Raw genomic sequence first — 288,358 nt, 5'->3', positions numbered from 1 at the left:
CTCAGAAGAAGGGCTATTCGGACATTGATAACGCTCCTGAAGAGAAGGCCCGTGGTATTACTATCAATGTTGCCCACGTTGAGTATCAAACTGAGGATAGGCATTATGGACACACAGACTGCCCAGGACATGCTGACTACATCAAGGTAATCAAGATAATTGTATCAAAATAGTGTTGTTACGTTGCAGATTACCTAATGAAACAACTTTTTTTCAGGACTTACTTTTCCTGAAGTAGCCAAACAATATTTTTCTAGATCTAAATATTTTATTGTGCTTGCTATTTACAATCCTATTAGTAATAAATGAATTAATAATGGTCTATTTCTCTTTATGTAACCACCACCATTGTACACTCTCTTTCCAGAACATGATCACTGGTACCGCCCAAATGGATGGTGCAATCCTCGTTGTTGCCGCCACTGATGGTGTCATGCCACAAACAAGGGAGCACTTGATCCTTGCCAAGCAGATTGGCATCCAACATGTTGTGGTGTTCATCAACAAAGTTGATGCAGCTGATGAGGAGATGGTAGAGCTTGTCGAAATGGAAATCAGAGAGCTTATGAGTGAAATGGGTTATGATGGAGACAAAATTCCTGTTATCAAAGGTAAAAATTAAATTATCATTTTTTCTAATTCTGCAAATTGTATAAAGATTCTGCTCCTTCTCCATCAGAGAAGGGGATTTTAGTCAAAGACTGCCTTTGATTACTTACTGATCATATAAAATTTTACAGGTTCTGCTTTATGTGCCTTGGAGGGCAAGAGCCCTGAAATCGGCGCAGAGGCCATCACCAAACTATTAAAAGAAGTGGACACATTCATCCCAACACCCGTTCGAGAGTTGGACAAGCCTTTCCTCATGCCTGTCGAGTCTGTTCACTCCATCCCTGGACGAGGCACTGTCATTACTGGACGTCTACACAGAGGTAAATAGAGATTATATAGAGCTAATCACATATTTTTGTCTGTTTTATTGAGGGGCTAATGATATTTTAACATTACACAGGTGTCTTGAAAAAGGGAACTGAATGTGAAATTATTGGACATGGCAAAATAATGAAAACAACAGTTACTGGAGTTGAGATGTTCCACAAAACTCTTGAAGAGGCACAGGCTGGAGATCAGTTGGGTGCCCTGGTCAGAGCTGTCAAGAGAGAACAGATCAAGCGTGGTATGGTCATGGCCAAACCTGGAACAGTGAAGGCGCATGACAATATCGAAGCTGCTGTGTACATTCTGAGCAAAGAAGAGGGAGGGCGATCCAAACCATTCACCTCATTCATCCAGCTACAGATGTTCTCTATGACTTGGGATTGCGCGTCTCAAGTAACTATTCCTGACAAGGAGATGGTTATGCCAGGCGAAGATACGACGTGAGTATTTTGTCACTTTCTTACATTACTATCTCTCATTTTACTAATATTTATAACATAATCAGTTCATTCATTAATTTCGACAGTTTCAACGTTCAAATCAGTAATCATAATCTATTATTACAGATTACAGTTGAGATTAGTGAAACCAATGGTGTGTGAAACAGGACAGCGCTTCACTTTGCGTTTGGGAGACATGACTCTGGGCACTGGAGTAGTTACTAAAATCAACAAAAATCTGTCTGAAGATGAAAGGATGAAACTAATGGAAGGCAAGAAGGCGCGAGAGAAGGCCGCGGCTAAGAAGTAAATATTATAAATTATTTAGATTAGAATAGTGGTTCCCTTATAATTGTATGCATTTAAAATTAAAATAAACAATATAAAAACTACATTCCTTTTTATTTATTCAAATCCCATTTAATTCTTAAAACTATTGATATGTGAAATGAATGAAGGTTGGGAGATTGGTTATACCTACCGCCAGGCCAGATCTATTTTTCTCATACCCCTAGGTGAAAAGGGGGTGTTTCACGCGTAGGTACGAAGTCGCGGGTTATCTTATCTTATTTAGGGCCGCGCATGGGCGCAGTGCACGTCGACCCATTGGGATCTTTTGTGCTTCCCTATACCTTTATCCCCCCTCATCCGCAAAGATCCTATCCATATAGTGAATCAAGTGCTTGGGTGAGGATGGATAAGCCGACCCATTCTAGTTCTAGCTAGCGCGTCGCATTCATGGACTCCGCATGTTCTCCACATGCTCGACAGCTGTCGCGGGTTAGATAGATGTACTCTGGCCCCGGCCAAAGATTTTATTTCGACAACCACTCAACTTGCGCTATCGTATCGTAACCTATCCCTTCGCTCTCGCAGCCACAATCAATGAGGATCAGTACTGTTGTAGAAAATTCAATAAAACTAGTATCTCCGTTAATCTTTAAGACATAAGAAAGATATATATCTTTTTGAATTATCCAAATCGGACCATTACTTACGAAGATATTAAGTAATAAACATAGGCCGTTTTTGCCGCTAAAAGTCAACGTGCGCAAGGCCGCGTGACGTCATTATATCCGAATCGAGCGCAGCCGGCGTACTAATGGGATGGAAAATATTTTTTTCCGGCTAAACTATCAGTTTTAGAAAAAAACTTTTAATAACATTTATTCTTCAAAATAAAGTAACCTATCGACCAGTAATTTTTAAAAATAAAAATTGTGAAAAATAAGTATTGCTATGTCCAAAAACCACATTTTCATAGGATTCGATGCAATGCGGAGACGCGGTTGGGGTGAGTGTAACTTAATGATTGTTTGTATTGAACATAATAATACATAATATGATGCTAATACCCAGTTTCTGGCCTGGGGGGGGGGATAAGTCATACCCAGCTTATAGCCTAGGGGGAAAATAAATTAATACTTATACATTTTTATATTTTACTTGGAAGAAGATATGACTCTAACAACACTTATGTACACTTTATTTGAATAAATCGCCAAATATACCACCGCGGAGACCCCAATCGCGTCTCTGCGTGCCATTGAATCGTATGAGCGTATGGATTTTTTGCGTTATTTTTCGCAATTTCCATTTTTAAAAATTACCTATGGATAGCTTACTTTATTCTGATGAATAAATGTCATTACAAGTTTTTCTCTAAAACTGATAATTTGGCTAGAAAAAAATATTTTCTATCCACGCAGTACGCCGGCAGCGTTCGGATCGGATATAATGACGTCATCGTCCCCGCGCCGGGCGGTCAGTGAACTTTTTTAGTAATTTGGCCATAACTTCGTCAATTTTTGTCGTAGAACAAAAATTTTTGCACTGTGTATTAAGGATTTCTTAGCCCTATAAATCTGCATTCACAGCTAAAAATCGAAATGATCCTCATTGCTGCGTTTACACTGCGCGGAAATTAGCCAAGTCAAAAAAACAGAGGAGTTGGGATGAAATTCATTCATAATTCATCCCCACTCCACTGTTTTTTGACTAACAGAGGAGTGGGGATGAAATTCATTCATAATTCATCCCCACTCCACTGTTTTTTTGACTTGACTTGGCTAATTTCCGCGCAGTGTAAACGCAGTAATTAACATGGAATTTTGTCTGTCACAGGCAAACCTTTAACGCGCGCGTCTGTTTCATCCGGATAAAAACTATCCTGTCCTTTCCCGGGACTCGAACTATCTCTATGCAAAATTTCATCAAAATCTGTTCAGTGGTTTAGGCGTGAAAGCAAGACCAAGACAGACAGAGTTACTTTCGCATTTATAGGTAAAATTTGTATAGTAGATGAGATCCCAGTCTCTACCCGTTGAATATTTTTTTTTCAAGAATGGTAAATAATTTAAATGAATTGTGTAGTGGTTCAGAACGGACTACTATTCCGAGAGGTCCCGGGTTTGATTCCCAGTCGGGCAGAAATTGAAATGATGAATTTTAATTTCTGTGACGGGTTTGGGTGTTTTCTATGTATAATAAAATGTAATTACAAAAAAAAAAGTATTTAAGTATGTTTGTTTATATCTGTTGTCTAATATAGTACAAGCTTTGCTTAGTTTGGGACTAGCGGTGCAGTGTAAAATGTCCAAGGATATTTTTATAGAAAGAAAGTATAAATAAATAAGAGATATTTCAGGTTTCCATCACAATTTATTTAGAAAAAAAAGCTGGATGATAAAACAAGGAATTGATAAACAAAATCAAAATACAGTTTTAGTACATAACAATGGAATAAGTTTCACTGGCGTTATTATGTCATTCATAACTTGAAATTACTACAATAGTAAACTGCTTATATCTCAGATCTTGCTGACATTATTACATTAAGAATAAAGCAAACATTTTACAAATTTTACAATATCAATTGTTCCAGAAAGAAATGTTACATGCGCAACATATAAAATAATAAAAATGGATTAGTCAATACACAAATTTCAACAATTGAACCTAACTTTCAAATATCTGGAACCTAATGGAATGAAAGAACAAATGACACAGTGTGTACATACACAACTTCGGCTTGTTTTCCATTGAGATCAGATCAAATATTAACATAAAAATGTAAGACTATTGTCTGTGATGCTATCGATCTAATTTCATTGGAAAACTTACAACTTTTAAATAGTAAGAGGGCATTAGGAATTTATTAATAATCTATATTTACAAGTCTTCATCCTCTTCTGGTAGAGCAGTATCTTGGGCTTCCTTGAGATCTTTCTCGATTTGGTTCTGCCATTGAGGGTCCATGGTGACTTCTGGGGGGACCAAGGCGGGCATAGCAACAAATTCCAAGTTGCCATCACCAATTAACTTTCTAGCTAACCAAAGGAAGGGCTTCTCGAAGTTGTAGTTTGACTTGGCAGAAATGTCATAATACTGCAACAAAACATTATGGTTTAGTCAGATAATCACAGTTATCCACTAGCTTGCCTACATAAATAAATACGTTTCACAGGCGTCACTCAAAACTGATTACAGTTTATAACAACAAGTCTCTTTCACAAAAATGTGCAATTATCATTAGTCATGTCATACAGATAGTTTATGCAGGGAATATCAAACCAAGTTAAGGTTAAGTTAAGTTAACCAGGGAATATCACACAAAATGAAGGAAAAATGTAAATAAATAATTTCCCTCCAACATTGGCCACTCTTGGACAAGTTAGGTTAGGTTTATGTAGAATAAAACTCACCTGAAGATTCTTTTTCCTGTGGAAAACGATTGTTTTCGCTTTGACTTTTCTGTCCTTGATGTCAACTTTGTTACCACACAGCACAATGGGAATACCTTCACAGACGCGCACCAAGTCTCTGTGCCAGTTTGGTACATTTTTGTAGGTAACTCGGGAGGTTACGTCGAACATGATGATGGCGCATTGACCTTGGATATAATAACCATCTCGAAGACCACCGAATTTTTCTTGACCGGCCGTATCCCAAACGTTAAATCTGATCGGTCCTCGATTTGTATGGAAAACTAGCGGATGTACTTCAACACCCAATGTGGCGACATATCTTTTCTCGAACTCTCCAGTCAAGTGCCGTTTCACAAATGTAGTTTTGCCAGTACCACCGTCGCCTACCAGCACGCATTTGAATGTGGGCATATCATCAGTCATTTTGAATTATATCTGTTTGCTTTATACCTGAAAACAAACCAAAAAAAGTTATGAACAATAGAAACCAGTGATTGCATCTATGACTAATTTATACATTTATTTATGTCCGTTACTTTGTTTATAGTTTGATCCCTGTTTTAGAAATTTCAACAGGGATTTGGCTTGCAAATTTATGATAGTTGAAGTTGTAGGAAACTGACACAAGTTAAATTTGTTTTAAGTTTTCACCGAATGGCGCTCAGAAAAGCTCACAGGAATTTAGCTCAGGGATACCGAACACTAACGCGAATTCCAGCTGAATTACACTCGGGACCACTTAAATATTACAACAGACGTGAGGCACAATATGTAGAGAATTATAGCACTTGATATAAAAACGTTAATTACCAAGATTGGCTAAGAAAAACGAGATTATACTCGATGCACTTAAAAGTCGTTACGGCTCACAATGGCGTCACTTGACTAAACGGAAGAATACTATGACAGCTACAGGCGCAGTGACTTTGGTAGTCAGTACAAGTACTATTGAAATAAGTTATTTTTATTTAAAACCACAAATACAAGAAATCAAATTATTTGTAAATTAAGTAAAATTAATAATCTAGGGTTTTCATTAAATAATTTGATACGAAGAATACTGTTATTACTTAATTAAATAAAATAGTTTTTGTTTTGAAAGTGCTGCTTTACCGACACTATTTTGACGTCATTTTCTGCCATAACCGTCGGCAACGCCATCTACAACTCTTTGAAAACTGACACAAATGAGACGGCTAGCAAGTTTAGTTTCGTTCGTTTCGTGTGTATCGATTTTTTGAGTGAAGTGAACGTAGTGTTCGTGTCCTTTAGTTTAGTGACGTTTGATAGAAAAATATCTGTGAATGGGATTGTGTAATAAGATAAAACGTTTATTTGGTGTGTGATATTCTATAAAGGATGACGAAGGACAGGTTAGCGGCGCTCCAGGCGGTGAGTTGACTTTCGTTTCTTCTCAGCATTGCTCTAACCAAAGGTCTCGTTGGTGACCTCGAATTCGATGGATAGCATTGAGTTCATGTTCAGTAATCGGGAAACTTTTTGCCAATAAGACTTTCCCCCAGTCAAAATCTAATGTAGAATCGTGTAAGAAGTTTGTTTCCTGTAATTTCTTGAAATCTGATCGCCCCACCCCTGGCTTGACACCACTTGAATGATAGCTGTCATTGGAGCGAGACAATTTGTTGCGTTTCGTCCGCCGATTTACGAAACAATCGCCTTATCAACAGTTAGGTACTATTGTTTTTCACTTGAAACACCTTGCAGAGGCTGATTTCACACTTGAATAACCTCAGTCATAGGAAACAGCTTACTTTAACTTTATTCATTGTGTAGCAACCCTGAACACTTGAATACTTCCAAGGTAGATGTAGTCAAAATTAAATACCTATTAGGTAGGTATATGAGAGATAAAAAACTTTATATCAAGCTGTAACTAAATGTGTGTGTGTAACTGAATGAGTATTGCCACGGAGAATACTGGATAACCGAGTCACAGTTCATTGCGAGTAATGCCTACCCACAAAACTTAAATCCGGTTGATCCTAGAAATGATAAGCCAATTTTTATCACAATGTCTCAACTTGTGAATATTATAATTAATAATATTTTAATTTTTTAACTGAAACCATGTTGAAAAGAAAGAATTATTATTTTCAATTCTAAAAGCTTTATTGTTACATAGAACCATTGAGTATGAATTTTATTATAATTTTTAAGATTATGGTTTATCTATTTCTTAAAAAAATAGTTAATAAAAAAATCATAAAAAAACAGTCCGCTTCAAATTTTTGTCACTAACATTTTAGTTTATTAATAATTATACTTTTGAAGTTAGAAGTCTTGTGTTTTTAAATTAGGTAAATAATCAAATAAACCATTATTATGTTTATCCAAATTAAATATTACAGCTCTCATTGATCAGTCCAACTGAATCTTAATTAGAGATGAAACGGATAGTTGTTTGGCCGGATACCGGATACCGGATATCCGGCCAGCTGCTAGGCCGGATAGCTGGATATCCGGCGGCCGGATAGTTGGCCCATTGTCTCGTTTCATGTCGTGACGAGTTTAGCGCCGCACAGGTGCTTCGAACGCGATCAGTGGGTCTATTAGTAGACTTTTCGAAAATCGAATCCGTCCGAATAGAATTCGGGCGATTTCGGTTGCTATCGTGAGTGTGTGATTGAATAGCGAAAATTTAATTAGTTTACTTGCTGCGTAATCTGACTGAACTGCATGCATCATGTCATCAGACCATCTGCATCATGAAAAAAAATCGCCTTTTTTATTTGGCAATATTTCGACATTACAGATTATTTACTATTTATGTATTCGTCATTAGAGTGAACAGCCCAGAAAAAGAAATCAGTTTTTTGAAAGGCCTTAATATGGCTTTTTTGTAACTTTTTGGACTTTAAATAATAGCCGTCATTATTATAAGCCATTTTATTGATATTTACCTCAAAGATTAATGTATTTCATTTCATTAATAGGAAATTGTCGTAGTTTTTTAATATCCGGTATCCGGCCGGATAGTGAGCTACTATCCGGTATCCGGCCGGATAGTAAAATTAGGCCGGATATCCGGCCTACCGGATAGTTACCGGATATCCGTTTCATCTCTAATCTTAATCCATAATTTTGTATAATCAATTCAGTTCACTGTTACATAAGAATAAATAAAGTAATAATTTATTTTATTATAAAAAAAAATTCCTTTATTATTATTTATTCATGTTTTAAAAATTTAACTCATAAATGTTTCCATAAGTTCTTCTTTTTTAGATTCTTTTATAAAGGAATTTTATATGAAATTTCTTATGGTTTTCAAATTTAATTAAAAGGCATTTAATAAAAAATAATTCCTATTTAGGGATTCTTATAATTTAACGAAAAAAATTAGGAAGTAACAATTTTCAACAAAGGAATGTATTTTTTTTACTTATTATTGAGCCATTATTTTTTTTATTGTTATAAATAAATAGCAATAAAATATTCACAATAATTCATATGTTAAACTTAGATTCTATTGAACATCCTACTATTCCTATATTATAAATGCGAAAGTTTGGATGTTTGTTACTCTTTCACGCAGAAACTACTGAACGGATTTTGATGAAACTTTACAGTATTATTGTTTATAACCCAGAATAAAATATGTACCTAGGCTATAATTTATGACGATCTGTGACAAACTAAATTTAACGCGGGTGAAGCAGCGGGCAAAAGCTCTCTATGTTTTCCAAAGTTCTTTCGAAACATTCTTCATCTAATGGACACAAAACAAACCATAATTTACTTTTTTAACTTTGCAAAAGTAAGCAAATTCGCGATGTAACAGTACTTTTGGTCTGTTATCAACGAGGGCGTCATCCGGCTCGCGGCCTTCGCGCGTTGACTCATAAAAACAAATGTTGGCCGTCATACTTGCATCATCAATCTCGGAGTCCCTTTCGTGTGTTAAGTCCATGAAAAAGCCCGTCCATTGCAACCGGACATTAGTGCTGCTTTTGGCGTGTTATCTTTTTGTACATGTTATCCCTCATTTGGCAAAGTTTGTACCCTAAAAAAGTTACTAAAAGTCTAAAAGTTTGCCTATCCATATCCATGCCATATCCGGGGGATGACTTATTGCGCAAAATTGCCTAGAAGAAATAAAATCTTTCCAAAAAGACCTTAAAATATTTCAGTCCAACCACCATGTACACATTTGCAGATACGTAAATTTATTTGCGCGTTCATTCTACCGCAACATTAGTCGTATTTCTCAGGCAGGATATTCCAAGAGAAGGAAATTGCATATTCTGCATTTCGCACTACAAGTACTGCAGGGAATAGGTTATATTATTTAATATGGGCTATATTATTTATCACAGCCTATAAACCTACCTAGATTCTTTGAATTTTGTTGCCCAATAAACCCAAATCGGTTTTAAATATTTAGATACATACATTCGTACCTACTTCACCTGCAATACATCTACAAGACGACGAAAAGGTTGCTTCGTTATCGTCTGGGTAAAAAGTTTGGTGCCTTCTTTTAATACAATAAGCAATCTGTCTTGGTTCCGAAACGGGTTTTTGTCAGTTTTATCTTTAGGTAAAACTTCGTACAGTTTGATTGCAAAAGAATTTCTTCCTCGAATTGTAAAATACTTTTCCCCGTATCCTGTAAAAGCAAAAGCGTACGTTTAAAGGATGTCAGCATCAGTGTACTGTACATTCTAATTTCTTTTGAAGCGGGAATAAAATATGCTTTACATTTAAAAGCGGGCGTAAATGTTGTTTGATCTTAAAAGGAGCAGCACCGATGCCAGTAATGCGATGTCTTGAAAATGAGGTTTTAGGGAGGGCATTGTAATAGCTTTGACGTCATTTGCGACAGCTGACTCATAGCCATGCATAGCTTCTATTCAAGGTATATAGCCCGTCTCGTCTTGTCTGAGTCGGAGAGTGAATGAGACCTTTCTTGTAAACAACAACAACATTTTTCGTACAGAATGTACCTATTCACAAACAAGTTTTTTGTAGCCCTCTGTCACTTGGATACTTATAGATCCAAAGATTATCCCCTATATTTTTCTTCTTTATAATATTTTTTAGAATCCGTTGTGCATTACCTAGGAAAAAGTGTATGCGCTACTTCATCCTCATCTTGTTTGCTTCTTGGTCCGATGATGACGTTATAAATAGTATTGAAAGTGTTTGTATGTAAGGCCTTGTTCTTGAATTGTATCTAATTGATATTGCGGAATCTCTGGACATACCTACCAAGTGTTTTACAAACTTTAGTATCGTACAAACCACACGTCATTTCTGCGGGATCATTCATAAGTCGCTATGCCACGTTAATTTGTTAATTAAATCTGAAATATGTATCATGGGCGTCTGCACTGGGCTCTATTTAACACATCATGCATGTCAGCTTGAGTCACAAGTGGCACTTACAGATTCTCTTCAATAAATCCTTATTAGTTTACTATAATTCCAGTATGTATAATCAGCGTCAAATAGTTCGTTCGTGACACCTAAAGTGGCAAAAAAGTTGACAACACAACCTTATTCCAATTGCAACAAAAACGTATTGCGAACTTTTTGACTACTGTGGATGTCACGAACTATTTGACGCCGCTGACTGAACCAGATATTTTCAAACTAAATATGTAATAATACTACCTATTATTTTCTCTTTTAGTGTGTATACATGTCAAACAAGCATGCCTAGCAGTAAGCACAATACCAGCGTCTAGGCGTCTGTGAGTTCTGGGACTAGAGATATTTGTGTTAATGTTACTGGCGTATGTCCAAATCAAGTCTGCTCTCAGCGGGTCGCCTAGGGTCGATGCGACGCTTCCGATGCCAAATTATCCTATTCACGATTTATTGATATCAAGCACGTCGTCGACCTAAGTGGTTAGTTTTAGATTAAATCGATCAGTTCGTTCAACCAACTCAGTTTAAGAAATTCCAGTGCTATTTTGAATTCAAATCTAATTCTAACGACACCAAAGTTTATTCATATCAAGTACGTCGTCGACCTATTCATGGGTCTATGTGGATAGGTTAGAATGGGTTAGATTAAATCACTCAGTTCATTCTCTTACTTAGTCTGAGATCTTAATTTACCGTTTTGTAATGCAGTTCTACGAAACAATTCTAATTTTAAGGACAATAAATGATCGTATTCTCGATTTATTGATAGCTAACTGTTCGATTTAATCTTCTAAGTGGTTAGGTTAGCTTAGATCGAATCATTCGCCGAACTCAGTTTCAGAAATTCCACTGCCGTTTTGTAATGCAGTTTCAGTAAATCTAATTTTAGCGACAGTATCACGGCAGACGTCGCATCGGAAGTTTATACATTCTATATTGTGCAGTCTACGTATACACGAGGCGCCGTGTTACATGTGCAATTCCGGCGAGTTCCAGTTTCGAATGTACGAGTATTGCTTGCTGGGGCATAAATCAAACTTTTAAAAGTTTTCATTTTAATTAAATCGTGGTTGAATGCAAATGAAAGGTTACTTTATTATTTATAGGGGTTACTGGTGATTGGTGTGGGGTCATTCCATCGTTTCGGGTGTTACGTTCGTACACACATATTCAAAAATTTCTTGTAATTTGAAATAGTATTTTAATAATATTAGTGCCTTAATCTGTCCGTTTTTAGTTGTTTTATCTAAATAATAAAGTTTGTGCAGCTTAGAATGTAGGATAACGAAAATATGAGTCGAAAAGTGTGCGTTTCGGGCGTTACGAGATTTTGTCTCTATGTTCTGACTGTTGCTGCATTTACTCGAAATTTAGCGAATTTTCTTAAGGAATCATACCTAAAACTTACAGGACTTCTAAAGTATGAAATTTGGAAACCATGTAACATACAATCACTGTTACATAAAACGTTTTACTATTTTTTATAATTTTTTTCTTTGTTTCGGGTGTTACAATGGTTCTGTTTCGGGTGTTACGAGTACGAAAATGCAACGCGTTTTATCGATAAAATCGGTGTTTTATTAGTCTCTAGGTACTACAAAATAAGGAGTACAACAAATAAACACAAATAGAGCGAATTCTGGTTTGAAATTACGAAGCAGCTTTTCTTAAAAAATATACAAAGTTCAAGTTAAATTTTTCCTCAGAATATAGCTTTTTCTATTGTTTTTGGCTTGAGATAGCATTACTTTAATTTCTAATTACGATATTTAATGGAAATGTCAAATATCGAGACTTTTTAGCAATACCTTAATTTTAGTGTTAAGTCGACATTTCAAAAATGTCTTAAATAGAGAAATATGACTCCTTTTCCGACGCCAGCGCTAGTGGGAGGTCGAAGGACCCTCACAGTAATACTTTTTGACTTCTCCAAGCAATATACACACATTATCGACATATAAATAAAAATGTAATACCCGAAACGTTTCGGGTGTTACAGTTTTTAATTAAGAAAGAAACATNTGTAAGGTACAATAATAAAACAAATACCTGTTTTTTTGTTTCGGGTGTTACATCGCCGAAGTAACAAGAAAACACACTTAAAACTTGATGATTATAAATTTTTTTGGGACTATGGCGCTATCTACCAATACTATGATAAATACCCTCAAATCATATAGTGGTAAAACGTTTCACAGATTGATAGTTTTTTTTAAATCGTATTACCAATAATTAGAGAGAAAATGATCATTCAGACACTTGACTTAAGTATAGACTTTGAAGATTAATAACTTAAAAATTACTTGTTTCTTTCAGATTTTTTTTGTTGCACATTATAGTTTGGAATGTTTACTTTCAAAATTCATCAGATTTAATGCGAAAAGAACATATTTAGTATTTCACCCTCGGTAACATTTGTCATGGAATGACCCTGTGATAGAAGTTTCCCACGAACTTTATTTCCGTTCATTCCCGCAACAGTTTCATCCGGAGGCATCTGTTACTTGTTAAATTGTATGAATCAGACGCAACAGACATTGTAACATTTGATTTAAGTAAGATTGTTGTTTCAGAAATTCAGTGACTCTTTTGAACTCTTTTCATAACTTCATTTATAATGGAAGATACAAAATATAATTTTAATAATAAAAAGTCTATCAAGATTACAAAAAATACAATTTTACAACGATCCAAGCAAGAGTACGGGCGTATTTTTGATAAGACGTGAACCTAACGTCTTTGTCAGTTCGCAAATGACTTTCTTATCTACATCGAATTGCATACTAGAACGTATTAAAACATTTTGGAATCTCGAAACGATGTGAAACTTTGAGCTAGCGCGCTCCCATCTTATGAGGCGTGAAATAATTCCCTAAGAAAATTTCGCTGTATTTTATTCATATAACTTTAAAATATCTTTAGCGAAGTTTCGAATAAAGTTACATTGGAAATGTTTAGGAAACGCGTAGCAAGGAAGCTAAAGATCAATGTTAAAATTTCTTATTTTCATAAGTACCTATCTACTATCTACACTCTTGATTCTGAAATAAAAACTGTAATAAAAATAAATAAAACCCCTATCCTTGCATTACAATACGGAAGTGATAGCAACGTAAACAAGCTATGTCATCGTTTTATCAACTAAATAGTCCAGTCAATGAATGCTTTAACGACGGTGTANTTCTGAATAATAATTGTTTTGAACATTGAATCTCATTTATTTGCGATATCTGCAGAAGCTTATTACTGTAATACTTAGTGTATTGAAATTTGACAGAAATACCACCTAACGTTCACAAATAAAGCTTTTTACATTTTATTCTACTTTTTAATTTAAGATATTGCTTATATCAATCGTAATTGTAAACAAATACGTTTTTGATGTACATTATGTACATGGTGGTAATTAACAAAATACTAAACCGACAGAGTAATGAATTTTAAAAACGTATTCGGTGACAATTAATACGTACAATGGAGATAACTTGCCATATGTTTGTCTCGAAGCGCTGGTAGGGCCCAAAAGATAAGGAGACATGTAAAGTGCCCCATAAGGGCTACCTTTTCTTTTTTAATTATTTTCTATTGACGTTCATAAGTGCCACTTGTGGTCTAAACTGAATAAATATTTTTGATTTTGATTTTTGATTTTGATAAACTACCATCCCTTGGGTTAAATTTAGCTTATTCATTATTCAGACGACTGGAATAAGGGGCTTTTAATTACTGTGCCAAAGAAAGGGGACCTAAGCCAGTGTAGCAATTGGAGAGGTATCACTTTGCTCTCGATACCGTCAAAGGTTTTCTGCAAGATTATCTTGGATAGGTTATCGGGGGCCGTTGAACCTCTTTTGCGTAGGGAACAGGCTGGCTTCCGCCCGAACCGCTCGTGTACCGACCAGATCAATACTTTGCGTATCATCTTGGAGCAGGCATCAGAATGGCAAAGGGAAGTCTATCTTACCTTTGTAGACTTCGAAAAAGCCTTTGATACGCTAAAGTGGGCAAGCATATGGTCGCGACTCGCTGACATTGGTGTCCCGCCGAAAATTATCGATCTACTGAAGGCCATCTACAAGAAATATTCTTGTAAAGTCACTCACGACGGCCTCATCTCCGAAGACATTGAGGTGCATGCGGGCGTCCGGCAAGGCTGCCTGCTTTCGCCGCTTCTCTTTTTGGTAGTCTTGGATGGAGTCATGTGTCGTGCATATCAAAACCAACGGCGTGGAATAGAGTGGGGTATAATCGGAGTCTTAGAAGACTTAGATTATGCCGATGACCTCTGTTTGCTGAGCCACACGCATCACGATATGCAATCCAAAATTGATGACCTACATCGAGAGGCGGGCATCACGGGGCTCAAAATTAACTGCCGGAAGACCCAAGAGATGCGATCTGGAGTGAGGAATTGCACACCATTACGGATTGGTGCAGAGGATGTGGAACGTGTCCACAATTTTACCTACCTCGGGAGCGTCGTGTCAGAGACTGGAGGTACCGAAGAGGACATCACTTCGCGCATTGCCAAGGCTAGAGCCACCTTCGCACAACTTCGCCCCGTATGGCAGTCACGGAAACTGACCCGAAGGGTCAAGATCAAAATTTTCGGGTCCAACGTTAAATCCGTGCTGCTCTATGGGTGTGAAACGTGGAAGGTCACCAAGGTCATCTCGCACCAGCTGCAGGTCTTCGTCAACCGCTGCCTTCGCCGAATTCTCGGCATATACTGGCCTGAGAAAATCTCCAACGTCGAGCTATTGGAACGCTGCCACGAAATTCCGATCGACCAGCAGATCAAGCGCCGCAAGTGGAACTGGATTGGCCACACTCTCCGAAGGGATCCCAATCACATCCCCAAGCAGGCTCTGGATTGGAACCCCCAAGGAAAACTCAAACGTGGTCGCCCCAAGCAAACTTGGCGGCGCACTGTGGCAGACGAGGCGAAGAAGATCGGCAAGACTTGGGGCGAGATCAAACACATAGCTCAAGACCGAACGCGATGGAGGACTGTTGTGGACGCCCTCTGCCCCATCTAGGGGACATAGGACCATAAGTAAGTCAAGTCATTATTCATTATGTGCCAATAATGCCTAATGAATAAGCTAAATTTATCAAAACTGTTATAACCCTCTCTTAAATAATGTAATCTAACACAAAACGGACAGGACGTAACAAATCGCTGTATGTAACTACTAGTTGATTGAAAAAAAAAATAGAACGATAATAACCGATTAAAAACCGAAAACCGGTTTTTTTTCTTGGAAACCGAAAAAAAAATCGGTTTTTGATAAACTTTCGGTTTTGCATACCCTAATTGTAACACCCGAAACAAAGAAAAAATTTATAAAAAAATAGTAAAACGTTTTATTTAACAGTGATTGTATGTTACATGGTTTGTAAATGTCATACTTTAGAAGTCCTGTAAGTTTTAGGTATGCTTCCTTAAGAAAATTCGCTAAATTTCGAGTAAATGCAGCAACAGTCAGAACATAGAGGCAAAATCTCGTAACGCCCGAAACGCACACTTTTCGACTCATATTTTCGTTATCCTACATCCTAAGCTGTACAAACTTTATTATTAAGATAAAACAACTAAAAACGGACAGATTAAGGCACTAACATTATTAAAATACTATTTCAATGGTTTGTAAATGTCATACTTTAGAAGTCCTGTAAGTTTTAGGTATGCTTCCTTAAGAAAATTCGCTAAATTTCGAGTAAATGCAGCACCAGTCAGAACATAGAGGCAAAATCTCGTAACGCCCGAAACGCACACTTTTCGACTCATATTTTCGTTATCCTACATCCTAAGCTGTACAAACTTTATTATTAAGATAAAACAACTAAAAACGGACAGATTAAGGCACTAACATTATTAAAATACTATTTCAAAATACATGAAATTGTTGAATATGTGTGTACGAACGTAACACCCGAAACGATGGAATGACCCAGTGTTAATGCACAGTAGTTTTTGAGTGATGAGGAGTCAAAAGTGGGTCCAATTGGGTCGTCTAAATATACGCACGGTGCAGTCCCTTCCCTGGAACTAGGCTTAACGTGCTCCCGCATGTCTAAAATGTTTGCTTAATGTTGATTTAGTCGATTTTCTCCTGATGGGAACATGTAAGACAAANAGTGATGAGGAGTCAAAAGTGGGTCCAATTGGGTCGTCTAAATATACGCACGGTGCAGTCCCTTCCCTGGAACTAGGCTTAACGTGCTCCCGCATGTCTAAAATGTTTGCTTAATGTTGATTTAGTCGATTTTCTCCTGATGGGAACATGTAAGACAAACATAAAATTTCCAACATTACAGACCTTCTAGAACAGATTCCGCAAAAACCATACAAGATATAGAAAAACTTGACTATCTCACCTGTAGCAAATTGAATAAGCTTTTTTTGGTTCATAGTAGTCATGTCACTAGGACGCATAGTTTCCGAGAGTTAAGCGAAAAACCGAAAAGTGGTACCTTTAAACCCCCCTCACCCCGCTGGCTCAAGGGCTAAGGGCGGGGACTTTTGCTATGTTCACCTCCTAACTAGTCTAAATAAAGTCCCGAGGTCAGAAATTGTGTTCCACGGATTTCCATCTATAATGCTTTATTGACTGGACTAAAACCATTCTTCTTGGAACAAAAATAACATAGTTTGATAAATCGGTTCACCATCCAGCTACAGCGGAATAGGCGTTTGTTATTTCCTTGGTAATTAACTGTAAACAAGGGTGCATGCCCCGCCTTGGGGATCTGGGCGGATTCGTGACATCGTTACATAGGTTGAATGCGGAAACAACACAACACTGTTATCACACGATTCGGGTCGCTCTAGCTTTCACCTTTCCATTTCAAAGTGTCCTGTATTTTCTCAAGCCCTAAAACAAGAAGAGCTGATGATTGTAGAAAAACACATTCAACGTTCGATGTTTGCGTAACGTAATTTCGTATGTGTAATTTAAACGTTGTTCGCATCACGAAGTTAAGGTTTTCTAAGGCTATGTAAGGTTTTATTGTGACGTAAAAAGGTTTTCTCTTTCATGGGTTACGTCAGACGCATATAATATTCACAAGGCGCGTACTGGAATTCTGGGATGATGTCCGCAAGATTTGTCACCCTTGATAGACGACGTCCAATCCTTTATGTCTAATCTTAAATCGGATAAAGTAGAATGGATACACAGTACAGTTGTTAGGTCAAGGTTTATGGGTTAAGTAGACATCATAATTGCAAATAAATTTCTTTCTGCTTTTGGTTGTTCCAAGTACCTACATTTTGATAGTTGCAAAGGTCGGATTTTCTGGCGAGGTCTGCTAATTTGATACGATATCGATTGCAATAATGCATGCGGTTGTCTAAGCGGCCGCTCGCGGAACTTCGGAAGTGTCAAGTGGGCGTAGCGGAGCCGCAAGGGGGTTGTGGTTACGTAACTTCCATACCATCCGCATCAGTCTTCGATAGGGTTGCAGATGTCCCAATAGTGAATGGACATCTGATGATAAACGATTCCCACGCGATCCCATTGCGGGCACAGATAGTCACAAAGTAAGAAATCCTCTCTTCGTTCAAGATAAATATTGCCTTTATGCTATACTGATGAATAAGCTAAAACACTGTAAAGTTCCATCAAAATCCGCCCAGTAGTTAGGAATAAATCATAAAGGATTAAAAAATCAACATTTTCAAAAAAATACATTTATTTTTCATTCTATTCCCTTTCATTTTGAACTGCACTGTAGAAAATTGTGGATGACATCTGCCGCGTTTGGAACTTGCGCAACCCTAGATCTGTCTTGCTTCGACAATGAACACCGTGGCGCCTATTGTCGACGCTCACACGCTTGCTTGCATTACGGCTTAGCTTTTTTATTGGCCAACGGTGCACCGTTCCAGCAGTTATGAAGCTTTTATAACACCAAGTACAGTCAGAAGCATACCAGACTACGTATTTTTGTGGCAAAATAGCACATATTGCTGCTACTAGATGAGTTGCCATAGTCTCGCGTGATATGCTGTCGTCTGTACATACATCCTTTGTACCATCCAGCTTCGAAAAGCATGTGAGGTTCACACAGATTTCTGTCTTTTATAAATTCTTTAGCAGGCATTAATCTATGATGGCTGTGGGTAGTGCAATGCGGCTGGAGGAAGCAATCCTTGGAGAGCTCTTATTTAGACGGTCGTAAATAAATGTACTAGCGTTAGCAGCGGTCTGCCCTTCAGCTTTACGACTGGTCGTACTGTAAACAGGCGTACCGCGTGAACCTCGGCTTTGGTGCTGTCAGCCATTTTGATTAGTATCGCAACATGAAATAGGTCACGATATGTTCGCTGCATAATAATAACCTTGTAAAACAGTCGATATTTCATAGGAACGCCACTAACGACTTTGCGATACGACAGTTTCATATTTATGTTTTAATTAGAAATACGATGAATTTTTTCCTGCCTTTCGTATGCAAAAATAATAATAGACTTTTCCTATTTGGGAATATACATCACAAATTGTCTATAAATTATACAAATCGCACCCTTAATAATGAATGGGCACAACTCCAAAATTCAGTTTTTTGGGAAAAGCCAAAAAACCAATCGGCGGATCGCGGCTTTTTACATAATTGGCTCTAAAATCTTTATTTTATCAGCTACAACTTTCAAATTAAGCATACTTCATCACTGGTATCTGTTATATAATTTGACATAAGACATTTTTGAAAATATTGATTATGAGTATTTAAAAAAATTGTTTAAAAAAATATTTCATAGTTAGGCCTTTATTTTACTATTTCTGNGTTAATAGCCTTAACACGTAGGTATGTCTCTTATTGTATTAATCATTAGTTTATTTGTCGGGTAGTATTTCATAACCACCGCTTTATTTCTTAGCATCGCGATAAAACATTCTAAAGGCTCCTAATCAACCAATAGGTATGAAAATAATACCAAGAAGCAAATTACTTTTATAGGAGAGTTGTAAATTTAACTACAAACACCCATCCATGGTCCGCCTAACTAAAGTTAAAGTTATATTTTATAATTTTCTATGATTAACGGGACTTTATCAATGTAATAAAAATGAAAATGTAACATATTATTAGAAATATAAGGAATTAATTAGTCTTAGCTCACCAACACTTACTTAAAAGTTTGTCACACAAAGGCACAACTCCAAATTGGCCCACAGTCGCGGGGGCTGGATTCGACAAATATCGGCATGTCTCTGATTCAGCCCTTCTAGCGGGAAGATAGACGAAAGTATGGAAGGGGCACAAAATGTAGAACTCTTGTATCTGATCATTGTTTTCGATTTCTGTGAAAGCCATCTTGTAGAACTTACGAAAATGTGCCTCTCTAGTACAAAAAGTAAAAAACCAAAAATTTTGAGTTGTGCCCCTATATTATTAAGGGTGCGAAATACTTTAACAAGGAAGGCTTTTGGGAAAATCTGCTGGCCAGTCTAACCGAAACGGTTGGATCCCAAGAGACCAATAAATATTTTGGGGCTAATGATACTTAGAAGTTTCGAGATAACCAAAATTATTAGCTTATTAAAATTTTATTTGTGTAGATAACGCAGTAGGTAGGGTACCCATTCGAAAAGTAATAATTGTTGATTACTCTCCCGTTCACAGGTTCGAAAATATCCGATATTATCAGATATATCTTGATATTATCCAATTGAATATCCTCGAACCCTGCCTCCCGTTATCACCAAAAATGATAAATGCTGATTATCTTTGAACTTTTATCGTGAATCGTATTTTGTGAAATTCGATTACTAAATCACAGATTCATTCCTCCATTTGACGCACAAAGCCCTTTTAAAAATGTAGCGTCCGCAGAGTTTCCAAGTGGGAGAAAATTTTGAGCAACAGGCGTATCCGCCAAACTGAATAAGTTCGCAATCATTAAAATTGTTCAAATTAATCTCGCCGCTGTTTTCAAGGGACCAAATAGCGAGGGTCAAAAGTTGTACGTGGATCGAGCGATCTAGATGCCACACCACGCGTCCCGCCTGTAATTATGTGCCGAGATTTAGAGATTTCGTTGTGTTGACCCAGATCTGCTCGATCCCCTTGACAGCCGTGAGCCGCGCCAGATTCTGTATTGTTTCTGCGGGGCCGTAACGACCGCCCGTTGACGGTATCCATGCCGTCGTAGTTCCGAAGAAAAACCATCACGAACTTTTTGTCCCGAATCGAAGTGCTTTTCGCTGCGGGAGGTAAACAATGCCAGTTGGCAATATCCGCAAGAATGCTAAAGTTATAATTAAATTGTTTTTCTCGCAGCTAGTCTTTTAATGCCGAATCTGTAAGAATTATTGAAACCCCCATTTCTATCCTACAGATTCCTACATGTGCTTGACCTTGTTCTTGTCTTGTTAGCGTTCAAATTATGACTATATCCAGCTTCGGCTGAATGAATTGATTGACATTTGAACTGTGCCCTTTTACGATACTCATTGTCCCGAAATGTCATATCACTGAATTTTATTGATTGTATGAGTCAAATGAAAACTTACTGACTCTAGAATATTAGGTTTAGTAATTGTTAAAACAAAAATATAAAAAAACACTTTATTTAGACTTTATTTTGCTTTACTGCAATCTTAGTAAATTAATGTATGATTGATAAATATTGAAATAAATACTGAAATGATTATATCTAAATTTACACAGTGGGCTTATAGAAGTAACGTTGAGGCGAATTTAGAACCGGCCGGAGATAAATTTGTGTTACACGGCGTTCCCCCTGGGTCCGCCCGAGGGAGGCTCCGGTCGGGAAGGTGAAGGCCGAATTATTGTTCGTTGCGTAAGTACTCGAGTACGCTATTCTGCAGGAGTTCGGCGTTATGACTTATCGACAACCGTTTGTTACCCTTCACAAAATCACTCGCTCCGAAGTTTGTCTTTGGCGCTAAAAAAGCCAATTAATCTTGTTGCGACACTTGTGACTTTGCGGGTGCTTCTTTTGAAGTTATCGTAAAAGAAACATTGTTAAGTTATTTAGATTTTTCACGGACATCCATCAAGCTACCAGCTAGATGCGATGGAATAGGCTTTCAAGTTGCCTGGAAAGTGGGTTTGAACTTTGAAACATTATCAGATTATAACTTATTAAATAGTAAATACCCACTATGTTGTATTTTTAAAGTACAAAATTGTAGCACTTTAAATAATCAAAAGTAAGCTCTTGATTGATTGAAATGAAAACTTAAATAAAAATAAATAATAATGATAAAATAGGTTTTAACACACAGAGACAGATTGCGGAGGATCGCCCGTGTCGCTCATTCGTTTTAATTGAAACACATGTCCGGATTTAACTGCTGAACCCAGATTACCGTGTGACACCCGGGTAGCTGGCGGCGTCATGTACCTTGAAAGTGGAAACTGTCTCGGTGAAGCGTGACACAATGAAAATATTTAACATTCACAAAATACAACGCAAAGCTGACTATTAAAAGGAAAAGTCGCAATTCTCGATCAGCCAGAAAATTGGTTTTTGTTTGTAATGCCAAGGTAAAACACAATTTGAAACTTCGAATAGATGATTTTGGAGTTAAAATTGTGAGTCACCTTTGTTCCAAATCCAATACTGTTAGGTCAACAACACCTACTTTAATAGTTAAGAAATGTTTTCGATTCAGCTACAATTCAAAACCTTTCAGCGTGTTTAATGTGTAAAAGATTTTATTAACGCCTCAAAGATTTTCTTGCCACTTACGCGAACACGAAGCCATATAGAAAATTATTAATGTTCTTAAAGCGATATTTGTTGGCTACCAGCAAGCCAATACAGAGTCATATATTGTGGTTCGATTGAAATACGTGACCTGACTCCCGATGCGGTGGCTTCGCCCCAACACTCGACAACATGTTGAAACGGTTCGCCCCACGACCCGGCTAGGGATGTGGATACATTTTGCGAGCGAATAAATGAGGGTCTTACAAAAGCGACTCTGTCATTTCAAGCGTATTCCTCCTTTTATGCCTGTAACGCGTTTGAATGATATTACCTTCAGAGAAACGAACATGCACTCAGGCGAGGCATTTCAATCTTAACTTTTCCACTTAACTTTTTCTCATTGTGTGCGTTGATTTTGGGATAAGATTTCTTGAAATTGGGATGAAAATTAGCATTAGATTCGACGCGGCTTACATTGATGACTTACTTGACTTAAGGCCCTATGTCCCCTAGATGGGGCAAAGGGCGTCCACAACAGTCCTCCATCGCGTTCGGTCTTGAGCTTCGCGTTTGATCTCGCTCCAAGTATTGCCGATTTTTTTCGCCGGCTTACATTGATGATCCTGCTTTATTGTCTCTTCAGATAACTTTTCTGAACTACTTCCTGTTTTTGTCCCTTGGAAGAGTATTTTTGAAAGAGTATGTGATTAAAATTACCACATTGAATGTTCTCGCATGAAACCTCATCATCGCCTGCTACCTGAATTATCTGATTACTTTCTTTGTAATGCTATACACAATATCTTTTTTATTGTGTTAAAGAAATCCCATCACTAGACCGACAAATTAGTGCGGCTTTAATTAACTATTGCTCTTTTTCATGTTTTACCTCCCCACGAGCGTTTCGTGTTGATTTCGCTTACGTAATTAAGGTGATTAGTCGAATTCGTGTTGTTATATTTCGTTTATTTTTTAGGTCCATGTGTTACTTTTGTTTCAAGTGTAACTAACTGACCTCGTAAGTTTTGCAAGCGTGTAGTTTGAAAACGAGGAGTCTATGAAGCCGATAAACTATAAATAGTAGTATGTAGCGACGATCTGTTAAAGGTCGCGGGAAGAGCCTGGATGCGGGCAGCGCAGGACCGTTCATTGTGGAAAACCTCGGGGGAGGCCTTTGTTCAGCAGTGGACGTCATTTGGCTGAGATGAACGAAGTAATATGTACAGACAACAGCATATCAGAACAGGATATCAGTTTTGCTGCAAAACGTTTTGTTTTTTATTTCATTCTGAAGCACGCGTAGGTGTTCTCTCCGATCCGCGCTTACCGCTCGTGCAGCGGAAACCACGAAACTTCCGAGGCAGACATGGTAAAAACCGCTCTGTGAGTTTGGTTAGTGAATTTTGTTCCGTATTTCTGACCGGAATAAATAGGATTCAAGTCTTTTAAACTATTCTACTCTTCTTTGTAAAGTATAATTTATGGTTAAACAAACTTACCTTAAGTGAAGTTTGACCGTAATTATACGAGTCGCTGCATCCGAAGAGATTTTCATATTTACCAGGTAGTCCACTTCTCATTGTACTAGGCATCGAACATTTTAGAGCATACAATACAAAAAAGTACTTGTTGTGACTCGATATCCGGCGGTAGTGGGGCACGCTTACGTCACACTCCTCCAACCGTCGAGTCGTCATTCATTTCAGAGNAAAATCTCGAGGATGCAGCGACGAAGTATAATGTAGATTCTTGTGTTTATCTTTCATTAAAAATCATTTATTAAAGTTCATATACTGAAATAACTCAAAACTTGATTCAAGCTGAAAGAGTGCATTTTGTTCCGTATTTCTGACCGGAATAAATAGGATTCAAGTCTTTTAAACTATTCTACTCTTCTTTGTAAAGTATAATGTAGATTCTTGTGTTTATCTTTCATTAAAAATCATTTATTAAAGTTCATATACTGAAATAACTCAAAACTTGATTCAAGCTGAAAAGATAGCCTGTGATTGGATATCACAGTTGTGATTCAGCTCTTGACTTCATCCCCCATTACAGAAAGTTTGACTTTGGTTGAACTCTGGTTTAAATTGACATTTAGTATGTATGGTAAAATGTCACTTAAAAAAATCAGTGTTCGTTCCGGGCTAAATTTTTTTGTAATAAGGGGGTTGAGTACAGATTCGTACTTAAGTCTCATTTCTTGTTTCGGCTCTAAAAGCATCTTGCACAGTAAAGACTACAAGAGAAAGGTTATGAAAGTGGCCAAGGCAGAGATTGCGGACGAGGTATGGTAATCGGTGACGGCCCTTTGTCTGGCGGCTCGGCCGCGGCCTTGACCGATTCGGATCAGAATTGCTCCTACTTTTCTTGTGATTTCAAGCTAAATCTCCGACTTTAATATAATGTTATACTCTTTGCAAAGAGTAAAATATGATAGACTTTTTTATCGAGCACAAAGATAAAGCGTATAAAAAAGAACTAACAATAAAATGTTTAAACAATAAGTTCTTGTGCTAAACTGTTCCGATTCCGAACTTCGAGTTTTCTTTAAACTCTGCAGGAAAAAAGAATAAACTTTCGATCCTTTGGTTAACTACTTTAATAGATTTTCTAAATAGCGTTGTTTTTACAGCAAACTTGCTTATTTATTTACAAACTAGAAGATTCGCGAGCTCATGGTCATGTCCTATCGGTGGAATTTTCTAGTAGAAATTCTATCTTTGCCTAATAATGTATTTATTATACCAAGTTCTCAGAAAGCGTCGTAATAATCATGAATTCATACATTTATTACTTTCCTAAATAGATTTACTCAATATTACACTCCCATACTTATTCATAACAAAGTTTTGTTAAACTAACAACTGTAATCGCGCGGAGAACGAAAAAATACATTTTATCTTATCACACTGGGAAAATGTTATGCTTTTGAAATAATTTATGATAATACCATTTTATATTATGAATAGTTTTCTCAGTATTAGTATTACTAATAATTACATTTGTGTAAATATTGAGGAGGTGAAAATAATAAAGCAACGACGAGTTAAAATCCTTTACTTGCAATAAATAATATTCTTATTACAACAATTCGAATTATCTTATCAGTTTCGCTTCTTCACTCAGTATGTCACGCTGCCGTGGTCATACATCACTTTATATTTAAATTAATCTCAAAATAAAATACCTTCCTATATTGTATGAGTCTCACGAGATACGGGAATCATAAGTTAAGTATACCAGTATTACCAAAGCGTTAATCGTCGTTTAGTGTGACATTTAGATCTCCTTTATAGTTGAATTCATCAGAGAAACTCTTGGGAGAAACTGTTATGTTTAGAATATAGTTAAATAGTTGTGTGGTATCCTCTCCCTTACTTCTTGCATTAATCCTTTTTTGATGATGATTTGATGACACACTACTACCATCAATATCACCAGTATCGTCATACATTTTGGAAGTGATGATTTAATGTTCCTATTTTTGCTTAATTTGTTTGAGATAAAATATATTGCTTAGTTGCCGTTTGATGTTCATGTTACGGGTGTAGTACTGTAGGCTTTTATCAGTCTATTTTAAGATCAAAGTGGCACGTGTCAGGGTATCGCACTGCATATTTTTCCACTTGAACTTTCACTTACAAAGTTAGACGAAGTAGCTCGTTAGATCAGCCGTGTGTGTAAAGCATCCATGTTCTTTCCACCTACAGAAGGGTATTAATAGTTCCATTTGACTCCATTAATACGAGCAGTTTTAATAGGCACAGAGATTGCTGTGATGTTAAAGCTTGTTAAGTGCTATCGCAGGATTACATTTACGAGTTTAAATTAATTACTATCAACATGCGCTCGGTTGCGCGGGTTAATTTTATTGAGAGTCACTGGATTAAATCTTATAAAGTTGTTTTTACTGCGTACTCTAGTTGAAATAAAAGAGCGATTGACGATTTTGACTGGGTACATCAACTATCTTTCACACACAAAGACACAAAATATGTAGATAAGGTTTAAAACAAATATTGCTCCATTTGTGACATCAATCTAATCTAGGCCCCCAGTTGACACGCCATCAACAGTTCATTAATATATTTCATTTCAGCTCACTAAATGAATGAAATATTATGATTGTTCGCGCCTGTTCTTATTCAGAGGTTAAAAACTCGACAGTCACCGGTGCTAATTATGACGAAAAGTGCTGATAATTGGGTCCACTAATGGATCTTTGCGTCTAACGCTTTCTGAATTAATGGTTCCACGCATTATCGCGCCAGGCTGTCTCCGTGACCCATATCGATCCGGAGAGCTTGCTGACCGCAGGCGATGCACTGGTTGAGCTTTTAGTACGCTGGAATTTGAGGTTAACACTTCTTAAATGGTTCCAATTTACCTTATCGTACCCCGAGCTCTCGTAACTGTATTCTTCCCAATTACTTTCGGACCTTTCGGCGTTAATAATGTTATTTCAAGTCTGCGTATTTCTTAACAAAGGTTTATTCCCCCGGCGCTATGACAAGGGCTCACACGTAAAGTCGTGTGTACATAAGTCGATAGTTCCACTTAAGTTGCGTGGACACGCTACTACGGCTACGGTAGCCACCGCCCCCCAGATGGATCGGGTGTCAAAAAGTTATAACTGGTAAAGGACCGCAAATGCTTATACATTAGCTGTAGAGATTATATCTGAAACGTGTACACTGTACCAGTGTTAAAGATTTTTATCGTATACTTATTCGTTTCGGTATTATTCTAATTTGACAAATTCTTTGATAGCATCTAAAAAAGGGTCGTTCTCGGCTCGTTTTCTTATTCATTCCACTCTACAGACATCAGATATGTACTCACTCTCAATACTATGGAAAACATCTTGACCGCGCAATTAAATTTCCCCGGCTCTCAGTCACTAGACATAAATGTGTCCGCACTCCAGGGTAGGCCTTTGTGGCGAATACGGACTTTCTCGGTAATTGAATAACGTCAGACTCAAAGTTGATTCTGTTGCTCACCGTACGTGCCGTGCTTCTGTTACAACACGAACGAGTATGAAAATAACATCTTCTGACCTTTTTAGATATAATTTAGAATTACGCGAAAACGATTCACTGTTTACAACGTTATTATGAGGGGAAAACGAGCAAATTATACCCACCGCTCCATATACTGGATCTCTGCCAACGCACTTCAAGCTAAATTGTTAAAACCTAACATAACCATACATTAGGGGGGTTTTGTGAGGAATTGAGAAGTCATTAATTAATGTCTCTTAGCAAACTTTCGAGTGTACCTACTTCTCAAACGTAGCCCGAAATTCACCATTATTTCTTATCTACGTCAATATTGTGTTGGCTTATTAACGTTTTCGGTTGCGGAATTTCCCGTGATTGTTCTGAATTGGATATGACGAAAGTAATTTGGGTTGGAACATGAGGGTTCCTTCCAATTAATAAGAATCAAAAACATCCCATTCTTGTAAAACATAACGTACATAATTATAATTGGCAGCAGTTTGGTTTCTGATATTATAATATTAATGACCAGAATTTGTACCGGATATTGCAAATAAATGTCTCATTAACAAAAACCACTGAAAACGCGCGGTCGCGGTGGTAATCGAATCCCGCGAAATAACGTTTTTGCTATTAGAATATTATTTATCGACGTTACGGTATTATTTGTATGTAATAAGCTCTTATGTTCTTAATACGATAAGCTTTAACTATTTATACTTTATTTTCTTTTAATTAATGTGCTTTTGTTACAGGCGCAAAGCGACGATGACGACGTCGGGCCCGACGATGTCAACGTCGCCGTCGAGGGCGGCTACATGGATGAATTCTTCAGTGAGGTGAGCTCTAAATACTTTTACAAAAGAGTCTCCTTTGCTTGATGAAAACCAATCTTCTTAGGCATGCATGGCGGCACACGACTAGACGATCCACTTGATATCCATACATGAATTCAATGTTCCATTTTTACCTGACGATAGAATCATGACATGGCTAACATGAACAGTGTAATATTCCTCCTACCCTTGTGTGGGAGTATGATTTCGGGAAACCTAAACCTTGTTAGAAGTTCTATGTTACACTTTTAAGCACCTGAAACATATTAATAAAATGTTCACCCCCATACACTACTCGACAACGAAGTTTAATTCAAACGAACTCTAAAAATAGGGCCTTCGCACGCAACGGGAGCGAGCCCTGCGGCCTTGAAATATCAGCAAAACGTAATCCCGTTCCCACGTTATGTAAGCTTATTTAAGCAATCAACGGTTTATTAACTGGGTATAAACCTATATACCAGACCCGTACTGACTGCGATGACTGAATATATTGACTGCGACACAAACTGCAGACTGTGGGCGTTAATTAAATTAATGGTGTTAGCGGCGGCTCTAAATTATGTCTCTTTATAAACAGGAGCGAGGGCGCGCAATATTTTGTTACAAAAACAAAGCAGTTCATTAAATATTTTACCCGGTAGGTCCACTAAATTTGCTATGCAAATTGCTTCGGCCATTGGGTGTTTCAATTCAAACACGGTCACCAATTGAGCTTAAAGCTCCGCGCACGGACGCACGCTCGGACGGCTAGCTACTAATCCATTAGGAATTCTCTCTCCACAAAGGATATAACGATAAGTGTCGACGATTAGGTCCAGGATGTTACAACTTCTTACATCTAATCTCCTTTATTTCATGTCTAGTTTTGGACTGGAATGCGATTGTTTGCCAAATTAATTTTAAGCTCTTAATCCCTATAAGCAGAAATAGAAACTACTAGAAACTGGAAAGTTGTACCTACCTAGTTTACTAACAACGCAGTCTAAACCGACCATAGCAAATTGTGCAACTTTCAAAAAGTAACGAACAAATAGATTCTACACAACTTTTTCTTCGAGCGTGTTCCAATCCAACTCAAGACAAGCGGTGTTTTAGAATAAACACAAAATAAAACTCCAAATGGTGCAGAGTTACACGACACCGAACGGGTAGCGAAATGTACATTCTATTGAATATGCGCTGCATTCATAAAAGTTTCAGCTTTACTTGTTCTGCTCTATTGTTTAGCCTTTGTAGTGCGTTCGCAATCCCCGATATTGCTAGGGTTGTTTGATCAACGTAACTTGTTTATGTGTATTTGCATGGACATGCCGGACGGCCGAGCACGCTCGGCTGTGCTGTGGACACAGTTAGGCTTTTTACACGAACGTACGTTCAAAAGCTGTTAGCGTGAAAAAGTGCCTGTCTAGGTCACCGGTTCGTTGCTATCGAGTGCTCAATCCCTTTGATCAAGCAATTCCTAATCGATTTAACTTACGGAGTATCCGTTTAGTTACAGAATCACTGAGATGGTGATATTATTGCCAGGTGACTTCTTACTGGAGGCTGCATTTTGTGTTGTCGTTTTGCATAAACATCAGGGTGCTTATTGCGAGTTTGCATTGAACGTCGTCGCTAGCGAATGCGTCAAAAAATCTATGAAGATTTTAGTTCTTGAAAGTATCCGCTAGGAACGCTGTCATTCTTTACGCAGTTGCTAGCGATGAAGTTTGGTGTAAATTCGCACTAAGCACACTGAATTTCAATAACCTACATCTTTTGAGGAATGAAATGCTTAAGCAAACTATTCTGAAAGTGGAATATTTCTAGATCTGACAACCCTAGCAAAGTATTTATCGACTGGCAATCTCCTCTCTAGCTATTTTATCGTGATACCGATAGGTTTAAAAATACAAACTGTTATCTCTGTATTTTCGAGATTTAGGCATTTTGTTTGCGGAACGTATGCGGCCCCTCAATCTGATAAATTGGAGTGTTCCGACAACGAATTGCATCGGATTTTCATTTTGACTCGGGATAATTCAATTGATTTCACACGTGAATAAACAAAGAACAAAATAAATACATACAATGCGTGCCGAATACAATGGACTCACTAACAGCTGATAGCGTTTTGTAACTTTCTGATACAGTATTTATATCAAACAAAATTATTGCTATAATTATACTGCATTTGAACGCTGTAATCGTTTCAAATGGTGATTAAGACATATTATTGTACGATTTTTGTATACTATGATAAAACAGAACGAATGTAAATATAATTTTGCCTGTAGAAATCGCGTGTAATTAGCGTTTGCCGTTAGGTATACGAGTAAAAACGGGAATTGATATTTTTCCTTAATTTTACTACAGGGTGTTAGGTAAAAGGGTATATGAGCCGACACTAGCCCATGTTAACATGGGCATATAAATGGTATGGTGAAGTCAGTAAATTGATATCTTCATTTTAATTATTTTAATTTTCATACAAATCGGATTTTATAAAATGTATTTTATAAAATCCGATTATGATATACAGTCTAATTTTTTAGAAATCAGCAGAAATGTCATCAAATATGGCCAACTGACATAAAAATATTTTTAGTCTGTGAACTAGTGATGCGACAAAACCTCTCGTTAATCGCGAAGTGAAATGTTGTAGTACTTGCGTATCATCGCCGGGTGATCGTCAAAATACTAAAAATATGCAACAAAGTCGCAACATTGAATGTGAACTGATTATGAAATTTTCGAGAACAGGAAACAAACTGTTTGCACAGATGTAATCAAAAAACACACTGGACAGTAAAACAATCAATGATATCCGTAAAGTTATTAAACTTCTGTTGCTTGCTGCGTGATTGGTGGATTTTGACATATCTGTCAATGTCATGTCAAAAATAACCAATCATGCAGCATTTGGACCTCGCGTCTACGTATTGCCATACGTACGAATGCTTGCGGATTTTTCAATCGCGAAAACCCTCATTGAAAGAAGCTTTTTATTTTCTTAAAAATAAACAATGGAACAATACGTAAGCATTAATTGCATAAAAAAGTAAAATAATTTCGTTTAAATAAAACCGACTAAAAATTAAACTGACTCCGAAAAAGTAAACACTAAAAGTAGAAAAATAAATTTACGTTATAGTTCCAAAATACTGGACTGTCCTGTCGATGACATTGACAGTGGGGCGCCACCGTCAATACCGGATCGTTGGTTCAGATTTTTGCCATGTTGGAAACCATATAGTTGAACGATGGTAGCGCCCCCCTGTCATTGAGTTTGGCGGGACAGTTCAGCGTGGGTCATCTATATCTCCAATATTGTCGAAGTTATCGCTGGAAAACTAAACAAAGTATCGTAAATTTTTTGTTTAAAATTAATCAGTAATCGGAATAAGTGAATACTTAAAATAATATCGATTAAATTTACAGATTATTGTCTATGACTCACAGGTTACGGCACTGATGTGTAAGAGACAAGTCATAGACAATATGGAGATAACACATGATTTTAAACGTCAAGTCAATTTGACAAGTCTCACAAATTCTCATCGTCCACGTATTTTGATAAAATAATTTGTTTCAAAGATTGATTTCAAACTTGTATAAACGTGAAAATAAAGTTGGTTTCATGGGCTTGTTAAATAAGGTGTATGATATTATGAACACGTAAGTGATTATGGTGTAATTGTGTATGAAAGTGTTTGTTTACATCTCTGCTGGATTCTAAAAAATCAAGGTATATATGAGCTGTGTCGGCTCATATACATTTGCTAAGCTCGCCTCAAAGACGTCAGATTTATTACTATAATGAAAATGATATTCAGAAATAATAAACATCAACGTCAGCTGCAGGCGGGCAAACGGAATAAATGCCTTTCATATTCGCTCCCCGTTGCCTCAGGGGTTCTCTTGGAAGGTCTAAAGGAACGAAGCATCAGGAAGTCAAGAGTCGGGAGGTAATGAGGATCAGTACTGTTGTAGAAAATTCAATAAAACTAGTATCTACGTTAATCTTTAAGACATAAGAAAGATATATCTTTTTGAATTATCCAAATCGGACCATTNCGAAATGATCCTCATTGGACAGAATGGACGAAGAGGAGCCAACTGCTAATATTTATTGAACACGTACTGCCGATGTGACTGTCGCGTAGTACTAATATTGATTTGGAGGATTGTGTTGATACTTTTGTTCTTACGACTTGAGCATTCCGTGCTCTGTTTGTAACGAGCATCATATTTTTCCTTGGTCGTGGCGTATTGTGACGACAGCTTGTATCTTAGGCGCTGCGAACTGCAAATGACGGTAATTTTCTACCCTATTTAAACGCGACGAAGAAGCCTCCTTCGCTGTTTGCTCGTTTTATTAAACATTTTTTTCGGCTTTAAGCTACTACAATGGACTTAAATTATTTTGCTTTTGCTGCTGTGGATTTTCACACACAAAACTATAGCGCTAATCTCTTAGATTTCTTCGGATATACGAAGTATATTTTTGTCAGTCAAATAACTCGGACGGGACGGACGGATCCGTAATCTTATCCGCCTAACAAATATATTTACAAACAAAAACAACTTGATCTCTGTCTACGTAGATAAAAATGAATAATCATTTTAACAAGTGTGTAACAGAATTTCAAACCACGCATAACTTCTACGTCTTTAGTAATAATAATTGTTAAAATTAAACATGCATATCCAGAAATACCGCTATCATAATATTCATAATTTATCACTGTAAAACCCAATTACTGCGTAGAGGCGAATTGTTCCGGCACTCGCACACCTTGCCCCTGCCACTAGGGAGTAGAGACAGCGTTATCAGATTAGTGAACTATTACATCGGCTGTGACTAATTGATAATTCAATTATAACATGGCACATTGTAGCGTATTTTCACACGTAAACCTATTATACAGGGTGACAGGTAAAGCGATACATTCCTTGAAAGGGGTTAAAGTAGAGCTTATTTCCAGTCATTTAAGTCATATGACACCATGTCCGAAACTTGTTCATTTCCAAGTTATTCAAGATTTAAGTATTTTTAAAAAAATCTCCAGTTTTTATGTTAAAATGTACCCTTGTAATGAAGAATACGAAATAATGTTAACTTTTTTGTTGTATTCGTATAGCTAAATAACAAGATTGACATTTTAAATTAAAATTTGCAAGAAAGAATCGTCATTACTCAAGTAAAAGCTAAAAAACCATGTATTATTTTGCAAAATAAAATTGTTTTAGGTAATTAAACGAAGAATTTCCAAGAAACAATGTATGGAATGTTGTGTACAAATTACAGAATTTAGTTCCTTGATTCATTAGCTATTCAAAAAGGTACAGGTGTTTAACAAACACTACTTAATTATTTTTTTATTTGAATTTAAACGTCTAGTGAGATACTTTCATAATAAAATAAATAAATAAAAAAGTCACACTAACAACTGTTCTTGGGTCTAAATAAATGAAAAACTTAGTATTTTAATAATAATTGTATCACCTAATTTTATCTAGGTACATTATTTTAAGTCCTGCTCAAACTGTGAGCCCCGTCTTCTAATACAAGCTCGTAGTCTGTTTCTCACTTTTGTTTTTGTGACTCTTGTTGTCAAACTGCTGAATATCTTGAGCTGCCCTCTGAATGCGCTCACGAAGCTCTTGCTCGTTGTTTACGGGGGTTACATACAAGAGATACTTCATGTGACCCCATAAATAAAAATCGCAAGGGGTCAGATCCGGACTTCTGGCTGGCCAAGGAATGGGTCCACCGCGCCCAATCCAACGAAGTGGATATTGTTGATCCATCCATTGGCGTACACTGAGCCGAAAGTGTGCTGTGTGTGTAAAAGCTTCGTGAGCGCATTCAGAGGGCAGCTCAAGATATTCAGCAAAGTTTGACAACAAGAGTCACAAAAACAGAAGTGAGAAACAGACTACGAGCTTGTATTAGAAGACGGGGCTCACAGTTTGAGCAGGACTTAAAATAATGTACCTAAATAAAATTAGGTGATACAATTATTATTAAAATTCTAAGTTTTTCATTTTTTGAGACCCAAGATTAGTTGTTAGAGTGATTTTTTTAATTATTAATTTTTTTATGAAAGTATCTTACTAGACGTTTAAATTCAAATAAAAAAATAATTATGTAGTGTTTGTTAAACACCTGTACCTTTTTGAATAGCTAATGAATCAAGGAACTAAATTCTGTAATTTGTACACAACATTCCATACATTGTTTCTTGGAAATTCTTCGTTTAATTACCTAAAACAATTTTTTTTTGCAAAATAATACATGGTTTTTTAGCTTTTACTTGAGTAATGACGATTCTTTCTTGCAAAGTTTAATTTAAAATGTCAATCTTGTTATTTAGCTATACGAATACAACAAAAAAGTTAACATTATTTCGTATTCTTCATTACAAGGGTACATTTTAACATAAAAACTGGAGATTTTTTTAAAAATACTTAAATCTTGAATAACTTGGAAATGAACAAGTTTCGGACATGGTGTCATATGACTTAAATGACTGCAAATAAGCTCTACTTTAACCTCTTTCAAGGAATGTATCGCTTTACCTGTCACCCTGTATTGGTGATATTGGCATGTACTCGTATCTTCCAATTGGAATCTGTAGCTGAATTTCATTGAGGATTTCTCAGATCTTAGTTATCCGTGTATTTTTGAACCATTCACTATTCATGAAAGTCACTCCGACGATTGGAATTGGTCAATAGTTCCAAAAAATCCATAGGCAATAATAGTGCACTTCGTCCTATGGACTGTTCGAACTCCCGACATTTGACAGTTCCTATTCAGATTGTACTCCATCAATTAGGGATTCACAACAGGTAAATGTAAATGAAGTGTTTTGCATATTACCTTTTATCTATCTATCTAAAGAAAAGCTTTTTAGTTTTTACATAAGTATCGCAAATTTTTCAAATAAACCGCTGTTTTTTGTGGAAAAATAATAAGTACAACTAAACCACAAATCTCAAACAAATCACTTGTGTGATTGTTTCGCGCGAACTGAAATGGCTACATTTACGTCAGAACTTATCGAGAAATGGTTTGTTCGACGAACTTTTTCTATGAATACACAAATAATACACCTACAAAGATGGAATGATTTGGACTGTAGTGCTAATATCCCAAGTAACATTTTACTCCATTTAAGAGTTCACATTTAGTTCCAATGTGTACTTAAAGCATTAGTACAGTTCACTCGTGATGTATAAGCTGTATTATTGCAATTAATTACACCTATACCTGTCTAAGGGACTTATAGGAGTGTAGACTAGTGTAGAGTTATACTTTTATACGATTGTTGGTGTTATAATACTCTAACAACTATCCTTTAGTCAGCCGTCTGACTAAGAGCATTATAGGAGGGTAGAGATACGGCAACCGCTGTTTAACGGCCTACTTGTACGATGTTATAGAGCTAGCATTTTAATAGAACACACGTGGTCATTTATAAAGCCAAAGGCTGTTATGTTTACTTGTTTTAGACTGTTATACAGCTAGTAGCTGTAGTAGGACTTGTTTGTGTTAATAAAATAACCTTTTTTTACTATCTGTACAAAAGTGTTTCAATGGTTCGCATGTGCACTGTAGGCTGTTAAAAGGACTATATGTGTTGTCCATTAACATCAATAGCAGTTTATTTGTCCACAAGTACTACTCTTATTTGCTTTAAGCTGAAAATGAATGTGAATGTGATATTCTATTACACTTTTCCCCAAGCCTGTTTTTAGTTGTATTTATGGTGGTTCTGTACATGATGCAGAGGAAAATATTATGCCTGAACCTGAAAGTTCCCTTCAAAATATACAGATATCAGAGTGTGATGATTGCAGTTCTAGTGATAGTGAATACAATTTTGATTTAGACAATTATTTAACCTTTAGCAAAAAAATAAGAACATGGGCTATTGAAAATCGTATTCCTCATTCCGCTTTGAATAAATTGTCAGGCATAATAAACGAATTTAAACCGGGAACACTACCGTCTGATGCTTTAGGTATTCATACTTGACTATTAGTACCTGGGCTAGGCGATTTAACGGACATTAATAATTTTTATTGCGGATCTCTAAAATTTCAGTATTTGAAAGAATTAAAGATACACAATTGACCTGAACTAGGTACATCTTAAAGCTGTACATAAGTTCACATTAGAATAAATTTATAGACATTAGCGCTGTAGTGGTACAAATGTGGAACTTAATATAGATAACAGCATTCTAACAGAACACATGTGAACCTAATATACGCTCACCGCATTAAATTGGAGTTATAACAGTTCACATAGCCGTATTTCATTTCCACCATTTTGTTCTACATAACCTAAAATATTTACCAAATAAATCTCCAAAATTAATGCAGATTTATCACAAAATTCGCAGATAGAGCGATTGAGTTTTGGTTTCATGTTATAATTAATTACCGTAGTATAATTATAATGCCAATACAATATCAAAAACTGAAAATTGTAGATTTCCTCTCAGCCAGTTTTAAATATTTTAAAATGAATATCGCGTTTTTACAGAGGCGCGTAAATATTTTAGCTGTAAATATGTATACATTTCACGATAAAGTTGCATTCCCAATGGCATTAACATTATTAAGTATTTAAAACCCGTGTTATTATTTGCATAAATGATTATATTATCCGCCCGAGTTGTTTCCTCTTGGCACTCACGTACAAATACCAAACTAATATTAAAATGTGGAAATAATTTAGGACACACGTGAACTTTATGTAGCATTGGAGTACTTTTGTCGGACTTTATAACTTTGAAAGCTGTGCATTTAGCCACTTGTTACTCTTTATTGTCCTCACGTACGTTGTATGGTTCACACTGCGTCCCATATAGTGCCGTAAGTCAGCCTTAAGTACGATGTTACTATTTAAACTGCTATTATAATGCTATTATACTGCTAATGTACAGCCATAGTGAACTTAAAGCTGTCTAATTTGTGCCCAAACTGGTTCTATAAAAGCATTATAGCAAGCTATACAGCTCGTATACAGCTGACATACACAGCTTGTGGAGTACATGTGAACGACTATTGAACTCTTAAATGGAGTAAAATGTTACTTGGGTATGTTATCAGCGAAAGTTTAATTGATGTGTCGTATGCAGATTAATGATTATAATGTAACGCTGATATCAATCGATGCTTATAAAATTCTTGTCGGTATGATTTTATGTATTACGTTTTATAATCGATCAAGAATCTCTTGTAGTAATGTTGGGGAAGTACGAAAGTAACTTATTACTTTTTAAATACAAAAGAGGATGTTACTGATTGAAGAATAGTATACAGATAGACAAACTATCATCTCGAACTCCATACCTGAAAGAACTATCATTGGTAGCATCGATACCGCATGCAATCAGCAGTACATAATTAGAATAGAGTTCCATTTTGTGGAACCTCGTACTTATGCACGGCACGAAACGACGACTGTTTCGATCGTAAACAAACTTTGATTCTTTTCGGGGTGTTTCACGACCCCAATACGCATGACGTGTTTCGTGCCTACTTGTGTTAAATGCTCATTATTTATTTATAACTAGTATTTATCGACACTATGTAAACTGTCATTGTGGCCGATTGATATAACAATTATTTATATTTGTAGTATTTTCTGCATCAAGACACGTTTCAAATTGTGCGTCAATGACATAGATTTCCGCTATTCTAGATATTTTTTTATATTTTGACGTAAATTAGGCTGTGCGCTTTTGTTTTCATTATGTTTTTATGGGTGCTGACCTAATTCAAATCTTTCATTCAGTAATTTCACAAATATTATTAAAAATGTACACAAAAGGCTAAGTAAGACCTTATTTATGAATGAAAATTTGCCCTTTAATCGACAAGTCACTACTTATGAAAGCTCGGGTCGGCTCTCATTCAATGAAATATGCAAGTTGGCTACCGAATTCAGGCCCAAGCATCAAAACTGGTAGCTAAATGGTGCTTTGTAAGCGTATAATATAAAAAAGCCGTTGAATTCCGATCATTGATCAAACATGAATTATGCTTCGCGTATTTTAATAAATACTTTTAACTGGAAATTATAATGAGACTAGCTTTCCGCCCGCGGCTTCGCCCGCGTGGAATTTTGTCTGTCACAGAAAAACTTTATCGCGCGCGTCCCTGTTTCAAAAACCGGGATAAAAACTATCCTATGTTCTTTCCCGGGACTCAAACTATCTCTATGCCAAATTTCATCAAAATCGGTTGCGAGGTTTAAGCGGGAAAGCGTAACAGACAGACAGACAGACAGACAGAGTTACTTTCGCATTTATAATATTAGTTGGGATTTAAGGAAAATTATCTATTTAAATTCTTAGTATTCCACTCATACTCATTATACGATTGTATTTACAAAATCACATCGAATAATTACCTATGTTGTGTCACAGATAAGTATGTTTGTGTTTAATCATCACATGATCAATAATAAATAAACAGAAACCGGTATTTATAACTGGTATTGTGATCTAACACGCAATGATATTACTATGTCAACACAGTAATGTTTCTACCTACAACAACTAATCCACTAACAAACTTTAGCCGGAATAAAAAAAATGATCTGCGACATAGGTGAAAGCAAATTTGAAATCCAACCAGTCAGTAGTCAACTCAGCTTAGTACTTACTACAAACGCACAAGCTTTAAAACCATTTTCACGTTTTTATAATCCTCGTAGAGCAGGCAGGGACAATCATCGATGCTTGCTAAAAGCTATATTGGAACATTATTTTCGTTTCATTATTTTGCCTATAGACTTTTTAGCTTCAGGCTCGAAATAATCAAGAGTACAAAACAAGTACAATATGAAATTTCCAGTTTGTTCGATAAAAGCTCCAGTTTATTTGAATAAATAATGTTATTAAAATAATATTCTGTAGGCGTTGCTCTCTCACGCCAACGTTTATTTATTTTTATCGTTTAATCCAAATGCTAACGCCCCCGGCGCATTGCGCTTGGATGACCCGTAAAGTTAAAGCGATTTCTGAAATAGAATAGAAATCGTTAGGACTTATGAAAATTGTTTACCAACTCCCCGAGACTTTTTCACAGAGTGTAAAAGCTTAGAGCACATTATTTCTTTTTTATCGCTTCGACGATGATACCTCACCCTATAAAGGGAGACAGGTTATTTCAACCTCTTTCGAATATCAGAACTTGCTACAATCTACAATGCTTAGCTTGGATGTGCTGTCGTCAGTAGGTCCTCGAGTTCACTATCAATGTAGATAGGTACACACCATTAGAACAATTGAAAATCAACGTTTATGCGGAATTTGTTTTCTTAAAAATCTAATTTCTCAGTTGTTCTAGTGTCCTGCCAGAATAAGCTAAAGACGACTGTATTAGCTTTAATATTCACTTTAATGCAGACAATGCAGTTATCCGTTAGCTATAGATCTGTCAACTGTTAAAGCAATGCCATTAATAAAATTATAGACATTATAGTAGATTAGTATCACATACAGAACAGCAGGTAATTTCCAGATATTCCCACGTTAGCCTCATACGACAAGGTCCTAGATGAAGTCGATACCGCATTATACACGATGCTACTTAATTGTGGGAATGATGCTCGTTGCATTGTAGTACACAGTTAAAATTAATTTCCTTACCTGTACCCAAGTAATAACCGTTTCTTGTCTGTGTTGCAATATTCTCCTGCTTTTGTAGGTTCAGCGACAGCGAGGACTTCTTTATTTAATCAATATGTAGTTACATTTTTTACTCTTATTATCGAAATGAACTTGTTTAAATTAATGCTTAAAGACATACTTTTGAAGTGATGAAAACTTCATCACTTCAAAAGGACAGACCATTGAAAGGCAGACAAAGGCAAACAGCCGTGAGTAGGCAAGAGGTAACAATGGAGAATTGCATACAGCCTACCGAGCAACTCCTATAAGTTTGCAGAACTTATAGTTTTATGGGTTTTCTTTGCCCTTTTGCCAGCACAATGAAATAACGCGTCCCCGTTTGCTTTCGTGACGTGAATACATCGTCCGTTTTTCATTTAATCCACGGCACAACTCGCTCAACAGAACCCGGCGCTATAAATATTCAGGCTGCGCTTGGTATTCATCATAATCGTGCAATTCATTTACATGTTATTATGTGTATGTGAGGGAGACGTGCTACCATACGACGCGAGCTGCCGCGCTCATTACGAGAATATGTACTAAGTACCTCGTGGATATGCCCCATTTGAGACTCCATTCGGGCTTAGATACCCACCATCACAATGCCTACGCCCGGGATTAATGGAAGCTATTTTCTTTTCTTTTATGGTCACGTCTGAGAGAGGAAACTATTAATGGATCGCCCATTCGATTCGAGAGCCACATAATAGACTTCAGAGAGAACATCGAAAATCCAATTTAATTGCCGTCAAGTCACGAAGTTTTCAGGGTGCTGTGAGAATGTTAATATTTTCTTTGTTGCCTACAGGTTACGTAATTATGCCGAAACTCATTCTCATTCCAGAAATAAATTCAACAACCCGCCGGGCTGATTTAACATAAAAGGTGGAAAGACCTTAACCAAGACTTTATCGGCAAACACATAAATCCGTACATTTGTTTTTAGGTTTACTTTCCTTGTTTCAGTTCGTATCGAGGTGCAAAGCTTTCGAATGCTTACACGTCGAAAGAACAAAACTATGCAATCGTAAAAATTCTCATTTCCCGCTTTTTCACGGGAATTAGTTTTTGTTATTGCACGTACTTACTTAGTATTTTACTCACATTCGCACCACATTTTCTGACGGAAAATGGCGGTTTTCGTGTTATAGTAGGCCCTGCAAATATTTTTCCTTTTGCTAGCTTATTATTAGGGTAAGAGCGGTCGACGATTGTGAAGAATTGCTGCCATGGAACAATCTCCCAAGGGCAATTTACTTTTTTAGATAGGTATTATTACTTGTTTTAGATAGGTTTAATAATTATCCTGCTTTCGCCTCCGAGATTTATTTTACCATGTAGTACCCCTGTACGACAAGCCAATCCGCACACAATATTCAGCGCAGTAGTAGTAAAAAACAAAAGAGCGGGCAACCCCACCCCTACCACGCTGTGGGCTCGGTGTCCGAGCGGTCTCATTCCTTTGTGCGCACGCNACTTCACTTGGTAAGTTCGTTTGATCATTCAATTGTTTTTAGATTTGTGACTCTATCACAGACCTGTACGTATAAGATGGCAGATAATGTCATGAGTCAATTAAGACGTAACATATTCTGTACAATTTCGAGTTGATCTTAATGATCCATCTAAGAAATGACGTCACCCTTTTGGCAAAACAAGATCTAGAGACTCGAAGTTTGAATGAAGTAATTTGTACAATGGATATAACCAATGTCAATGAATAAAGTAATTTGTACAATGGATATAACCAATGTCAACGAAGATGCACGCAAACAGTTTTATTTAGCACATTTGCACAAATTGACCATACAGGCGGGTAATACCGTTTCCGAATAGTAAAAGGTGCATCAGCTTTGGACAAATATCTCTAAAGCATTCGAAGATACGAATAAGCTTTCTATTACGATTAGACTTGGTAATTGTTAGTCAGGAATAATTTATCATCGCATTTCATGTTAGAATATTTTGATCGAAAATATTGCAGACAGTTGCAGCTTTCGAATGTGCCACGCAAAGAGCTCTACAACTAAAAGCCACCTCAATGTAAAGCGAGGCGAGTGCTCTCAGTGTAGGTAGACGTCACAAAACGATTGGCGAGGTATCGAGCGACCGGACGATAGCGCTTATCGCCATAATCTGATTAATTGGTGAGTCATAGTGTCGCGAGAACGACCGCCAACTATCGAACCGATACTCTCCGGCCGTGAACTTCGCTTGCGATTTGTACCTGATTATGGTACATACGCCAAAAAGTGTGTTGACATCATAGATTTGGCTGTAGAAACGTAGCGTGCAAAGCAAAATGTTGTACATGTTGCCTTTAAAACTAAAATACACCCAAGCGCACGCTACAATTCGATATTTTAGAAGACCTGACTTATTTCCTGAAGTTCAAAATTGAGACAAAGTTACTTTTTGTTTATCCAATAACTTGCTTGCTGTTCCGTCAATTGGCTTCATTTACCCAACAACTTGAAACTTTATCGGGCTGTTTATACAAACAGCAGGTGGATTTTATGTGAGTCATTTTCTGTGATTAATCAATCATTCTAACACTCAGAATACAGAACAAACCAGAAACCGTCAACGGGCGTAAATGTGTATTCATATAAATTACTCCANTGAAGAAGAAGCCTGTTGACCTAATCTTTATTGGTCAAGATGCGGCTCAATTTTCGTGTGTAATTGCGTCTAAATGATTTAATGTGTTTGTTCTTCAGACAACTCCCCGATTGCCAATAAAGCGTGATCTATAACATTAGTACCATGGACTAGTACTTTGTGAACGGAAGCTGGTATATTATACCAAGGATACTTGACAACTAATTGTCGAGCTGTCTCTAAAGCGAACTCTTCGAATTTCGTCTTATTAATGTTATATCTTGAATTTAGACACTGAAGTATGTCCAGCACCAATCTAGTAGACTTTTCTTGATACCAGTAATTTCAGAGTTCAAGAAAAACCGCCTAGCGTCATCGTGATGAGATAAACGAAAATCAGTTAGCTCAACATCAATATTTTCGACATTATTCAACCAATTAGAGTGCTTTTCTATTAATTTATATTTAGTTCGAATTGCTTTTGCCCATAAAACCTAAATTCGTGTACATACATAGTTAATTTTACCACTTAAAGTCTCTAAATCAATATTTTCAACGTTATCCGCTAGGCACGAAGTTTCGATCAAATTGTTAAGAATATGATCATTTTTTCCTTTGAACTACCCTATATAGAGTGCCAAAGGTCAATATCATCATCCTTGAAACGAAACATTTGAAAATTTTACCTAAAACAACATAAAAGTAATATTTAATTTTTTTTTAATTTTTAATACTACCGAAAATTATACTTTGATACCCTATAACTTAAAAAGAGGCAAAAAGCGGCAGATGAAACGTATATGCCCTTATTAGGGACAGTCTCTTCTATTTATAAAATAATAATTCATGGCATTACAAGGCATTTCAAAAGTTATAAGTCTAATTGAAATAGAAGTTAAGGATTTTTTTTTTTCGAAAAAAGTGGGTCTCTAAATAAATTCAATAAAAATAAACCGAGCATTATAAAAAATAAAAATGGTTGATAATAAAAGTACATAGCCTTGTTCTTGAACCTCCATATGATCAACACACTTAAACATTCGATTTGGCACAGTAACACTAAATAACATAGTGATTAACTTTCGACGACTCACATCTCGCGGTAAATAGACTCGAGATGCCCTCACTTCCGATGCACAAAAGTGAATGTAACCTTGACCTTATTTCATTACTATTTATAGTTTTTGATAGCTTGGTTACTAGTTAATAACCTAGGGACATCATCGGACCGGGATTAGACAGTGACATTTTTGGATTTTTGGCCTATGGGTGAATCACCGTGCAGCGGTTTGTTTGAAATTGTTTGTCAGTGCCATCGGAATTTAACGAAATTCTCCATTATCCGAATTTTGCGGATATATGTTGTCGACTCAAAATCGATATTTTTTTATGCTTTGTTATTCATATAAGGTTTCGATCCAGTCTACCGTACCCCTTGACGAAATTATTAATATAGATTTCTAGAGTTGTAGTTCTTCTAGAGTTGTCATTATGTGAAGTTGACCAAATGCGAATTTGTCATTGTGAGAAATAGACATTATGAGAAGTTGTCTTTTAGCGAAGTTGACATTTTAAGAAGTTGTCATTTCGAGAAGTGGACTTTTTGCGCCCCGGTTGTCATTTTGAGAAGTTGTCATTCCGAGCTGAAAGAGCCCGGTCTGTGAGCACGTAGAATTTCGTCCAATGACCCCAAGCTACCCATCCTTATCGCTCGCGCGTAATGAGGCTATCGTTTTTATACTTAACAGTTGGCACCCCTGGCGATTGACAGGACCTTACTCTACAGTGGCGCCATCTTGATGAGTGCAAATGCGATAGTCCTCCTACCACTTTAGCGCTCACCAGTTGGTACCACTGTCTTCGCTACTAGCAAGTGACAGGACCTTACTCTACAAAACGATAGCCCTCATTATGTTGCTATCGCGCTCGCACACTCACTGCGGGCGCCCGTCGCACAGTCGCGACAGCAATAAAATTACGCGCGAGCGATAAGGATGGGTAGCTTGGGGTCATTGGACAAAATTCTACGTCTCACGGACCGGGCTTAGAAGACAAACATTTATTTTGGTCCCATCATCATCTCAGCCATAGGACGTCCACTGCTGAACATAGGCCTCCCCCAATGCTTTCCATGTTGCCCTGTTGGTAGCGGCCTGCGTCCAGCGCCTTCCTACCTTTATGATGTCGTCGGTCCACCTTGTGGGTGGACGTCCCACGCTGCGTTTTCCGGTACCCGGCCTCCATTCCAGAACCTTGTTGCCCCATCGGCCGTCAGTTTGGTTCCAACAAAAATATAACACACAGATAATAAAAGTAAGTACAAGTAATTAGAACCAACTAGCGAGCAACAACCCCCCTAGACAAGTAGCACTTTTTGATCGAATCGAAAATCGAATCCGTCATAACTCCATACAAAAAAAGGCTTTTCGACTGGTTTGCGGTTATAATGTGCACTTTTTCTAAACCCTCTGTATACACACGAAACTGGCGGCTAATAGGCTGCGCGTACCCGACACTGTAACTGTTTTTCTATCGATAGTTTTGCAACTCCAAACACTCCAGAACAAACACTCGTAGTAGTGTGCTCAACCCAGCCCACCCAAGTCATTTCATAACCATAAGCAGTTGTAGCATTTTTATTTTTCAAATTATGTACCTACTTACAAATAATATCGTTTATTCAAACAAGAAATCCATAAATTACCAAGTTCAATTTTATTCAGTTCAAAGTCTAGTATAGTCATTGTTAAGGTGTCGAATTTGTTTCTCATTAACTTTTCAACACGCCCATCTTTAGTTTGCATATTTTTGAATATACAAATATCATAATTAGTAAACAGTATTTGCGCAAATGTGTATCTATGTACATAAGTTGACTCGTAAAGAAGATTGTTGTGTTGGTTGTCTGCAGACTTTGAGCTGATCGAAAGCAAGAATCAGCCCCACCAATGGGGCAAAGGGACCGACCTGCCCATCTACCCTACCACACCGATGGAAATCCTGCTACTGGCGATCCTGTGTACTATAAGCGTCGCCGTCATAGCTTACATGATGGTCGTGCTTTACAGGTATGATGCACTTCAAGAGATTATCGAAAAAACTTCACTTACTTATTTACAGTTTAATTGTATTTTTGCAGTTTAAGTTACTCGTAAATTAGGTATTGAAGCATATTTTATTGACAACATACTGTTTAATGATGACTAGAGAAACTATATGACTTATTAGCCGCCGCCCGCGACTTCGTACGTGTGGATCCCGTTTTGCCCCCTTAGGGGTGGAGTTTCGTAAAATCCGTTCTTAGTGAGCACCTACGTTTTAAAAGAAACCCCCATGCAACATTTTAGACTCCTAGCACTTGTAGTTTCTGAGATTTCGTAATGACTGAGTCAGTCAATAAGTGAGTGACCTTTCGCTTTTATAGATATCTAACTTTAAATAACTCAAATGTGACTGACTGACTGACATAGTGATCTATCAACGCACAGCCAAAACCACTGGACGGATCGGGCTGAAATTTGGCATGCAGGTAGATGTTATGACGTAGGCATTCGCTAAGAAAGGATTTTGTGAAACTCCACCTCTAAGGGGATAAAACGCGTACGAAGTCGCGGACGGCCGCTAGTATATGAATAAATCTGTTATGATACATACGTACATGTTCCATCTGTTTAGATGCGTGTGCTCCCGGCATTACGCGGAATGGCGGGCGTCGTGGAACGAAGACGACGAGAACAGGAAGATTCTCGCCAAACAACCGGCTGTCCAGGTGAGGCATATCGAAAGTTCTTAAAGTTGTTAACCTGTGTGGTAAAAGATGTGACTTTTACCACCCAGGCCCGTTTCCTCCAAGGCAGAGCGGAGCGGAGTGGAGAAATGTCTTGAATAACCAGTCAGATTACATACATTGTCAATTTCATTAAATCTGAATGACATCTGAATGGTTGATCAAAATATTTCTCCGCCTTGGTGAAAACCGGGCCTCAAAGTTAACTAACGTCACTAACGAGTTACGAGTTGTAGACGCTTTTATATTTTAAACAGCAAAGAATTTTGGAATACTTGAGTATTTGAGAATTTTTCAAAAGGATGCAATTTAATAAGCGTAGTTATAGGTTTCAATGAGGATCATTTCGATTTTTAGCTGTGAATGCAGATTTATAGGGCTAAGAAATCCTTAAAACACAGTCCAAAAATTTTTGTTCTACGACAAAAATTGACGAAGTTATGGCCAAATTACTAAAAAAGTTCACTGACCGCCTGGCGCGGGGACGATGACGTCACTATATCCGATCCGAACGCTGCCGGCGTACTGCGTGGATAGAAAATATTTTTTTCTAGCCAAACTATCAGTTTTAGAGAAAAACTTGTTATGACATTTATTCATCAGAATAAAGTAAGCTATCGATAGGTAATTTTAAAAAATAGAAATTGTGAAAAATAACGCAAAAAATCCATACGCTCATACGATTCAATGGAACGCAGAGACGCGATTGGGGTCTCCGCGGTGGTATATTTGGCGAGTTATTCAAATAAAGTGTTCATAAGTGTTGTTAGAGTCATATCTTCTTCCAAGTAAAATGTAGAAATGTATAAGTATTAATTTATTTACTTCTAACAATAAGGTATAGCTGAGGCAGATACACTCTGCCTAGGCTACAAGACATTGCTATGAAGATCATTTCGATGTAGGTACACGCAATACCTACCTGTTATTTAGTTTTTCTGAGTTAAACCTACGTACCTACCTATCTATTCGCCGTTCCCATGGGCGGGAAAGGACAGCTGCTCCCTCCTGGAAATCAATTTAATCTTAGCCTAGAAGCTGGGTATGACTCCCCCGCCCCCCTCCTCTCCCCAGGTCATAAGCTGGGCATGCCCCCCAGGCCAGAAGCTGGGTAAGGCTAGCTCCTTCCCCCAGTCCATAAGCATAAGCTAGGTATGACTCCCCCTCGGCCAGAAACTGGGTATGACTTGCCTCTCCCCCCCTCCCACCAAGGCCAGAAGCTGGGTAAGGCTTCCAGAAACTGGGTATTAGCATCATATTATGTATTATTATGTTCAATACAAACAATCATTAAGTTACACTCACCCCAACCGCGTCTCCGCATTGCATCGAACCATATGAAAATGTGGTTTTTGGACATAGCGATACTTATTTTTCACAAATTTTATTTTTAAAAATTACTGGTCGATAGGTTACTTTATTTTGATGAATAAATGTTATTAAAAGTTTTTTTCTAAAACTGATAGTTTAGCTGGAAAAAAATATTTTCCATCCCAATAGTACGCCGGCTGCGCTCGATTCGGATATAATGACGTCACGCGGCCCTGCGTACGTTGACTTTTAGCGGCAAAAACGGCCTATGTTTATTACTTAATATCTTCGTCAGTTATGGTCCGATTTGGATAATTCAAAAAGATATATCTTTCTTATGTCTTAAAGATTAACGTAGATACTAGTTTTATTGAATTTTCTACAACAGTACTGATCCTCATTAAACATTGTGTCCCTTAAAGAGTAGCATCTATTGCAAGTACAAACATTCTCAATATTTAGCTTGAAGTGTTGATATTCCCTGAATGTAAGCCTTCATGACTTGACGTGTCCCTCTTAATAATACACTCGCTGGATATTTCCAGAGACTATTATTCCACTAACAATGTCGTTGTAAGGACTGCACACAACAAACCCGGCGGCTTTATTTCAAAATAAGCATATCAACGACACGCGTCGTTTAATGAAACGAAAACGTTCACATTTGAAGACTGCTCTTGCCTACTACCATAGAGATATAGAGAGATGCCAACTAATGCGCGGAGTTCGAAACTCAGTGTCGCATTAGAAATTCACACACACAAAGTAATCAAAATATGTGCTCATTATCCACTGCGGTATTCTGCGGTATACTCAACCTTCGAATAATAGTACTACGCAAGCAGCGACGTCATAATGTAAACAGTTTACATAACTGGTTACATTATGACGTTGCTGCTGTCATCATTGCTGTCACGTGCAATGTGTTCTGTTTTTGGGCATATTGCTGCAACACCGGCCCCGCTCCCTTGTCACATCTCCATTTAGTTTCTGTGATCTGTACCAGGGATGTTATGGATATCCGTAACCGTAACCGAAACTTTCGGATATCCGAAATAAAAAAATATCCGAAATCGTAACCGTAACCGATTCAAAAGTTTCGGATAGTTTCGGATGTAGGCAGTTTAAATTATTTTTTGTATAGCATTATATTATGTAAAGGCATAACAGCCTGATAAATTTACCTTTATAATGCCATCTAGTATAAATTTTTATTTTTTTGTTATTTTTATTTGATGTAGTGTGCGGCCATGAATGAACCGTGTTGGACAACTATTGCAAATTGCATTCTAAAGCACAGATATCCGTAACCGAAACTTTCGGATATATATCCCAAATAAAAAAATATCCGTGACCGTAACCGGTATAATATTATTCCTATATCCGTAACCGTATCCATAACCAAAACTACATACACTATAACTATATCCATAACATCCCTAATAATGTACCTACTACATATCTCAAATTGTTATTCCCTCCAGTTGGTAATGGAGGCGGTGCCGCTAGTGGTGGCCGGCCACGTGCAGGAGGTGGAATGCCTGGTGACGGACGGCGAGAAGGTGGTCAGCTCCTGCCTGCAAGGCAACATCAAGGTGTGGGACTCGCAGAACGGGGAGATCGCCACCAACATCGACAGATGCGCGTGAGTGGTTCGTTACAAACAAACGGACTAAGTACTAACATCTTTCGTCCTCGATTCGGTAACCCAAAAATCCTGGGGGGCACCATTATGCCCGTTTTCACCATCAATCCCTAATTTTTAAGTGACCCCTATGTAAACAAAATTCCTGTTATTTGTTACCATAGGGGTCACTTAAAAATTAGGGAAAACGGGCATTAGCCCCTCGCTATATGTATACCCAACTTGGTGGACTTATGAGGAGAGTGGGTCGGGTCTCGGGTACCAAACTACCAACCCATGCTACGCCGCCACTGGTCCACTGCTGGACAAGCCACCCCTTGAGGGTCCTTGAGATTTCCTTGACAACCGGTTCATTTCGTCGAACACTGCCTTATCTTTACTCTGCTTTAGTTTCTATTTTATTAGTGAACTAGCGGCAGCCCGCGACTTCGTACGCATGGATCCCGTTTTACCCCTAAAGGGTTGAATTTTGCAAAATCCTGTCTTAGTGAGCACCACGTTCTAAAAGGAACCCTCATGCAAAATGACTTCTAGCACTTATAGTTTCTGAGATTCGTTATGAGTGGGTCAGTCAATGACCTTTCGCTTTTATTGTATAGATTATTTCTACTAGATGATTCTGCTGCTCAAATTAAACAATATGACAATAATTGACTTTTATTTCAGATTTTTCAAACTGCAAAATGAACTTTGTGGCAAAATCCAATCTAAGAAGACCAACTATCCCGAAGCTATAGAAGGTAATATTAATTTTATCATGTCACGCACATAACACATGCAATGTTTACGTTACAGGAACATACATTATAATCTTGTATTTCTTTCCAGTTGTGCCAACTGCAGACGCTAATCGTGATCAAAATGAGGTATGTTAAATACACTATATTTAAACGTAGTTTTTTCTATTTCTAAATGTATTTCCGGTGCTGTTCAAACACAGCTACAAATAATAATGTAAGGACTTCCTCTTACATATTTAATTTCATTGTTAAAGAAGTGTTGAAATTGTTTGTGCTCGCATTTGTCATAATCGTAATAACCGAGAAAATAAGTGTTTATTTTACGAGTAAAGCGCAAACAGGTATAGTTGTTGCAATTCACGAAGGCGAGTGAGCTTCACATGCGTGGCGTGGCTCGCTACTGAGGGTTTAGTGTGAGTTTACATTAAAAGTCGTGTGAGCGCGTAATTTTTTTTATTTTTAGGTACTTAAACTCACCACACCCCAACCGTCACGTTGACGTGTTATGCGCGTTCTTTCGTCCTTAGGCTATAGCTGAAAATCAGTGGTTTGCTTTTAAGTAAACCAATTACTGAGCTATAGCCGCTTTGCATTGCTGCGACACACATTTCTGTATAAAGTGTGTACCTTTATTGTATATGTCATAATGATTTTTTTTCTTTTTATTTCTGTCTTACCATACCATGTCATATTGTCCTGAGGGTACTATTTTGTCCTACTTTTGGTACTTTCTGTTTGTAATGTGTGTTTCTGTTATGCAAATAAACGTTTTATCTATCTATCTATCTATCTAAAATTTTCATAATATTTATTTAACGCGCTCCCTAGTGAGGTCGTTTGATGTAAACTCCACACTAAGCCCTCTGTTCGTTTTTCGAAAGTTTTGGCAGACATTACACTATCGTTATGTGCATGTACACGTACGCAAACAAGTAAAGCTTACTCACTTTCGTGAGTTGCAAGGACTTTAACATAGTTAATGTGATTTTGATATTGCAGGGCATGCCACGGCTCCGCAAAGGTCTGAGCACGCATCTGAGCGGGCTACGGTTTCGGCCGGTGGCGCGCGACTCGCCGCCGAACCTGTCTGTGGCGGAAACCACCAAATATGACTTCGCCAAAAATTACAGGTCACTTTCATTCACCTCGATAGATGTGTTGACACCACCAATAAATTGACGTACTTTTAAAACTATCAAAACGATACTCTCCCAAAGACTATTCTTTTAAAAAAATGTGATTTCGAATTATTGGGGAATGGTGTCAAATTGTAAAAATATAACCTTTTTGTAAAAATTTTTAACTGTCGTAGTTAGGTAACAAATGCATGCATATTATAATATATCCATCTTGGTTCCAGAGATCTTTACTGCAGCGACCAACACGACGATTTGTATAGTAGCTACGAATCCAAAGAAAACGTGGACACAAGCAATATAAATATTATTCATCGTGACTCATTAAATAGTGCAGTGAAAGACAGTGAAATGTGCGACGAGAACATTTACATTACGCAGACGAACGATAGTGTCGTGCCTAGTTTACGGAATAGGAATAAGAGTAGGTTAGTGTGTAATAGTGGTGCTGAAAACGTTAGGACAGAGTGTGAAGTGACGAACACGGAGGCTGTGACAAACTCAAATCCAAAGGGGACGCCTATAACAGAATCTCCAGTATGGTGCATGGACTTTTGCAATGATTTAATTATATTAGGGTGTGCAGACGGCAGAATCGAGTTTTGGGAGGCGAGCTCTGGGAAATTCATGGTAAGTTATTAATTGATGACTCTACCTATAATTTCGCAAATTAGTGAAGCGACAAACTGGAATGGACTGTCGTTTGCGGTGTTTCCGGAATCCGGACCGATACGACCTGCAAGCTTTCCAGAAGAGAGCGTATCTTCACCTTATAGGCCGGCAACCCACCTGTAACGCCCCTGCGACTACGGGTGTCTATGGGCGACGGTAATCACTTACCATCAGGTGATCCGTCTGCTCGTTTGCCTCCTGTCACATAGAAAAACTGTAATACAAAACATACTCCATAATAAATAAAGTCGTCGAAGTGTCTGTCAGGAATTATTTTTCTTACACACAAAGTCGTATCATTTTAAACTTACGAAGTTATCTTTCGACACTGTTGGTACTTAGGCGAACAATGTATGTACGAATCCGTTCATTGTGGAAAACCTTGGGGGAGGCCTTTGTCCAGCAGTGGACGTCATTTGGCTGAAACGAACGAACGAACGTATGTACAAATAACATTGTATGATATTAACGTTTTACTTTCCTACCAAGAAGCTTAAAATTTCACTGCAATATTTGTAGGACTATTATTAAACCTGATATGAATCATATGATAATGTTTTTGTTTTCAGTGCGTGTATTGGGGCGCGGCACGGCAGGCGGGCGTGACGCACGTACGGGCGCTAGCGGGCGCGCGGCGCGTGGTGGCGGCGTCGCTGGCGGGCTCGCTGACGCTGCTGCGGCTCGACGCCTACAACGCGGCCTCGGGCGCGCACGTCGACTGGCGCTTCAGCACCGCGCACCGCCGCAGTGAGCCACTTGTAGCTCTGTAGGGACACGCGAGCGGCTCGCTGGCGGGCGCGCTGACGCTGCTGCGGCTCGACGCCTACAACGCGGCCTCGGGCGCGCACGTCGACTGGCGCTTCAGCACCGCGCACCGCCGCAGTGAGCCACTTGTAGCTCTGTAGGGACACGCGAGCGGCTCGCTGGCGGGCGCGCTGACGCTGCTGCGGCTCGACGCCTACAACGCGGCCTCGGGCGCGCACGTCGACTGGCGCTTCAGCACCGCGCACCGCCGCAGTGAGCCACTTGTAGCTCTGTAGGGACACGCGAGCGGCTCGCTGGCGGGCGCGCTGACGCTGCTGCGGCTCGACGCCTACAACGCGGCCTCGGGCGCGCACGTCGACTGGCGCTTCAGCACCGCGCACCGCCGCAGTGAGCCACTTGTAGCTCTGTAGGGACACGCGAGCGGCTCGCTGGCGGGCGCGCTGACGCTGCTGCGGCTCGACGCCTACAACGCGGCCTCGGGCGCGCACGTCGACTGGCGCTTCAGCACCGCGCACCGCCGCAGTGAGCCACTTGTAGCTCTGTAGGGACACGCGAGCGGCTCGCTGGCGGGCGCGCTGACGCTGCTGCGGCTCGACGCCTACAACGCGGCCTCGGGCGCGCACGTCGACTGGCGCTTCAGCACCGCGCACCGCCGCAGTGAGCCACTTGTAGCTCTGTAGGGACACGCGAGCGGCTCGCTGGCGGGCGCGCTGACGCTGCTGCGGCTCGACGCCTACAACGCGGCCTCGGGCGCGCACGTCGACTGGCGCTTCAGCACCGCGCACCGCCGCAGTGAGCCACTTGTAGCTCTGTAGGGACACGCGAGCGGCTCGCTGGCGGGCGCGCTGACGCTGCTGCGGCTCGACGCCTACAACGCGGCCTCGGGCGCGCACGTCGACTGGCGCTTCAGCACCGCGCACCGCCGCAGTGAGCCACTTGTAGCTCTGTAGGGACACGCGAGCGGCTCGCTGGCGGGCGCGCTGACGCTGCTGCGGCTCGACGCCTACAACGCGGCCTCGGGCGCGCACGTCGACTGGCGCTTCAGCACCGCGCACCGCCGCAGTGAGCCACTTGTAGCTCTGTAGGGACACGCGAGCGGCTCGCTGGCGGGCGCGCTGACGCTGCTGCGGCTCGACGCCTACAACGCGGCCTCGGGCGCGCACGTCGACTGGCGCTTCAGCACCGCGCACCGCCGCAGTGAGCCACTTGTAGCTCTGTAGGGACTTGTAGTCTGTCAGAAACTGCGCAACCGTTGACAGTTTTGCATCTTTTGTCGTATACAAGCCTCCAATAAATATTTTATTTTCATATAATCAATATTATGAAATCAGCCATTCCCTGCGCTCCGAGTCCCCTTCGGCCTGATGTTGCCCAGTATCACTTGGAAACGTTGCCGAACGAGGCGAAGCGAGTATGCGGTGATACTAAAACATGACACCTTATGGTGACGCGCACGAAACAGGCGGCGGAGCGGGGCCATCGCTATACTATTCCTCATCGCCTCGCCCCGCCTATCGCTCGACCGTCGCCTGTTTCGTGCCCGTAGACTAAGTTAGGTAGCGGTCGCAATCTCCTTTCTCGATCACTGGTTGTATCAACCGCGGCGTAATCCATCGCCTAATGCGACACACGCCATCTTATTTATTTAATTTGATGGTCAATTACGAAGACATCCTACTAATTTCTCTAGCTAATCTCTAAGCTAATGTTTATGTGGACAATTTTATGCAGCTTACTATTTTATTTATTTTACCAATGGTCCGTGACCCTCACTCGGCATGGGACGCACTGAAAACCAGCGCCGTGGCCTTCGTCACAGTGGGCCACGGCATATACTGAGTGGGGTCCCGTTGCAGTGGGCATCTTGTAGGTGAATGGGTGGCACTGCTCAGTTTACTCTCGTTTCTATTTTTTTTTCTTCCATTATTATGTGCCCCTGTCATGTCTATGTAATTGCCTGTATTTGTGTGATGTCCATTGTAATAAATGTATCTTTCTTTCTAATCTTAATACATATTGTGTTGTTCCTTTAGCGCACAAACGCACGGGCTCGGCGGGTTCGCTGCGCGCGTGCGCTGAGGAGCAAGCGCCCGCGCGCATGAGCTTCGCCTACGGCGCCGACATCTCCGACGGAGAAGGTAATGTTTAGATAAAAACTAAACTCCGATTAACATTCTTAGGCAGGGTACTCACCTGCTATGTAGCACGTAACGTTGCATGTAACGTGTCCAACCTTGAAGTGAGTACGGCTCGTCCACGGTCATCGCGTATCTGGCTGCGAGCTCCTGAATCCTACTGCGAGCCGCCTTTGTGCTCGCAGTGATACCGCCCATAGTAACTTGTATGGGGCTGTGTGTCGTTCTAACATGACCAATGACGTTCTGAGATATCTTAGGGACCCTTTGAAATTATTGTTAAATAAAAGCACTGTTTGATTGAAATGTGAGAACATAAAAAGGCTTGCATATTCCCTACTAGCTTTCCGCCCGCGGCTTCGCCCGCGTGGAATTTTGTCTGTCACAGAAAAACTTTATCGCGCGCGTCCTTGTTTCAAAAACCGGGATAAAAACTATCCTACGTCCTTTCCCGGGACTCAAACTATCTCTATGCCAAATGGCAATGCCAGATTTTGTATGGAAGGCGGCGTCTTTTTTTTTCGCGCGGCCATCGACCAAACTTTGGTTTTTGATTACAAAATAGTGTAATAAACCAAACTTACTATGTCATGTATACCTCTAAACTCAGTCTGAACTGAGTTACGAGCATTAGAAGTTTGATGATTTTACATACTAGAAATAGCAAAAAAATATTGCGCTATTTTTTAATTGCGCAGATTCTGCTCCATACTGATGTCTGGAGCCTTTAATGGATGGTATTGTTTGTTTACACATACAATGTCACTATTTTGTTGCAATTTCTTACAAAACTTGCGCGCAAAAGGCAAACTTAATAATATGTAAAATCATCAAACTTTTAACACTCGTAACTCAGTTCAGACTAAGTTTAGAGGTATAACATGTCATAGTAAGTTTGGTTTATTACACTATTTTGTAACTAAAAAACAAGGTTTGGTCGATGGCCGCGCGAAAAAAATGACGCCAATTTCCGGTAGTCTTTTCATCAAAATCAGTTCAGTGGTTTAGTCGTGAAAGCGGGACAGACAGACAGACAGAGTTAGTTTCGCATTGATAATATTAGTATAGATGGATTAGTGGTGTCAAATCTGGAATCCCACTGGTCCGCAGAGGTGGTGTGCGTGCGGCTGGCGCACTGCAGGCCGCACCAGCAGCCCATCACCGAGATGCACTCCGAAGGCGGCCGCGTGCTCACCGGCGGACAGGACCACGTGCTCAAGGTAACGACGGACAGTTGGCATTTGGCATCTAGACCAGGGATGTTATGGATATCCGTAACCGCAACCGAAACTTTCGGATATCCGAAACCGTAACCGTAACCGATTCAAAAGTTTCGGATAGTTTCGGATGTAGGCAGTTTAAATTGTTTTTTGTATAGCATTATAATATGTAAAGGCATAACAGCCTGATTTACCTTTATAATGCCATCTATAGTCTGGTCCGGGAGCACGTAGAATTTTGTCCAATGACCCCAAGCTACCCATCCTTATCGCTCGTGCGTAATTATATTGCTATCGCGACTGCGGGACGGGCGCCCGCAGTGTGTGTGCAAAACTCTACGTGCTCCCGGACCAGACTGTAGTATCAATTTTTATTTTTTTATTATTATTTATTCGATGTAAAGCGTGCGGCCATGAATGAACCGTGTTGGACAACTATTGCAAATTGCATTCTAAAGCACATATATCCGTAACCGTAACTGAAACGTTCGGATATCCGAAATAAAAAGATATCCGTAACCGGTATAATATTATTCCTATATCCGCAACCGTATCCATAACCGAAACTACAATATCTATAACATCCCTAATTTAGACCGCTTTCTGACTTGTCGGCGCGGCAGCGGATCGATATCAGGGGGCGTAGTGTGAGTTTACATCAAACGTATTCGATATCGAGTGCGTCAAAAAATCTATAAAGATTTTAGTTCTTGAAAGTATCCACTAGGGGCGCTGCACAATAAGTAACATTTAATGTAATTTTTTACGCAGTTAATATCAATACGTTTAATGTAAACGCACACTAAGCCTCACGCCAAACGCACGATCGTCATACACATTACGCATATTATTGAGTCAGTGCCGCGCGCCAATGAGGAACGCTCCTTCGAAGTAGCGCTCGGTAAACTTTCGGTGCCGCGTATGCCAAGCGTGCTGATGTCAGAAAGCGGCCTTAATCTTCACGCGACCCTCTCTAAATTACAACAAGCAAATGGATAATGGAGCTGATATAGCCCGATAGATTTGCATATCGAAGTAGAAATGGCCAGTGCATATAGCACATATACCTGACGGCGGATTGGGCTGTAATAGAAGTCACGTGCTGACACCTTCAAGCGCAGCATGGGACCGACAACCTCATAAAGGTAGCAGGAAGGCGCTGGATGCAAGCAGCTGCCAACCGACCAATTTGGGAAAGCCTATGTTGGCTAGCTGGGTTGGGAAGGCCTTAATTTCGCATATTTGCCCCTTAGTGGCGTTTTACGACAATCTAGGGAAAAAAAAATTGCTTTGTTTGAATATAAATTGATATTGTGCTGTGTACTGTCCTTAATTAATGATTGTGATCAGCTAGGTCCTTATATGAGAATACAGTCAACAGCATATCAGACTACATTTTTGTTGGGAAAATGGGTCCTATTCCAACGACCTAACTCCTAAGATGTGTTGATGTGCAGGTGTTCTCGAGCGCAGACCTGAGCGCGCTGTTCACTCTGCACGGGCACTGCGGGCCCATCACCAGCTGCTTCATCGACCGCGCCACGCCCACCGTCGCCGGCAGCGGCTCGCAGGACGGCCTGCTTTGCGTCTGGGACCTGCACACCGGTACGCAGCAGCAATATTACATTAGCAATACAGCGACAGACAGGAGTGGCTAGTGTGTGCGAGCTATGCTGCTTCATCGACCGCGCCACGCCCACCGTCGCCGGCAGCGGCTCGCAGGACGGCCTGCTTTGCGTCTGGGACCTGCACACCGGTACGCAGCAGCAATATTACATTAGCAATACAGCGACAGACAGGAGTAGCTAGACTGTGCGAGCTACGCTGCTTCATCGACCGCGCCACGCCCACCGTCGTCGGCAGCGGCTCGCAGGACGGCCTGCTTTGCGTCTGGGACCTGCACACTGGTACGCAGCACTAATATTACATCTACACTAATATTATAAAGAGGAAAACTTTGTTTGGTTGTAATGAATAGGCTCAAAAACTACTGGACCGTTTTTAAAAATCTTTCACCATTCGACAGCTACATTATCCACGAGTAACATAGGCTATATTTTATTTTGGAAAAAAATAGGGTTTCGCTTCGGGGCGAAGCCGCTTGCGGAAAGCTAGTTTGCTATACAGCGACAGACAGGAGTAGCTAGGCTATGTGCGAGCTATGCTGCTTCATCGACCGTGCCACGTCCACGTCTGGGACCTGCACACTAGTAGACACTATTATGAAATTTATTTGTCTTGACAATCTTACTTGACACTTGCTAAAGGCCTCCGATAAAACTTCCGTAGTTGTCCGTCGTTAACACAATATATTTCAGAAGCAAGCAATTACTTCATCTAAAGTCACTTTTAAAATTTTCTTCTAAGGATTTTTTATTAAATAAGAAATGTTATAATATAGCCTGACCAGGAACATAAAAACCCTGGCATAGAGGCGCTTCAATTGCATTTGATAGTGCAACACTGAGTACAGTCGTACATGTGTTAAATTAATAGGCTAAATTTATGTATCAGGATTCAGGATTACGGGTTAATTTGATATTTTCATAAATTAACGAAAAATATTATTAAAAGTAACCTGGTTTAAATAAATTAAATGAAACCATCAATCGAGCTAGTAGGATTTATTTTATTATTCATCAATAATCAAATTCAGAACTTGAATATTCAACTGCAATGTCTGCTCATGAACGCTTCAAACTCGGTACTTCTTTCCCAATTCCATCAAATTCAAAACTTAGAAAGTGACAAAAACTTTAAAATAGGTAGTTGAAACAGACTACAGCTAATTTTCATAGTGGACTGTACTATACGATAAACATGTCAGTCAATTTGACAACCTTTGTCGGAAACATTATTCAATGAAAATATTGTCCGAACCCTTAGTATTTCTCTTCGACAAATACATTAACACATCGTGAACCACTTTTCTTTCACGACTATAAAAATATTTTAGCAATTTAATTCACAAAATCAATTGCAAACATTTAAAATAAAGTTTGTTTACACTTTGACAACAATAGACTGACATGCAAGGTGACATGTCAATGAAGTTTTCAGTTACTGTTGCCATTAAAAGAAATTAGTACCATTAGTTTTCCGCAACATGGCGAGGGTTTTTATGTTCCTGGTCAGGCTATATCGTGAACCACTTTTCTTTCACGACTATAAAAATATTTTAGCAATTTAAGTCACAAAATCAATTGCAAACATTTAAAATAAAGTTTGTTTACACTTTGACAACAATAGACTGACATGCAAGGTGACATGTCAATGAAGTTTTCAGTTACTGTTGCCATTAAAAGAAATTAGTACCATTAGTTTTCCGCAACATGGCGAGGGTTTTTATGTTCCTGGTCAGGCTATACATGAGTTGAATGACTATCGCCCATATTCACAAACGATTCTTGCTTAAGTGAAACACAGCGTTGAATAGAGCTCTGTGATTGGTTCGTGTGTCACCCTGTGCGTCTACGCGCACTGTGAGACCTCAAAGTAATGTTCGTGAATACGGGCGTATTCTTAAACTAACTGATGTATCTTAAGGGGGACCCCTCATCCTCTAAAAACTGACAAATCTGGAAAAATTCATAATAATACTACTTTTCATGAATTTTCAAGAAAAAATATAACGATCCAAGGTTTTGCTAGGAAACATTGGCACTAGAGATGTTTCCAAGCAAAACCTTGGACAGACAGTCATAACGAAACTAAAGGTTTCCTTGTCAGAACTACGGAACCTGAAAAAGTAGTGTATCATAAGCATTGAAGGTGTGTTTCGTTGCAGGCGCATGCCTGTACAGTATGCAAGCTCACGACGGCGCGGTGACGTCACTGGCCTACACTGCGTCGTACGTCGTGTCTGCGGGCGCGGACGAGCGGCTCTGCATCTGGGACCGCTTCCAGGGACACATGCTGAACTCCGTGCACATCGTGAGTCGCGCTCGTAGACGTTGCCATAAAGTTAATATTCCTTCGGAATTTAGCAACAACCACTAGCTATAAAATTATCACTTCACGGGATTTATTGCAACAATATCTATTTTAACGGTAAATAATATTTACCCTCCCGACGTTTCGGCTCGGTTGCAAAAGTCATGGTCGCGGGCAGACTGAAGAGATGCGGCGTCGTCTGCTCCGGCGCGATGAGTTTTCTTCACCCACCCGCATTTGCACAATATTTTCGTCAGTGGTACAGTCAGTCCGACAAACTACACTAACAGTGTCCGGGTTTCTCTGAGACGGCCTAGAACGCGATTTGTACTTCGTTATCACCGGATTCCACGCTGATGATAGGTTAAATCCATCTTCTCGATTGAAATTCTTATGCTTTTTAATTTCAATGGCTTTACGTATCAACCTAACATGGTAATGCCTATCAGTTGAGAGGATTTTCGGGTCATGAAGTTCCATCCAGTGATTAACGTCCGAAGTTAACAAATGTTCAGCTATCGCAGATTTGCACGTCTGTTGGTTCCTTACAGCAGCTATGTGTTCTTTGACTCTTTCAGCTATAGACCGCTTAGTTTGTCCTATATAGGAACTACCACAGCTGCAATCGATCTTATAGACACCCGGCGTCTGAAGAGGTAATATATATAATATCTTTTGGCGAGCGAATTTCCCGTGAAGTGATAATTTTATAGTAAAAAATGCAACATAATAGTTTAAAACCACTAGCTGTCAAACGAAACCAATTTGGATGACACTTGCGTGTCAGTGTCAGGATTAGTTCACTTTTTTGTACCATAAATCAATCACTGAACCAGTTGCCACATTTCTGAAGCACTATTACTCATAAACATCCACGATTTCACGAATTCTGAAAATACATCAGAGTTCAAATTTTCAGGGTGCCACTACGTGACTTTGAACTGTCAAATAGTTGCAAAAAACGGTTCTGTTATCGTGACGATGATGGCATCACGCAACTCTTTATCACAGTGTTGCTGCTAGTGACATCTCGCTCGCTCAGTTCTTTTTTGCTCTATTCCACTAGTTATATTAACTTTATGGCGGGTGTATTTAATTTTGATTGTACCTATGCAAAATATCTTGCCGCTGCACGTTCCTGCTTGCAAGTTAGCGACAGCTGCCTTTGAGTTGCCGCTTGACCTTATGGTTGATTTTATGGTTTTCCTTTCATTTGATTTATAAAGTTTGTTACAGAGATATTATATCGTAACAAACGATGCAATAAAAATACAGGGTGTATTTTTTAACAGATTTTAGTCGGTTCTATTCCCGGATGTGGCAAGCAAATTTTTGGAAATCTTTGAATACCGTTCTATTTCTTTTTAAAAGTAAATGATTAATTTGAGTCAAAAGTATTGTTTCATTGTGCAAAAGTTCAAAACTCTAAGTAAAATACTCGTCCTTCGCAAGTAGAAATCCCAACAAAATTTTCTATCTGCATTACCTATTAAGAGACATTACAAAATTCCAGTCTGTATACGTGTTTGCTTGTAACGTTTACAGGGCCTCAACTACATGAGCCGCATGCTGCCGCTGACGCACACGATGCTGGTGATGGGCGACCGGAGCGGCCTCACCGCGTACGACCTCAGCAGCGGCGACGTCATCCGCAGGGTGCTCTTCGGTAAGACAAACTACACTCAACGTCAAATAAACCGCACCTTCCGCGACGCGAACTTTATAGATTTTTTTCTGACACAATCATGGTGCCCCAACAATATTGGTGTTATTTGAAGACCCAATAAATATCCTTAAAGAAAAACACATTTAATTTCTTAATAAATGATTAATCTATACCATAAATGTGACTTGAAAAAAGACCTCACTTTGAGCTCACCTCTGGGATCAATTAGACCAAATTGTATGGTTATAAAACCAAATAATAATCACACGTGTCCTCTTTAACAGATGGATAGCGATTAATCCCAACTTAACAGTTTTATAGCCATAAAAGTTGGCTCAAGCGTAACTAACAATTTTTTGAAGATGTGACTGGATCCGTATAAAGACACATTTTTGGGGTAAAAACCTTTCTTTTAATGAAATGATGTTTAGAACTAGGCTTTTAAATGGTGACAATATTGGTGGGAAGTGGGGATGCATACGTTTGAAAGTGCTTGTCGCGGGAGGTGCGATTTATTTGATGTCGAGTGTATTTGTAGAAATAGAAAATTTTTATGCGACACAAAATAAACAAAAAGAATCACAGAATTAAAAATACAGGATGTGGTTTTGTATAATCGCAGAGGTTGGTAATTACTAGACATCGGATTATATGCATTTGCATTATTGCATATGCAAACGCATATAATGCTATTTTTATAGCGTTATTGCATATTTTGGTACTTTTTCATTGACAGTGCTTATTTTAGTATTTATACGTGTTAGACGTGTTGTACTTCGCCGCCGTCCCCACACCAAACATCAACACATCGCCTTCGCACGCACTGCGAGAGCACATTGAGAGCGATCCATACCAGTGTTGCCAGAGAAATTACCAGAAATATAAAAAATGTAACCTTTTTGAATAAAAAGTAACCTTCATCCGGGGGGGGGGNTTTGTATAAAAATCCGTGTCTCGAAGAAATAAAAAAAAGTTAACGCATTTATCAACGGCACCAGTCAAATTCTGCCTGAAGAGGTCTCGGCAGAAATGGCGCCAAATTTTAAGTTCTGTCCGGTAACGTCAGTGGACGTTGAAAGGTCATTTTCAGCATATAAATTAGTTTTAAGTGACAAACGTCACAAATTTGCGCCAGAAAACCTTGAAAAATATGTTATTGTATATTGTCACAAGAATTACAACCAATAAGTACCTATATAATTAATTAATTATGTATTGTGAAAATAAAGTTAATTCTAATAATGTTTTTTTGATTGTGCATATTTTGTGCATATTTCGCCCTTTTTTAGTGCATATTTGCATGCATATTTTGGCATTTTGATAGTGCATATAATCCGATGTCTAGTAATTACATACAAGAAAAATATAAATAAAATTTTAACCTTGATTTTTTAGAATCCAGCACAAATGTAAACAAACACTTTCATTCACAATTACACCATAATCACTTACGTGTTCATAATATCATACACATCATTTCACAAGCTCATGAAACCAACTTTATTCTCACGATTATACAAGTTTGAAATTAATCATTGAAACAAATTATTTTAGCAAAATACGTGGACGATGAAAAGGACAGTGCCAGGGTCTGGACCAAGTGTTGCCCAGAATCAACCCATAGTGCATTTTGTTCCTCAGGCCTAATGTGTAAACCGAAGCGCACTGAAATCTATCCCTGGAGTTAAGAGAAAAAAAGAGTTTTGTTTCGAATTATTTACATACAAAATATCATCGATGTATACGCATAACATTTTGCGATTTTGGCATTAAATAACACTCGCTATGTTGAACTTAACCATACTGCATCCGTACACATTACTTTAGTGCGATTTAGACACTCTTTATAAACGATCTAGCGCTGTTTTAATTGTTTGGTAAGTTGTCAGAAATTCATTATTTCCAAAATGAAGCAAGAAGTCCTCTTTTTTTATTTTAACGTTCATAACACAAGTATAATTATATTCAAAAATAAATAATTTTCACTTAAACATCCGCTAAGAACGGATTTGACAAAATTCAACCCCTAAAAGGCTAAAACGGGGTCCACGCGTAAGAATTCGCGGGCGGCCGCTAGTTCTCCTAATATTTATAAACAAAAATAAATGATTTTGTCTACAGGCCAGAGCGACGGGTGCATATTTGTGCGACAGATCCTGCCTCTGAAAGATGCGATCGTGTGTGACTACGCCAACCAGCTGCGAATAGTAAGGTTCCCTTTGGTGTCCAGCCTCGCCAGCACAAAATGCGACTGAGTTACATTACATATCCGACTCAAACAGTATTGGTCGCGCAACAAATGTTGAGGTGTACACACACTCACACAGGTGCAATATTTGAATACAGAAAATATAGTCAGAATACGCAAGACTTCAGCATGTCAAGCGTATACAGATACAAAACCTTGCTTGTGTAATGATCTCAACTCTCGTTGCGCGACCTGTAACTATCATACCGTTTAGGTAACAAAAGGACGTCGCACATTTATCAACCCGGAAAGGGATCGTAACCGTATCAACTCGAGGTGGTCAGTATTCTTTCTATGAAACTCCATACTGCAACGCCCACTTATCCGCACCGTAACGTAAACGCCTCGCCTCGCGATTGACAGCGCGCGAAAGGCGATGGTGTTGATCCCTTTCCGAGTTTATAAGTCTGATATGAACTTTATACTACGCTGTAACTTACTATCCAACCAAACAAACAAAAACGAAAGACTTTCACTGTGTCTTACTAATCTTCAGAAATAATATATTGTTTGTATCGTTGACGATTACAAATTTAAATGTATTTATAGTTCCAAAAATGTATATTTATTGTTATATGAATTACCGGTCCGATGTAGTTTTTTCGATGTTGCAACTTTATATCACATTCAAATACAATGTTTTCTTTGTAGCTATGAAAGTAGCATTATCGTTATTTTAGGGATAAGTAACTTGTTTAATACGCAACACAAATATATTTTAAAATAATTAAATGGCTCTCTTAATCATTAAAGAATATTTAAAGTAACAAGTTAAAGGATCAGTTATTGTTTTATTATTTACTGTTTTGGTAAATCTAGCATATCACGTTGACAAATTAATGATGAAATAAAAAGTGTGCCTACCAAGATTTTAACCTATTTTGGATAAAATTAATTCATCAATCTAAATACGATCAGTATCTAAATATTAAGTTTAAAATTGGCGAGAGATTTTTTTTAATTTGGTAGGACTGTTATTATAATGTCAGCTTGTCGCTGACTACCATAATTAATCTTATCAGTATCTCGTATGTATTCGGATAGACCGTTATGATTCATGACTAACCTAACCATACTAGCACGACAATAATTCAAAATTAATGCATATTTTTAAACGAACAGTTTTGTATCCGTAACCATCAAAGATCAAAGCTTATCTAATTCTAGATTTATATTAATTTATTTGTTTCTATGTACGATGGGTTACCAACTGTCTAATATCCAATTTTACAATGCATCACATCAAAATAGTGACTATAATGTCAATTGAAGTGCTTCCTCAAAATTTAGTTCATCAATAGTTAGTGCATTTTCCCGAGTTCTTCCTAAACGCCGTGGTAGATTTAGTTCATATCAAACCAAAAGGGTAGTTCCCATTTGTTTTACCTTTGGGATTGGTCTACCTACCAGTTCCATCCATGCCCGTTTGACCTAAACCCAGTTTATAGCCCGTATCATGAAATGACCAAAATATGAACCAAAAATTCATAGATTTAGTCTGTTTTGTAATCCAGTTTAATTTAAATCTTGTGCTTTCTTTCATAATACGAGCCTGCAATTTTTTGTCAAATTTGTCCAACAACCACACCTTCCTATATCTACCGCTCCTTTAATAAACAATGCCGTTTATATGGCAACTTCCATAATGAATGATCCAAAAACGAAAAGAACAAAACAATTTAAAGCTATTAATACAATTTACTATGTCACCTTCCTATTCCATACAAATAAAGCATTCGTTGTTTAAAACGAATGGTTACGGTGTAGTTTATTTATTTTCTATATTATTTATTTCTGCAGAATTGCAGTTTAATAAACCTATGCTCTAGTCTAAATTTAAGTTTTTTTGTATAAAAAAATAATATAGTATACATTATATCATGACTATACTCGGTTTCGTTTAAACGGAGGCTATAATGATTGGCCTTGACTTGTCGTCCAGAACAATAGGACAAAACGTCGCCAGAACTGTAGCACTTTAATACCTACCTTATTATGATAGACTATGCTAATAAAATTAATGTAATAAGTAGGTTATAATTAATTTAATCGAGTTGTCGAAGTGTCGTAGGTTCCAGCAGTCGTGGCACCGTTTGAAGTAAGTCAAAAGTGTTGAGTGTTGAAAAAATCGAGTTGTCACAGTCGTCTAGTTGTCGCAGGAGTCGATTTGTCCCGGGGTTGAGCTGTCGTGATACCATTTTATGTTTGTCAAAAGTGATTTAATGTGTATTTTTTGAGGGTTGATTATCATTTTTTATTTTTTGACATACCTTTTTTCTGAGACAAATATCAGACTTGAGCTGTCATATAATAAAATTATAGTATTAGCATGTTTAATATAAAAGCTTGTAATTAAAGGGTAGAGTGCTACAGTTCTGGGGACAAAGCGCACACATAATGTCCCATTGATCTTTATTGAACTTCAATTCGCACAAATCTTATTAGAAGTCCTAAAAAAATACATTTAATGTAAATCTTCATCCATGCGGCAATAGACAATAGTAGAAGATCCGAATTAGCCTACACCCATCAGGTTATTTTTAGTCGCGACATATTTTTAACATGCTAAAATTGATTTAAAATACCTTTAAATGAATAAACAGATGGTTGCAGATCGCTTCTAGTTCGGTACCTCTAGTAGGAAAAACTTCTTCGCCCCTAGGGCGGCTATAATATAGGGGGCGCTGTTTAATTTTTCATACAAAATTTTTCGATGACACTTTGAATACGCAAACGAAACGAACTCGAAAGTTTTTCGTACTAGAGGTACTGATCTTAGACCATGTCGCATCGAGAATAGATCTCGATCTATAGGTACACTGCATTTTTAACAGTCATATACATCGAGATGTATGACTATTAAAGTATATGACTTAAAAATGCAGTGTGAGCTGTGGCCTTGACCCATCCAAAACCATTTATTATATACACGCGCTAGCAAAGAGCGATACTTGTATTTTACTCGGTGCAGAGACTCGTGGTAGGCGGTGTAATAATAGAACAGTGCATATCACGTTTTATCTCGCACTCACACTGGTTATGGGTGACGTCACATAGCGTTATTTATAGTACGTAATTATTAATAAAATATTGGCAAGTGTGCATCCCTGTTTCAAAAATTACTTATGGCCCCGCCTGCCATGAGTCTTTGCGTTCAGTATAGCATTGTTAGCGATACAAACATGGAGCTTGTGAAAATCGCCGATACAAGTCAATGATAAATTTTAATGACGTTAAACTTCTTTGTTATTAATTTCGGTGAATTGCGACTATAATGAAATAGAATTATTATATTCGTTTCATACAATAGATGATATTCTGAACAAAACGATTTAAATAAACGTTTTAAATTTTAAATAAACGTTGTTTAAGAAGTCACTAACACAATCAATGTAAGTAGGCTTTTACTAGTCTGAATGAAGTACTAAAACAAACAACAGTCTTTAACCGACTTCATACGAAACATGTATCAAAACAATATTATGCTCGGGAATTCGGGATTTTCATTATAAAAGACAAGTCATGGTGGCTAATATTTTATTCCTCACACAAACATAAACATTCTCATCAATTTAAACACATATAACAATAAAGATATTTCATAAGTATAAAATATCATTTAAAATACATATTAAAAATTTAAGCCTGGTTACACACTATCAAGTTTGTAAGATCACGTTGACAGACTAATGACAGTCTACAGTGTGTTAGGTAAATGGGTATATGAGCCGACACTAGCCCATGTTAACATGGTCTTATTATAAATGGTATGGAAAAGTCAGAAAATTGATATCTGCTTTTTAATTATTTTAATTTTTATATAAATCGGATTTTGTAAAATTTATTTTGTATGAAAATTAAAAATATTAAAATGATGATATCAAATTTGACTTCACCATACCATTTATATGACTATGTTAACATGGGCTAGTGTCGGCTCATATACCCATTTACCTAACATCCTGTATAATAAATTTCGACTAGTGATAACGTTAATTTTTCTTCTATATGTTACGGCTTCACCTGCACCGTGACGCGTTATTTGTCCTTATATCGTTATGCGAAATCGGAACTTGTAAGGCTTCAAAGTGCAGATAGAACTGTTAATAGCTGTAATACGCTTAAAAATTGTCTTTTGTATTTCTTACAAGGCACAAATAACTGTAATGCACTTGTGGTTGATTCAGAAGCTGCACAGTAAATATGAATCTTGGTAAAGGAAGTAGAGTAAATATTAAATTGCGAGAGAAATGCATAGTGTTCAACGAAGTCTTAATTTTTGCAGATTTTAATGGGGTTAGAGGCAATTGACACTGAAACAAAAATACCGTTTCTTTATTTTCCTGTCCTCCTATTCGAATTCCAAGTCGGACAGTGCTGCGTGATCAAGGTTGAATGGAACAAATTGCGTCAAACCCTATACCAATTTAAGAAAACAGATAATATTTTAGCAGTTCGCTATGTAACTATAAATACTATCGTTTATGTAAAGTTTAGTCATCTAATTATTTACCAGAAACGCTTTGTGTACAAGATAACTGAAATAATAATAAAAACATTCAACAAATCTTAAATTGCATAAAAATAGTAAACAAACGATGTTTTAATGTTATGCTTATGTTATTATTACTATACTATTTCATGGACTGTTGTGTACTTTGGTTAAGTACGTTTAATATGATGTACAAGTACTGTACTTCAAGTAACACCCTTTCAGAAGATAATTCGTCTCGTCTCGAGTGAACTCTAAACTTTAGGACAAGAGAACTGAACGGAACCGTACTTAAAATGGCACTTTTAACAGACCTTAAGTAACTAATGAAATTGTTAGTATTAAAGGAAAATAATATTGTTTCCACATGGTTCCTTTCAGTCTATGAACATAGTGTGTGCGCCTATTTTAATACTTTAGAATTTCTCAATTCCATCCGAAAATTAAACGTAACCTGTACTGTATCAAGTCGTTTTTATTTTGAATTGATACACTGATATTTGAATTTACAGTAATTTACGATTTCTTATGGCAATTGCGCGTTTTGACGATTCTTCTAACGGTTCAAATGTCTGTGCGTGCACTAGGGTGGAGCGAAAATTTTTTTTTCAGATATCTGTAATGTAATAGTCAAAATTTTGTGCCTTTAGGGCTTAAATGAAGTCATGCAAAATATTAATCAATTCGGTTTAGAGTAACTGCCTCCGCATCGACACTGAATTTATAAAAAAAGTTGGTTTTAGACCTCACTTAGGCGCCACATATCTGTGCAATATTTAAATAAAAATACTATTTTTTTATCACAAATCGTTTACTGATATGCTATATTTTCAATGTAAAATACACAAAAACGCCAGGCTTTGGGTTTATAATTTTAATAAGGGCGTGAGAGAGCGCGAGAAGAGAATTTTTCTGGCCCTTTTCGCGACTCGCGTCTTTGTTAGATAGTCTACTGGAAAAGCTGTGAGAAACTGCCTATCTATAAATTTGAACAAATTGAAGGACAAATGTGATCAGAAATGGCCAATTATCTGAGTACTGATCAGCAGAACTTGCATTAAATTGCTTCGGCGGTAATTAGGCGTATTCTCACAAAATCTCGCAATAATTTCTCCTGGTGAATTGTAACATGCCCGTTAGATCACACGAGCGTACCGAATACTACGTTTGTATTGTAGAAACTTAAAATCCAATAGAAATTTTGATACCTCTGGCTACTATTGTGGTTAAAGTCTATGCTTCTTCCTGGTTTTTGATTAAGACAAAACCATCATGCAAAGATGGCACCCGTCATCTGTTTAAAATTATTATGGCCTCGAGAGGCCTGCCAGATACCCTATGAAAGATTAAAGAACTAGTTACCCGGAGAAAAAGCTATTACGAGTATCCTGATAGCAGTCTTCTTACGATGTCAGAGAGCTGGCCGCTCGTCGCATACTAAAGTCACACAGTACGAGTCACCCTTCAATACCTAGATTTTTTTAAGTACTAGTGATACACTTTAATGCTATTTTATATATTTATTTAATTTACTTAACCAAACAGCCGCTTTTGAGATATTTATTTGACTAAGAAATTCAGCACATTGTCAAATCTGGTGGTGAGAGCAAACCTTTGTTTTAAGGCTTCTCTACCTCACTCAAGCTGTTGAGGGACCTGTGAAGATTACGATCAAAGATTCTATTTCTCACTGCATCCAGAAAGTCACTAATAAGGTGCAATAAAAGTCAAGTTGGAATCGCGAAACGTGATGCCTAAATTTTGATCAAAAAAGGATTTTCAAGCATAATAATTAAAGTAATTTATCTAATTCTTGTACGTATTTCTTGTTATATTACCTTAGTAAATATCTAATCTATAAATTATCTGTCATTTAATACCTTCTTACTAATAAATAGAGCGCAATATTTCACCTTAGACGACTTTCAACTTTAAATAAAATTTTAAAATTTTGAAGTCACTGCGGAGGCAGAAGATATTCATTAAATGGGATAAAAAATTACAGTTATTTATACTTTCATATAAAGCACAAATCCCCCCCTATTAGAACTTCGAAACTAAAAAAAATTTTTTTCCCATACAACCGTGCTCCACCCTAGCGTGCACTAACTCAAAGTAAAGTGCTGGTTAGGATTACCAATTCAATTTGACGAGCTGTCATATTTGTCCCCATTTGTATTTATAAATGTCCATCTTACAACTACATTAACAAGCTGTACCTAAAAATATTAATAAATTACTTTATTAATCATTGGAAGTTATCCATACCAGTGAAACCTGTGATGCCCCTCACTTGCCCAAACGACTTTGGGACCACTTTCCGTAGACCTCGTCGTCCCAATCAAAGTATTCGGGCGAAGGTGTTGCCGTAACATTGTTTTCAGTTCATACAAAATTGTTAGTCTACTATTATTTTTCACAACCTATCATATATTTTCAAAATGTCAATTCTCTTGCACACTTATTGCTAACGTCAACCAACGAAGACATGTTCAAGCTTGCCTGGAAAGTGCAAGCCACTCTTTCCGGTCCCGACTTGGTTATTCATCTAAACATAAGGCATTTTATGGTACATCTTGAAAGGGCTGCAATAATTCTCTTCTAGTATTACTTGCATTCAAACATTTTAGCGAAAATATACCTTCTTACAATTTTATTCGGAAGAACTCAAATTGATTAAAAATATACTCGGCAACTTAATTAAATAAGTCTATACTTCCAAGTCTGGCCTGGAATTTACATATCCGATTACATTCAAATTTCAATTATAACTTACCACAATTTGTGTAATTAAAAATGAGAGTAAAGTGTGAAAGGTTGTGATTGAAAATATTTCTAAGTGTGTAACAGAAAACTAATTTTTTTTTCGTTTATTCCCGATGTCCCCCACTAATTGTCCACCACTGGTGGACATCGAGAAAAAAAGTTGCAATGTCCACCAGTGGGGGACAGCGCTACTGAAATCTTCCCGTTGGGCCCTACTGGTGGACACTGAGAAGAAATGAGTTGCTCTGTCCCTCAGTGGTGGACATCGAAAGCAAAAAAGTTCCGTTGTCCCCCACTATTTGTTTTGTGTTCATGAATACAAACATTTTAAGTAAATCTTATACTAATAATTATAATACATACATTTTAAAAGTATCTTTATTATAGTTTAAAACAATCCTTAATTTATACTGACGCCCCTAGGAAGTGTGCGTTAATCGGAACGGTTTTGTCGTTTTTAATTTTCCAAGTACCCACAATGTTCATGTTATCAGAAATTATTGTGTCGGTAATGTTACTATTTTGCACTTATTATCTGTAATAATGTCGGAAATTGCAGGATCTAGTTCACGACAAATTGAAAAAGTTTACATAAATAGGAAAGGTGGGATGTTAAAAAACTGAGAATTATATTTGGTACGAATTTAAAAAAAAATATTTTTTAATAATCACTAAAACAAAACAAATAGTGGGGGACAACGGAACTTTTTTGGTTTCGATGTCCACCACTGAGGGACAGAGTAACTCATTTCTTCTCAGTGTCCACCAGTAGGGCCCAACGGGAAGATTTCAGTAGCGCTGTCCCCCACTGGTGGACATTGCAACTTTTTTTCTCGATGTCCACCAGTGGTGGACAAATAGTGGGGGACATCGGGAATAAACGATTTTTTTCTAGGTGTTTGCTCTAATTATATCACATAAGGGAATATGAAAAAAATCGACATAATTATGTGTAATTTATTGTTGTTGCCCATGTTTAATTAATCCTTAGGTACCTACGAACCAAAACTACTTGGTGTTGTGCTATTTGTAATGTCTAATTTATTACTTGTTCATTCCTATTGACCGCATACCTATATCAATGTAAATATGAGTATTTTTAATAATAAATAAATGTTTTGTTCATATAAAATGATTTGTTTTTATTTCTTCACTATTGCGCCAAAGAATATAGGTACATATCCTTAAAAGAAGCGATTTCATTATTGTTCTAGTCTGTGCAGTTGGGCCTGATTTAATCTAGAGTTTTCTAGAATGCAGAGAAGTAGCTTAGGAATTGCGGCTTATTTCAAAATTCATCTCCAGAACTTTTTGTTCAAAAGTCGAAAAATTAAGATTATCGACAAAAGTTTAGACGTGGTTTTATTGTTATGGGATGTGTGTAAATAACTAAATATTATAACGGAATCTCTTCGTGAAACTTTGGATTGCTGACTGCATGGTCAAGTAGCTAGAGGATGTGACCGGTGTCGCAGGTAACAAAGCCGATAGATGCCATATCTTTTTAGGGTTCCGCATTGTACCTATATTTAAATAAGTAGGTGTTGCAGGTATTTTTTTTAACATGACTTCTTTGACTGCGCCTAAAAACCGTGACATGTTTCGGTCTTAAAAATAGGCGTATAAAAATATAACTTTATTTGTATAGATATTTATTATTTATTCATATTTAGCGATTTGCGCAGGCTATCGAATTTACTTGGTGACTTAATGCTTGCACAAGACTGAAAATACTGTAGAAGCCACATGGCCGCAAATTAAGGTCCATTAAAAAACTTTTTCTGACGATTAACACTTTAATTGTAAAAATTATAGAAAATTCCGCTAGTAACAAGAAAAACACTTAAAATTGAAAGTTTTTTTATGATTTCTATTAATTATACATTATTCGTAATTAATATTGGAGTATAATTTGAACTCGTTAAAGATAAAAGTCCTTGAAAACGAGCAATTGTTTCGGCAATGTGTTTGCAGGCAAGTTAGTGTAGTAGACTAGTTGCCGCATCTTTACTAAAGTTAAAATAATTAAATCGTTCGTACCAGGCTAAAACGGTTAATGAAATCTATGCATTGCAGCAATTTTAATCATGTCATATAGAAGCAATAAACAGTATTACCAAATCAGTCGCTCGTTTTCACAGAGTTATTACCTCTTTAATTCATACAAACGGAAAATTAAAAAAGAGATCATGTTTTTTCAAAAGAAAAATACTTAAAATATAAATGTACATATCTTATTTCACTCTGTTTTGATATTAACTGGTGACTGGCTTTTGTTATGCAAATCGAAATCAAGTGACCACTGCTCAAAAGTACCTACCTAATTACTAAACTATTCGAATTCAGGGCTCCGGTAATGCGAGGGTTCTCTACGATATAGGTACCTATCGTCTATTTGATTTAACTTTGATTGTATTATGATGTCGAAAACTCTTGCAGTAAGTATGAGCTACTTAACACTTTCACTGTCCTTTATATTACTATGATATCCACACATTAATTATACTTAGATATTACTTATTTGCATAAGGTTGGGTAACTTTGATACATATTCACAGAGCAGTATCCTCATGTGCGTGTTGAGGGTCCGTTTGTTAAAAATGTGTTTAGGATAAAGTGAACATTCTGCAAATGGGCTCTCACTCCACACATACAGCGACACTACACATAAATTGGTTACTGAAGTGTAGCCAAATAATTGTGTAGCGAGTGATTTTCAGACCCAAAATTACCAAAACTGTAAAATTACTAGAAAAAGCTAGTTTTAGCTAAGCATATTATAGTGCACCACGCACCACTACTTACATAAAAATATTTTTTGAAGTATCTCAATGATGTTTAATCGACATTCTATACATTTATGCGTTTTTTAATTGCTCTTTACATAATTATGTGTTAAAGGTTATAGGATACCGCTATCTTCATAAACTGCAGTTATTTACCTATCTGTTTATTTAAAACCAATGAGTTATTTACAATATACCTACTTGATGTTAGGTACGTAAATACTATTATAAACAACAAAACATAAGTAAATGATAGTGTAACAGAACAAAGCTGAAATAAACTGATATATTTCATTAAAATTCTATTTATTTAAAAAATCTCAATGACGCTTTTGATTAATATAATTTAAAATAATCATAATATCTATACTATAGATTCTATAGTATAGACTCTATACCAATCACAATACGGAATCAATGACATGACTAGAGTTTTGGACCGAGTTTTGGGCGTTTTTTATTATAGTAATTCTAACACTCAAATCAATACATAAACAAACTTGTCGTTCTTACTTTAACTTGAGAATCTTATTTACCTACGTATTTCTGTATAATATATGGGTCTATACAGTGTGAGTCACGTTAAAGTGTACATATGAAAATAGATGAAACTAGAACTATTTTTATCGACAAAAAAGAGGTCAAAAATTTTTTGAGTTTATTTTTTTATTTTTTTATAGAATTTTTTTTCTTCCAATTACTTATTGTAAAGAAAACGTAATAACTTTTAAACTAAGCGGTATATCCTGATAAAATAAAAACAGTAATAATGCTAAATAACAGGCGATACTAAAAAAATACATAAAATACACAAAAAAGGCCAACAAATAATAAAAAATGATACTTTTTGAAAAAAATCTGCTCTTAAATTCGTGTTTTTTTGGTTATTTGATAAATTTCTCCAAAAAATGCCCCTATAACAGGTGGTTTTTATTACTTTGTATTATTCTCTATCGTATTATCTTTGTAAAACCAAAAATCGCATGTCTCTATCCCTATCACAACATTTGCTATGATCGTTTGAACTAAGCCTCTCCGGGCGCGCCATTCAAAGCTTCGTTATCAACGAAACTGAAAATGGCTCTCGATTTGTAATTTTGATAAAGACAAGTTAGATTTCAAATAAAAACAAAAGATTTCGAAGTAAAATAAGCATTTTAGTTAAAATTAAAATTGTCTCTACCTGTAGCGGAGAATAATGTTGTGGCAGGCCAATTTGATCCAAAAATATAAGAGCGCTATAATTAATGCTACTTGTTTGCTGACGACTTTAATATCTTATTCTTTGCTTTTCATAAAATCTTATTTATACCATCATCGAATAATTGTTGCGAAAATTGGCTATAACCGACGATAAAAGAATGGAGTTGTATTATTGCGTTATCGTGTGGGACAGCGAAAGTGTTTAATAACTCAGTAATTATTTAGTACTAATATAACAACGCTGATTGAAGCGCTAAGGCACATTTATTCGTAGGCGTATGTTATTGTTTACTGTCAAGTTGTTCAGTGGTAAAGTGAAAAAACGGATGAATATTATTATGCTATTAATTTATTTTTAACAATAACGTAGATCTATAACATTATGTAAGAAATAATTTACTACACCATAATAGAAATATGCAAGTCAATGTACTATAATTTAACTATGTAATCTTGAATTAGCTACAAAAGTGGTAAGTACACTCGCGAGCAAAAATATGGAATCACCCAATTTGTTTCGAGTGATCTAGAACTAATTGGCTAAAAAGATAAATAAAAATGCTACCATTTTAAAGGTAATATTATAAACTTTAAATTGATACCATAGATACATATAGTAGTCATTTACTTCTTAAGAGTTGTCTCGGAACAAAACACAAGTGGATGATTCCATACTTTTGTTCGTAAGTAGGTAATAGTTTAGCCGGGCTATCCTAAACCAGATATTATTTTCGTGGCATTGTATCGATGTTAGACAGCATATCGTCAAAAATCGATTAATAACTCAATAACATTATATCGTGCAGTAGCTTTACGTATCGTTTAAGGCAAATTGGACTACGATTTCAATTATGTACATCTATTGTGTGATTTTGGTTCTTGTTCTTTACTTCTTTAACAATGAATCCCACTATCGTGGACTCCAACTGTAATAACTAGGTATTATCGTACCTTTACCTAGGTTTATCCAATTAAAATAATATTTGTGATTTCTGACTTATTGCATTTTGGTTTTTATTGTTATTCCCAGAAGTATTTTGTTACCAGGCTAGTTTCTTAAGCGCAAATTTGCTTTTTCTCATAATAATTTTGAATACCTTCTTGCAAGAGACAGTTTTTTTTTCTTCAACTTTAATCCACAAGTAATCTATTTCCTTGTTTTGTAACGCGCTGATTCAATCTTGTTAGCCAAATTACAGATAATTTAATACTAGTAACTTGATGAACTACTTAGGTATCAAGAATTAAATTGGTAGTTCCTCAGCTGTAATTGGACATTTAAAAACTCATCCATTCAATAGTATGTCATAGTTTAAAGTACTAGGCTTCCATGAGGCAAAAGATATGTGTATTACTATTTTCAGCTATAGGTAAGCCCTCCATTGAATCGAGTCATGAAAATAAACTGAAGGATATTTAAAAAAGTACGCTACTAGCGTATAAATAAAGTTCAATGTCGAGTTACGCTTACTAGTACCAGGCTATCAGAGTCAAGCCAAGAGGTATGTAGGTACCTACTACATTTTGCAGTTATATTAGTCTGGACAAGCCGGGAAAGATCGCAAGTGTGAGGGGGTTAAATTCACACTGTCGCTCCCTCTCAGACACACGAGGGTCGGAACCTTGTCTGTGTGTGTGCACACAAACGGGGAAAACGTAAGTCATAGCAATGTGTGCATCACCACATGGACAAAGACTGTGTAGATCAATACGAAAACTGTGTATACGAACGAACCCCCACCCCACAGTGATGTTACTTTTGCATTTTAATTTGAGCCATATTTCAAGGACTGAAAGCCGAAATTCCGAACTTTAATGGTTTACGAGATATGTAAACATTCGTGAAACCATGGTAACAGATCTCGACCACCTCTGCAGTTTCATGTTTGCCTGGTGTGGCAGGGCTGAGGTTTCGGACAGTTTTATCGACATAACCACTACTTACCGCTACTAAGCACTGAGCAGAGACTACGTCTATGCCGAGTTTGTACTGTTTATTAGGTTTTAAATAAGTAGTACCTAGCTCCTAAAACACGTCTTTGGGTAGGTAGCGAGATTTTATTGAAATCAATCAAGGACCCCTTATTTTTAATACTCTGCCATTCATTTCATCCGTCCATTCAAAATCATATATGATCACGCCGCATAATACTTAATTTAATTATTGGTTTTGGTCTATTTAGATAACGATAAATGAACCTGCCGATCTTTAAACCTAACATTAATTTAAAACGTTGTCTTCTAAGGTAGTCACGTGTAATTTTGTTTTATCAATTTCAGTTTCCATTATGATATTGTTTAAACTAGCTTTCCGCCCGTGGCTTCGCCCGCGTGAAGAAAGGGCTGTTCTTAGGGATTTCCGGAAATTATTCGAATTTTTCTCGCCGTAAAAACCATTCTTGGACTTCCGCGATTCATTTTTATATCATAGATGCGACAAGCAAGTATATTCGATCTCAATTAGGACTAGGAATATGTAACTAGAAACGGAGTGTGCCTTGTCATTTCATTATTTTAATTATTTGGAAAATCGACTTATGTATTTTACTGTTCGGTTATTTCCGCTGGTCTCCTTAGTCCCCTGCGGTGGAAATCGATTTTTTTTTTCAGAAAAATTCCCACTCGTCACCCGTGGGGACAAAGCTAGGAGTGACGACCGGGAATAACCGTTACTGTTTTAAGCAGGCACCGACCTACACCCTACAGATACTTTTATTTGACTTTTACGTACATTAGGAGTGGATTGGAAGCTCTATTTCAGTTTTTGTAGCATAATGATTTAGTCATCATATTATTATTATGCGTACAAAACCGTAAGTGAATATGAATAAATCTCTCAAAATCGACGCAAAGCACCATAAGTTTTTATTATCTGCAGTGGTGAGCATTAAGCTGGAATGCCATCACCGCGAGTTGATCATATCAATTTTTTACTGTACAATATGAACTAGGGATTGTGGTAGGTAGGTACGTCATTTATTTTTAAAGGTCATAGGCACAGAAGCCGCTCAAATCGTCAGCTTGATCCAGCCAGGGGTTAAATTGTCTCAGCTCAGCTTAATAACTTTGTTCTACAGCTTCACCTATGCCAATCCTATGTCTCCAAGTTACAAGAGATTCGGAGACTGGGAACTTTGGAGGCCAGGATGTGTATGATGGCGATGCGCAACGTCCAGAGACGTTAGATTTATTGTCACCAATTCTCCCCGAAATCGACACCTGCGGGGCTACTCCGAAGAACGTTATCCGAAGCTTCGAATGATGCCATCTTTCTCACGCAAAGCAAGATGCTAGCAAGAGTTTTATAGTATATTCGGGGAATAATTAGATATTGTTTAGCCATCATCAGCCAGATAGTTTTCGACTGCCACCTTGCAAGACAAGCATTTTAAGGCTAGCTGCCAAAGCTACGAACCCAAACTTCATTGGGAGCTTGCGATGACAAATTTTCAGATTTTATAAAATAACGAAGGTCTGGAGTTCACGGGCTCTTATTCGATAAGTGTCTTTACTTTTTAAACATATTTTGTCCTTATACCCGAAAATTATAAACACATTTTTATCGCCCAAACTTATTTTACATTTACATTTTACCAATTATTTTGTGTGTCCCATCAGAGCAATGTGCTAGCTGTCAGAGCTTTACACTTTACAGTCCTTGAAATACATTCTTAAATCAATATATGATCTCTGGAGTTATGGTTGTTGAATGTTTGGTCGGTAGTTACGAATAATTTATGTCTATCACGCCACTAAGGATCTCATATTTCACATTAGGTACATCTTGAACTTAGATTCAGATTGGTGTTTAGGTTTGAATTCATGGATTTAGCTTAGGAGCCATTTTGCGTAGGTACCTACAGACAACAGCACATCAAGCTTAACATTACAGCTTCATAATCTATACTAATATTATAAATAAACTAGCGGCCGCCCGCGACTTCGTACGCGTGGATCCCGTTTTACCCCCTTCATCTATCTTACGCGGTTTAGATTTTTTCATACAAATGTTTTTTCCCGCTAACTCCCGTTCCCGTGGGAATTTCGGGAATTCCTTTCTTAGTGCACCTCTACGGTACCTAAGCTACGTCCCTTCCAAATTTCAAGTGCCTACGTTTAGCCGTTTAGGCTGTGCGTTGATCTGTCAGTCAGTCAGTCAGTTTCTCCTTTTATATATTTAGATGCGAAAGTAACTCTGTCTGTCTCGCTTTCACGCCTAAACCACTGAACCGATTTGGATGAAATTTGGCATAGAGATAGTTTGAGTCCCGGGAAAGGACATAGGATAGTTCTTATCCCGGTTTTTGAAACAGGGACGCGCGCGATAGTTTTTCTGTGACAGACAAAATTCTACGCGGGCGAAGCCGCGGGCGGAAAGCAAGTTATTGTATAAGTAGGCAATAATATTATTATAAACAAAAATGTTTAGTCTAATGTGCTGTCAACATAACGAGTAAGTTTGGCTTAGAATATATCAAGAATTAAAGCATGTGCGTATGTCTCTAATTTGAAATGCGCTGAAATTACAGCTTTTCAGGAACTACCCTATTAATCGCCTTCGTTACGCGCGATTGTAAACCAATATCCGACCATAAGAGTCATGTCATGCATCAGTCAGTTGAGATTACAGCCACACTGTTGGCTTTTGCTATGCATTTGTCAGTGCACACATAAGGTTTGCATTTTACGATCGACTTTAATAAGAGTAGGCGCACACCGTTGATTTTTAGTTGGCCGATAGTTGTGCCCGATTTTAAATTGTATGAAGAATCGGCCAAATCGAATCGGCGTAGTGTGCGCACTCCCATACATGCCCATACTGATCAACTGCCCGACTAAACTATCGGCCGACGAAAAATCAACGGTGTGCGCCTACTCTAAACACTCTTTTAATTTAAGAGATCATGATTTATTTTACTTCTATTTTAAAGGGGAGCTGAAATTATGTTAGCTGTCCTGTAACGGTTATCAGTGCAGCATCGATGATAAAAACTAATTGTATAATAAAAAGGTAAGTTGTACAACAAGTACTCAATCTAGCATTTAACAACAGTTCCATTTAAATTGTAGCTTCTATTGAGTGACTACATGGAATACACGGATAGTTGTCATTTAAGAAACCAGCCATTAATATTATACATTTAAAAAAGAAATATAATAGATAACTTAATTGTCTATTTATACACTACAAATAAATCTTACCTAGCTACAAATTATGTACAGCTCCTTAAAATTATAGTTTTCCTTACGTTAACTTACATAAATATGACTATGTTTCGCATTTGTTTTTTTGAAGTCTCTTCCGCAAGCACACGCTTTTTTTAGATTTTGCACTTGTATTTGACTCTACAGTACTCGTAGTATTTGACTCTACACTCGTATTTGTCCATACACGACTCGTGTCGACCAAACTTGGGCGGCACGGAGCTGCAAAGAAAAAACATAAAAGCGGATAAGCATCAACATCGAGCACAGACAATAATGTTCGTTACCTTAATTGCCAATTCGCTCAGCATCGGTGCACGACAGCCAACCTTGTGGTGTCAACCACCCAACAATTTCGCTTGGCACTGAAACACTAACTACTATTTGGGGTTTAGCAGTTCTTTATTGCAGTTAAAGTAACTTTATTTAATTTTGTGTGTGCATTCCATTTAGATTAATCGGTATGTATTGGTGAATAAAAACATCATTAAGGAAGTAAGGCACATTTTATTTATAAAAAATATAAGATATATCAGTACATATCATCTATTAAAATTATATCAAGGCTGCAACTATACATTACTGACTAAAAAGTTTTAAGTACGGTAACAACATGAACACAAAAAATTATGATTTAAATTAATAAATATGCATTGGGTATTTAAAAATAGTAAATACATTAGTATAAAATCAGGTACATATAACATTAATTGATAAAAACAATGGAAACGCAAGTCTAAATGTATGTACATATTGGAAGGAATTATGAGGAAAATGGAATTGTATAGCGGGACCAAAATTCAGGAAACCGATGGCATAATAAGTAGAAAGTGGAAGTATAACATTGTAACCGCAGAAGATCAACACAAGAAAATGTTATTTACATTATTATTTACACAATATGAATGACATTGCTGTCCAATCGGGGTTGAAGGCACGCGATCATGCCGATGAGGTAATAGCGGTGTTAAGGCACGCGGTTATGCCGAGTGCAAATACTGTCGATGAATCGGGTGTCCCAAAACTAACGCAAGATTTGAATTAAATAGAAAACACAGTTTTTAGTCTTTTGATTATAATTTTTTTATTGAATCATAAAGTACACAGGATATTGTTATTTATGGAATAAAACATCGGGAAAATGGCCTCCACCGCATACTGCATGAGCCATTTCCAGGTGATATTCTCTCGTTTCGGTGGTTAGAATTGGCTTCCTACATCGTGTGATTTAACACCATTAGATTTCTTTTTATGGGGTTATTTTAGATCACAGGTCTAGGTATGTCAACAAGCCCGAAACAGCCGGTTACAACAACGAAATTCAGCCACATTATGTAAAATGGTCATAGAAATTTAACGGTTGCGTATGTATGCAAAACCGTGGAGTTTAACCGTTTTTCCGATGTGTTATTCCTTAAATATCCTATCCTATGTACTTTATGATTCAATAAAAAAATTACAATCAATAGACTAAAAACTGTGTTTTCTATTTAATTCGAATCTTGCGTTAATTTTGGGACATCCTTTATATTGGAGAACTAGAATATCACAAAAACTGCCCTAGCCATAAATCGCGTCGTTTTGCGGGACTCGTACAAAAACAATGCCATGTTGTTATTTTTGTGTGTGTGGTTATATCACGTAAAACGACGTAGTCTCAGTTTTAGTGTAGTGGCTGCCTGACTTGTATTCTTGGCATTGTAACTAAATACATACATAAGTAAACAACCTGCTGTAAAAATGTGGGGAATGTCTTGGTGATTGTTTTCTTTTTTTGTGTCAGATATCATTGAGGAAGCAAACATCAATCGCCTCTCCAGTTTTGAGGAACCTACGCTCAATCGCCTCTCCAGCTCTGAGAAAGTTTTAATCAATCGCCTCTCCATCTCTGAGGGAGCTAAGATCAATCGCCTCTTCAGCCCTGAGGAAGCAAACATCAATCGCCTCTCCAGCTCTGAGGGAGCTAAGATCAATCGCCTCTCCAGCCCTGAGGAAGCGAAGATCAATCGCCTCTCCAGCTCTGAGGGAGCTAAGATCAATCGCCTCTACAGCCCTGAGGAAGCTTCGATCAATCGCCTCTCCAGCTCTGAGGGAGCAAGATCAATCTCCTCTACAGCCCTGAGGAAGCTTCGATCAATCGCCTCTCCAGCTCTGAGAGAGCTAAAATCAATCGCCTCTCCAGCTCTGAGAAATCTAAGATCAATCGCCTCCCTTATATGAGCTCTCTACACTGCGGGAATCGAGTATGGGCGGTGGAGTAAACGAGGCAAGCTGACTTGGGTAGAGTACAACCCCGGCCAGCAGAGCCAGCTCCATGATCTGTCAGTGGAGGTCAGAGCTGGTTTGTAGTTTCTGGCCGCCCTATAAGACCTCCCATGGATCACACACTGCGAGCATTTATGACCTCGCTCGATCTTCGGCGGCCGATTCCAGTTGTTAATGCCCGCTTCGTCTCTACGTAGGTGGTGTAAAGGAAAGCTTCATTTTACGGGGCTCGTAATCGAAGCGTCGGCTACCAGTGTACGTCAATCTGGTGGCAATGCGTGTGATCCGCAGCTCTGCCAGTTCGCTAACCATCAATAGACAGCATGACGAGGGAGGAGGCGGCGTCGAAGGCATTCTGGCATCTCACACCTCAGTCAGCGATTATCTTAATTGGGCGGCCGCCATATCGATGTCTGGCATTACCGCGGATGGCTCACGCCATCTGTATCGAACATTAGTGGAGGTTTCCCATGCCTCCGACTTAATATTCGGATCATCCAGAATTAGCGACCTGGTGAAGACACCCTCCGTACTACTGCCTCCAAAATATCAAGAAAAGCCTCGAATTCTTCGGCAACAGGGCGGTTTTGGGGAGAACAGAAAAAGGGTGCGTGCATTCTAGTTTCAACAATATACAATTATAACGTTTTGTGTTTTCTGTCACGGTTTTTATTTTTATTAATTAAAAAGGGGTTGTGTTTTTGGTAATTTCTACTTGTAAGGGGTTGTGTTTTTGGTAATTTCTACTTGTACCATAAATCTCGTTGTCGGTAAACGGTCAGGTAAAAATTGTGGTCTTATGTCTTGATTCAATGTAAATTCTGCTTCCAAACAAGATGGAAGATTGATTACATACAGTCGTGGTCAACTAATTAGGGACGTTATATGACTAAAACACAAGACCGTCTCTCCAGTCCGAAAAAAAAATCTTCACGAGGCTTTGTAGCTTGTGCCTATTAATAGTAAGTAATTTGGCTAGTATTCTAAATATTTAAAGGCCAGAATAGAAACTAGCTAGTTGCGATCAATATTTTTAAAATAAATAAATCATTGCCACCTACACATTTATTGACCTAGGGATGGACAACTAATTAGGGACACGTAACACTTTCACTGTAAATGTAAATAAATTATTATAAATTGGAAATTATTTAAGTGTTTGTTACATAAAAAGTTTTCATTAACCCGGCGTCAATGACGCTGGGTCATATTGACCCGAGGCATTTTCAAACGTTCATAATTTTTTTTTGCGTCCATTTTGTGGTTCGAGCGTTCATATAGCTGGAGATAGAACCTCCCTAAATCCATTCCGTTAGTTAACGTATTGTGACTCCGCTTGCGTAGCGAGATACACAGGCTTCAAATTAAAACGGGTCATTATGACCCGGCGTCATCGATGGCGCGGTGATTTTGTGACTTACTTTTATTCGCTTATTTTGTGTTTAGTGCTAGCTTATGTTGTTCTTTTTTAAGTTTTAGTCAAAATGTCTTTGTTATAGTAGGGAATTTAGTGCAAGAACCCCTCCACTTTGGTATAGAAGGCTCATTTTTGCAACAGTGGTTCTTTGGGTGCTCCTGAGTGGATTTCCGTCGGTAGACATCGGGAGCCCCCCCTGTGGTAGCAGGGGGAGGGGGGGCAAGTTTCCTTCCGCCGCGCTTCACTTTAAGGCCTATATCTTCAAAACTATGGGTATAAGGGCAAGTGTGGTATCATTTTCGGATAATTAAAGGATGGCGAATTCATTTCTAGAACAAACTTTTTGCCTTTTCATACAAAAAAATAGAAATATGGAGTAAAATTCACAAAAACCAAAAAGTTTTTTTTTAAATAAACGTCGTTTACTTTTAAACCACTGGAGATAATCTAATAAAAAAATATGACCTGAAAGCTACATTTATCAGGATTATAAAAATATAACATTGTATGGTACTTTTTTCACAAAAAGTAGGTGAAAAAAAATTTTTCTTCAGGACACAGCGGGCGAATTTTATATTTACGATAACCAATTACCTGGATGTGAGATGTTCCGTTTTAAAGATAAGTGTTTCTTTAAAACGGAAAACAAAATATGCATTAAAAATAAATAGAAACCTATTATAAGTTTTTATTTACATTCAAGGATTTAAGAAAGTTATAGCCAGATCTTACAATAATTGTTTTTAAGCCACAAATATTCCTTAACTCTTTACTAATTAATTCAATAACATATTGTTTAAATAAGTTCCGAATAAATTAAATACCTATTAAATAAGTAAAATTCGAAAGCAACTGTATGATTTTGTATTTCTCGCCCTAACTAGCTAAACTAATATCATGAGATTTACACTCATAATATCAACAATAATTGTAGAAAGGGCTACTTTTTTCTCGGGAAATTGCATAGTTACCTCGGCATGTGCGATAGCAATTTTGTGACCCGAGCGGGCAATCGCTAGTTCAAATTTTACACGAAGCCTCATATAATATTTGTAACGATTCTTTATTGGGTTTAAAATTGACTAAAATGCGACGTTGCCAAACGAGCGCTACGGATGCGGGTAATAAGCAATACTCAATCCTAATAGCTTTACATATAGCTTGGTTTGCTAGGGCAAACATCTACAGTGGTGCGCCGACGCTGCTTTAGACCCGAAACATGAATGAACGGGGGCGGAGCAATCGAGCGTGTGTGTGCAAACAATTTAGGCCCTTAAGGTGTCAAGGCGTTCGAGTCCCCGATAGTACATACATAGGGTTGCCAGGTCCAAAAACACAATAGCCAGACTCTGTGCTTCATTTGGCCGGACATTTTACTTTAAAATTAGTGTCATAGCTCACGAAGTACTATCATCATCGGTTGCCCAGCGCTTGATGTTATTCCGTAGCTCGGCTTTCTTTCGCATAAAAAGCCTAACAAAAGCCGGACAGGCTGGACAAGACAATATTTGGCCAGACAAGACCGTAAAAAGCCAAACATGTCCGGCTAAAACCGGACACCTGGCAACCCGATACATATACATATGTATAAATGATCTCATATTAATTACATTTACCAAATCATAATTATTTCATAATAACCGGTAATTATTCATAATTTTTATCACATTTACCGTAACAAATAAATCAGGAGGACAAGTCATAATACATATTGTTTTTTATTTGACGCTTTCTTTGGAATAGTTAGGTGGCATTTAAAAGAAGGCGAATTAGTATATTAGAACTTTAGAAGCCTCTTAATATTCCCGTGGCTTAGTTTTAAAATCAAAGGTTAGATACCGTGGAAAAATAATAATAATAAACTAATTTATTTCTGTATAAAAACAGCCTAAAATATTATTATATCTGCGGCTTGACTCATAATTTCCCATAAATAAATTAATTTTAACTCTTTGGTTTTATCTGATATTTNTTCGTTTTGTTTTTGTTTTATTAGCTCAGTAAATAACCCTATATACATAGACAGTAATTAAAATTAAGATTACTTGTACAATTTCCTGAAAAATGATTGATGAAATGTGGGTCAATATGACCCGGGGTCATCGTCTTTGCAATTATTTTCACGTCATTGGCGCCGGGTTAATAAATATAGAATACAAAACAAAATCATCAAACACATTTTTATAACCAATATCGTTGGTTTTGTTGGTTATAACCATTTGACATCGGCGCGGCGTGGATGCAATCAAATCTTTACAGGTTTCTAAAGAAATATTATTGTCAGTACGTTGAGCTGCAACTTTTTCCTTCGTTTCATACCATAAGCTCTATAGGGCTAAAGTCTGAGTTGTTTTCGGGCCAATCTAGTACCATCTCAGTGATGGTGACTGTTGCGCTAGGAACGATTAAACAGAGTACGCGGCATGTTTTGGGTCGTTATCGTGTTGAAATGTTCATGAGACTGGTAAGACTTCTTCAGCATACGATAGCATCGTTTTCTCCAATATTTATTTGTATTACAATTGCTCAAGTTTAACTTCAGTTCTTTTTATAGGTTACACTCTATGTCTAGAAAAACAGCCCCAGATTTTTATATTGCCGCCTGTATGTTTCACCTGCTTCTTCGTTTACTTTGGTATCATTTCGGACTTTACAGGTCGTCGCACGTATTGTCTGTCATCGGATGAAATAAGATTTATCTTGGTCTTATCAGAAAATAGCAAATTTATCCATTGAGCAAAAGCCTTAATGTCCATACTTTCTTGCAAACGCCAATCTTGCTTCTTTGTGTTCCATCTTCAGTAGTGGAACTTTTCGAGGAACTCTTCCTACAAGTTTTGCCTCCACCAGTCGCCTTCTGACGGTCCTCGCAGATACTCCAGCAGTCGGTTCTGGTCCAAAAATCTCGCTCTTGATCAGAACGAAACCCTTAAAGGGGTCTCTCTTTGCGAGTGTGACCATTCTGCGATCATCTTGTGGGGTTGTTTTTATTGGCCTCTTCCTTCTAGGCATACTTTCTGTGGTTTCATGATTTTGAAATAAGCCACTGCATCGTAGATTCATGTTTTTGGAACATTTCAGATGATCTGCAATTTACCGGTATGGCCATCCACACTGATAAAGATTGATCATAACTTAGCGCATTGTTGCTTTTCTTTCAGTCCATTACCTTTAATAATTTGATAAGTTTTTAACTCGCAAGATAAGAATATCGCTTTTCAAATTGACGCCGAAATTACGAAGGAACAGAATAAAAGTTATTACTTTTAACTTTTTTTAATTTAGAAGGAAAAACTTAAGCGTCCCTAATTAGGTGGCCAGACCATCCGTACCATAATTACCGAATCATGTGATTTGATTAAGATTTTTTATTAAGTTAGTAAGTTTTTTTGTTGTTATTGTATTCTGTTAAAAAGAGTACTTGATAGTCAATATGTTTACAAAGTAACAGTCAGTAATATCGAATGAAGCTCACAGTAATAGGATATGAGCACTTAGTATTGCTTAGTATTCTATCTATCCCTAATTAGTTGACCACGACTGTATGTACGAACATTCGCAATTGCATTGAAAATCGCATAGCCTTCTTACAATATATACACATTTATGTTGTTATAAATTGCTTCTTTGCTCTCAATAAGACGCAGCACATTTGAACATACAGGTACCTACCTAGCTTAATGTCACATATAATTGCTACAGTGAAATAAGATGTAGCAAACCATTTTGTACAAAAATAGCACACCTTAAAATTAATATGAAACACCAAATGCGCGCCCCCATTACGCGCGAGGCTAGCGTCAACTCTTATAAACGTACAGCACAGCATATCTACCTATTTTTTTTTTAAATCGAAAATTAACATCTACCACGGTAGATGCCACAATCGTTAACTTATGGATAGACTCTAGTCACTAGAGCATTTCTATGTAATGTAGCGAATAGCACAATACAGGTAAAAATGTACGACGTTTTCGTGAAGGAATGATACACTACATTTCATAGAGGGGCTCGTTGTTATGTTATAAGTTAATGCTCTAGCTAGTCTATACTCAATGTGCCATTTACATTGTATATGTTGTAGTCAAAACTCTTAATCGGTCAAAAGCACATTAGACTGCAAAAAATCAGTCGAAAGTGGTTTTGACTGATGTCATTGGTCAATATGACCAAGAGCGTTAGTCAAAACCACTATTGAATGCAAGCATTTTATTTAACTGACCGAACAAATAAATAATCGACTTATCTTTTACCTGACGAATACCTAGCAACATTACTGATGTACTTAAGTTAGGTGTGATCACTTTGTATGCACAAATCACAAAAATGTTACATTTTAAAATGTTTTTAACACATTTTTTATGATTTCCGAGTAATTTCCACAAATTATAACACTTTTTATAAATTTTGACTAATTGGTAAATATATAAATCAGGCGAAACCACTTTTGACAGATTTTGGTACTCAAAAGTGGTTTTGACTAACGCTCTTGGTCAAATCGAAACCACTTTTGACTGGAAAAATCAGTCATAAGTAATATTGACCAAGGGCATCAGTCAAAATCACTTTTGACTGATTATTGCAGTCAAAATGGTTTTGACCGATTATGAGTTTTGACTGTAACATATTATTAGACGTAATTAAATATTAAGAAATCTTAGCCGCACTGCTTAGTGGGGACGCGCCTACCAATTATCAAATTATCTTACAAATACTGGCGCGTCAAGACCACATAGGGTTGTAGTATTTTGAAGGACATAAGTCAGACTGCCTATACAGGGTGGAAACGATAAGTTTAGTGATCTCACTCGATTATTTCTAAACTAATCTATAATATCTAAAAACTGGTCTGGTCCTGTAAATGCTTCACGAGCTCTACAAACGGAATAACTGGATCGTTTACGTATTCATCTTCCATACATTTAGTAAATTGAATTTTTGGATAGATCCAGTTTATCCTGTAATACCGATAGATAGAGCTCGTGAAGGACTTTGGGGATCAGTAACCAGTTTTTAGATATCGTGTATAGTTTAGAAATAATCGAGTGAGAACACTTATCGTTTCCATCCTGTATAGCAAATAATTTGAACCCTGTATTTACGAAAATAAATACGTTAGTCATCATAATTTACTTTAGTGGAATGTTTGTTTGGAAATTGAAATTTGTTAATAATGCATAATGCTATAACCTATTTTGTCGTTTAACAATTTTATAATAATTTAATATAATTATGTAATTTTGCCGTAGATAAGGATCTGAGTTGAAGGAAGGCCTTCAACTATACAGGGTGTCCCGTAATGTAACGTCAAGCCGGAACTGGGTGTTGAGGCAAGTTATGCTGGTTATCAGAAAAATATAAAAAAAAATCTATGTGGCATTTTGTCAAAATAATAGGCATTTAAAAAAATCAAAAAATTCTACTCCCGGTGAAGGTCTTTTTACTGGTGTTGCTGCAAATCTTCACTTTTTCCAATTTTTTTTTTGTTATGTAACCCTGAATAATGCTTCTCTAAATTGTTATCAAAATTACAAAACCAGCTGCTCCAACTTGGATGAAAAAAATACATTATTATCAAAAAAATATCAAAATAAAAATTTCGCCTAGTTTAAACTGACTGTACTGAAAAAAAAATTGTACTACGCGAGTGTGGCAAGTGACGTCATAATTTGGCGCATTTAGTAAGGATTCCAAAATGGTATAACACTTTGTAAAATCTTGGTGTGATTGTCGACAATTTTTGTTTATTGGAAATGATCCCGTTTTTAACTTTATCTACCTTGGTTAAAAATATTATTCTAATGTGCCCAAAATTCAAGTTTCTGGCTTAAGTGAGGTGGAGAAGCCATTTTAAAAGGTATGAGCGGGACGGAGAGGGCCATCTTACCAAGCAGGGATAGCATGTTATGGATATCCGTAACCGTAACCGAAACTATCGGATATCCGAAATAAAAAAATATCCATAACCGTAACCGAAACTGATTCAAAAGTTACGGATAGTTTCGGATAAAGGCGGAGTCTAAGGGTACAATTCCAAACTGCAAAACTCTATGAAATCTGCAGTATACACGCCGCAGCTGCAATGCCGCGCTGCCGATGTCATAGTTTTTGCAGTTTGCGGTTGCAGTTTGCGGTCTGCGGCCCGTCTTGGAATTGAAATCTTAATATTTGTTTGTTACCAACTTGTCTGGCATTCGCTGGCACCATCTAATATGCCAGCCTGTTTTACCTTTTTCATACATAGGTATCGTCTTAGTTGGTACATAAAGTAGCTATGTGGGTCACGCTCACGCAGCATCTTGCTATTTGTATTATACCTATATTTTTGAAATTCTAATAATTCCGTAACCGAAATTATCCGAAAGTTTCGGATAATCTGAAATGATTTCATATCCGTGACCGTAGCCGAAACCGGTATAATATTATTCTAATATCCGTAACCGTATCCATAACCGAAACTTCATATCCTTATTATCCCTGTTACCAAGTACAAGTGCAGGCAGAGCAGGTAGTAAAAGCGCGCGCGCACGGGTGACTTTTGTCACAGTATGCCAACTACTAATTACTGTCATAATGACAAAAGTTTCTGTGACTTTGGGCACATTAGAATAATAATTTTTAACCAAGGTAGATAAAGTTAAAAACGGGACTATTTCCAAAAAACCAAAAATTGTCGACAATTACTGCAAAAATTTACCAAGTGTTATACCATTTTGGAATCCTTACTAAATGCGCCAAATTATGACGTCACTTGCCACACTCGCGTAGTACTTTTTTTTTCATTACAGTCAGTTTAAACTAGGCAAAATTTTTATTTTGAAAAATTTTTTGGGACTAATGTATTTTTTTCATCCAAGCTGGAGCTGCTGGTTTTGTAATTTTGATAACAATTTAGAGAAGCATTATTCAGTGTAACATAACAAAAAAAAATTGGAAAAAGTGAAGATTTGTGGCAACACGAGTAAAAGGACCATCACCTGGAGTAGAATTTTTAGATTTTTTTTAAATGCCTATTATTTTTAAAATATGCCACATAGATTTTTTTTTTATATTTATCTGATAACCAGCACAACTTGCCTCAACACCCAGTTTCGGCTTGACGTTACATTACGGGACACCCTGTATAATTCAGGTGTGGCAAACCGGTCGATCGCGACTATTAGTCCAGTCGATTGTGTCAAGGCAAAAAATACTACATAATTGTGTACTAAACTATGCTGTTCAATTTAAGATTTCAAGAAGTATTTAAGTGGTAGATCACCCAGGGTTTCGTTAGTAAACAGGAGGCCACCCCTGATATAATTATTATTGCAATCGTAAGGTGATGTAAGTACTACCACCAGTAAAAAAGCTATAACATAATCAGGTTTATAACTAAAATTATATTCACAATGATATTCCAAATAACCTATCTGTGTACTGCCAGCTTTATAAGTTTTTAATAGCACCATTTATAGTCTTATTTTTTATATAAAAATCAGTCTTACAACATTTTACTTTTAAATTATTATATTATACAGAGTATTTGATAGTTTTAGATATGTATGCGATCAGTTTGAGATCACACTTGTCATGATATACCTATTCTATTGAGATCTGCTAGGATATCTTCCTTCAGATTTGTTACAAGACATTAAATTTGAACCAATCTTTGTCCCAGTTAACGAACAAGAGGCAGGGGCCTCCTACTACCGCATCATTCTTATTTATTACATTTCCTAACTTCAATTAGAACATACACAAACACAATCAACACAACATTATTAAATTCACAATTTAAATGACACAAAGGCCGATTAAATTCCAGGCAAAAATTGGTTACATATTAACTTACTTGTTCAATTCAAATCAGTCTAATAATATAAGAACACAATAGTGTTAATCTGAGCACAAAAATGTGCATCAGCCTTATAAAAATATAAAACATTACACATTTAATTGCATTTGGACTAATAAAACTAGTAAAGTATTCGCTTAGCAAGCTACAATATTACTTATTATTATTTAAGGTTAACAAAACTCTTTGGATGGTAGGAACTTATAAAGTAATACTGATTATTGTAAAGCATCACTTGTAAACTCATTCTAAACAAAAATATGTTAAAATACTGAATTAAAGTATAATGACGAGCATCATAAATATTATCTACAAGTAATGCTGTTTTTTTTAAACTTAGGCTGAGTTGCACCACTTAACTTTGACCGTAACTTTAACGATAACCGGTGTTTTTGTAAGGTGTTTGACAGATTTCTGACATTTGTTATAGCTAAAGTAAAATGGTGCAACCCAGCTTTACACTATAGGCCAGTCAAAATTGAAATCGAACACCGCGATGATTTATTTACTTTCACATGTCTGATAAAATTGATCCACTTCCCGGTTTCCCATTGAGCTGAAATTTTGGATGCATGTGTAAGTCGGATGACAATGCAATATTATGATGACATGGAGCTGATCTGATGATGAAGCTGGAAGGTAGCCATAATAGGAGCTCCGCAATAAAATAACACAAGCCTATCGAGTTTGGGCTCGATTAATTCATATTCATGAGAACTTTAATCCTATATAGTAACCATCAGGGTCTGATGATGGAGCAGGAAGGTGGCCATAGGAAACCCGCACTGAAAAGACACAACCCTATCGAGTTTGGGCTCATTTAATTCGTATTGACGATAACTTAAATCTTATATTTAAGCCACGATAGCCGAACGGTGAAGGGGTCGGACTGGCCGACTCGTGATCCGGGGTGGTGGGGTGAAAAAAATAAAAAATAAANGTGGGGGAAAAAAAAAAAAAAAAAAAAAAAAAATGGTAACTAGGGTCTGCTGATGGAGCCGGAAGGTGCTCATAGGAAATCCGCACTGAAATATCACAAGCCCGTCGAGTTTGGGTTCATTTAATTCGTATTGACGAGAACTTCAATCCGATATGGTAACCAGGGTCTGATGATGAAGCCGGAAGGTAGCCATAGGAAATCCGCACTGAAACGACACAAGCCCATCGAGTTTGGGCTCATTTCATCCGTATTGACGAGAACTTTTCGTTAGTACTATATGTATAGGATTAAATTATTTCGCTCCAGACTTGTGAAAGTAAATAAAAGCTTGTAATAAAAAAACAATAAAGGCATCATTGTTATCACAGCAAGATTATCAATTGAGATCAGTCTTCTTTGCGTAACCGCCAGCCTTTAAAAGAGATTCATACCTCTTGGTTATTGATATGGTGGGAAAAAATGGGGTGGATGGAAGCCCATCATGTACTGGTTGTAATGTCCATTTGGCGGCGGGGGCGGCGTGGCATGCCTAGGGTTCGCCGCGACTAGCGGCCCGTGGGGCCCGGGCAGACCCACTGGGCCAGGGTGCCCAAGCGGGCCGGGGGGGACCATGGGACCCGGAGGGCCATTGGTTTGCAGCTGCGAGGAGGGGCCGGGCTGCGGCGCGCCGAACATCGGCGGCGGGGCCGCGCCTGCAACCGATAGGACTGTACAGTCTCAGTAAACAAGTCAGAATATTACAGCACAGCACAATGGAACGGTTCTGGATTCCTTATGGTAGAAAACTGTTCATATGTAGTCGAACCACTTTTATTGATAAATAAATATAAATATCCTTGGACATTTGAAACTACTTCTACTACGCTTCTAGTCCTGTATTTTAAGATTAAGTATGGCTGAGTAAGGCACACTGTCCGTCATTTGACGAATGCACACCGCATCACGAACGGAAGACTAAAGGTAGGCCCAACGTGTCACTTTGTGGACAGTTTTGTTTATACGCAAGATGCAAGCAATAGCGTGCGCATGACGTGCGGTTTATGTGGACAGTAGGCCTTAGTGAACCATGAAGTTGGATAACTGTCGAGCGCCTAAAAAGAGGTAGAAGAACTCACCAGAAGGCGGCGGCCCGTACGCCGGAGGGAAGGGGTGTCGCATCCCCGGCGGCGGCCCGGCGTGCTGGTAGGGCGGCGGGAAGGCAGGGGGCGTGACGCCGGCGGACGCGGGCCCGGCCGGCGTGGGCGCCCCCGCCGTCGATGGCCCCAGCGTGGGCCCAACAGGCGCCGGCCCGGCAGCGGTCGTTGGAGGTGGAAACGGGCGCGGAGAGCCATTGGAGGTGCTCGGAAACGCTGGCCTAGACAACGTTACATTGGTTCTATTTAACGTACGCGCATATTTTACGCGATCATAGGCGAATGACATGTCGCGCGCCCTGTCTTTGGTTGCGCGTCCTGTCATTGGCCTATTATCGCGCCGGCGATGGCGATCTGCACGTGTTGGTTTAGTAGAGATAGAAAACGTCGTAGATCTCCACTGAAATACAATTTTCCTAAAAAGGACGAGTTTTCTTAAAGGAATCTATTGTGATATCTTCATCGATTCGGACGTAGGTAGTCGATAGCTCAGTGGTCAGTTAGTACGACGTGACGTGTTTTATTTTCAAACTCTTGTGATCGGAGTTCTGTGCGAATGCCGCGAGCGTAAAACGCGTCGTGAAATGTGTTTTAATTTTTTACGTTCACATCCTTCAGAACCAGAGGGCCCGCAACCGCAGCAAACACGGACGAAAACCGCTTCGTGCGTTCTTACATTGTTATTTGTTGTCTTAAGTCTAGTTTTGAACTTCGTTTTTTAATAAAAGACTTGAATTACAAATGAATAAAACCAACGCACCTGCTGTTATTCGCAGCTACGTGCTCAGGACGGGATGCAGTCTGTCCGTTCACGTAACGCCTCGGCGTTAATGCGTTGTCGTTTGCCGCATTCATTCGCAGCAAGCTTTCGATGGTACATGAGTCTAAGGGCGAATTTCTTTCTGTCGTTGTAGTATTAGCTGAAAATTGCAGTTTAAAATAAATAATATTTTTTGAGATTTGAAATTAAATCGATATTTTACGAACTGAGTACTTACCATTGAGTAAATAACTCAATACAATGTCCCTTATTGATGATGCTTGTAACTGTAATAAAAACAAAATAATAGTTAGTATATAACAATGATAAAAAAAATGGCTGTGACATACGGACGGACAGACAGATATGACGAATTTATAAGGGTTCCGTTTTTTGCCATTTGGCTACGGAACCCTAAAAACCAAAAAGTAACCTTGAAATGACAGTTGTATGAGGAATATTTTTTAAAGAATTACTTGATGTGAAAATGAACAAATAAGAATATTTTGGTTTTTTTTTTACATAATAAATCTGCTATATTTTTTACTAACGGGTGCTAAGTTTATAAACCTTCCTAACTCTATCTAATAAAAAACCGCTTTAAAATCCGTTGCGTAGATTTAAAGATTTTTAAGCATACATAGGGACAGACAGACAGGAAAACGACTTTGTATTATACTGTGTAGTGATAAATAAATAAATAAGTAAGTACTAATAAATAGGTGGTGTTCGTTACCAACAGCTTATAGAGACAACAACAGTTTCGTGATTAATTTGTCCACAATAACAAAATTAGCATAAAAATAATATACTTACTGAATCTAGCGAATTGCTTGCACCAAAACCATCAAAGTTATCCTCAAACAATCTATGTATCATCAGCGACATAGGAACCTTAAAATAAAAACAGAATAAAATTATTTGATAAGTAGGTATCCTAATTCAAGGTATAAAAAAAATAATGAAACGACATCGACATTCAATCAGTGGGGCTACTCCTAACTGTCAGTTTAGGTCAACTATTTTCATTCACAGAGAAGCAGGGAAGACTGACAAAAACCTGACTAAAGCTAGATATTCACTGATTAAACTGATATGATCCAAAAAACTACTCGCTTCATGTTACGCTGTATCTAGTAGACGGCGAAGAGAAAGGCGATACGGTTAAGATCCCTTTAAGTGTGGTACGACCTCTTAACTCCCGTCCCGCTACCCCTCTAGTATTGTTTAACTGCTAATGACCCCCTAGTCTAACTAGTAATATGGGTAATAATCTACTCCAAGAAATTCAAACTTTTCTGAAAATGTTAGCTAGACTACACTCTACAGGCAAGTCTAATAAAATGACACATCACTTTTGCTACAGAATTTTTTCTTTGTCGAGACAAGATCAGTTAATAAAAAACGAAAACAATCGTTTACTGAAGTAGAACACAATACCACAGCAAGCAACTGATTTCACCTGGAAAAGTGAATGTTTCCTTTTAGTGGTTATTTTCCTAAGGAACTGCGACAAGGAGTACCTGACTCCCTCTACTACAATTTAATCGTTCACCTACAACTGGGAAGACCTCAAGTCCTTTGACGTAGGTGGTACTTATTCATGAGCATTGAAATACGAATCGGTGTTAAAAAGAGTAACCCCACTGATTTACGCCGCAAAACCATTGCACATGTCTGTTTATTAAAATTAGTTGGAGTAAATATCTATGCCGAGCTTTTGTTTTTATTAATACATTTTAAAATAGGTAATAATGATACTTACAGACAAAAGCGGCGAATTCTGCACTCCCTGCAAATGATATAAAAATATAATATGACATCATGGCGTGACGCAACAAATGCAATTTATTAATCGACAACATGTGAGTTACGTACGTCAATATTTTCTTCAACAGCGACACAAATATCCGGCGGCAGTAGGAACCTTAGCATGGCCTTCAAATTATCCAACTCTTGGACTTTGGTTTTGTATAGCAGCTTTTTATATTCTTGTTGTCGATTTAACTTTTCTATTTCTTGCATACATAGTTCGCTGCTGTAACATAGAATGACCAACGTAAAATGAAGATTTGCGGCACTACAATAATAAACTGTACCTACAGCTTTATCGCGACAACGAAACTATGCAAGATAATGCTCGTGTTTAATGGTTGATTTGTGTGTTACATCCATGCCCACTTCGATGATAAACGCGTTGCCATATAAATCATCGCTGCGCAACATTAACTATTGTATCGTAGATGGCATTTCAACGAAATTATATTCAAGCCATTTATATTACTTTCGATTTTATAAAAGAAAATTCGACAGTGTCAATCTCACTTAACCTCAGATCACAACAATTATTCAATATTTTCGCACAGCCACTTAACGCGGGTTATTTCTTGACTTTTATTCAAAAGCATTGTGAGAACAGTTCGTTAATTTTACTACTATTCCGTAACTACGATGTTATTCTATCCTGTAACTTAGGATATATCGAAAATCAATATTTCCAAAATCGCTGTAAGAGCCAGGTCAACTCTCAATTAATTTTTTACTCATTTCTTGACCAATGTTTCCCATATTTTCTAAGCTACTGTCAAGAGATTTATTTGCACTTAATTATAATATTATCAAGGCATGACGTTGCTCTTAATATTCAAGACACGAACAAATGTTAAGAAACCATTAAAAATTAGTTTTGTAAATAAATATACTATAAATTCGCTTAAATTTTTTTATAGCTTATATAATACAGTCGCTTCTAAATATTTACCATCTGAAACAATAATAAAATTCGAAAACATGCGAAAGTTTAAATTGATATATGGCAGGAAGGCAAACCTTAACTCTCGTTGTATGCATTGTTCACACATTTTGTCAGGCTTCGCGTCGTCCAATTTCCTTACTTTGCTTGGGCCAGCTGAGAACAAAATCAATGCACGCCAAGCAAAATGCAACATTAGCCATTTACTCCATTGCAGTAAAATATTCACAGAAAACAAATTATTGAATACATTATAACACATTGACAGTGTAGTACACAAATATAATTTTATATTAAGACCATTGAGTTATAGTTGATATTTCGCAACTGTCAATGTGTTAATTGATTACATTTTCCTAGACTAGAAACTTTTATTACACGCGCAAGTGTAATAAATGGTGATTACTTTGCATAATAATTATACATCGCAATGTTAGTAGTACACTTTCAAAATGTTATATGTAAGGAATGAAACAACATCAAAATAAATTCAGATATTAAGATACTAGGAAAACGTAAACAAACCAAGATTGTATTTTATTTGTTTGTATGGAACTTACATGTAATATATAAAAAGCAATGAATTTATATAATATAAAAACATTATTCAAAAAAACTGAAGGTACGCATAATCATATTTTCATATTAAAATATATGTATAGCTGTATATATATTTTTTTAAGAATTATTAAATATAAACTAAATAATACATGTATGCTTGGAAATAATTAATACAATGTTCCGTCCAATATTGATCTTTACACTTATACAAGGAAACCATTGAAGGAATTTCATCCAAGTATTTTTTCAAATTATACATGTTTTAAATTATATTTGTAAATTAAAGAAGATTCGCTGAATGCCACTGGGAATACTAAATGCTTTATCATAACAAAGTAAACATTTTGTGTCTTATCGCAAAGCAAAAAAATAATAAGTTATTATGATTGAGTTAAAAATAACTAGCTAGGTATATAAATGTGAGTATGTTAATTAACCAGAAAGAAATAACACTTATGTGAGTGACATAGCAGCCACTTACTCCAAAATAAATTTAATGCCTCATAGCCAGTGTGAATAATCTAACTATCTGTTTCATTTACGTCAAAATAAGTTAATTCAGTACAAAAGTAATGTCAATAAATAATACTCACCATCGCTGGCATCACTATTAGGTCTTTTCATTGAGCCATTTTTTACTGTTGCTGGTAATGGAGGTGGTGGTCTACTAGCATCAAAACTGTTGACAACATACAAAGTAGGTCAAGAAAAATAAATGTATACTTCCAAAGTAAATAAGTATGCTTTTAATTGGTTTCTAATAAAATAAACAATTATAAATATTGCTGAATGATCCTGACAGATGGACATATTGCAATAAATGGTAGAAAAAAACTATCTAAACTAAATTGGACCTTATTAAAATAAAATTATAAGAAATAATAATTTAGAAACACTAAAGAAGTAAAAAGATCACTATTAAATAACTTACATGGGTGGCAGAAATGGAGGCGGTTGGGTTGTTTGGAAATTTGGAGGTGCTTGAGGTGGTGGTGCTGAAACAGAAAAAAATTAACTATTGAAACTAACATGAAGACACAAATTTCGTAAAATTCCTCCTAATATAAAATTTAAATAGACAAAACATTGAAAATAATTAAGCTTTAAAGTTTATTAGCTTCACACAGAATAATGGAATTGTATAATGTTAAAATACCATGTGACCAAATTTACCAGCATATAATGTGGGTAATGTGGGGACCGGGTGCACTGCTGCAGGTTCATTTGGTGGTGGAGGCGGTGGTGGTGGCGGAGGCGGTGGTGGCATCACCGACGGCACCGTCTGAGGCGGCGGGAGCGGTGGTGGCGGAGGCGGCGACATGAAGCTCACGGATGGCGTCGGATTGTAGCTGCTCGCGACGCTACTTGCTGCTGCGGCTGCGGCATTCATGGCAGTGTGCCTATCCAGAAGAACTTTTGGGAGCTTCCCTGTTGTCAGAAATAGGTTCTCCTCTTCGCTGGATGTGTGCAGATAGGTACAATCAGGCCGTACGCATCCTGTTCTGTTTTGAAAATTATGACAGAACCGTATAATTTTTTTCATGTCCTCCAGCGAACACTCATGGCGGTATTTACACTGCCCATACTTATTACAAATTCCCCAAACGTAATCCCTACAAACCCGGTTTTTATCTGTAGGCGAATTACGCGTACGGGGATCCGTCAGTGCAGTAGTAGGAACAGCTTGCACCGGTACGTGGCGGCCATTTTGTTCACTATGTGCGTTCATTTTTTGAGAAAGTCTTATAACATAAATAGTTTATCATTTGGATATTCCAATAAAATAATGAGTGGTCCAGATTTGAAATTAATACTAAACTGGTCATAGAATTCCATTGACCAGAGCCTACAGTACCTTTCACAATTTACGCCACCACCAAGGTCCTCAAAATATCCATACTACATTTAAGCAAATTATTGACACCAACAAATACTTTAATGTCTCGCCACCATAATGGTATAATTAAATCGAACCATGATTCCTTCAAGTTTAAAATTTAAACAAAAGAAATAACACCACCATCTCATCAACTCTAACAATCGCGTGCAAATAAAGATTTAAAACTTCATTCACCATTCATTCCCACAGTTCATTCCTCATTCGAAACGAATGTCAGCTCCACCGTGGCTCCACCAATCACCACACACTGTTTAGTGATGTACAATGAAAACTCCGAAAACTTGACAACAAATAATTAATGTCTCTTTTTTCACACACACCAAAATATGGGCGATGTACAGGTAAAGTATGAAGAGTGGCCTCAGATTATGAATAAAAAGAGTGGCCGAGATGGTGTTGTTCACACTATGTATTACGATCATAGTGTATTTGATTTGCGTCATGAGAATACCAATAATTTAGTCGATTAGGTCCTAATTTAGTCAAACAAATCCATGCAGGTGCTCGCCTATCAAACTAAAAAAATGTGCTAAACTCTACTCGTACTGTACGGCTAAACGAGTCTAAACCGGTCAATTTAGTCGAGTTAAGTGATAAGCCACGCATTCGCATAGCGATTTGCACTTAATTTGAATTTAACTACATCATTAAAATCATGTATAACAGGGAAAAAATTTTACAGTTTGGTTTATAGAATATTAGAAAATTTGAGGACATTAAAATAATGTAATAATAAAATACTATTTTTTTGTATTAATGATTATACAAAATTGATTCAGCGCTCTACAAGAATGTAATATTTACCTACCTGCTTTACTCCATCCCTAGTTACCCTGCTGAACGTTGGACGTCATATCCTTCGCTTCGGCCTGCCCTTGGCGGGAAAGTAAAACGTCATGTTGATTCTTCTTCTATTACAGTGTGAGTCTTGATAAAGTGCACTTAATGAAAATAGGTGAAACTAGACCTATGTATATTTATCGACAAAAAAGAGGTAAAAAAATATCTGAAATTTTTAAATGTTTTTATAGATTTTTTTCTATTTACTTATTGTAAATAAAACGTAATAACTTTTAAACTAAGAGGTATATCCTAAACGGATATTCGGATCCATACGCCGAAGGATTTGGTCAGAGACGGCGTTGCCTTTGCATGCCGTCTTAATAAGTTAGCTTAGCTTAGCTTTAACCAAAAATGTTCTTGGCTTGAACATTTTTACGATTACTTGAGTTAAAGTAGGAGTACCTATAACTTGCCACTATGCTTAACGTTCGTGGATTATGAGAAAGCTTTCGATTCAATCGAGACTTGGGCAGTGTTACTGTCTCTCCAGGTAGGTATACCGAGGTGCTGAAGTGCTTGTACCTACAAAAACGCCATCATGTCAGTCCGACGAGTAGGTATTCGGTATTCCTCTGCAGCGAGGTGTTAGGCAGGGAGATGTTATCCGAAATTCATGTTCACCGCGGCATTGGAAGTCACTTCCAAAAGGATTCGGCATAAACATTAATTCACCTTCGAATGATGGAATCAATGGAAAAGATCTTGGCACAATGCTCGAAGACCTTTATCAAGTTTATATCGAATTTAAAACGAAGTTTATGTCGAATGTCCATGTTGCACCCTATCCAGTTTCGGTTCGAAGCTCAATTCTCTAGCTAGATTATTGACAATAAGTCAATCCAACTCGGTTGGGCAGCGTTCGAGAAATTACGCAAAATTTATTCGTCCAAAATACCTTAGACCTGAAACGAAAGTCTATAACCAATGTGTGTTAAAGTAAAGCTTAAAGTTGCTTGTTGCGATGTTTCTTTTGGCTTCGCTTCGGCCTGCCCTTGGCGGGAAAGTAAAACGTTATGTTGATTCTTCTTCTATTACAGTGTGAGTCTTGATAAAGTGCACATAATGAAAATAGGTGAAAATAGACCTATGTAGGTATATTTATCGACAAAAAAGAGGTCAAAAAATATCTGAAAATTTTAAATGTGAAAAATGGGGATCGAATCAAAAATGAGGAGATTTGTAAACGAATGAAATTCTGATATTGCCCGACGGATTAGCAAGTTGAAGTGGCAATGGGAAAGGCACATAGTATGCAGAACAGATGGTTAATGGAGGCCGTGTACCGGAAAACGCAGCGTGAGACATGGCGGTGGACCGAAGACAACGTAAAGATAGCAGGAAGGTAACCGCCTCTGTGGTCTAGTGGTAAGACCACCTGCTTCAGACGCAGAGGTCCCGGGTTCGATTCCCAGTGGGGGCAGATTTTTCTGTTCGGTTTGGTTAGTGGTAGGGCTTGTTCTAAGTCCGCCTGGCTAGCTACCACCATCTTACCTAAGTCTGTCGCCATAACAACAATGTTAACAGCATTGTTGTGTTCCGGCAGTTAGAGGTAAGATACAGGCCAAGAGCTTCCTTGTTGTGGATAAAAAAAAAAAACAAATCCCAATCCCATCCCAAGTTCAAGTCTAACTACTTACAGATTAAGTAGTTAGACTTGAACTTGGGATGCTAATAAATTACACCAACTTGTAATTTCAGGCCTTGAATATTTACGAAAGAATTTAATTTGTACATCTACATTTCATGGCAGCCAAATAGGTATTACAGACAGTACAGCATCGATGATACAAAAGGTAAAAATTTATTATAATAAGTGATATTGTGTAACCTAATTTTTCTCTAGCAAATACCTAATTTTACAAAAAAATCTGAATAGTTTGGTCATCACTAAAGCACTGAAATCTTAATGTTTTTTACCTTTGTTAATTCGCTCTGCATGTGTGCATGCCAGACAACCTTTAATGTGTCAACCAGCCAATTTTATTATTGTTTATGAAGAAGACAAATTCGCTTTGCACTGAAACCTGCTACATTTGTGAATTGGCAATCCTTAATTTTTTTGGTAGCAGGTAGTACTTACTAAGAGTAGTAGTAGTAGTTCCTACTTGTCTTCATTTGTATCTAATTCTGTAAGTAATTGTACCTGTCACTAGTTATAATTAATGGTGAATAATAACATGGTTGGAAGTAAGGCACAATTTATTTATAAAAATATAAATAATAATATTTAATACAATCTATGTTACAATAAAACTTATCACAGTTGTTTGCATAATTACTAACTAAAAAGTTTTAAGATTTACAGTACAACATGAACATAAAAAAAATATTAATTAAACATAGATAGGTCAAGGTAGCTATGTAATAATACATGAAAACAATCGGGTACATAGGTAAATGTATAAAACAAATTCAAGATTTTTTTGTTCAGAGTCAAAGATTGAGAACTGCAGAAACACACTAAAACAAGCATAGAAATTGAATTCAATAAGAATGTACTTAGTTAATACGTACAACACAATGGAAAATAATATTAGCGAAATTGAATAGCAGGTACAGCGGGGTCAACTTTCAGTAAAGTCAATTTCATCGCGTAGAAGTAGATTTATAATGGGGCAATATTGTAACCGCAGGTCAAGTTTTTACAATAAAACATTATTTACAATTTTATACAATATATGAATGACATTACTGTCTAATGGGGATTTTGAAAGGCACGCGATCATGCCTACGAGGTATTAGCGGTGTTAAGGCACGCGGTTATGCCGAGACATTATTGATTGACCCGATGTTTATGGAGAACAAAACTTGTGGTGGCGGCGACTTGAATTTCGCGGATGTCGTTGAATTGTAGCCTATTTGTGACGTGGCTGCTGCGGCATTCATGACGTTGTGTTGTGCCTGTCCATCCAGCAGAACTTTTGGAACTTTTCAAAAATAGACATATCTTTCGCTGGAGTGCAATCCTAACAAATTCCGTTTTTTTTCTAACGAGAATCTGTCTGTGTAGATACAGCTTGTACCAGTTCATGGCAATCATTTTGTTCAATAAGTTCATTTTTTGGAAAGTCAGTGTTTCACATCTGGATATTATGCTAAGAAAAATCAATAATCAGGACGATTCCATTGAAAAGTGCTTTCACTCACATCAGCTTAATGTCCACACTATTAAGCAAAACACGCCACAAATAAATTAATGTGACACCAACACCACCATGGTATTACAAATAAATGTTCACCATGATTTGGAAAAACAAAAAAATTAACAGCATCATCTCAACAAATCTCGTTTGTTTAACTCGTACCATCTGTGCTGTGGCTGTGACTCGTACCTTTTAAACAATAGTTGGTTGTGTCATGAATGTCATGCATGATGTGGAAAAAATATTTCACAGCTTCATTCATTCCTTCGGTCATTGATAAAATCGAACAGTCTGAGAATCGAACGAGATCAAACCAATCACCCATGAAGCTAAAGATAAAAATGGAGGGCAGAGTTGGAACAAAAACTTGAGTCAAATACCTACTTATATCTATCTCGCTCTCTGCGGCCCTACCTATCTTTTTAATGTGAACTTTTTAATGTGCTATCTTCTGATTTAAATCTCCTTGTAAATTCTTCGAAATAGCCATTCACTAACCAAATCAGAAGTTAAACAAATAAATAATTAATATTTGAAACTAAGATTACCTAGTTAAATAAAAAATCACAAAATTGTCGGCCATTTAGGCTTAATGTGTTGGCGAATCAGGGAATTACAATCCCAATTCCTACCCAGGAACACATTAGTTGCCACATTAGTTGCCACATGGTACCGATTACCCAATCGGTACCATGTGGCAACATCGGCCCAATCCGGCCCATCATGGCGGTTGTTTACTATTTTGTTTATTAAGCAGTTAATTTTGTTTGAGATTGTTTACAGGAAATAATCATTGTTTTATCACAAGAATTGGTGCAAAATTTTGTAGTGCGTGGTTGCGGTAGTACGTGGTGTCCTGGAAGTGACATAAGACTCCACGCGTAAGTGTTTATTTCGTGATTTCCGACATTGGATCATTGTAAACATTTTTCACATTTTTTACAGTAATTTCTTCCTAAAACGTTTTACCAGTAATTACACTTATCATATTTAATGATACCTATGTCAAGAAATAAAGATTTTACATTGGTTTCATTGAATTTGAGCAATTTTATATTTTTTGTTTATTCAGAAAAAGCGAGTCTGCCCACAGAGAGCGAGATAGTGATACTTAGTTTGTGCTTCAAGTAGGTATTCGGAGTGTGGCCTCCATTTTTATCTGTAGCTTCATGCCAATCACCACACCCATAGTGATGTGCAATAAAAACCGGTTTGTGAAAATGACGGGATTCTGGGATTCACGGTGTGAATTGTGAGTTTCACTCTCAGAATTCAGCCCCCCTAAACGTGTGGCAAAACATCTGTAATTTTATTGTAATATTATACTAGCGAACGCCCGCGACTCCGTACCCATTTTACCTCCTCAGGGGTTGAATTTTCCAAATCTCGCCGTAAAAACCACACCGATTTGCCAATCAGCCGAAAGGCTGATTCTTCATACAAAATAATCGGGGCCAACTATCGGCCAACTAAAAATCAGTGGTCTCCGCCTTGGCATAGACTTTGTTCTTTGAATCGATTTTGATATTAATAATGTTATTTTTGTATTTTGTTTAGACCTTCCATTCCATCCTTCCATTCCGTCACTTATTAGTCGATGATTAAAATCGATTGATCTGTCAATATAATCGATGTTTTCCACGATCCAATATTTATTCGCAATCACTAACTTGGTACTTACTACTTGGAGGAGCTTGGAGGTTATTTGAGTTGAGGAGTGGGTGATAGTAATTATTTTACTTGACTTGACCCATTACAGTTTAGTTAGGACTTGAACTTGAGGTGCTAATAATTACATCAAATTGTAATTTCAAGCCTTGAAAATTTACGAAAGGATTTAATTAAAAAACTATCATCTATCAAACATGTCCGAGTAAGTACCTATTCTTTATTTAATTCTTTAGGACAAGGATAAAAACAGTTTTTCCAATGTCACCTCTAAAAATTTAAAACCATGCATGACTTGTAATTTGTAGTAATTGCAAAAAAAACCTACTAAAATGAAAAGCAATTAATTTTAAGATCTCATTAAGATTTTTATCCACTTTTGTTATTTTTATTTAAAATCAATGCTAAAGTCTGTTGTCATTAATGTTCTCTCACTTGATTCGGCTAAATGATTTTGTAAGTTAATGTTTGCATCAACAGAACTATTAAAAATCGTTTTTTGCATAAATTCTATACATAATCATGACAGGTAAGGTAATGCCAAACATAATTGGTCTTTTAGATTTTAATTAACAAATTGTTAATTCATCACCATAAAAATTTTGTAAGTGACTATAGTAATAAGATAAAACTATTGTTGAAAGACGTTTATTGGCTTTTAAGATCTATGCTTTACAAAAAGAAAAAAGTATCATTGAAAAAAGAAAAGGTTCAGTGGCAAGGTTACTTGAAGGTGAATGTTTGCCAATGTATGGTGCAAGCAAAGCAATACAACTTTTTAATACTATGCACCTAAGTAGGTAGCTTCAGAGCTACCTATTGATTTACCTATTATTATTTAAATTGTATAAAATATAGTCAGCTATATTTTATACAATTTAAATAATAAAGTATTTAAAATAATATAATTAATAATCTAAATGTCAACATTACAATCTTGAAATAAATCTAAATTACTTATTTCCTTCCCATATACTCACCACCTTACTCATAAAAGTTATTCACTCATTGAACACTGGTTTAAAGTGACTTTACTATGTAAATTTCACTTTAAACTACTGTTCAACAAGTGTGTAACTTTTAATTAAGGGGTTATAATACCTAAGTTTAGGCAATAATAACACTTCAGATATCTTTCAGCATGTCAAATAATTAATAGTAACAATGATAATCCAAAATAGGTGGAATTAGTTCCAGTTTTTTGCTAATGTAATCAGTGGCGGATTTACCAATAGGCCAAGTAGGCCAGTGCCTAGGGCGGCAAATTTAGAGGGGCGGCAAATTTTGCAAATTTTTTTTATAGGAAAAAAAAAATTTAATTATACGTATACACAATCCATATATAAATAAACGATTAATAAACGCACTGTAATATATACTTAGGTTCTTATGTGATCATGAATTTTAAAATATTCCAATAGCGTTTCAATAAAAATAAAATAAAAAACTCGTAACACAGGATCTTCGGAGCCTAGCACGAGCACCATCTCTCCAAAACTTCGTGTATATTGTTTTATAGGGTAGCCCAGGTGAAAATTCACTTTTGAAAATTCAAGGAAACGAAAACTGTACATTTTTGTAGAACTTTAGCTATTGCAATTTAAAGGAAATTTAGTGCAATTTATTTTAAAATTTACTATCTTTTATAAATTTTATCGTACATGTGATTCCCTTGACGTTTACAACACTCGGTCAACATACATCAAAATTTTGGAAAACTTTCGTAAGCGCTCCTGCACACGACGCCGCTACCGCGCCGATGCCGCGCCGTCGCCGCGCGCGAAATTATGCTTTGACGGCGCGGCGGCGGTTTTACTCGGTGCGTATGAACAGTGTAGCGGCGCGGTGAAGGCGTGGCGGCGGCGCGGTGGCGGCGTCGTGTGCAGGAGCCCTTAGAGTTACCTCAAAATGGATTCAGGATGGATGAATGCTGCAGAGTTTTTGGATTATTAGAGTATAGGTACTCTGCTCATAAGGTAACCCCACAAAAAGAAGTCTGCTGGAATGAGATTAGCGCTTCTTAGAGGCAGCTAGATTTCACCCTGCTTAATTGGTTTGTTGCATTGAAAGGATGATTAATTTTTGAGAGCGCTATACTGGTAGGCTGAAAAGCTTGATTTCAAAGATGGGGCTGCGTGACTTCAACTGAGAGCATTTAGAGGGTAAGAGACATGTTCCCACAAAACAATAATTTCAGGCAGGGGTGACATCTCCTGGCCACCAGGAAGCCCTGATCTCACTCCACTTAATGTAAAACTACAAAATAATTTTTTGTAGTGTTACATTAAGAATAGAGTACTTATACTTTTATAATCCAACAACCATGCAGCAACTGAAGCTGAGCATTCGGCAAAAAAATTAAAATAGGTTTCGAGGTGATTCTGACGAACGCATTCCAAGATTTTGATGTATGTCGATCGAATGTTGTAAGCGTCAAGGAAATCTCCTGTGCGATGTAATTTAATAAAGGTAANCCATTGGACGTGGAGAGGGTCATTAATTATACGTATATTTTCTACTTTGCCGAACATTAGCGCGAGAACGGTTTGTCCAAAACATATGAATTTGGTCTTATTCAATGCAGGATTAAGTGCCCTTCAACCGTCATGAAGACCACTTTTTGATAGGGTAAGTCCTTTACGCGGTATAACCGGAAAACCGAAAAAATGCCTCTTTCGGGGGCCCCCACCACTTAAGCACAACTCCATCGAAGTCGAAAACTTAGGAGAGTCTTAATGGGCAACCAATGAAGCCATTAAAACAATAAAATCTTTTGTAGGAATTATTTCCGATTTAAAAGCTAATTCTACTGGACTATTAATGCTTTATCTCTTTTGTGCATAGAGTCAGAACTTATGAAAAAGATTTCATACGACGATATAATTACTAATGATTTTGCAAATTTAAAATCTCGCAAGAAAATAATGTAAAACATATTTGATCTCCTTGTCTGTCACCATTAAAACTGGATTGTTAACATGTTATATTTTAATATAAATTCTTTGTATTGTTTTTAAACTGTTAAGTGTAATAAAAAATATTTAACAAAAACAATGTTTACTGACCACACATTATTTTGTCTGTGTTCATATAGTGTAGGTATTTTCTTTCCTCACCTTATGATTAGTACATGCTGCTGTTTTTAAGTCAACATTAAACTCTTCAGTACCTACATAGCGGGTTGCAATAATAATCTAGTAACTGACAGAAATATCATTAAGTTCACAATCATACTATTAACGGGATTAAACTAACGTATTGAATTTCAAAAGTCAGTAGGGGCGGCAAAAATTGAATGGCCTACTAGCGGCAAATTTGTAAATCCGCCACTGAATGTAATTCAATGGCACATGTGGACTAAAATCCTTTTTTTTGTTTTAGACAAAAAGCAGACATTGCCCTTATCGGCTTGGCCGTGATGGGCCAGAACCTTATACTCAATATGAATGACCATGGATTTGTTGTATGTGCATTCAACAGAACTGTGGCCAAGGTAAGCTTAATTTAAGTTAAATTATTGGGAATCTAGATTGCTTTATAGCAATAAGGCCCCCTAACTAATAGGTAATCTTTTGTATATTTCTTTCTCTTTCTTTTCTTGTCTTGTGTGGGGTACAATAAAGTATTTTCTATCTATCTATCTAAAAATTCATAATATAATTAATTTAATCTGGGTACTGTTTGCCTTTTAACTATTATTTTGTATTGATTCATAGAAAATAGTAGTTAAAAGGCAAAAAAGTTAATTAAATTAATTTTCATTGCAGGTTGATCAATTCCTGAATAATGAAGCTAAAGGCACAAAAATTATAGGTGCAAAATCACTAGAAGATATGGTAAAAAAATTGAAAAAACCAAGAAAAGTTATGTTATTAGTTAAAGGTAAGATAAATAAAACATTTTGATATAAATAGTATTTTTGCCAAATATTTAACAAAATGAGCCCAATAAAAATTTAAACCCAACTCCAAAAAAACTTGCACTAAAAAGTAGAAAATAATTACATTATTTGGACAAATGTATACCATGATTGATATTCTTGGAGTCGGTGCCAGCTGAGTGCCAAGCTCAAGAAATTTTCTAAATATACCGGCACCAACTCCAAAAATATCAATCATGGTAAGTATACATTTGTCCTAATATTAATGTTTATTTTCTACTTTTTAGTGCAAGTATTTTGGAGTTGGTTTTAATTTTTTTGTTAAAATTAATTTATTTCATGCTTTTCAGTTGATTAGTCCTTGTTATTGTCACTGAAGATGGACAGTAGCCATATTGAATGAGATTGAGACTATAGTTTTCCATTTTAAGTGTAAATTATCTTCCCTACAAAATACAGGCTACCTAATTTAAATATCGGCAACTAAAAAGTATCATCTAACTCCTAACTTACGAAGTTTGACCTTTCATCATCAGCTCACCTAAAAAAAACTTGAAATAACTGTATGTAGCTATGTCTCATCAACAGCCCTTTACAGTCCACTGCTGGACTATGAGCCTCCTCCACTATAGTGGAGGGTTTTGCCATAATCTCCACGCTAGGCAGGCGGGTTGGAGATCGCACTTTAAAAGATTGATGTTTTTCAGAGAGCGCTGCTGCCCATTCTCTGTTTGATGTGTAGTCCCTAAGTCGCCTCTTACGACACCCGCGGGAAGAGTAGGGGTTGGTGACAAATGTATTCTACTCTGCCGTCACCACACGGCTTATGTACATAATGTAGCTAAAATATTTAAAGAATTACTATCCAACTCCTAACTGTTAAGAAGTTTTACCTTCTATCATCACTTTATCAACATTAGATGATGACTATCAGACGCATATAGGTACTTGAATAACTTTAGAATAAATATGAAAAACATAATATGTGCCTATAAAATTTGAAGTTTGCCCTCGATTTCCCTAGGATCCCATCATTAGATCCTGACTTGGTGGCAATGGGACCCCCTCAGAAGTCTACCCTATTTGAACAAAGAAAGAATTTTGAAAATCGGTTCACAATTGACGGAGTAATCGGTGAACATACATAGAAAAAAATACATACAGCCGAACATAATTATAACCTCCTCCTTTTTTGAAGTCGGTTAAAAAATGATGATCAATCCCTTTTAGAAATTGGAAATGATATTTAAGAAAAATAGTACTTTCCTATCTGTTTTAATATTACAAAAGTTAAAATTATTGTAGTACTGTAAAAGTACAGTTTTAACAAGAGCAGTTTGATTTTCTCTTCTTTCACTAGAAATTGTTGTTTTTATACAGTTTTTTCATGATTTGCTTCCATATGGTCTGTATGTGCCATTTTTTGTAATTGTATTCATGACTAGCGGCCGCCCGCGACTTCGTACGCGTAGTTCCCGTTTTACCCCCTTAAATTTCAGCCCGATCCGTCCAGTGGTTTGGGCTGTGCGTTTATAGATCACTATGTCAGTCACTCAGTCACCTTTGAGTTATATACCTATATTCATGGACCTATAAAAAAAGTATTTTTATAGGTCCATGCCTATATTTAGATTAAGATTATAAAATAATATTGATTTTTTTGCAGCGGGTTCAGCTGTGGATGAGTTTGTGAAGAATCTGGTTCCTCTTCTTGAAAAGGGCGACATAATAATTGATGGTGGCAATTCTCAATATTTAGACACCCAGAGATGGTGTAAAGAACTTGCTCCTACAGGAATCCACTACATTGGCATGGGTGTATGTTGATATTCTTTACAGTTTACAAGTTTACACAAATATTCGATGGATTTTAGTATGCTACTTTGTCTGTTTGGCTTGTAATTTTTTGTGATTATTTTTCAGGTGAGTGGTGGCGAAGATGGAGCACGCTATGGACCTTCTTTGATGCCAGGAGGACACCCCGCAGCTTGGCCACATGTCAAGCCTATTTTCCAGGTAATGTATAAAAAAAAAGAAACAAAGTACTTCTTATTTCACATGCAAATGTACATGTTAATGTTAATAAATAACCTGTTAACTAATTTTAGGCAATAAGTGCTAAAGTAAACAATGAACCTTGTTGTGATTGGGTTGGGGAAGATGGCGCTGGTCACTTTGTTAAAATGGTTCACAATGGAATCGAGTATGGGGACATGCAACTCATTTGCGAGGCTTATCAGCTCATGAAGGATGTAGTTGGTATGTTACATTTTATTGATTTTATCAGAATTTCAATTGAAAGTGTTAGTTCAACCGTCATGTGTTCTGTTTAACAGGAATGGAGCAGGATGAAATGGCAGAAGTTTTTGAAAATTGGAACAAAGGAGAACTAGACTCATTCCTAATTGAGATAACCCGAGATATTTTAAAGTTTAAGGATAATGATAGTAAGTTTTTAAATATAAATATATTTTACTTTTGCTTCCCTTCTCTCTTTTTAATGCAAAATTATTATAATTAAAGCAGATGTAAAATAAAATAAAATTGAAGCAGTACTCAATATGAAGTGATTATGAAACACACTTGGCTGCACAGAGTGAATTGCTATTTGTAATAATGAGTATCTGATCTGTTATCAATAGCTGATAATATATTTTATTGTAATGCCAAAATGGAAAATGATTTGCAATCTTCATTTGTAATGTAACACAGAATTGTTTTTCAACATAATTCATTCATCAAAGATTCACTTTGCCCCATACCATGAGGGATACTATAAAAATCATACTTAATGCAAAGCACTAATCTTTGATGACGGTACAAATATGGTACCATATTTTTTAAAGTAATTTTTATGTATAGGTGTTTTCTATGTATAATATGTATGTATTCACAAAAAAAAAGTATTTAAGTATGTTTATATCCGTTGTCTAGTACCCATAGTACAAGCTTTGCTTAGTTTGGGGCTAGCGGCGCAGTGTAAAATGTCCAAGGATATTTATTTATTATATTATAATATATTTAAAATTTAGGTATACTTATTCCCACAAATAACTAATAGTCTCATTTACAGCTGAATATTAGTCTACCATCGACTCTCGGTCGGCAGTCCAACACTGACACCATTAGGTCATTGTCGCCTAGCTAAATTGTACAGCAACAGTACACTATATCAGATAGCATCTTAAGTATTTGTAGATATTAAGTGCTATCAACTGGGATTGACTTTGATGTTGAAACGTCCAGATAGTCCAGAATCCCTTAGAATGGTCTTGTCTTAGGAATGTTGGGCTCTAAGTCCATAAGTACTCTAGATACGCCAATGAACAAATATTGCGTGGTATTTTACAGGTAAACATCTCCTACCGAAAATCCGTGACTCTGCGGGACAGAAAGGCACTGGTAAATGGACCGGCATCAGTGCCCTCGAATACGGGGTCCCTGTGACCCTAATAGGAGAAGCTGTGTTTGCAAGATGCCTTTCTTCTCTTAAAGGTATGATTTAAAATAAAACTACCATTTTGTTTTGCTTTTTCTATCTGCCGAGCCATCAGCGGCTTATTCCATTTCATTAATCCCCATTACGTTAAAAATAAAATCCTAATATAATGGGGATTAATGAACTTTTTAGTTCATTTTTCCCTATTATAAACTCCAATTGGCGTTAACGGGGAATAGTGAACAAAAAGTTCACTAATCCCCGTTGACGGGGATTGTCAACGGGGAATAGTGGAATAAGCCCGATCAGCCAACAGCTTTATCAAATTGGATTGAATTGGTAAATGGTTGCAGTGGTAGAACGAACATTTTACATTGAATTAACTTTTTGGACATAACCAAAATCGTAAAATGCATTTTTTTTGTTCATTATTTTATTATGAAATAACACTGAGTTATAATTTTAAATCATTAGGCTTCGTTGCGCATCGTATCGTTTTAACTTAAAAGAAGTTAATGTAAAATTATCGAGCCGAGTCAGTTTTAAAAATAACTGATAGGAAATCCATGTCACCTTTTGCAATGTGGTAATCACAGGTGTAATCCATCGGTTATGTAATGTGAACTGGGTAGTAGGTATGATATTCAGATGCAAGACAGATGTAGGTACTTACATTATTTTGTATTTCTGCATACATTTAACATACATTTCGACTTCGTGACCGGGCGTGACCTCGTTTTGTTACTGTGATTGATAGTGCCAGTCTACTATATCGTTCCCTGAGTATATTATGCATTACACTTATTCAGTGCAAAAAATGACAATAATTTTAATCTGTTACTACTATAATTATACTACCGCCACTGCTGCTTTTGTGTACCTATATTAAATTATTACTAATTATGACTACATTATAATGTGTATAATTTTTGGCAGTCAAAAGTAGTTTTGAAATATTTTATGTCCCAAAATGGGTGAATCAAACTGTTATGGGAGGTTGCCTCACTTTTGACTTAAAGCTTCCGCCCATAGCAGTTTGATTCACCCATTCTGAGACACCCTGTGTAATATTTCGTAGTATGGTATAGAACATAGAGATCACAAAGAGGTTCATTATTTTTTTCAGCACTGGCCTATTTATTCCGAAGTAGTGGTTGTGTTAAAGTAATACTGGGACGTGTTAAAGCGCTGTTTAAAAGTCTATAATAGCAGAAAATAAAAAAATACTTATGATTTAGGCTGGGTTGCACCATGTCACTTTTAAGTGTAACAAACGTCAAAAATCTTTTAATCTCCATAAAACCCGGTCACGGTTAGAATAAGCTGGTGCATTTCAGCCTTCGACAAACGGCACGCTATAGAATTGGCTATAGATCGTTTCATCCACGAAGACGCGCCCCACCATTCTTCAGCTAATGTCCGAGTGTTATCGGTACACGCTAAATTATCCATGAGTGCACACGCACACTACAATAATGACGCTCGGATTGCTCGGATTAAACTCCCCGCACCCCGCGCTATCCTCCACCAAAATGGCAATGCCAGATTTTCTATGGAAGGTGGCGTCTTTTTTTTTCAGGCGGCCATCGACCAAACCTTATTTTTTTTATTACAAAATAGTGTAATAAACCAAACTTACTATAACTTGTATACCTCTAAACTCAGTCTGAACTAACTAACGAGCATTAGAAGTTTGATGATTTTACATAGGTACCTACTAGATTTGCTTTCTGCGTGCAAGCTTTGTAAGAAATTGCAACAAAATAGTGACATTGTATGTGTAAACAAACAAAAACATCAATTATAGGCTCCAGTCATCAGTATGGAGCAGAATCAGCGCAATAAAAAAGACGTCACTATTTTGTTGCAATTTCGTACAAAACTTGCGCGCAAAAAGCAAATCTTAGTATGTAAAACATCAAACTTCTAATGCTCGTAACTCAGTTCAGAATGAGTTTAGAGGTAATACATGTCATAGTAAGTTTGGTTTATTATTACACTATTTTGTAACCAAAAAACATGGTTTGGTCGATGGCCGCGCGAAAAAAAAGACGCCAATTTCCGGCATTGTCTTTTGGTGGGTCGTCGTGTCTTCGTGGATGAAACGATACCTTGACTACAAAACGAAGGTGTTTTCAGACGAGCGTGTGACAGCCAGCAAGTTGCTGCCAGGCTCCTCACAGAAGTTCAGCGGCGATAAGAAGCAGTTCTTAGAACACCTGCGGAAGGCGCTGTATGCCAGCAAACTGATCTCCTACGCACAAGGGTTCATGCTGCTCAGGGAAGCGGCTAAGGTAAGCTATCTTATCATGCAGGGCCACGCCTGGCGTAGTGCACATCGACCCATTGGGATCTTTTGTTTTTTTTTTTCTCCAAAATATACTATCCATTAGGTAAATATTAAGTGCTTGGGTGAGAGAGACCAATCTGGTGCCGGATAAGGTAAACTATTTATGTTATAATAACATACTCCTGGGAGTCCCAGGCTGGGATAGACTTGACCTTCATTGATTGGGTTTTTATTGGGGATCAAGCTGTAGATCCTGGCAACACAGGAGTTGTAGCGGTGGGGATCAGAGCTAGGAATAATAGTCCCAAAAATAAGGATAAATGGAACAAGTTTCCTTTGTAAACAAAACCACAGACAAAACCCAAAACAATCAAAAATCTTGCCGCTATGACTGTAAAGGTACTTTTATATAGCCTCAGGATATGAATAAGCATTTTACTGGATACTACCCGGTAGTAAATCACATCATTACTTTGTGCAGGTACACAATTGGAATCTCAACTACGGCAGTATCGCGCTTATGTGGCGTGGCGGCTGCATTATCAGGAGTGCCTTTTTGGGCAACATCAAGGTTTGTAAATATTAATTTAGATCGTGAACTCTACACTATAGTCTACACTTGTATAGTGTGTATCATATCTATCTATACTATCTATACTAATTTATAAATGCGAAAGTAACTGTCTGTTTGTCACGCTTTCACGCCTAAACTACTGAACCGATTTTGATGAAATTTGGCATAGAGAGGATAGTTTATATCCCGGTTTTTGAAATAGGGACGCCCGCGATAAAGTTTTTCTGTGACAGACAAAATTCCACGCGAGCGAAGGCGCGGATGGAAAGCTAGTAGGTACCTATACTTAATATTATAAACCTGAAGAGTTTGTTGGTTGATTATGGCGTGAACTATAGTAGTATAGTTGGAAAACTGACCTCAGCTGTTTTTTACAGTCGACAGCACATCACGCGAAACACTGTGGCATCTTACGTAATTGTAATACAGGCGATTTTGCAACAAAATGTAATCTGATCAACAATGTGATCTGTGCTGTCGTTCGTACGATTTAAAAATGTGTATTTTTGTAGAATTAACTCAGTGTATTAATCTTTATTGACGTAGAGCTACAGCGACCTTTATCCGACCTTTGGAGTCTGTGGCAATGTCAAGTGACATCATGTATTGTGAACTTAGGTCTCAGCACATAGTGATTATGTCACGAATTTTAAAAATACGCATGTGATTTATGTAATGATTGTGACATGTGATTACATAGTATTTTCAATAATCAGAAGTATCCGCACAAGAACTACTCATAAGAATTGATAAGACCTGGCCATTATCATATTAAGTAGGTACCTACTGTTAGTTTAGTCTGGTTTGAGCATAGCACATTGACATACTATGTTTATTCCATTTTGCAGTGTATTGTAGTTGAGCGTTGTTAACAATCATAATTATTTTATACTAGCTTTCACGTCCGCGGCTTCGCGCGCCTGGGCCTGGACTACATTATCTACATATTTTACGGAACCCTATTTTTTTCCAAAATAAAATTTAGCCTATGTTACTCGTGGATAATGCAGCTTTCGAATGGTGAAAGAATTTTTAAAAACGGTCCAGTAGTTTTTGAGCCTATTCATTACAACCAACCAAAAAAACAAAGTTTTCCTCTTTATAATATTAGTGTAGACATAGGTATAGATAGATAGATGATAGTCACATTATGCGGAAACGATATTTTTCCCTGTTTAATCTAAGAACCGACCCTGCGCTGCCCGCATCCAGGTACTTCCCGCGACCTCACCAGATTTTATCGGTCCACTTAGTGGGAGACCTGCCTATACTGCTACGCAGGATCGGTCTTTGTCCAGCAGTGGTCGTCACTTGGCTGAAACGAATGAACGAATCGCACTCAAATAGGACAAAGTAGGGCATTTGACAGGCTACCAATCAATTGACGTACTTTTTAAAACTGTCAAAAAGAGACTCTCATATATTTTGTACTAGCTACCCGCCCCTGCTTCGCACAGGTACAATGTAATAAACTTAAAACCCTTCCTCTTGAATCAGTTTATCTATTAAAAAACCGCATCAAAATCCGTTGCGTAGTTTTAAAGATCTAAGCATACATAGGGACTGACAGCAAAGCTACACTCAGTTAAACTGCTTTTTCAATTACAATGCAACCAAAAATCTAAATTTACAGGTAATAAATAAAACCAATTAAGTGTTTAAGAACAGAAAGAAGTGTCTTATAAAAGTTGTGTTTTAGACTTACTGGGGAATGGTGTCAAATAGGCGGTTATCACACTGCGCCGCGCTCCGTCGCGGAGCGCGGGACGACAGATTTAATCATTGTATGCAACTACCTCAGTTTGTATCTTAGAAAACACGGGCGGCACTTCACACTGACAACGCGTCTGCGCGTGTGATTTTTTATATGAAATCACGCGCTCCGCGGCGGAGCGCGGCGCAGTGTGATAACCGCCTTACGCATATTTATAACCCAGCCATTTGTTATAGGACGCGTTCACAAAGAACCCCGCGTTGTCGAACCTGCTGTTGGACCCGTACTTCTGCGAGCGCATCAGCGAGTGCCAGCTGTCGTTGCGGCAGGTGGTGGCGCAGGCGGCGCTGCTGGCGGCGCCCGCGCCTGCCTTCTCCTCAGCGCTCGCTTTCTACGACGGCTACCGCAGCGCTGTGCTGCCGGCTAATCTGCTGCAGGTAAGTCTACAGATTTTACAGGCATTATAGTCCAGTCATTTGGTACAAAATAATGGCTTTACCTGGAAAGTTTTCTGGGAGTAATGAAAATTGGTATTTCTATATATTTCAATGTGCTCTTTACGAATTTCAACTTTGCGACCTCGTATGGTTGCCGCTCGCGCCGCCATATTAGAATGCTGCCTAGTAGTAGTTTTTCTTAAATATTTCCTTTCGGATTAATTTTATGACAAAACATGCTTATTGAAACTAAAATTAGAGAAAATTTCCTATTTTCGATGTCTACATAACCTTTTTGTGAAATCAATAGTTTAAGCGTAGGAGCGCCAACAAGCCCTACCACCAACAAACCCGAACAGAAGAAACTGCTCCCACTGGGAAACGAACCCTGGACCTGTCTGTGTCTAAAGGCTTACCACTAGGCCACAGAGGCGGTAAAAGTAGTTCAAAGTATTTGAAATTAGTAGTATTTTTCTAATATGGCGGCGCGAGCGGCAACTATACTAGGTCGCAAGTGAAATTCAGTCATTATAGTACATCGAAATCTATATAAATACCAATTTCATTACTCCCGGAAAACTTTCCAGGTAAAACTACCAAATGACTGGACTATTATACGAGGGGATTCTGGAGGAAACTCAAAAAGTAATGAGAATGGTATATTTCCAGCCATCACAAAAATCTTAAAAAAATGGGTAGGTAGCTTAATTCTTCACTAGAAACTGGCAAAAAATCATTTAAGTTCACCTTTGCGTTTAAAAATTACAATCGCCTGCACGCGACCAGTCGGAAAGACCTTGTTTACTGTGTGTGTTTTCTGTGGTACCTACCTACCCAATTTTTTTCAGTTTTTTGTGATGGCTAGAAATAACCCATTCTCATTACTTTTTGGACAGCCCTAAGTAGATGCAGTATTTGCAGTCTGCAGCAACGTAAGTGTAGGCTGACGGTGGCGTAGGCGCCAGCTTTCTCCGCGCTTGCTTACTAAGATGGCCATCGCCGGCAAATTTGCTGCAGGTGTCTTCACTTTTTTTTTTACCTGATGGTAAGTGATGATCAGACCGAAGGTGGAAGCGAACTTCTCCCGGAATCCTCAACCACAGAACTGGCTATCTTACCTCTAACTGCCGGAACACAACAATGCTGTTAACGTTGTTATGGCGACAGACTTAAGTAAGATGGTGGTAGCTAACCAGGCGGACTTAGAACAATCCCTACCACCAACCAAACCGAACAGAAAAATCTGCTCCCACTGGGAATCGAACCCGGGACCTCTGCGTCTGAAGCAGGTGGTCTTACCACTAGACCACAGGCGGTTGGCTTCTACAGCAGCCCTGGAGCATGGCAGGTGTAGTTAAGACTAAACGATGGGAATAGTCTCTTCACCACTGTAGGTAGGCAGGTTGCTACTGTAGCACTGTGCTGATTGAAGACCTGCTGCTGGTAGGGTTTACAGCAGTGGTTCCCAAACTTATTTAGTCTACTGCGCACTTTGAGAATAAATTATTTTTTAGCGCCCCCCATTTTGTAGTCAAGAGTCGAACTCAGTCGATGTCTAAGAGTCTTCCTAGTAGATGACGCCTCCCAAGCCTCTACACAACGTCCCGATTTTCTTTCTGGGTCTCTTACCGCCCCCCTTTAAGCCTGCAGCGCCCACAAGGGGGCGTTATCGCCCACTTTGGGAAAGACTGGTTTACAGCTTCACTGAAGCATTGTAGGTTCAATCTCTGCACCAACGTAGGTGTAAGGCCTTCTCCTCTGCGCTTGCTTTCTATGACGGCTAATGCAGTGCTGTGTTGCCAACAAATCTGCTGCAGGTATAGTCTTCATTTCTATAGCACCACTGGAGCAGCACGTCTTCAGTGAAAATTTAGGCATAGCAATAGCGCACACTTTACAAATACCTTCTGTAGGAAATCAGCCGGTTATGTGGCTCTACCTAGCGTGAGTAAGTGACGAGACGACACTATTCTCCGTCAGTTGCCAAGTGTACCAAACTATCCTTCTTTCCACTGTAAGACCGCTTTACGCAAATTCTGCATTAATGATTCCTATGGTGCGTCTACACTGGGCGAACGTGCTCGCGCGGCAAACTCGACATCCTGCTCACTCGAGAGCAGGGTGAGCAGGATATCATGTTTGCCGCGCGAGCCCGTTCGCCCAGTGTGGACGCACCACTAGGGTAGCCCTTTACCAAGACATAAACAAAATTTTGAACTCTAGCACAGTGTACAGAACAGTCATTTCCAAATACTTTAAATTCCAGGCGCAGAGAGATTACTTCGGCGCGCACACTTACGAACTGGTGACCAAGCCAGGCACCTTCGTCCACACCAACTGGACCGGCCATGGCGGGAACGTCTCTGCCTCCACCTACAATAACTAACTAAGGAGGCTCTACGCAAAACGCATATCTGTCGATATCTCTCATTCACGACAGGTACATGAAACGTTAAATCCTTAAAGGTTTTGCGTGACATACTCCTAATCATGTCTTATTACTCATATAATAACCGCGATCTGTATTTGATACCCCAGTGATTGTTATTTTTTAAAGGTCTACCTATTAAAAATTGTATAAGTTTCTTGATCTTAGCTGAAGATGTAAAGGAACATTTTCTCTAGTTTGCTCTACATTTAAAATTAACTGCTCTAGATCGCGGTTTTGATAAACCCTAATAAGACAACTTTCATCATTCTGTGCTTAACTATTTTTCGTATTTATTTTCACCATTCCATTCTTAATTCTGCGTACGTTCTTAAATGAAGCGTATTGTTGCAGTTATTTGAGAACAAAACCTTCACGCACATTTGCTTAACTTTGTGGCTTTAGATCCTACTTATATTTTAAGCGGAAAATATTTAATGAGACATTCCTTTTGGTAATTGTATTTTGTAATTATAAGATCATGGATTATATTCCTGTCTTATTTTATATTTTAAGGTGGTTGGTGGATTTTATGTATTTTTATATAACTGTTGACGATGTACACACGTGTTTGTGTGTTGTTTTTATAAAATATCCATACTGCTGTGAAACGAAATGGGTGCTTCCTATTTACATATATATTTTGGATGTTAATTTTGAAATAAAGTTTATATTTTATACGATATTCAATGTTTTAATTGTTAATCCGCAGATCTGTTCCATTCCATAGTACACTGATGTAACGTAATGCACTTCTAATCTGCTGCCTTGTAAATACGGAGCATTGTCAATACGGAGAGAAGTCTCATGCCTGTATTATAGTATTGCCGAGTAATACGGGTCGTATAAGGCGTATACAGGTTGAAACGACATACGAAAATCAAACCTATAATAGATTCATCCTAAATATTGAATGAAAACATCACCGACCTGAATCAAGTGTTGCAATGAAAATGAAGTGCAAAATTATTATAATTATATTTTCATTGTGTGGTCGCCACTAGCCTGTATTAATTTGTAGCATTCATACCTGATAACCCTGAGAGAAGAACGCTCAATTTCAAATAGCTTACACCCAACTCCGGGTTATTAAATTAAACTTCTTTTATTGTATAATTTATACATTTATATCAAGAACAAAAAAAAATACAAAGGACAAAAACAGCACAGTGGGGTTCAGTGCGACTCAGTACACTTGTTTTCGCAGCAGTTACCGGTGGGGGTGATTCTGAAGGCCCGGTTTTTTCGGTCCCGTGCGTATACCGGGCCGGGCGTCGCCCACAGGCCTCGCTTGAGGCATGGGAACCACATCACCAGGAGTGCCGTGCCCAGTATTAAACCATACACCATCGTGGCAGTCACATAGTTAAGCACACTTGATTCAATTTGGAACAGCCGATTGTTGAGGATAGGACTACCTAAACCCATTGCCTAAACCATGATTCATGTTTTACAACGGGACGGGATCAATTATTTATTAGCGACTAGGGTGGTAATAAATACAGGAAATTGTCGTTGACAGATACTTTGACATATACCTTGACGATAGGTTGACAGAATGGATTGGAATGGACGCGAAGGCGCGGTTCGTTTCGTTTTCAAACTGTCTTTTGAAAGGTCTTGCGCGCACGTTTGACTTGTCGCCGTGACCACCACCGTGACTAAGTACCTACTAGGTACTTTGTTTCTCTTTATATAGCCTGACCAGGAACATAAAAACCCTGGCATAGAGGCGCTTCAATTGCATTTGATAGTGCAACACTGAGTACAGTCGTACCTGTGTTAAATTAATAGGCTAACTTTATGTATCAGGATTCAGGATTACGGGCTAATTTGATATTTTCATAAATTAACGAAAAAATATTATTATAGGTAACCTGATTTAAATAAATTAAATGAAACCATCAGTCGAGCTAGTAGATTTATTTTATTATTCATCAATAATCAAATTCAGAACTTGAATATTCAACTGCAATGTCTGCTCATGAACACTTCAAACTCGGTACTTCTTTCCCAATCCCATAAAATTCAACACTTAGAAAGTGACAAAATTTTTAAAATAGGTAGTTGAAACAAACCACAGCTAATTTTCATAGTGGACTGTACTATACGATAAACATGTCAGTCAATTTGACAACCTTTGTCGGAAACATTATTCAATGAAAATATTGTCCGAACCCTTAGTATTTCTCTTCGACAAATACTTTAACACATTGTGAACCACTTTTCTTTCACGACTATAAAAATATTTTAGCAATTTAATTAATAAAACCAATTGCGCACATTTAAAATAAAGTTTGTTTACACTTTGACAGCAATAGACTGACATGCAAGGTGACATGTCAATGAAGTTTTCAGTTACTGTTGCCATTAAAAGAAATTAGTACCATTAGTTTTCCGCAACATGGCGAGGGTTTTTATGTTCCTGGTCAGGCTATAAAAGTGTAAAAGATAAAGATATACCTTCATGTCACGGTGACCAAAGACACCTAAAGACGCAGGTGCAGGAGGATGTCATTGGGTGCAGGAATAAATAAAAAAAAATCCGAGTCCTCGTTGCTGCATATCACCTCTAGTTTACCACACTTTCTATTTTGTATTACACACAGTAGGTACATTGGGGTTGACCTTTCTATTTCTATGTACCTACTCTATACATAGATATTCTCGGAGATAGGAACGATGATTAGTCCAATAAATAAAATATACCGTTCCTTCATTTTGTTTATTTATTTCGAATTCGATCTACACATGAAAGATTGGTTTACATTGAGTTACAATTGATGTATATTTAATGGCATACTCACAAGCATTTCATATTTTGGTTCATTTAATCAAACTAAGGTCTAGATATTGACAGTACAAATAGTGTTATGAGGGTAGGCAAGGTCTAAATAAGTAGCCATAGTAAAGTTAATTTGCTTAGTGCTGCTGCTAATTCATCATCAGGTCATTTTAGTCTCCATTGCAAGAAAGAGCACAACTCTAGTATTTGCTAGAGGCAGAACGAAGATTGCACTTACTAGGTTTCAAGTGATACGGCCATGCGGAGTCCGGTCGCTTTCGGCTGAGTAGCGGTGCAAGTTTTTCATGCGCGATCTACAACGCCGCAAGTGAAATTTACGAAAAAGTTACGCCTGCCACTTCTAGCAGTCACTGGTGACCTAGTGTGCTAGGTAGTTCGCTTGTAAAACATTTCTTCATCATCACACTAATTATAATGTCAATATCTTCACATTACCTATTTATAATGTCAAAATCTTCACATTAGGGTTTCCTGCTTTTCCTTGAACTACGGATACGTAAATGTTAGTGAAGTTCTATTATTATAATTGATTTATACATTGTAATATGAACTATTGAACTAGGACGTTAATATGATACGAGAACATTGGTTATGTTTGTAAATGTTATACGAATCTTATCTTTTCGTTGGACTTCCAGCGACAATTTAAGAAAATGTTTGTACTTACAACAATTGGACATGTAACTATTCAGAGGAGGTGTGATTTGTTTGTAGGTGATCAAAGGACACTAAAATAACAATTTACTTAACTGGAGTCCACTTTGATCACCCAGGGCATCGTATCCATGGGTGATCAAAGGACACTAAATGATCGCTGGAAGTCCACTTTGATCACCTGGGTGATCAAAGGCAGGTGATCAAAGTGGAATAGACCCTTTTCGTAACAGCGTACAGTGGAGGCATATCCAACTTCTCGAGGTGGTAAAGTTGCTTTGATCACAGAAACCTTTAATTTTCTTCTATCGCATCTATTATTCTACAAACGTGATATTATTGAACTCTACCCGCAAAATTCTATGGTTATAATAAGATAGTAGATGACACATAACTACTATGTAGAAATTATAATGAGTATTATGGATTTCTTAGAAGTAAGTAGATACCTAGATATGTAAGTAACTGGTTATGAAAGTGTTGTATGCCATTAGATGACCATGGTAATTGTAGTGTCAGGTCTGAAATGAAAAACCTAATTAAAATCGTTATATCTACCATCTAAGTAGTAGTAAAAGTAAGTATCTATTCCTACGTAGAGTCAGAATAAAAATAATTTAGTAATTTAGATCTAGATACTATGTTAACATGTGATCACTCCATCATACAACTTATCAGAAATACCTAGGTAGGAAGGCAATATGGCCATTTCTCTAAAACTTAGGCAAGTTTCATAATAATACATATTTAGATCTACTTCATAAAGACTATGTATTAATTTACGTATACAATCATTTAAAAAAAAAATATAATTATCTTAAGTAGTCGTTAAATATTCTATTAGCTAAATTTATATAGTTTGTAGGTACTTGTCACTAAAAGTGTTTTTCCTATTCTCTGTCAACATTCGCAAGGCGCATCACCGTCTCTCAAAATCTGTCTTAAGTACCTATTTATCTTAAATCACTTTTAGAAACCAAGCGAGAAAGAAATCTCGAAACATTCATACTTAAATTATAGAATATCGATGTAACATACAGAGTTCTGTTAAACATACCTATATATGTACCTATAGTTAAAAGTTTAAGTTACTTTAAAGGTAGCTTATCGTAATAAATCCATGTGATAGGTACTATGTGTGATTATTACTCGATGCAAATAAAATTCTAATGTCTGAATGATGAAACATTTTGACGAATTAACTAAATTATTTATTTCTTTTTAATTTATCCATGGCCCTGCAACATTCTATCGCTAAAACCTTAATTAACTAATAATAAAAATCATTTATTATGGTCGGATCAGACAAAACTTTTATTTGCTAAACGCTATAACGCAGGAATAATAGTAATTAAGTACATATTAACATTATCTACACACATAAGTAGCTGTTTCAAACAGCAAAATTTAATAATGTTTTTCATAGATAAATACGAAAAATAAACAACTTCTATATATTACTGCTAACTACCACAACTTTAACATAATATTTCACTTTTAACAACTAGTTAAGTATTTTAATGTAGGTATACTTAATTATCTAATTTGGGTATGATTTGATCATTAAATTATTATATTTCTTAACTTTTAGATACTTATTTGTTACAAGAAATATTTCTACTTTCCATGCTCTTATTCTACAAAGGTATAAGTTAATAGAAACTTTGGTAAAAATCATCATAGAATAATTTAATGATAGGATACAATAATAATTATTGTATCTTGTCATGTTAAAGGCATTTAGTTAAAATTCAGTACAAATAGATTTAGCTAAATTGTAGCAAGTTATGTCAAGTATAGAATTAATAGGTAATTTTTATAATTAAGTGGTCATTGGGTAACGAAATGTATAATTTTGGAATATAATAGTAAATTAGTGTACGAAATGCGTGAATGGTCCTCATAATTAAAAAAAGAAAAAGGTAGGTAGGTACTAGTTACTATAAAATATCAGTATGTATAGTAATAGTATATCGGTGTGCATAGTACTTGATAAATAATATAGTATGTCCTATTAGATATGTATTTATTATAGATGACGTCTCTAATGTTTACCGGAAGCTAGGGAGGATACAAGAACTCTGTACTACTACGGTTGTTCTAGTAGGTAACGGGGGAATCCCCATGCGTGAAGGACGAAGGTACACTACCTCTATTGGCGTAACCAAACATGCCGGGCCGACGGCCAATCCGACGGCCTTGCATCTTTTACTGGCAAAGCATTTTGAAAGCCGGCGGCAAACTCGGCGGAATGTGTGGACACGCTATTATGTAGTTCTTGTCTTGAAAGTGGGTAGTAAGTAAAGAGTTAGCATGTAAACCTGCATTAGGATGTAGCCTACTTAAGTTTAATGCTGAGACCCAAAATCGCTAACGCTACAGTTTCAAGTGACATTACGGGATCACAATTTTGATATATTCACACGATTAAATCTCCTAATAGTTAATTATAATAGACACCAAATAACATTATGGGGTTATTCTATCAAGTCAATATAGCACATCAAAATTAGAGTTATCTGACCCTCGTCTGAAAACTACCAGCACCATTCATAAAGCCATCGAAGGTGTAGTTTTCGCTTCCTCCCCGGCGCTCAGTCGGCCGAGCGGTCGCGCCGGTGTCAGTCCTTTTTGTCCTCCTTGTCCTTGCGGCCCGGGCTCAGGGAGCGCCCGCCTTTATTCCTGCACATACACAAACCATCAGTCCCTTATCATGGCTGTCTACCAAATACCAGCGTAATCAGAACTCCAAATGGTCCGTGTACCTATATTACACACGGTGCTGCTCGCCAGTTCTGTTACTTGAACTTGGCGACCGCGTGTCTAGATCAGATTCAGCTAGTCTCTAAATTAAACTTCGACTAATTAGGTATTTTAAGTAGGGTAGTAAGTATGTGGCTTATTTGTAAAATTACAATTATGTGATCTAGTTACAGTTACACATTTTATTCTAAAGGAAGACTAGGTACATGCTGTTATAAGTACTTGGTCTATGAGGAGTCTTCCTTCGACTTGGCCTACTTTAATTTTGTAACTTATTTACTTTAACGAGAACATTCAAGTACTTAGTTACGAGTAGGTACCTACTCGTTTGTTGGAACTGGATATTTTTTATGTCATGATAAAACATGAGTGTCAACAATGCTCTATTATGTATTTTAACTAAGCTTGATGATAGCATTTACAAAGCAGCATGCTTGTGCGGGCGTTTCCAAAATCGGTGTAGGTACTGGCTCTAGTCCGAGTTTAGGTTCCTGGGTAGAGCAGCGTCAGTCATCTGATGGATAGAAACTGATTTCATTTTCTACAGTTTTGCCTTTAATAATAGTGGCATAAGGTGGGTATCCAACTACGCGAAGCTCTTGTCTCTACAATCCTGCAACTGCTCAAACGGCTCTATTATACTGTGCTTTGTGTTTGCCTATGAGCAGTACGAGCCGATGAAGACTAGAGCTACGCGGCGGACAGAGCGTTAAGGTTCTCTACGAGTAATATAGTGGAGCCACCCTTGTACACACAACCAAACTCGTACTACAAGATTCTTACTTGGGATGCTCACCTATAGTCATACAATTTCCTCGGACCAGAGCGTGAATTTAAGCTTTGAGGCATCTACGTCAGAACAGTTAATAGCTTGCCTGGTAAACGTCATCACCCTCCAGCCTCTTATGTGTCATCCCTCCAGTTTGGAGTGCCACCCGCCCGAGCTGAAGAATGAACTGACATAACAAAAGTTAGGGCTACTTGATCTGTATCACTAGCAATGAACATTCTCTTAACTTCATATGACTTGACTCTTAAAACTTATTATAATAATGTGAGAGTCATACGAATCCATATGATAATTTTTACGAATTTATGACATTGATAATAATTATCATCTAATATCATCCCTGTCGATACGATATTCGAAAATTGCTTTCAAGACAACCAGTAGTGGAACAACGTGTTTGCAAAAAATCGAACAAAATGCTACCTGCTGCTGATGAACTTCGACTTCTTTTCCTTCTCGCCTTTGTCAGAGCTCGTGCTTGGCCCGGCGACGGGTGCGGTCGACGGTCCTGCCACCGGTCCTGCCGCCACTCCCGCCGGCCCTGCGGCCGCCCCTGCCGCCCCTGCCGCAGCCCCAGCCGCCTGTCCTCCCTGGCCTCCTGCTCCTGCTGGCACCACTACCGGCCCAGCTGCCGCGGCTGTCTTGTCACCCTGAGATAGTAGGATAAATCCATCACACCCACGCAACCCAATAGCGTACCGGAGCTCTTTACCGGAAATTTACTGTATAAATTTTGATTCTGGTGTTTACAGCTACTTTTGGCATGAATATCAAAAACAAACTTAATACTGTTGAAGTAGCCATGATTCCCATGATTCAAAAAATGTTGAACTTACCTTAAGCAATGTAAAAAATGTTAATTACTTTATTACTATTACTTTTTATTACCTTGGATGCAGAAGGTCCAGCTTCGGCTTGCAGCTGTTGCGACTGGCTGTTCACATGCCCCATCTTCGAGAGCGGCGGATTCTTAAATGAGTAAGAGAAAGCGAGTCCTCGCTTCAACGATGCTCTGTAAGGCGGAAACATCAAACCACTCCATAAATTAGGAAACAATTGGATGTAGGTAGATATAAGTAAATTGAACTCAAAGCATTCTTCCATGCATGAAAATGGTGACACTGTTAGGTTAGGGCAGGACACTTGAAACGATCACATTTTCTGATGAGTTATCGTTTGTTTTTTGTGTTGTAAAAAGCTTCGCTTACCTATGACTCTTTTTGCATCCTAAACTTTAGTTAGCAGATAAATAAATATTACTCTTCGTTTTGCCTCAATTCTGTGGCCCTAGATTCAAATTCAAACTCTATATACCAAACTGGGTCAAAGCTCATGTAGAATGAACGGAAAAAATAGGAGAATTGAACGGTCGAACAATATGGAAACAGCAATCAAAACTCTTCTGCGGGGAGAATTTAGGATACAACGGTTTAGCAATCAGATGACTTGTAGGTCTAGCGCACGATTCCATCTTTCAACAGTTCGCTTATCCTTATTCTTAGGTACTGTAGAAAACCAGTTTCAAGTGAAATCAGTGATCATTTGCTTAATGTTCTGGCTCTGGCAGAACTAATGGCTGAGTGAAAGTTTTTACAGGAAAGTCAGAAGCAGAGTGTTTTAAAAGGTGTTCGTATCTGCATGATGTTGTTGGCAGGCGACGGTCCATCTCAAGCTTTTCCCACTTCACTGACTCGTTCAATTTTTGGCTGTGAATGAGAAACAGGAGTGTAGAAATGTGTAAAAAGCGGATTAATGCCTACTGTTCTTTTAAAAGCTGGAATAGCATTTACAGCAGTAGTAAGTCTGCAAAGATAAGCATAAGTTCCAGATTATAGGTTCCAAAGATGCCTAGGGTAACCTAAATGTTTTTGAAGTTGCGTTTTAAGTAATATTAAGACCTCCTGTTAAGCTAAGCACAAGCTCAATTTGTGATAGTGAACTCCGTTTACACACACAATCTCTTCTTTCCATATAGTTACATAGGAAAGGCATGGAGTCGTGTACTAACAAAAGGTTTCTTGTCATTAGTTTTAGGATATGTACTTAGAGTGTCAAGATGGAACTGCAGAGGTGTTGGTGCAATTCAACTCCAGTAATTACCTAATGGTAAGCAAAGCCTGTTACTATTAGCGTCCGGGTAGGTGAATTAAAGCCCACAAGGTCTATCATAAAGTGAAGTTATAAAGGCGATATGATTAAAATTTTAGTGGTAAACTCAAGAAGAAGTAAGGGGTATACCTTAATAGTTCTTCATTTTAGGTATGTTGGGTACTTATTGCGGGATATTCCCGTAAATGTATGGTGCCCATCAATCAGGTATTTATTGTTGTTCATGGAGTCTTATAACTTCCATCACGCTGCAGCTGTTGGTGGTCCCCTGTCAGCACGTCGCACCCATCATGCTTAAAGCTGACCTACCCAAAATAGCTGCTAGATAGTTTGTAGTTTAGTTTCTGGCAAAGCGACAACACTGGTCAACTTAATTGCATGTAATTTTTTATACAGCAATAACCAGAAGAGCAGAAAGTATTTTGAAATAAGTGAAGGACAGTAAGAGTTTCCAGCCCACTATTTGTTTAATGAAGGCTTATTTTTAAAAAGTAGGTAATTTATAGTGAGAGCTGATGTCATGATGTCTTCTTTAGATTGAGCATATTGTAGACCTACGTAGATATTCCTAAGTTCTACAGTACTGCACTCATTTAAGGCAAAACTTACTTCTTATTTAGTTTCTTATTATAATAACTAATAATAAATGTAATGGTGCAATTAAAAATGTAATAGCTGTATGTGGTTTATTGTTATTAAAAATACTGCCTACATCTAAAATTATGTTTAAAGTTTCGCATAACCAGATGGTGAAAGTGTGGATGCGCTTATACATTATTTAAATCAAGGGAAGGTGATAAGTAGGTACTCACTACACTACTAATGATAATTTACACGTGAAATGTAGTTTTGTTCAAGGGAGATCTTAGCGCGCCTAAAATTTTGACGGTAATCTTACCCTCGTAGTCGATCCTCAAGTATAAAAATGTTTACTACAGAGATTGGACGCTAGCTATTTGGTGCGTTTTTGGTGCGCTTATACATTATTTATATCAGGGACAGATGTTACGTGTCACTACACTGCAGATGAATTTACACGTGCTCCGAATTTTTGTTCAAGGTGTAATTATGTTTGAGGATCGAAGTATACGGGGGTAGAGCTAGACTGCTATGTTGCTAGACTGCTACGTTGCTACGACTAGTCTAACGAAGGCCCTGCCTGGTGGGACTGGGCGGCGGGTAGCTGGTGCCACGGTGGTTGGGAGACAGGTACTGGTGATGCTGCGCGGCCGAGAGCCGGTTGCGATGGAGCAGCTCCTGGTGCGATTGGTACAGCTTGTCGGACGCGGACTGGGTGCTTGGGCTGTGAAAAAGAACTTGGTTAGTAAACTTATTTCGTTTATTTACTTATATGTTCGATTTGATTGAATAATTCAAAGCGGCTATGGTGCAGCTAGCGGACTCTTAAAATGTAATCGTTTCACTATCATGGTTGGTGAGCACATAGCTTATAGAGCTGCTGACAGCAGGGGTAGAAAAGTTGCTAGTGGCGACCTGGTCCAATAATAATAACAACAATGTTAACAGCATCGTTGTGTTCCGGCTGTTAGAGATAGCCAGTTCCTCCGTGGTTGAGGATTCCGTCCGGGTGAAGCTCGCTTCCACCTTCGGCCTGATCGTCACTTACCATCAGGTGAGATACAGGCCAAGAGCTTCCTCGTTGTGAATAAAAAACCTTCTACTTAGTGGATCAACATCTAGATGCGGGTAGCGTAGGACCATTCCTTCCTAAAGGCCTCTCCCAAGGATTTAGGTGTGTGGGTAGCACAGGACCGATCGTTGTGGAAACCCTTGTCTTCTTTATTGAGCAGTGGACGTCAGGCTTATGCTGATGATGTGCTAGGTTTAATACCTTTGAGCTGGTCGTGGCGGCGAGGGGTCGAGGGTGAGGTCGGGCAGGCTGTGCACGAGCGCCATGACGCCGCTCTGTGGCTGCACGCGCAGAGTGTTGTGTGCGCGCGCGCTCGTGCTACGGCTCGCCAGTTTACCCGCCGACTTGCTGGGCGACGGTGATTGCTGCAACTGCAGAGAAACATGCTCGTGTAGCTGGCAGATTATTCTGCATTGTCCTGCACTTTTTGGAAGGAACAAGTACTTATAAATCGTTTTTCAGGCAACATAACCTTTGGCGCCCGGCTCCAATACCTACTGAAGTCTATTTAAGAATTCTAATACCTACCTATTGTAAAACTCTAAATTATTACCTAGGTACTTATTAACTTTATTCATCTATTCAGCACACATTCAAGGGTTTTAAAGTAATCAAACTAAGCTTTGAATTATTTATTGTGCATCTGTTATATCAGCTTCTCAAATCTGCAAAAATGATAGGATCATAAAAGGTTATGGGCATATATACGCTCTTATGGCTTGTCTTGAAAGGGTTCCATGTGGAAGGCAGGTAAGTCTATAGACCCTCAATGTGGGGCACGATAATGATTCTTAGTGGATTTGGCAATATACGGCCGCTTAATCTATTTTCCGCCCGTGTGGAAGATTTATGTGAGACCCTTCAGGGCCTAACCATACAGCGCACGCAACTTTGTGCATGTGTTGGCCGAAATAAATCATAACGGCACTTAGTTGAGTGTTCCTTTGCGAAATTGTTGCAGTTAACACCGTTATTATTATCGACTTGAATAGTTTCGTAGGCCCTATAAATTTAAAGCGTTTATATTGCCTTTAATGCGATTATAATTTTTTAATAAATCTTTACTTATATAGGATTTACATTGATTTAAATCCTAAACTAAATTTAATGCGGGAGAAGCTGCAGCCAAAAGCTAGTAAATAAATACAACAGTTTTACTTACGCTAGGGGGCTGCTCAGAAGGAACCACGGTTTCCGACTCGCTCTCACTCACGACGTTCACCGTGATGGATGTTACTGCTGTAAAGTGAAAACCAATCTGTTTAGTATATTTTAATAAATAAATAAAAATCTTTGGATAATTTCATACAGCGCCAGCTAGCCCCAAAGCAAGCAACTTATATGCTGGTGGTATGGGTGCTAGCTTGACGGATATACTACTTATAGACTTTTTTTAAATACATACATAGCACCCAGATCCCTCACAGAAATTAAAATTCATCATTTCAATTTCTGCCCGGCCGGGAATCGAACCCGGACCTCTCGGCATAGCAGTCCGTTCTGAACCACTACACAAACGGCCGATTGAATAATGCGCGAGAGTTGAGGCGATCAACCAAGATTTATTTGTGTTTTTTATTGTATCGTTATACGCTCACCATGCTGGATGAACAGCAGATAATTTAATCAATATCCCAAACGTTATATGTGACTCGCACCTAATGTTGCGTACATTGTGTGTTGGATTACGTGATACCGGCGCCAAAGTGTTTAAAAGTAATGACAGGAAATTTATTTTTTTCCTGAACACAGAGAGCCGGATATCATGACATGCCTGTTTAATTTTTATGTATAACAATGAAAACGGAATACATGCGTATAAAATAATACAATCAATTAATTATAATAAAACAGTTGGAGGTTAAGAGTTAAATTTGGCCGTCGCTCAGTTTCAGTAGAAACGGTTGAGAGCTCCGCTCCGCTTGGAGAAAATTATGATGATGAGTAGCTTGGGGTCATTGGACGAAATTCTACGTGCTCGGCGACCGGACTTTAGTTAAAGTGAGTAGTGCTGAATCTTACCGTCGTCCGGGTTCTGCGGAGGGATGAGGTGTTCTACGGAGGTGCCTGCTTTGTACAGATTCCTGGAGCTGGGACCAGCTTGCGGCTCATCATGGGAAGCAGCGCTAAGGAAACACAGTAATAAAGGAGATTATTTCATTTATCAATCTCTCATTTGACATCGGCAAATGTGAATCGTGCAATAAGTATTAGCTCACGAGTGATTACTATCAACTATAATTTTCGAATCAGTAGTCCAACATCCTGATGCGCCCTCGATATTATTCTGTGGCTCGACTTTCGACTGGCATGTGAACAGCCTAACAAAAGCCGGACAGACCGAACAAAAGAGTATTTGGCCGGACTGTAAGTCCGTAGAAGCTATACGTCCTATAGCTGAAATGATACAGAATCTCTTCGTATATAAAATATATGAACTCAATATTCAGTTGTTTAGTTTAAGATTTACGTGGGGTATTGCAGCGAACCCTATGCGTTAGCTTTCTCATTAACTTTAAACTAGAGACTTACTAAAACTACCTTTTTCATTGGATTATGTCTTGTTATGTTATTTAGAATACCTATTTATCTGCTCCGTTAACTGAATATGGAAAGTTAAGTGAACTTAAGTAAGTAGCAGAGCTATAAATGTTCCATTTCTAAAGGGGACTACTTAATCGCCCTTTACGCTTTTTAATTTAAAATTAAAATACTGCTATGCAATGACAGGGAATAAATAGAAACAGAGTGTTCGGAAAGAAATATTACCAATTAGGGCTAGACCGCCATTCTCCTGGATAATCTTAATCGACAGCTAGACAGACGGGAGTAGGGTTGCCAGGTCCAAAAACACAAAAGCCGGACTCAGTGCTTAATTTGGTTGGACATTTTTCATCGTCGTCGTCGTCGCCGGTCAAAAGCAAAGTAACATATTTTCGTGGTCTTTTTGGTGAACATGTGATGCCAGGTAAACATGCTAATTTGCTTATCTTCAAAAGTTTGCACATAAGGCCCTGCCCTGCTGCCACATAAAAAGCCTGACAAAAGCCGGACAGGACAGACGACGGAATATTTGGCCGGACAGCAGGACCGTAAAAAGACAAACATGTCCGGCTAAAGCCGGACACCTGGCAACCCTAGACGGGGAGCTTAGTACTGGAGCGCGCTCGCCGCAACCGAGGAACCACTACAAGTACAGCTAGGCACTGTACCGATGAGAAAATTCCCGATACTTTAGCAGATTAATTATTATTATGGATTTTACTGCCATACGGAGATTCAAAGATTTAATTCATTCTCAGAGATATTGTGGTATAAAAATGGTAATAAAGATAATAAAGATATAATCCTTCGTAGGTAATCAATAATTGTTATGGAATTGGTTAGAGAGCAGGGAATAGGTAACCTGTACGAGTATCTATTGAAATATCATAATCCAAACAAAAATTCGTAGCATATATTTAAAATAATAAAGATCCAAAGATTATTTATTCACAATACAATAATTTATCTCCATAAAGCGTTAATCTGAAAAGAGTATTCCCATTATTATCAATACTCCGAAGAATCATCATCATCATTTCAACCACGGAACGGCCACTGCTGAACATAGACCTTCCCTAATGACTTCCACAGTTGGTAACAGCCTGCATCCAGCGCTATCCTGCTACTTTTATCAGATCGGCTCGGTGTTTTTTTACGAGATCGAATCAGAAATGAGGAGATCCATAACCGTAAACGTACTAAAGTCGCTGACAAACTTAGCCCGACTTCCCGATTCATCGTAGTCATTTACCGTGACAATTGTTAAGATTCGGCCAAACCAACGCGATCAACCGGCGTGCAGCGATGGCGAACAATGCATTTAGGTCTGGTCGCCATCGCTGCACGCCAGCTGATCGCGCTGTGATCGCGTTGGTTTGGCCGAACCCTTAGCCAAAAAGACCAAAGTGTACCAAAAAACGGTGGCTTTGGTGTCGTGTAGGCAAAAGTCATGGGAAAAAAGGAAAATTTAATTGTATCGGAATTGCAAGAAGAATTGAATTGGTATCATGTATAGGTCCCATTGTTTGTGCTAGAATAGTGTAACAACTGTTTCATTTAAAATCATTATTTGATCAGCCATCGTCGCGCTGTATCTCGTGTTATTTTAACCTTTAATTATGTAAAGCTTGTGTAGTGATAATGAATTGAAAACAACCGCACGTTTATAATGCGCTCGGGTTCGGGTCTAAAACGGGGTTATCGGTTAATAAATAGGTATAGAAAACAAAAGCAAGCGATGTATTTATAGACAATGAACAAGTAAACTGAATTGTGAGTTTTCTTCAGTGGGAGAAACTGAGTCGCGAGTTATTGTCCTATTATGGACATTCGTTCGCAGATCCATCTCAGGTTATGACGCGATCGAGGCTTCCGGCTTCGAGGGATCCACCAATCCCTTCTTCCGGTTGCTTTTTAAAGAGGTTTTCTCCTCGCAGCCCAGGTGAAACGGGACCCCCGGCCCACCATAGCTAGATATACGCCTTAGGTAGCGAGTGATGGGGATAGAGCTAGTCCTTGAATTAGTAGGCTGACTAGGTGCTAGTTGCCCTTGCCACGTAAGGTGACACGTACGGAAAACGCAACGTGAGACGTCCACCCATAACGTGGACCGACGACCTCAAAAAGGTAGCAGGGAGGCGCTGGATGCAGGCCGCTACCAACCAGGCGATGTGGAAATCATTTGTTAGCAGCATAAGGTACCCTGGACCTGGTGGACGGGTGGAAGCTGGTTGCGCGAGCTGCCGCGGGTGGAGGTGCGGTGCATGGGGTCATTTTGCGTCGTATTGTTAGCAGCATAAGGCACATACCTGGTGGACTGGTGGAAGCTGGAGAGGCGCGAGATACGCGAGCTGCCGCCGGTGGAGATGCGGTTCATGGGGTCATTTTGTGTCGTATTGTTAGCAGCATAAGGCACATACCTGGTGGACTGGCTGGAGAGGCGGTAGTTCTGCCAGTGGAGGTGTGGTGCATGGGGTAATTTTGTGTCGTATTGTTAGCAGCATATGGCACATACCTGGTGGACTGGTGGAAGCTGGAGAGGCAGAAGTTGCGCGTGTTTCTACCGGTGGAGGTGTGGTGCATGGGGTCATTTTGCGTCGTATTGTTAGCAGCATAAGGCACATACCTGGTGGACTGGTGGAAGCTGGAGAGGCGCGAGTTGCGCGAGCTGCCGCCGGTGGAGGTGCGGTGCATGGGGTCATTTTGTGTCGTATTGTTAGCAGCATAAGGCACATACCTGGTGGACTGGCTGGAGAGGCGGTAGTTCTGCCAGTGGAGGTGTGGTGCATGGGGTAATTTTGTGTCGTATTGTTAGCAGCATAAGGCACATACCTGGTGGACTGGTGGAAGCTGGAGAGGCGCGAGTTACGCGAGCTGCCGCCGGTGGAGGTGCGGTGCATGGGGTGCCGCAGGCTGTGCAGCGCCGAGCCTCGCCCGCTGGTGCCCGACGCAGCGCCTGCGCAAGATGCTGGCCGCACCAACAACATGATATTATAGTTACGTGCAAATATTATACATTTGAAGCCACGATAGCCGAACGGTGAATGGGTCGGACTGGCCGACTCGAGATCCGAGGAACGCGGGTTCGAATCCCACCGCCGCTCGACTATTGTGGTGGGCACACTCGTAACATAAGCGTATTTAGCTTACTTATTAATAATCTTTAAAAAAAATCATTCCAGTTATCACCTTATCACAGCGCAATATGGGTTTAATTAAACCGTATTAGCGTTCACCGATTGGCGCCGCTGTAAAGAAAGTTCCAGTCATTCGCTAGGTGGCGGGGATACTTAGTGGTGAAAACTGAACTCGATCGGCAGGAACTCATTAATATGAGTATGCAAAAAGGAGTAGCTTTTATTACAGTGGAATGGGGATGTTGCCTGGGTCAAAAAGCAAGAGTTTTAATTAGTCCGTCATTTAACTTATCAAAAAATACTCTACACGTATTTTTCACTTTTTCAAACTAATGAAAATTTAAAGAGATAAAGCGCCCCAAAGTTCATAAGAAGAGGCCCGTGACGTCAACGCTTGCTTAAAAATGCCGCACGTTGTGACGTCGTGCGCAACTTCAACGCACCATAACTATGTAATTATTTGTTAGATTGACAAATAAAAATATATGTGTCCAATATTTTTTGATATTAAACATTACGGACTAAAAAAATTTTTTTAGGCAACTAGCCTATTGTTACGGAGTGGACTGTATGATGGTTAATATGATATTGAGGCTGTTGGAAACTCTTATTATCACAGTGATGAAATAGTAAAGTGGTAGTAAATCCAAATCTTACATCTAAACTAATGAGTCAATTTTAAAAGTCTTCGTTTCATGTATCTCTTACATCTAAACTAATGAGTCAATTTTAAAAGTCATCGTTTCATGTATCTCGGTTAATCACCTATTTATGTTATGTCTAACTCTTCGTTTGATAATACTATTCTAGATTACATGCTGAATACCGGCCAACGTCGATAATGCACACATTGGAAGATCTTCAGCTGAAGGCACATATGAAATCGAAAGTAAGTGGATGGGGGTGGAAAGACTATGAATTATTTTAAGTAAGTTCTTGCAACTCACGAAGGCGAGTGAGCTTTACTTGTGTGTATACGTGTACATGCACATAACGATTGAAAAACGAACAGTAGCGAGCCACCACACATGCAAAGCTGTACTCGTACCACAGTATACTGTGCTCGTACCTACCTACAATTTTGATATGTTTTAGATTTACGAGTAGATGATGAAACAAGTAAGCCTGAGTGTTTGTTGTTAGTTCAATAATAATTAATGTAAACAAAAATCTTTCTCGATATCATTATAAATTATAACGTCTAAGATAAATCATAATTTATAATTATAATTTATAATTTATCTTAGACGTTGTGCATTTCTTGCCAATACATTTTTGCTAGACTGAATTTCCATTTCCAAGCTATAGTCAAGACGGCGTGTCGCCCAAGAAAAAATAAGAAAAGAACACAGCATCGCGTTAAAAGCAAGCATTCTTAGCTCGTCGGACAGTTTGTAACTGGGTTATGGTTTTTTAGTTTTTTAGAGTTCCTTTTCACCAAAGTTAAAAGATATACCTATCTCTATTAATTTTGTCTTCGCTGTTTATCTGTTCGTCATCAGTAGGCTGAATCATTATGTGAATTTTAGGATAATCACTTAGGAGTCAGATTGGTGTACTGGTATGCATACGACTATGGGTAATTATAGATCCACCGCAGTTCTTCTGACAACTATAAAATGGGTGAAGGGGAGGCAATACATATCCAGCTTCTGGCCTAGGGGGGCAAGTCAGATTTTTATGTCAGATAGTTTGAGCTCCTTCAAAGCGACTTCCGGGGGATCCAGCCCCGGACTTATCGAACAGAATCGATAAACGATCGACCAGCAGATCAAGCGCCGCAAGTGGAACTGGATTGGCCACACTCTCCGAAGGGACCCCGATCACATCCCTAAGCAGGCTCTGGATTGGAATCCCCAAGGAAAACGCAAACGTGGTCGACCCAGGCAAACTTGGCGGCGCACTGTAGCGGACGAGGCGAAGAAGATCGGCAAGACCTGGAGCGAGATCAAGCGAGAAGCTCAAGACCGAACGAGATGGAGGACTGTTGTGGACGCCCTCTGCCCCATCTAGGGGACATAGGACCATAAGTCAAGTTAAGTCAGGATACTTACCATCGAAGGAGTCGGTGTTCATGGACCCCTGAGAGAAGTCGTACTCCGTAGAGACGCCCATGCAGCGGTGCAGCATCACGGCCACGCGTTCTCGCGCCTCTCGCTCGATGTTGGCGTCGTCGGAGCTCTGGTCAATACAAACACTTCTTAGACCACTTTAATATTTAGGCGACTTTGGCAGCGCGACTAATTCATACTACCTGACAACGCGGCAGCGGCATTTTTATAAGTAATGTGAAGGCAGACATGCGCTATTGCTGCGCTTCTGTCGCCCTAATATGAAAGCGGTCTGTCACCACACTACTAGCGGCCACAGCACGACTAGTGCCTACCACGAGTTGCAGACGAAAATTGGGTATTTAGTTGTCACCATCAACCAATCCATTCTAGTCATGAAAACCGAGCTGGTTCACATTAGCTGTACCTACAATTGTTTTTTGGTAGCTTTGAAATCGAACAATACTTTGTTAATTGAGTTGGCGGACTGGTGACGTCATAATCGTTCAAAGTCTACAGGAGAGTCCCGTTTTGACAGGTCATAAAAAACAAGAACGGTGGAATGGGCTTCAACGGATTAATAATGTGAAGGATGATACTTGAATGATAAGTTTAGTTAGTAGGATAAGCTATACCAGTTTACGCACATGGATATCCAACCCAAACAGCATTATTTGGGATATAGAAGAAGTGACTTTTTAGCTATAACCAGCCTTACTAATATTTCCACCATCTTGTGCTTGAGGATTTTTTCTCTCCACGAAGGGACTATGCTAGAGTATGGCTCACCGGACGAGGCCCGCTGACGCTGCTGGCGGCATAGTCTGATGAAGAGTCCATGTCCACTTCTGAGATATCCCTGGATGGATTCTTCGCAAACCAGACGCCAAGCTCGTACGTCAGTTTGGCCTCCCGAAGCTTCTGCTCCCACAGCTTTTCAAGAAAAAAAAAAAACAGTTTTAATAAGTCAAATTGGACAGGACACGTAAACTTATACTTGGAATGAAATTAAATAACGAGGGTGAAGGACAAGTGTTGGCGAACTAGACTAGACGAAACAATGACTTTGGTACCTACCTTCTGAAAACCTGTATGTGTACCTAATATGCAGGGAGAATTAAAAAATTGACATTATTTTGATATAAGACTACTCATAATACATAGTAAATACGTACATTCCCCAATTAAGAGACAAATCCATGAGTTTTTTGTCTATTTTGAATATTTTATTGTCTTGAAGTTTAAAATAATTGTACAGTCAAGAGCACAATAGAATATACATAGATTTTTGTTGCAAAATAACACCTATTACATTGAAATAAAATGCCATAGTGCTAAGCTTGATGTGCTGTCTGCACAAGGTTTAAAACTTTAAATTACTCAAATTTTAACTCACTGGATTAGTCTCATATTTGGGGAATTTACTATGTATCATGAGTAAAGTTAAGACTCTACTTAAAAGTTTTAAAAGGATGCCAACGATTTACATCCTGTATAACACGTGTTCTTTTATGCTTTAAATATGAGTAGTAGGAACTAATGTTGTACATACATTGAAGAGTGCAAAGACTATGAATAATTTTCTTGCCGTACCTTCAGCGTCAAGTGAGGATTAGCATCCTTCGCTGTCTCTGTGAGAGCAAAGCTCTGGAAGGCGGTGCCGACGTCATCAACCACAACGAACAGCAAAGCCATGATTTCCCTGCCAGTGGGGCGCGACTGGAACTTTGGGAAGTGCATCATTCTATCCACCATGTACTTCGGCCTACAAAATATCACACCTATGTATTCGCAACGCAGCTAAATTTGAACATTTAATCGGTAGGTATATTTCTTCATTAAGACGCAAGCAAACTCGTATTCGCATACGCTCTACCAAAATAACAGTTACAATAAATAAATTAAAATCAAGTACATACCTGATTAGTTTGTAGGGGAGGGCAGCGCCCTTGGATAGTTTTTTACAAATAAGAAGCATGTCTGTCAAGAGGAAGGCTCGGACCTCTATCTGTAAGTAAACATACAACTATGTACTTATTTACTACATACTTTGAGCTTGGAAAAAGCTAAATAAAATAATGTCTTTCGCTACAATTTAAACATTACATTCGCTAGTAGCTTTAAAATATCAGCATGTAAAGGTAGACTACACTCTTGATTCAAATAATACACTTATTCTTAGTATAATAAATGTTTAATGGCTGGTTATTATGTAACTCACGTGTCTACCTTCACATTTTTATCACTAAGATTATATCTTTTCGGGTGCACCCGATTCCCATAACGCTAGCATTATTATAGAATTTTCCCCTTTTTAATAAATGTTGCATAACAGTAATAGTTGTTAAAATGGCAAAAGCTTGCTAACAATTGCAAGTATCTATGTATAGTTAGCTATAAACGTATCTGCTATGCGCAACGTTTATTAGTATTTACAGGGGTGGCGGGAAAACTTCGGTAACAACAAAGTAAAACAGTAAACACTAATTGCTACCCAAGGTTAAGTCAAATCAGCGCCGGGCTGATGTTACTAATAATGATAAAAAAAAGGTTTTTTGGTACTCTTGCCTCCTTTGCACTGTCTCTGAAGCGAAGATCACCCTGGTGAATCAAGGTGCGACTGTGGGTGGGCATACAGTTCACCATTGGTGCCTTCAGGTTTATCGCAGAGTACAGGCGGAAATAGCGCTCCAAGTCTTCGTCCTTGAAATCCTAAAAATAAACAATCGTCCTATTATATGTTCGAGACTCTCTTTCTTTGCATGCGTTGTTATTAACAGGGGATCGGTTATATTGCCGTTGCGTTATAAGACGGCATTGGGACGTGGTCTAGTACTAAGGGTAGGTATTACGAGGAGGCCCAAGATCACCCAGCTCATGCTATTGTTGTAGCGAGTCAGCCAGCAGTCCGAAACTTAGCGGCGTTGAACCTATATTATAGTACAAAAGGTTGTCAAATGAAGTTAAGGTTAAACGCAGCATGAAAAACCACCTGTCCAGTACACCGATGACCTGACAACCTGATAAAAATCTCTACATCCTGTTTTTAAATACACAGGTAATTTAAAACCAACCAATAGAGCGTATCGGCTACTCGAATGCCTGTCGATATTGGAAAAATCTTAAAAATCAATCATATTCTGGATCTGAGCCTGCATCAGGCACTTGAACACGACCCAATTCGTTTGCACCAATATAATTTAAGTTTGCATTTTCGTAAGGGCATAGATTTCAAAAAGTTTTGTATGTGTTCCAACTGAAACTACAGACATGTATGGAACTGTATACAGGGTGGAAACGATAAGTGATCTCACTCGATTATTTCTAAACTATACAAGATATCGAAAAATAGGTAATTGATCCTGAAAGTGCTTCACGTGCTCTTTCAAACGGTGCCAGTAACAGGTTACAGAATTAACTGGATCTATCAGAAAATTCAATGTTTTCAGGCTCCATACTAAATGTATGCCAGCCACACAATATCAGAAGTGTTATTTTTTTTTATTCAATAATAAACACTTAAATTGAACTTCAAATTGCATTCTTATTTAAAATTATTCATGAAAAACATTAGTTTTAAGCTTTACTTGATATAATATTATCAAGACATGAGTGCCATGACTGTGACAGTACTAAATGTATGGAAACTGGAAACATTGAATTTTCGGATAGATCCAGTTTATTTTGTAACCTTTTATTGGTACCGTTGGATAGAGCTCGTGAAGCACTTTCAGGATCAGTAACCAGTTTTTGGATATTTTGTATAGTTTTTAATATTATGTGGTTTTACTAAATGTATGGAAGCCGGAAACATTGAATTTTCGGATGGATCCAGTTTATTTAGTAACCTATTATTGGTACCGTTGGATAGAGCTCGTAAAGCACTTTCTGGATCAGAAACCAGTTTTTGGATATCTTGTATAGTTTAGAAATAATCGAGTGAGATCACTTATCGTTTCCACCCTGTATGTACTCGTTTATTATGTCAACGGACATAATCTATGTGTTACTGTCCTTGTTGTACCTACCTACAGTTAAACATCACCTATGGCTTCTAACGACGCCAAGATTAATATAGTAGATTTGTATTAGTACCCGAGTCTATAGATTTTGTCAATAGTAGACCCTTTGGGCTGCGGTTACAGTTCCATTCATTCGGTTGATGAAATAATAGCCCGTCGCTTACATACATTTATTTAATTTCCAGGCAATGTGGGTCCCGGTGGGCACTCACATTATCAAATAGTCACAATTCCAATATTTAACTGACAACATTAAACTCATCTACAACGATAATAAAAAATAAAAACAGAAGAGATAGCACAAATGAAAGGAACATAATATAAGCAACAATAATTATCAATTGGGTACTTGGGCAAAATACTTTTAAAGGGTGCTTCTGTTCCTGTAAAATCTTAGCAAGGGTAAAAGTGTATGTAATCGTCTCATTCCTGTAGGTTAGCCAAGTGCGTGTCGTGTCAGTAGTGTAGTTCCGTAGTTGTCCGTCGTCGTCGGGCTATACTTGAGTTATTACTCTTAAACTAACTGATGTATCATAACCGTTATAGTTTTCCTTGAAAGTTCATGAAAAGCAGNTTTTTAGAGGGGGGGGGGATGTGTCGGGGGATGTAGTGATCTACTTTAAGGTCGGCTACTGACTTTAAGGGCGTGGTCTTTGTCCGGACATACTGTATATTTTATGCATAACATAATGAACATAAGGTTTTTTTTTTTAAGTATAAAATTAAAATAGATAGCGGCTTTTTTTTTTTTTTTTTTTTTCTAAAAAGATTATTACTAATTTGTTATTACACAAATTACTAATACTCCCGTTAGCCCCTCGTACTAAGCTAAATATGCTTGTGTCACGAGTGAGCTCACCACAATAGTCGAGCGGCGGCGGGGACCGAACCCGCGTTCCCCGGATCACGAGTCGGCCAGTCCGACCCCTTCACCGTTCGGCTATCGTGGCAATTTAGGTCAAGCCCATTGAAAATGTAGGTACAGAATATTGGGTTCTTACTCATTATTTCTTGTTGGAGAATCTAGCCACAATGTGCTGGAAAAACGCACGCAGGCGACTAAACTCAAAGAACCTATGAGTTCGTCGGGGCTGCAACAGTACTTACATAATAAAGAATTCCGCAATTTCATTATAAAGTTCAAAGGTAGATTTCAGTGCATCGCGGATTATCACAAACGTTTGGGATCTAAATAATAATGACCTATGAGAGGTAAATGCGACGATTATTCGCGCGATGGAATGTATGGCGCCTCTTCCAAGGGTTGCGACAGACGCGCACGACAGACAACTTTAAGTGACGCCATAGGTACATTTTGAAAAAAAAGAAAGAAATTTTATTTATTATTTTTATTACTATGAGTGGAATGACTTTATGGTTTTCGGGACTATTCCCACCTCTCTTACCCACCGCTGCAACTCTTGTGTAGCCAGGATCTAAATAAAAACCAACCAGTGAAGGTCAGGTTTGTACCGGGGGAAAGTTAAACTGTCATTGGACCCGCAACGAAATTAATCAGAAGAACATAGGAGGAGTTCGAAGTTAAGGTTCGACTTCCCTCCGTTGCAAAGGGGATGACAGGTGATAAAGACTTTAGTGGTTAGCATAAGTTTTCAAGGCAGAGCAGGGCGTAGCGAAGAAGTCACCGACGCCGACGGAGACACAGGCTTTAGTATGCGAGTGTAAGGCCTGGTTTAGACACAGCGATAATCGAATGGTTGCTGGGCAGATCTCGTGCATTTGCCTCAAACCGTAACCGCACGGTTACTGTCTCAGTGCCTCGCCAATGAGAACCACCAAAAAACCACGCGGTTGTCGCGCGCGTCCGTACAAGACCTAAACGGCATCCACATGGTGGTATTGGCGGCAAAAAAGATAGCGCGACCACAACGTGTATGCTGCGCGGCCGCGACGTTTTTTTTACTACGGTGCACTTGTTCGCTGCGCCAGAAGAAAACACATATACTATAGGTGTACCAGAATCTCATGGCAAATGAGGAAAATAAACTTTGTTGAGTGCAAAACTGGGGAAATTGGATTAAACGATCTTGATACTGTAATTTTTTTTATTTCTATGACTTTAATATTAATGAAAATGAAGTACGAATAATATACATTTTAGGTAGGTATGTGTATGTAGAATGTTGATAAACATCGGGCTTTTAACTAGGAAAATGTCATGAAAAATAAGTAAATCGTATATTACTTTATGTAACTAATTTTATTATGTATCATACTACTAATCACTTCATTCAGAACTAGAAAAATATTCTAAGAACTCCACTTGAATTTCTTGTTCATCAAATTAATAAATGATCAAGGTAAAGAGGTATCTATTATAAATCGCTCTTCCAGCATTTCAATTCTTCAATCTTGCTTGCTTTTTAATTTTTTTTTACATGGGCCTAACATTTTCACCATTCCTCTGCACCCATTTGTGAATAACCTGAAAACCCCGATAAAGCAGCTATTAATTAAGTAAGAATAATATTATTATAAAAAAACATAACCTTCCTTTTGACGCAGTCGGGTAATAAACTAATTATAATAATAATAATAATATATAATAATANAAAAAAAAAAAAAAAAAAACACAGGACAGTGTTTAAACAACCAGGAAGTGGGTTACTGAGTTACATAAAAATTATTAAGATAACTAGGTATACAAAGAGGGAAGCACCGGTTATTGTAACTGTTACGGTCAAAATAAGGTGGCGCAGCCAAGCCCAAGTATACATGAGAGGATATATTAGTTAGTGTGAATGTGTTTGTATGTGTGTGGTGTGTGTATGTGTGTGGTGTGTGTATGTGTGTGTGGTGTGTGTATGTGTGTATATGTGAGTGATGAATACTACGTTCTTTTATTTATTTATTTTAGAAGATTTTCGGTGTCTGCATAGGATAGGTTCTGGAGATATGTTGTGACATTCTTAACCACTTCATATCTATTTAAGTTGTATATGGATGTGAATTTATGCAGTGTATTGTACAGTTTACAGGAAAGGGCAACGCACTGTCGTTTTGCAAAAGTCGTTCTACAAGTTTTTAGGCTAATTATTAATAATTGTATCAAAATATTTCAGTCCAACTTACCAGTCAACTAAACGACGTGCTTTAAAATCAAAGATTGACTTTGAATATGCCTTATTTTACAATACACATTGAAAATAATAGATATGACTCGCTTGAGCTTTTTCGACATTTTCACAAAAATAACAAATAGTCATGAAGACATCACAAAACTTCTGCAGCGACTGACAGATTTCTTAATTTAATATGAAAGTCACACTTTTCCAATAATTTATTTTTGTTTGCCATGAGATTCTGGTAGACCTAAAGCACTATTTACTGTCGCGAGCTAAATTCGCGCGTGGCTACCGACTATTGTTTGCGATGCACGGAACTCTACCTTTATTTAACAGCAATAATCTCGTCGGACTTACTAGTTCGTAGATATCGATGGAGTTCGCTACAGCATCAAGCTTCTCCAGCTCTTCGCGTTGGCGAATAGCACGATTCAGGTCGAGCACATAGTTCTTGGCGAAGGATTCCTGGATATTGAAAGAAAACCGTAAGGCAAAGTACCTCTAGTACGAAAAACTTTCGAGTTCGTTTCGTTTGCGTATTCAAAGTGTCATCGAAAAATTTTGTATGAAAAATTAAACAGCGCCCCCTAGGGCGGCTATAATATAGGAGGCGCTGTTTAATTTTTCATACAAAATTTTTCGATGACACTTTGAATACGCAAACGAAACGAACTCGAAAGTTTTTCGTACTAGAGGTACTGTTATCAAATGCTGTCGATTTATGAACGAGTAAGGAAAGTCAGATTTAATACTACAACGTATACCCTTTTTGGGCGGTTGTCTTGCTTGATAGTGACGACGGGATTCCAGTAAGGACCCTATTTTGCTGGAAGCGGTTTCAGGGTAGGGAGGTTATGGATATGTAGTTTCGGTTATGGATACGGTTACGGATATAGGAATAATATTATACCGGTTTCGATTACACTTACGAATATTTTCTTATTTGGGATATCCGAAAGTTTCGGTAACGGTTACGGATATCTGTGCTTTAGAATGCAATTTTCAATAGTTGTCCAACAACTAAAAATTGATCTAGATGGCATTATGAAGGTAAATCAGGCTGTTATGCCTTTACATATACTTAATGCTATACAAAAAAACCATTTAAACTGACTATCTATATCCAAAACTATCCGAAACTTTTGAATCGGATACGGATATTTTTTTATTTTGGATATCAGAAAGTTATTTTCATACAATTAGGTTGATTTCCTTTTAAATTCTACTATGTACCTGATGTTCGGTCTCAAAGTTGATGACTAAGACTTGACTTACCCTTTTCAAAGTTAAAGTTAAACTATAAATTACTAGTTTAAATGGGAAGACGGCAGTCGACTAATCCAATATTGTAATATCGGAAAATGCTAAACTAAGCAATTAAGCATCCTCTGAGATAATCTACAGTGGCGCACATCATTAACGCTCCCCAATAATGTGGAATTACGCGGCAAAATACGGAAATTATGTAGGTTAGCAAAACAAGCAATTTTCTTATTACGAGTATTGTTTCGTTGCCGGGAGTTTGCTAGGCATAAAATTTATCAGGAAAATGTGATTCCAAATAAGCAGGAATACCTCGCTCTTGAGTGATGATGTCACAAGTACAATTGGTATTGACTGACTTTCAATTATTATTATAAATTGAAAGTTAAAGTAATGCATCTCCTCTATCTCTCTTTAAAATACTATTATTCGTACCTATTTACAAAACTACTATTTTAACCTAACCTAAATATCTGCAATTGCTTTTAAAATAAGTAATTTCATACACGGCCACTTCACTTTTAAATTATCACATGGTCAGGTTGGCTCTTGTGACCCTTTACAAAACTTTGAAACCATTATGTAGCGTTAGTTAGTTATTTCGAGCTACCCTAGTCAAGTATGAATTTATAAACTCATAACGGCAGGTGTTCAAAACAGTTTCGTTGAAATTATTAAACTAACATCGAGTCCCCCACACGCTATAAAAGCATCGATCAGCTATCCATGCCATGTTGATACTTCCACTTAGAAACTATACGTGTAGGTCGTTAGGGCTAAACTTGATGACTTGCATTGAGAGCTAAATGTATGCAGTGTTCGATACGTTCAGGGGAAATGGCTCTCAGAACTAACTCGTAAATAAATTACGGAAAATTGGTTGGAAATTGGACCTTAATGGGTTTCCTGTCAGAACTTATGTACAAACAATATTTTGTAACTTCCATCGTAAGCGAATTATTTATTTCTTATGCACGGGTTAGAACGTTCACTACCCTTTTTACCGGTTGAATTGATAATGTAGGGCTGTTTTGTACAAGCGATTGCACACGGTCTCTCATGTTTGGAATGTTCTTGTCATAAATGTATGTTAAGACATTCCCTGGTAACAGTCGAGTTCATAAAAACATTGACAGTGTCAATGTTTCAAAATATTGTTAGCGTTTTAACGATCATATTACATATTTCAATACAAACTCAAACATCAATCAAATGTAATAATCATTACTAATCATTATCATACTGTTCTTAAATTTGTAAGTTGCGTTAGCGTAGTATTGACTGCGCTACTGCTCTACAATATTTCAAAATATTGGCACTGCCAATATTTTTATGATCTCGACTGTGCACCTACCTCTCCGTTCGTAGATGATAGTTCTTAAGAATATCGGTCTGATCCAGGGATGTTATGGATATCCGTAACCGTAACCAAAACTTTCGGATATCCGAAATAAAAAAATATCCGAAACCGTACCTAACCGATTCAAAAATTTCGGATAGTTTCAATTGTTTGTTTTGTATAGCATTATATGTGAAGGCATAACAGATTGATTTACCTTAATAATGCCATCTAGTATAAATTTTTATTTTTTTATTACTTTTTATTGGATGTAAAGTGTGCGGCCATGAATAAACCGTGTTGGACAATTATTGCAAATTGCATTTTAAAGCACAGATATCTGTAACCGTAACCGACGAAACTTTCGGATATCCGAAATAAAGAAATATCCGTAACCGTAACCAAAACCGGTATAATATTATTCCTATATCCCTAACCGTATCCATAACCGAAACTACATAATATCCTTAACATCCCTAGTCTGATCAAATTGTAAGACAGTAAAGTCAGATTTATATTTGTCTGACGTATTCTGTTGTGACCATTATACGACACGACACAACACAAGCGTATAACCGATTCCGCTCAGATGCGTCACGATCAACACAGCACGTACCTACAGCACGGTAATATATGATAGTATTACCGTGTCTAAAGCTTTAGTCAGACTTATTTCACTCGGAGATTTTGCTCCAATAAGAGTTTGTTTAGGATTGTAAGCTTGAATCAACCTAATAATGGTCAGTAGTTAGAGGCCTCATTGATCCTTCTGATTAAACAAGTTAGACGCCTATCAGTAACACCATAGTTGGTTGTACTTAGAAATATTTCTGCCAAAGTTCACAGAAGAGGTTCAGTTAAGGCTAAAGCTCATAGCAGATAGACTAAGGCCCGGTTTTTTGATTCATAGTTAAAATAACCAATGGTCAAATTTGACAGATGTCAAATGACAAGTGGTTAAATAACAGAAAAAAATGTTTTTCGAACAATGGTTAACTTGAGTTTTAGTACATTTTTAAACTATTGGTTAACATTTTGTTAATATTTAACCATTAGTCGCAAAATCTAACAAATAGTTATTTTAACTATGAATCAAAAAACCGGGCCTAAGAGCTAGTGAACGCCAGTTCTACGTCATTTTATAAAAGCTGAAAGTTTGTCAGCGTATGCTCTAAATATAGGTTAGAATGTTGGTGAATCATAAAGTTCCTGTGAAGTGAAGGTAAGGACGTGGGACGTCCACCAACAAGTTGGACCGACAACCTGATAAAGGTAGCAGGAAGGCGCTGGATGCAGGCCGCCACCAACCGTGCGATGTGGAAGTCATTGGGGGAGGCCTATGTTCAGCAGTGGACGTCCTATGGCTGAAATGATGATGATGATGATGATGAAAGGTGATGACAGCTTGCGAAAGGCGATACGGTGTTGATTCCTTTCCGAGTTGATAAGTCTGCTATGAGCTTTATGTCCTACCGTCTTTAAAGAATTCATGTGTCCTTAAAGAATAAGAAGTTAGTATTGAACTCACCATCGCAATAAGGTTGGTGTGTTCAGGTTCGGTGTCGGTGTGGGTAATGATCCTCCTGAGGATCAGGCTGTACTTGGTGAGGCGCTGCATGGGCTTAATGATGATGTCAGAGAGCTGCAGCCTGTTGAAAAAGTGACATTTAAATGACGCACACACCTACCGTCAAGATTTGATTTGATCTTCCGATGTGTAGCTGAAGGCAGAAGACAGAAGACAGACGGTAGCTGTCCTACTTATACATATAAGTTAATTAAAAAGTTCTCACACCTACGTAAAACGGAACAGCAACAGCACATCAGACTATGTATTTTAGCTGTAAATTGCCGATTGATCGCTATACTAGGGCACTATTTAAGTTGTGAGCCTCGACAACATAACGTGTTGTTAGACGACATCTGATACTTTTAATGAAAAGTTTGACAATTTTGACTACAACCTTATTCAAAACTTTTTATCATTTGAGCACGTTTTGTATTATTAACATTGAATTGAAAATTATCTTGACTACAAAAACATGGAATTGACTTGCGGAAATTTTCGCGCGAAGATTTATTATGACTTTCGACGTGGTTAATCAATACAAAACTGAAGCGGTCAGCTAAATTTCACTTTTGGTGATAAAGATCTATCCTTTACCATTGTAAAACGCTAGTTTAAGAAGTATAATATTTTATGTCATTGGCTCACCAGTGAACTTTGCGAAAGTCGTCCAAAATGACTAATTGTGGCGGAAAACATTGATGTTGTCAGAAAAATGGAAGAGAAACCTCGTCATGTGATATATCGTAGGATTGAGATAAACCTAGGCATTAATTCCACTAGCAGTAATAAAATATTGTATGACCATATTATGGTTAATACGTTTTTTTCTCGCTGGATGTCACAAAATTTTTCAAACGCTCAATAGGACACTTGTGTCGTTTAGTCCTTGGAATAGTTTGATAAATACGTTTAAAAAGCTTTAAAAGCCGTTTTTAAAATTGTGACAGTTGACGAATTAAGGATCTATGCATAATAATCCTGAAAATAAACAGCTATCGACTATGGAGGTGTTTTAAGATGAACCAATTCCAACAAAAGTCCCATGCGGTCGGAACACTTTGAAACTTACGGTCGCCTATTTTTCCGAAATATCCGATTATGTGACTAAAACGTCACTAGAGAAATTTAGAATGGTTAATTCTTAATAGTAAACAGCCACTTTTTTTCCAATAGTCTTCAGTTTAATAAGGGAAACTGACCAGCATAGTCGAATCGCCATTCGTGACGAAAATGTGAGCTTTTACACGTCTCGTCAAACAACTGACTATTTGAACACTCAAAATATGAAATAAACAGGTCCAACGCTACAAAATTCTTGCTTGGAATCTAAACACTTCTTTTGGTACCCGTATATTAAAATTAAATGCGTGAACAGCGATTTATGTAGCCAGAAGCAACTGTCGGTGCGGTCAAAAACCATGCTTTGGAGGTGCCTCAAGCTGAGTGGAAAAAATGCTATGAAAAGTATTTCGAACACATTAAAAAGTACATAAATCATGAAAGACAATACCAATAAACGCAATCAATACAATTTTAATAATAAACTACTTTGTTTTCATAGTTAGGCTCACAACTTAAATAGTGTCCCACGTAGTAGGCTAGCAGGGCACAAAAGATAAGGAGACATGTAAAGTGCCCCTTAAGGGCTACTTTTTTTACTATATTTGACGTTCATTCATAAGTGCCACCAGTGCTACAGTGGTCAAAATTTAATAAAATATTTTTGATTTGATTTGAACTTAATACGTTACTACTATAGTCTGCCTGATGTGCCAGGCATATGACTGAGCTGAACACCTTCAGTGTAGACGTACTCTAGTTCTGCTTCAGATTATGCACGTCCAGAAGTCGTAATACCTAGTTGTTTGTATGTTTAAAGGTTTATTTGGTATATTAACATAGTTTATAACTAGTGGTTACCTATTGCAAGACTTGTGGCCATGACACCAGGTGAGGTAGGTCATGAAATCAGCATTAGTTGATAGGGAGCGGAGATAATCCAGCGCTTTAGTTTGCTCGATGACGAACTTCTCGTACGGTTGGAACAGGTCGCGGAAACGGCAAAATCCAGCCGACATCAGTTCGGTGTTGAAACTGCAACAAAATTTTAACTGTAATTCGCTTTACACAAAATAAATTTGTGCGATAACGAAATAATCGCTCCGGTCTGGTAGCTCGAGCTAAATTAATATGGTGGTACAAATTGCCTAACAGAATCAGGTTAAATATATGAATATTTTACCTGCTATCAAGCCATGTGTAAAAAATTCACTCCAATTAATTTTGCCAATGTAGTAATTTGTGCAGTCTCAATAACTGAGTGCTTTACATATTTTGAAAAAGGTAGTATTAATTATTTTTATTCTCATGTCCTAATTAATCGATTAAATTAAAGACTAGAAACAGGAGTAGGTAATCAATTCTGTGGCATTCAAACATGCAATAATCTTGTGAATAGGTAGGTATTAGAGAGAAATCATTATTCCCGCGTTCAAATATCTTTGTGCATTTTGCATTCGAAAATCTGGTAACGTTCAAGACTATAAGTATGTTAGATCTTCGAAAGTGCCATTGAAAGTTCTGACACTTGTATCTATCTATATAAAAGTGAAAGGTGAAGACACTGACTGACTCACTCATCACGAAATCTTAGAAACTACATATGCTAGGAGTCTCTTTTGCGTGGGTTCCATTTAGAACGTAGGTGCTCACTAAGAGATTTTACGAAACTCCACCCATAAGGGGGTAAAATGGGATCCACGCGTACGAAGTCGCGAGCGGCCGCTAATTTACATACTCGTCTTATAAGTGCTAGATTTTCATTGGTGCAGAGTACCTATGAGAGTAGCCTCTAGCTAGGCATTTGTTTCATTATAAAATCACAAAATCGTTGATCCTAAAAGATTCTTAAGCCGCTCACGGCTATCAGCATTGTCAGTCCGAAAAAAAAACCTAAAAGATTCTAAAAAGGAAAGCCTCGTAAATGGTGGTACCGTTATTTTAACGATTATCGTTCCGTTGAACTTCCATTTATTGCAAATAAGTATAAGGAATTATTTTATTACTCCCGTAAGAACATAATTTATTTTAAGAACAAAGTGGAATCTTCAATGTAAATCATTTTTGCACATAAAATAAATGTTAAGTCCGATATATTTGATTAAAATGGTATAAAGTTGGACACAGATAAGTAACACTTTGCTTTTTAGGGTTCCGTATTTTATGGACGTCGATGGGAACGTTTGACGTTGAGGCTGTACGCCGAGACCATAGCCTTATAGGATACTTACGGCGTCTTGTTCTCGAAGGATTCCAACAGCATGGGATAGATGGTGTACTCCCAGAAGTAGAGGCTGGCGTTCAGCACGTCAGGGATGTTGGAGAACAGCTTCTCAGTGTCCACGTCGAGGAGTTTGCCGCTGTCCTGCAGCGCGTGCGCCGCAGCGATAAACACCTGTGCGAAATAAATTGTTAGTGCGTTGAATTAAACGCTTATGCCCCCCCCCCCAATAATCGATAATCATCTATCTATAGTGTATAAACGGGATAGGTTACTGACTGACTCACTCATCACGAAATCTCAGAAACTATAAATGCTAAGAATCTCAAATTTTGCATAGGGGTTCCTTTTAGAACGTAGGTGCTCACTAAGAACGGATTTTACGAAACTCACGCGTACGGTCACGGTCAGCTAGTTTACGATAGTTAGTATCGATACTGTCTGGACAATTTCTTTTTCTGGCTCATTTTCGTTTTTTAGCAGTAATCGATAGATATTATCGATAATATCGATACTTACTGCTGGACAAACCTACCTGGCTGAAAAGCTGTCTCATTTTCGTAACTTAACTACTATGAAATTCGATTTACATTTGATTTGAAACCAATAATAAAATTACGAGACTGGGTCACAAAATATTTTGAAAGGTACATAAATGTACAACTGGATTAGATAAGAAGTATTTTCGGTAAACATTTAATACTTAAATATTAGAAGACAGCACTTTATTTCAATCGAACCGTGTTGACCTCAGGTTTCCACGAGCTGAGTGTACCTAAAGCGGCTTTCACACTACACGCGACCTCGATGCACTGACTCATCTGCCTAACTAATTGCAATCGTATCCGAGAGAGTAGCGCAAGAGAAAAAGAGTTTCGATACAGTAGATCTAACAGTAGACCTAAGATCGTTTCATCCACGAAGACGCGCCCCACCAATTTTTGGTCGAGGGAAGCGCGGGGGTGCGGGGAGTTTGATCCGAGCATTCCGAGCGTCATTATTGTAGTGTGCACTCATGGATAATTTAGCGTGTACCGACCAAACATTAGCGGAAGAATGGTGAGGCGCGTCTTCGTGGATGAAACGATCTATACGCGCTTTCCTAAAATTCTTATGCCGGGAGGCATTTAGAGTCATGGTTGGAAGCTTGGAAGGAAGATTGTAAACTGTTCATAATAACAGCACTGCATATCAAATCTATGGCATCATTTGTAGACGCTTGCCTATGTTTCCAGGTCTCCAGTCTTAACGGGACTATTCCCACCTCTCGTTCCCACCACTGCAACTCCTGTGTAGCCAGGATCTACAGCTTGACCGCCACAAAAACCCAACCAATGAAGGTCAAGTTTGTCCAGGGGGAAAGTTAAACTGTCATTGGACCCGCAACGAAATTAATCAGAAGAACATAGGAGGAGTTCGAAGGTCTCCAGTCTTCTAACATTTAACAAAATTGCATATAAAATTGTTGTTTTGTATAGGACAAAACACGCGCTGGAGACTCGGCTTAAGATACCAATAAACCAAAGTACCTGATACCTGATACAAATAATCATTTACTGTGTAATTAATACCAGACATGAAAAAGTTTATAAACGCAGCTCCTCGCTCTGGAGTGAGTCGTGTCGTGTGGCAGTGTGATACCAGCCTAAACACCATGACGGCATGAATTATCCAACTTTTTAAACAGTTACGGCTAGTCGTTAAACGATTTCCAAAAATAAACCTAATATAACCGACACACTACAACACCGCAATCAACTTTACTTGGATTCGTTTAAGTGTTGACCCAGATTAGGTATACAGATCATGGGGTGCGATGGTGAGGGACCTCCACGTGGTGCACCCCGGGCAACGTCCGCGTGGTCTTTTCACGCGGGCGGCTGACTTCTCACCTGCGCGGCAGGTTGCGTCAATTCGGCGGGCCTGTCGGGCGACCCGTAACCCACAACGGAGTGGGCCGGGGGCTGTCGGGGCATTTGCCCGGGCCGCGATGCAGGGGACATCTCAGAAAACCCCCCCAATCCCAAGGTCTACAGGGGCCGAGGGGACGCGTGGTCGTAGGGTGTACGGCCGCTACCCTGCTTGAGAGAGGGTATGGGCAGCTGCGCCCGGAAGCAGTAAACTATGACATGGACACAAGGAAAACTAAACTACCCCAGGGAGGTACCGGCAAAGCCGGAGAATCCTCTGCCGCTACGGCGGTCACGGCCCACGTATCTGGGGGGGCCGCACCGTGTTCTGTGTCTTCGCCGGCGAATGCGCCGAAATCTTGCAAGGTTGAATTGACCAGCTTTGACCGAGGGCTTCGGAATATGTTCGGAGCTAAACCTAAAATCGACCAGATCGCTAAAAAGACAGTTGAGACTGCCGTGGATACAACCCGCGGTGTGACTCCTGTCCCAGAAAGTAACCCAGACTTGACGACAGCAAAGGTGGTGGTTGAGACTCCCCCGGTTCTACCCGGGGATCTGACTCCCACTACCCGCAGCCGCTCCCGGATCAATAGTGAGGACTCCGTCACTCGGGCTGCCACCAAGCGGCGGATCGAGGAATCGGAAGAGTCACAGTACTCGGATTTAGAAACCGATAATTCTGAAAGGGTTGATCGCTTCATTGAAAGATGCTTAGCAGCCGACACGGATGACTCTTGCATGTCGACTGAATCGGCTCCGTCAACAAAACACACAGCATCGTCACGTGGCGGCAAAAAACCCCGGGGCCGTGGTAGAGCTCAAACAAGCGGGGAATATATCGGCTTGAGACAGAAGTGGGCTGAAGAGAGGTTGCTTGCCAAGGAGCAACTTGAAGACTCCGAAGAATCAGCCATACGACTGACTAACAAAATGAAGACGGCGCGACTTCGCGCTCAGGATAAATCGTGCATACTTACTGCAGCAGAGCTTATGGAGACTATCCGCACAAGTGCTCAGGCGGTTTTCAAGTGCGCGGGAAAGTGCAGTAAGATCAGAGGCACTGAGCAGGGGGCCTTTAAGGAAGCCGCTTTGACTATCGAGGCAGCAATCACGGCACTGGCTGATCGGCCTCCTGATGAAGAAATTCACAGACTAAACGTTGCCAACTCCCTCCTTAAAAAGGAATTGGAGGAACTTCGTCAGGAGGTTCGCAACCTCAAAGAGGAAAGGAGCAAGGTCACCCCAGCCATCATCACTGCTCCTCCCCCCGTATGTTCTACACAGGCGGGTGATATGGAGAGGGAAATAATGATTCGCGTAGGAACTATGGTTGACGCCAAACTGCAAGGCATAGAGGAAAGACTCCTCCCAGAAAAGCGCCTTCGCCCATCTTTGGCAGCAGACAAAGCGAAAGTACTGGCCCCAGCCGAGGACTCAACCGCTCTCACCACGAAAAAACAAACCGGCCCAACCACACGGGCGTCGGCTAAAAGGGTTGCCCCAGCACCCTCCGTAAAGAGTGCACCTGCAAAAGCTGCAACAACCGCAGCCCCTCAGGCGCACACCAGTCAGAAGGAATCCTTGGTTGCCGAGCCTCTCGTAGCGACCGTGGAACTAGCGTCGCCTCCTAAAAGAGGCCGCGTTAGAAAGAAAGGTAAGGGCAAATCTCAACCTACCCCCATGCCTACCCGTCCAGAACCTCGCCCGCTTCCTCCACCCCCCGTGTCCATGGATGCTGAGTGGACGGAGGTTGTAAAGCGTGGTAAGGGTAAGAAGCAAGGAGGCCAAGCCACACTAACCAGCGCCAAACCGCCTAGCCAACAGAAGGCTGGGCCGGGCAGAGAGAAGGGCAAAGCCCGCAGGGTTCGTGTCCCGAGAACGGCCGCAATCTCGGTCGTGTTTACGCCGGAGGCCGCTCGTCAGGATCCACCTCGTGACTTCCAATGGTTTATGCACATTGCAAAGCAGCAGGTGGATCTCGCCCAACTGGGCATAATGGACGGCCTCCGCTTTAAGCCAGGTCAAACGGCAGCGAAGCTCCTCGTCCTTTCTGGTCCAGACGCGGAGGAGAAGGCGGATAGGCTGGCTGCTGCCCTCCGTGATGTCCCCGCTTTCACAGCGGAAATGGTCGCTATAAGGCGACCGATAAAGAGTGAAGACATCCGACTGTCCGGTTTGGATGAATCTATCGAACAGTCGGAACTCGCTACGGCTATTTCCATCAAAACTGGGTGCCCACTAGAACAGATTAAAGTGGGTAAAATAAGCGGAACCCGGGACACCCGCAGTGTCATCGCGCGGGTGCCGTCGAAAACGGCGAAACAGCTGGCAAGTCTACGTCGGCTACTTGTAGGATGGGCCTCGGTGCAAATTACGTTGCTAAAACCGAGACCTTTGAGGTGTGTGTCTTGTTGGGGCGATGGGCATGTTGCTCACAAATGCGCTGCCAACGTCAGCGACCGCAGTGCACTCTGCTTCCGATGCGGTCAGCCTGGGCACCAGAGGAAGGAGTGTCCCGCCAATGAACCCCGCTGTCTACTTTGCTCAGCGGTAGGAAAGGCAGCGGACCACACGCTGGGGACAAAAGATTGCCCTCAGCCGCAGCAGAAGTCGAAACCGGTGCTTTCTGGGCCCGGCCGAACGGCTAGCCTCATGGAGGTGGACGCGGGGGCGTCCGCTTCCTAACACTGAGGCCCGAAGTGCGCGCGGAGTCCCCGCGTGCTTTGGAGAGATGACCCCTTGAAGGGGTCTGTAGAGCGAGGCTGCGGCCGATGCGTGGGGGCAAGCATGCGAACGATTCACCGACTCGTACGCTGCCCCACTAAGCGCGACCAGAGGGACCCGACTGGTTTTTAGTGGGTAGGCCTTGCCCTTCAGGCGAGGAGAGCCCCACATAACTCATCGGCTCCCCCGGGCTGGTGAGTATGCAGTTTCATGCATTTTCCAGTCGAAAAAAAAAAAAAAAAAAAGGTATACAGATCATACTATACTAATATAGTAAGTAGGTGTACCTACCTGTATTTACGATTCTTGGGAGCCATTCAGGTATTAATTAATAAAACAATGTTGACGATCTTTGTGATTCACGCTACTTTGCAAGTTGGCGCTAATTGCTTTCTTTGTGTAAGAAGGCCCAGCTCAAAGCAACATACTGTGAGACCATTGTTTTGTAGAAATCATCCTCCATCTCGCTATAAGTAAGTCGTTGTTTTCACATAATTCAATAGGTACCTAATAGAGCCAGTAGGTATTTTCCGCTACCTAAATCTGTCCTTTATAAATAAGCAAGTTTATTAATTAGCAAAAATAAAGTAGGTATGTAGATTCTGTAACTTGCATCATCTAAGTATTTTATGTAAGTCAGTGCACAAAAAGTTACACCCAAAACTCTCTTCGGTCGGTCATTGTGAATTGTAGTATTTCGTGAAAATCGATAGTAAACATAAATTTAGCTTCGTTCGAAGAGATCTTATCACTAAGCTAAGTACCATAGCGACGAAGACTGATAGACTTGGCTGAGTCACTGACCCGGCTGTGGTCCTGCGGGCTTGGTCAGTAAGGCTTAGACTACACTAAGTATTAGACTTAGACTTGGACTACACTAGTTCGTTCGTTCGTTCGTTTCAGCCGAATGACGTCCACTGCTGGACAAAAGCCTCCCCCAAGGATTTTCCCCGCATTCAGGCACTTTCCGCGATCTTCATCAGATCGTCAATCCACGTAGTGGGGGTTGCCACTCTAAAACTTTTCTGCCCCAGCGGCCATCAGCTCTGCGAGCTATGTGCTATTAGGTAAGAGTGCAGAAGCGAAAAGATGCAGAATTTTTGTAAGTTCATTATAGTGATAAAGGAACTGCCTTGGATAAATAATTTAAACAGACAGTGGAATATCATCATGCGTTGTCAAATATCTGTAATTGCTCGTATTTTTCGCAAATTGGCGAGATTCGTTCAAAACTAAAGCAAAGAACTTAGCTAAGCTTAGCAGTAAAACAGAAGCGTATATTGCTTCAGAACTGAATATTATAGAAGGCACATGAGACTGCTTCACTTAGCATGGTTGTCCATGTTCTTGATGAACATGAAGAAGGCGAGTTGTAATAGCATCATCATCATGATTTCCACCTTTTTCTGGTAAAGTATGTCAGTTTATACCGGTTCGTTCGCCACTTCTTCTCAGCACCAGCGCTTGTGTAGTCCCGCATTGGTGGTAGGGTAAGTAATTTGGGTCATGTATAAGTGCCCTGATAAGGGCTTAGATACTAATTAAATACTTGAATTTGAATTTGATTTGATCCTCAGCCTTCCTGCCAATAGCGGCCTGAAGAGGTTTTACTAGCGGAGGTTTTAGTGGGTAACTTGAAATACGGCTGTAGCTTTACATCAAAGTGATCCAGAAAATAATAAAGGGATGTTTCAATAACCAAGTTTGCCTGCAAACTTTGTACAAAGCAATGCGGTGAATGAAAACTATCCTTAATTTAAGTTCCGTTCATTGTAGCGAACTACACAAGCTTTTTAGGCAGATGGCAGACATTATGCGTAGGCACAAAGTAATTAATTAAGTAATAAATAAATAACTTGAAAAAATCGAACTTCATAAGGCGAAACATTAGTAATTAGTACCTCTAAAAGGGGAATAAAAAATAAAAGGGTATAAAAAAGAAAAATACTTCAAAAAGGCAACTTCATTTACGTTTCAATTAACAAGATTAGCATCTAGGAAAATTCTCAATAAAAAATTTAAACGTGGTAAGTAATAATGGAGGCCGAGTACCCGACGCTATCTACGAGCATCAGATTGATATGTCTATTTACTTAGGTCCTAGACTACAGATTAAATGGGGGTGAAGGTCTTTGCTTGCTTTGCTAAAACCAAGTGGCAGTGGGCGGGGCACATAGCTCGTAGAGACGATGGCCGTTGGGGCAGAAAAGTTCTCGAGTGGCGACCACGGGCTGGAAGACGTAGCGTGGGCAGGCCTCCTACTAGGTGGACCGACGATCTCGTAAAGGTCGCGGGAAGAGCCTGGATGCGGGCAGCGCAGGACCGTGCATTGTGGAAAGCCTTGGAGGAGGCCTTTGTCCAGCAGTGGACGTCATTTGGCTGAAACGAACGAACGAACGAACTGTTACAGATAGCCCTCGCACCCTATATTGCTTACCTGACATTTCGCCTTTTGCCGACTCATCCTTTTCTATCCATAGCCTGCGATCCCTCGCATCTCCTTGCCAGTCTCATTCCACCATCCGAACTAGACGGCTGTCTTATCCTATTAATCTCGTGTTCTTTTTTAAAAACCCAAATCCTCTGAGGCTCATAACATTTGGTGGCAGCGCAAAGGGATTCAAAAAGAGTCCCCGGTCAACGTCTACAGTTCAGTTTTAAACCAAGTTAAATCTATAAATCCAGTCTCGACGCGTGTGTGTGCCGTGTTGTGTGTAAGCGCCGACTCCACTGTGTGGACCTCCAATAATCCAATACCACACCGAGTTCCGGCCCGGCCCAAGTCTTCCAACGTTCCTGAGTTCCTGAGAGGCCCACTGCTGCGTGAATCATCCACAGCCGGTCTCCACCGAGAACAGCCGTTTGCCCACTGTTGCGCACAATTTCGTGCTGCGACCGGCAAGCGAGCATCCAGTGACGCAACGGAGCGAGGCTTATCAACAAGCATACATTTCGCCGAGAGCAGCGCGACTTCCAGCTTCCAGTTCCGAGAATGATCGTCCTTATCGCGCTATCCGCATTCCAGTGAGTAACTTGGTCATTGCTCGTCCGATTTTAGCTATCGTAATTTTTAATCTTTTTGTGTGTTATTCTAAATCCAATTGTTGTTCTATTTTTGTTGTTGAATTAATTCATAATATTGTACCAAAATGGCAGAGAGATCCAATAGTCCAAAATTCGAGAGACCCGAAGTGGTTCTAACAGACATAGATGACGAAGGCCAGGACCAGCATTTACCCCCTCCTGGACCTTCTACTAGATCCCAGAGTAAGAGAAAAACAGCAGTAGTAGTCAAATCAGAAATCGAATTATCCACCTTACTCAAATTCATTAAACCCTACGACGGTTGCCGCGAGCAACTAAATTCATTCCTTGTAAATTGCAATAACGCATACGAACTAGCATCAGAATCCCAAAGGGACATACTTTTTAAATATATTCTATGCCAGCTGCAGGGCAAGGCCGAAACGGCTTGCTCTATCAAAGAGTTCGCCAACTGGCATCAATTAAAAGATTTCCTCAAAACCCAGTTCAGTGAGAGGAAACACTACGCGCACCTCCTCACTGACCTGCAAGATTGCAAACAAAACCCGACTGAACCTGTTAGCCAGTATGCTCTAAAAATTGAGACCTGTTTGTCCCAATTATTAACAGAAATTTCGATCTCACACGGACACAAAAGCCGAGAGATGATCGGGAGAACCGCGGCAATGGAGGAACTTGCCCTCCACCATTTTCAAATGGGCCTATTGCCCCGGTTGTCCACATTCGTTAGGTGCAAATCGCCTCGATCCCTAAACGAAGCGATCAACATTGCTATATCCGAAGAAAGAATCCAACAGGCGCTATCCAGGCCAAATCCAAATCAATTTAACCGTAACCGCAACCAAAGCTTTTCTAACCAATCGAATCAAAGATCAAATTTCGGCCCTAGCCGGCCTAACAACAATTCTAATTCCAACAACAATTCCAATTCCAACAACAATTCCAATTCCAACAACAATTCCAATTCCAACAATTATTCCAATTCCAACAACAATTCTTCCCGTCCGTTCTGCAGATATTGTAAAAACGCAGGACACACCCTGGAGCAATGTCGAAAAAGGGAATTTAATAATAACCGTTTCCGTAACTTTGATCGAAACCAGCCCGGACCATCCCATCGAGTTCACTTCGTGTCCGATGAATCATCGGAACCCATCGATGACGAATATCCGTCCGAATCAACCGACGGGTATGATACCGTCGACAATCACTCAAAAAACGAGTAACCGTCTCGTCCCGGTGTCGTGCGGGACCTCACAATTGTGAAATCGACACCCAAAAATGTACTAAATCCTCTGTATCCGTGCAGCAACCTATCAAGGTTGACCTGCCAAAACCTGCTAAATCCTCTGTATCCGTGCAGCAGCCTATCAAGGTTGACCTGCCAAAACGTGCTAAATCCTCTGTATCCGTGCAGCAGCCTATCAAGGTTGACCTGCCAAAACGTGCTAAATCCTCTGTATCCGTGCAGCAGCCTATCAAGGTTGACCTGCCAAAACGTGCTAAATCCTCTGTATCCGTGCAGCAGCCTATCAAGGTTGACCTGCCAAAACGTGCTAAATCCTCTGTATCCGTGCAGCAGCCTATCAAGGTTGACCTGCCAAAACGTGCTAAATCCTCTGTATCCGTGCAGCAGCCTATCAAGGTTGACCTGCCAAAACGTGCTAAATCCTCTGTATCCGTGCAGCAGCCTATCAAGGTTGACCTGCCAAAACGTGCTAAATCCTCTGTATCCGTGCAGCAGCCTATCAAGGTTGACCTGCCAAAACGTGCTAAATCCTCTGTATCCGTGCAGCAGCCTATCAAGGTTGACCTGCCAAAACGTGCTAAATCCTCTGTATCCGTGCAGCAGCCTATCAAGGTTGACCTGCCAAAACGTGCTAAATCCTCTGTATCCGTGCAGCAGCCTATCAAGGTTGACCTGCCAAAACGTGCTAAATCCTCTGTATCCGTGCAGCAGCCTATCAAGGTTGACCTGCCAAAACGTGCTAAATCCTCTGTATCCGTGCAGCAGCCTATCAAGGTTGACCTGCCAAAACGTGCTAAATCCTCTGTATCCGTGCAGCAGCCTATCAAGGTTGACCTGCCAAAACGTGCTAAATCCTCTGTATCCGTGCAGCAGCCTATCAAGGTTGACCTGCCAAAACGTGCTAAATCCTCTGTATCCGTGCAGCAGCCTATCAAGGTTGACCTGCCAAAACGTGCTAAATCCTCTGTATCCGTGCAGCAGCCTATCAAGGTTGACCTGCCAAAACGTGCTAAATCCTCTGTATCCGTGCAGCAGCCTATCAAGGTTGACCTGCCAAATCCTGCTAAATCGAATATATTCGAAATCATCAACAATCCTGCAAAGACATTACTACCCCATGTCCTAGTAAAGTCCTCTGTATCCGACATCCCATTATCATTACTAGTCGACTCAGGATCCTCAGTAAGTCTGCTGAAACATTCATGTATCCAAAAACATCCTAAACTCACCAAAGAAACCATCCAATTGAAAGGAATTGACCCTGCTGAAGAAACAATCCACACCAGAGGTCACTTCCAATTGAAATTACAATTTCCCAAATTAAATGTATCACATTCATTCCATGTCATAGACGCAATACATTTACCCTACGATGGAATAATCGGTTCTGACATGCTCAATGCTCATAGTTGCAGCATCAATTATAACAAAAACCTTCTACACCTCAATAAAACGTCCATTAAATTACATTTCCATGATCCTGCCTACATTATACCTCCCAGAACCGAAACCATCATTGAATGTTCAGTATCGAATCCTGAAATAAAACAAGGATTAATCCTCGACCAAAAAGTTTCCAATAACCTATTAGTTGCAAATTGCCTAGTAGTTGTCAAAAATAATAACAGAATAAATCTATCCGTGATAAATACGTCAGAAAACCCTATTACCTTAAAATCCGATTTGAATCTCAAACTCAGTCCTTTAGATTGCGAATCCGAATTCACAAACCAACCTCCTGCCTTAATAAACCACGTAAATGTTGCGACAGATTGTCATAAACGTACCGAAGAAGTCCTCAAACAACTACGTGTTTCTCATCTCAACCATGAAGAAAGAGAGTCACTCTTTCAACTATGCTCCGAGTTTTCCGACATTTTCCACCTTCCCGGAGAAAATCTAACTTACACCAACGCCCTGAAACACGAAATCAAAACCACTACAGATATTCCTATACACGTCAAATCCTATCGATTTCCCGAAATCCACAAAGCCGAAGTACGTAAACAAATTGACAAAATGTTGGAACAAAACATCATAGAACCCTCTGATTCCCCATGGTCGTCACCCATTTGGGTCGTTCCCAAGAAGCTAGACGCTTCCAACACGCAAAAATGGCGCGTGGTAATTGACTACCGAAAGTTGAATGACATCACTATCGGAGACACTTACCCTATCCCTCAGATTACCGAGATATTGGATCAACTCGGTAGTAGTTCCTACTTCTCTACCTTGGACCTGGCATCTGGGTTCCATCAAATCCAGCTGAATGAAGCTGATAAACCCAAAACAGCCTTCACAGTCCCTGAAGGGCATTTCCAATTCACTCGCATGCCGTTTGGGCTCAAAAATGCTCCTTCAACGTTCCAGAGACTCATGAACTCTGCCTTGTCAGGCCTCCAGGGCATCCGATGCTTTGTCTACTTGGACGATGTCGTCTCATATGGACACGACCTAAATTCCTGTATCAGCAATTTAAGAACCATTTTCCAGAGAATCCGCGATTTCAACTTAAAACTACAACCCGACAAATGTGAGTTCCTAAGACGTGAAGTTTGTTACTTAGGCCACATCATCACCGAACAAGGTGTCAAGCCAAACCCTGAAAAGGTCAAAGCTGTAACTGCATTTCCAACTCCTGAAACCCCAAAAGACATCAAATCGTTCCTCGGTCTTGTATCATACTACCGACGTTTTATCCCCGACTTTTCTAAAACTGCCAAGGCCCTTACTAGTCTGCTGAAAAAAGATACACCCTTCGTATGGGAGAATCAACAGCAACTAGCTTTCGATACCCTGAAACATAAACTAACAACTGCTCCACTCCTTGTATATCCAGATTTTTCAAAGCCATTCATACTTACCTGCGACGCGTCCAACCACGCTGTTGGTGCCGTCCTATCCCAGGGTCCTGTTGGCAAAGACCAACCAGTCGCTTTTGCATCACGAACCCTCAACAAAAGCGAATGTAATTACAGCACTACTGAAAAGGAGTTGCTATCCATAATATACGGTTGCAAAACGTTTCGTCCCTACCTCTATGGACGCAAATTCCTCATCATCACCGACCATCGACCCCTAAAATGGCTATTCAACCACAAAGATCCTAGCAGCAAACTCCAAAGATGGAGATTAAAACTGGAAGAGTATGACTATGAGATAACTTACCGTAAAGGCAAATTAAACTCCGCCGCTGACGCGCTCTCCAGATATCCTGTAAATCCTGTAATTCCTACTAATCCTGTGGACCAAACGAACAACCCTGACTCTCCTAATCCGTCGCCAGGACAAAATCCAGTAAATCCTCCTGCTGCAGACGATGAACTCCCTTTCAGCCCATTAACCCTCGAAGACCTAAGTGTTCAACTCCCCGCTCTTTCCGAAGAAGGCGACAGCATGCCCTGTATCGACCTCTTGGAAGGAGACAGTGAAATCGACCTCCAATATAGCCCTATCAACGACTTACCTGCGATGCAGCCTTCTGCTCCAAGCCCTGAAAATAAAAATCACTTACAAAATCCAGCGCAACCCTCCAGTCCTATTCCTGAAACGCAATCGAATTTACCAGTTCCAAACTTACCCGATCTAGAAGATCCTCCAACACCTGGAAACCTACCTTCTCCCAGTTCCTCTTGCCACGATGCTCCTTCTCCATCAGCTGAAACCTTACCTGTGTCCGACGAAACCTATAGTAAATTCCTGAAGTCACCTGCGAAGTCACACGATACCCAAATCACCGAACATAATGAAACCCTCTTAAAGGGAACCCAAAAGTTGATCATTGTACCTACCTCAATAGACATGGATGACTCCATGCCCTATGTCCAAGAAATTATTGATAATTGTCCAGAACCCGAACGCAGTGAATTCCTGAAATTAGAAAGATCCTTAAACACATTCTTACCTCTTACAATCGAGAACAAAACCTACCTGTTCCTATTCACGAAAGTCCATCACTTTGATGATTACTCCTACTCCGATATTTTTAAATCTCTGCAATATGCACGTGACCAAATAATGATATCATACCCCACAATAAACGAAATAAGTACATCTGATTTTAAAAATCCGTTTGACAGGCATTCCTTTGTAAAAATATACAATATGTTCAGTTATTTATTCAATGGAACAAATATCCGAGTCCATATTTACCATGATTCCATTATATATCCATCGCTGAGTGAAATTCCCAAAATCCTTAAAGAAAACCACGACATTCCCATCGCCGGACATTTAGGTGCTATTAGAATGTTAAACCGAATAAAAGAAAGATTCTATTGGAAAAATATGCGTAGCGACATAGAAAACTACATTAAAAAGTGCACATCTTGCCAAACAAACAAAGCCCTACGAAAAACTAACAGAGCGCCCATGATAATAACATCCACTTCAACTTCCCCATTCGAGAGATTATCCATTGATATAGTAGGACCCCTACCAGAATCCGGCGCAGCCAAACTTAGATACATCCTGACTATGCAAGATGACCTTACCAAATTCTCAATAGCTTACCCAATTCGTAGTAATACTGCTGAGGAGTCATGTGAATGCCTCCTACATTTTATTTCATTATTTGGAATTCCAAAATATATACTTACCGATCAAGGTACCAACTTCACCGCCGAAGTATTCAAGAAAACTTGCGATTTCCTAAAAACAAAACAGCTGTGGTCCGCTCCCTATCATCCTCAAACGCAAGGTGCCTTAGAGAGATCGCATTCAACCTTAAAAGAATATCTAAAGTCGTATGTCAACGACAAACAAGATAATTGGCCCCGATATGTCTATACAGCAATGCTCGCATATAACACAGCCGTACATTCGACAACACATTATTCACCATTCGAATTATTGTTTGGATATAAATCTCGTATACCGGATTCAGTATACGATGACAGCTCTAACACCACGTATCCAGAATACGTTAAAATGCTTCAACATCGGTTAAAACACACCCGAGATAAAGCCATAGAGTTCATTAACAGATCAAAAAACATTTCGAAAACTTATTATGATTCCCGTACTCGCCCAGTACAATACAAAGTAGGCCAGTACGTCATGTTAAAAAATCATTTGAGAATGCGTAAGGCATTGTCCCCTGTATGGAAAGGCCCATACAAAGTTGTCAAGGTACATGGCAACCATACCTTATCGCTATCGATAAACAGACGCCACGTAAGACATCATTTCGACGAAGTCAAACCTGTCGAAAACCAAGACAACTAAATATTACTTAATTGTCTCTTTTTTATATTGATTTTAATTTACATTATTTTAAACCTAGGTTATTTTATTTTACAGGTAAGATTAGGTATACACTCTATACATTATATACACACTATACTTTATATACACACTATACATTATATACACGTTATACATTATATACATTAGTAGCAATAGAAGTTTAAATAAAAAATCAAACAGAATGTCTCTTTTTATTACAGCATATTGGCCCAAGGTCACCCGGAGTTCGTCCAAGAAATCGACTCCAGTTCTGGCATATACTTTGATCCAATTGGTGAACTCAAAATTCGCGTAAGCCATTTAGACGTAATAACGCCTATCGATATATCATATATCGAACCGCATATCAAAAATATTAACTCTATATTGGGTACACTTCGACTTATTTGTACTCAAGTTAAATTAGAAACCAATCATAGTTTAGAATGTCATAATATTTTAGAACCATTAACAGTTAGATATCACGATTTAGTTTCTGAATACTCTGCTATTTCTCACCTAGTGGAAAAAAGGTTTAAGAGAGGGGCATGGATAGGTGGTATTGGCTCTCTCGCCAAAATTGTATTCGGTACTTTGAGCGAAGATGACGGTATCAAGTACGATAGCGCCATCCAAAATGTACACAATAACGAGAAAAGATTGGCATCGTTAATTAAAGAAAATATCTTAGTCACCTCTTCAGTTTTATCTCAATTTAATAAAACATTACATTCAATAAAACAGAACGAGGCCAACCTTAACCAAGCTATTGACAATTTCTCTTTAAAACTGAAAAATATTACTTTAATTTCTAACGAATTAACTATCAAAGCAAATATTAATTCAATCTTAAATAGTCTAGAAGCTTCATTGTTAACGTTATCGTTTCGACTGGAAGACATAACAAACGCGATCATGATTAGTAATCAAAACATTCTGCACCCGGCCATATTACCTCCCGCGCAGCTTTATGATGAAATTGTCAGTAACTACCGATACTTACCTGTAGATTATAAATTACCTGTAGATTTAGCATTAAATAACATTCACCTATTATTGAATGTCTCTAGTATAGTATGTTATAGTTTAAGCAACAAGATTGTGTTTGTATTAAGAATACCATTAGTTTCTCCGAGAGAATTTAACTTGTACCATAGTATAGCATTGCCTACACCACACGATAAGTTAAAACATAATTCTTTTACTTATATAATACCTAGCAACAGATACATAGCAATGACCAAGGACAGATCGGAATATTGTAACCTTGACTCACTGAAGGAATGCATAGCGATAAGCCCGAGCGACTACATCTGCGACGTCATGACTGTGTTCCCCGTTAGTGCGAATCCAAGTTGTGAAAGTGAATTAATGATCAGTGTAATAAAAACTATACCAGTGCAGTGTCAAACCGATTTCGTCCACGGAAACATAGATTTATGGACACCACTTTACAATAATAATTGGATATATGTACAATCCCAAATTACCAAATTATATATAGAATGCCCAAATCAGAAAATCCTAGAAATAAGTATCATTGGCACAGGAATACTTACAATACCAAACAATTGTATAGCCTACTGTAAAAGTACGAAATTAATACCTAAATTTAATAATGTAAAAATCAACACTACTGTAATTCAACCAGATTTTAATATTATAAATCAATCTTGTTGTACCCTAGATAAGTTTATAAATGTAATCAGTAATGATGAAGTCCCCTTGAAATTACAAAATATTGATTTAGATGTTTTTACTTTGGAAACGAAATCAAAATTAAGGTCGATATCTGACCAAACTGATAAAATTTTAAATCAACATCCCCTTATTAAATACGAAACTCATTACTCGATTACACTCATAATCGTTATATGTATAATTTTAATATTTTGCATTTTAAAAATGTTTTTATGCATTAAATCGCGCAGCCGTCTAACTTACCTTTTCCCGAGATCCTCTCGCGCCAATCCTGAAAACTTACCTGTAGAACCAGCTCCAGCTCCTCCAACTCCCGAACCAGCCATTCCCTTGAAGATCATTAAACGTCATCCTGATGCAGAAGAAATCCCATCTCCTAGTATACGCAGAAATGTGTAAAATCTAAATACTTACCTTTTTCCGTTTTTCCTAAACATCGCTCATTTCACCCCGATGTTTAGTCTACCCCCGGGAGGTGTTACAGATAGCCCTCGCACCCTATATTGCTTACCTGACATTTCGCCTTTTGCCGACTCATCCTTTTCTATCCATAGCCTGCGATCCCTCGCATCTCCTTGCCAGTCTCATTCCACCATCCGAACTAGACGGCTGTCTTATCCTATTAATCTCGTGTTCTTTTTTAAAAACCCAAATCCTCTGAGGCTCATAACAGAACGAACGAAGGTCTTTGATAAAATAAGAGATGGTAATATTTAGTAAAGTAAATCAAAGTATTTTAATTTGTATGAAAAATTGGCTGATACCAAATATGTATAACATCCCGACCCAACTAATCGGCCGACAAAAAGTCGGTGGTCTGCGCCTAGGCTAAAAGTTTGCCTGCAAATCGAAATTTAGCGAATGCATTGAAATATTGTATGTTGTAAGTAGTCTAAGGATGTTTGGTCTAAATAAAATTATTCTTTCAAAATATTACTCCTGTGTCATTGACGGCTACCAAACAGAAATAAGCTGACCGCACTGGATCGCGGATGGCGGAATAACTTTCTTTCTACTATGGAGGCTACTAAGTTAATTACATTTTCAAAAAATATTGGACAGGTTTATTTTTAATTGTCAATCAAACAAGAAGGATACGAAGTTATGATGAAGTTCCGCGTGACGACACAATGCGCTACACTTTTAAGCACGCCCTCTAACGTCACGGGCATCTTTTTTTGAGCTTTGGCGCGCCTTATCTCTTTCAATTTTCATTAGTTTGAAAAAGTGGAAAATATGTGTCGAGTATTTTTCACTTTTTCAAACTTTTTAACGACGGACTAATTCAAATGAAGTTATTTTCTTGATATTACGGTTAAGACAGTAAATTATGACAGGGTTATTTTCCGTATGTATCTATCTTTTATGTGAAGGAGCAGTTATAGCTATAGCTTTAATGTATTGTATTATAAAATTGTGATACTTACTATGTAATATGTATACGTTGTTAAAAAGCCAAATAATAAAAATTAATAAGGGGGTTAAAGTTATCGTTGAGAGGGAACATAGACCTACCTATGTGATATTTTTTATCAGACAAATTATATTATTATATTTTGGATGCTTTTTAAACTAAGTTTGGGCCTGCCGCTGAGGCCAACCATGCGAACTCGCGTGTGCTAAAAGTGCAAATTAAAACCACTGGATCCAGGCAGGGGTGCACACAGTGCGACAATTTGGTTTTACGTAAACCTAATTAACTATTCCATTAAGCTCATTTACAATCAACCACGTTATGTACGCAGCAGAGACGCGGTCGAGCAAAGCATTAGCACGAGTATATGCATTAAATTAAATATCAGTGGACGGTAAGTATTATGCCGGACCGGTACTTTAAATTCATAACGTAGTACTTTTTGCTGAAGGAGTTGCCACTGAAATCAAATAAGTAAAATACTAAATAGGTTTGATAAAAGTCGTCAAAGATGAAAACAAAATTCTAAATTCTACCTTCTTATTACCAAAGACACCAAAGTGGTGCCATATTGGTACAACTGGTACCACTCGTATTATAGAGACCCCAAAATGTTTGTTAATCGTGCTTGTGATATTTTAAGGAAGAGGTTATTTCAATTGACATTCGTGTTGTAACCTCGGTTACATACCTACATAATTTATAACTCAGTACCTCGATAGAACAGCATTCAAAATAAGATTCAAAGTCCAAAAAGCCACACAAGTATAAAATGACTTAAAAAGATCGTAATAGCTATTTTAGTGAAATAGTGAGACAGCTTTTGACGTGCGTTTTTTACTTTTGGAGTTATATATTCCATTACCCAAATATTTCCAAAGTGGGGAAAGCTTCAGGAGCCAGCGGTGGCCTATTGCCGCCCCCACGGCAGTTATGGTATCGCATTACCTTTGCGATAAAGAGGTCAGTCAGATGACCTACTGTGCAAGAACATTTCCGTGTTTCCCTAATCTTGCCGTCTCTCTCACTCATCTTGTGTGAGAGCGATATAGTTGATGAACTACGGTTTAGAATTTTGGAACTATGGGTGTTTGATATTTCATTCTATTCTGTACGGCGATTGCTAGTACTGGTCTTAAATTGGAGTATGATAAGGATAAAATTCAACTGGCAAGTTCTGGTCATGTCTTCATTGTACCGAGGATTGCATAACTGCGAACTACCAAGCGAGACCTGTATGGCTGCAATTTGTGGCCGCGAGAATTGAATCGATTACATGGCCTGAACAAAACAGTTTTGTGCAGCTTACCAATAAACTTGATTAGTGTTGTAAATGACAAACGTTTACAAAGTAACATAAAGCTCTTAACGTCTCAAAAAATCTGACATTATTAGGTTAACGAACTTTATATAAAAGACTGAATGATAGAGATTCTGATGCTGAAGAGACAAATATTTGAAAGGCTAGTCAAAATGGAAACAGGGAAGCATTGAAGGAATGTGTAAGATTTATTGAATAAATTATTTAATGCCTTTCATTTTCCTTTAAATCTATATTACCTACTTATAATAAATCTGTAGAGAGGTCAATTCTGTACATGAAATATATTTTCAAAATAACTATCAGGGGGTGATTAGTGATCGATACTGATGCCAAAAATGCAATCAGTAAAATTTTTGTCTGTCTGTCTGTCTGTATGTTCCTTATAGAAACAAAAACTACTAGATGGATTTTAACGAAACTTGGTACAATTATTCTTCATACTCCTGGGCAGGTTATAGTATACTTAGGAATTCCCACGGGAACGGGAATTAGCGGGAAAATCCTTTTGTATGAAATACCTAAACCGCTTAAGTTAGACGCTTGAAATTCGGCATGCAGGTACCTTAGTAAACTTAAAGCTTAGTTACATCAGGATATTGCAAAATTCCCACGGGAACGGGAGTTAGCGGGAAAAAACATTTGTATGAAAAAATCTAAACCGCGTAAGATAGATGAAGGGGTAAAACGGGATCCACGCGTACGAAGTCGCGGGCGACCGCTAGTTTTAAATAAGCCTTTACCAAAAGTGGACATTTACCAGAAGAACGAGAGAGAGCATAATAAAAAGAAAACTTGGCCTATTTTATAATATTTCGAATACCTATGGCAGCTATGGTGTTGGTGGCGCCTAAGTCAGCTTTTCTAACACACACATACGAACAAATACTAAATGCATGACTAACTGCGGAACCTACATCGATATTGAAAGCAGTTAACCATTGCGGCCCCAAAAACTTGACTTTTATTGCAAAAGTTGAACGTTCGTCCCCTTAACCTTCGCGAGCTGAAGAAACCGGGAAGATTGTGATCGATCTGGCCACCTCGCTATAGCCCTCGTTATATGGGGATTAACCTTTTGCCGTAAGCTCGCATAATCCTGTTTCAACTCGTCCAATCGGAAAATATGCCTGCGCAATAATAGACTAGTGCTTGAAATGTTATCCTGATGATGAGGCTTGATAAATTGTCCTATTTTTTTAATGTACAGAAAGGATTTTTTGCCAAGACAAACTTTGATTGATTGATTACTGACAGGTTAAAGTTTTCAAGAGTTTTAAATGGGACGTAGAAGAAATCGTGAAGAACTATAGGTACCTACAGCTGCAGTGGACGATTTACCACAAACATTAAACCCAAGAGCTTTTAAGGGCTCAGAAGCACTAAGACGATAACCATCTGTGAGCATATAGAAACTTTTCTAATAGCATGACTAACAAAAACTTTTAATAGTTTAATGTCATGTGTTTATTTAATTTCGATACCCACTTACTGCTTGAACTTTAAGCTTCTCTCACGATTTTGTAAGTCATTTGTAAGAATTCTAGCTAGCTAGGCACTTCTGTTCCTACTTAATATACGAGTTTACGCTTTGGAAAGTACTCAGGCAACCTCACACAGCCGTAAGAGGTTAATCTCCTCACGGGCAAAAAGGTTTTTCGATCATCATATAGCAGATTATAATGTATCAAGACAAGCACGAACATATTTCACAAGGTCGATAAACTGTATAGTTATGTGAGTTTATAGGTTGAATTATATTTAATAGGTGGTATTTTCTATACATATTATTTGAAAGAATGAAAATATGCTATTTCATATGGGATGCAAATGTATGCTTATAATATTGAATTTTAGGGAAGGTTGAAGTAAATTTCGCGAAGTAACTTTAAAACTTGTTTGTAGTCCATGAGCTTAAAATTACCATCGATTTCGTTATAAATGTTTCGCTTATGATAGGTAATTATGATTTTAAAAGGATAAATTCAACATTGACTGAGCAAAAACAGGCAAAAGCCAATCTACATTGTGTATGTGCGAAGGTTTCAGCCCTGATCACGATCAGGGTTGAAATCCCTGCTACACCACATTTGGTATTTTACATCTGTGTGGTGTACTCGGGTGCGTAGATCCATATCTTACGGCGTCGGCGGTTTTATTATTTTCGTGTTTTCGGCATCACAACGAACGAACGTAACACCCAAGTCAAATGAATATTTTTTTAAATAAAATCCATACAACCTTCTTTCTGAAGTTGGAAAAGGTGAGACACAAGCGTGAACGTAGTAGCATAGTAACTTATTAGTAATCTGTGGTAGTACAGTGATACCCAGTCATGGGTTAATTGTGATTTCAAAGGCTTTTAAATTAGTGATGTAAAGCGAAAAATAAATTACGTGTCTTTCGGATGCAATATAGATCAACACTAGCCGACTGGATCTACTAGATTCTCTGTTCTTACGAACCAAATCCCTTCCACGGGGCCTATGGGATGTGTACAATAAAATAGGAAAATCTGAATTCTGCTTAAGTAGGAACACTTACCTCGACGATGGCTATGAGATGCCGAATGTAGTCTGCTTCAGTGGTCACTAGCTCACGGATCACAGCTTGCCGCGCTTCCTCGTTCGGAGACAACTCTGTGAACAAAACAATTAGTCAGTCCCATCCGATTTCAGTTAATTACTCACAAACTAATAATAAAAACTCTGGATAATTCATATTTTCATAAAGTCTAGAGCAAATATTTTTCTTTTGTACAAATTATTATGTAGGTAGTACATTTTAATCAAAAGATGTCCAGTGCTGGATAAGTCTCCTCCAAGAATTTGCCCAACGATTGGTTCAGCGCTGGCCATATCCAGGAGCTTCTTGAAATCTTCATCAGATCGTCGGTCCACCGAGTGTTAGGCCTGCCTGCACAACGTTATCCGGTCAGTAGGTACTCAGCAACTTTTCTGCCATGCGGCCATCAGATGTTCAGAAAATAACGGAAAAAAATAGCTTACTACCGCACGTGTACCTTTTCCTTTTCATGTATAATAAAATTATCTAGTAAATGTATTTTGGTAACTTATTATTACTTTCGGTTTTCTTACTGCTCTTACCGATTGTGCTCAAATCGCGTAATCATTACGTATTCAACTGGAGGGAAGAGGTGGGTATAATAAAAGCCGACTACCTCGCGAACCTGAATGTTACATTAGTAGAGAAAAATGTTTTTTCTGGGCTCTTTCATATTTCTCAAATGTGAGATACAATTGTGAAGCTGAGCTACTTAAAATGTAGGTATAGGCGACGGCAGTTTAAGCTAAACCCTGTGGTAGGTACTTTATGTATTTTAATAATAGAGATGATTTTGTAATAAAACTGTAGTCTGATGCTATTGTCTTTACAAACACACATCTGCCGCAGTAAGTAGCTTGTGAATTTCAGAGCAGATTCAAATCCAAGAAGGACCAAATGCTTTTTTTTGTAATTAACACATTTTGTATCCTTGTTATGAATGTTGTTGAAGACATTAAATACCTCTATCAGATATCTTTGCATTTAACATACCTACCTATTGTAATGTCGGTATTAGTAATGTACGACATGTTGATACCATTTTAAATGCTGACTTAACACCTTATGTACACATGTTTGAACAAATAAATGTATCTTTATCTTTATCTTTATCTTTATTAGCTAGAATAAGTACTTATTTAGTATTTATTATTCTACAAACGTGAACATTATAGACCCGCTGTGTGCACTTGAAAAGAAGATTCTCTCGTCTGGAGCCATACGTTATAGCTTCTGTTAATTTATAGTCCCGCAATTAATATCGTGTATCATTTAAGATGCTCGTAAAGTTCATCAAAAGAGATACTAGCTTTAATTTGTCCCGTATATTGGACGGCCTTTTGGACTAGTGGTTCGAGTTGAAACTAGGTACATACTTTACTAGTAGAGTTGCAGTTCGAATATCATTATATATTTTTAGTGGGTTCATTTCTGTTCATTTACATAAATAAATAAAAATAAATATCTTTGGACAATTTCACACAGCGCTACCCAGCCCCAAAGTAAGCATGGGTGCTAGCTTAACGGATATACTATACTTTTTTAAATACACACAGTCATCATTTCCATTTCTGCCCGTCTGGGAATTGAACTCGGGACCTCTCGGCATAGTAGTCCGTTTTAGAACCACTACACTACACCAAACGGCCGACGAAATGTATCACTTTATGTGAAAGATAAGGCATTTTCGCGGACTAGTTCTCCCTAATAATAGCTAAAACTTTTGACTTTCACCAGCTCTTATGGAAAAAGTACCGCCGTCTTTAGAGATTGTAATTTCGTGATAAAAGGTAGTCAGGCGCAAACATTTTTATTGAATATTCTTTTTAATCAATCGTGTAAACTTAATTAATGTTATGATCTTTTATAACTTGCATTTAAGCCATTATTAAGACGCCAGGTCATGATTTAGTCTAACCAACTAAAGAATCATAGATCATTGTCACTGGAATCAAATATGTAAGATTTTTATGCAGTCAATATACTGAGAACATCATGCTACTGCGAGTGAATTTTTTATTGTTTATCATCAGGTCATTTTAGGTATAGGTATTCGACCCGAGTTAATCGCTGGACTCTTGTGGAAATCACTCTTAAAACAAATAATATGCTTATTTTAGGAGTGAATTTGCATTTGGGTTTCTAATGCCCGTTTTCACCATTAATCCCTAATTTTTAAGTGATCCCTATGTAAACAAAATATGTACCTTTTATGTGTTACCATAGAGTCACTTAAAAATTAGGGATTGATGGTGAAAAGTTTAAAGTGCCAATTTTTGTTCGAGTAGGGCGTCCCCCCCCCTCTTAAAAGTAAATTGTTGGATGAAAAACTGTTTTTTTTTTAACTACAGAACCCTATATTGCGCGTGGTACGACACGCACTTGACCAATTTTATTTAGGTAGTTCCCCTCCAGACTTTTTCAAAAACTTGCTTTGTCGGTACGGAAAGGATACAAAGCGCTAATCAATAAACCTTGATGGTAACTCGAGACAATATCGGAGACGGAGCCGCATCGCGACGTTGACGCGTCGTCGACGCAGCGACGTGATATCTACAATAAACTTCTAATGAGCAACAAAAGATCTTTTTCCGGGGTAGGGGTAAGTGCTACCCTTCTGCACCTATTGTCGCTCCAGTTTGAAGGGACGGAGCCCTGATAGAGTATCACCAGTTTATTACGGTCGGAGATTTACATAAAAATATAAGTAGCGAAATTTTCTATGTAAACAAGCAAACATGTTTTTTTTCTCTTGAGAAAATCATTAGCAATAGGGTAAGAACCCACATATCAATTAAACAACATTTCATTATTGTACCTAGTTGCTATTCGATGGCGTGTCAAGCAGCAATTTTTGCTTAATAGGATCTTCGTTCAGTCGATTTCAACATTGTACCTACTTACTACAAAAATGTGAATGGCTGGTCAAGATTATGGTGTATATTGTGAATGATGTATTAAAACATAGATGCCGTAATTTATTAACCATAAATTATTTCAAATACCTAATGCCAACGCTTTTTGAACATGACCTTCGGTATTTTACTTTGTGAGAATGGGTATAATTACAAGTAAGTAGAGTGTACTTACCTAAATAATTATAATTCAGGCATGTACAGTGTTGTGCATTGCAAGCACGAAATAACTTTGTAGCGTATAAAATGTGTAACAAATAATTTGCCGCTTAAACGATTCACTTGCGCGTTTCTAAAATTAAAGCGGCGAGGATTCTATAGGACCATACAACGGAACACTGCCCAAAATGGTTCATTCATTCGATGTACGAGGTCTCTTTGATGAATACTTATCCTTTCAGGTTGGCATAATTAAAAACTGTGGTTTGGAGCCCTGGCTCGGGGCTCTACAAAAACGAGCTTTCTTTCTACCAAGGCACGGCTCTGCAGGGTTTCGCGAGTGCGGCCCACATAGCCAACTTAATCACGGCAAAGAATGTTTAACGTCGTGTTTCGGAAACCCATAACGCACCCCTAATTTTTGGCTAAAAAGATTTATTTCAGTCAGCAAGCCTGGCTATTATGTTCTTTACGCACTCATAAATTGTGGCGAAATTAATGCTTACAGCTTGACAAAGGCCTTTTCAGGAATATTGCCGGGACTCATTTTGTCGAGATTAGCTGAAATACTAACTTTCTGAAACTACTATAAACAAAAATAGACATAATTCTGATATGGTTATTTGAAAGTGAATTTAGTATTTTATTTGCAAATATTTATTACATTATTCGTAGTTTTGGAGGTAGCCAGTAGTGTGGTAACGCAGTAAAGAGTCTTTACTAAAGACCATAAATTGAAATAAGTAATAAACATAATCATTTCAGATAAAAGAGGCTGACAATAGTGACTGAGTTTCTTGCGCTGCTTCTTCTCAGCACTGGCCCATTTATATTGTCCTGAAGCAGTGGTAGGGTTAATACTGGGACGTGTAAAAGTGCCTTTTTTAAAGCCTATTTGCATAAATAAATGAGTTTTTATGATTTTATGAGTTTTACTCGTATAACACTCTTCTTATCTATCTACTGAAAAATAATGTGCCCTATGTTATTATTACAATTCAACAAAATTTGTTTTTGCTATCTTTAGGGATCAGGCAATATCAATTTGTTAATGTGGTGTGGTGGTTCCTAATAACTGTAGGATTATTAATACAATGTCTACTTGTCATACCTAAAAGTTATCCTACTAATGTTATAAATGCGAAAGTTTGGATGTCTGGATGTTTGTTACTCTTTCACGCAAAAACTACTGAACGGATTTTGATGAAACTTTACAGTATTATTGTTTATTATAATTTATGACGATCTGTGACAAACGAAATTTCACGCGGGTGAAGCCGCGGGCAATAGGGAGTTAGTGATATTAGGTCGAGCATTTTTTAAGATAGATAAGCGAAGGTTAGATCGTTTTACTCTCATAAAGTGTGTATTACATATCGGAGAATAATTGGAAAACCACAATAATAGTGCCTATTATTGTTGTTTTCCATTTATTTTCCGAGTACTTTCCCTTGAAGGACGTAGGTACTAAGTTACTCGTGTTTGTATGTGGATAATGAACATTTTAGCAAAACAGAGTGTAACGTTTGTACCTGTTGTACGTTTCTCAAGATGATAAACGCGGAGCGCGCGGCAAAGCGGGGCGCTTGCCAGCTGCGACTGTGGTGAAAAATACACTTATTTGTATGAAGAACAATGATAATTTTACATTTCTTGCGGTATTTTTATACACCGTGAAATTTTAGTGGTGATTTTCCCGCCACAGAACGATTTACCTTTAGTACCTACTATCGAATTTTACGAGCTATTTTTTGAAAATAAAAAAAAATGTTCGTCTCAACTAATTAAAAAAAAAAATTATCAACTCGACAGCAGCGTGAGAAACGATAGTTTCTTTTACAAAATGTGACGGTACTCTCTGCCGCACGAAAAAAAGAAGCTCTCGCACTAATTAATACCCACAACATAAACTGTATCGCACACGCTTTATTTTTTTATTTGAATAAAAAAAACTTCCATAATCCATCCATAAACTACCTACTACTAAGATAGAATCATTTTACTGCGAGAAAACAACCACTAAAATTTTACGGCGAAGAAAATAATGCACCTCTGTTTACTTATTTCTGATTATTTTTAATCAGGGGCACTAATGGCTTCTGTGAAACAATGTTTTTTGTCATTTGTATATTATTTTATAAGCACCTCTGCTTATTTTTTATCAGGGGCACTAAATGGCTTCTGTGAAACGATGGATTTGTCATTTGTCTATTTTTAATGCTAAAGTTTACAAAAGTATTTTGATCTTGCTTTTATTCATTCACTAAATTAGCAAAAATTTGTTTTAGTTTCTAAAATGTAAGCTGCATATTTTAAACAGTTAAACCAAGCATAGCGTGTTGATTATCACGATTATTGACGCAAACACAAATATTAACTCATTCAAAGGGAACAACTAGCTCATTATGGCTTCTAAGCTCTATACAGTTTTGTGGTTAACGCTACCGGTTGTAATTCCTAATGAAACCATAAAAAATCAAAAGGAATATTGAGGTTTAATGCCACAGAATTGATGAAAAATCTTGCAAGAAGATAAGGCAAGTTATTAAAACAAGTTTATTACATTGATGCTAAAATAAGAGTACCTTGTTATAATGAGATCAGATCTACACGTAAATACTAAGATTTGAAATTGAAAAAAAAAGGATCGATAGGTGACTAAAAACCCGCGTAAACAATCCATTGCCGCATTCAGGAAAAGGTTCCTTGTAAGAGATTGTGCTTGTGGGATGCAAAAGGAATTTGTCATTTTGATGTTTTATCAGGGCAATGTAATAAAAGTCCCTATTTGTTGAAATCGCTCTCGGTCGGTAATATTACGGGAAACGCTTCCATTTGTTACGTCTATGAAGCGATCGGAGTAAAAAATGTATCAGCTTTACGGTCAAGTTCATTTCGTTGGCATTGCAATTTATTTCATTACCCTGGGGTGCCTTTTAAATTCTTATTAATGACATCAATATTTCGTTTTTATTTTTAGAAACGAGCTTGCTTCGTTGTTTTAAAAGAGACCGATTACACCAAGAAAATAGAATTAAAGTTGGTACATGATTAAGTAAATGGAACTGCATTATATTTTGTTAATGATAAGGTACACCAGTGCCGTGACGATGAAAGTTTGACCTTAATTTACATTTGGAGTCATTAACCCGCCCAGTAATGGACTTAGATTTAGAAATTCCATTATAATAGGTGCCTCTTCCATTAACCCCCAATTGTTGGATGACAAGAATGGAGACGGCAAAATATTGGAGCATTCGTGCCGAGAGCTATTTGCAGAATTATAAGAGACACTCCAAAATGTTACAAATTGTTTAGAGGGAAAAAACAATGTTGAAATGAAATTAATTGTGTGACTTGTTTTTCAAATTAATTATTTGTAGAATTAAATAAAACAAGCAGTGGGCGTTTACGCGCTGAAGCGAGAGTGAATTTAAAAATGTAATCCATTTTGTCAGCCGCCTGGCCTAGTGTTCCCGTACCAGGCTACTTCGCCATAATTATGTTGCGGATGCGATCCCCACTCATACACTTTTTGAAGTTGTTTAAAATGATATGAAAAATATTGTTTAATACGTGTTTTCATAGAGAACATAATCCCTTAATGAGTCAATTAAATGAATAGGTTAAGGTGGACGCAAATAGGCGACATTACCCTTTATGAATTACTGGGTACCTCGTTGTACCTCGTAGTACCTCGTTGGGTCTCAACATCAAACTTGGAGTGTAAATAACTGATAAACCTTAAAATTAGCATAATATTCCATAACTTTACGTAAATGCATTCATTTTCATTCATTGAATCATATCGCAGAAAATTATATTTCACCCTCTAGGATTTACGATACCTCGGCAAGTTAATTAAAACGAATAACTTTTTTGGGATCGGATCTAAGGTTAATCCTATTTAATCGCCTCCTAACGCCCTGACCTGCTCATTTTGTAGGCTCTGGGAGTCATTTAACACGTTTCAGACAGATTAAAGTTTTGACACAGTTTATGAACAATAAGTATTATCTTCACTTATAACTATGAGATTATCGATTTCTGTGACATTAAAGTGAGTTTATTCCACCAATTTAAAAAGAGCAAACTAAGTAAATAATAACAATTTTATCTCCCACTCATTGTCTAGCTAGGCTCTAGGGGACAAGGGAAAAGTTTTGCTTTTACTAAATTACTTTTTTGTCTAATCGGTCTAACATTTTTCAAACTCTGCAAAGCTGTATTTAAATTTCACAATACATCTACAGGATTCGTCACAAAACTCAAGCGGTTAAATTGTAAAGCTAAGTGGTACAATTTGTCTACCGCATTTCAGTTCTGAGAACAGAATTTCTTTGAATAATTGCCTCTTGTGATTACCGTGATAATTCTTCGTTATTAAGGCTGTAACTCATCGGATGACCTATAAAGAGTGGATGGAGGGTGTGACTTCCACCTAATTCTTCACCATGCCAATTACGGTAAGCTGTTTTAATTACTAGAGAATTGCATCAGTGTATGCATCGGTGGATATTTTACCCTAATAACTCAAAATAGTATGTACTTATTCGTAAGTTATTTCACATGCACCTTCCATTTCCACAAAGACATGTTTGGGCGCGCTTTAATAGTTTTAAGGAAAACGTTTATCCCCAATTTTAAAACGATTTATTTTTGTTAGTCTCCTGCCTACATAATTAGGCACCAAAGACTGAGTTGAACTGTGAACTTTGCAAATTAGCGGCCATTGTAGGTTGTAGGCACACTAGACAAATACTGATGTTGCTTGGTTGAGCGTAGGTACACAACTAAGGGACATGATGGTAATTCCCGTCGTGATAAAGTGCACTTTACTCGCAATAAATAAAGTTAAATTTTCAATACACAATATTTTGACTATAAAGACTTGTCCCTACATTTTGTTAGAGCTTTGCATCACTTACCTACTATGTATACCTATTGTGATAAATAATTAATAACTAATAATATAATTGAATTAATTAAATATTTATAAATTCTTCCCCTCTCTTAGAATGCTGTGCCCGACAGGGTCCATAATTGTATCTTATAAAACCATATAAAAACATACCACCTCTGTAACATTATGGATGCAATAAAGTAAAGTATTGAGTATTGAGTATGAACGGAATTAAAATATTAACGCTGGTTTGTATCAAATTGGTTGAAATTAATAAGTATGGCTTAAAAACTGATGATTGTAGCGATAACGACTATACCTACAAATAGATAATAATAAGTTATTTAAATACTTTGCAAGAAAAAAGTCCGTCTAAAGATTTCAGCAAAACACAGTTTTTATTCCTACACCTACAATTCTTACATACTAGTTTTTCTTATGATTTGTTAAGGTTGACATGTGTAAAGTAACACGAAAATATTCGGGTATATTATGAAGATTATCTTCAACGGCCTTAAGTACGGAACCCTTGAGTTGACGGAGAGGCCTGGCCTTCAAGTTATTGTGCTATTTTAAGAGAGTAAGCATTTATTACTCAAAAATTAAAAATGAGTCTTATGCAGTCGGAAAAAAGTTCATGTAGCATACGATGAGGGATAACTCAAAACAAAAGAAAATACGAGTAGGTATTTTTCAGAAAACTTTTCTAGTTTTTTTATAAGAATAATAGCGAACTCTACTTACTCGAATCGAAAATCGAATCCGTCAAAACTCCATACAAAAAAGGGGCTTTTCGACCACTTTGCGACTGGTTTGCGATTATAATTTGCACTTTGTCTAGACCCACTGATCCAGTGCTGTTGACAGATCCATATTTTTTTTAAATCTAGTAGTTTTTAATTTTTCAGTCACTCAAGATTCTTTCTTAGTAAAATTGTGTAACCTTTTTGACATATCCAAGACCTTTTTGACTATATTTAAAAAGAAAAGAAGACTTTGACATTATAGTGTCATAATGACACTGTCATTCTCGACAATGCGTTAGGGATGGTAAGTATAGATGACCCACGCTGAACTGTCCCACCAAACTCAATGACAGGGGGGCGCTACTATCGTTCAACTATATGGTTTCCAACATGGCAAAAATCGGAACCAGCGATCCGGTATTGACGGTGGCGCCCCACTGTCAATGTCATCGATAGGACAGTTCACTATTTTGGAACTATATTGTGATTGAAACTTGAACAGGTGGCCTGACGTCACGGCACCGCCTATTTTTAAGTTCCACGCGAAAATATGGAGGTAATTTAAATAATTAATTTCTCAGCCATTTCTTGATGGATTTCAAAAATAACTTCGCTGGCTTTTTAGTTTTGGTCTATATTTAAATCAGTGAAATTTAATGTTTTCAACATCACGAAACTTGTCCATTGTAGGTACATTTTCTTCGTCATAAACTTGTCTTGTAAAAGTATTTTACCAGGCATCCTCGCTACAAATTAAACCTTTGTACGTTGCGAATCACCAAGTAATTTGAAACTCGTAAGGCCCGTGAAGACTCCACACAAATATTTGCTTTGAAAAGTTTTTTGATATAAAAACTTCTTGAATCTCTCAAAAATATCATGTCCTGTTAAGCCGTGGCCAATCTTAAGAGATAACTTTTGCAAAATAAGATTATACCTACTATTTATTATCCTTTAAAAATCTTGGCCAGAGTATAATTTTTATATGAAGGTAATTTACATAGGGAAATATGTAAATTATCTTTTCATATTTATAAAGTTCTTTACATTATTTCCTGTAACCACAAGCTATTTCCACGCAAACAAACTACATTGATACAAGATAGAAATAAATGTTAGAAGCTATGCTAAAGAAGTCTGTTATAAAGACCGTACGATAGGAGTAATTCGGTTATATTGGCATATGTACTAGCTGCCAGCGACTTCGTACGCGTGAAAATAGGTAGTTTGATTAATTTAATAATATTCGTGTTTGTGCAAAATTTTTCTTTAGTGCTCCGCCCCTATGGGTTGTAGGGTGATGTTGCCTAAAGCCTTCCTCGATAAAAGGGCTATCCAGCACAAAAATATTTTTTTCAAATCGCACCAGTAGTTCCTGAGATTAGCGCGTTCAAGCAAACAAACTCTTCAGCTTTGATTGGGATACTCGACCTATTCCTACCAAATTACCAAACTAAGGAACACCAAAATATTGAGGTCACGGTACACTGCCAACAAGTATTGCTTGCCCATTCGGCATCCATCTTGTTCACGCGAGATGTATCGGTACTTGAGCAAAATTATGGGGCAGCCGGTGCTAAGAGACCTTCAACCTTAAAAACCACATTCGACAGCTCAATATCCCGCCTTTTTGTCAACTCTTCAAGAATTTGTGGCTTTCTTTTGTCATGACCCATTGCTCTACATTATGTACATTATTATTAAAACACTACATCTCTATCAAGTGTAAATATTACTAAATAATATTATTTTTAACTGGATTTAGCCGGATTTAATAATGTGTGTGCAAGCGACCTTAATGATCCAGATTTTCAATACCTAACAATAATTATAATTAATTAGGCTCTACGATTAAATGGATAAAGGGACTATTGCAACATACATATACCTACTGGCCTATAAAGTATTACTTTTAAAAGTTTACCATAGTTTAAAAGAAATCTGATAAAATTTGCTGTATGACGTTTTTTATTATAAATCTCTAACTTTAATAAGTAAGTTAGAAAAAAATAAATTTAAAAGTAGTTTTGCAGGTCAGTGTAGTAGTATAGTTGCTCTCTGGAACTCTGTATTTACACTGATACTTTACAATCAGTTCTTATTGTTTTATTGTAGCTTTCTAAAGTAATATTTTTTTTCCAATGCAATTCCATTTCTTCCGCACATAACAAACGAAAGATCAACGAATATGAACCCCTAATTCATTTGCTAACAACACTACAGAAATTGGCTAATGAACCATCCTTTTTTTACTTAACGTAAGGATTAAACGATGGAACAGTCGCCATCTAATCAATCTTGTAGTTCCCTGGAGGGTGGGATAAATTGCTGATAAATGGCAGCTTCAGCCGGGAACTCGTTTATGCATGGCTGGATATGAAATAGGTGAGGTATTAAGCACGCAATCTAGGATTGTATTGGTCATAAAAATATATCAATCAATATACAGGGTGTGGTTTAGTAAACAAAGCCAATCTCAGGGGTGGTCGTACACATAAAAGTAATTACAAGAAAAATAGGCGTCTTTTTCAAGGCTGATTAAAAAATAAGCTATAAAGACATAACCCTCCTTCTGGCGCAGTTGGGTAAAAATATAATGAGGTGTATTTGTTACACTTCAAACAAAAGCATAAGATCTCAAGTGGTCAAAGTTACAAAATTATGATAAAGTTATGAAAGTAACCCGTTTCCAATATAAATCAAAACAAAAGTCGTGAAGCGCCGCATAATTAGTCAGTTCTATAGAAAGAAGAAATAAGTTAGCTGAATGAAACGGAATCGAAGGCCAGCCCTTTGAGTGCGGTGAGCTCGTGTACAGCACTCATTGTGATCGTAGTCCTTTTGTAGATTGTTTGAAAATGAGATTTGTACTATTGACTAAGTAGGTATGTCATTTATTATTGTTAGTAGTCTTGTTGAGGGATATTTTTTCTTGGTAAGCTATATATATAATTAGGGATCATCCCGCGTCTGGACCCTGAGTTGGGTATTGGGAGCAATAGCAAATCATAATAAATAGTGATTGATATCTGCGCGCTGCGATAAGCTTTTATCGCGCCATTTTATCGATTTTATTCGTTACGTCCATGCCTTTGTCGTCTAAAATCATCGAAAAGATTTTTCACGCGGCGTCTACTAACTGGTGAATAAAAATTGGTTCATTATGAAGGCCCGTTATCGAGGGACGCCAGACTTTACGTATTAATTATCTTCAACACCACAATATGATAAATGCAGGTCTGGTGACCTGAAAAACCAGATGCATCAACTACACGAAATGAAAAGAAAGTAATTAACTTAAGTAACCATCTTACACCCTTCACAAAAACTCCAGCGATCATCTAAACTGTACGCTCTAAAAATATCCACCCGAAACGGTACAAAAACTTTTACAGTCAAGTTAAATAAAAGTAACTCTGAATGTCCACGTTCACGACAGCTAGGAATGTCGGATGTTTAGTTTGAGTTATGAAGTATCCCATTCACTTTGAGCCAGTGTATCTCAACATAAAGCCTTTGTGTTAGCTCCGCGCCCGCCCACGCATGTCCGCGATACACAAAATCCACAAAATCGGGTCGGGGGTTTTTACAAAAGTCAAATTAAACGCAATGTTACATCACGCAAAATCTCGTTTGTTTCATTCGATAAAGCTTGACTGCTATTTTGTTGCTTGGAATATCACCATATTCGTTTTTAGCGATATCATGATGATAAGACAAGAGATACACAAAACATTCACGAAACAAATTAGGTAGGCGTAATGCGTGGGAAGATTTGTTTATTTGACACTATAATATTATTTATATACGAAGTGTTTAAGATGAATAATCGCAACAATAGTATAAAACCAAACTAGACTTACGTGTTTGTTTCCATTGTCATCTTGTGTAATATCGCCCTTAAGGCTACACATAGCTGAAGTGGAAACCGACATACGCTGCGTCTTGATAAAACACGCACTCCGCACAAGAAAAGGGGATCAATTTCATTTCCAGGTAAACGTGGGACTTTAACAAAGTTTTTGTTGGATGAAATAACAATGACATTGAGAAGAGAACCAACGATGTAACTGAGGCGATGAGAGAGATGTATATTACATAGCTCTAGTGAGCTAATATTTTTATGGGTACTAAGTAAATATCACCTTTCGAGATGAGAAACATCTGAGAAGCCCAAGGATTCTTTACTCAGGAGACAGTGCCATTCTGCTTGAAATCCTTGCGTATTATTAATCCAATTAGGAAATCCTTCAGGCAAAATCGGGAAAAGGACGGGTTTGAAAATATTATCCGTCGGGTCAATTATGAAAACTGCGTAAAGCTATCGCGGTGCGGGGGCGCTCGAGTCGTATCGTTTAATTTCACTCCACAAACGAAGTCCTGCTCATTTTCTGGTACCTTTTTACGTAGGTATGTTTGTACAGAACCCGCGTTAGTTTAATTGTGTAGACACTGAGTAAAAGCGCAATGACACCGGTAATTTTGAGCAATAATTTTGGGCGTTAAATAACTTGTTATTATTGATTGTATTGTAAAAGAAATTCATATTTTTCTACGTACAGCTAAAACTCCCTGCAGCGTGGGCAGGTGGCAAAAAAGATTAGTTGGAGAATTTTCCTCAATATTATACTAAATTGCTCTACATTTTCTTGCATTACTGTCAATTTTTTCCCAGAATTGAGTAATTTAATTGACAGTGTAAGGGCTCCTTCATAGATGCGTTATTCAAATGAAACGACTCGCATGAGTCCTGTGATCCCAGCCGCAGTTCTATGCATAGCAACTGCCTGATTGTAGTCAGCTTTGTAGCTCAATTTGGAACCAAGAGTACCTAAATATGTACATTTCATTTGTATCAATGTAGCCCCAAACCAGCTGTTCCATATATTCATCATCATGACGGCGCGCTTCTAGCCATATGCGTTGATCATCCGTTATACAGTGTGAGTCACGTTAAAGTGTACATATGAAAACAGATGAAACTAGACCTATTTTTATCGACAAAAAAGAGGTCAAATTTTTTTTGAGATTTTTTTTTAATTTTTTATCGAATTTTTTTTCTTCCAATTACTTATTGTGAAGAAAACGTAATAAATTTTAAACTAAGCGGTATATCCTGATAAAATAAAAACAGTAATAATGCTAAATAACAGGCGATACTGAAAAAATACATAAACTACCCAGAAAATGCCAACAAATAATAAAAAATGAGACTTTTTGAAAAAAATCTGCTTAAAAATTCGTATTTTTTTGGTTATTTGATAAATTTCTCCAAAAAATGCCCCTATAACCGGTGGTTTTTACTACTTTGTATTATTTTCTATCATATTACCTTCGTAAACCCAAAAATCGCATGTCTCTATCCCTATCACAACGTTTGCAATTATTGTTTGAACTAAGCCTCTCCGGGCGCGCCATTCAACGCTTCGTTAACAACGAAACTGAAAATGGCTCTAGATTTGTAATTTTGATAAAGACAAGTTAGATTTCAAATAAAAACAAAAGATTTCGAAGTAAAATAAGCATTTTAGTTAAAATTAAAATTGTCTCTACCTGTAGCGGAGAATAATGTTGTGGCAGGCCTTTGTTCAAACGATCATAGCAAATGTTGTGATAGGTATTGAGACATGCGATTTTTGGTTTTACAAAGATAATACGATAGAGAATAATACAAAGTAATAAAAACCACCTGTTATAGGGACATTTTTTTGAGAAATTTATCAAATAACCAAAAAAATACGAATTTTTAAGCAGATTTTTTTCAAAAAGTCTCATTTTTTATTATTTGTTGGCATTTTCTGGGTAGTTTATGTATTTTTTCAGTATCGCCTGTTATTTAGCGTTATTACTGTTTTTATTTTATTAGGATATACCGCTTAGTTTAAAAGTTATTACGTTTTCTTTACCATAAGTAATTGGAAGAAAAAAAATTCGATAAAAAATTAAAAAAAAATCTCAAAAAATTTTTGACCTCTTTTTTGTCGACAAAAATAGGTCTAGTTTCATCTATTTTCATATGTACACTTTAACGTGACTCACACTGTATAATGATTTATTATTATGACGTGGGCTAAGAAAGGATTTTCCAAAGGAATTAAAGCAATAAGGGGATGAAAATGCATTCCAAAATTTGAATGAAGAAACAATTTAACATTACATGGATATTTTTATTCGAAACATCATGGAAGTTAGTACTAAATAAGTAAAACTTGTTGCAGGCTTTTTCTTTTTCTACGATTCCTCGAATTTAACGCGAGTGAAGCCACGTGCAAAGGTAAATGATAATATATTATGCAATAATTATTAGGAATTACATAATTTCTCACCTGAATTTAACAATACTGAAGGTGAACAAACAACCCACTTAAAGTGAATTACCTACCTTAGTAGATTCGGAATTTCCAAATATTCCACTTTATAAAAGTATAAATAAACCATTTAATTTAATTTACGTATAATCTGAAATTGATTCGTTCAGAATGAATAGATTAATTTTAATTGAATGGAACATTTTTGGTATCGTGACGAGTATAAAGTTAAATCAAGTTCTCGTAGAACATTGCACGCACAGGGTCGCATGTAACTGATTAAATAAATGAAAGATAATTAATAAAGCCTCCAATTAAAAAATATCGAATCTAAAAATAATAAAATAAAAATATCTAATAGATTGGGCTGCTTCCAACTCCATCATCACACCAGTTTCATGACATCATTATATTGAATTGTCATCCGAATCACAGTGTATGCAAAATTTCAGCTCAATCAGGAAGTGGGTCAGTCAGCTTGCAAGATATGACCCAAACACACATTGCAAGTTAAATAAAAGCTTGTAATTAAAAGGAGGATGGGATCGGATCGAAGTGCCAAAATTGCATATCTCGGATGGCCAATTGCTCGACCGTCGGTGGGTCGGCCCTGATACCGCTAGGGTGAAGTGGTGGACGCGGATAATCGCGAGTTTGAAGCACACTGGCGAAATTGCACAAGACAAGCAAATGGCGACATCTCCTACCTATTGGAGGCCAAGACACTGGGTCGCTGAGCCATTGTACGACACTGTTCCCACCTCTCGTTCCCACCGCTGCAACTGTGTAGTCAGGATCTACAGTTTGACCGCCAATAAAAACCCAACCAGTGAAGGTCAAGTTTGTCCCGAGGGAAAGTGAAGCTCATTGGACCCGTAACGAAATTAATCAGAAGAACATAGGAGGAGTTCGAAGTTAAGGTTCGATTCCCAAAACAAAGCGGATAACGGGTGACAAAAAAGGCTGAGCCATTGTATAAGAAGAGATAAAAGTACTCACTCTTCCAATCATAGACGTTCTCCAAGTTCTCGACGTGCTCCGCCCAGAGCAGGTACGCGAAGGCCTCGTCCGGCACATTGGCGATGTGAAACCCCTGGAGGGGCGGCACTCCGCTCCTCGAGAACTCCGCCAACTGCCCGGCGAGCTCGAAGCTGGCCTGCAAAGGAAAAACCATTTAACACTTTGCAGATTCAGTTCAAAATCCTTTGACAATTAGGTGTTTTGTAGATTGATTTTACCAGATTTGAAAAAACTTTCCTAAGATATTGTCTACTCACTATTTGATTTGTAATGTTGTGCACAGGAGGAATGCAAACTAAATTACTTACGTACTCGTACACATTAAAAAAGGTCTTTGTGAATTTCATTCAAAAAATGTTTGATATTATTTCAAATTAACTCGTACTCAAAAAGACCCGTGAATTTATTGTGTACCTACGTATTAAAGGCATATTACCTAACAAAGCTTTGTGTAGAGCTGAACACCAATTAAAAGGTTGCGCAAGCGACGACATAATATATCGCAGAATAATTACCAGCTACGTTTCAAAGGTTTGAATTGATTTGGCACGTCATGTAAAACAAACAAATCAAGCAAACAAAGTCCATATTATGTAGGTACAGTCGAGTTCATAAATATGTTGGCAATGCCAATGTTTCAAAATATTGTAGCGCAGCAGCGCTACCGCATCATGTATGTTTATGATATGATTACATTTTATTGATGTTTGAGATTGTATTGAAATACATATTATGATCGTTAAAACGCTAACAATAACATTGGCGCTGCCAATATATTTATGAATTCGACTGTACATTATATTTAAGGCCCACGGGACTAATACGTGATTTGCCAAAACGGCTAAACCGTGTATTATGAAATCATCAACTGAACGTTATTATGTTCTGTCTACCTGTTGAATTAGGAAAACAAAATTGTGAAAAGCTCAATATCATTTTCAGGTGATAAAGCTAAATATTTTAAAGGTTGCATCAAGGTACGAGTAGGCAGTAAGCCGTCAAAAAATGATGTAATGGCATTATAATATGGTAATTCATTGGTAAACAAAATCTGTCTCGATACTACTTTAAAATATTTTCTGCTAGTTATAGGAAAAACTTTAAACACCTGAAAAGCAAACTGATTTGTACACAATTAAAGCTTTTTGATAGCTTGCACTCTAATACTACCTTATAAACTAGTGTTCAGTATTTACTATCACAGTACTACTTCCAATTACAAAACCTGCCTAACAAATGAGACTCCACCTCACGTACCTAATCTAGACTACCACAATAAGTTATAATAGACTAACTAAGAGCCAGTGAACGCCAGACCTACTCGTACGTCATTTTATAAAAGCTGAAAGTTAGTCAGCGTATGCTCCCAATATTAGATAGTATGATGGTGAATCATGAAGTTTGGGTCATCGTGGCTTTGGGAGCTACCCTAAAAAAACTGTCTGGCATGGAGTTGGAACTGTCGAATTCATAATTCACCAACATTAAGTATATCCTATATTGGGAGCATACGCTGACAATATTTCAGCGTATGCTGACAAAATTTTTATAAAATGACGTAGGTCTGGCGTTCTAGCTCTTCGTCTATCCACAATTTATAAAGGAACATACGCCTTGCATACCTAATATGTCACAGCTAAGGCGAGATGTACAAAGTGACCCTAATTGTTATTGAGTTAGAATTGCACGTGTTTCGAAGCTGCAAGATTAATTTCAACAGCGGAGATGGTGAGATATAATAGTTTAGTAAGATAGTTTGCGTCTCAATTGGATCCATTATGCAGATGCAAGCCGCGAGGCTCAAGTTTTCGTGCACGCAGCTTGCGCTGCTAACTTTAGTGTATGAATAGTCATAGTATTTTAAATAGAGAAAATAATTATTGTTATTTGTTGTATTGACAGACACTTTAGTCGGTTAGAGTTTGTTCTGTATAACAGCATGGTTCTATTTACACGTTAGAACATTATAGAATTGGAGGTCCCGAGCACACACTAGCACATAATCTTGTTATTGTATAAAAAAGGGATTACAATAGTGATAATGTTATGCGCCGCCTCTTCTCAACACTGTTCCAAAGCAAGCCTAGATATAATGGTAAAAAAATATCGGCGAGATGCGTTTATTTGTATTAAGGCTTTTTGGACATGAACAAAAGAAAATTGATTTCAGACTTCGATAAGCCAACCAAGGTTAGAACGGGGGCGTACCTAGTGTGAGTTTATGTTAAACGCATTCGATAAAATATATTATGAAGATTTTAATTCATGAAAGTTTCCGCTAAGGGCGCTGTACAATCCGTCATACATTTAATGCATTTGACGTTAACTCATACTACGCCCCCTGTTCTAAATGGTCTAACTAAGCTATCCTCCTTGAATAATAGCAATCCGTTTTCAAAACACCCTGTGTTATTAATTCACTAATAGGGGTTCAAACGAATCATGATAAGTTAGTCAGTGAGGTACGGCTCTTCAGTTTTACGGCAGGTCAGTCAGGGAAGGCAATTTCAAATGACGTAGCCTCTTTTATTGCTGACGTGACGGGCGGGGCTTGTGCAATTTTGCCTTTTTTGCAACGCGTCACATGGCTCTTTGAGTTTGATAGTGGATCTTAAAAGTTATTTTATGTCAGCCGGCGAAGGCGGTATGGAATACAAGTAGTGACTGTCGTATGGATGTGGGCCAAACTTTGTAGACGGCCAAGATGTGGGTTGGCAGTTGACTGAAACGCAAATTAATAACTACTCGTACAATTTGGTTACAGAACTTCCATCAGGATTTCGGTATCGTTTTATATTGGATTCAAATATTTGTCAAAAAAGAGCTATGGAAAAAGAAATCACATTTGTTGTTATGAACACGTTGTGGTGATTAAAATTTTATTTCATGTACCACCTAGGCATGTACGTAATGAGAGCATCTCAAATATTTTGTTGAAGAGCATTACTTAGTTACTTACTTATCCTTTAATTCAATTTCCAGCACCCATATTTGATTAAAACGACGCCGAAACGCTTGCAGCGCGTGCATTCATGCAAGCATTCTATTGTCCACGTTGATGGATTCACGGGCTTTTAATCTGTTAATTTACATACGGGCCGTAAACTTAAAATGCGGAAACACTAAATTATTCATCGGGGATTTATTTTAAAAAGGTTTTTTAATATTGTGATTGATCACGGTTTTGTGAGAACAAAATGCATGCATGGTCACATTAAAAGTTAGCACCTAGGTACTTAGGGATGTTTGATTCTACGCAATTCACAATCAATTTTAAAAAATTGAATTTTACTCAAATGAACAAAACCCGAATTTATTAACTCAATGTCAGTTGGTATTGATAGAGTACGTCATCATCAGTGCTAAATAATATTACTGCTATTGTCTATTGTGCTAATATGTTGTTAATTATTATTGGCAATAAAGCCACCAGCCAGGTACCTACATCATTCACCATTTTTACATTTTACACTTTTTTAAATTTCTAACTAAGCAGGACTTCACACTTAGAGTAATTTTACTATCGCAGTTGCTAAGTTGCCATATCAGCGGGCCGTAGTTACACGAAATCCGAGTTCTAAGTACCGCCCATTCCAAGATCCGGGTCTAATGACATTCTTGTGTCCGTTTGAGAAATGTTGTCACATTGTCAACACTACTGGGTCGTAACGACACAATACAGGCGATACGCAGTAGGGCCAAGGGAAAGTTTTGTTGGTCTATCTGGTCTTTAACTTATTTTGTGTGAAATTAAATGGTAGCTTCAACCAATTTCTTGACTATATATTTTGACTGCCACAGCAAATGGAAGCAATTTCAAAATTATGGCACTCTACCACAATGACTACAAAGTATCTGATCATAGTAGAAGATCGGTCTCGTAAAATATGTAACGAATAGTATTTTAACTAACTCAGTGACATAAATGAATATCTGACGATAGATCATAGAAAATAAAATATCATTGGACATTTTACACTACGTTTCTAGTTCCAAACTAAGTAAAGCTTGTACTATGGGTACTAGACAACAGATATAAACTGTAAACATACTTAAATTCTTTTTTTTTGTAAATACATACAAAATATCTATACATAGTAACACCCAGACCCATCACAGAAATTAAAATTCATCATTTCAATTTCTGCCCGGCCGGGAATCGAACCCGGGACCTCTCGGCATAGTAGTCCGTTCTGAACCACTACACCAAACGGCCGACGATCAAAGACACACATCAAATGAATGAGCCTACTTCATTATTTCTAACAAGGCTGAAGTGCAAGCTCTCATTAACTGTACAAGTACACTTAATGAGCAGGTGGCAATGGCCCCGGGTGGCTAACGCGGCGCTGGCCACCTTTACGACAGCCATTAAACGCCATGTTTCAATTCCACGTGTAGCCGGCCCGTTCGTGTTGTATGGATGGATGTAGGCCGTTAAGAAGACGAATGTGTGACGATTGCATGCAGCAGAGTAAAGATTCATCCGGCTCGAAGGACCATTTAGATTTACTATGAGACATATTGCTAAATAATTTACTGTAAAAACTTGAAAAATGTGTAATTTGAGAAACAAATTAAAAGAGTCGTAAATAGGCATGCGAATGTAAGTGGATGATTTATGGCATAGAATGAAATTCAAAATTATTATTTTAAAAATATCTTACCAAGTAAATTGATTAAGATTGAATGTAGATAATATGCAAGGCAGGTTCATGTATGAGAAAAAGCTTTTTATGAAGCAGTAGTGTTTACTGTAGTCGTTCTTTTGTACTCGTATCTGTTTTTGTATCCATATCCATATTCATACAAATAGCACTTTAATTGATAAAACCGCAATGGAAAAATTTCCTTAAGATATAAGACTTAAAAACAAAATTGCCTAACTCAGGGATCAAATCTCAGCTTACAGCTACTTACAGACACCGATAACCTACTGGCCATCCTTTGGAAGTTTAAGATTGCGATTATGATTAATACAGTTTTAAAAATCTATGTAATTACACATATTGCTAGGTTATTATAATTTGCTCAGGATATTTTAATAAAATAAGCATTCGCAAACTAATCAGAATAATAACCGCGCGTAATGCTCTCTGTGATTGTTATTTAATCTTGAAAGGGAAAAATTTACATTTTAAAACATTTCCATTCACACGTAGCGGCGGGAATAACGGACGAACACGATAACATTGTGCGGGACTTGAGATATCGCGTAACATTCGTAATAAAATTGTTTTTTGAATATTATTTTTAGTTGCGGATAAAATTATTGTAATATAGCTCAGGGAACATATAAACACAACAAACTTACAACTACGAGTAGGTATTACTACAAAACTCATAATGTCAATCATTAATCTTATTATGTAAGGATTGATTTAATATTACCTTTGTAGGTTACTAAGGTTTAACATTTTTTAGAAATAATAATGTATGTTAAAGTACTTTCTAAATATTGTGAAAATACATTTTATTTTATTATAGGTAAGCATCGTTATCTTAAGAATAGTTTTTAGGCAGTGTTATTTCAATTACTTGCAAAAGTATACCTTTGAAAACGATCGGCTATTTTTGGGCAGCGAAAAGCCCAAACCTGAAAATTTTCTTCCAACAATGGAGATCCTACACAATTTCCGAGTGTCACAAAGCCTCGGCTACTTTGAATCCCGGGAATCTACTGATATCCCTCGGGATGTACAGTCGTCAGGCACATTTTTGTAGAAAATAACACGTATTACAACTACCTAAGAGACAGCACTACAGCTGAAAGTGCTGTCGTTTGTACAGTGGCTGCGACGGGCCGAAATCCACTCGCCGCGGTGGGAAAAAAGAGCGCTCCATCCAATAACACCGTTGTTGGTTTTTGAAAATAGTTTATATAAACTATCAATTATTGTACTAGAAAAAAAAAAGAATATATAAAGATGAAGTCAAATAAGTTTTACTATGCATTTCATTTCCTAATAAATAAATAGATAAGATTTTTCAATTATTACTAATATAGGTTAAGTCTTTTATATGTAACAAATAATGAGTCGTGTTACTTGAATAAATAAATTATATTATTATTATTTCACTCGCAGATACGAGTGAGCTGATGTTGAAAAATATTTTGCCTACTTTATAAGTAACTGAAAGAATTAGGTTATTGAAAGAACAATATCTGTGAATACCGAAATTAATACAGTCAAAGCCGCGGCTCAATTTAGTAAATATAAATAAATAAATGCACCATGAATTCTCTCGTACGCTAGTAAATAATTTTGACGCACCATTACCTACTGCTTTTGTCGCCTGAGTTATTTCAGGTAAAAATGCTGTAACATTTGAAATTTTAGTCGCTTCTTTGTTATTTCAATTTAGAGATATCTTCATTTTCAAAATTCACAGTCATTTGTTTGAGGACTCGAGGATAACGCCATTAGAGCCCGCTTAATCTTTATTGTCGTTTCAGTTGATAAATCTTTTCAGTTATTGTTTTGTTTGGCGCTATGGATTGTTCTTAGTATATTGTATTGGGCACATCTTTTGTATTGATTTCGTGGGCTTAGTGAATTCAGCTTTTTGTAAATTACTTGGGGGTTGATTATGAGAACATTTTATTCTGTGCCACCTTCATTTTAAAAGTTACTAACAAGTGAATCTTTGATGTAGTTTTAATAAGTAGGTGCCTGTTTCTATTACGATATTAAAAGAAACCTTTATAATTATTTTTCAACATTCGTTTTTCTATTTGAGAATGTGTTTTCATTGTGGAAGTAGCTGTGAATGTGCTTCATTTCCAAGTTTAATTAATCTGTAACGGTATTCTGAAAATCACTGGCTTACTTTACTAACTAAAAATCAACAGACAATCGAAATCGCCCAAAATTAAAATAACCAACTGTACCAATACCGTACAGTAAACGGTGCTATCTAAACAACTCGTTAAGGTTTTGTTATTTACGTAAGCCTAAACGACGTGTAAGGTCATGTCCAGACTAGCGTCTCCAAATAAACTAAGCAATATTATTTCAAACTCTTGTTATCTATCACTAAACGAACAATGTATGCTGTCGATGTTTGATAACATTATCATCAGCATTCGTGTTAAATCTTATTATTAAACGGAAAATTTTGCATGAAGTTTTTACAAGTTAATTTTCGATTAAGAATCTTGTAAATTGTGTATACTAGTGTGTTTTAATCATCGTCATCTGATCATAAATTAGTCCCCACTGCAGCATAGAACTGTATTGTGACTGCAGGAGCACCCTGTATCTCTAAAGGACATCATCTATTTTGGTCCAAAATCAAAAGTGCCGGCCAAAAAATAAAAGTGCTGTATTCTGATAGAATACGTCCGCCTTAGCATTTATTACTATGGCACCAAAGCTGTAGCACCACTGTGCATCGTAGTATTTGAGTTCTAAAAATATATGAAAAGACTGACTTTGATCTCAAATACTACGACGCACAGTGGTGCTACAGCTTTGGTGCCATAGTAACAAATGCTAAGGCGGACGTATTCTGTCAGAATACAGCACTTTTTTTTTATTGGCCGACACTTTTGATTTTGAACAAAAAATGTGTGAATAGTCGATGACTTTTAGATCTCAAATACTCGACGCACAGTGGAGCTACGGCTTTGGTGCCATAGTAACAAATGCTAAGGCAGACGTATTCTGTCAGAATACAGCACTTTTTTTTTGTTGGCCGGCACTTTTGATTTTGGACCAAAAATATATGAAACGTGGATGATGTCCTTTAGGCAAATAGAGGATTTGGCCTACACTTCTCGCGCTGGACAGACGGAATGGGAAAGCCTAGAGTTCGTATAATATTCCTTCCTTATAATAGTCTTTTTACCCCCTAAGGGGTGGAATTTCGTAAAATTAGTTCTTAGCAGATGTCTACATCTTATAAGGAACCTACCTGCCAAATTTCAAGTTAGTAGTGTTATACATATAGTTTATGAGATTTCGTAATTAATCAGTGAAAGGTATTTCGCTTTTATAGACAATAATATGGATTTATGTTACTTTTGTATGAAAAATTAATTCAAAAAGTAAGTACTCGTATACATTTCAGTTTGAACACAGCTTCAGAAAAGTCAACACATCACGTAGTAACTCAGCTAGTACTTAGGTACTACTCATTTCTTGAGTTTACTCTGTCGAATGAATTTGTTGAGTTCCAACACAAATCTATGCTTAATCCACGCCGGCTTACTTTAAACTTTGTTTGTTCACGAGCGTTTTGAAAAAATATCGCCTTTCAAATCACTTTACTCAACTAAATTGACTTCTTATGTTACAATGTCATCATTATTTTTGCGGAGTTTGCACACTCTACCCCTGTCTTGCGTTTATTAATTAAAAGGGTTATGATTTAAAAAATATTCATTTTTAGAATAGTGATTAATAAAGTTAAGGTAGGCCATCAATTTGGAAACCTTTGACTCTGAAAATAAAAAAGGCAATTTATTAAGACATGAAACGAAGTAAACAGAGAGCATAATTTGTTTATTTTTGACCTTTTAGTGCAGTAATTAAAAGCGTGTTTTTAGTTTTTTAAACTGTTGTTTTTTGTAAATAAATAATACGCATGCCATTTTGTGCACTGTGTCTAACAGTTTGTTGTTTCATTCGTATTGGTAAACCTAACTAATAAAAACAGATTGTACACAATCAGCTTTAAAAGTGACATTTTAGTTAACAAGTGCTTTAAACTAACTTTTGACCTTTCAAGATTAGAGTAAAGACTTCAGTAATTTTGAATTTATTAAATAACGCTTACAATTTATGAATTATTTACGAAGAAATTTCAAATTAGTTAATTAAACTAAATACCTACTTACTTTAAAACATATTTTTGACCTTTCAGAGCAGCACAAAAAATCTTTTGAGTTCATTGTTTTCATGCATTATAAGAATACTATGAAAGTTAATTATTGATTCAGGGGATACAATTAAAGAAGCGGTGTTTATAGGCAAAGGTTTGAAGGTGGGGCCCACTACGTCAGAAGGCGGCAAATGCCAAAGGAAAGGGCACTTTACAATAAGGTCACCAGGGCCGGAGTAGGCCGCGCCTGCATTTGAGCTGCATTTAGAATATTTACACTTAGGCTGCGTTGCACCATCTTATTTTAACTTTGACAAACGTCAAAAATCTGTCAAATTCCATACAAAAAACATCGGTTATCGTAATAGTTACGGTCAAAGTTAGGTGGTGCAACTCAGCCTTAGTAAGAAAGATTTATTTCCCTTGACTTAAAAGCAACTAACTACCGTTTTAGGTACGCTGTGTAAAGTTGTCTATACTATACATACGAGTATTTTATGCTGAAGAGATTATTTTAATCGCGCGAATCTCAGGAAGTACTAGACCGATTTGAAAAATTATTTGTGTGTCGGATAGCCTACTCAACGAGGAAGGCTTATTGTTACACTATAACTAATAGGAGCTGAGTATCAATGAAAAATTTTGAGAAAAAATAACCTAGTTTTATTAATCAATCATAATATGTTTTAATTATCACTCTAGGTTGTTACGCGCATGATGCAGCAGTCATATAGGGTCCTCGAGGCTCGGAGGCGGGCCTGCCCAATGATTGTGCCAATGAGCACAGATTATACGCCAAGAGCCCGCGCGAAACATCTTGACGGTCATCAAATGATGCCTGCGTAAATTGTTTTTGAGTGTTAACTTCGCTTCATTTTAATAATGGAATTTGTATTGTTTTATGGCACTCATTATTGATATCACAAATACTAGCATTGTGCGTTTATTTATCACACCTTTGCAAGCTTCAGCAATATCATTTAGGGCCCTCGACCCTCGGAGGCGGGCCTGCCTAAAGAGCACAGATTATACGCACAAGAGCCCGCGCGAAGCATCTTGACGGTCATCAAATGAAGCCTGTGTAAACTGTTTTCGAGTGTTATCTTAGCTACGTTATTGTAACGGCAGATTTTTAATTTTTTTATGCATGGCAAGCAAGCATATTTGACCACAATCGCACCTGATGTTAAGTTGTATTGTTTTAGGGCACTCGTCTTTTTTTTTTGATGACTAGCAAGCACTAAGTAGGTACTTGGGTTTTATGTTTTGGTGAAATGGGATTCTAGAATGACATCTAGACTGCCGTTTGGTGTAGTGGTTCATGTACCAGACTAATCAGAAGGTCGCGGGTTCGATATCCGTAAAGTGCAAAAATTTTGAGGCGGGGAAACTGATTTCTAGTTTTACAAGAATACCATGATTTTTTCTTGATCTCGGTCTTATAGTGAGTACGGAGACATAATGTTTCCTCCAAGTATATTGATAAAGATACACGATATTGTGCTAAATTGCAAATAAGTATGATGGAGGCAAAACCGCAAGGCCCTTGACGAGCAAATATTTGAGGAGGGAATGCTGAATCACAACCTGTTAGAGAGATACCGCTGTGAGGCGTGAAAATGGCCAAATACTTTTTGTCTTATAGAGTTCTTATATCCTATCCTTAAATTCGTGAAAGAATGCGTGCAAAAAGGGTTTGAACCCATACAAAAAATACCGCCCTTTGGCGGTCTTATCGGTTATTTTACTACAAATAATTCACTCAAGCTTTGCAAATAAATTTTGGTTCATTATTGTTTGAAAAATAAATTTTAGTTAATATTAATATTAAAAATTGTTTGCTACAACTCAATCCCAAAAGCATTTGGACTATGTCTTACTAATACGAAATAATATTTATCGGAAGAGCTTTCCAGAATGAAAGTCCGGTTATTATTTGATGTTATTGGACGCCGGAGATTGTGGATGGCTCCTTCTAACTTACTTCTTGCGATACCATGTAATAATATCCTTAGAAATTATTTACGCTCGGTAAATGATAGTTCTTTTGTAATATGATATTTATTGCGAATGAAACTTCTATATTTTGGATAGCTGTCTAAAAATGGAGAAATAAAAAGCAAATGGTACTATCCAGGATTTAATTAGCCGTAATAAGGACATCAATTGCAGCTAGTTTATTTAACTTTAAGGCTGGGTTGCACCATCTTACTTTAACTTTGACAAACGTCAAAAATCTGTCAAAGTCCATACAAAATACACCGGTTGTCGTCAAAGTTACGGTCAAAGTTAGGTGGTGCAACTCACCCTAAGCCTTCTTCAGTACTACTATCCAAAATTACAATCTAAAGTGTCACGTACATACATGGAAACTATCGAAATTAAATAAGATTTTGAAAATCAAGAAATGCGCTCTCTATCAGCTGTCGTAGTCACTTTGCTACGGACCACGCTACGATTCGTAGCACCCGTAGCCGTAGCTACGCGTAGCTAACCGTAGTATGTAAATGTTGCTCGCGGCACTTATATGGTACTGTATTACCTATGTTTTTAAACCTATCTTGATTTTAACATGAGAAGTTAATATGAATGTTTAAGTAAATATAATCCTTCGCACTTATTTCTTTTAAGTCTATACTTAATCAGTGGGGTTACTTTGACAGGCACAACTGTATCTAATTAGTACAAGTGAACTTAATTATCCGATGCTTTGACACGTACTTTAATTTAGTAAATACTTAAAAGATAACGTTTATGCAGTATCAAGTCATTGATCTAATAGTAATTTCTCTATGACTTTAGTAATTAGTACTTAGCTATAAAATTAATTCCATTCTAAACGTAATGAGAACTTTCTCTTGCAGATGTTATACAGGGTGGAAACGATAAGTGATTTCACTCGATTATTTCTAAACTATACTAGATATCCAAAAGCTGGTTACTGTTCCTGAAAGTGCTTCACGAGCTCTATCCAACAGTACCAATAATAGGTTACAAAATAAACTGGATCTATCTGCAAATTCAATGTTTCAGGCTTCCATACATTTAGTAAAACCACATAATATTAAAAACTATACAAGATATCCAAAAACTGGTTACTGATCCTGGAAGTGCTTCACGAGCTGTATCCAACGGTACCAATAATAAGTTATAAAATAAACTGGATCTATCCAAAAATTCGATGTTTCCAGCTTCCATACATTTAGTACTGCCACAGCCATGGTACTCGTGTCTTGGTAACATTCTAGCAAGTAAAGCCTAAAAGCAATATTTTCCATGAATAATTTTAAATAAGAATGCAATTTACGAGTTAATTTTAAGTGTTTATTATTTAAAATAAAATAAAAATACACTTCTAATATTGTGTGGTTGGCATAGTGGCACACATTTAGTATGGAGACTGAAAACATTGAATTTACGGATAGATCCAGTTAATTCTGTAACCTATTACTGATATCGTTTAAAAGAGCTCGTGAAGCACTTTCAGGATCAGTAATCAGTTTATCGATATCTTGTATAGTTTAGAAATAATCGAGTGATATCACTTATCGTTTCCACCCTGTATGAAGTAACATAAGGCATTTTTATTTAAATAAGGGAAAAATATCCCTGCAGATATCGTAAACTAAATCCAAGACTTAATGATATCGATGCGAGAAAAGCCATGGACAGAAATATACATATAATAATTGGGAAAGTAATCACTAAGCATTTCCTGCTCACCTACTTCCTTCCTTATTACTCTCCGTTTTGAGAATGGCAACGCATAAGTCAAAAGAGAGGAAAAAGGTAAAAAAACTATTCGACTATACTATACATTATTCGATAATACAATAATCGGAACGATGCAGTCGTAATAAAGGTTCTGTCGCCGAAAGATCCGTGTCCGCGGTCATAAAAGATAAATGGGTTCGGAGTTGCGATCATGTTCAGCATTTTATGTGCCGGTTTATTTCGCGTATTAACTGGGGCACAGCTTAATCATCCTAAAACCACAATTAAATTGTATCGAATGTAACACTTTTAATTACTATGATTGTGGTCTCATCTACATCATCGGGTCATTTAGCCTTCAGACCAGACTCCCCGAAGACTACAGACTTTTAGTTGGCCGATAGTTGGGCCCGATCCTAATCTGTATGAAGAATCGGCCGATACCAATGTACTGCACTTTCATACATGTCCATACTGATTAACAGCCCGATCCAACTATCAGCCGACAAAAAGTCTGCGGTCTAGGCGGCTAGGCTTATGCCCGTTTTCACCAAACAACAAACAACAGGAATTTTGTTTTCAAAGGGGTCACTTATAACTTAGGGATTGATGGTGAAAACGGGCGTTAGTATCATGACCCTCTCTAATTTGGTACAACACCTCCATTCCCTACCCTCGGCTGAAGGGATGGAGTCATGATGTTCGGATATTTGTCCCTGAGTCACCTTTTACGTCATCTACGAGATCCGATAATACTCTGCTAAAACATTTGAATGGTACTCTACTCGAATCTACTTTTTTGACCTTGTCATTCACAGGATTTTGCTATCTCTTATCTGCCATGCGCTAACTTCTCCAGAATCATCTGACAATGGCTTTGCATGTACTTATTTTTTGCTGTTATGGTTACTTCGGTTTAAAGGATTTTATAGCAACTTCATAACATATGATACAAATTAATAATAGTCCAGTCATTTAAGCTTAAATTAGGTAAGAATCTCGGAATTAGAGATACCCAGCTATAAGTCTGTAAATACTTGTATATTGACACCCTAAAAGTTGTCTCAAAACCTACATATGGTAGGGTGTAAGCAACTATTAAATTTTAAGGTCAAAGGTTTTAAGATTTTCCCGCTAATTCCCGTGGGAATTTCGGTAATTACTTGTTGTAAATAAGCTTTAAGTTTACTAAGGTACCTACATGCCAAATTTCAAGCGTCTAAACTATAACCTGCCCAGGTGTATGATGAATAATTGTACCAAGTTTCGTTAAAATCCGTCGAGTAGTTTTTGTTTCTATAAGGAACATACAGACGGACAGACAGACAGACAAAAATTTTACTGATTGCATTTTTGGCATCAGTATCGATCACTAATCACCCCCTGATAGTTATTTTGAAAATATATTTCATGTATAGAATTCTGTCCGTCTGTATGATCCTTATAGAAACAAAAACTACTCGACGGATTTTAACGAAACTTTTTTGTGACCGTTGACCTTGAAATTTAATAGTTGCTTACACCCTACCATATGTAGGTTTTGAGACAACTTTTAGGGTGTCAATATACACGTATTTACAGACTTACAGCTGGGTATCTCGAATTCCGAGGTGAACTTACTATAATGACTGGACTATAACTAGAGTTCGTGTAATCAAACAAATTAACGCGAACGTAACTACGTATTACACACGCTGGAAGTGTTCGTGAACAATAAAGCACAAGTTTAACCCCAAGTTATTCATTGTATATTCCCATTGTGACCATAAATAACTCACATTTGTCATTCATTGAAGCTGATTGTTGTTTTTGTCCTTGTTATATGAAAAAAATACGAACTATTGAATTAGTAGCGTTAAAAGAGTGGCGATGTGGAAGTCATTGGAGAGGCTTATGTTCAGGGACGTCCTGTGGCTGAAATGGTGATGATGATGGTAGAATGGACAGTCCGATACCAAAACTTTTTCTATTATGAATTTTTAATGAACAATCGTTTTTTGGCTATAAATGGACCGAGGAAGTGAAGCTTTCAGTCCTTATTTTAGAATTGAAGTTGACGCCAAATGCAACTAAATGGGCCTTCTTATTTCCACGTAACCCTACCTTTTCCCGTCGCTGCTCCCTTAGCAAACATCAAACAACAATTGCCGACCGTTTCCACAGTTTGTTATACGCCTATTTGGGGAATATGAGCCACTATCGCCAGATAGAAACTGATTTTCGCATGGAACGGTCCGAACGATTCTTCAACATTCGATATGGACATAAAAATAGTGATATTGCTTTAGTGGTACTAAATATTGTTTTAGTTTTAGATCAGTATCAGTAAAGAACAGACAACCGAACATCAAGCTAAACATTGTGGCATTTTATAGCAGTTGTATATTTATATTTTATGTTGCAACAGAAATGTGCTGTCGTCTGTACATAACGATAAAACCAAAGGATGAATATTAGAAAAAGATTAGGCTTTTTTTTTATAAAAAAAAACTCTTTTTAATCGAGTTTGCGAGTTGAATACAAACAATCAAATTACTCGTACCTACTATAATGTAATCCAAATAACGGAATTCCGCTTGAGAGCGTAGTACAGCGTTATTATTAATTCGTGACGCCAGCAGGTTTTCCACAATTTAGCTGGCAATATTTTCAGCCAAGATCACCGAGGCAAAATGCCATTTGTACCTTTACGTAATTTCGAATATTTGTTCGCAAATCCTTAGTTCATAATTACAATTCTCGATTCTCAGTATTCCTGGCCAGAGAGAGTTGAGTGATTTCACTGAGCTATTTTTAAGATTGGTTTAGGCCGAGTCCGCACTACACCTAAACCGCCGCGGTTTTTAACCGCGTGATTTTATACGCCAACCAAGTAAAACCACAGAATAATAATAAGTAGGTACTGTAAAACTAATGCAAGCGACGAAGCGAGCTTTTTCCCGCGTATACGTTTCGGGCGGTCTCGCGGTTTGGCCGTAGAAAAAACCGTAGTGCTGAATCAGCCTTAGACTTTGATAAAACAAACTTTCAATATCATAATGGCCAGGAGTTATTTCGAAGAATGACTACTTTAGGAATTTCATGTTTAACTCTCTCTTGACATGAATCTTGCATATCAAATGGCGGTCAATCTGTTAAGTAAGTAGTCTAGTAAATTAAGTAACTGAATTGAAAATAATGGTCTAAAGAATGACTTTAAATTCCGATAAAAGAACGATATTCTTTAACGATTTTTCTCTAGTTAATAGCGTTCTGTTTTACTTACGTTCCGTTCAATAGAGACGTGATTCGTTTGGGTTTAGAGTTCCGCATGATCAATGTGAAAACGGAACACGACGTCAGTCACCTGTCGCACCCGTATGTAACAGGAAATTTTCGGGGAAACAGCTTGATGGTTAGATTTAAATTCGGCAGAGTATTTGTATTAGCGAAGAAGGCATTTTAAAGTTATCGTTTTCAAGTGTTTTAGCAAACACGGTATATTCGTATAGCATTTCTTTAAAATAGATTAGGTACCTACAGCACATAAGTGTTATCGTCAGAACCTTATACTTAAGTACTATCAGTTTACTTAAACTTTGCACGAAAAATCCTTTTCACAACTTTAGCTAAAGAGAATGCAATGTGAGTTATTCTGGAACTTTAATTTACTCTCTTACTTCCAAGTGAAATCCACCCCGTTACTTTAAAAAACAGCAAAACCTAAACTGTAACATAGGTCCCAAACATTTGTTTCAGTTTTCTTTAAACCAATGCCAAACATTTGTTTCAGTTTTCTTTAAACCAATGCCAGTCATTGCAGACAAACAACACTTAGGTTATCTAATATCGAAAGTTCTTACTTATCTTGTTTGTTGTTTTGAGACACGACACTTGGAAGTTCGATTCGACCGAGTACTGTATCCATTATCTATGAGGTCTCTTTAGGACATTTCAAAACAAATTTCAGATGTCGAATTCGCTGCATCAAGCCTGATCAACTTTACTTTAAAGTCAGATGGAAGTCATTTAAGAACGAGATTGTTTGAGGGACAAGAATAATTTCGTACCTACCTACGTAACACTGTTTTTTTACTCGACTACAGCGAAGAAAATGAAAGGGATATGATTTTAACAGTTTATCTGTGTATGTTTGTATTGACGTTTTTACGTAGGTACATTTATCCGATTTCGATGCATGAATATGTCAATAGATTCGGTGTTATGGCCCAGGTAACATAAACGCTACACTTTCTTTTTTGTTTCTTTTATTAGATAATCCACATAACTTCCAAATAACGAAACTTTTCGATGAAAACTATTTTTTTTTCCAACCTTCAAAAGTCGGATGTTTCAAAATTACTCACTTTGTGGCCAGGACAAGATTGACTTATCTGTAAGTATCCAATTATAATTTTCGTCATTGGCCAAGGAAATTACTTTTTAAGCGATGGTAAATTAGTTTGGGTCGACGACGTTTATAACTTGACATCACAATTATCGCCTAGTAAATTATAGTACTCAAGTAAGGTATAGTAGATTTTTGATCAAAACAAGTTATGTTCAAGTACTTTTTTAATTACATTGCTTTAAATCTAAATTAAACCTACCTAAAGTGAGGGCACTGTGCTCTATCTCTACAATAAATATTATAATAGCCTGCAGGGTTATCCGTAGTTAAACAAAACAAGGCTCGCTAGCTATGTTCAGCGTATAAAGATTCCAAATAGGATTGGAGGAGGCCTTTGTCCAGCTGTGGACAAAGGCCTTCTCCAAGGATTTCCATAACGTACCTAGATAAAAATATGTATGAAAAGAAAAAAGGGTCTTGCGAACATAAGGTGAATTTTATGACCTTTACAGGTGTTTTTAAAATGCACAGATGAATGACGATTTAGAAAACGATGAAAAAGGGGTCAAAAGTTTGTGTTTTAGCCCATCATTATGGAAACTAGAGATTAGAGATAAATTAAATGAAATTCCAACCCTGAATCAGGGAAATGGGGGTTCAAAGTTTGTAAGAATTAAGATCATGTTGATTATTGAATTCGAAAAGTTTCACAGTTTCTCCCCATTTAGGTATAATGCGAGCAAAGCCGCGGGTATCTCTTAAACAAAAGTATTATAACTAAAGACTGACAATTTTGACCATCTAGTAATTCAGGTCAAGTTTGATACTAGACCTAAGGTTAAGTAACTGTCCGTTAAGACGTCGACGTGACGGCGATACGGCGATGCATCATGCGCCGTCAGCGTAACCGAATCTCGTATGGTTGATTGCTGGCTAATTGGTTCACGCCTGACTACCCACAAATCCGTTTACTATCCAACATGCAGATAATTATTATTACGTTTACGCCAAACAACTACAAAATTCATTACTATGAACTATCTCATGTCCGTTTATACTCGTAGTTACGACGCACACTGGATCGAGCCCATACAAAGCGTTGGACATCGCTTCCTTACTCAGTGTTTTTAAAATAAAATGAGATTGCGTCAACGTAGTAACTTAAATTTTTACAGTGTAAGGTTGACAAGTTTATCTTTCTAATGTGATAGATTTTACTTATTAGAGGGCAATTAATATAAGTGAAAAAAATTCTTAAAATATAGTGATGAAAAACTTGTATTTATTGTTCAATTAAAAGCAAATACTCACTCATTTTGGTCTGTTTCCATATTTAAAGAGTAACATAGTCTAACAATACTCTAAATTTATTCTCATTAAGTGTTAAAATTATTAAAGAAATATTTTTGTAAACGCCTGATTTTTCATTGCACACAATCACTTTGTTCGATTTTGTCGAGCTTGATTTCATATTCTGTTAACTGTTAGATACATAATCTAACAATACTCTAAATTTATTCTCATTAAGTGTTAAAATTATGAAAGAAATGTTTTTGCAAACGCCTGATTTTTCATTGCACACAATCACTTTGTTCGATTTTGTCGAGCTTGATTTTATATTCTGTTAGCTGTTAGATACATACTAATGCAATTTTATAGGGACTTAGCGGACTACAAAACTGACTCCAATCAACAGATTGCCTAAGCCAATCTACGTTTGTAGCTAAAAACTGGTTCTCATTATAATGACACTACTTCTTCTTGCGACAAACAGTGTCAATGAAATTATTGTTTTTTTTTTTAGTTATCTGATAAATAAAATGTGTAACTCAGTACCTACCTAACACAATCATAAATTAAGAAAAAAATACATACAAAATGTATGTATGGTATGTACTAAATTCAACGACAATCTTTTGAGATGATGACAATATGATTTTTTTACTATATCTGTTTTATAGTATTTCTTTATGTTCATAAAGTATTAACTACGTTAGTACTTACCTCTGTTTATCTGAAGAGAGTGTATGCGAAAACAGCTCTAGTATCCTAGCTAAAGAACTAGCGCGATCTTTCATCGTGGTTTTTAATAATGCATACAAATCTCTATTTGACTTGAGGTTTTTCATTTTAATGAGTATTTTTACTGAATTGCACACGATAAACAACTCATAAACCAAAATAAACATCTTTGGTTTACCTGACATTATTTTAGTGTAACGAATTTTACCTAAGTTAATTTTGCTATGCGGAAAAATGAGGCGCTTTTATTTAGTTTTTTGTGATTTTCTCGAAAATATGGATGAATAAGGGTCTAAAAACTGAGTAATAATATCGCCCACGTTGTCATCTATCATCTCTCATTCATGGTTTGTTAAAGATCGCCCAAGATGTCAACTAAAACACGCAGTTTTCATTTAAAAAAATACCTTTTAAAAATACGTCAAAATAGCCAAGCTAGAAGTTTTTTAGGCACTCATTTTAACACACAGATTAAGATAAAGGTATAAGCTAATACATTAATAAGTAATAACATAAAACCAGTGAACGAAATTGGATAAATTGACAATACAAACAGAAGTCAGAAAATCCATGATTTTGACTTTGTTCACTTTACGGTCGCACCACATAACTATGATAGTAGATCATGACTTGATATTAGTGATATTTGATAGAATGAAGTCTCATCTTTCAATTTATATGCAAATCAATGTTGTTTTAAGTAGTTGCATTTAATGCACCATGTCCAACACCTTGTATGGGCTCGATCCACCGTGCGACGATATTAAAGTTAACCACAATTATAAAAACAGGGGAGTATTGGCAAGGATGGAAAAATCGGTCAAGTGTAAATCAGACTCGCGTACTAAATGTTCCGTAACCCCACCCCTCCAATTTCCTTGTTCCCTTTCTCAGAATAGGTAGAGCCGGATTCGAAAATATTAGCTTAGCTTATGAATGATAAGTTCTATCGTACTATAACTGCAAATTTAAATCTGTGCAAGCCAATTCTAGGTCAGTTTAAGTGCATGCTTAGAGCTTTTAAAATGGCAGTATAATTGCAGCTTTATATCGTTGAGTTAAATCCTTGATTTTACAGGTCTAGGCGATTTATTCATGCAGTGGAAAGGCGCAGAACAAAGGCGCTTTAAATGTGTACCTACTCGCGCCTGAGTAACTGTTAAAACATCGCCTGAACCGTGCTAGGTCGCGCCCGCGAGTTGGCGTCCGGCCAGGAGCAGGCCTTCAGCACAGCTGGAATAGCTAAAAGTAAACGGCTCGGGTTATAGCTGCAACTAAACTTCTATTACACAAGTGACTTTCATTGTGACACCGTAAGAAGCACGACCATTGAATAAGCGCGAGCGGTGTTACGGAAATATTCTTTTGACATGATAGCTAGCAAAGCTGGAATAGCTAACGGCTAACGGTTTGTATGTAGGTGCATCTTAGTTGGCGAACGAAACGTCTATTACACAGGTGACTTTCATTGTGACACGGTAAGAAGCAAAAGCAAATAATAAACCGCTTGTGGGTGTTATCAAAGTACCTATTAGGGCCTTTTTCCTATGATTTGCGGCTGCCCGCTTTTAATGATTTGATAATTCATACATGTTTTCGTTTGTTAGTCGTATACCTCGAAATCAAAAAACCCTTGTAGCTTTTCACCTATTCGCATTTCGCAATTTCAAGTATAATTTTTTAATCGCTAATTAGTACAATTGTCTAAAAAATTCATAGTACATTTACTTTCCTGCCTGTGTCGACTTAATAAATAGGCTATTGAATACTATTGATAATACATGCTATATCAAAATTTGCTACTGTTGTAAAAATCTGTTAAAAATATATGCTAGTAACAAAATATACTACCGATATTACAAGCTACAACAAAAAACGCTATCACGGTGAAATGCGAATAGGTGAAAAGCTACAAGGATTTTTTGATTTCGAGGTATACAACTAACAAACGCATGTTTTCCTATTACCCGGGCTACACGCACGCGGAACGCGGATTGGCTGCGGGTACTTACTTTAACCGGAACAAAATCGGTGTTTTTAGTATGAAGTTTGACAGATTTTAGAGTAACATGGTGCAACCTAGCCTTAATATTTTCAAGACTGAAATCATGTCCTTTTACTACGACACTAAGTATGTTTCAAGAATTAAAACCTGACCTACCTCATTAAATTCTACCTGTGACCTTCCAATCGATATGTGAAAATCGAGTTCTAATCAGTGTGCCTACCATGAGTTTACGTTAGGTGAGCTCGCTAGCGAATACGTCAAAAAATTCTATGAAGATTTTATTTCTTGAAAGTAGCCGCTAGGGGCGCTGCACAATATGTCATACATTTAAGTGTCATTTTTTTACGCAGTCGCTAGCGAGCACACCTAACGTAAACTCATGGTAGGCACACAGATTCCAAATCGAATAAAGCATAATATCGTAGACATCATTGCGCGTTCTCGCAATAATCAGTTTAATGTTACTTAGCATACTGCAGTTGATCTTGTGAATCTATTATCTACGCCAGCCACTTAGTATGTTGGAATTTATGCAGACTGAATTAACTAGATTAGGTGCATAGTGAAATACGAAGTCCGTGTTTGTATTGACACCTTGATAAATAGGTTAAACAGGTACTTACCTTATCTAAGAATACCTTACCTTGATTTACCTCTTTTACATTATTCCTTTGATAGAATAAATCAAGTCTGTATTTGTGACTTCTAGGCGTTTTTCTGATTTTCAGATATCATAAATCATTACTTAAATTCCGAATTCCACTTTTTTCGAGGATTTACTTAGATCGATTTACGTTTAAATATGTTTACATAATGAAGGTTGAATGAAAATATATAGTTTTTCTTAATCGTGGATATAAACTTATATTACATGTGATTATACAGTCTTAAAGCAATCAATGTCAATCAAATCAATCCCAAACGGAATCAATTTCCGTAGCTGTGAGACATTTCAGCGACGTATTTGCTATGTAATAAGTATATTTGCGAATAGTACAGCCAGCTCACTTCACAGATGCTTTGGTAACCTTTAATCGCCGCCGTAGGCCGCGTCACAATGATTATTACTACAGAAATGTACTGTTAAGGTCTCCTTTAGACGTTGATATTGGCGTATGGCGTCCATAGAAACGTTTGACGCTGACGTAGTGCGCGCGTATAGCGTTTATAGGAGACCATAGCATTGTGTTACTTTGACCAAGTCATAACCGAATGAAACGACAGTGAGCTCGCTGTACAGTAGTGTTGTAACTTGCCTCACGCGCCGCTGAATGCGACGCGGCCATCGCGGGGCGCCGGAAACGGCCGCGCCTCACGGTATTTAAAAACGCCTCCGTAACTAATGCGTTAGCTGCCGACTAATCGACAACCCTGGATATACAAGAATTACCGTCCTTGGATCAGACCTGAATGAAACACACAGTATATTAGCACACAGTAGGTAATAGGAATACACGTGTAATTCAGATATTATAGTCAACCAAGTAAAAAGAAAGAAAAACAAAAGAAGCAATTAAAAATAATGGAACTACCTACTGTCTCCGAAGTCAATTTTGATTGGGACCGGTTACCAAAAGACAATTTAACTTGTCAAATGCCTAAAATGATTGTACTGTCTTCAGCAGTTTTGCAAAAAAAAAACAGGAGACACGAAAACAAATTATTTCTTTATGAAACTTAATTAGTACTTTACAAAGGAATATGGTTCTTTATCTTGGAATGATACGTAATAAAGATACATTACTTTTTTAAGTACATACATGTAAGTTGTTATTTTTTCTTAATTTTACCAATTGACTCGTGCTTTCAGTTTCGGAAAGGGGTTAAGACTAAGTTCTTTGTAAAACAATAATACTTTTACTTTTGCTCAACTCGACGACCAAGTTGGTGAAGTAAGAAGTTCAAAAGTACACTTCCCTACTTACTTGTTTGTTTATTTTTAACCAGATTTTTTGTTTCATATATTACAGCCAATCTGACTTCCAAATACCTACCTACTACCTACAAAGTTTGCTTTGTGCAATTTAATTCCGAGTTTGTTTGTACGAGAGTTTAAGAAAATAATATTTTTATTATTATTTGCACAATATTGCACAGATTGTTACATTTTGTGTGTGTGATAAAAGCCTAAAGGAACGCTTTTCCGAACTTTTAACGGACGTGTGTTTTAAAGTTACAAATAGACCTGAGGGCATTTGCACGTGTGTGCTTTGCTTAAAAGTTTTTTGCAGAACATTTATTGAATGATCAAACGAACTTACCAAGTGAAGTTCGATCTAAATTATCCTGTTTTCGCCGAAGAGATTTATTTTACCATGTAGTACCCCTGTAGTACCCCTGTACGACAACCCAATCCGCACACAATATTCAGCGTAGTAGTATTAAAAAACAAAAGAGCGGGCAACCCCACCCCTACCACGCTGTGGGCTCGGTGTCCGAGCGGTCTCATTATATTTAGAGAAGAGATGACATTGACGTTTACCTCCAGGGAAGAAGATATAGAAATCTTCGGGTTGGGAGGGACCTTAAATCTCTTCGGCGAAAACAGGATAATTTAGATCGAACTTCACTTGGTAAGTTCGTTTGATCATTCAATTATCCTGCTTTCGCCTCCGAGATTTATTTTACCATGTAGATGTTTAGAGCATGGATCAATGTCCATGTTAAATGGTTAAGAGAGTAAATGTCAATGTACTAAATACATAATAAAGCAATATTTTTGTATTATAATCGTATTGCATCACTTATTCATAACAATAACAAGTATCACGGTCTCAACAAGATTTTGTTCATTATAGAGTATTATTATATACATTTATTTGTACTTCTATTAACTGTTAAGTACGACTACTGATTGTAAAAAGTTGCCAAGACAGTTGACAGAGCATCCTGTCTATCCAGCACACTGGCTAATTGAAAAAAATGGCTACTGGTTAACATCGCGCGTTAACTTGGAGCTAAAAATGGGTCAAAGTTACGCGTCGTGTCACAACGCTTATAATAAAAATGTACGAGCACTTGCACAAAATAGTTGTTACAACCAACCTTTTGTTGGGTCTAATTCTCGTCACTACACTGCACAACTTAAAATAATTACGTTTTTTGTCGGTAAAAACGTCCTGGTGACGTCACTTAAGCATTTTTCTTATACTGCGTGCGGTCGTTGCGCGTGCGCACAAAGGAATGAGACCGCTCGGACACCGAGCCCACAGCGTGGTAGGGGTGGGGTTGCCCGCTCTTTTGTTTTTTAATACTACTACGCTGAATATTGTGTGCGGATTGGGTTGTCGTACAGGGGTACTACAGGGGTACTACATGGTAAAATAAATCTCGGAGGCGAAAGCAGGATAATTTACATTTTAGAGCACGTATTTTCAAATTGAAGCAATAAAAACATTTTCCAGTGCTTTCAACCCAACTCGATCGGCATTGTGACGATTAAATTCGAACAAATCTCTATTTGATTTGGATATATTTGGCATGTTCACTGTTCAGGCTCCGTTGATGGATGACCATGACAGATGGCTGGCGAGGCCTGCGGCGGCCATTATGCTCGTCCTGCCGTTAACCGGAAGGGTCCGATCGAATGCTGATTTATTATTCAAAAATACGAAGTGCTAGTTACACCTGTATCCTTCATATACCTACGTTCGTTAAGATAACAATACGATTAGGTACCGGTATTGGCAACATTTTTGGAGTTACGTCACTAGGTTACGAGTATGCTCTTCTGTTACGATTTAACCACGTAACAATTAAAAAAATATAGTTTTATGCATCGAAATCATTATTATTCAGAACCTAGAAGTTAGAAAATTAGATCATAATACCATAATATCGTTATTTCTTTATAAGGACTATTTATAGGAAATGTTGGCAAAAGTACCTTCGTTTTTTACTCACCCCTAATTCCAGGGCAAGGTGGGACGTAATATCATCTTACCGGTCTCCGAATCTTTGCCCTAGAATTTATTAGACCGAGTCGCTTAGGCCATTGAGTCTATGGCATCTGTAGTTACATAAGTTAGGATCGGCCCACAAGCACGAACGTGAGAACTCTCCCAAATGACCGGTAATCAGGTTAATAGTGACTTTGGGGATCTTCTGCATTCAAAGCTTATCCTGAATCCAATCCAACCGCCTCAGTGGTCTAGTGGTAAGACCACCTGCTTCAGACGCAGAGGTCCCGGGTTCGATTCCCAGTGGGGGCAGATTTTTCTATTCGGTTTGGTTGGTGGTAGGGCTTGTTCTAAGTCCGTCTGGCTAGCTACCACCATCTTACCTAAGTCTGTCGCCATAACAACAATGTTAACAGCATTGTTGTGTTCCGGCAGTTAGAGGCAAGATAGCCAGTTGAGGATTTTGGGTGAAGCTCGCTTCCACCTTCGGCCTGTTCATCACCTGTATCCTGGCTGTCACTATTTTTAATTTATAATTGTTTTATATCCTAATTATAAGTTATTAAATAAATCTTAATAAATGTACGCAATAAGACCATAAGGTAAACTTCTTATACCGTTTTGTCTCCCCTGTAGTTTCTAATTATTTTATAATTAATGCTAAAATTAATAAAGGGTGGCCAAAACAGTGAGGTCTAAAAGAAAAATTTAGATTCCTTACATCAAGGTGTATCTAAATCACCTCCATGTATGTTATACGATATTGCTCAGTTTAGGAGATAGAGTTAATTTTGTGATAATTTAAAATTTTATGACCGGTTTTTATGAGTAGGCTTTAAAAAAAATTATCTTAAAAGTTAAACTTTAAAAAAAAACTTCCATAGGTCCAAAACAATTTCACAAACTGCGGACCTATGGAAGTTCTTTTTTTTATTTAAACTTTTAAGTTGAAAATTTGATAGTGTTCTGCTAAAAACATAATTTTAATGTTTCTATCAAAACTTTTGTATCTTTTATCAAAGATAGGAAGGTGATTATTTTTTTTCAAACATCTGCAATTAATAAGAAATCTGACAAAAAAAAGAAATCTGAGAAAAGTCAACCCAAAAATAATATAAAAAAATTTAAAACCTACTAGGTCATAAAATTTTAAAATATCACAAAATTAACTCTATCTCCTAAACTAAGCAATATTGTATAACATACATGGGGGTGATTTATTTAAATCACACCCACAAATTTAGATTCCTTACATCAAGGTGTACCTATCTAGGTACACCTTGATGTAAGGAATCTAAATTTATCTTTTAGACCCCACTGTTTTGGCCACCCTGTATATGGAGTTGCAGCGTATCCACGCTTAGTTACAGCTAGCCGTGTGGAATGGACTGCCTTTTAATTGAACTGCTAATAAACCACATCTCTTTTTCACTGAAATGCTTTTCTGTACTTATTGTAACTGACAGCCGTGGATGTTCCATTTTCAGCTCGGGTTGAACGCGAACACGATTGAGCCGGGAAAGTAAGTAATCCACAGGGATAAGATAAGCTTTAGTGGAGATATCTGAGACTTTACATGCATAATAAACAATCTGTCTCGAAATTTATGACGCGTCTGATATTGTTGGTATGATAGTTTGTTAAGTATACAGGGTGATTGGGATACTCGACCTATTGAAAGGGGTTATACTAGAGGTTATTAGTAACAAATTAAGTCCAGTGGTCGAAAATGCATTCGAGCTGTGATGACGGTTCTTTGATTTTTTTGAAAATTTTAATTTGATTAACTACTCCCCTACTCCACAGAATTGATACTTTTCTGTAGGCTGAAAAAATTGTGATTATTTTTGTGAGATATGTGTCCGAAAAGAAAAATAAGAATGAAATGTAATTTAAATAAGCTTAATTTTTTACTTTGTTTAGAGGTTTCTGTTTTTAACCGCTTGATCTCTTTTCTTAGCATTATCTCTATAGGTTGTCTGGTTGAAAAATCTTTTAGCATTTAAAAATCTGAAAGAACATCAGACGTCATAGTAAAGTATATTCTTAGAATTTCCAATTGACAGTCTCTAATTGAGGGATTGATAAGGTTTATGTCAATTAATGTTAAAACATTGTAACCCAATTTATGTTGGAGTTTCAGGCTATCTTTAGAAAACTGAATATTTCAAGAGAGTTTAACCATATTTCTAAATTACCATTAGCCCTGCAATAACCCACAACTAATACGTGCAAGAAACAGCACGAAAGCATTAGGATGGCACTAAATCAAATAGATGTGGAAGACGAAGTTCTAAACATATTAGTGTGGGTGCTCGCTCATATGACAGCCAACTTGCTGGCAATTAAAACTTGACTATCCTCAAACGAACTTGGAACCGTTTGTGATATTATTTTTTTTCAATTTATATTCATTAATTAGATCAGACAGTTAAGAAAATTAACACCTAACAGACAACAAAATAATACAGGTCGGCCGTTTGGTGTAGTGGTCCCGGGTTCGATTCCCGGCCGGGCAGAAATTGAAATGATGAATTTTAATTTCTGTGACAGGTCTGTGTATAATGTGTATGTATTTACAAAAAAAAGTATTTAAGTATGTTTATTTCCGTTTTCTAGTGCTATTTATTATTTATTTATTTTACATAGAAGTAATATTGATAGTTTCTGCAAATTCTAAGCGAACCAGACACACAGTAATTTTTAAAAAAGAATATTAGTATTTTGTACAATACAAATTACTAATAGTCCCGTTAGCCCCTCGTGGTTAGCAAAATATGCTTGTGTTACGATTGGACTCACCACAGTAGTCTTTTCACGGATCTCGAGTCGGTCCCCTTCACCGTTCGGCTATCGTAGCTAATAATGATATAATGATATCGATATTACTGTCATTCCTTCCCAGTGTAATAACATTCTAAATCTCCCCAAAAGTAGCCCTGTCACATGATAACTGTCTTTCCTTCATTCCAACCATTTTAGTTGCAAGGCAGTAGGTACCTATGTTTTTTGCACGAAGGTGGTTTAAAAGGCTTTGACAGTACATCATGATCATACATCTCATCATCAAATTCATAACCACTATTGTGACGTAATAAAGTGTTATTTCCCAGATGACACAACACAGAGCATTGAAATAATGCTTAGATATTGATCAACTGGTGGGTTTCCCGACTTATAAGGGAATTAATGATAAATCAGGTGGGCAATACGTCTTGTGTTGTTACTTACTTTCATTCAAAATGTATTAGTTAAGATTCCAGCTTTAATTTATGTAAGAAATCTATACCTGCTTCAGAAATAATGGCAGCAATAAATGCTGAATGAATGAAGGGGTCAACATTTAATGGACTTTTTGAGGTAAGAGCTTTAAGTAGATACTCGTAGATAAATATTTTATAGGTACACCACACAGAACAAGAAAAGAAATACACAAAAGAGACGGCACAATTTAAGTGGTGTTATCGCTATGAAGCGCTCTCTTCCAGACAATCTAGGATTGTTCAAATCAAATCAAATCAAATCAAAATCAAAATTAATTTATTTGCTTGATAAGCGGTACACAGCAGATGTTCTGTTTTATATGTATTTAGCAGTGGATAATGATGCGCATTGTCATCTCTATGTAGAGGTACATCATTTCTCAAATAAAAATTAAAATCAAATAGTACACAGGCCCTTTCCAGGGCCAAATATAGCTTGTCCTACCAACGGACAGCATGCAACATGCGGTGCTGAGAAGAAGTGGCGGAAGAAATTCAGTCACCTTTGTCAGCCTCTTTTTCGATCAAATACAGCAATTTATAACTTACATGACACGTAATAAGTGCGAGCTAGGCAGGTAAAATCCACGCACTTTTGTCATTGAAATAATCGTTTACTTTATAATATTCTTTTTATATAAGGGTTTTCTTAACCTGTAGTTTGAAATGATTTGCAAAGGAAATTTTTCATGGCCCATCAGTTAAGGATTAGCCACATTCGTAAACATACTGGTTGTGTTATCGACTCGTAAATGTTTTATAGTCCCGTAATAATACTGACATCAAATGAAGATTATTGTTCTTGTCTATCGTAATGTTTATCTGTTACGAGTTTGGTATTATTGATAAATAATACTTAGTAAAACATAAAATTAATTGGGTAACCAAATATTAACCTATAAATAATTGGCTAGTTGCCTAAAAAAATTTTTTTAGTCCGTAATGTTTAATATCAAAAAATATTGGACACATATATTTTTATTTGTCAATCTAACAAATAATTACATAGTTATGGTGCGTTGAAGTTGCGCACGACGTCACAACGTGCGGCATTTTTAAGCAAGCGTTGACGTCACGGGCCTCTTCTTATGAACTTTGGGGCGCTTTATCTCTTTAAATTTTCATTAGTTTGAAAAAGTGAAAAATACGTGTAGAGTATTTTTTGATAAGTTAACTGACGGACTAATTAAAACTCTTGCTTTTTGACCCAGGCAACATCCCCATTGGTGCCTTTGAATTAGAGTGCCTATAATTAGATTTGACAATCTAATTACTTTCTTTTATTATGATGTAACATTAGTAGTCGATTTGGTATCAAGTAGTACCTAAATCAGAAAAACGAGCTTACTTTAATAAATCAGAGATTCATCTGTCTTTGGAGTCTACTAAGAATATTAGGTGCTGCTATTTTTTTTAAATTAAGTTTTTTTAAGTTTTTTTTTATTTGCCATTTTAGATCTAAACACAAATTCAATAAAATCACCAGTTTATTTACACGCATCGTTTTCTTCATGGCAATCATAAGGGAATCACATTACGTTCTTTTGGCAAATAACATTTTCGGTAGAATGAACGTAACGAGTTCGGCCGAGGAATGCGTGGTTGGTCCTGACATTTTAAAAGGACTCATACATAATACATGTGTGGGATATACGCCTATATAGCAAAACTAGCGGCCGCCCGCGACTTCGTACGCGTGGATCCCGTTTTACCCCTTCTATCTTACGCGGTTTAGATTTTTTCATACAAATGTTTTTTCCCGCTAACTCCCGTTCCCGTGGGAATTATGCAATATCCTGTTGTAACTAAGCTTTAAGTTTACTAAGGTACCTGCATGCCAAATTTCAAGCGTCTAACTTAAGCGGTTTAAATTTTTCATACAAAAGGATTTTCCCGCTAATTCTCGGTCCCGTGGGAATTTCGGGAATTCCTTTCTTAGTGCACCTCTACGGTACCTAAGGTACGTCCCTTCCAAATTTCAAATGCCTAAGTTTAGCCGTTTAGGCTGTGCGTTGATATGTCAGTCAGTCAGTCAGTTTCTCCTTTTATATATTTAGATATCACTGCAGTTTGTTCCATGGAAAAGGGTAAGATCATAGTCCACTAGGCTCGGCCAGTCAGCATTGAGACGTATGAGATCGTAAAGCAACTGTACGACTATTATGACATTAGAATATGTATTATTTTACTTTACATTCTATGTTTTAAATAAGTATCTGCTTTTAAGCATTTGAAAATACTTATTAGTTTGAAAAATTTAAACTATTATTTTATATTATTTTACGTATGTTTCAATGGCTGTACTATTTGATCTGTGGTGTGTAACTCCGGTCGTGTGATATACAGTTGCGATGATGCAGCTGATTTAAGGAAGTCGTACATTTATCAACCCGGAAAGGGATCGTAACCGTATCAACTTGCAACGCACACTTATCCGCACCGTAACGCCCTCGCCTCGCGATTGACAGCGCGCAGAAGGCGATGACAGCTCGCGAAAGGCGATACGGTGCTGATCCCTTTCCGAGTTGATAAGTCTGCTATGACCGTTAGACTTAAGTGAATTGGCTTTTTAAGGCAACGAAGTTATCATCGGCAGTCAGAGTTAGTGTCAGAGTCAGAGTAAGTGTCAGTCACAGTTCGTGTCAGAGTTAGTGTCAGAGTTTGTCAGAGTTACTGTCAGTCACAGTTCGTGTCAGAGTTAGTGTCAGAGTTAGTGTCAGAGTTAGTGTCAGAGTTAGTGTCAGAGTTAATGTCAGAGTTAGTGTCAGAGTTTGTGTCAGAGTCGGAGTTAGTGTCAGAGTTAGTGTCAGTTAGAGCTAGTTTCAGAGTCACAGTTCATGTCAGTCAGAGTTGTAATGTCATGTACATCATATTATACTCGTAAATGTACGTAAATATCTAAATATTCCAGCCATTGCATTGTCGACTACCTATCCCTAAAAACCGATGCAAGGAAAAAGATCAAAACTATTGGAAAAAAATTGTATCGAACTAAGTTTAAAACATCGTAAGCATTGGCATTCGTGTCGAGAGCTCATTAGGGTCGCGTAAGTGGCCATTGTATCCTTGTAAAGTTCCAACTTATCAATTCGTGCTGCCGATTGTTTGTCCGCCGTGATTTTACGTAAATTACATTCCAGAAACACACAGAAGTAAGAATTTTTCAAATCTTTCATTATGATTTATATTTTGACGAAACAACGCGTGCTTTCGGATTAGTTGATCACCTCGATTGTAGACTGTGTAAAATTATCGATTTAATTCAACTATAAAACAATCGATCAAACTGGGCTCTAAGTCAAATTCAATCTTCATGATTGATTTTTGAACAGTCACACGCCAGAATATACAACTGAGACTGAGAGTTTCTATCCTCTAATAAAATGCAAAAGTGTGGATGTATGTTTGTTACTCTTTCACGTAAAAACTACCGACTACGACGATACCTTACAGTATTATTATTTATACATTAGAATAACGTGTAATGTATAATGATTCTGTGATAAGGTAAATTACACGCGGGCGAAGCCGTGGGCAAAAGCTAGTATGTAATTAATAGGAAAGAATCTAACATTATTAGGATCAATCATGCAGAATATCCCAGCTCGCTCAGGATGTAAATAGAAGGGAGCCAGTTAATCCCGAGACAAAAACGAAGACTCGATTATTAATAACGGTTTCATAAACCTCAGCTAAAGAACGTCAAAAATGATTAATGCCAGGGCGGATTGAGTAAAAATTATCTTGTAGACACAACAAAGTTTTTGCCTCGTATCAGAAGCACCAGCTAGTTCAATGTTTTTGCAATAAATTGAATTTCATAGAGAACTTATCGTCTCGCGTCGAGCTCTTTCGCCGTTTGTGATGAAAGTACCTACTACTGAGTTCGAAATACTTTGAAAAACACGAGCGCAAACGTCCGTTCAACTTTATATAGGTAGGTACCATAAGTACCAGTAAAGACCCAATTTAAATTTTAAAACTAAAACCAAGCAAATGCATGCTTTTTAATTATAAACAGCTAGGTACTTGTAGTAATATGCCCTACTGTTTTTTTTAAATAATACAGCCCGGATTCTGAATTGAGATTGGCTTGAACGTGCTAATCTCCTAATCAAGTATGAACGTTTCAAACAAATTAATACTTGAGAAGATGAGTACACTCAAGCTAAAAATTTCAATTCAGGAACCGGCCCAAAAATATCTTTCTTTAAGATAAATGTATAATGTAACAATGTATTTAAATCAAATCAACTGAAAGACCACAAAAGCTCTTCAGTTTGTTATACTAATAATTTCATATTATTTCTTTCTTAGCCGAAAGCTTACTAACATTTTCAGCATAATATTTTTTGTTCGGGAATAAGAAACGTAGGTAATAGTAGCAGTAAGGCCTTTTAAATTACATATACCTACTTATTTTTTAATAATAAATGAAGAATTTACTGTTTTAATCACAGTAATCATAAAGCATCATCAAATGTGGAACGAAGTCGATCGTTAGGGACTATTAATTTTCGATGATGCTTAAATCCAAGTACACTCGGCATAATTCACAGTGAAGATGAACCGTCCAACAGTTGTCGTATGAATAATTTATTTTATGAGAGGTGTATTTGTAACGTTTACATTTACATTTTTGATTTATTTGTCCCAATGAATCTCATTTTATAGGTACGGTTCGCCTATATTATTGTAGATAATAATTTAATCTTAGCTTTGCTTATTTTAATTGGATTAATATAATAAATTGAAATCCTTTTTAAATGTTGAGGCACCGTTTGCTTTAATCTGAACTGAATAAACTTTAGATTTTTGCTAAACATCCATTCCGGAATCTGCGTTCAAATTTACTAATTAGTAAATTGGGTAGATATGATAAGAAATATGATTATGAAGTATTATCATGCGTGTTTTAATTTCAGTAAAAATCCAATTTTTGATAGCATGATACGCTATTTTTTTAACAAAGTCTCGCTGAGGTCAGCTCCAAATTAATGGTTTGGTGCCTGAACGTGAGAAATCGACTCGTTTGTAGCAAAGCTCATTATTGTTACGTAGGTAAATCGGGTGCCAATTTTTATAGCTACTAACAAAGTATAAGCCTTTGTGCGTATTAATTAATACGAGTAGCATTAATTACCAACGCTTAAAATAGCATTTCAATCAAGATAAGGCATCATACGAGTACGGATAGAAATGGGTTATGTTTACGTCGACCGCGCTTCCCAAAACTTTCATAACAAATGTAAACGCATACATTTCTGTTGTTTGGCCTTAAGAACTTTATGCAAAGAGGACTGAGTTTATTATGTATTCAACGATAACTTTATTACTTGTGTCGTGTCTAAATTATTACGATCTCATCTTCCGTTAGTTTTTTTAGGGTTGGACTCAGTTGCATAGTTATTTAAAATTATGTAAATGTTATTCTCCAGCCGTTCATTTTGAGAGTCAAGATAAAACGAGCATTCACTAATGAAACAGACAACATAAAACTGCTAACAGATGTTACATTGAAAATAAAGGAGAAATTTTGTGCACTGAAAAAATATCTTGCCACTGAAATTCAGCGTCATAGCACTGTTTGCAGCTGAATGCTAAGTTACGAAACTTATTTGGACTCAGGATTAGAGAAATTAATTTATTGTTAAAAATTAAACATTTTCAGACTTATTTAAAAGACACGAGTCGGACTTAAGATAACTTTTGGACATCTTTTATTTACTTATGATAAAAATGGTTCTACTTACAACATCAAAAATATTATTTATGTTAAAGCAATTTTTCATTATATGCTTTACTCGTATGTTGTACTTAATTTTATTTATGGGTTTAGGCAATTTCCATTTTCTTGAATTTTGCTTTGAAGTTGTAAATACATTATTAAAATGACTGTAACTACATTCTTAACATTTTTATGTTGACGTTCATTTTAAAATTAACAAAATAACCTTCACAGGAATTCTTTTTAACCACTTCTAAAGTATTTGTAAACTAATTCAGAACTTTTTAACCGTCTAGAGTTTAACCACAGACATTTAAAATAAAGTTTTCACAACGTAATTTTTAGCCTAATTCAGTATTTAGCATTTAACATGAGCAATTTATGTTTTTTTATTAATTGTTTTCCGATTATTTTTATTTACACTTTACAAGTCCGTGGTTCTAACAATCCAAAGTAAATTATTTCATCGTTTATTATATTACCTGTCTCGGATATCATTTTAATTAGTATTTAAACAACTTTTTAAAAAACTTTTGAGTCGAAAGAAACATGAAAATTATTTTATTTGGAGTGCAAATGTCTTCTGTTTCTCCCGGATTTTTTGTGAATAAGTCCAAACAAAATTAGGAAAGTCGCCGTAACCGACCTCATACTTAAAGCGTTAATGAAACACCTTGGCCCGAATCAATATAGCGCTGATTTTATCGCGAACAGAACTTCGCGTCGTGACCGCTGCCAAACTTGGCCACAAGCGATGAGACAGACATTAAATCACAATGAACAAAAAATAAATAAATAAAAAAAAAGTAATAATAACAAACTTAAAAAGTAAAATAAGTTATACTTACGGAGAAATCACAAGTACCCGCGGTTGGCCAGCGGGAACGCCGGTTCTAAACTTTCAAAGTTTTGAGAAGTAACAGAACTCGCGATTGGGGTGAATTTCCGGTTGAATTTACTTCGAATTAGAGAGTTGAGAATCAAAGTGGTAAAGTTCGTGAATTATGGTGTTGAGATACAGTTTGGCTAACAGCGAGGGTGGTTGGGCGTCTAGCGCCGGTCGCGAACTTGCCTAAACTGCACGCTAGGGCTGCCAGCGAACAACTTTATAGGCGCCCAAACGCTGGGCACCTGCGCACTGGGTTTACCGCCTACATATATATTTTTTACCCCAATCATGTTTTTCTTCGTTCGCAAATATTTCGACCGCTGAAAACTTATGAAACCTATCGAGATAAACAAAAATAAGTTTTTAAGATAAGTTATCTAATTCATGATGCAATATAAACTGGGAAAGTTTTAGAATGTAGGTAGTTTTAAGTGTTCTTTGATCTTTAATAAATGATTAAATTATTATGTAAAAAATGATCTGTTGTGGCTTCTCTATACTTTCTAATAAATCAATAGCGGCTTAAGTCAGTAAAAAAGCCATTCTAATTTTCATCATTCGAAACTTTTTTCCATGATGATTTTTTTTTCACCTAAGATCAGCTAGGTCGAAAAGTTTATTGATTTGTTGTCCTTTGACTCCTCTTGAATAAATAGCAGCTTACTGGGCTATTATCTTATAATAGTAACCATGTTAATCAAGAATCTTTTGGAGTTCCTAAGAAGTTTAAAACAACAGAACCCCTTCTTTGATCCTACGTTAATCCTACTGTTTATGTCATCGTCTGTAATTATTAAGGATTTTCATACTGAAACTGAAATGAAAAATTAAATTTGCTGACCCAACAAATGACGCGAGGTGTGAAAAGATACGTTTCTGTAAAAAAAATAAATACTGAAATCATCAAATTAATGAACTCGACCAAAATTGAAAGAAATGTTGTCATAAAGAGTGCTAAAAATAATCGGAATATTGAACGATTCCTAAAAACAAACGGAAAACTTAAAATTGTGACATCACCATTTGCAATTATAAGTCAAGTCTCTTCTATTAAAAAAAAAGAATAAGTGAAGGCACTGAGAAATCAACATGGGAAAATTCCTCAATGATATAAATAAGCTTCTTTTGTCATAATATCTTTTGTTCTATCATTTGATTAAGATTTCGGCGGATAATAAAAATAACGAACCCCTACGCATTAATGACTAAAATAGTTATTCCAAGATTTTTCTAATTAGGTGATAGGACGTAGGATGTATTGTTCTAGAAGGCTCTGTGTTATTTTGGTTTCTCTCTCCCTGGAATAATCCTTGCTCTTGCAACATAATAAGGCAGGGGTCGGGTGTGGGTGGTATATTGCATGGGCAAAATATTCGGTGACATACGCGAAAGATTGCTATTTTGGTCATTGAGTTATTTGGTAGATTTTTCTAGACGTTGGGTAGGTAATTACTATTTGTACCAAAATATAATTTTGTCGAGATGTTTTCTATTCTCAAAAAATCTAAATGGCAAGGCAATAAAAACTTTATTTGTAGCAAAACAACGACTATAATTTGAGAAAAGAAATCTCTCTGTTAAAAAGTTATTTTAAACGTGTAAAAAATAGTCTTTGAAGGCAATCCAAATGGGAAATTTTTTAAAGACTTAAAAACGAAGGTTCTCTATACGTCTGTGGGAAAAATGTTTTAAATTGATCCCCAATTAGAAATTGTATGAGTAGGTTAATTTCTATCGGCCTAACAATTCTGAAAAGAAAAGTGACCCATGCTTCGAAGGCTGGTAATTTGCCTTTTAAGGCATCATGTAAGTAGGTACACTCGAGTTCATAAATATATAAGCAGTGCCAATGTTTCAAAATATTGTTAGCGTTTTAACGATCATCTATTTCATGTAATCATATAAACTGTTCATTAACATGTTGCGGTAGCGCAGTATTGGCTACTGCGCTACAATATTTTGAATGGGCACTGCCAATATATTTATGAACTCGACTGTACCTACAGTTTGACAAATCAGACTACATACATCTTTGTTGCGAAATCGCACTTATTGCCAGATGTTTTATGTTTTATGTTTTTGTGTGATGTCCTTTTCGTTTCTTTCTTTCTAATATTGTAAAGAGGAAAGATTTGATGATCCGTTTCTGTATTCAATAGGCTCTTAAAGTACTGGACCGATTTGGAAAAATCTTTCACCATTAGAATCCTACACTACCTATCCCTGATGAACACTATTATAAATTTTATTAGATTTCACGCGATACAAATTTCGCGCGTCAGCTAGTGTTTACGATACATTTTAGCTCGAAATTTACACGTCATTAATGTTTTTAGATAAATCGTTCAGTCGTTATGATCTGCATAATGCCATCACAGAAAGCTATCGAAGTGTGTTGTTTACGTTCGCGTCATTTTAATTATTTAAGCATTCAAACGTGATCTTGTTTTCAATATTAAAATTCGATAAGCAAATGAATAAGTAGGTAAAGTAATTATTCAAACACGTAATAAGATACGGGACATGAAATTGTGATTAAAAATAATTATTAATCTGATAAACGCCTCCAAGGACTAGTGAGTAGATTGGATCGGGTGCGTCCAGATTCGATTCCTAGATGGGATGCACAAATAAATTAAAAAGCACTTTTTGTAATTGTTCCCAGTTTGGTTTGGATAATAAGTATAAGCTTAAATTAATAATATTATTGTTATCGTGAAATATAATTTCTCTCCCCAGTGGACACGTTAAGCCGTTATGATTGAGTCAATTTCTGACGTCTATTGCGGCTGTAGTATTAGGATAATCTGACTCATATTATCCCTTAAGATGAAGAATAATGTAAGAATTCATAATGACGGCGAAGACCCGATTTTCCTGTATTTGAATAAATTATAATAAATTTTTTAATCCATGCATTTCCCTCGAGTTATTTAAATCAATTTACTTAATCCACCATTTCCCCAGTCAATGAGCGCATAGTAATCGCTGCTATTACAATCCGATTATGAAGCACGTTAGCCGCCGTGAAGTGACGTAAACTTAGGAGTTATTCGGGCAGGTAAAGGGTCATGAGTCGATGGAAGGAAGTGAAGCGAGGCGAGATAGAGCGGTTACACCGGGCGGGGATGTGCGTGCGACACGCGATCCGATACCACCAGCCGATGCCGGGAAGTACACAGAGGTGCGAGACACACCGAGAACACAGTGATCGTAGTCATAAATTGATATTGATGATGACGATTCAGCACTTGTCAACTTGGATTTGTGAAAAGGCGCTGAGGCCGCTTTCATATTAGGGCGTGAGAAGCGCGACAGCAGCGCTGCAGCGGCGTTTTTATAATGTGAAAGCATGCATCCGCAGTCACATAGTATGAAATTATCGGCAGCGCATCTGTCGCGCGTTTGTCGCGCTGCGAAAGTTGCCTAAATGTGAAAGCGTAATTTAATTCATTGCACGCGGAATGTACAGCGGAGCTTAATAAAACCAGAACCACTGAATTCACACAATGTAAAACAATTTCCACTTGGAAATTCTCAACATGCTCCAGTTTTAGTTAATACGAGATTTAACGTTGCATCATCTGCCTTTCTATATTATTTAAATTATCAAAATGGGTCTATTAACAAATTTTTATTAAAAGCATATATAATGCCACCCCACAAAGGAAAATGAAACCACGACTATAAAAATTGAAAGCAGCTTGCAGTAAAAAATGCAAAAATAAATTTAATATTCTGTTTGTGATGCCAACAAGCTTCGCTTGCCCGCGGACCAGCAGACGTTTTTAATTTCACCTGCGAAATAATAGATAAGCCTCACTAACACACACTAAGTGAATTATAAACTATGCTGGCTGTACATAATCAGGCGATTTCAGGTCAGCTAAGTATGTTCTGACACAGTTCTGTATCCCACCGTTTATGCGCGGGCCAGTGTAACTTAATGTTAAGAAATGGCAGCAAATTGGTTAAACTGAACAATAAAAGCCTGAAAAGTTTTTCAAAACTAATACTCAAAGTACCCTCGGACTATCACTACGTAGTATAAAACAAAGTCGTTTTCCGCTGTCTGTCCCTATGTATGCTTAGATCTTTAAAATTACGCAACGGATTTTGAAGCGGTTTTTTTGATAGATATGCCCGTTTTCACCATCAATCCCTAATTTTTAAGTGACCTCTATGGTAACACATAACAGGAATTTTGTTTTCATGGGGGTTACTTAAAAATTAGGGATTGATGGTGAAAACGGGCAAGAGTGATTCAAGAGGAAGGTTTGTATATTTAGCACCCATGCGAAGTTGGGGCGGGTCACTAGTTTATTATAAGATATAAAATATCTAAAGCGAATTAAACGCTCACGGAATTATTGAACTTGACTATGATGTTTCAACATTTTCCAATAGGTATTGTTAATTATGAAAAATCTAAAACGTTAAAATAGCGGTATCGTTATAGCCAATGAGCTGCTGTCATAGTGACATTGACAATACGTCAATGTCACGCTAGCATCAAACGTCAGAATAGAGGGACGCGCGGAGACGACTCCGCGCGCTTTTGTGCTAAGTGATGAATTGTATCTAAAATAAGGCAATATAATGTGAAAGATGAGTATCCAGTGTATTATTTATGAGAATAGATCGACCGGCCTCTAATAGTATGTAGGAGGTATTTTCATTGGTTATTTAAATGGTTTGGTCCCGATAGTGCCTTAACGCAGCTTCATTATGCAGCTTAGCTCATAGAGCTTACTTAAAATACTTAGCCAAGCTAACCCTTGTAGCTCCCGGTGTGCCCCACGCACAAAGCTATGTGCTGAACCGCCCAACTAAATCTCTTATTGACGCGCGATCGCACAACTCACCGTAACATCAATCTTTTATTCGTCCGTCATTATACATATATGTATATAGGTAATATTTTTTTCTATGAGAGGTATCGATACTCTTATGGTTGAAAATGTTGAAATTGATTGATTTTGATTGAATTGTTGATTGTGGGATCAACGGTCTATCTCTCACAGATAGAAAAGGTATTATTGTCAGATATAAAAAAGTCCACTCACCTCCCAATTTTCCGGGATTAGTTTCTTCCTTAGACTGGAGTCTTGGTACCTCGTAGGGAGCACCGGGTCCTCCCCCGACACCGCTCGCTGGTAGGAGAGCCTGCGGCCCTTGCTGTCCGTCACCACTCCATAGTGGTTCTCAGGTATGCTGGACAGGTCCTGGTAGGAGTGGCATCCTTGTATCTCTCGGTTCTTCTCATCTTGGATGACGCGCCGGAGGTAGTTGGTGAGACCTTCGCTTGCCAGCCAAGTGACCCTGAAATATTTTGTAAATGAATTCACCATTCCACAGATAATCATGATTATAGGTAGGTGAGTAATATAATATATTTTGATGCTTTCAAACCGGACTCTTACAGACGAACGACATTTGCCTAACGACAAAGACAACTGCATCGTCTGCATCCTGATAGTCTGAAGCCAAACGTGCGAAAAATCCTGAAGATCACGAAACACGAGGATCAACAATAGTGAATAGAGTCAACAACTGCGGTACATTAATCAATTTTATCATCATCATCATCATCATTATCTCAGCCATAGGACGTCCACTGCTGAACATAGGCCTCCCCCAATCATCATCATCATCATTTCAGCCATAGGACGTCTACCGCTGAACATAGGCCTCCCCCAATGCTTTTCATGTTTTCCGGTTGATAGCGGCTTGCGTCTTGTGCAATCTTAAGTAGCGTTAATGCATTTACGTCCCGTTGACTATAGCTCGTCTGTGAGAAACCTAACTCAAGGACGTGTCATGCATCATGACGACACGTCACCGGCAATGTCTGTCAATGTTGACAACTGTCACAACAGGCGGCTGTACTAGGCTTATCGACGCTTGGAGCATGAGCGTATCATGTCAAGCGTTGTGTTCACAAGGGAACTGTGATTGAATACCGTACCCAACTATAGTAGCTACCTTGATTGAGATTAATACCGAAATCGAGAGGTAAGCGTGGTTAATTTAGATGGTAGGGTAAAGAGCGACCTAACCAAAAATAGAGAGCGTATTAGGAGTTTCATGGATTAGAAAATATAATATTTATGTTACAGCAGCTATGTTACTACTGGCAGCGCCAACCTATTCTATTCGCCTATTTCTACTCGCCATCGAAGTGCCAAATAAGAACTTATTATAAGGCCTTGTCCAGGAGGGCTAATTCACCGCGAATGTCTTCGCGCGAACACGAGCGTATGTATGACGCGATTTACGCGCAAAACAACTTGCGCGTGTCTTGTGGACGCAATGTATTGGCTGCTAGGCTAGTATCTCGCCAACGCGGCGAATTCGCCCTCCACACAAGGCCTAAGACGTAATCATGTTTTGCTTCTGTCCGTACCATATTAGCTTAAATAAAAATCACACCGGCAACACTTTTACAAAGTTGATTAGTATAGCTCGTTTTACAAAGTCGATGAGATATAAGTACATGGTATCACGGCTTTACCCTCCGGAAGCCAAGTTCAAGTTCGGTGCGACCCAGTTAGCGGAGGATGTGCCCACTAGATGCGGCCTACTAAGTAGAACACGGTGTTACAAAGTAAATATCAGTGGCACTTTGTATTTTATATTTTCATTAGATAAATGTATGCAAATACAATTGCGGACCGTAAAGCTGAAGAGATTGTTTGCTTAGACGCGCTAATGTCAGAAACTGCTGGTCCGATTTGAAAGAATATTTTTGTGTTGGATAGCACTATCGAGGCTAGCTCTAGGCTATACATATAGCAGCCAATAGGGGCTGAGCAGAAAGAAAAATGTTACAAATACGGGAAATAATTCGAACTATAAATATTTTCACGCGTACGAAGTCGCGAACACACCTAAGAGAATGTGAAATACCGAAAATGTTTTCATTGACCTCTTTCAGACTTTCATCTTCCAGATTATTTAAAATAGTACCTACACACGGAGCTTTAAGATATTCTTCGAATAAATTTGCCTCAGCTAAGTTTAACCTGAAAATTATTCATATTTATTTTTAGCATGTTACGTTAAATACCAAGGGTTAGAATCCTTGTTATTACAATGAGATATTTCTTGAGCGCACTTTAGTAGAAGCAGTTTCTTAAAATACTGTTGTTCGTATTTTCAGTCTCGTAGGTTTATCGTTTACTTTTTAAGTTTTTTCTACCCTTTACTATACTCGGCGCAAAGACTCGTGGCAGGCGGTGTAAATAATAAGACAGTGCATATCACGTTTTCCTTCGCACTCACACTGGTTATGGGTGACGTCACACAGAGGCAGGCATAGCGTTGTTTATAATACGTGATAATTAATTATTGGCAAGTGTGCATCTCTGTTTCAAAAATTACGCCCCGCTTGACACAAGTCTTTGCGTCGAATATAGTGAAAATCGTATGGTCATAGTACCTACATTAAAGTAACGTTTTGAAACTAGTGTTCAGCGTGCGTGTATGTAAGTCGTAAGTGTTTTATCGTCAGTTCATGCCAGTAATTGTAATTTACACATTGTATCAGCAATTACCTGGTTAAACTGTTAGTTACGTTTTTATCGTCTTTGATTAACATGAGTAATATTATTTGATTTAAGACAATAATAACAATAATAATTCACTTCCTGGGTAAAAATATTATTGTAATCGTTTTCTACTTTCACTTTACAGGAACCATTGTTCAATATCAATAGGGGAGACCGAGGAGAGTTGTAACAGAGGAGAGTTATGACATTGACGATTTTTTTGGAACTTATTAACTACTAGCGAGCTTTGTTAGCTCGAGACCTGTGTGCTTACCATGAGTTTACTTTAGGTGTGCTTGCTAGCGAATACGTCAAAAAATATATGAAGATTTTATGCACAGTATGTCATACATTTAATTTCATTTTTTTACGCAGTCGCTAGCGAGCACACTGCACACCTAACGTAAACTCATGGTAAGCATACTGAACTAAAAACACGCACTGTTGCGAGTTCGTTGATAGTTAATCCAAAAAACAACAATGTCACAACTCTCCACTGTTACAACGCTCCTCGGTCTCCCCTGTGGTATTCTACGTTGATATTGTTTGTTAGCTCGGTTTACGATGGGAGGCGGAGGATGTTGTCCCTCCCGCTTCCTGCAATGTCGCTTCATTATAGACCCTCTGTTGGTGTTGACGTCTCTGCTTACATGTTTGGCTATCGGAAATTATCCACGAATTCGAATGACAGATGCCACCTTAATTTGTTCGATAGCCTCAAAATTTCACTTTCGTAATAAAAGCTTTTTTGAAGACATACTCGTAAAGTAACTCGTAATATTTTTTCTTTCTTTCTTTCTAAATTACGACGCGACGACAAAACAAGGTTAAATACTTAGGCACCTTTTTTTTAAATATTAGTAGCAATTTGTATTGCCCAAATTACTAATAGTCCCGTTAGCCCCTTGTGGTAAGCTAAATAAGCTTGTGTTACGAGTGGGCTCACCACAATATATGTACTAAAACGTTTATTTTTATTTGTATAGAGAACAATAGTGTCTAGACAAACCTCAAGAGGATTTAAGACACTATTTAAATCAAAGATGTAATGGCTAAATAATGTAATAATAAATAAATAAATAATAGTCGAGCGGCGCGGCGGTGGGATTCGAACCCGCGTTCCTCGGATCTCGCGTCGGCCACTCCGACCCCTTCACCGTTCGGCTATCGTGGCTATATGTATAACATTCCACTTAAATTGGCTGCCTGTAGTAATTCTCTATTTAGTACTGACGATACAAAGCTAGCTTACTTGTTGTGACTAGTTGCTAGCAATAAATTACCGCTTGTTATGACTAGAGTGCAGTTGGTGGCCTAATTTCCAGTCTGTAAAGCCGTTTAGCCCGGCCCCGATCAGGCCACGAGTAACTTTGTCCAGGTGCATATAAGCTGGGGCTGAATCAACGTTGCCAGTTTTTTTTTTCGCCAAGTCGGGACTTTGATACTTTTTGAGTGAAAATAGCGGGATTCTTCCGTCAGAAGCGGGACATAGTAAAAAAACGTATATAATCAAAGGTTTTCAAATATTTATCTTTTTATTTGACTTAAAATTACGTTTACGTGACAATAGATAACAAAAGTAGCCATAGAAAATGTTATGTTAGAATAAAAAAAGAAAAAAATTAAAAAAGTTTTATTCTTTGGAATAATATGGCGTTTCAAACAATAGTCTGGTGAAGTGAGTGTCTCTCTCCGAAAAGCGGGACCGAGCCTGTCCCGCGCGGGCCATTTAAATTTGATCTAAAAATCGGGACGTCCCGCCAAAATCGGGACGTCTGGCAACGCTGGGCTGAATACTTTGTATCTGTTAGTCGATGCTACGTATTTGTGGCACTAAGTTATTGCAACGATTACCGCATGAAAAATGGCGGATATAAACAACTTTACTGTGATATGACCAGTTATAAATTGAGTTTTATGATCCGATTTGTTCTGGGATAAGTGTTTGAGAATAAAATACACAGGTGAAGGGAGGGTATCGTAGCTTAGTTAGTATTGTAGAGGCTAAATTAGTGTAATAACTATATTTATTAATTAAAAATTACACCCTAGTTGAAAACTGTTTTAAAGTGACGTTTATTCGAACGTCATTGAAAATGTAACTTTAAAACCGGTTTATCACAAACAAACTTCAATTTTATATCACCTTTCATGGATCAATTAATATGATCAATGATGTAGTTCCTGGGATATATCTTGACCTCTCTTCCCTCAGGGCCCTATCCTGTATAACTGAGAGGTATTTTGTACTGGAGAATTAAATTTTCTTACAAGAATTTTGTATAACTGCAGTATTACTAAGCTATTCTCTACCGGTGGCAAAATGGCGCTGATGATAGATTTCTGGTCATGACTGTCTACATAAACCTGATAGATAAATATTATTATTTTCTTCACTAACCGGTTAGATCTAGATTTCCGCACTCTGGCCCCGTGAGCAGTGTCTAGGCCCGAGCTCATGGATATCGCGCGGGAGTTCAGAAGGGAATCCTGGATGTAGGACTCGCTTAGACCTGGAACAAAACGAATTATTAATAATGTGGGGAAACATAAATTTATAGAGGACAACACGTCACACTGATCATAATAATATGTAGTTGTTGTAATAGCACAGAATAATAAAATAAGTACTAGTGGTAATAGCAGCTATTTGGAAAGGAAAATGTCATACGCCACATGGCATTAAGCTCGCCTGTTGTACCACTGTATTTTTATGTGTGCAATAAAGATTTTAAATAAATAAATAAATAAATACGCCCGTATTCACAAACACTACTATGAGGTCTCACAGTGCGCGTGGACGTACAGGGTGACACACGAACCAATCACAGAGCTCTATTCAACGCTGTGCGTTCGATTTGCTGCTTCATTTAAGTAAGCATCGTTTGTGAATACGGGCGTTAGTCTGTGTACGATTGGTATAGCCTGACCAGGAACATAAAAACCCTGGCATAGAGGCGCTTCAATTGCATTTGATAGTGCAACACTGGGTACAGTCGTACCTGTATTAAATTAATAGGCTAACTTTATGTATCAGGATTCAGGAATATAGGCTTATTTAATATTTTCATAAATTAACAAAAACGTATTATATTATAGGTAAACTGGTTTAAATAAATTAAATGAAACCATCAATCGAGCAAGTAGGATTTTATTATTATTCATCAATAATCAAATTCTGAACTTGAATATTCAACTACAATGTCTGCTCATGAACGCTTCAAGCTCGGTACTTCTTTCCCAATTCCATAAAATTCAATACTTACAAAGTGACAAAAAACTTTAAAATAGGTAGTTGAAACAAACCACAGCTAATTTCCATAGTTGACTGTACTATACGATAAACATGTCAGTCAATTTGACAACCTTTGTCGGAAACATTATTCACTGAAAATTTTGTCCGAACCCTTAGTATTTCTCTTCGACAAATACTTTAACACATTGTGAACCACTTTTCTTTCACGACTATAAAAAAAATTGAATAAGCTTTTTTTGTTTCATAGTAGTCATGTCACTAGGACGCATAGTTTCCGAGGATTAAGCGAAAAACAGAAAAGTGGTACCTTTAAACCCCCTCTCCCCGCCGGCTCAAGGGCGAAGGGCGGGGACTTTTGCTATGTTCACCACCTAACTAGGCTAAATAAAGTCCCGAGGTCAAAAATTGTGTTACACGGATTTCTCTCTACACCGTCGTTAAGGCATTCATTGACTGGACTAATTGTAAAATTATAACTTTTTTATTGAGTAATTTGATTTTCTTTGATTTCATACTGTTTCTGAAGATTTCCATAAGCACTTTACTACAAACACAAACTCAAGAGTACTCAAGACTATTGGATGCTTCTTAATAATCACTTCTGGATCTGGATTTACCGCGATGGAACTAATTTTTATTACATTCGTTTATTAAATCCCGTAGACAGAACGGTCAAATGTGATCATAGGCTTATAGTTAGGGATTAAAATCAAGGGAATATCCTGTCACCCCACCATAATTGCCCCGAAACTATTAAAAATATGCCTACAACGTAACAAAATAACGTCCAAGCCTAGTTCCTTCGGATGAATGTAAAAGGTGTATCCGCTGCTGCAAATGTAAATGCTCACAATCTATCCACAATAAAGGTTATATTAGAAAATCACAGCATCCTTCCCCCCACCATTTCTGGTGCGGCCACTTGACTTGGATTTTTCCCTTAACCGGTAGATGTCACTATCTCCCCTTAGTTCGCGATATCATTTGATTTTTTCCATTTCTTTAAGAGAATTTCGAAATTTCCACTACAATTAAGTTCAATCGCAAATAGCCCTGTAGCCATCAAATTGTGTTCGAGTTCGGGATACCGACTCATTGCACGCACGGGTCCCTTAGCCAGGATTCGTATAAATTTTTGAAAGTCCTTTAATGTTTTAAAGGACATAGATGCTTTTGTCATACTCCACGTTGCTAATGTGGACATTTGAACACGAAATTGTGATTTTCCTTGTCCGCGTCGCGGTAGACATGTGCGTGCATATTCACAAACATTACTATGAGGTCTCACAGTGCACGTGGACGCACAGGGTGACGCACGAACTAATCACAGAGCTCTATTCAACACTGTGCGTTCGATTTGCTGCTTCACTTAAGCAAGCATCGTTTGTGAATACGGGCGTTAGTGACTTTGTCCTGTGATGCGGATTTCGGCACACGTGCGAATCGTAATCTTCCGTATCTTATTAATAAAATGCGAAAGTTTGTATGGATATCTGGATGTCTGAAAAACTACCATGCTGTACAATTTTCTGTAAATAATCAAAATAATTTGAGAATTCATGGTGTTCCTTTCATTTGTTTTTTTTTTTTTATGTGATAGGAGGCAAACGAGCAGACGGATCACCTGATGGTAAGTGATTTATCAAGTTTGTTAGAGAGATTTCATCCTTATACTAACTTAACCCTAACGATCAATGCAATAAAAATACGGGGTGTTAGTTGGTTCGATTTCCGAGTGTGGCAAGCAAATTTTTGGATATAATATTTAAATGCAGTTCTACTTCTTTTAAAAAAAAAGGACTACAAACTGAAACTAAAATTTTCTATTACAGTATTAAGAGTTAAGTACTTTCTCTCCAGGTGGCATTACAAAATTCCACCCTGTATTATAAATGCAAAAGTTTGTGTGGATGCCTGGATGTAAGTTATGTAATGTTTGTCAACGTACTTGTAAGACGACTCTACCAGATCTTTTCTCTCTTTCTGACTTAACCAAATCAGGTAAACATACAAAGAAAATAATTACCTACATTGTTACGGAGCATTTGTTTAGTAATTTTTGTTAATTTTCGACATTAAACGTAAGCTTCAGCTTAGAGCTTGTCCGACAAAATTTTCTAAACAATAGAAAGTTAGAACAGAACATTTACAAGTTATTGTTGCATTCGCAACTGCCATACACAAATATATCTTTGTGTTCAAGCAATATTGTTTTAATGACCATTATTACACACAAATAAATTAGAACTTTCCAGTACTCAAATCTGAAGAGGTTTCGTTTTAATTAAAACCTATTGTTTGGGTCTTATGCATATTCAAATGGTAACATTTTCATACAATTAAACTAGCACATACATACAATTCATCGCATTTTAGGGTAGATACATTTAAAGGCTTCTTTAACTACTTCATGGAAAATTTATAGATTGGGCCCTTACCTATGAAATTAGCGTTTTTTCTTTAATATTCATTAGTATATAGGATGTCCCAAAAAGTAGTATCAAGCCGAAGCCCAGAGGTAGAGTATCACTAGGGCTATCCAAATCACCCCTATGTATGTTCCGCGATTTTTGATAGTTTTCGAGTTATGATTTTTTTTAATTTCTGTGCTTAGGCACTTTTTTGGTCACTGTGGCTCGAATAGTCAAATTACATGCCTGAATTTTTAAATATTAATAGATGAATACTAGGCCTAGCTGATTCAGAAGTGTTTGCATCCATAACACGAATGTAAACTAAAAACGTTAAAGTTGTAAAAAAAATCATAACTCGAAAACTATCAAAAGTCGCGGTGATTCGGATAGCCCTAATGATGCTCAACCTCTGGGCTTCGGCTTGACACTACTTTTTGGGACAACCTGTATTAACCGAAATAATAACAGTAAAGTTATTTATCATAACTAGTAAACGGGTTCCCACTTCCCATTAAACTCGTTCTGAAAGCTGGGCCCCATTAGTAGAGCTCTTTTAAACAAACCTGAATTCAAAATACGAGTGGGCTCGACCGAATATTGCAGAATTCCCTTAGAAAAATTGACTTTTATGGAAATCTGAGAGGAATATAATTATACAAATCCGTATGCGTTATTAATTCGAATACTTCAAAAATATGTCACTTGGATTCATTCACTCGCGCTTGCAAAGCGTACAAAAGATCGCCCCTATAATGGATTCGCTTTTAGATTGCACTGGCTCACTCGCAGAATTACCAGAACTGAAAGTTCCTTACTCAAGTTTCTTTAATACATCGCAGAGCTTAATTTGAACAAAATCCAAGATCAAAGTTCGAAGGAACCTAAGTTAATCGAGTGAATGAAACGCTGTTATTACTTTACAAATCTATATCTTAACCGTATCACAGCTCAAGTATATCAATTGCTGAGCTGGGGGATTGTTAACTTTGGTATTGGCATAAGTAATTTGAGTGTACTTATATTAAAGTTCTTAATAAGATATGACATCTTAGCCCGATGGGCTACGCACGATATCGCCTTCTTAAGCATATTATTGTTCGTCAGATAAAGAAATTTAAAAAAGCTGGTGACTCTCCATTCTCTCAGCGGTCGCAGGTTTTATATACTTAAGTACACAGATGGCCCGCGCCGCCCTTTGAAGGTCTTTGCACCTCCCATGCACTTTTGGAACCAATGGTCTAAAACTTACTGTTAATGCTTTCCGTGGACCGGTCGAGGGGCTGGCTGACGCTGAGGCCCGGCTGGGTGCCAGCAGGGCTGTCTGTTTGGCCCAACCTCTCCCCCTGGCTGGCCGAGAGGCTGGAGTCGCTGCGTCCCACTGTCGAAGATGACCGAAGGCTGGTCGTGCTACTCATCTGAAATGCCACGACCATGATATTAAAATAAATGCATTTAATCGAAAAGTGAACCAGTAAATGTTGATCTTGATTGCATGAATTATTTGGAAACAAGGTTTGCACCTTGCACCATCCCAAGGCGGATATTGCTCTTCTATATGATAGCATATTAATAAGAAGCATAGTATATTGGACAAAAGTTACAATTGTAAAAGCCAACTCAAACTGTTAAACTGTTTGCTATCCGAAATAGCTTGAGTACTATTAATGGGAGAAGTTTAAATAAATAACTTACACGTCGTGTTTTGCCTACTTTATGCCCAGATTGAAGAAGAATTAGGAAGATAGTAAATAAATATGAAGTTATTCCTCACACATGCATGTACGAGTACACTGAGTATACTTCAGTAAATAATGATAACATGTCTAAATGTTAAATCTAAACACGACATTAGGTAGGTAGCTAATATACTAATAATGATTACACCAGCAGCATAGTCTGTGAATCATAGTACATAATACAGCAAATAGTCTAGCACGTGCGGGCAGTGTCAACATCACTGATTTATTATTTTTTAGCTATAAACTATTTTGTTACTTACTTTAGAAAATATTGTTCGATAAGCTAAGTAAAATCTAGATACGTGTTTATATCGTTACTCCTAGTTGCCTATTTATAATTAATCTATCTGAACGGTCATATTTTCATATTCAAACGCAAGTTGTTATTTCATTTTAACCTGTTATTACTCATTTATAGGGCTAATCATTGGATTAACTGTTTGAAAATAGTCCGATTAGAAACTTACCTTATCACAGGTTTTATTTTCGCTATCAAGGTTAGTCTTTTCATTCAACGATTGCAACGAAACTGATATTGACCCCCGTCGTGACAGGTGCGAGGATTGCCTTTTGAATATCTCCGTAGTATTTTTCAGGAAACTGTCCATTTTCTTCCTGAAAAACGAAGATTTTCTTTCCAAAGGCGACTTTCCAATTGAGTGCAGATCTAATTCCGATTGAGAGAAACTCTCGCGCCTATTCAGCATCGTTTGATCGAGTGATAACTTTCTTTCACGACACTGTGTAAGCTTGCCTTTTGGGACTGATGCTGCAATTTCAGGTGAAACAGCAGGGTCGACTGCTAAGTTATCGTTACTTCTAGACGTTATAACAATTTTAATTTTTTCAGAATTATGGTCACTATTTACATCTACTTCATCACTTGCTGCACTTTCACTTGGCGTCTCAATTTGGGGAACGTTTTGTTCTGTATACGGAGAATCTTCTGGATTCTCTTTTCGTTCGTTATTTGCGTCGTCCTCACTACCACAGTTCTGTTGATCACTGGTTTCCACATTTAATGTGTCAGTAACAGTATCATCTACTGTCTTCATCATTTCCTGGTTAATTGCACTGTGTGGCTCCCTATCAGAAGCTCCTTCGCTATTTTGGGCCTCATCGAAGTCATCATTATCGTTGAAATCTTTATTTTGCATTATTTTACTTCCACGAGGAGCCTTTATTCTCATACTACTATTCATTTTTACAGTTCGTAATATTTCCCTTATTTTGATATTCTCCTTCATGGATTTGACATCGGCAATGAAAAGGCTGGATTTATCTTTGTCGACGTGCTTCATTGGTGATTCTTTTTTCGACTTCTGTCGAAATCTATCCATGTTTGCGGCTGTGTTTTTCTACTCGATGAACAATTACAGTTTGCAGTAATTAAATAAAACTAGCATCACTCAAAACAACCTCATGGTGCCGTTAATTTACACACAATTTTATCACAATTCACGTTCAACGTTACACTTGTACAAATAATACCATCATATTGAAGGTAAAAGTGACGATAACGATTAAGAATAATCGGCACCCAATCCTATTAGTGTGAAGTAATAAATATCTGAATGTAGCTAGCGGCGAACGCTACGTGTGTGCGACTCTGAAGAAATACTGATATCGAAGTAATTATTTCATTATACGCGTTCGCGACAACGTCAGTGAGAGAACACCGGCAACGTCACCATGTAAGCAAAAGTATGGCTAAAGTAAACACCGTGAAAACGAGTCGAAGTGATCGCGTTAGTGTGTGTCGCTTCTTCAACTTATCGCTTCAGAGATATCTCGAGGGCCGAGATAATAGGTGATAATAATGTATCGCATATCTTTAGAATAATGGTTTACGTATAAGTAAAAATATAACTGATCGAAATCATTTGCAACTTTCACACGATATTAATATTAACATTTTATTTTTTAAATTTTAGACTAAAAATATTCTAAGTATAATTTAAATGTGACTTTGAGCCTGATATCGGAAAAATCTTAAAACATAAAATGTAGGTATGTTATGGATGACCTACTGAAAGTGAAACATATAATAACATGCCTAATAAATTGACTACCTACATTACGCCATTCGATAGGTTTCTTTACACTTATAAATATGCAAATGCATTAACTAGTTATTTTGTTAGATAATTTAACTTTTTTAACTCGGCTAACGTGAGCCTCGATACCTGAAATGTGCCTATTGGTGAAAAAATTTTAATTGTATGAGTGGGCTGTTTTCTTTAAAAAATCACCTATCCTGAATTTAATGTCGTTCCTAGTAGCAATTGTTTCTACGTGGCCAATAAGAATACGTCACACCACGCTCATTACTTTAGTTTTCTTTTAAAAATTAAATAGTGGCGTTTAAATAGCAATAGATTTCAGATTATGCGAACCTCTGTTGGAAACATACACAAAGCATAATATTGAGGGCTTAGTGTGAGTTTACATCAAACCTCGTCACTAGTGAGCGCGTTAAAAAGTATATGAACATTTTAGATCTTGAAAGTTTCCGCTAGGGGCGCTGTACTATCCGTCATACATTTTTTTACGCGCTCACTAGTGACAACGAAACTCACACTAAGCCCTCTGATCATCAAAATTTAGAGGGATCCGTAGTAAAGTTGGACCATTATTGGATAAGGTCACAAGAGTGTCACCAGTTTCTCAGAACAAGTTAATGGGCCGACCTAAAACTTGGTATAGAAGTGACGCGTGAGATGTGTAAATAATTAAATTTGACTGAACTGCTGGGCTAGGATGCGCGCCGTGATATAATTTATCGACCGACATCAAAATGTGTGGGCAAAATCGATAAAATAGCGTGATAACCGCTTATTGCGGCGCGCATCCTAGGCCTACTGGAAAACATTATCTTCTTTCAGAAAAGATACGTAACTAACATGAAGGTTGAATTAGACCCTATTGTTATAATTCCTAAGATAGAATAAGATATTAATATTATTTATTTATTTATTGACAAAGATCTACCCACCAATATTAGGTTCTATTAAGAGTTTTAACCGTTAAAATTCTTAATAAAACCCTTATTTCGTTCTTTCGTTCGTTTCCGTCGAATGACGTCCACTGTTGGACAAAGGCCTCCCTCAAGGATTTCCACAAAGACCGGTCCCTTATTTACACTAATATTATGCTTAGTGGACTTTTTCGAAATGATAAAACATATTAAAATAATAACACCACAATTTATTGACTAGACACTGTTACAAATAAACGGTAGGCGACTCGACAGCAAGCATCGTTTGGGTAGCAATAGGGATGATGACTGGGTAATGAAATCGAATTTATATATAGTCCGTCAGACAGATAATAAAAAAATTTTGGACACATAATTTTTAATTTTTTTCATAATCGAATAATTACAGAATTAAACTACTTTTTTCAATTAAAATGCAACAAAAAATCCTTATTTACAGGTAATTTAAAATTAATTAAGTTTCACCAGAATGAAGTGTTTTTTTTTTATGTTGTGATTTAGAATTATTGGGGAATGATGCCAAAAAGTCTATTGTCAGCTGCTACCACAATGCTGCTTCCATGACGCGTTCCTTCACATCATCCTTCATTTCTTCCCTCCGTCGGCGGGCACGTCGAACTCGCTGACCTGGGCGTCCACCAGTTGCTTGCTCCTCAACTTTACTATGGCGTGGCTGGGGACGTTGGGGTCTTCCATCTCAAACTCGATTAGTCCTGTAGAAGATAACCATAATTATAACAAACCTTACTTTTATAATGCATGCTCGTATCCTCAGATTCTTCTTAGGATACTTCACGAGACGTAACACTGGCTCCATAGAGCGCCACAGGGCAAAGTGGAGGACCCAAGGTCAGGCGGACAAGAAGGAGAAAAAAAGTGTTAAAAGTCGAAAAAGTATAGGTTGGAGCTTAGACCGGTTATGAGGAAATGTGGTCATATTTGCGCAAGCAGAATATTAACCGCTATGATACTAATCGCACCCCTCCTCCCCACTCCCGTGACATGGCATGTCAGGGGCCAGGCCCCTCTGAAAAAGAACCCTAGATACGCCAATGTACGCCTTCGTGCTTCAGTGGTGGGAGAGGATCTGGGTTCGACTCCTATATGGGACATAGTGAATTTTTTAGTCAGTCTGGTTGTGTAGTGTCGGTTTCATTCAACCTGACTGATAGTGTTAATGTCGTCGGTACGATTGAATCCTATCACCTGCATATGTGTGACTTAGGTTCAGCTATTTAGTATTTACTACATAGTTCACTTCTATTTTCATGATTGATGGAGTCTCAGACAGCTAAAATTGCGATTTATTTCCTACTAGCTTTCCGCCCGCGGCTTCGCGCGCGTCGACTACATTATCTACATATTTTACGGAACCCTATTTTTTTCCAAAATAAAATTTTGCCTATGATACTCGTGGATAATGTAGCTTTCGAAAGGTGAAAGAATTTTAAAAACGGTCCAGTAGTTTTTGAGCCTATTCATTACAACCAAACAAACAAACAAAGTTTTCCTCTTTATAATAATAATATTAATTTCCTATAAAACACCTGAAAATCTCTACATTTTTCTGTAGTTTTCAAGTTGCGAGTGTTCTCATTAGTTAAGTACTTTGATATTTTGCCGAAACATCTGTCTATAATCAAAACTCTGTGACACTAGCTAGAGTATTACATTGTCATCCATCCGACTTGTGAAGAAATTTAAATTTTATTACAAAAGACTGTCGAAAAGTAGGACACAATTAACTTGTATTACATTTTGAACAAAAAGACACACAAGTAAAAGTAATTTAAAAACTTTTATAAATGTAGGGCTTTTTACTGATTAAAAGAGCGGTTGTGGTCATAACAGTGTCTGTAAGTAAATAATTCAAAGATTCTGAACATCATCTTGTCTCAAAGTGAAATTGCAAAAGGTCGAACCGCACTATAACGCCACTTTTAATTAGCGCTGCAGCCGCGAGCACTTACAGCTTAATTGTTCAGTAGCAGGGCAGCGAAATGAAATGAATTAAATATATCAGCCCCGTCTTTCACGATCTAAGTATTTTTAATTTAATAGAATCTATCTTGTTTATTCCGACTTACAGTTCCAGAGGCGGAAGGTTTTAGAAAACTAGTCTAAGTGCCACTTTAATTTCTATTAGTGACTGATACTTATTCTGACCTCCGCCTTGCCCTCATTTCTGGGAATTTATTTTAGTAGATTTATGAATTATAATGAATTGTAGTGAGTTAGTAATAATGACGCGTAGGTCCTGAAAAGTTTCAACAAATAATAACGTGAAACGTTAGAATTAGAGCAATTATTCATAACTATTATTAAAGCGGACGTGTATAATGAGAGTCTCGTGGTAATACGAGTATCATTTATGGCGGGTACACCTTTCGTAGTTCCTATCAAGTGTTTGAATTTAATTATATTTTGGAGAAATCAACAGTCTGTATACAACCTTTTGTCCTCCAAAAGCCTCATACACTTTTATGGGCTGATATAAGAATGAAACATCATCACAGAATACGTGGGTGATGGTGTCAAGGGTTTGGTGACAGGCAACTTACAATCGATTATAGGTGGAGTCGACCAAACAAGAGTACCTAAATATTAATATCAGAATAAATCGTCAGTTATAGGACATTTTGACATATTTACCATACTGAAACTGTCAATGTGCTAGCTATACCAGGACTTATTCTCGGATAAAAGTTTGGTCGAATCGGGCCTAAACAGTTAATCAATAGGTGTTGACCTGTGAAGCGTTTAATATCATGAAGTCAAAACACAAACACCGCGTTGCTTTGTGTCGAATATAGACATTAGATTCTATCAAGTATGAAATCAAAGCACAGGTTTCGATTTCCCCACAGTGAGTGACCCCCGTGAATGGGCACGCTCGAACAATGATATCTGCTTTGCCACACAAATAAACAAACAATACAGCGAAATAGGTATTGCTTTTAACAATTTTTTAATACTAAGGAATACAATTTTTGACCTAGAAATTAACCACATATAATTAAGTAAGCCTTGATGACATTTTAAAATATTTTTACAAATCCTGTATTATGGAAGATTGAGTATTTTGTTCTAAAAAATCTAATTTTGAATTCCTCTCAGAATCTGAATTCTGGTGACTATTACCTAGCCTCAACAGTTTTTAAACACTACCGCGAAGGGGTGTTCACGAGAACTAAGCAGGTAGATAGATAAATGAAAAAGGCATTTGCTGTGATCTCCTGGGTCACAGTCATCTCGGACAACTCAGGTATGTGCACCGTCATCTTCTTCCACGTGTGTCCTAAATTAGACTACCAAAAAGTACTTATATAATGACCCCAAATAAATTCTTTCTCGCTTCATTCAGCGACCACCATGTTCTTTTAGTTGTGGAAGATTTTGGCGTTACGTCTATCTCAGAGACCGTCTGAATTATCTGTTTGCTTTTACCACGCGTGTCTTGTTGACGTAGAAAATCAAGGTGTGTTGAAATTGACTTCAAACAATATTATTTTCTTACCTCCTTCAGCGACCACGTCGTCCTTGTAGTTGTCCTGCATGGAGCGCGCCAGGATGTTGTGGTAAAAGTCTTTGACGTTCAGCTTGATCTCCGGCGTCACTTCCATCTTGGAAACTACCTGGATCAGCAGCGTCAACTTCTTTCGCGTGTGTCCTGACTATGACTATCAAAAACTGCTGATATTGACCCCATATATTCTTTCTCACCTCCTTGAGCGTCACTCACCCCGTCCTTTTAGGTAGTTGGAGAGGATGTTGGCTTCGCCTAATTGATCTTCAGTGTCAGCACCGTCAACTTCTGCGTAACTTATGTGGTCTTAAGTCCTGACTTAGACTACCAAGAAGTACTTATATTGACCCTAAATAAATTCTTTCTTACCTCCTTCGGCGACCACGTCGTCCTTGTAGTTGTCCTGCATGGAGCGCGCTAGGATATTGTGGTAGAAGATGTTGGCATTCAACTTTATCTCCGGCGTCACTTCCATCTTGGAAACAGCTTGTATCAGCACAGTCAGCTACATCTGCCACGCGTGTTCTCACTTAGACTACAAAAACTGCTGATATTGACCCCATATATTCTGTCTCACCTCCTTGAGCGTCACTCATCCCGTCCTTTTAGGTAGTTGGAGAGGATATTGGTTCGTCTATTTGATCTTCAGTGTCAGCACCGTCAACTTCTGCGTAACTTATGTGGTCTTAAGTGCTGACTTAGACTACCAAGAAGTACTTATATTGACCCTAAATAAATTATTTCTTACCTCCTTCGGCGACCACGTCGTCCTTGTAGTTGTCCTGCATGGAGCGCGCCAGGATGTTGTGGTAAAAGTTTTTGGCATTCAACTTTATCTCCGGCGTCACTTCCATCTTGGAAACTGCTTGTGTCAGCACAGTCAGCTACTGCCACGCGTGTTCTCACTTAGACTACAAAAACTGCTGATATTGACCCCATATATTCTGTCTCACCTTCTTGAGCGTCACTCATCCCGTCCTTTTAGGTAGTTGGAGAGGATATTGGCTTCGTCTATTTGATCTTCAGTGTCAGCACCGTCAACTTCTGCGTAACTTATGTGGTCTCAAGTCCTGACTTAGACTACCAAGAAGTACTTATATTGACCCTAAATAAATTCTTTCTTACCTCCTTCAGCGACCACGTCGTCCTTGTAGTTGTCCTGCATGGAGCGCGCCAGGATGTTGTGGTAGAAGATGTTGGCGTTCAACTTGATCTCCGGCGTCACTTCCATCTTGGAAACCGCCTGGATCAGCACCGTCAGCTTCTGCCGTGCGGTCGGGATCAGCTTATCGACTGTAAAAAAGTTACATTTAAGTAACTGTCAAGTCGAACCCAAAATCCAAAATAGCAAAAAAAAAGTAATGAATATTTAGTAACCAGCTTTCAAAAAGCAGTTTTTATCCCAGAAATCCCAGAAGTATTAACCCTACTACTGCTTCAGGACAATAATGTAAGTCAGTGCTAAGAAGAAGTCGTGTAAGCAGCTCGGTTACTTTCATCATGCTTTTTTTTTCAGGGGTTGCGCTATTTTATATTGATACAGGCTAGAAGCAGTTGTAACATCCCAAACATTTTACTTTTAGCGTAGGTATACCTAGCGGACATAGACGTAAACAGAGTAACACAGAACTAAAATGCTTCATAAATCACACAAAACCCTACCAAAACATAATTTCTTGGAACTAAACAACTGAACAATGAGTGGATATCAAAATGAAAAGTAGCCTCGAGAGATATTAGATGAATTGACGAATACGAAATAGATAAGTAAAATTGTCTAAGAATTTCTTTTCTCCGTTCTTTTTTCCAAGATCTTTGCTTAGATAGCGTTTATCTGTTATATCATTAAGCCGACAGAATGAGGTCTGTGAGGAACATCTAACAAACGTTTTAACGAGGGTTTGAAATAATTATTGTTTTATTTCACGTTAAAAGCGTTCTCGTGGCCTAGGAATCAGAAAGATGGATTCTCTCAGATTTGTACTAAAAGCTCTTTGTTTTGATTAACCATTGTTCGATTAAAATAAAAAGCGTTTGTTGAGAAAACCGTGATCGTTTTTCGCAGACGGTTGATCTTTCGGAATTGACCACATCCGCAGATCACACTGTCGTAGCACGACGTGACTAGTGCCGCTGCTATGAGCCTATGACTAAGCTTCAACCACACCAACGCGTGCAGATCGCCATCGCTGGTACGATCATAGGCCAATGACAGATCGCGCAACCCATGATAATCCTCGCGACCTGTCATTGGCCTATGATCGCGCCGTGATACTGATTGCACCGGCGATGGCAATCTGCGCGCGTTGGTGTGGTTGAAGCATAAGTATTCTAAATAGGTAAAAATTGTCATTTTGCGAATTTGTAGGAAGGAACGCATCCCTTGCAAAAAAGCTACATTATTTCTGAGTGACACACATATGCCACAAAGGCGAATATAGCTAAATATTATATTAAAAGCTGTGCGGGTGAAAAATTTAAAAATATCAACAAATATTACCTAATGACCTATTGTGGAGCTAAGAAAATTTGTTGTTATTTAGCTTTTTGAATCCACAATACGAACATAAACGACGTACGCCGCAGCGCTGAATGCCGAATCGAATAGGAAATTGGAAACTCGCTCGAGCAGCTCGCAGCGGAGTGGGACGTGATTTACTCGCACGCTGTGTGCGTCTGACTTGCGAGCAAGAGCCGTTAAAAGCTCGCATTTGTGCTTAATAATATTAGGTAAAAGTGCCAAAATTGGAATGTTTGATAACGTTGCCAACTTTATTAACTTTATGAACATAACAAATCCTCAAGCATGTCGTTGAGCCAGCTTTGAGCAACTGCTAGCTTGGATTTAAATAAGAGGGTAGGTCAAATATTATGGATTTTAAACCAAAACAACAAATATATTTTAAGACCACGCGGATGTCGTTACGGGCTAGTTTAATATTACTGTACCAAACTATGCAAGCTTAGCTAGAGTAGGTATCTGGGTTACCGGAAAGTACGAACGAAGTAACGATTGACATTTACGAGCGAGTAACAATGACAAGACTTTGTTAGATCGGCACGCGGGAGGTTAACGGGGAAATGTGTTAGATTTACACCCGGTATGGACGGACAGGTTAAATATCGGAATAGTTCCCTTAATTATTCGCATACTTAGCTTAGCTCTAATAATTCGAAGTGCAAACTAAAGTATGGAGAGACTCTATAGAGCGCTCCGGTGTGAATGTAGGTAATTAATCTCATAATCACTTTTAAGTATATTTTCTCTTACCCTATTGTGATCAAATGGCTTTGACTTCGTCCTATTGTTCTGATTCCTTTCATTGTGGATCCAATAATTAGTTTAATTTTACTCTAGCTTATAAATTGTAGATCCTAACTGCATTCATTCAAGTATTTCATTTATAGGTACTTGTATACAGGGTGTTTGGCGGAAGGTTAGACATATCAAATACACGTATACAAGTAACAACTCAGGCATTTGATAATGTGTATTGGCGGGGATCGGACATGCAACCTCAATATAATGTCCAGTACACTCCACCAGTCCTACCGGCCGTATTGACACACCTATGGTGACAAGATGTACTCACAATCTGCTTCAACCTCTGGCACCGGCTGCACCATTTCCTCGAGGGCGTACTGAATCGCCGCTGGAACCTTCATAGGCCGTGGTGCGTTCGCGGCCCCTGTTTTAAGAAAATAGAGGAATACATTAATTAAGAAGCTTTTCTTTGCCGTTTGGCTGAAAAGGATGGCGATTAAGACTTATAGATCATCATCATTATCATCATCATCATTAAGTCATTTAGTATCTTCTGCAGGAACACGAGTGTTTCTCTTACGTTCAACAATAGCGTTGGAACTAATTGAGATAGAGCAATTACATTTTCAATAAAAAGTAATGTTTTTTTACTTAAATCCATCCTTAACATAGAGATATAGAGTGATGCCAAGTAATGCGCTGAGTTCGAAACTCAGTGTCGCATTAGAAATTCACACACACACAAAGTAATCTACACTTATAATAAATCTGTAGAGAGGCCAATTCTGTACATGAAATATATTTTCAAAATAACTATCAGTACCTCTAGTACGAAAAACTTTCGAGTTCGTTTCGTTGCGTATTCAAAGTGTCATCGAAAAATTTTGTATGAAAAATTAAACAGCGCCCCCTATATTATAGCCGCCCTAGGGGGCGCTGTTTAATTTTTCATACAAAATTTTTCGATGACACTTTGAATACGCAACGAAACGAACTCGAAAGTTTTTCGTACTAGAGGTACAGGGGGTGATTAGTGATCGATACTGATGCCAAAAATACAATCAGTAAAATTTTTGTCTGTCTATCTGTCTGTCTGTCTGTCTGTCTGTCTGTCTGTCTGTCTGTCCGTCTGTATGTTCCTTATAGGAACAAAAACTACTCGACGGATTTTAACGAAATTTGGTACAATTATTCTTCGTACTCCTGGGCAGGTTATAGGATACTTAGGAATTCCCACAGAAACGGGAATTAGCGGGAAAATCCTTTTGTATGAAAAATCTAAACCGCTTAAGTTAGACACTTTAAATTTGGCATGCAGGTAGCTTAGTAAACTTAAAGCTTAGAAAGCTTAGTTACAACAGGATATTGCAAAATTCCCAAAGGAACGGGAATTAGCGGGAAAATCCTTTTGTATGAAAAATCTAAACCGCTTAAGTTAGACGCTTGAAATTTGGCATGCAGGTATCTTAGTAAATTTAAAGCTTAGTTACAACAGGATATTGCAAAATTCCCACGACAACGGGAGTTAGCGGGAAAAAACATTTGTATGAATAAATCTAAACCGCGTAAGATAGATGAAGGGGTAAAACGGGATCCACGCGTACGAAGTCGCGGGCGGCCGCTAGTATATAAATAAATATCCCTGGACATTTTACACTACGTTTCTAGTCCCAAGCCAAGCTTGTACTACGGGTACTAGACAACGGATATAAACATACTTAAATACATTTTTTGTAAATACATACATATAATATGCATTATAAGTACATATAAACACATAGTAATCAAAATATGTGCGGTATCAGTAGTTAACGTTCGAATAATCTTTAGTACTACGCAAGCAATGTAAACTGTTTACATTATGACGTCAACCTACTAAAAATAAAAAACTTAAATCCTTGTAAGAGAGGTAGGCCCCAGAATTTAAGTATTTTCTTCGAAAAAATTGTCCATAGATCACCCCCTTAAACTACTAGATACTACTTCCCTGGACACACTGTACAGTCTTAATAAAAGTTTTTATTTTGCTACAAAAATAATATGTAACCTGATACGGTGGCGACTGTACATGAAACATTTTTCATTGTTATTAAAAATTAGTCTTAACGGCCAAGTCACGTCTTTAATTAGTATCGATTGATTAAGGCTATGTTGCACCATCTTACTTTATCTTTAACAAACGTCAAAGATCTGTCAAACTCCATTCAAAAAACGACGGTTAATGTTATAGTTAAGGTTAAAGTAAGCTGGTGCAACTCAGCCTAAGAGTAATTAGCTGCTAGGTTTTAAAGGCAGACATGATTGATTATTCAATTAGCCTAAAGATATCAGCTGTACTATTTCCCGCGAACTGTGTGGCCATAATTGAGCCGATGAATCCTACATATGGCAAAGGTCTGTATTTATGGAGTCACAAAGGCGTCATTAAATGAACCACTTAATGTATGGTGCGGTATGACGTGCAGAATTGTACAGCTGTTGGGGAAAATACTTCTAATTATTGTCCAAATGTTATACCTACATAAAAATCAGATTTAATGGTATAACGTAAGTCTAACTTTTACGGTGGCTTTTTCTGTATATTCAAAAGACTGTAATTCAACTAACTATTGAATCTGATTTTACTAAATAATCTGACAAAAGATTTTCGCTAAAATATCTTCTCAAACCAAACACCTAAAAATTTAAGTTTTATCAAAGTGACCAAACTAGACTTCAAATTCCTAAACAAATATGCTCTATGCATTATATCGGTCGGGTAATGTGTAAAAATTTCCACAAAGATTAGCTACTAGTTCTTTGTGCTTTAATATTATAATTTACTTACCTACTGATACGGCCTACGGCCAACCTATTCTCTAATTATTAATTGAGTCATTCGCTAAAATAAGACTTACCCACGCTCGAGAGTAACTCATTGATTTGCTGCAAAGATGTCTTCATCTCAATAATGAGTTTTCCCTTTTCATCCAAAGCTTTAGTTAGGTTCCTCTCCTCGCGATCCTCCGCGTCGATCTGAGCACGAAGTTGTTTTTTATCGTTCACATATCTGTTGGATAAATTCATGTTATAAGTTTTCACTTTAGAAACATCATCATCATCATCATCATTTCAGCCATAGGACGTCCACTGCTGAACATAGGCCTCCCCTAATACTTTCACATTGATCGATTGGTAGCGGCCTGCGTCCAGCGCTTCCCTGCTACCTTTACGATGTCGTCGGTCCCACGCTGCGTTTTCCGGTACGCGGCCTCCATTCCAGAACCTTGCTGCCCCATCGGCCGTCAGTTCTGCGTACTATGTGCCCTGCCCATTGCCACTTCAGCTTGCTAATCCGTCGGGCTATGTAAGCGACTTTAGTTCGTTTACGGATTTCCTCATTTCTGATTCGATCTTGCAAAGAAACACCAAGCATAGCCCTCTCCATAGCACACACTTTAAAAATAATCGAAATAATTTAATGTGCGAACATCAGGCTTTCCCAACCCTACTACTGGCCAATATGGGGAGTATCGGTCAAACTAAAGAGGTCATCCTTCTGAAGAGGATACCTGATTCATGATCTTACATGTCAGTTTACACTGGCTCTGCTACACAACCTTTGATCAGGTGGTGAAAAAAAAGTGCTAAATTTTGCCCTTAATAGATGATGCATAGATCTAATGAAAATAAATCAAAGGCAAGCTAATATAAGTAAAGGTATTCAATAAATAAGGTCAGAAATCGAACACAAATAATTTCTTTCCCTTTTATGATCTGAGCGCAGTACCTACCTACTTTTTCATTGGTTAACCTTAATAAAATCTTTAATCAAAAACCCTCATTGACATTCATAAGTCATCAACAAATTGAACGGCAATCCGATGTGATAAAAGGGAATATTTCAAATGTTCTGTTATGTTTTTTTAATTAACCTTTCAATAGCGTATTCAATCAAAAGATTTGAAAAAAATTCCGTCGCAAGATTACATTATAAATCAAAGCAAACTCGCATACAGAATCAATTTGAATGCTAATAAGTGTTCAACGTCTGGGTTCTTTCTAATGACACATCGACGATACTGCAGCCATTTATAATAATTATGTAGTTTGAGAGATTCCGCGACCAGAATGTGTACTTGTGTTTGACTGTACAATACATATAAATAATAGATGCAGCCAAACCTCTATAAGATATAGATACGGCCATCCTATCGTCCATTTCAATTTGGCGTTATCTACACAACGCCGCCAAAAGTTTGCCTAACTTATGAGATCGTCCTACAGATGCAGCTCACCGTATCCCCTACAACTGTCTGTATTATTCAACCTTCCAAATCTTCGTGCTGTTGCAAAATTAATGAATACAATCTGTGTCTGACAAATTAAGGTCAGATTGTTGTCACAGTGATCACAAAAGAAGTACATGCAAAGTAAGAGTTAGACTTTAAAGCAAAATATTTATCTTTGAATTCGAATTAAACTGAAAGGGTCAAAATTTTATGTAGTTAATTAGTTTTTTATTTCATCTGCCACTTACGAGTAGGTCCGAAGCCAATTAAGCAAAATGTAATTTCAACAAGTCCTATTGATTGGCATTGAATGACAATCACTAAAGATTCTAAAGAAGCACTTTGTAAGTGCTGGAGTAAATCGCAGTGTGTAAAGAAGACCTATAACAAAACTTTCCATTTAGAATGTTCTATAACGAACGATTTATTGATTTTAAAGACGCGATAGTGCTTTACATATTAATGAGGAGCCGCTATGTCTTAATACGTCAATGATGAAAAGTTGTTTACTAAAATCAGTGGCATGTACCTAATGAGTTCGTCATTGAAAGCCTTCAGGGACACAGACTAGCCTAGACTTTAGAGTTATCGAACACTTAATACTTACTACATGACACACATACTAAATGCAGTGGCACCGCTACATCCATGTAACCTGAGCCTTGTTACGTCAATAAAGGCGTGTGAGGGTCAGAAAATAGTTGTTTTTTGAAACTACCGTATGAAAAAAGAGATCAAACTTAATGCAGTTCTAAAGACGAGAGAAAAACTTGCTTTTTGAGTAACCCCCGTATTCACAAACGATGCTTGAGCAGCACAGCTTCGAATATAGCTCTGTGATTGGTTCGTATGTCACCTTGTGCGTCCACGCGCACTGTGAGACCTCATAGTAATGTTTTGGAAAACGGGCGTATCTAAGTGTGAACTATAAAAGCCATATTCATGTCAACACTTACTATTTAAACAACCAGTGTATGTAATATCTCCATTCGCTATACGTACAAGGAAAATTGGTTATGTCCTACAAATTCTAATTCAAGTGGCGCTATGCAGCGGGCGCGGGCGCCCAATTCATTTAGGAGCAAACACCTGCACACACAAAGTGGCATTTAATTTAACACCAGAACATAATGAAAGTTGCCACTGTCTGGATGCGGAGTCACCGCCAATTTCCATTTCAAAGTGGAAATTTAATTTGCATACACGATCTGCTTTGCTTTATACAGGTTGCATGAGTCAAGTGTATTATATACAATTTTAAAGACTGTGGAGAATTAAATACACTTTACGTAAGTAGGTGGTGCTTACTCAACTTTGATTAAATCTTTTTTAATACGACTAAACCAACAAAGTTGCATAAATACTCATAAGGGAAACTTATTGGATGTCGTATCACAAGATCTCCCCATTGACTCATAACTAAGCTTTCAAGAGGAGAGCGTATCTTCACCTTAAAGGCCGGCAACGCACCTGTAACGCCCTGGGTCTGCGGGTGTCTATGGGCGACGGTAATCACTTACCATCAGGTGATCCGTCTGCTCGTTTGCCTCCTGTCACATAAAAAAAACTAACCTCTTAATATTCAGACAAAATAAATGCTAAAATATGTACCGTTTAGCATAATGTTGGCTCTGTCACTAACTTTGTGATTGAGTCATTTTATACGTCATTTTTAAGGATATACAACAAAAAGTGTTAAAGTTAAAATCAACTGCCACGCTCTATGCAAGGTAAACAAAATGGCCGCCGTGAAACTTGTCGGCCTGAACTTGATGTACCAGGGCGGGCGGCGCAAAAAACGAATTAATTTCTTCGCTCTAAGTCGCCGCATACTTTCGAGTTCCAGCGAAACCAGGATAAAAAGAGCTGGGAAACTGCGGGGTTAAAAAAACTAGTACGGACGATAGCAAATCAAGTTATACGGTAGCATCTATGTGGTTGTTAATAGGTACTAATGTACTATACTCGTAGATTGTTGTACAGTACCGGCTGGGTAATAAACTTCAATCATTAAATACATTCGATAGAAAACTTGTATGACATGTTTTCTCTTTTGTTATAAATCCTCTTCAAATATCTTACTTCCTATCGCAAGCAATGGGATAAAGCACCTTTGTTGAAAAACAAAAATATTTTCTTTATAGCAAAAATCCATAGCTTTTAAAATAAAAAATATTTCTAATGGAATCTGAAAAAAGCTGGAATCTTTTTGTAGTTGTTATAAAAGGATTTTCAGCTGGTGAATTTTGCGATATCTTTTACATGCGAGGGATTCAAGAAATTAAATACGTTTTTAATAATATTGGAAAAACGTAAAGCAGCTACAATGCTCAAATTAGATTTTATCATGCATTATAATGAGCGTGATTGGAAATAATTAAGATGCATAAAGTTATGGATGAATGAGACAAATTAAGGATTAAATTCAAATTATAATAGTACAACCACGAGCAATGAATAATGTTTACGCAAAGTTACGAATTCATGTCAATAAATTAAAAATATCATGGAATTAGCCAGTGTAACATTGTCTCATCTCATTCTCAGATGTAAAAAGGCATAGATTTTATTAGCCAATGGCGCTAGCCAAGTTTCTTATCAACTAATGTCTGTAGAGCAGCATTAATTGAGTTTTCAAGAAGACCACGGCAGCAGCTCCATACATTTAGCTGTCAATATGCACCAGCGTTGCCAGACGTCCCGATTTTGGCGGGACGTCCCGATTTTTAAACCAAATTTAAATGTCCCGCGCGGGACAGGCTCGGTCCCGCTTTTCGGAGAGAGACTCACTTCACCAGACCATTGTTTGAAACGCCATATTATTCTAAAGAATAAAACTTTTTTAATTTCGATTTTTGTTTTTTTTTTGTTTTTTTATTCTATAGACGAATTTAACGATAGAGTAAATCTGATTTAAAATATATTTTTTTTTGTTAAAATACTTTTTCTATGGCTACTTTTGCTGTCTATTGTCACGTAAACGTAATTTTAAGTCAAATAAAAAGATAAATATTTGAAAACCTTTGAATATATACGTTTTTTTACTATGTCCCGCTTCTGACGGAAGATTCCCGCTATTTTCACTCAAAAAGTACCAAAGTCCCGACTTGGCGAAAAAAAAAACTGGCAACGCTCTTATTAAGTGCATATTATGCACTTAATAAGAGCGCACACATCAAATGACCCATCATAAAGTGACTGCCATAGTTTCTTTCACATACAATGATAACAGAATTATAGGGATGCACTCTCGGCCAGCCCCGTTAACTTGAAAGCATAGTAATGGCTTCGTAGTAACTACGACGCTACGAACGCTAGCTTATGCTACGAGCGATTTTACACCTGTTATTATGTAGTTCATCACAGTTACGGCGAGCTACGAGCCTACAGTGACATAAAACAATTTCTGTATCTATTTAACAATTTCTGTATCTTCATAATTTATTGCAATATAGGTTAGGTATCAGTTATTTTGGCGATAGATCGATTACAAATATGCGCCTCGGCGCTTATCAACTGCACAGCATTAACTCTTTCCCACAATACATAATTTGTTGATTAAACCAAGAAAATTCGCATGCTCTCCATTTTCAACCTTATCATGGTGTATTAAAAGTTAATATTGTTGTCGAGGTCTAACCGATCAATACTTAAATATTTGATGGCAGAAATTGCGGACTTCTATAATTTCACTGTATATACCGTACATTACTTATCATAAATGACACATCTACCTAAAACTTTGTTAGGTGCCAGTGAAAATGCCAAAGTATGTTTCTTTTTCAACCGACTTCAAAAAAGGAGGAGGTTCTCAATTCAACCCGCATGTTTTTTTACTAATAAAATTACATCTGCAGTTGAAATCCAAAAATAAAATTAACTCAATGTTTTTTATTTGTGTCACGAGCTTTACATTCGCTTCGTTTTCACATAGAGTTCCGAACAATAGTGAAGGGGTCGGCATCAACCTTAAAGTTTGGCAGTCAATAGTTCCCGCTTCTGGACATACAATATCGTTCCATGTGAATCTGACAGCTGGACTAAAATACATACTCTGGAACAACTTTTCTTTAACGTTCTTAATCATATTTTTACCCGACTGCGCCAGAAGGTGGGTTATGTTTTTTGTATTTCCCTATTCTATAATTCGATCACCATGGTGACCTGAATAATTCGGCTGGTTTCCGTATATAAAAAACGTACGTCGTGTGTTTAAAAAGCCACTGAAAATAAAAAAAGAGTATCCTAAACCGATAATTTAAACATACTACCTATTTACCTATATTATTACGATAAGAAAGGTTGATATGTATAAATCGTATTGCATGGAAATGTACTGTTCATAGATCATTCATTGTCAGAGATGAGATCATGTCATTCGTGTAATGTAGAGTTACAAAAGTAGGTATGTAGGCTTACAAAAGTAAATAAAAAACTTAAACTAAGTTTATCAATAAAACATCCTTTGCAATCAAATGAAACATTTTTGATTTGTCAAAATACTCCGTAGGTACTCCACGATCTAATATTTTAAGGTCACTATAATAAATTAAAGCCAGCAAATGTTTCAACATTGGCACAACTCGGATTCGAGAAATAATTCGAGTCCACTTCAAAGGAAATTACTTTATCAAAACACCACAAATCCATCGCAAGTGCTTTCTAAACATTTGGAACAATACCTATTTTAATTACTGAAAAACTCATCTGTTTGTGCACGCCTACATCGGATCTGGCATATTACCCCTATTGAATCTACACCGATTGGAAAATAATATCCGTAATGAATATTATATCACACTGTGCAAAGGCTAGGCCTAAGCTAATCAAAGCATAAGATAAGTTACTATGGCTACCATACAACTGTTATGAACTTACATACACCTTTTTGTAATACATAGGAAGTTACTAGACCATACAAACGCAGTGAAACATTTTATTTTGGCATTGTAGTCCAGTTACGCACGCGAATCACCAGGTCAGAGGCAAATAATATATTTTGTAGTAACCAGGAACAAAAAGAAATCATACACACGGAGAGCTAATCGCTGTGTCGCATGCATGCATGAGTTCAATCTGTTCTCGACAGAATGATAACATAATCTTTTAATGTCCCGTTACCATTAGGTACAGGACTTCCAAAAATTTATACTATCCTGGACAAGGCACCAGAACGGTGTCCCGACCTCGGATGCAATTTCAAAGGCTGAGTAATATGCGTGATAGATTATTGCTAATAATTATTTGCTCTATGTTCAGTTTCGTCTTATAAAACAGGAAAAAATCAAATGATATCGCGAGTCAAAACCAGAGAGTGACATCTAACGGCGAAGGGACAAAGATTCACCAAATGAACATAAACATACATCTAAGGGTGAGACTACAATTGTGGGGTGGGTTTCAAATTTGATATTTATTGCTTTAGACAGTAGGCATATTTACCTTTAAAGTAGTAACCTCTTGTATACAAATGCACGAAATACGTTGAGAAGATTTGGAATTTGGACTTTATAGCGTAGTTAATACATACAACGGTAACGTAAAATAAGAGAGCGACATCTAACGGCGAGGGGACAAAAATATATGGGCTTCACTGGCAGTGGGGGGATGGGGGGGTGGAAAGAGCATTTTTTAATTTGATCTTTATTACGTGTCCTGTAGGCTTATTTAGCTTTACAATAGTAACCCCTTTTACGTCGTTTCAGGCAAATGACGTCCACTGTTACCCCTTGTACATTTACACGAAATACGTTGTGAAGATTGATCGTGAATTTGAACTTTATTACAGAGTACATAAAGAACACTCGTTGAGAGTAATGGTGTTGTCTGGATTTCCTCTACATTGAACTGATAAATTATTAGGCTTGCTCCACATTACTAGTATATTTTCGAATTTAGTTTGTTCATGAGGTATTAGTCCAAATTTCAAATAGACTAGTTATTTTACTATATTGGTTACCTATACAGGGTGAAAACGATAAGTGATCTCACTCGATTATTTCTAAACTATACAAGATATCGAAAAACTGGTTACTGATCCTGAAAGTGCTTCACAAGCTCTTTCAAACGGTACCAATAATAGATTACAAAGTAAACTAGATCTATCCGAAAATTCGATGTTTCCAGCTTCCATACATTTGGTACAACCACATAATAAAGGGTGTTTTTTGGAGGAATACAATTTTAAATTGCTTAGACTGCATCTTGTGACAGTTAATATTTGATAGTTGGTGGTACATTTGTGGTCAGTATGTTTTGCCATTTCATAATTAAATAGAATACTTCGGCACAACGCTTGCGCAAAAATGAATTTTGAAAATCATGGTTCAGTTTTCCATACAAACGTCCATATTACGGTCGACGTAATTTTCGTAACTTTTTATTCCTCAGATGAATGCTCAGATCATAGATTCTATGATCTGAGTTTCAACATGATAGTGTTCACTATCCAACTAGCACGCGACACATTCAATTTATTGCGGGAAACATTCGATGAGCGCATAATTTCACGTAATGGATCTTTGAAATTGCCTCCACAATCGGGTGATCTCACACCTATGGATTATTTTCTCTTGGGATACGTGAAGTCCACTACTGCGCAGATAAACTACGGAATTTAAATGCAAACATTCGTCGCGTTATTGCCGATGTATGGCCCCAGTTGCTCGAAAAAGAAATTCAAAATTGGACATCTCGATTGCGCTACATTTGAGCCAACCGTGCCGCCCTTAGGCCCGAAATAATTTTGAAGCATAAATGGCATAAGAACATCTTTTAAACAAAACCATGTAAATCAAATAGATTTTTACATATTTTATTTCATTTTAAAGTTGTACCTCTAAAAAAACACCCTATATTAAAAACTACACAAGATATTGTAAAACTGGTTTGTGATGTCTTCGCTATATTTAGTCTAACCTGCCTTTCAAGTTTGTAGGTGTTAAGTATAGTTTCCGAGATTTCGTGATCAATCAGTGAGTGGTATTTCATTTATCTTCTATTAATTTAGTTCTTACAATCGTTTGGAACTAATCGGGTGATTCTATACTTTTACTCGCGAGTGTAGTTCTAGAAAGGTAAAACTACAGATAACACGTTTAATACTAGGTAAAACTAGGTAAAACGTAGTATTTTCATGTCCATTTCATCACATCCGAGAACAACCCAAAAACTTTCCATCGTTAAAGAATTCAGAGAATGCGTAGGTTACAATTCGGAGAATAACTTAATAATGTCATTCTATAGGGATTCATAATTATACGATTTCTGATAAATAAGCCGGATGCTTCTAAATGAAGACTATTCCCACGAACAGGTATCATCAACGACAAATTCTTTCACAATCACAACACAGGTGAAGGCTGAAGCGTCACATTATACGTTATAGGTACATTTTTATATTTTTGTTTGTATTGGTCTGGGTTTTTTCTATATGAAGTAACTATGTATTTATAAAAATAGTATTTAAGTATGTTACCGTGTATTATAGCATCTAATAAAATATCTGACTAAAGCCAGGCTTAGAGATGAGACAGAAATCTAAGAAGTCGCAGTAAGTTGAAATGACGGTTGTCAAATCAAATCAAATCAAATCAAATATATTTATTTGGTCGTCAAGTTTCATCTTGTATAATATTAGTATTTTTCATAATATTAAATAAGTCTTGTTGGTTGTCCTAATAAATAAAATAAATAATTCCTAGTCTCCTACTTAGTCTATTTTAATCATGTTATAGTTAATTTATATTGATTGTGTAACGTTATCATCATAGTCAGGTAACACGGCCCTCTCCAATTTACCACAGGCAAAGACACTCCTCGCGCTGGTCAGATCATTTGGGAAGGCCGTATGCCCGTACCATATACTCTCTGAGTCGTCTGTTACGATGTCCACGGGATGAGACGGCTGCGTGACTCAATTCGGTATCAAATATCAATTCGTAAAAACATTGCTAACGCTAAGTACTCACTGTGCCGTCTTCTCTTGACCGACGTTCTTCAATGAATCCAGCATCAAGAAGGCATGCTTCCTATCTTCGATGAGAGCGTCTCTCTTCGCGCTATTCACCGTCAATTGAGTTAACAACCGCTCCGTTTGGTATGTTTGTTCTTTTAACCTACACCCACGAAAAAAAATGATTAAGCAGATTTTTTTTATTATAAAAGCCAAGTAAACATGTCTAGTGCATATTAGTTATGCAGTGTCTCAGGTATGTGAGCGGCACGGGAGGGCGTTTTTGTGACATCGAACGTCAGCCAGACTTATGTGCTTCAGACTTGTATGCTCTGTCACACCTTATCACCCCATCGCCGCTCCCATACTTCAAACATTGGCTCAGCTATGCGCTCTAGACCTGTAGTTAAGAAACTTTTTACTTATCTCAAGAAGAAGTACAATTATTTGGAAATGTGTTTCGTGTACCTGAGCAATATTCTCTCAAAGGATGGGACGAGAGTAGACTTCTGGAGTCGTTTGCAGATGCCCATCACCTCCTCAAGTTCCCAGTGTACTGAGTGCTGGCTGCCCGCGTCCAGATCTTCGTACAAATCATCCAGGTTGGTCGCTTCCTTCGAAGTAAGCAAAAGCAAAACTTTGAAATCCTGGTCAATTGAGAGATACTTTTAGGAACTGCCAAAACGCTGTATCTCTAAGGCTGAGTTGCGCCATCTTATTTTAACTTTGACAAACGTCAAAAATCCGTCAATCTCCATACAAAAAACACTGGTTATTGTCAATGCTACGGTTAAAATAAATAAGGTGGTGCAACTCAGCCTAAGCGTTTGTGTGGAAATACCCTCGTTTGACGTCATTTGTAGGTACCTAATGTTAGTTCAAAAAAAATGTTTTGTGAGTAGTCTTCTGTTAACATACTACAAACGATAAATTCACTATGGAAAATACTGGGAATACGGTCGAATATTTAATTTCAAATATTTCAATAAACTTTGAGTACCTAGATAAATATTATATTGAAATTCTACCAATCAGAGGTCTGAATCTTCGTTTGAGTTTGAATATAACTCTGAGCATCATCGCTCCAGACCTAAGTCAGTAAGTGAATATCCAAGTTTAATGAACATAAACGAGACGTATCCATTATTACCTTCGCAATTAATGGAGATAACGCCATCTCAATAACGTCTACATTTAGGACTAAGTATTCCTCTCATTTCGATCCAAAATTGCATACCTCAGTAGTTACAACAGATTGTCAAGTATGTCTAAGTTGGGTAAATTAGAAAGGTCGAACTTGAAATTAGTTTTAGACAGTGCGTTCTGAATAGCAAACTAAGTTTGACATTTCTATCTCTTAGGTATAGAATTAGACAAAAGTCGCTGAAAGGACTCGGTACCATTGTTAAAATAACAATTTTCCACAAAGTCATGAACGAGTTTGCATGTTCTGTGTTAATAATGTATTGAAATCTTGGGTAAAGCATTTGCGCCCATCCTATCCTTTGAATAAGTTATTAGAGAATGTCCAGTCAGAATCCTCCCAGCAATGTTAATTTAAGGGCGGTTATCATGATTATGATACATAATGTAGAATTAACTTTTTGACTTTGTAGATTGGAGTTCGAGTTAAAATTATAACTGAACGCTAAAACTCTAGTTCTACCTGTAGCATGAGAAAAGAGTGATTCTTTCAGGGTTTCAAATCGCTATATCACTCACGGTGTATGGAGAATTTAAGTGGTTTTCCCTGCGTTAATTAATTATTTCTGTTACAATAGTATTTAAAAATCCTTACCTCTTTTCGAATCAAGTCAGGAAACGAATCTATGAGGAAGGCGACCTCTCGTCGCACCAACTTCAGGGTCCTCTCTCTCTCCTTCATGTTGGCTTTGATCTCCTGGGTCAGCTTGTTGACCTCAAACTTCCTGTCGTCCAGGTACTCCATGGCAAGTTGCCCCATTTCCGTGGCCCCCATCAGACATTTGCCCTGAGCGCGGCAGTCCAACTTTAGAGCTTCTAGCACCACTGTAAAGTACGACGAGTCCTGGAAGAAAACTCCTTGTAAATATTGACTTCGGTTTATGACACTTTTATACCTGATAAAAAAACGAGAGAAAAAGAGATTGACAATATGAGCACGAGCTTGTAAACACATATTTCGAAGGTCCTATGTGCAAACCGGGTGGAGAGTCACAGCGCTCGCTGCGGCTAAAATTGACATTTTAGTCGCTCGCTGTTTTGCTTGAGCTGTCAAATTCATATTACAGTAAACATTTTCTAATCGTTTTTGAGATTATAATATGGTTCTAGTAAGATGCGTTATTGTGAATTGTAACTGTAGAGTCAGGATTAGTAAATGAAACAAGGTTTTGTAATGTACTGTTATTGTTTATTATTAAAAGTTATTACAATTTACCAATGAAACTTGTAAATGATCTGCTTGCATTTCCCACTCTTAATATAGGTAAACACAGTCGTACGATACACTCTTAACATAACAATAATAATAAATAAATATAAATAAATAAATATCCTTGGACATTTTACACTGCGCCGCTAGTCCCAAACTAAGCAAAGCTTGTGCCAAGATGCATAAATCACCGGACTACCGAGCCGTCCCTATTAGCCTGGTTAAACACCATAATAGACACATATGCGAAGTATCGGCCGAGAAATTATACATATGTATATGGACCCTAATACCTGCGTCCATACAAGATCTCTCCTGCCTTCGTTTAACACCCTACGGGAGTTCACAAAGATCATCCGACCGGACTTCGCAATTACCCAAGTGTTAACCAACCACGGATATCACAAAAGCTACTTAAAACGTTTCCATATCGTCGCAGATGACCACTGTCCCTGTGACGACCAAACGCCACAAACATGGGAACATCTTCTTATACAATGCCCTAGATTCGTCACACAACGCCACATCCATGAAACCACTTCTCGCTTGCTTAACGTAAATCCTTACAATCTAATAGATATAACCAAAAAAGAAGAAACTACCAATAGCTTTAAAATATACATAACCTATATAGTAAACAGCCTGAAAGATTTTAATAAATGAAAACCCACAAAATCTCCATCTAAAACACCGCATTGCAATTGGAGTAAACCGTTAGCACCAGTTGCAAGTGCATTTCAGTAGCACTAATATAAAAAAAAAACACCCAGACCCGTCACAGAAACTAAAATTCATCATTTAATTTTTTGCCCGACCGGGAATCGAACCCGGGACCTCTCGGCATGGTAGTCCGTTCTGAACCACTATACCAAACGGCCGACAATACTCGTGTTTAGCTGTAAGTAAATTGATTTGGTAGACACAGAATAAGCTTTTGTTGAACGGCATCAAAACGTAAAAATCTGCTTACAAACAAAGTTGTCTTGTACACAGTTGCTGTGACAGAAGTTTGGGAACTATTCGGGTTTTGTTAAATAAGAGTCATTTCTCCTTGGCGAATGTCTACAACCTCAAGGACATGGCCAGCTATCCAGCTAGCACCAATTTCTTGCCTTTATTCATCGTTTCCGGTTGGAAAATGGTTTCGTGGGTGACGGCACGAAACCCCGTTTTGGTCAGCAGTAGGCTCATTTTTCATTGAAAACAACAATTTTAATGTTATTAGCAATAATGTTACTGACTATCATCGTCTAAAATTGTCTAATATAGTAAAATAACACAAGATTTCATTCATATTTTTCACAATATTTACTTACTTCTTGCTTGACATCGGTGACTAAAATGTCCATAATTGCCGCCTGTCACGTGGCGCTGTCATCGCTCACGGTCCCAATTGTAGCAACTTAAAAAAACTGAGCAACAAAAATAAACATTCATTGTCAAAGAAAAATCATACGTAACATACATAATTTACATTGAGAAAAGAATTTGCATTGGAAACTTTTAGCAGTTTTCAAACGAAGATTGATATAAATGTATTTTTGAACAAAAACAATCACATTAGCGAATTACGAGTATGTCTCCAACTTACATACAACATAATTTTCCTCTCTCATTCATAACGAATTCATATTGTGTTTCTGCAAATATTTAGCGGCTAAGTAGGCAAATATTTCAACACAACGCGAAGCGGATTTCGGGACATCAAAGAAACTCTGAGCGTTGTTCCAAATTATGAAATATTAAGGCAGAGACGTAACTTATACGTACTTTCATAATCTTTGGTATTATCCTTAATGATGAGAAACCAATGTATAAAAACCATATCTATTGTGCCATCATTTGTATTCAACGAACAATGCTCTGATTCCATTTTAACAGTAAAATCAAACGATTCAATCGGATTTTTATCATGGACTGAAAAGACGCAACTTATTTCTTGCTAAAATAGTCTTCAAGTATCAATCAATACCTACTTCAAGACAATTACACATTATTTAGAAATAGTGCCTCCATTTTCATTGTTTTTCCGCTCCTTAAGGCTTTTAACGCTTAATAAACTAATTTTTAACGTGCATCTCCAGTGCGGAAAAAGAACCTGAATGCCTTATTAGCACATCAACAATAAAACTGAAGCGTATTTTCCTCAAGCATGTTACTTTTAATAATGCACAAAATTGTCTGTATACGGAGCCTCGTATACTAAATTGATGACAGAAACTGTACACGGTTTATTGGACCACGAGTGCAAATTGAATTTTCCAACACGGCGACAGCACGTCAAGTTGAACACAGTGGCATCTTATCTCGTTGAAATACAGGCTATTTTGCAACGAAATTATGCAGTTTGTTAAGCAGTTGTCTGTACATTCTCTGTGAGAGAAATGCAATCAAGTTTGCATTTTGCATGAACCTGCCAAACAATTATTTTGGAATCAGACAATGACTTTTGGGTGCAAATTTTAAAGCAATGCATTTTGCTTTCTGCCCTGAAAAAAAAACTTTATATCAATTTTCGATCATTAACGCGTTAATGGTAGTAGGTAGGCATTATGTAATTGACATAATTATACCCTGAACCTGAGCTATGGGAGCGGCACGGGAGGGTTTTTTTTGACGTCAAACATCAGCAAACGTCAGCAAGACTTCAGATGTGCTTGAAATTTGTATTCTCTATCACTGAGTTCAGCGCTACCTACCTATGGTTAAGAGATAAGAGGTAGAGATTCGAGTCCGAACAAGCCCTGAAAAGCTAAAAAATAAAACTATGGTATTAAATTATATCATACCTTTTTGAGTATATCCAGGATCTTTTTGTACATGACCTTGATGGCCAGGGCAGCGTTCTTCTTGATGTTGGCCCGCTGCACGTAGTTGGCCACCGCCTGCTCCTTCTTCTCCGCTGGTAGTTTTCCCCCTACTTCGTACAGAAGACGGTCGCGCAACTCCGCCGATTCCAACTGGGATGTAAATAATTTATCGTATTTAATTTAAAGGAAGAAGACGTCACACAAATACAGGTACCTAATTAATCCATTTATACGAGGGCGGCACTGAAAATTTCGGGAATCAAGGAAGTGAAACAACATTACTATTTAAAAATGTATTTATTGCTTTTTAAAGTATTCTCCGCGAAATTTGACACATTTTTCCATACACGAAACCAATCATTGAAGCAACCATTGCATTCGGAAGTTTGGGTCTCCAAAATGGCCGTTTTGTAGGCTTCCACAGCTTCTTCAGGTGATGAAAATCTCGGACCACGCAATTTATTCTTTATTTAAGGGAAAGTATAGAAATCATTGGGGCTTAGGTCGGGGCTGTACGGCGGATGGACTAATAATTCTATGTTTTCTTGCTCTAAAAACTCTTTTGTTCAGTGCGCGGTGTGAGAACTCGCATTGTCGTGATGGAGGATGATGCGGCGGTTGCAGTTCTCTTTACGGAGTTCAGAAACGACCTGTGGCAAACAAATGCTAGCATACTAATCTGCATTAACCGTTCTTTGTCCCCCAAGAGGAATAGTCGCAACATGGCCGGTTTTGGAGACAAACGTGGCCACCATTTTTTTTGCAACACTCCGTGAACGAACAATTTTTGTTGGCTTTAATTCATTTTCGAACACCCAAACTCGTGACTGGTTTTTTGTTTCGGGTTCGTACGCGTATATCCATGATTCGTCACCTGATACGATGTTGTATACAGCATTTGAGGATCCTGCATGTAATATCTTCTTCAATCAGCTTACGCACAGCATCAACGTTTTCTTAGGTGACTGCAGTTTTTGGACGACCTTGACGGGGATCATCACTGAGCTTGACACGTCCACGTTGAAATTCAGGAAACTAGCGATAAATTGTGGTTTTGGATGGGGCTTCATTACCAAATGCAGAAATCATCCGGTCAACACACTGTTTTTGTGTTAAACCACTTCAAAAGTCATAATAAATCATCGCTCTTGAATTTTCTCGAGTCAATTCCATTTTCTCAACGACTAAACAAGTTTGACAAGACCTTGTGATACGACCGAGAATCTTTTTTTAAATAAATAAATGGTATACGATTTTTAAAACCCTGGACTTTGCAATTAAATAGATTTTAATATGACTGGAACAGTGGAAATATTCCATTCCCGATACTTTTAGTGCAGCCCTCGTATTTATAAAAGCGAAAGGTCACTGATTGACTGACTCACTCATCACGAAATCTCAGAAACTACAAATGCTAGTATGTAGTCCCAAATTTTGCATGGGGGTTCCTTTTAGAACGTAGGTGCTCACTAAGAACGGATTTTACGAAGCTCCACCCCTAAGAGGGTAAAACGGGATCCACGCGTACGAAGTCGCGGGCGGCCGCTATTTACATATAGACATACTTTAGCACATAAGAAACAAGAGTGAACTGAGCAATGCCACCTACTCACAATCAGGATGCCCCCTGCAACGGGACCCCACTCAGTATATGCCGTGGCCCACGGTGACGAAGGCCACGACGCTGGTTTTCAGTGTGCCCTATTTACATGTGGGTGAAGTTATTGTAAGGCCGTTACACACTATGCCGCAGTAACAATGCCACCGTCGCGTTAAATAATTTATCTAAGTATTTTAACTAACGGCCGTATATTCTATTAAATGGATATTAAAACGATTTTATTCATGTGAATAAATAACAAAAAATAAAATCCATTTATTGAATTTTTATTATTTTATTATTATTACAATATAATTGGGCTTCAAAGATCAAACCAAATCGACAAGAGGCTTTATTTTTTATAACGCACAAAGCGGGTAGCTTACCACAAAGCCGTCGAACGAGTCCAATTTCCGTTTAAAGATTGATAAGGTGGAAACAAAAGCAAAAACATTCAAATTATTTACTTATCAAATAAGTGATTGAAAGATATAAAGAGTTTATAGTTATATGTTTAAATATTACTAGAACATTTCTGAAAGAGATTTATTTTTAGTAAAAACTGTGCCTGATAGGTAATTAGGTACCAAATAAATAAAACATCTTAAAAACATAATACACTCGTCAACGCTTGACTCTACTATTTTGTTTTAAAACAGCTCCTATTTAACTATTAAAGGCTACACAAACCTTCGTACTTCTTAAAATAGCTTACATCCGAACCAAACACCGAATACTTGCAAAAATAGAAAACCGTGTCCGTCTGTCTGTTAAAAACCGATTTTTCAACATAGATCTTAATATTTCGGGAGGAAATCCAATACTGGTGAGTTACTTTTAAAGTGAAGTAAGGAGGTGTTACTCCCCCGAGGCTTCGTAAATAAATAACTCCATTTAGTATCACGAGATGGTATGCTGCTACGGGCGGAGCAGGGATCTAAACTTAGTTATACGATAAATCTACTACCTTATTCCGAGGCCTCAGTCTGGCTTCGTTCCTGCCATTAATGGGTTCGGAAGTTTAACTAGATTTAAATTTCAAACTGAATAATTTATTATTATGAGCTTTTTCAATATTTCTTGTCAGGTAATATACAGGGTGTCCCTAAAACAATGGATATACCTTACAACTATCGATAGTCTTCTTCAAGATCTCTATAATATCAAAATTTTGATCTTAGTAAAATAAAAATATCATATAAATCTCGAAAACACCGGTTATAGTTACGGTTAAAGTTAAGGTGGTGCAATTTAGCCTAACACTCCTGATACGTTAACAGTGACAGAAAATAAGTAGTCGCCATGGTACAATGATGCCTAACTTAATAACTTTACTGCACATCTCTACTAGCGAGAGCCAAATACATTATCACTTAGTATTAGTTCCCGAAATATACAAAATCACACTAATATTGTAAAGGCGAAAGTTTGTGAGTGTGTATGTTTGTTACTTCTTCACGTCGAAACGGCTGGAGCGGTTTTAATAAAATTTGGTATGGAGTTAACTGACACCCTGGATTAACATATAGGCTACGATTTACTACGGATGACACCGTGGGACACAGCTAGTAGTAAATATTCCATGAAAACCCCCAACATAAGTAGGTCGAACACTTTTTGCAGCCGACGCAAAACAAAGGCCTGTAATCGAATCCACGGTGCCCTATGTGTTGAAGCTGGAGCAAAAATGAACCCTATGAAGGCACCACTCTGTCAACCTTTGACGTCGTGCACTAATGGTAGAGGGCCTGGATTAGAGGCCACCTTGGTCCATCGAATGTCGGACATTTTTACAGACTAATTTTCATAGAATAGAAATACATGAAAATTTCCCTAAAAATATTAATATACATAATTTCAATGCTTTCTGTTAGCAATTAATGCCTATCACACGGAGAGCTTTGATTATAATAAAACCACAATTTGATTCACAATCAAACTTTTAAAAAGCATTATTTTCACAATGACTCGATCCGTTGTTAGGAATGTTTATAAACAGCTACATGCAGAAAAATACCTGTTGCTAACTAAAATTACTGAACAAGGAAAATTTTTGGTAAGTTAATTTAAGAAGTGGGCACCCGCTTTTTTTTAAAAGCTAATGCACATTTATTTTTCAATTTCAAACTTAAACGACTAAGTCTCTACATTAATTTTACAGGAAGAAAATTGAGAGACATTTATGATGGACATGGCGCAGTTAATAATATGTTTTATAATTAATTTACATTTTATGCATTATTTTGTCTATGAACTGTATAGTGTATAATATTTTATTTTATTTATTTAATTAGGTACAGCAACAGAATACAAATAAAAAAAAGTTTATCAACCATCTAAATCCCACTGTCGAGCAAAACATCTCAAATTCATTAAAATGATTTCTGCATGTTCTGTTTCAAATAATCATAATTAAAAGCTTTATTTCTAAAAAGTCAAAAAATGATTAGTTTCCTTCGAGCCGGATTTGAACCAGCGACCTATGGATTTCCAATGTAACCCAACTACAGTCCACCGCTCTACCAACTGAGCTATCGAAGGCTTACGGATGACTTCGAAATTGAGCATCCCTTGCTACAATTTCAGAACTTTAATCTTAATTTGCGGCTAAAGTTTAATGATTAAAAAAGTCGTTTTCGTTGATTTCGACTAAGAACATTGTAACGTACCGCGTCTAGAAGTAATTCAATATTATATTAATTTTCCGATGAAAATATACACTTTTCTTGAGAGAAAACCTATATTAGTAGGAAATAATACAAAAGTACCTATGCATAAATTTAATAGGTAATAATTTTTTCTCTACCAGTGAATACCTATATCACAATTAGGTCAGTATGCGAAGAGCAAGGAGCAAGTTGCCGTTCTTTACATAAACGTCTAGTTCGCGTTTTATACAACTGTCCTTCTTTAGACTTTTCTACAGATTTTGTATGGATTTATTCCCATAAAAACAACTACATATTGCAATGAAATATGTTAATGAATTTGTTTTAATCGTAAATACTTATTACACGCGCACTCACCTGGAGTCTGTAGAGATTTTATGAAAAAACTTCATTGTCTTTATTTTGCACGAATGTTTTATTAAGTATAAATTTATTTGTATAATAATTATCTATTCACATAAATGTAAATCGCTTTAAAATTCAATTAATCCATTAAAAGATTAATAATCAAATTCGCATAAATTATTTTTAATTGTCAAAGCTTCTTCAGTATTTAAAGCCAATAGTTCTTACCTGGGTCAATCGAAATTTCTCCATCTTCTTCTTCTTCGTGTATCTGATTCTGTCCAGTTGTTTCCGTTTGTTGAAGTTTTCCTGGTGGATGCTCTCCAGCACTCTCTGTGAAAGATACAACATATCAGAAATTTGTTTCAACACTAGTTAAATTACAAATACAACCAATTTTAATAGGTTGGGTCGCAGTTTTCTGTGTTAAACTTTAAACAGTACTAGGTGGAAATTTAATAAAGCGGGGGAAAATGATAGAGACAAAAGCTTATATTATTTATATTAATCATCAAAAAATCATTAAATACGCTTACATATGAATAGAACACAAAAATATAGTAATAGAATGTAGGGATTATATTATGTCATACGAGATTTATTCGAAGATATTTTTATAAATAAATATTACACCCCTATATTGTTAACATCAAAAATATAATCTAATCATCTACGTTTTCCAAATGTACCTACTTCGATGGTGAGACCTGAAACTGAAATGGTCACCCATCCAAATACAACCGCGGCGAAGGTTGCTTGCTTTGCTTTGCAAATCTCTATTGCAGCACCTGTGCCATTGAGCTTCGAGCATTTCAGCAAAATCAATACTTTACTTTTCATTAATCTGCCGTACAGGTGCAGACGACGGCAAATTATACGATTCATTTGCGTTGCAGTTGTAATTTTTCCGTCTTATTCTTCTTTGTATAGTTACAAAGGATACCGCAGTATTTAGCTCGATGTGCTGTCGTCAGTACCTACAATTCTTTTTATTTTTTCAATAACGATATTTATACCAAATGCATGTAGCATAAACCCAGGCAACCTAAAGTGTGTACACAAAACTTCACGCCAACCGAAAATATTCATATAAAAATAACTCCCACACAAACGAACATGAGATATTAAATACCGAAAGGCAAGAAACTTGGAAGAATTATTATGCAAAACGCTCTCCTCTAATTTTTTACTAAGTCTTCCAAAAGATGATTAATCGTGCGCCATAAAAGTTGGGAAGTGACAAATACCGAGTGAGAGGACTGGCTCTGACTCACCGTTACTCAGGGAAGTGGGTAATAGAAACTGTAAAATTTATGAATGCTTGTGCATCTTCCCCTTAAAATTGCCGTTACGTTGTTAAAAAAGGATATTTTATTCAATTTTCGTGCTAAAGGAAGATCAGCAAAAATTCATTAAACGGGATCATTTTATAAAACAAAACTGTTCAAACTCAAGCTATTTTATATGAATATGAATATGAATATGAATTTCAAAGTACCTATTTACCAGATCAAGCACGCGGGCTTAAAATCTATTTTCATTTAAGAACCCACGCTTGAAGTCGTTCCACAATACGCCTAAGGCTTTGAAAGAATGATATGGCACACAATGGATTATTCTTCCATTTGAAATATCCAATTCAATTAATTGAAATATCGATAAAAATTCTTCGTTCATGCATTATTGAGCTCCCATCATAGATAAATTCCAATAACTTTTGTTTAGATCGCGTTTTCCATCTGGAACGTGCAATGAAATTATGTTCCGCCGGTGATATGCTCTACATCTGGGTTGGGGACCCAATTATTCGGAAACGAATGATCAAGATAACACTACCTGCAAGTTCAATTTAATTAAAATACCTTGATTTTTATGTGATAGAATCACCTATTATTATGGCTGAAATATGCGCACCGGTTGTAGGTACTTACAAAAATCGTTTTACGTGCTCGACGCGAAAAGAAAAATTCGGAACGTCCCCGATGGAAATTCAGACACTTGAAAAATCGAGTCAAGTGGTCCCACGGGTAGTGTCAGTTGTAAATGCCATTTATTATTCCCTATGGCCATATTTACAAAAAAACAGTTTATAAAATACAAACTAATAATCCCTGAGCGTAAAAAGTTTAATGTTTCAGCACTCGTAAGCTTTAGTGAGCTTTAGGCTAGGTATTAGACTGGTTATAAAGAACTAGTTAATTTAAATATTGGTACGACCAAGGGAAACTGTGACCATCCGATGCTCATACAACTTCTAACAACACAGACCAATAAATAATGTTATTTGTGGTATAGGATGCAAAGAACATTGGAATAAGCTAAAATCTGAAAACCATTTGTTAATTATCTCAGACTACCCAAAAACTAACAAAAAATACGCACAGGTATGTCGTCGCATCGGATGCGGTGATGGATGGATTTCGGGAACAGGAAAAATGCATTTGCCACGTTTGTTATTTATACAGAACCTATTCTTCACTGTCAATCAACACTGTCCACGAGTTGAATAAGTATTTTCATATTTTAGCAACGAAGAACTGTATCTAGGGATTTTTTGAATAGCTACTCATTAGATAAATACCTCATTGTGAAAATCGGCGTGTAAATCTGTAGAAAAGAAATCAAGGCTGCAAACATTGATTTTAAACAATTTTGTTAAAAGGTGTTGATATTAAACAACAATTTTATTTTACACTTTTTAGTTGTATTTCAATCTCAGGGCCCTGTGTGCCTACCATGAGTTTACGTTAGGTGAGCTCGCTAGCGAATACGTCAAAAAATTCTATGAAGATTTTATTTCTTGAAAGTAGCCGCTAGGGGCGCTGCACAATATGTCATACATTTAAATGTCATTTTTTTACGCAGTCGCTAGCGAGCACACCTAACGTAAACTCATGGTAGGCACACTGATCATCATTTAGCACCAAAGTGCTCGGGAAGACGAATCCAAAGAACCCAAACTCTATAAGTTTCTGCCGTTTCGTTTAGGAGTTCCTATGGCCACCTCCTGACTCCATCATCAGGACCCTGGGCATCATCTAGCACTAAAGTGCTCAAAAAGACAAATCCAATGAACCAAAATTCGATGCGTTTCCGGTGTTTCGTTTAGGATGTCCTATGGCCATCTCCTGACTCCTTCATCAGACCAGCTCAATGTATACCAAAGTTCAGTTTAATCGGTTAAGGAGAGCTGGTCTTAATTTCAGTTGCAAGATTTGTCCCACATACTAACAAGTGAAGCCAATATAAAGCTTGTAATAATAATAAATAAAAAGGATTATATTATTATCTGATTAAACGGAGACATATGAACAAAAAGTAGTATTCGATGCCTATGCCACTAAAATGAAAATTATGAATTGAAAATATGGCCGGCGGCCGCGCCCCACCTCCGTTGCTGACAGAAATGCAAAATGTGGAATTGCATCTATAATGGATTAAAGAATGGCATCTTAAATAATAGCGTTCAAGGATTATTGACAGGCGCTTTTTCTTCATTTGATATCTCTTCATTTGAGATATTATAGGGTCGTTTTCTAAAAGAAAAGTTCACTTACTTTTCATTACAACTTTATTTTTATTGCTAATAGTTGAACTGGTGAAATAAAACTCACTGTCATTAAACTTGCGAGCTTAAAATTGCATAAAGTTTAATCGTATCACATATCAGAAGATCTAAGTATCTACATATTTTATATATGTATAATGTGCGAGTTTAAGAATAACTCTAGTTGTAGATTCTGTATACCTCAGTATTCTCTGCGATAAAAATAAAAGTGTCCGAGTTTTTCAGTTGTGACAAAACAATAAAATTTTGTTGTGTGTAAAAATATTTTTTAACTCTTGTCTGTGTGCCTACCATGAGTTTACGTTAGGTGAGCTCGCTAGCGAATACGTCAAAAAATTATATGAAGATTTTATTTCTTGAAAGTAGCCACTAGGGGCGCTGCACAATATGTCATACATTTAAATGTCATTTTTTTACGCAGTCGCTAGCGAGCACACCCGTAAATTCATGGTAGGTACACTAACCATTTTTAATATTTAGTTTGAGACTGGCATACTGAATAATAATATGCATGCTCTATTTTCTTACATTAGAAGGCTGTATTTTAAGGATAACTGGCACTCTGGATTCAAACAGAGCTTGTGAACTACGAAAGCTTCGAAGGCTCTTTCCGGATTTCTCAAAGTAAAATTCAGTTGCCAAGGACTTTCTTTTGTTGCGAAATTTCAAAATGTACGGGATTGCATTCCCGAGCTGTGTTTGATATTTAAAATATTATTAGTAAATTAACTAATGACAAAGTGTTTGTTGGTTTCGACCCGAGGGCGTCTTAGAACATGTTTATACCTAACGGGAAACAGAGGAATCTATTAAAAAAATAGTAGAATTATATATTACAGTTTGTATTTAAAAATCCCTATATTTTTATGTAACTCGTATGGTATTTTGACGATGTATCTGGAAGGGTGGCAGTAAGTTATTGACGCTGCAACTGTGCTCCACGCTGCAAGTAAGGCACTATTTCCAAAAAGCGCAAGACGTAAGAATTTTTATCCATGGAGCAGTTGTATACTGTAGAGGACCCACCTTTAAAACAAAGGCTCACCCATAAAGATAAGATAAAGACAAGCTAAACTCAAGGAAATCCGTAAACGAACTAAAGTCGCTGACATAGCCCGACGGATTAGCAAGCTTAAGTGGCAATGGGCAGGGCACATAGTACGAACTGACGGCCGATGGGGCAACAAGGTTCTGAAATGGAGGCCGCGTACCGAAAACGCAGCGTGGGGCGTCCACCTGCAAGGTGGACCGACGACATCGTAAAGGTAGCAGGGAAGCGCTGGACGCAGGCCGCTACCAATCGATCAACGTGGAAAGCATTGGGGGAGGCCTATGTTCAGCAATAGACGTCCTATGGCTGAAATGATGATTATGAATCATCATAATCATCATTCATGTTCATCAGAACATAGTGGGTTCCTAGGTTCAATAATGAAGACTACTCACATCGGCCTGGCTGTTCATATAAGTGAGCTGCAGCCTCCTATGCTCCTGGAAGGCGTTCCTCAAGAACTGTTTGTCCCCGTACACGGCGACACTGAGCTCGCCGCGCTTGGTGTTAATCTCCTTGCGCAGCGTGCGGATGTCGCGGCAGTACCGCTTCTTCTGTTTCGCCAGGTCACCTTCATGGATCTTTCTGTCTCTTTCTGGAAGATTACCAAGTCAACCATTTGATTGGATACCAATTTATAATATTAAACAATGGATTTTTTTTTTCATTTATGATGTAAGATATCACAAAACTGACTGTAGTATTATTATCTCTGTCGTATAGCATAAGGTGGTTGTTTTATATACTGATAATCTGGGATCCATTGCAATACAAGGCGGTTCATAGCAAAATTATGTCATCCATTCAGAAAAAAATCTATGAGTAGCTCAATGTGATTTAACGAAACTTGACTTGTATAAAATCACCAGTTTATATTCAGTTAAAAATTAAGCAGACTAACGTGCCTTAATATTCACATGGCTTGAAGCTATACGATACGCCGTACTTTCGCAGGTATAACACAATTACACGGATCCTATTAGTCCGGTGGACCCACCGCAGACCGTACGTAAAGTTATTAGGCATCCAACCAGCTTGAGGTAAACCTAAAATATATATTTATCTAGCTTTCCGCCCGCGGCTTCACCCGCGTGGAATTTTGTCTGTCACAGAAAATCTTTATCACGCGCGTCCCTGTTTCAAAAACCGGGATAAAAACTATCCTATGTCCTTTCCCGGGACTCAAACTAGACTCTCTATGCCAAATTTCATTGAAATCGGTTCAGTGGTTTAGGCGTGAAAGCAAGACAGACAGACAGACAGACAGAGTTACTTTCGCATTTATAATATTAGTATAGATTAAACTAATTAATTAACTACGTACAATTTATTCTTACGAAAACTTGCAAGGCTGATCTCTAGCTTAGCTTTCAAACAAAATGAATTCAGCGTAGAAAACCAATTCGTATTTACGTGAATGAAGCCTGCCGCCAACCACCTTCTAAATTAAATTATTTTCAAAGAAGATAAAATCTGAAGTCGAATAGATTTATTTGCTGATAGTATGCGCTACCTTTCTGTTCAATATTAAATCCAAAACTAATTTGTAGTGAAAATACTGAATTAAGTACGCTCCATATAAAACTTTGGATTGTATGTTGTTGTGCGATGTTTTTTTGAACCTGATTTAGTATGGTAAGGTGATCCAATAATTTTACGTCTATGTAAAGTTTTCACAAATTGTTCACTCTGTGAACTGTGAACCTGATGGAGGCCAGGGTAGACATTGATTAGGTCAACTATTTTTTTAAACAGCTCCGTTAACCCCTCGTTAGCATGCTTGTGTTACGAGTGGGTTCACCACAATAGACCAGCGGCGGCAGCCCGGGGTTCGAACCCGGGGTTCGATCTCGAACCAGTATGGTATATACCATGGTATATTATATGTTCTTCCACGTTAGGCTAATGTACTAATGTAGGCAGACCGTTTTTTATTTTGCTCTTACCATACAACTTTATAAGTCCCCTGTACTGGTTTATTTTATCTTTAATCACCCAGTTCTCATCTTGCATGCCATGAATGCGGACTTTAGCGGCTGATAGCATCGTGTCTTAATTAATAATATTTACTTTAATAAAATTAAATGTTTTTATAAATTCAATCATTTGACACTGACTTTTTATTTTTTTTATTATGTAACAGAATGTGACAACATCAGTGATTGAATAGGGATTATACAGGGTGTTTGGCGCATCGTGTGCCAAAATGATTTGGCGGATAGAATGGGTCATTTCCTATATTTTCATCCCCCATAACACGTTCCACGCCAGGCGGCTACTTTTATATTAACTTTTTTAATAATTTCACCAAAATACCCATATCGCATCATTTAATTTCGATTTAAAAAAAAACTACTAGGCGTAGCCTCAAAGTAAATATTTTGTTTTGACATGCATTGATGTAGGGTTGCATCAAATCTAAATTTACTGGCAAATATCATCTAGTTTTTTTTTAATTCAGCTTTAAAGTTTTCCGAAAAGTTAAAAATGGACTGAACATTTAAGTTTAAAAGTCACTAATTAACACTTTGATTTGCTCGTTTAAACACAGTGAATGATTCAAATAGGTACATACAGTGAATGGTTCAATTACATAAAATATCTTTATTTATTAAATTTTCAATATTATTTACGAACAGCGCTATTCATAGTACATGTATAATTTAGTTACTAATTTAATAATGATGTCGATAGATGGCGTTTGACAGCTTTGCCTTCATGAATATTTACGTACCTCAAAAATGTTTGTCAGGCGCAAGAAGATTTTAACCAATGACGATAGATGGCGCTTTTCTACGTCTTATGAAAATCCCAAATATTTTACGGGACCCTATTATTTTCCAAAATAAAATTTAGCCTATGTTACTCGTGAGTTATGTAGCTTTCGAATGGTGAAAGAATTTTTAAAATCGGTCCAGTAGTTTTTGAGCCTATCCATTACAACTAAACAAACAAACAAACAAACAAACAAACAAACAAACAAACAAAGTTTTCCTCTTTATAATATTAGTGTAGATGACCCATTCTATCCGCCAAATCATTTTGGCACACGATGCGCCAAACACCCTGTATAATGACATTCTAAAAAAGGTCGTTCATTAAATTTTTTTATTTTTTATTTATTTACTTTTATTTATTCCATTACTTTTATTATAAAATGCTTAGATGCCCTGCAGATTTTTAGTTGACCTCGATATTGTTCATACATTGAGGTATTATCGGCCGTCCTAAATCCGTGTAGTGTATGCACTTTTTCCATACATGTCCATTCTGATTAACAGCCTGACCAAACTATCGGCCGACAAAAAGTCTGTTGTCTGCGGGGTGTCTTGTAGATATCACACCAAATACAAACTAAGTAGAGCTTGTATTTGGCTATCTACAGGTCAAATATAGTCTTACTTACATAGCATTATGCGGGTCCAATGACAGTTAACTTTCCCCTGGGACAAACTTGACCTTCACTGGTTGGGTTTTTATTGGTCGTCAAGTTGTAGATCCTGGCCTGGGAACGTGAGGTGGAAATATGCAGTCCCGTTTACTTACATAGTTGGCTTATGGTACCTACTTGATGAATAGAAACATCTCTACCCTGAGAAGTCCGTACACACCATCATTTATTATTTGCTCTTACCGGATTGACTGGTAAACAGAAAGTTTCTGAAACATAAGCAAATCAAAGCATTACTTATTTTATTATGTGTGAAAATACTCGTACCTACTCATCATGAAAAAAAAAGGACTAAAAGGACTACAAAAGGACTAAAAGAATTTCTCTATGTAGAGTCCTAGATGCATAATCCACCTAGAATTAATTAAGTAGTCGAAGTGGATGATTAGCATACCTGCCTAGCAGGGATTAAGACTTATTCTTAGTCGTTCGCTCTTGGTCTGCACGTTGAGGCGATTATACGAGTAATAATTAATTCGTTGAGGTTGAGAGATTAAAACTAACCGTTCTCTAATCGCTTCGATGCAACGGCGCTGACCCGGTTACAAAGCCCTACTGGGTCACGCCGAAGATGTCAAGCGGTGTGTCAACAAGTCGCATCAGCAAGCAGCGTTGTTTAACTTTTTCAAATGCAAACTTTAAAGGTGAGTATAGACTAGAGCATCTAGCATGCTGAACATTACAAAAATTCATAAAATAAGACACACAAAGATCAGTACCTTAATCATGAACAACTTTCGTCTTCGAATCGATATTCAACCTTCAAATTAAACGATAACGTGACAATTTTGATTCTCAAAATAAGTTTCGTGCAACCGTTTCTCATTATAAGTTCACTTTGCCACACGTTCACAAGGGCGCTGTTGTAGTTTTCGTACTTAAATCTTTTGATGGCGATTCAAATACGCAAACGATTCGAAACCGAAAGTTTTTCATGCAAGCCGTACAGAAGTGTAACCAAAACGTTGAAATGTAAATGGACGGGGCATGTGGCAAGACTGTCAGACGAGTGTTGGACTAATGGGTAAAAGACAAAGATAGACCGCTAACAAGATGGGCGGACGACATTATAAAAACGGCTGGCCCTAACTGTATTCAGATAGCTCAGGAAAGAGAAAGCTGGGGTTCCTTGGAGGAGGCCTTCACCTGCTTCTCTTCACCTTCTTCACCTTCATCTTCTGGGATCTTGCAAACTAACATTGTACAAATTTTTTGCTATTTTTATTTTACATTTTTAGTATTATCTTTTTACAATTTACTTTGCGTGATAAAATACGACCGAGATTGTTTTTTTTTAGTTATTACTTTATTTTGCAAGAAATAATAGGCTTTTTATTTTTTTATTTTTGGTTTATTTTATTATAGGCTAACTAGATCATTTACTTGTAACAGAACAACGAGCCGCTCTATGATGGTGTTCTACTGTCGCTGATCGCTGTTGTTACAACCTAGTTGTACAAGTCTTCGAGCGTAATGGTGAAACATCAGCAAACTTTTGCACGAGTGCAGGCGATATACAACAAAGAGTGAACGCAAGGTACAACGAAGTGTTACGGGTAAATGTACACTTGCTGTGAGAATTACTTCGAACAGAGTGCCGAGCATTCGCAGGAATGTTACATTACATGAAAATATTTTAGTATCTGAGTTTTTACATATTGTAGCATTTATAAAAACGTTACATTACATAGACTCTAGTCTATACTCACCTTAATGTAGTGAGCACCCTTCTGTGTACATTCAATAATGCCTACAATCTTCGATGCTTCACTTTTCCCCTAGCAGTGAGCGACCCTTACAAAAAGGTTATGAAATCTATACTCGTAGTAAAACTTTTCCTCGGTGTCCTTCTTTTCTTTTCTTTGGAAGTTTAAGGCGTCTGCTGGACAAAGGCCGACATCAAAGATTCCCACGCTAAACGTCCTGCAGCCCTGGCTTCCTGTTACCAGTCGTCAGTCCACCGAGTATGTTTTCTTAAAGTTAATGGTTTAGCCAAGGCGCAGACCACCGATTTTTCGTCAGCCGATAGTTTAGTCGGGCAGTTGATCAGTGGGCGGGCATGTATGGAAGTGCGCACATTACACCGATTTCGATCGATTCTTCATAAAAATTAGAATCGGGCCCAACTAAGTAATCGGCCGACGAAAAATCGATGGTCTGCGCCTAGGCTTAGGCACAGGTTATTAATAAGTTACTTGGTTAAATATTTAGGTGTCTCACGAAATGGATGCGGTAAGTGCTTTACTAATATTAATACTTAGTTTAATGAGTAGGTACCTAAGACATTATCATGTTTTGTCTTTATAGGTCAAGTCAGTCACTGAACATATCACTTCATGTCAAATTCAATAGTTACTATGTATTTTAGTTAGGTTTCAAGCGCTAGGCACCTAATTTCCGCTGTGCCGTAGAGACAATAGGTAGCTTAGGTTATTGGGGCGCACTTGGGTTGAATCGGGTCAATTTCCAGTCTTAAGTATGTACCTACTTAAAATATTTGGTATTGCAATCTGTTCGCCAATTAAACGACTTTGGGTAATTATTATTATTCGTTTGTAAAATGCACTGTAAAATGAGCTATTTACTACGAGATTTTAAATTAACTTTATCTTAACTGGAAACGACAGGAGAATTTGAAACATTAAATTTTTAACAAACGGCTTTATTTGAAAACGTAAAATGAGATATAATATTAAAATTAAGAAAATGAAACTAATACAAGACTAAAACATTCTCACGTTCGGATATCAGGATCTCCCACGACCGAACACAAGGCTCGATGCGTGCGGTCCCCGCAGCGCGTGCCCTGCGGACAGTTGCTGCACGTCGTCCCGGCCTCGTAGATCGGGAAGCCATCGATATTCCCGGCTGGTCCATAATTGCATATTGTAAACGCTATTATCTTTGGCTCCTTCCGTGATTTCTCCTTTCTAACACTCTCCAAAATACCACGGTGCAACGGCGACTCTTTCGATTTCCGAGTTTCGGTCGTGGCGAAATCCTCGAAGCGCGGGAAAGTGGCTGTCGTCATATATCTGGTTCGACGCAATATATTCTCGGTCGTTCGTGTCATATTCTCAAACGGTTCCATTGTGGCGTTTCGCAATATTCTTCGCCGTTTTCTGAAGTGGACACAGGAACGTTTTCTGACCGTGCACAGCGCTTGGGAGCAGCCCAGTCGCCAAGTGGACGCCCACGCGGCGGCAGAATACCAGTGAGCGTTGCAGCCGCCCGGCGCGCTGCAGTTGCTGAGCCTGAAAGACCAGACGTGCTCCGCCGGCAGCACCCTGGAGCCCGAGAACCAGGCGCCCACCGCGTCCGCCAGCAGCTGCGCCTCCGTCACCCTGGGCACGACAGGGCGCACGTCCATATTCTGCAGTACATTAAACCTGATCGTATTTCTGCACTCATCGTGGCGCTTCTGACACTGCCTCGCCCATACTTCCGCCATCTCCTCCAGTTCGTAATCCCAGTACATCTTGCGCATGTTTGTCGCCGGAGGCTGACCGGCTTCTAGACCCATAGCGATGTTGTCTCTATGGCGGTTATGCAGCAGTAGTATCTGGTACCTCATCCAGGTGGTCATGCCGGACGCGTACAGCCTCGGACTTTGTTTGTGGGCTGCTATGCACATTGTATGCTGGTTTTTCAACGAACAATCTGGGTGAGAACAGTAGTCGAGCAGATTTTCTGTGGAACTGATGTTAGACTCGCAGAGTACATGTCCTAGCGTAAAAATGCTAAAAGCTATATAAAATACGCACATAGTTAAAACCAGGTATTCCAAATAATTTATTGGTAAATTGAAATCGTTAGAAAATAACACGTCATGTTCACGTCACACAAAACGCATGAAACTGTGATGTCAAACCAAACATAGACGGAAAACTTCATTCTTCTTTTGCCAGCTTTTGCCTCTATACTTTACAAGTGTGGTCGCTACCTAAGATTTAAAAATCTATGGTCGTTATTTGTATTATTTTCTTCGAGCTTTTTCGCTTTTTTTACTATTATTCTGTCATAATAATATTTGATGCATAAAACTTTACTCTGAATTATTTTCATAATTTTATATAGTTACCTAGGTATTTTTATAATAGAAAAAAGTTTTTTAAATGAAATAATGGTTTACAAAGTGGTGCAAATGTGTCTCCGGGGTTTGACCTTTGGTATGATGGTTCTGGGGTTATTTTTCAACTCCGAACATGAAAACTTGACTACATTTAATAATTTTCTAATGTTCGGCATATACGGGGGCTACTCAGTGGTTACATTAGGACTCCTGCTCGAAGTAGGGTTTCAAATTAAGACGGACAGGTTTTTAGAGTGCATATTCCTGTCGACTGGCATATTTCTGAATTTGCTCTGTGCCACGCTTGCGTTCGTCCAATTCTACAGTGGAACCAAGTACGCTAATGAAGCTATGAACAAAGGATTCATTTCAATTCTGGCTGGTGTTGTGTACGCTATAGATATATCTGTTTTGTTTTGGACTTAAAATGTACCTATACTTAATCCATCAAAGTTATTTCATTAATTATACCTTAAAAGTACTTAAAGGGTTTAGAATGTGATATGAACTAGGTAAGTACATATCTGTAATGTTGATTCGGTATAGGTACAATGCTTTTACAATTATTAATCCTACGTGGATTGGAAGCAGTCGCGTTACTATACTTAGGCCTTCCGAGGCCCGATCCGATTCTATGCATGGGGCCCTTGGCGTAGGTAGGTACTTTAGTACGAGAGCCCACGACCAAAATTTTTGTCTCATAGCAATACGGCCAAAACCGCATCAAATCGATAGATACGATTATCCTGAACTCGAAAATACCAATATCAGACATTTTCCGCGTAGCGTTTGATCTGACCGAATTTTCAAAATTGTCAAAGAATTTTACCGAACTGCATCATAGCAATATGTCTGATTTGCAGACTGTAGTTGAATGATAGTTCTGAGATACCGGAAACATTATTTTCAGACGTTAGTGGTGTAGCGCAAACCCGTAAAATCACTTAAAAAAATTAAAAATGAGACAAAAAAAATGTCTCATAGCAATACGTCTGAAAATCTTTTTTATTAGTAAATTTTGGTTATTTGATACGAACAAAACAATTTTCAGACGGAAATGTGAACGCATTAAATTTTGAGACCGTTTTGAAAATGTTAACAAATTTTACCGATCGGTATCATAGCAATATGTCTGAAAATTGTTGGACATGATAAAATAAGTTGTCCACATGTGCAAAAAATTTATATCAGACAAATTAAGTGTAGCACCTTCTCTATCATACAACTTTTTGATACACTTAAAGTGTCTGAAAACAGGTTTTTGGCAATCATGGCAGCAATACGAAAAGTTGAAAAAAATATATAAATCCGTATTGCTATGATACAGGTCGGCTAAATTTGTTGACATTTTCAAAAATGCGCTCAGGCTATATGCCACGCGCAAAATGTCTGAAAACAAACTTTTTCGTAAATAATACAATTATAAAATCTATGTACATTTTCACTATCAGACGTATTGCTATAATACTTACCGACTGTCTTTTTTTTTTGACACAGCAAAAATGGCCTCCCACGCAGTTGCTACACTTTCGACCGTTACTACACACCTAGTCGGGTTCAGAATCAATTACAATCTAACGATTTTATAGGGTTTTTGCCGTATTGCTATGAGACATGGTTTTGGTCGTGGGCTCTCGTACTACTTATCTAGATACCTACGCCAAGAATATAAAAAAACTTCAGTTGGGTTATTTTATTTTCCAGGGGGGGGGGGTCTTGGGCGGGGGGCCCCTTAGGTTGGGGGTCCGTGGCATTTTGCCAGCCTTGATTACAAAATCACACTGTATACAAGTAGGTATCCCTAAAAAAATTTATTTAGCCTAGGCGCAGACCACCAACTTTTAGTTCGCCGGTAATTGAGATTGTATGAAAGTGCGCATATTACGCATATACGCGCATAATCTGCCGATTCTTCATACAAATTAAAATTGGGCCCAACTATCGGCCAACTAAAAGTCGGTGGTCTGCGCCTATACTTAGGTACTGAACATGGCTCCGCTTTCAAAGTGTCCGAGTTCTGTTTCAAAATATGCCTTCTTTTTCTGAATATCTGTACCATCTGTACCTGTACCTTCATTCATCATGAAAAAGTTTGATTTTTGATTTGGTAAAATTAAATTGTGGCTAAAAGCATGAGCTTTTGTAATGGTAATTTTTTAATAATTTCTGGCTTCCACCATGAGGTGGAAGCCAGAAATTATTAAAAAATTACCATGATGACACGTACAGCACGTAGTGAAGTTATTAACAAATGATAATAGTTCAATTGCAAAAATCGATACTGATCAATCATCTTATTTTTGGAAAATCGATCATTTTGTTTTCTAAATAAGTTGCGTCTCTTGAAAGATCCAATTTTTTTGCTGATGCTATCTGATCATTCGACATTAAAACAGTGTAAAAAAATTACACTTTTTACATATTAATTTAATCAAGCTTTATATTCTTATTTTTATTTATTCTCTATCTATTGCAAAATAGCACCTATTCTATACAACCAAACAGTCGCAGTGTTAAACTTTAAGAAGATGTCCACAAAAACTGCAACTTGAAATTAGCTACGCATAAAATAGAAATAAAAAAACCAGTGGGAATCTAGAATTCGTATTAGAAAATATTATTAGGAAAGAGTTAAAATGCCCTTTTATTAACCTAAAGTGAAAAATGATCATGGGTTTCAATTAAAAAAATTATTGAACATTCAATTACATTTTGGAAATTAGCATCACTAGTCAACATGACAATATTGACATATCACTCATGTCATTTCCTATCTTGTTTTACAGCGAGTGAGCGAAGCAAGAGCAACAAAACCAAATAAGCCAAAAGGAATCGTAAATCAGCATTATCAGCAAGCAAAATACTGCTCTGAATCCTCTCAGTGTCCACAAACTCACGAAAAATTTTTAGAATATTGTAGTTTAATATAAAAGTTATCCTAAGTTGACCCATGAGTTTTTATGAACAAGTAAAGTGGTTTGGTGGTGAATTTTAGTTGTTTTTTGTGTCATTAAAGTATAATTAATTACATTTTGAGAAAAATCCACGAATCAAAATGAGCTTACATAAAGCAAGGTACGTAAATAAATAATTGTTTTTGTAATTAAAATAATGTATAGAGGGCGTTTAATTTGGCCTTAGCATAAGTTTTTTAGATGAAAAAACTTATGTATACGCCCTAAATTTGAATATATTTATATTTTAAAATTTTCCACATCCTGTTATTAGACACTTAAATCTAATAAGTAGGTATCATGATCAGATCAGTCAATAATAAGATTTGCTTTGCCATCATCTACTTTATTTCTTTTTTTAGAATTCAAGCTTTCCAAGATGTTTTGGATCAAGATGTCATAGACATAGTGCAGTTACAAAAATTAGCATTTAATGGTAAGTTTTTTTTATTATTTTTTTTTTATTCTATCTGCGATCAGCCGTCAGCCTTTATCAGATTAGATGAATTCGCATTAATGACAGTTTAGGTTCTGCACATCCCATGATGTGTCACCTCGTTTCCTTTACAATAACTCTTCAGATGGATGCTATTCGCTTTCTCCTGAGCCTGAATGTAGAGTTCTCAGAATTCAGAAGGGATTTAATGGTAAGTAATAATAACATAATTAAGCCTTCATCATCATCATAATTGCAGCCAAACAATGTCCACTGCTGAACATAGGCCTCCCCCAATGGTTGGTGGTGGCTTGCATCCAGTGCCTTTCTGCTACCTTTATGAGGTCGTCGATCCACCTTGTGGGTGTCACTCAATCAGTGTTAATAAGCCATAGTCAACAAGCATATAATTATATTATTGACTAAAGCTTGCACTCACATACTAAAATTGCAAAAACTGTGTAATTCTATGCAAACATCGTAATAATCTTAATTTTTGTAACTTGTGGGATATTCTTTGTAAGGAAGAAAATTAAATGCCGTTAAAACTCATTTATTTTAGCAAATGGGCTTTTAAAAAACACTTTTACAATAAATGAGCCGGGTTCTGAGAAGAAGCAGCGCAATAAACTCAGTCACTATAGTCAGCTGAAATGAAACTTTGAAATGAAATGAAATAGTTTATTCAGTACATAGACCCTTTCCAGGGCACTTATACACGTCCCAAACAGCTGGGCAAGTTATGTTTAAGGTAGGGTATACCACCACTACAGGACAACATATGGGCTGTTTAACATAGATACACATTTATATTGTATAACATAGTGAATCACTGATGATGCACTAACACAGTTAAATTATGTTGGTTGTTATTTTATTATGAATATTATATAACCGTGTGTCACTTGCTGATTTGCAATTGGGCATTGCGATTGTATTCTTCATGTTTTTATCATTAAATATTGTATTTGCTCTGTGATATCCTATTAAATATTCCTTTTTTCCTTTGTAAAATTAAGCAAACATTATCTACTCTCCTTTCTATTTATCCCAGGGATCCCAGATGAAAAAGGTCT

General features: G+C 37.5%; 9 protein-coding genes and 1 non-coding gene across 13 annotated transcripts in view; 4 read left to right on the top strand and 6 right to left on the bottom strand.

Annotated features, from left to right (window-relative positions):
• The window catches only part of mEFTu1 (mitochondrial translation elongation factor Tu 1), a 2,805-nt gene extending 1,034 nt beyond the window's left edge, over positions 1–1,771 (top strand). Inside the window, exons 4-8 of the mRNA XM_028306371.1 lie at positions 1–146; positions 368–611; positions 741–932; positions 1,013–1,379; positions 1,506–1,771. The exon at positions 1–146 is cut by the window's left edge and continues 21 nt beyond it. Of these exons, the coding sequence (XP_028162172.1) occupies positions 1–146; positions 368–611; positions 741–932; positions 1,013–1,379; positions 1,506–1,689 (1,133 nt within the window). The 3' untranslated portion in view covers positions 1,690–1,771. The remainder of the gene's footprint in view (positions 147–367; positions 612–740; positions 933–1,012; positions 1,380–1,505) is intronic.
• A 2,278-nt stretch (positions 1,772–4,049) lies between these two features.
• On the bottom strand, positions 4,050–6,005 carry Ran (RAN, member RAS oncogene family). Of its 3 annotated transcripts, none has more exons than XM_028306364.1 (3): positions 5,897–6,005; positions 5,084–5,536; positions 4,050–4,766 (listed from the first exon to the last, which is right to left on the bottom strand). In XM_028306364.1, exons 2-3 carry the CDS (start codon positions 5,507–5,509, stop codon positions 4,551–4,553), a joined length of 642 nt encoding a protein of 213 aa, XP_028162165.1. In that variant the 5' UTR covers positions 5,510–5,536; positions 5,897–6,005; the 3' UTR covers positions 4,050–4,550. The 3 variants fall into 3 exon arrangements, with proteins under 3 accessions (XP_028162165.1, XP_028162166.1, XP_028162167.1); XM_028306365.1 differs by lacking the exon at positions 5,897–6,005 and adding an exon at positions 5,623–5,894; XM_028306366.1 differs by lacking the exon at positions 5,897–6,005 and adding an exon at positions 5,794–5,867.
• Positions 6,006–27,566: 21,561 nt separating this feature from the next.
• On the top strand, positions 27,567–67,172 carry SCAP (SREBP cleavage activating protein). Its single transcript, XM_028306368.1, has 16 exons — positions 27,567–27,575; positions 27,931–28,009; positions 45,208–45,364; positions 45,972–46,065; positions 48,879–49,039; positions 49,706–49,779; positions 49,868–49,905; positions 50,779–50,909; positions 51,140–51,545; positions 52,157–52,334; positions 54,386–54,490; positions 55,598–55,707; positions 57,165–57,312; positions 59,495–59,640; positions 61,186–61,306; positions 63,428–67,172. Exons 1-16 carry the CDS (start codon positions 27,567–27,569, stop codon positions 63,559–63,561), a joined length of 2,091 nt encoding a protein of 696 aa, XP_028162169.1. The 3' UTR covers positions 63,562–67,172.
• A 13,020-nt stretch (positions 67,173–80,192) lies between these two features.
• Positions 80,193–99,717, bottom strand: LOC114354100 (formin-like protein 20). Its single transcript, XM_028306357.1, has 12 exons — positions 98,845–99,717; positions 98,603–98,666; positions 98,265–98,350; positions 97,188–97,266; positions 96,237–96,396; positions 96,124–96,150; positions 95,175–95,252; positions 94,597–94,645; positions 94,359–94,518; positions 93,581–93,819; positions 92,897–93,157; positions 80,193–80,228 (listed from the first exon to the last, which is right to left on the bottom strand). The coding sequence occupies exons 1-11, from the start codon at positions 99,398–99,400 to the stop codon at positions 92,904–92,906; spliced, it is 1,752 nt and encodes a 583-aa protein (XP_028162158.1). The 5' UTR covers positions 99,401–99,717; the 3' UTR covers positions 80,193–80,228; positions 92,897–92,903.
• A 5,501-nt stretch (positions 99,718–105,218) lies between these two features.
• Positions 105,219–120,672, top strand: Pgd (phosphogluconate dehydrogenase). The gene is made up of 12 exons (XM_028306347.1): positions 105,219–105,430; positions 108,607–108,718; positions 108,993–109,107; positions 110,772–110,923; positions 111,029–111,121; positions 111,214–111,364; positions 111,442–111,552; positions 112,457–112,600; positions 114,684–114,838; positions 115,316–115,405; positions 117,359–117,559; positions 119,826–120,672. Exons 1-12 carry the CDS (start codon positions 105,423–105,425, stop codon positions 119,943–119,945), a joined length of 1,452 nt encoding a protein of 483 aa, XP_028162148.1. The 5' UTR covers positions 105,219–105,422; the 3' UTR covers positions 119,946–120,672.
• A 2,145-nt stretch (positions 120,673–122,817) lies between these two features.
• LOC114354102 (uncharacterized) lies at positions 122,818–241,634 on the bottom strand. 2 transcript variants are annotated; one of them, XM_028306361.1, is made up of 24 exons: positions 240,367–241,634; positions 239,410–239,575; positions 234,892–235,003; positions 230,007–230,262; positions 190,241–190,397; positions 174,190–174,284; positions 153,063–153,226; positions 151,693–151,866; positions 149,731–149,851; positions 145,958–146,065; positions 141,061–141,204; positions 140,412–140,500; positions 140,086–140,257; positions 139,282–139,425; positions 138,496–138,622; positions 136,137–136,272; positions 132,783–132,886; positions 131,923–131,999; positions 130,962–131,131; positions 130,269–130,412; positions 127,889–128,012; positions 127,424–127,650; positions 127,086–127,166; positions 126,025–126,129 (listed from the first exon to the last, which is right to left on the bottom strand). In XM_028306361.1, the coding sequence occupies exons 1-23, from the start codon at positions 241,237–241,239 to the stop codon at positions 127,121–127,123; spliced, it is 3,930 nt and encodes a 1,309-aa protein (XP_028162162.1). In that variant the 5' UTR covers positions 241,240–241,634; the 3' UTR covers positions 126,025–126,129; positions 127,086–127,120. The 2 variants fall into 2 exon arrangements, with proteins under 2 accessions (XP_028162160.1, XP_028162162.1); XM_028306359.1 differs by lacking the exon at positions 127,086–127,166 and having other exon boundaries at positions 122,818–126,129.
• A 1,758-nt stretch (positions 241,635–243,392) lies between these two features.
• LOC114354115 (uncharacterized) lies at positions 243,393–278,433 on the bottom strand. The gene is made up of 11 exons (XM_028306375.1): positions 278,316–278,433; positions 276,765–276,964; positions 271,979–272,083; positions 267,116–267,286; positions 263,712–263,960; positions 262,382–262,527; positions 261,930–262,076; positions 252,586–252,737; positions 250,017–250,112; positions 247,549–247,716; positions 243,393–243,610 (listed from the first exon to the last, which is right to left on the bottom strand). The coding sequence occupies exons 1-11, from the start codon at positions 278,413–278,415 to the stop codon at positions 243,483–243,485; spliced, it is 1,662 nt and encodes a 553-aa protein (XP_028162176.1). The 5' UTR covers positions 278,416–278,433; the 3' UTR covers positions 243,393–243,482.
• Positions 271,189–271,277, bottom strand: TRNAY-GUA (transfer RNA tyrosine (anticodon GUA)). Its single transcript is given in 2 exon segments — positions 271,189–271,224; positions 271,241–271,277. It is a non-coding gene; the product is annotated as a tRNA-Tyr (tRNA).
• A 4,121-nt stretch (positions 278,434–282,554) lies between the features above and the next one.
• Positions 282,555–283,454, bottom strand: LOC114354107 (uncharacterized). Its single transcript, XM_028306367.1, has one exon. The coding sequence runs from the start codon at positions 283,452–283,454 to the stop codon at positions 282,555–282,557; it is 900 nt and encodes a 299-aa protein (XP_028162168.1).
• A 3,231-nt stretch (positions 283,455–286,685) lies between these two features.
• LOC114354117 (TBC1 domain family member 13) overlaps positions 286,686–288,358 on the top strand; it is a 10,375-nt gene continuing 8,702 nt past the window's right edge. The window contains exons 1-3 of the mRNA XM_028306377.1: positions 286,686–286,967; positions 287,209–287,282; positions 288,337–288,358. The exon at positions 288,337–288,358 is cut by the window's right edge and continues 104 nt beyond it. Of these exons, the coding sequence (XP_028162178.1) occupies positions 286,948–286,967; positions 287,209–287,282; positions 288,337–288,358 (116 nt within the window). The 5' untranslated portion in view covers positions 286,686–286,947. The remainder of the gene's footprint in view (positions 286,968–287,208; positions 287,283–288,336) is intronic.

The sequence above is a fragment of the Ostrinia furnacalis genome, unplaced genomic scaffold (assembly GCF_004193835.3).
Source record: "Ostrinia furnacalis isolate ACB-3 unplaced genomic scaffold, ASM419383v2 OfSCF1918, whole genome shotgun sequence".
NCBI classification, from domain to species: Eukaryota; Metazoa; Arthropoda; class Insecta; order Lepidoptera; family Crambidae; genus Ostrinia; species Ostrinia furnacalis.
Note: the sequence above shows the minus strand (reverse complement) of the source record. Positions and strands in the feature narration are given on the sequence as shown.

Bases quoted from the DNA above. Each gene is read 5' to 3' on its own strand.
- Ran (XM_028306364.1), bottom strand. From the start codon at position 5,509: ATGACTGATGATATGCCCACATTCAAATGCGTGCTGGTAGGCGACGGT. The intron at 4,767-5,083 runs GTGAGTTTTATT...GTTTTGTTGCAG, and splicing joins ACAGGAAAAAGAATCTTCAG to TATTATGACATTTCTGCCAA.
- SCAP (XM_028306368.1), top strand. The intron at 28,010-45,207 runs GTGAGGTGAGCT...GGTTGTCTGCAG, and splicing joins CTACATGGATGAATTCTTCA to ACTTTGAGCTGATCGAAAGC. The intron at 61,307-63,427 runs GTAAGACAAACT...TTTTGTCTACAG, and splicing joins CATCCGCAGGGTGCTCTTCG to GCCAGAGCGACGGGTGCATA.
- LOC114354100 (XM_028306357.1), bottom strand. From the start codon at position 99,400: ATGAACGCACATAGTGAACAAAATGGCCGCCACGTACCGGTGCAAGCT. The intron at 97,267-98,264 runs GTGAGTATTATT...TTTTGTTCTCAG, and splicing joins TAATAGTGATGCCAGCGATG to CTGGCCCAAGCAAAGTAAGG. The intron at 93,158-93,580 runs GTGAGTTCTTCT...TATCGGTTGCAG, and splicing joins GTACGGGCCGCCGCCTTCTG to GCGCGGCCCCGCCGCCGATG.
- Pgd (XM_028306347.1), top strand. The intron at 110,924-111,028 runs GTATGTTGATAT...ATTATTTTTCAG, and splicing joins TCCACTACATTGGCATGGGT to GTGAGTGGTGGCGAAGATGG. The intron at 111,365-111,441 runs GTATGTTACATT...TCTGTTTAACAG, and splicing joins GCTCATGAAGGATGTAGTTG to GAATGGAGCAGGATGAAATG.
- LOC114354102 (XM_028306359.1), bottom strand. From the start codon at position 241,239: ATGGATAGATTTCGACAGAAGTCGAAAAAAGAATCACCAATGAAGCAC. The intron at 239,576-240,366 runs GTAAGTTTCTAA...GTGGCATTTCAG, and splicing joins AAAATAAAACCTGTGATAAG to ATGAGTAGCACGACCAGCCT. The intron at 190,398-230,006 runs GTGAGTGGACTT...TTTCCTTTGCAG, and splicing joins TAATCCCGGAAAATTGGGAG to GCCAGCTTCGAGCTCGCCGG.
- LOC114354115 (XM_028306375.1), bottom strand. From the start codon at position 278,415: ATGCTATCAGCCGCTAAAGTCCGCATTCATGGCATGCAAGATGAGAAC. The intron at 252,738-261,929 runs GTGAGTACTTAG...TTTATCCAACAG, and splicing joins GGTCAAGAGAAGACGGCACA to ATATGTGAACGATAAAAAAC. The intron at 243,611-247,548 runs GTAAGAAAGAAT...TATCTTCTACAG, and splicing joins CGACGTGGTCGCTGAAGGAG to GACTAATCGAGTTTGAGATG.
- LOC114354107 (XM_028306367.1), bottom strand. From the start codon at position 283,454: ATGTGCATAGCAGCCCACAAACAAAGTCCGAGGCTGTACGCGTCCGGC.